The sequence below is a fragment of the Stegodyphus dumicola genome, chromosome 5 (genome assembly GCF_044657685.1).
Source record: "Stegodyphus dumicola isolate Sdum_Otavi_A_Nest chromosome 5, ASM4465768v1".
Classification (NCBI taxonomy): domain Eukaryota; kingdom Metazoa; phylum Arthropoda; class Arachnida; order Araneae; family Eresidae; genus Stegodyphus; species Stegodyphus dumicola.
In genome coordinates, this window is record NC_140772.1 from 172,192,823 (window position 1) to 172,413,867 (window position 221,045).

At 32.8% G+C, this 221,045-nt stretch overlaps 2 protein-coding genes across 4 annotated transcripts; one reads left to right on the forward strand and one right to left on the reverse strand.

Moving 5' to 3' along the window:
• Positions 1-1,535: 1,535 nt before the first annotated feature.
• On the forward strand, positions 1,536-192,779 carry Alg12 (Alg12 alpha-1,6-mannosyltransferase). 3 transcript variants are annotated; one of them, XM_085817381.1, is made up of 13 exons: positions 1,536-1,688; positions 43,694-43,824; positions 55,513-55,622; positions 92,568-92,657; positions 107,122-107,250; positions 141,090-141,222; positions 146,221-146,394; positions 165,533-165,727; positions 167,267-167,369; positions 178,459-178,686; positions 183,141-183,310; positions 183,419-183,494; positions 191,624-192,779. In XM_085817381.1, exons 2-13 carry the CDS (start codon positions 43,701-43,703, stop codon positions 191,904-191,906), a joined length of 1,815 nt encoding a protein of 604 aa, XP_085673507.1. In that variant the 5' UTR covers positions 1,536-1,688; positions 43,694-43,700; the 3' UTR covers positions 191,907-192,779. The 3 variants fall into 3 exon arrangements, with proteins under 3 accessions (XP_085673507.1, XP_085673508.1, XP_085673506.1); XM_085817382.1 differs by lacking the exons at positions 1,536-1,688; positions 146,221-146,394; XM_085817380.1 differs by lacking the exons at positions 1,536-1,688; positions 92,568-92,657.
• A 26,416-nt stretch (positions 192,780-219,195) lies between these two features.
• Positions 219,196-220,368, reverse strand: LOC146997335 (eukaryotic translation initiation factor 6-like). The gene has a single exon (XM_085817383.1). The coding sequence runs from the start codon at positions 220,271-220,273 to the stop codon at positions 219,536-219,538; it is 738 nt and encodes a 245-aa protein (XP_085673509.1). The 5' UTR covers positions 220,274-220,368; the 3' UTR covers positions 219,196-219,535.
• Between the last annotated feature and the right edge of the window lie 677 nt (positions 220,369-221,045).

A 221,045-nucleotide genomic window follows, 5' to 3' on the forward strand; every position in this document is an offset into this window, starting at 1 on the left:
TACTACCATTTTATTTAATACAAGGAAGTAAAGAACCTATATTAACCTACATATTCTTATATAAACAATACCTAAGTGCAGTATATAAATATTTCAAATCAATAAAATCTCACTATGGCACGTTCAAGAAAATAAATAAATAAATAATCATCTAAATTTTCAAATTACAAACATAAATAGCAATAGTAAAAAGCAAATACAAAATAACGCTTCCCGCTATCAAAATTGCTCATCTTCTTAAATATCAACAACTAAACTAAATAGTATTTCAACTAAAACACATAATGTAAACAAGAATTTGCCCGATGTCCAAAAAAATTCAAAATTATCTATGAAAAATATGAGCACATTGTAACGCAACCGCATCATTCGCATTCGCATAGAAACCGCATCATTCGTATTCGCATAGAAATCGCATCATTCGTATTCGTATAGCAACCGCATCGTGCATATTCACAAAGCCTACAGACAATTTCGCTACGGGCTGCTCTTCATTGGAGGAAACATCTGCTTGGCGGTCATATTTGGAATGGCGAGTTATCGCCCTGTAGGAGTGGTAATTAACAGCAAACAAACGGAAACAGCATTTATTTCATTCAATATTTTTTTAGTTTATGAATGAAAGCTTAGAGGAATTGTGTGGAATATATCTTAAATAACCTACTGATCTTATTAATAGTTTATTTGTATTTGAATTTAAACTTTTAAAAGTACGTAATTGTTTTACAAGAAAAGGTGTTTATATCGAGACAGCATATGCACTTTTTCGTTATTTCACTTAGGAAGAGCCTGTTGTGTAAATTTTCATAGCGCATTAATTTATACAAATAAAGGAATATTAAAAAATTAACCTAATGAAAACATTCAGTAAACATTTAAGGGTGTCGGATACCTATTCTTTTTACGAGTAAGTATAACTAAAATTATATTTTATTCCATTATGGGCTATATCTATTGAAACGCTTTTCGGGATCTTGGATCGTAATCTTGCTTACTGGTACCTACTACAAAGAGTACAAACCAGTAAATAAAAATAAGAAAAATCAACATTAACAAAAATAGAGAAAATAAAGGCGTTTAATTTTTAACACCGTACCCGAATGCTAAAAGAAAAATAATGACAAAGTCATTCAATAAAGTTAAAATAAAAATAAATCCGTATAAAGCAGAGTTTATAAAAGCTACGAGTGGGGATAGATCCGGCGACCTAGAAGTCTGAGAATTATTCTCGCGCTCGTTACCACAGGGCTGCGGTTTCTCCGGTGGGTTATGCTCACTTTTTGGTACACCACGCTTAGATACAAATTGTAAAGGCGATGAACCAAAAGTCGCCAAGCACTAGATTCTGTAACCCTACCTCTTTTAACCAATCGGAGCAAAGAGCAGAAGAAACGGTCTGTAGGCTTTGTGAATAAGCCCGCATCGTTCGTACTCGAACAAACCGCATCGTACGACAGATGCGAGTAACGAACAGATGCGACTAACAAAATGAATTTGTGAGTACCGAATCGGTACTTCGAGTCAACCGATGTACCCGTTACTCAGTAACGAATACATGCGGTTTGCTCCAGCTCTAGTGTTAGTTGTAATCCTCTTTTTATTTTCTTGAATACAGTAGACTACCGACGCAATCAAAATACTGTTATTTTCAAAAAAAAAAAAAAAAAAAAACATTATGTTTCTAATAAGTGAGCTCTAATTTTGATCATATTTATTTTTTCTCATAATAAAATTCGGTTAAAATTTATGCTGCATAAACTTGTGTAACTTTTTTTATTTCTATGCATTACTAAAGATGAAAATCTGCTTTTTTGATATCAGATTGCGTTATATATCTTAAATGGAAAGTTTAAACATTATTGAATTTGAAATAACTTTTTATATTTGTAATCATTTTTGATTTACTTGTAAATATTAGTTTACTAGAAAATATAGAAAGGATGAATCTCTAGATTCAGAAAAATGAATGTGTGTTTAAGCCTTTAGTATACGCACATACACATAGTCTCCACCATACACATACATGTATGTTGGCACAAAGGATACGAAGAGATTGCATATCCAAGGAGCTTTTGCTGATGTTGAGTTTACTTGTATTTCTCCTCTGATGAGTAACATATCATGCATGAAGACATTTGTGAGCAAAATAAGGTTGAAGATAATGTCACCTTATTTATTAACCATTTTCTGCATTACTAGTTGAGCATTAGCATACTTTAGGGAGGCATTTCTTAAAGCATTATCCTTGACTCCTAAATAGAGTGGCTAGTGTTTTTAGTGTATTTTAAATATTCTTCTTCTGAGATGTAATGAGTAATGTAGTCGCAAATATCTCTTTAACCCTTAAGTACAGAGGTTCATTTTCTGTTATGTAAACACAGAGGAGGGATCTCTCAGACAGCGCTCTATTTTATGCATTTTAAAAATATAAAATTTTAGAATAATGTACTATTGTTGTTAAATAAGCATTAATACAGTTTGCTTGTTATATTGAAGTAATTAATTCTTTTTAAAACTCTAAAATTAATGCATTAAAAATTATTTACAAAGTAAATTAAAAGTACAATATATAAAGAATATTAAAAAACTGCAGCATATTATTTTAAGCATTTTCAACACAATTTTTAACAAATTGTCTTGGTACATTCATTACATATTTTATTCTTGCAGCTGAACCATAGATAGGTAGTTTTTCTTCTTAGTCTAAGGAGACAAAGAAAGCTTATTTTACGCTTTTAAGGGTAACAGTTACATCTGGGCTAGAATAGATTCCGCTGGAAACTTCTAGCACTCTCTGAATGTGCATTTTTGTTTCACAGTTGGGTTTTGAAGCCTCCATTCCATATGTGGTTTCGCCAATTCTTATAACTTCATCACAAAATCAGTTTTTTACGTTGATATGTTACATGTGCATTAATTCCACTTACATCAAGTAACCTAAAGAATGTGGCTATTGGCCATCGCCTTGTTCTTCGACTTCTAGAATGTTTAAAACATTTTTCATCCAATGCATCTACACCTCTTTTAGTCAAATTGTAAAATTTTATTATTTCTCGATTCCCAGTTTCAAGGTTTTCTGATTTCAAATGATGCATTGAAGAAATGAGAATAACACTTTTTAATTTTTGAGGCACATATAAAATGAGAGTTATTCTATCTGTGCATAAAGGGAAGATCCTTCATTTTTCATTTCATTTTTAAAAATTTCACTTCGTATTTCTGTCTTAATTTTTTTCATACTACAGACATATGTCAAACATCTAGAGTTACGTTCCTTTACGCATTCGATACTCAAATAGTGATAAAGCCATCCACCCCCAATGCTAGTGAAAGTAACGTGAACGCAGAGGTGAAGCCTGTATGACTGTGGCTCAATTTTAAAATTATTAAAAAAAAAAAAAAAAAAAAACTAATGGATAGAGTTTAATAAAAAAATAGAAATAGTTATATTTTATGTCAACTTGAAAGTACTGAAAAGGAAAAGAATAATCATATAAATAGTTTCTCACTTCTAAAATATTGGTGCGGTCATACAGATCCCCACCTCTGTGTTTAGGGGTAAAGAGGTTATCACAAATGGCTACAGTCCCTGCTAGACGGGACTTTCCTGAGAAACGAGATTCGGGTAGCACTGGTTTAAATGGGAGGATTCCTAGAAAAAAGAGCCCTGCCTGAAGCGAAGTCACGCCTGTCTTTGGATACAATGTTGCGGCTAAGCGGGATTTTTTTCAAACCTCACCGAAAATGTCTCGGGTCTAGGGTAGAGACAACCAGTCATACGAAAGTTCTGCTTCTGAAGGATCACGTGATCCCAATCTGAGCAATAATCGATTACTGTTTGGCGTTCAAGTCTTTGTAGTAAGAGAGAATGGTAACCTATCTACGTGTGTTTCCCGGAATTGTGCGGGTTCTGAGAATTGTCCCTTTCGACGTCAAGTCCCACATAGCCGAAACATAAAGTGATTTGAACCTTTGATAACCTCACAGAATTTCCACTGGAAAGCTCTGTAAAGTCAAGGAAATGAAAAATGTTCGATGTAAAATTCAGAATGTATCTAAAAGAGAGTAAAGAGAAAAGAATGATTTATGGATTACCCACTCAACTAATAAAAGTTCATGTTTTAAATAATACCAAGAAAACAAAAACTGACTCTTGAAAAGAAGCAAATGAAGATTTAATTTAATCTTTGTTTTTGTTCAGAAAATTTATCTACCTGATACCGAATACAGTTGTATCAAACTGTAGCTGTGTTCTCTGTCTGTCAGTGAACTGTTGTTCACTCTTCTGTTTAGAAATATAACTATTCTGTTGCTTTTTTCTTTAGAAATTTAATTGTCCAGTAGGAGTGATCATGTGGTTGTACATTATACAGTCAAAAGTCGTTAATTCGGACACCCATAATCAGGAATGATTTATAATCCGGACCTCAAAGCTAAAAACTTTCTGCGCATGCGCCGCGTTGACACATGCGCATAGGCGTTTACGCGTGCGCGTAAGACCTTTTACGTCTGCTCATATGCGTGTGCGCAAGCGCAGAATACGTTTTTGCGTGCGTGTTTTATGTATAACGGACGGTATAAGCTAAAATTATCTAATTATCTATTTCAGTTAATGTTGATGATTGCGTTGTTCCTTAATTTTTGAATTGGATCCGGCTTATTATTTATTGCAGACTGTAAGAGCAATACTATAAAAGTAAACTTGAACTTTCGATTATGTCATATAGAATTTCCGATTCTGGAGCTCCCAAAGGATCGTATAAAACGAAAGTATGTTTCCATGTCCATCAAACAAAAAGTGGAATGGCTGCAAAAAATGGATAAAGACATGAAGAATGTGACAGAGAGGTTAGTGAAAACGAAAAAATTTCAATTGACCAGTTAGTCGGTATTCTCGGCACAGCAATTAACGGGACTTGAACAGCGGAACTTTGTAACTGAACAAGAAATTATGTCTTGTTATAGAATTAAAGAGAAAGTACTATCACATAAAACGAAGCAACTTGAACAACTTACATTGAAAGAAATGTTTAATAAAGTAAACAAATAAATATTAAGCTTTTTTTTTTTTGTAAATTTTGATACCCTTTAGATCATAATTGTTCTTTATTTCATAAATTACGGTTTCATATTTTTGATTTTAGAATTTCTGCATGCCATCTTACGAGATTTAAACTGATGATCTATAATACGGAAGAATCAATAATCCGTAATCGCCGAAGTCCCGATGAGTCCGGATTAACGACTTTTGACTGTAGTCAATAAATTATATTAAACACTTTTTCCAGTTCAGTGTAATTCTTAACTCAGCTTTACTTTGTAATATTATTGGGATGTCAGTTTATTAGGAAGATTTATTATAAATTCCCCCCCCTTTTTTTTTGAAAGCTACACACGTTTTTAGCTAATCTTTGGAATATGGTAACAGGTAGTTTGGTGACATTTTGGTAAGACGTTAAAGGTTACTAGCTAGGACTTTAGCAGTGTACATGGATAAAGTCAAGAGTGTGCGCAATGCCATTTTTGTGCAGTTCTGGGATGTTTTTTTTTTAAGTGAAAATAGGTCGACGTGTACATGGATACCGTGTATGTGCAATTCTTAAAAACGTGGCAAGCAGTTTGCGATTCTGCACTTTTGCCCAATTCTGCACCTAATCTTCGTCATGATTAAGCACTTTAGTTCCATAAAAGTTCTAGCATAAGCGTAATTCGGCTAGCAGATTGTTGGAAAAAAATGTTGAGTAAAAAAAAAAAAAAAAAAAAAAAACCTTTACTTTGTGAAAACAAAATGGTGTCCAAACAAAAAACTAGTTGCTGTAGCAGGGCTGGTCGCCAAATTTTCGCCAAAAAGTTACCATAATCCAAAGATTAGCCATTTTTTTAATCGCTTTAATGTATACTTTCTATATACAGTGAAGTCTTGGTTTGCAAATATAATTTGTTCCCAAAAGGAATTCATCAAGTGAAATGTTCATAAACTGAAGCAATTTTCCCCGCAAAAATTAATGTAAAATAGATTAATTTGTTTCCAGATTATAGATAATTGTTTATTTAAACTTTACAACAGTGCAAAATGTAAATCGTTAAATATAGTCTCCGAGATCCTAACTTAGCAGGACTTTGGCAGTTTAAAATATTTGAAATTTCTGGATTTAGGAGCATCAGTTTAAATTCAGTAAGATGATATACGGAAATTATAAAATTATAATTCAGTTAAATAGCTGTTTATAAAGTATAATTGCGATCTTAAGAGAATTAAAATTTACAAAAGAAGCTCAATAATATTTGTTTGTTTTATAAAGCAATTCTTATGTAACTTAGTTATTTTATTTTTTGTCATAGCGCTTTTTTTTTAATTTTGTAAATAGATATAAATTATTGTTCAGTTACAAAGCTCCATTGTTTTAAGTTTTGTGATTACTGTGTTGAGAATTCCCACTGAACTCTCAAACTGAAATCTTTTTTGTTCTAGAAAATCTCTTTGTCACTTTTTTCACACACAATATTAAATAGGTAAAATAGATGAAAACTTAATTTTGAAGTACCTTATGAAGGAGAGTAGATGGCATAAGAGGAAAATGGTAAAAAAGTTATAATTTTGATGCAAAATTTCATTCCATAAAATCATCAGGAAATGGTCTTTATTGTGCAGTCACTTAAGATTTTAAGGGTAAAGTGCAGAATCATCCACTTATTTGTTTGGCGCTTTTTACAAGAGTAAAAAGAACTAGACTTTTGTCAATTTTCTTTGACTATTTAAGTGAAAATAGGTCGATGTGTACATGGATACCGAGTATGTGCAATTCTTAAAAATGTGCCAAAAAGCGGGTGATTCTTCACTTTCACCATTTTTAATTTGTTCTAAGTGCCACTCAACTCTACCAGAGAATTCAGCGAGTCTCAGTTTCACTTAAAATTTGTCCAATGTGATTTGTTTTTGTCTACATTTTGAAATATTTCTAAAGTGTGATATGGCATTATCATTGAAAATGTTAAGTTTGAGGTCTGATAGTGCTTTATCAATGTGATACCATTAGGGAAATCTTTGTATCTTACCCCATTATGCACAAATTTCTCAGGTCAGAAAACTAATATTGTTTTTTTCCCTATTCTTTTAAAGACATTTTATCCACAATCGGTCATCTTTTGGCATTGCTTTGGAAGTTGCTATAATAAGTTTATTTATTATAGTCCTATAGTAATTTGTCCACCAGCAGCCGAGCGGTAAAGACGCTGAACACTGGTAGTTCAGTCCGAGGTTCGAATCCCGTGAACGTGCTGGCTGCGTGGGCGTTTTCGTGGTTTTCTTCATGTGTAACATGTATACGACCCAGTTGCCCTTAGAAAGTCCTCCACGAAGGCATCCCTCCCTTTAAGCAGATATCCCGCGTGTGCTTTGCCATAATTAAATAATCCAATCCAATCCATCCTTTAGTAATTTCTCCATCTCTTCAGTGTTAACTTTCTAGCCTTTGGTTTTGCCTACAAACATGGTACAGTACAAAGTCCAAATCTGGACTGGTCGGGACTTGGCGATTTGGGATTTGGGATTCTTCCAGATAATAGATCATCAGTTTAAATCTGCTAAGATGGCATGCAGAAATTATACAATTAAGAATATGAAATCATAATTTATGAAATAAACAATTATGGGTACTTTTTTGTTTCGACAGTGCAAATCTCATCAAGCAGACTTTATTGGCGACCACACACCATATACACATAAAAAATGTTAACAAATGTTAGTTCTAAGAAATTTTTATTTTGAAAAAAGACATGAATTTAAGAATTTACTATGCTTTCATGGTACTACATCCTGATTTGCTGTTTCATATCATGTGACTCCAAGTGATAAACATTTCATGTAAACTATGCTACAAAAATCTGATTCTCTCAGTAATTATCTACATTAATTTCAAGTTAAATCTTAATTTGGATGACAAGTTTAGATGAAAGAATTATTTCAATTCTTACAAATAGCTTCCTCGGAAATTATGTGAAACCGCAGTGCTTTACTTCGCTAGCGCATTCTCATTAGAATTGATGAATTTAACCCTTGACTTTGCCTTTTCTATATTTTCGGTTGAGCGGTGTGATTGTATCCTAATTGACTTAAATACTGCGAATGGCATTAGGGCATAAAATTGAACTATCTGGTAAAAATTCTATGTGATTGTGTGGCAGTATTGAAAGAAACAATCATAAGAAATGGTTGCGACTTGTTTTGAAAATGAGGCGTAAAAGGTTACCAGCAAGGAAATTCTGTTTGGCATCGGTTGTACCATTTTTCGCAACTTTATCGCTTGCATCGGCAAAATGGAAAAGTGCGCAATTATGATCTAAAGGGTATCAGAATTTCCAAAAAAAAAAAGCTTAATATTTATTTATTTACTTTATTAAACATTTCTTTCAATGTAAGTTGTTTAAGATGTTTCCACAAAAAATTCAAAAAGTTCCTTTTTCTTGAGTCGTATATAGTGGTCTTTCCAATGCCATACTTCTGCATAATTTTGAAACGGATAGGCCTTATCCATTTTTTGCAGCAATTCCACTTTTTGTTTAATACATCAAAACATGCTTTCGCTTTGTACATCCTTTGGCAGCTCCAGAATTGGAAACTCTTTTTGACATAATCGAATGTTCAAGCTTGCCATAATAATAGGTTTGCAAAAAATAATAAGCTGGATCAAATTAGAAGATCAGGGAGCTGCGCAGTTTGCTACATTAATTGAAATGCCCTAGAATCAGTAAAGATAATTTTTGCCTAGCTTAATAGAGTCCGTTATACATTATTGGCTGTGTATCACAAGATTTGCAACGAAAGCCAAGTTGTTTCGCTAAATTTTGTCTTGCTCCTACTGCGTGCTGATTTAAGCCTGAATTGTATTAGTTATTTACTATACCTATGTTTATTTCTCGCAAATGCTTAAAACTAATCCGAATCCTGAATGAATAAACTCCCACATATACTTAAGGCTTTATATAGGGCCGACGCTCGATACTGCCTGGTGCAGTCTCTATGGGTCCTAAATTCTGCTACAAAGTGCTTTCCTAAGTTCTAAATTTTCACCACACCTAAACTTTGGATCCCAGCGCTTTCTCTAAATCATAAAAACTTCTCATCCCTTAATTTTGCCGCTCAGTGCTTCCCCAAATTCCAAAAATTTCGTTTTTTCTAAATTCTGCCGCCGCTTCTAGGTTTATGGTGAATAACATATCAGTTATTTTTAATTAAAATAGCACTAAATGTAATCTTTTGGCCTGTGAGTTTTAATAGCGAAATCTATTTTTGTTAAATTTTTCTCGTCAACATTTCTTAGAGCATTTAAAAATCTATAATCATCGCCAAGCGTAATGTTAGCAGAAAAGGTTGCCTTACTCTTGTTGTTCAATTGCTAATGTAAAAAAAGTTTAGACATCACAGCATAAGTTATTATTGAAGCTGTCTCATGTATTGATAAACATGCGATGATGAAAGCAAAATATAATAAATAGTGACTCGCCAAATGGGCATTGGGTATATAAAATAGGTGAATTTTTCTGTTTGAGATGTATGCCAAGTAGATACTCAATTACGGAGCCAGATTAACAAGTTTATGCTTACATGATTGTTTTTCCATAACGAGGTATTTTATTTAGTGCCTAAGTGAAATTAAGAATCGGAATTTTTAAGTGAAAATCTCCACATATTTTATTATAGAAGGAAAAATCAAATGCGCATGCTTAAAGCATTAATAAAAAAAAAATATTTTTGGCTTTGAGGTCCGGATTTTAGATCATTTCGGATAATGGACGTCCAGATTTCGGGCTTTGTACTATATATCATGAAACACAAAAAACATCCTAGGTGTCAATAAGCACTCCAAGTCTCTACCTGCAACCCAATGTGGCCATTGTTTTTTCAGGGTCAAATTCATGATTATCTAAGTTATTTGTTGATAGGCTTTGTAAATGAGAACTAAGCATTGAAAAATATTAAAGTGATGCATTCATGGACAAGCAAATGTGTTGTTGCCCCTTCGATGACCACTTACAGAAATTAAATGTAAATGAAATATAAATGGATTAACATGGGGCCATTATGCTTTTAGGATCCCTGGGCAAGCACTCAGCAGACCCATGTTATGGCCCAGCACACAGGTTACCTTGAAATGCCTTTGAAAATCATATGTTGCCAACTTGAGACATTGCCAGTCTTCCAATGTGCTTTTTGTTAAGAAAGAACATTTTAAAATTTATTCACAAAGCAAGGCATTTATGATCCAAGGTTTCCATGTATGTATATTATATATACAATACAAAGTCCAACATCTAGACTCGTCAGGACTTTGGCAATTCCAGATGTGTTACCTTTCTGGATATTAGACCATTAGTTTAAGAGGATTGATTACATGTAGATATTAAAAATTTAAAATAGGTATTTATGAAGTATGAAGTATTTATACTTGTAAGGGAATCAAAAATTTAAAAAAAAAAAAAAAATTTGTAGCTTTATTAAACATTTCTTTTGGTGTAAGATTTTTAATTTGCTTTGTATTTTATGCTGATACTTTCTCTTTGATTGTGTAGGTAGACAGAATTTCTTGTTCAGTTACTGTGGTATTCTTATTTATTGTTATTGACAGTACTAAAATTAAATTGCATTATATACAATGATATTATCACAATGTACCATTTAGTGTTCTGTTTTATGTGCAATTCATTAAAGTATAAAGACCTTATTTTATTCTAATGAATTATTTTTTATTTTAGAAACTTTCTTTTCCCTTCTGATTTCAGTTTCCTGCCAGAATATAAATTTTAATGACGTAGTATACTAATCTAAGTTACTTTGGAATCGGTATTTAACCCTTTATCGGGCCCAGGTCATTTATTTTCAAAATTCATATTTTATGCAACTATTAGGGAAAAGTAGCTCATTTATGACCAAAAATGCTATTTTTGGAATTCAGTTGTTGTTGTTTATAATAGGGGTGGTAACATATTTACCACCGCTCGATATAAGCAATGGCATTTTACTGAGTTGTGAAAAAGAAAAAAATCATAATTACAAAAATATCACAAATAAACATGTATTTTTGATGAAAACTATTTATTCTTGATTATTTAAATATACATATAATATAAAATCGATGATTAATATAAAATTGATTACAGATATAAATATAACCAAATGCACTACTTCTATTGATTTTAATTTTTATTTATAACATGAAGCAGCACAGAATGGTACATGACATGTTGAACATAACACTTTGGTGCATTTCTGATTTACTTTTATGCTGCAATATTTGCATCTTCTGTAACTTTCTCCTCTGATTGGCATGTGTGTTCTAACATTAGTTGTTTGGATTTCCCCTTGGAATAGCATTTTCCTTTTTCGCTGATACCCAGTTTGATTGCAGTTTTCATTTTTTACTAGAGAAGCCTCCAATTAGGCTGCGAGCTACTCTCAACCTAAATTCAAGTCTTTTTCCCAGTGTAAACTTCAGACTGATATAGGTAACCAATTGATGCGTTTTATCTAGACCAAATCTTATAAACTCTTTTTACAGGCTTCCCTGGCATATATTGCTTCATTGTGGACCTTCCTTTGAATTTTACCATTTTTTCATCAATAGATTAAATTCTGAATATTTTTCTTGAATTTTTATATAAATGGGTGATCAAAGAACGCATTTACTGTAATTTGTCAAATTCTGGCTCATTTCAAGGGACAGCCTTTTGATTGCCATTGATATGCAAATTTGAAAGGATATTTTTTAAATCTCTTTGCTGGCATAATTGACGAGATTTCTTGATTATTGAAAAAAAGAGTCAGAAGACCAGTACAAATCTAAGGTAATTTATTGATTCCCTTCATAATTAGGATTTCCCGAAAAGCCTGCGGTTCTTGCGTGAGGGAGTTCTTTTTCGGAATCTTCAGGATCTGAAGGCAGTGCAAAATAAAGCTCTACAGCTTCCTCGGTGATTATTTTTTTTTCTTCAATGCGTTTACCTAAAATAATATTCATTACATATAAATAGTTACTTATATTTTGAAATCACTTGAACATACTGATCAAAATATTACCTTTATAGCATTCTAAAGTAATATTTTAATTCTAATTTCTAAATACATAAATATTTATCTAATCCTAAATAAATGCTAAAATATTTTCCATAATATTTATAATTAATATTAGAAATAATTAATTACTGAAATGCTAATATAAAAGTATTAGATGTACAAAGAAATCAAGTACCATGCCAAACAAAATGCTATTTCTAAAGCGAAACATATTAGTAAAACTGTGTTTCTATCAGGCAATGGTAAATTATTTACCACCTCTAAAATCACTAAGCGTGCCGTGGTAAATAATTTACCACCAAATTCAAATATGTATAAAACAAAATATTTCGCTATATTTTTTAAATGCCTAATACAATTTAGCTATCAAACCTTTAAGATGCAATAAAATAAGAAAAGAGTACATGCTTACCCTTTCCATTTTGCTTGTAAACTGGATGAATGCAGAAATGTTGCGTTTTACGTAGCCTCTACAGCCATCTATTACAGAAAATGTGAAGCTCTGGTTCCAGAAGAATATTCCTGATATCGGGCGCTGGTAAATAATTTTCCGTATGCTGCTAGAAAACAAATTGCTTAGTGGTAAGATATTTACCACTGCCTGTAAAAGGGTTAAGCAGTGGTTTTAAGAGTGGAGAGATAGTTTCGAATTTATGCCATGTGTTTGAAGTAGCTTTGTTCATGAATAGTTGGTGCTTAGCCACTCTTTTTAGATTATATTGAAATTTGAGGTTTGGCTTTGCTATGTGCAGCTGATTTAGCGGTTTAGATAACGTCACAGCATGTCGGGTAGCCAAGATTATTTTATTGTGACTGTACATCTAATTTTTCAGTTAAGTTACTTAGCCACGAGGGGTAGTAGATTGTGAGCACCGAGCGAGTGTATTTTCTGTTAAATTCAAATGAAAAGGTTATTTAAAACTTCTACAGTCATCCTTTTCTTTCAAGACCTAGCGAGAATTTGCTACTTGGTCTTTTCAGCTAGGGTCTACACTGTATCGTTCCAAAACATGACTAGAAGACTCTGCAAAAACTTTGAGATTCTTAAAGAAAATGATTTACTATATTTACAACAGTTTAATCAACTAAAACAGCCTATGTGCTTTATTATTTTTTTTTCATTTTTTTCAAAATGGAAACCCGTTTGAAGCCAGTAAGATTGGAGCATAATCTAAATGGAAGCACTGGAAAATAACATTTTAAAATTTCCTCACGCAAGTGAAGGAGGCAACTGAGAAAAGAAAATTACAGCTGTTGTGCAGTTTCATATGTGCAAGTGTGTATTATATATTAATGATTCAAAACTGTATGATAATGCAATTAGTGTTCTAGATTCATTGTATGTTACTAAAAGAAATGAAATAACTGGTTGTAATGAAAGTTTTCCACCAAGAAACATTCTTTATAAAGTTAAAAAAAAAAAAACATGAAAGCAGTACCTTTAGTGCTTGTAGTAATCACCACCCAAATCTATGATTTTCTGCTAAGGTTTTGGTAGTTTTTCAAAGCCTTTGGCCCAGAAACTTGATGGGCACGAGTCCAAAAACAGACCAACCTCATTTCGGACGTCCTGTGCAGAATGGAAGATAGCACCATCAAAATGTACCTGCAGGTGTGACAAAAGATAGAAGTCTGAAAGAACGATGTCGGGCCTTTATGGTGGGTATGGCAAAGGATCCCATTCGAGTCTGTACAGAGTCCAACCATTGAATGCAGTTGCATGTGGTCTTGCATTATCTTGATAGAGCATAACCTTTTTGTGCCGGAACTCAGTTCATCATTTTTCCTTAATAGCAGCATCAACATGGACTAGCATCTCACTGTATGTCTTACTGTCGAGGGTTTTACCTTTTTCCAGATACTTTGTGTGGGTAATACTATGGCAATCTCATCAGATACAAAGCATTATCTTTTTGTTAGTCAAATTGTGTTCTGCATCTATGCCAATGGGCTCACCGGGCGCAGACCAACCTCCTTTTCTGTTTGTGTTGTCGAAGTAAATTCACTTTTTACCACAAGTGATGATGCGGTCCAGAATTTTCTCTTTGCGGGGATATTTCAGAAGATTAGTGCACCCCTGAACACATCTGTCCTTATCTACTTGAGTCAGCTCGTGCAGCACAAAGTGATTGAACTTGTATGTCAAGTAAATGCAATGCATAGTATAACTAATGGACATGGCATTAACAACTAACTCTTTAGTAAGCTCTTGAGTAATTAGACACTGATCCTTCTACAAGTTCTGGCAGGCGGGCCTCATCAACATCAATGGGCTGGCCAGAACACTCCCCTTCTTGAATGTCATAGTCATTGTTTTTGAACTTTTGGTACCAAATCTGCACAGTGTCATATGATACAACATTGGTGCCTAAAGCAGTATACATGATTTAGTGACATTCTGTAGCTGACTTTTTGCAGTAGTAGGAAATAAATATAGTATTCTGGAAGTAAATGATGGTTCTAGTGTGATAGTTCCATTTCAGACACCTTGTACTAAATAATAACGATGTGTTCTAAAGCAAGTCATACATTTGAAAATAGTTATTAGAAAATGACAGTATTTCATTAGAAAAGCTTATGGTCAAGCTAGAGCATAGGCGACAGTAAGCCTAGCGAATTGCTTCGTGTGATGCAGCACTACTTCAAGTCGCATACTATTGCCGACTCCCTTATGTTAGAGTTATTTTTACAGCAATTGCCTGCAAACGTTCAATGTATTCTGTCATCCATTTCCCCACTATCACCATAAAATGCCAGAGGTGGCTGATCGAATTTTGGAAGTTACTGTATCCGAGGTAAGCACAGTTTCAAATTCTTCCTATGTTGATATTACCATTAATATAGAATCTAGACTTCTAGAGAAGTTAAAAGAACTCTGTAAAAAATTAAATTCCTTAAGAAGGTCGAGAAGTCATTCTCGTAAACGATATAATCAATCTGCTTGTCATTGAAGTCCTTCACCAACAGCAGCTTTGGACATTTGCTGGTATCATCAGCAGTTCAAATGAAAAGGAAAAAAGTGTACACCGTCATGTTATTTTCAGGAAAATGCCAATGGGCAGGTGTAGCGGCAACATATATCCTGCCATCAACGTCTCGTATTCATACGAGATTGAAAATCAAAGGTGAATTTTCCTATCAACAGAGCTTCTGAACCAAGTTTAATTCCTGCTAATAAATATGAAAAAAAGACAGACTCCAATTCAAATTTTTAATGCCGTGAATGGCACACCGATTCAGGTTTATGGTAAAAAATTATTATCCCTTGATTTTGGTTTAAGAAGAAATTTTATATTGTGTTATTTTGCATCATCTATTTAAGTATTTAGTTACTACCTGTATCTGCGTCATTTCCTTCATCACTGGGGGGAGGATCTTTATAGTGATGCATTCTACTTCAGGAGTACTGCTGTAGTCACTCTTCCACACTCTCCTTCCCCACTGCTACGTCAGTGGACAAGGCGCCGACGCACACATCTGTACTCGTTTTTCTGCTAATATTATTGGTGGTGTGAATAAAATATTGTTTTATAAAATGCTAACGTTCATCTCATAGCTGTATCTAGGATCACAACATGCTCATAGCCACTCCCAGCACCACAAGAACAAAAATGATGATAATAAACATTTGGCAGTAGTTACTCCTATTCGTTCCAGAAAACGTTTCTTTTGTGGAAGAGGCCATCATTTGCAGAGTGTTTTCCCAGCTAGGGATGCAGTATTTCGAGGATGTGGTAAAAAGGGCTGTTATCAAAAGGTGTGAAATTTATACACTATCAATCAGCTTTCGATGCTTCCTCATTGCTTGAAAGGTTAACTAAAGTCCTAGTAAATAGACTTCAGCTGAATGCCTTAATTGATACTGGCAGTTCCCTCAGTTTTATAAATCAGTGTTTTGTAATAAAATGTTGAATTCAACTGAAACCATATTTTGGTAGAATATCCATGGTTAAATCTTCTCTAAACTCATATATTACAGGTTGTTCTTTAGTTACTATTAAATTGCAAACCCATGTATATACTAACAAAGAGATGTTAATTATGTAAAACCTTTGTGCAGGCTTTCTTATTGGCATGATTTACCAAATGATCATTCTTCTGTTGAAATAGAATTCAAAGGTGACTGACCATCTCTTAGAATTTATTCATTAGCAACTGTTCATATATCTCCTGGCCCCTGTGTCATCGTTCTCTAATTTAATCTGATGGTAGACAAACTTAAGTAGATAAAACATTCGTTGCTGCAAAAGTATATAAATTAATCCCAAAATTCCTTCTTTCCAAAATTGAAGAGTTGATTTCACTGGTATCAAAATATGAAATATTTAGTACAATTGACCTTCGAAGTGCTTATCATCAGGTTCCTGTAAAAAAATCAGAGAAACACTACATATCATTTGAAACTGCTAGTCAACTACATCAATTTTTACATGTTCCATTTGGTGTGTGGCAAGAATGAAGCTGATTGACCCTATCTTGATGAAGTAACTATATGTGACAAGAATGAAGCTGAGCATAATAATAACTAATAGAGAGATTTATGGCTGCAGCTAAAAAATATAACCTAACCTTGAATGAGCAAAAATGCGCATTTTCCACGAAATCTGTAAAATTGTTGGACTAACTCTGTATCTAATAATATAATGAAACTTAATTCTAACAGATTGAAACCACTGATGGATTTATCAATTCCTAGAGATATAGCATCTCTGCAGCAAATAATACTATGAATGTTTGCGAATTTCTGCCGTTGCATTCCCAGTTTTTCTGAGAAGATTCATAATCTTTTGACTAAAGGACCTTTCTCCCCTTAGTAAAGATGCAAAGCCTTCATTTCCCTCAAGAGAGATATAGCCAAAGCTTCTTTAGCTGCAATTGAGGAGCTACATGAACATTTGCTAATGAACAAATTCTAAGAGATGGTCAATCACCTTTGAATTCTATCTCGACAGAAGAATGATTATTATGTAAATCATGCCAATATACCATTCAGAGTTGACTGATGCTTCTGAATTAGCAATAGCAGTGAGCCTGAGTTAAGCTGGTTATCCTATAGCTTTCTTCTCTACAACACTAAACTCTTCAGAATAAAAGCCCTCTTATATTGAAAAAGAAGCTTATGCTATTGTTGAATCTTTACGAACTCGAGATACTATTTAATTGGTAGGCACTTTGAAGTTTATACAGATCAAAGATCAGTGGCATTTATGTTTGATGCAGTAAAATTAAAGAGAAAATTATATGTTGGCGGTTAGAACTTGCTTGTTTCAAATTTGATATTATATATCGCCCCGGAAGTAAAAATGAAACTGCAGACACTTTATCAAGAATAAATGCAGCTGTAAGACCTTAAATAGATCTAAAGGCATTACAAGATGAACTTCATCCTGGAATAACTTGAATGTATTACTGGATGGGATCTAAAAATTTGTGTTTTTCACTAAAAGAAATTAGAGCAACTGTGAATTCATGTTTATGCTGCAGTGAAGTAAAACCTCACTTCTGTAGATCTGAAGGGCACTTAATTGAAACAACTGCACCTTTAGAACGACTAAATCTAAATTTCAAAAGTTCTTTGCTTTTTATTAAAAGCTTCCAGGAACCGGTTCCTTCTTATTATTGTGGACGAGTTTTCAAGATTCCCTTTTGCAATACCTTGCACTCATATGTCATCTGCTACTGTTATTGCTCACCTGCAAAATATTTTCTCAATTTTTTAGATGCTCGCTTACATACATTCTGATAGAACATCTTCATTTATGTCTCGTGAGTTAAAAATCTTTCATAACTTCACCTGGTATAGCAACAAGTCACACAACTGCATATAATCCTCAAGGAAATGGCCAAGTAGAGAGGTACAATGGAATCATATGGAAAACCATCCAGCTGGCACTAAAACCAAAGAAAATGACTATTGAATATTGGGAAGGAGTTCTTCAGTCTGTTTTGCATTCTATCAGATCATTCTTATGTACAGCAACAAATGTCACACCACATGAACATTTGTTCATCCATGCTAGAAAATCATACAGTGGATGTTCTTTACCTACATGGTTAACACAACCTGGAACAGTATTAATGAATAACCATACACGAGCTACTAAATATGAACCTATTATGCGGGAAGTAGGGCTCGTTGAGGCTAACCCAGATTATGCTTATGTTAAACTTCCAGATGGTCGTGAAACCAGCATTTCAGTATCATATTTAGCACCTAGAGTCATATACATGCCCATGATATTGAGTTAGATGAAAACCAACAATTTTCTGATTCTTTTGCCCAACCGAATAAAGATTTGGCCACTGAAGCTCCTGAACCCGTATAAAAAACTGTAAGAAAATCAACGGTCCCAAGACTGAATGAAAATTTGGCCACTGAAGCTCCTGAACCCATATCAAAAACTGTAAGAAAATCAACAGAAGAGTATTCCCAAGACCAAATGAAAATTTGGCCACTGAAGCTCCTGAACTCGTATCAAAAACTGTAAGAAAATCAACAGAAGAGTATTCTCAAAACGGTTATTTATTGTGCCATAGCAGACATGAGGCTTTTGAAAAGATTTCAAAATAATTACTTGCATGAGAGTGAATCCTTGCATCCAAAAAGGTAGAGATGTCAGCCTCCTTATATGGCAGACTATGTAACTTATTAATAATCTTTGGAAGGTGTGAATGTGGTATTATGAGATTCTTAAAAAGATTTACTATATTTACAACAATTACTAAGTTTGCATTGTTCAGTTATTCAAGTCCTGTAATTGCTGCACCGAGAATTCCCACTAAATTTTCAGTTGAAATTTTTTCATTCCAAACAACTTCTCTGTCGCTTTTGTCACTAGTGGTCGTGCTATTTTCTGGCTTTAGAATCATATTACAGATTTCTTCATCTGTTAGTTGATTGATGTTTGTGACATTGATCATAATAGAAAATTTTGTGTTATGCCATCTTCATCTGCTACTCTTTCTCCCCAAATTCCACTTTTTGTTTGTAATATCTGTCTGAACCTGAGTGTGTGCTTAACTGAATAACGAATCAGTTTTTCTCAATTTAAACCGTACTAAATATAATGTTTTGGCCAATGAGTATCAATTACAAGATCTATTTTATGCATATGGAAAGAAATTTCTGTTAAATTTCTCTTCATCAACATGCAGCAGAGTTATCTGGTCTCATGCGGTGATGAAATCAAAAAATAACAAGTAATGATTTGGCAGGTTGGCATCATTGTTGAAGGGAAACTAAGATTCGGGAATCTGTTTTGGAAAAAAATCAAATGTGCAAGTGTTTAACAAAAAAATTGCTCTTGATCCAGAGGTTTGGATTTTAGATCATTCCAAATATTGTATATATGTCTGGATTTCGGACTTTGTACTGTGTATATCTTTCATTTGCTGTACAGTATCCCACATTTGGTGTCAAGGTGTGCATAGTAACTCTTGTCTCTTACAGTTACAGTATGTCTATCCTCATCTTTAAAGAAAAATAGTTTGATAATACAGTCAAAAGTCGTTAATTCGGACACCCATAATCCGGAATGATCTATAATCCGGACCTCAAAGCTAAAAACTTTCTGCGCATGCGCCGCGTTGACGCATGCGCATAGGCGTTTAAGTGTGTGCATAAGACCTTTACGACTGCGCATTTGCGTGTGCACAAGCGCAGAATACGTTTTCGCTGCGCGTATAATGTGTATAAGCTAAAATTATCTAATTGTCTATTTCAGTTAATGTTGATGATTGCGTTGTTCCTTAATCTTCGAATTGGATCCGGCTTATTATTTTTTGCAGACTGTAAGAGCAATTTTATAAAAGTAAGCTTGAACTTTCGATTATGTCAAATAGAATTTCCGATGCTGGAGCTCCCAAAGGATCTACGAAAACGAAAGTATGTTTCGATGTCCATCAAACAAAAAGTGGAATTGCTCCAAAAAATGGATAAAGGCATATCCTTTGTTTATCTAACCGTTCCGAAATCTGTTTATCAATAATTTCACGCTGCTCTGCGTGGGGGGGGGGGACGTGGCGGCGCGCAATGAACTGGAAGTTGATCTGTCAACACTATCGTTATCTTCAGGGCAGATGCTTTTATTTTATTTGGATTATAATTCCTTATTAAATGTAGTATTTCATCTCGATGTACTTAGTCTTTGATATCATTTAAATCAAATTCCTCATCGTTATAAATATCACGAATACAAATCAAATAGTTTTCTGGTTGCAATTTTCTAATTTCGGCTATGCATAATGTATGCTTTACGCATGCGCGCGTTGAAAGAAATGTTTAATAAAGTAAACAAATAAATATTAAGCTTTTTTTTTTTTTTTTTTGTAAATTTTGATACCCTTTAGATCATAATTGCTCATTATTTTATAAATTACGGTTTCATATTTTTAATTTTGTAATTTCTGCATGCCATCTTACCAGATTTAAACTGATGATCTATAATCCGGAAAAATCGATAATCCGGAAACACCGAAATCCCGACGAGTCCGGATTAACGACTTTTGACTGTATAAATCTAATGCATATCCTAAGTCGTGCTTTCGAGACATGAAAAACACAAGTTGAATTTCGTCAATTGGCCCTCTAATGATAGAGATATGAACTGTCTCTTCCCTCCCAACACAGTGTACATATATAATTTAATAAATATTGAATAATCTAAAATTCACTGAGTTCGAAAACAAGTTTTTCTAATACTTGTGCAATAGCTATAAATTAAGATAATAATTTATTTCCTAAATATTAATTATATTATCTCCTAATATAAATTTAGTAGAATGTATCAAAAAAGAGGGTACCCATATGTAGGAAGTTTTATTCCAAAAATTGTGTTTTAAAGTAACTTGTATGTAAATCATGAAAAAATATTTTAAGGGGATTTGAATTTAAATCATGATTAACAAAATTTTAAACTTTGAAAATGAAATTGAAAAAACAAGTAATTATCACTATTGATCAGAAATTAGTTGACTTTTCAAGGGGAACAAACCAACTCCCGTTCAATGAACAATAATTAATAAATGGGAAGGTGTTTCGTCTTTTACTCAAGTAAGATTGAGGATGCCAAACTGGCAAAAAGTTAGGCCAAAATGGGAGTTCCGCGAAGTGACGGGATTTATAACCAAAGTAGAGTACCAAAGAACTTATTCTGAGTGAAGCATTTTTACTAATACAAGATTCTTTAGAAATTTTGAGTGAAAAGCCAATTTATGTAGTAAAATTTACAAGATACTTGAGTAAATGTCCCCCGGCACCTTCGCTTTTATGCATGTTAATTCAAGACTATTTTTATAAAAATAAACATAATAGTCCGAAGTCCCGACGAGTCCGGATTAAAGACTTTTGACTATATTGTCATCTATTTTCACACCACATTGTGTATTCTGCTGGACTTCTTCTGTATTTCTCGTTACTCCATATTGTGAAGTTTTGTTTATAAATCCTGTCCATTTAAAATAAAATTAAAATTAAGTAAAAAATTTATGAGAGTTCATTATCAAACTCCCTGATGCCTTTTACTTACTGAACAAAGGTAAAGAAGAATTCATGGAAGGTTCCTCAGTTATGACTGTTTAAAATTCCTTTGCTTTATGCCTGTATGTACGCTGGGCCAACAAAAAAAAAAAACGAACATTTCTATATCTTTCATTGTATTGGGCCAATTGACAAAATTCAAAGTGCGTTTTTCGTGTCTCAAAAGCATAACTTAATATATATATACTATATTTAAATGCAGCATTATTCTAACATAGATATTTTGACACAAAAGCAACTTTTCTGAAATTTTTTTCCAATTTTTTTTCCATATTTCGATTTTACAACTCAAATTATGCCTAAGTGTTAAATTTTGTCAAATTTGGTGCAAAATTTACGGAGAAATTCAAAAATTTACCTTGGCACATTTTTTTTTCACTTTGCACCAAGAATAATTTACTTAATTAACTTCTTAATGCATAGCAATCTATCTTCTTTTCCTTTTTTTCATTGTAGGAAAAAAGTCATCGTTTGTACTTTCAGACCATTTTAACAAAGTGCGTAAACCACATTTTCCTTATTATCGCTTAGAATAAATACACCAAATTTCAAAACGCCCCAAATTGTAAATTTACAAATTCAAGTATATCTTAGGAAGTTTTGAATAAAAAACTCTAATTTTTTGCAGGTATGCTTAGAAATCTATCTTCTTTAAGATGATACAAAGCTTTTATAGATTTTAATTCAAAAGTTTTTTTCGAAACAAATTTAAGAAATAAATCGTAAAAAAATGGGCAAATTATGTTTGGATTAAGCCTAAATTTTGAATTCTGGAAGAAGGAATTTAATAAAAAAAAAAAAAGAGATATTAATAAATATATATCAAATTCAATTAACATTGACGAGCTAAAATTTTGAGAGCTAATTTATTAAAAATTACTCTTGCGTTTTTTACAAAATTTGGCAGTTTGACATATTTTGAATTGTAGAATCGAAATATGGAAAAAAATGGCCATGCCATTTCAGAAAAATCTCCAATTTTGTGTCAAAATACCTATATTAGAACAATGCTATATATACATCTAATACTTATCTTAAGTCGTGCTTTCGAGACATGAGTTGAATTTCGTCAATCGACCCAGTAGAACGGGAGACTGTCCCCTTTTTTTGTGCAAGGTGCATATATGTAATGCAAAATAAAATAAAAAAATATGCTTAAAATTATTCAACTTGGAATAAACATAATAAAAACACAACAAACGGCAAGACAAAGGTGGCAAAACATGCCAAAATAAAATATGAAGTAAGGAATTTACATCTTTTGCTGTGTTATCATCAGAGGATTGGTGCAATGAAAAAAGTAAATAAATCAGCCTCTTTCTGAAGAATCTTTATCAGTCCATCCTCTACAGGCTGAAGTAAACAGTGCAAACAAATGCAAAATTATAGTATCAAAAACGTAAGCATTTTAAAGTAATTATTTTGTGTAGACTGAGCCCCCCCCCTCCCAAAAAAATTGCTGATACAAGCAGACCTACATATATAAACTTTGAAACCCCACAGGCTGGGTTAAAAACTTTTAAAAATTATACCATTCAAATCACAAGTAAACAAAATGAGGAGTTAGTTCTTTAAATTTGAAACACTAGAGCAACAAAAGTTTTGAAATGAAAAATATTAATGTAGCAAAATTTTAGAAAAAATAAATTTTAAAATAAATAAAATAACTTTCTAAACAAATAAAGACACAAATTAAAGTTTAAAATAATCTCAGAAAACGATCAAAGTAATCTGCCTTTATCAGTCCATCTTTTACAAGCCGAAGTAAACAGTGCAAGCAAATGCAGAATTATAGTATCAAAAATGTAAAAAAAACTTGAAAATTGTTATTTTGACTAGATTCATTGCAAAAAACAAAACTTGCAAATACAAGCAAACTAACATACACCAAAACAAATGTAAATTTTGAAACCCGTCAGGCCAGGTTAAGCACTTCCTAAAAACTATACATCAAAATCATAAACAAGCAAAAAAGCTTAAAAATTTAATAATAATAGTAATTTTCATTTTAGCAGGCTGAGTCCAAAATAAATAAATAAATAAATAAACATGTAGAACAGAAGCAATCAAACATATGAAAAATAATGAAAGAAAATTTGATCTAAAAAATATAAAATTAAAATAAAATGAAGAGTTGATTTTGAGAATCTATAAGAACTAAAGTTTTGAAATGAACAAATATTATTATCTCTCTAACAATATTTTGCTACAAAATTGCTAAAGGAAACAATTGCTTTAATCCATTTGTAAAAAAATTGCAATGAAATATTTGCTAAGTTGTTAAAACCCATTTTTAAGTAGGGATAGTAATCGTATTTCTGGATAAATACTTCCTAATGAAAGCATAATATATATATACATAGAATAAATATATATGCTGAAACCATCCATAGGGAATTTTATCTGCAGTGAGTTGCATAACAAATATTTGCAGGATATGATTACAAAACAGTTAACATTTAGCATTTGGTCAGGAAGATCGGGTCATCAATGTCAGTCAGCTGATTGCCTCTCACATTACAACTTTATATGCACGAAGGGGTGCTGTTCTACGACTTTTGGATTTTCAATGGCTCTCTACTTGCCAGTTTTGGGAAATTACATATCCTGCCAAGTTAACCCTTTGAGGGCGGGATGACCATTACAGTGGCCATAGAATGGTCTGTTTGAAAGGGTGGGGTTATCCATTTTAGTAGCCATGTCTTTTTCCTGGCTGAAAGTGTGGGATGAAATGTCAAATTTGATATTCCTGGGGTTTTAGCCATTTATCTCTTTCAAAGGTTTTTGTGTTAAGGATCCGGTTTCCCCAATTTTCCCCCTTTCATTCTTGTAGCCTAATGAATCCGGGAAAGCTGCATTTGTGAATCGTAAACAGAGCTTTGCATTGCTGTAGAATATTTCCTATTTTCGTAAGTTTTATAGGAATTATTTTGATTTTTTTGTACCAATATGCCGAAAAGAGGACTGTGTGAAGAAGAAATGAAAGAACTTCAAGAGCTTTCTCAAAATTTTAGAAAAAAATCATATAAAACAACTCCTTAATAGTTCAGAAGCTTTTCAGTCGGCTATGCTCGAGTCTCAGATACTATTTCATTGATAGGCCACTAGCCTATTTAAAACAAAGCTCCACAAAGATGTAATGCTTGTCAGAGAAATGGAATAAGAAAGCGATCAACGTATTCTTGCGAAAAATGCGACGTAGATCTCTGCGTTACTTGTTTCAAAAATTTCCACAAAAGCAAATAAGAATATTTTGTTTTAACATAGTTATAAAAAATTAATGGTTATATCATTCTAAAACTAATTTTTTCATTCTGTAATAAACTACTAAGTATCTCTTTCCTATTTTCCTTATCTTTGAAAAATAATCAATGGGTCCTTCACAGGATCCAGAATCATCAAGAGAAGAAACTACATATATTTTCAAATAGTCATGGTGGAACATATATATAAATAAACGTATTTATATATATACAAATATAATGTACACTGTGCAAAAAAAAAAAAAAAAACGGATGCTGTTCTGTATCTCCCGTTCTTCTGGGCCATTTGACAAAATTCAAATTGCATTTTCCACCTCTTGAAAGTGTGACTTAGAATATATATTAAATTGATGTATAGCTTTGTTCTAACATAGGTATTTTGACACAAAATCGAACTTTTTCTGAAATAACATACCAATTTTTTCCCACATTTCAATTCCACGACTGAAATTATGCCTAGAAATTCAGTTTTCTAATTTTTCGGGAGAAATTTATTTAGAAATTTAAAAATTTATCTTGGTGAATTTTTTTAGTTTGCGCCAAGAATAATTCACTTGGCGAACTTCTCAATGTATAGCAACCTATTTTCCTTTCCTTTTTCTACATTGTCCACGAGCGGGAAAAAGTCATCATTCATACTTTCAAACCATTTTAACAAAGTGCGTAAACCACATTTTCCTTATTATCGCTTAGAATAAATACGCCAAATTTCAAAATGCCCCAAACTATAAATTCACAAATATCTTAGGAAGTTTTGAATAAAAAACTCTAATTTTTTGCAGGTATGCTTAGAAATACATCTTCTTTAAGATGATGGCAAAACTTTTAGATTATAATTCAACATTTTTTCAAAAATTTTTTTTAATTATTTTAAAATACAAATTCAATTAACATTGAGTAGCTAATTTGTTAAAAACTACTTGTGCAATTTTCACAAAACATGGCAGTTTGGCATAATTTGAGTCGTAGAATCGAAATATGGAAAAACAATTGCCATGTCATTTCAGAAAAAGTCTGATTTTGTGTCAAAATACCTGTATTAGAACAATGCTATATACAGTCAAAAGTCGTTAATTCGGACACCCATAATCCGGAATGATCTATAATCCGGACCTCAAAGCTACAAACTTTCTGCGCATGTGTCGCGTTCACTCATGCGCACAGGCGTTTAAGAGTGCACGTAAGAACTTTACGGCTGCGAATATGTACAAGCGCAGAATACGTTTTTGCGTGCGCGTTTAATGTGTAACGGACGGCATAAGCTAAGCTAAAATTATCTAATTCAGTTAATGTTGCAGATTGCATTGTTCCTTAATCTTCGAATTGGATCTGGCTTATTATTTTTTGCAGACTGTTAGAGCAATTTCATAAAAGTAAGCTTGAACTTTCGATTATGTCAAATAGAATTTCGGATATATATTTACTAATATGTAATTTGTATCTACAAAGCGAAAGTATGTTTTGAAATCCGAAATCTGTTTATCAATTTCACGCCGCGGGTTGGAAGTTGATCTGTCAGCACTATCCTTATCTTCAGGGCAGATGTTTTTATTTTATTTGACTTATAATCCCTTACTAAGTGTAGTATTTCATCTCGATGTACTACGTCTTTGATATGATTTAAATCAAGTTCCTCGTCACTTCCGATAGTGAAGAAAGTGACCCAGAGGTTATTGAAAATGAAAACATTTCGAATGACAAATTAGTCGGTATTCTGAACACAGCAATTATAGGACTTAAACAGTGGAACTTTGTAACTAAATATGAAATTATGTCTGTTTAATAGAATTAAAGAGAAAGTATTATCACATGAAACGAAGCAACTTACATTGAAAGAAATGTTTAATAAAATAAACAAATAAATATTAAGCTTTTTCTTTTTGTAAATTTTGATACCCTTTAGATCATAATTGTTCTTTATTTCATAAATTACAGTTTCATATTTTTAATTTTGTAATTTCTGCATGCCATCTTACCAGATTTAAACTGATGATCTATAATCCGGAAAAATCGATAATCCGGAATCGCCGAAGTCCCGACGAGTCCGGATTAACGACTTTTGACTGTATAAATCTAATGCATATCCTAAGTCGTGCTTTCGAGACATGAAAAACACAAGTTGAATTTCGTCAATCGGCCCTCTAATGATAGAGATATGAACTGTCTCTTCCCTCCCAACACAGTGTACATATATAATTTAATAAATATTGAATAATCTAAAATTCACTGAGTTCGAAAACAAGTTTTTCTAATACTTGTGCAATAGCTATAAATTAAGATAATAATTTATTTCCTAAATATTAATTATATTATCTCCTAATATAAATTTAGTAGAATGTATCAAAAAAGAGGGTACCCATATGTAGGTTTATTCCAAAAATTGTGTTTTAAAGTAACTTGTATGTAAATCATGAAAAAATCTTTTAAGGGGATTTGAATTTAAATCATGATTAACAAAATTTTAAACTTTGAAAATGAAATTGAAAAAACAAATACAGTCAAAAGTTGTTAATCCGGACTCGTCGGGACTTCGGCGATTCCGGATTATCGATTTTTCCGGATTATAGATCATCAGTTTAAATCTCGGAAGATGGCATGCAGAAATTCTAAAATTAAAAATGTGAAACCGTAATTTATGAAATAAAGAACAATTATGATCTAAAGGGTATCAAAATTTGCAAAAAGAAAAAGCTTAATATTTATTTGTTTACTTTATTAAACATTTCTTTCAATGTAAGTTGTTTAAGTTTTGCTTCGTTTCATGTGATAATACTTTCTATTTAATTCTATTAAACAGACATAATTTCTTGTTCAGTTACAAAGTTCCACCGTTCAAGTCCTATAATTGCTGTGTCAAGAACACCGACTAATTTGTCAATCGAATTTTTTTTGTTTTCAATAACCTCTGTCACTTTTCTTCGCTATCGGAAGCGAATTATAATGACGAGGAACTTGTTTTAAATCATATCAAAGACGGAGCATATCGAGATGAAATACTACATTTGGTAAGGAATTATAAGCCAAATAAAATAAAAACATCTGCGCTGAAGATAAGGATAGTGCTGACAAATCAACTTCCAATTCATTAGGCGCCCGCCGCCGAGCAACGTGAAATTGATAAACAGATTTCGGATTTCAAAACATACTTTCGCTTTAGATCCTTTACATATTAACAAATATATATCGGAAATTCTATTTGATATAATCGAAAGTTTAAGCTTACTTTTATAAAATTGCTCTTACAGTCTGCAAAAAATAATAAGCCAGATGCAATTCGAAAATTAAGGAACAACGCAATCATCAACATTAAGTGAAATAGATAATTAGATAATTTTAGCTTATATGTCCATTATACATAAAATGCGCACGCGAAAACGTATTCTGCACTTGTGCACACTCATATGCGCAGTCGTAAAAGGTCTTACGCGCACGCGTGAACGCCTCTGCGCATGTGTCAACGTGGTGCATGCACAGAAAGTTTTTAGTTTTGATGTCCGGATTATAGATCATTCCGAATTATGGGTGTCCGAATTAACGACTTTTGACTGTAATTATCGCTATTGATCAGAAATTAGTTGACTTTTCAAGGGGAACAAACCAACTCCCTTTCAATGAACAATAATTAATAAATGGGAAGGTGTTTCGTCTTTTACTCAAGTAAGAATGAGGATGCCAAACTGGCAAAAAGTTAGGCCAAAATGGGAGTTCCGTGAAGTGACGGGATTTATAACCAAAGTAGAGTACCAAAGAACTCATTCTGAGTGAAGCATTTTTACTAATACAAGATTCTTTAGAAATTTTCAGTGAAAAGCCAATTTATGTAGTAAAATTTACAAGATACTTTAGTAAATGTCCCCCGGCACCTTCGCTTTTATGCATGTTAATTCAAGACTATTTTTATAAAAATAAACATAATAAACAGTAGTAATCTTAATTGGAATTCTGAAATAGAACTCAAAGTAATTGAAATAAACATGAGAAAATAAGAAACAACAATGCTCTCTTTGCAAAAACAAATCAAAGTTGAAAAATTGAAATAAAGTACCCTAATCCGGACTCGTCGGGACTTCGGCAATTCCGGATTATAGATCATCAATTTAAATCTGGTGAGATGGCATGCAGAAATTATGCAATTAAAAATATGAAACCTTAATTTATTAAATAAAGAGCAATTATGATTTAAAGGGTATCAAAATTTATATATTAAAAAAAACTTTATATTTATTTGTTTACTTTAGTAAACATTTCTGTCAATGAAAATTTTTTAAGTTACTTCATATTTTTGTGCTAATACTTTCTTTTTAATTCTATAAACAGACATAATTTATTGTTCAGTTACAAAGTTCCACTGTTCAAGTCCTGTAATTGCTGTGTCGAGAATACCAACTAACTTGTCAATTGAAATTTTTTTGTTTTCAATAACATTCTCTGTTACTTTCTTCACTATCGGAAGCGCATGGGTAAATGCTTTACTTGCTTTACCATAGCAGATGCATGCATCAAATGCTTTACGCACGCATCAAACGCTCTATGCACATGCGGGAGTTTGTGGCTTTGAGGTCCGGATTATTGATCATTCGGGATAATGGATGTTCGGATTACGGACATTGTACTGTATATACAATAAAGTAAAATGTGAAATGTACATGAAGATATAAAGGCCAGAAAATGCATTAATTAACATACATTCTTTCTAGTGGGATGTCGATAAAGTGTTCTCTTCTGTGTTTTACTCAGAAGGGATTTGTGTCCGAAATTCCGTTATCAGCAGTGGGATACTTTGAATTATTACAGGCGGTAAAACTTTTGAGAAGCTATTTTTGGAACATGGGAGGGACTAGGAATGTTTGAGGGACGTTTGTTGTGGAATTCTTATGTGAGTAAAAACATCTGTTAAAATCTTAAATATATTCTAACTGGTGAATGGAAATTAATTAATTTATGGCTAATTGTAGTGTCGGAAGTAAGGAAAGAGGAAAAAGTAATTTTCACTGTCAATGAGCTATTTGATAGACTAAAGAGTATGAAATAGGCTCATTTAAAACTATTATTTTTTACATTATATACAATTTTGTAATTACACTATGTACAAATCCTCTGACTGATAGTCATCCAACTTATACTGCCTTCTCAGGTTTAGGAACAAATTATCATATCCCTAACAGTTAAATGATTTAAAGTGAGTATTTAACGCCTGCCCTTTTAAGACAATGGTTAATAAATCAATTAGGTATTAGATTATTTTTGATAATTTTGATAAGGAGCAAAATTTCGCATTGTAGATTATTGTATCTGTACAAATATTTTTGATAATTTTGATGAGCAAAATTTCGCATTGTAGATTATCGTATCTGTACAAATATTTTTAATACGTTGTATTTGATTTAAGATTGTATTACTAATAACTTTTTTAGAGATGTTGGAAGTCCAATTTATGAATAGTATTGAAATTGGAAGTTTCTTGTTTTGTCAAAAACTAAAAATTTTTTTTTTTGTAGTTAATTAGTGGAAGATCGACATAGTTGATGCTATTTTGCAAATGATTAGTTTTATTAAGTGTAAGGCATTCTGGATAAATCTCGGAGTATTCAATCTTATTAAATTTATTAAATGTAATAAGATCATCTGTATATCTGTAAGTGTGCTTGTAGTAATTTAATTCTTGCTGTTGTAAATTTTTTCGGAAGGTAAATTCTTTGATAAATAAAAAGAGATAACAGATGGAAGTACTGGAATGTGTGCCCATTGGAAGTCTCCTGACTTGTTTAAAAAGTTGATTTTGAAATTTAATGTAGTTATGAAAAAGGGTGCATTTTAGGTAGGTTTTCCATTTACTAATGTTCATAATCGTGAGCATAGCAGGGAAGAGTTTAGGCAGATCTAGTAGACTAGTATAGATTTCTTCTAAAGGAAGTGAGGTATGTAAGTTTTCAAAGTGATAGCAGTTAATGTTTTGTATGTCAATTGTTTAAATGGCATTAATGACAGGAGTGTTATTATGGATGATCCAGCAATAGTTACGATTAGTGTTACAATCATTGAAAATAATTTTACAAATATTTTTAAGCTGAATTGCAAAATAATAGTCTACATTTTTCTTGTAGTTATTAGTTCCATTTGCTATAAATCTGAATTTTAATGGTGTTTTATGGAATTTGGGAAGTGCATATAGGTTAGTAAATCTGTTGTGTTTTGGATTTAAAGAGGTATTTAGTTTTTTATGAAAAGTTTTAATTCTGTTAATTATAAATGTTTCTGTAAGGTTTGCTAATTGATAAGTAGTTGTGTGGAAAAGTTCTTTATTAATAATTGCCGAATAGAATTGTTTTCATATAATGTTAAAGTTATTATTTGCTTTATCTATTTTTGTAACAGTAAAAAGCTTTTCAAAATTTTTTATATCAGACAGTAGTTGTGACCAATTTAATGTACTTTCAAACATGAGTTAATTAAGTGCGGCGGGAATGTGTTTAAGTATTTCATCTTTCCATTCAAGACTTAGAAGAGAAGTGCTAGCTCATAGAGCTTTTCCCCCTGAAGCAGAAAGTGAGAAGTGATGACGTAGCCATGATGACACTGAGCGCGCCAATATAATTCACAGCTTGGAAATTAGCATTTTTGAACCAGCGTTTAAAATGAGCTGTGTGTGAAAGATAGCTATAATTTGGAAGAGGCAATGTTACTGCTTTATGCATTTTAGACTGAACCATTAAAAAATTTAATAATGCTTACTCAATTTTAAAATAATAGATAAAATGTGCTACTCTTTTAACATAAAGTTCCGTGGGTTTTTTTTTTTTCCATTTTTATTTGCAGGTTTTTTTTATTTAATGCACGTTTATTTCTAGTCATTTCTTTATTTGCATGCTAACTGAGGGAATTTTTATACTGCTTCTAAGATAACTATAATAGCAGCTATTTAAATTTACTCAAAAAACAACTTTACATTGACATAGGTTTAAACATATATGACATATATAGCAACATTTCTGCTAACCTACGTTTGATTTTTTGCCTAATTGTAAATTTTACATTGTTATAATTCTCTTCTGATTCAATATAATAGATATTTTTAAAATAATTTTGTAATTTATACTTATATCTATATTACAATTAAATAAATGTATATAAGATTGTTGTTACCTTAATTTTGACAAAATAGCTTTATTCAGAGTACCTAAAACAGTTATTTAATTTTTCAAAAGTGTGAGTAAAGGAAGCAGGTCTTTTTATGCCAATTACTTTGATGTTTTATACTATTATATTTTATCTAGAATGCTAATCTAGCACAAAATCTAATCAATAATTAGTTACAAAGGATACAATAAGAATAACTTTAACAAGTACTTAACAAAATTAGTTTGTTAAATACTTGTTATTCTTGTTGGTACTATTTTGGTACTATTCATAATACCGAAGATATTATCGATTAACTCATAGAAGTCAGATGCTTTCTGATTTCCTGTGGGGTAGAGTATACCTTTTGCGGTACTTTTTGAAAATAATGTTTTCTCTGGAGCGACTTTTTGTCTCTCGTTTCCCTTGACTATTAAATAATTTGGTTTTAGTTTGTGACACAATTTGATTTCTTCTCAATCTCTCTTGAATAATATCAAATTTTAAAACAGTTACATCTTCTAAAACAAATCCTCTATCTAAAACGCGGTTTCTCAGTAATTTGAGGCAGAGCGCAAAATGAGACCTCTGATTAAAACAAACTGCACATTTTGAAAAGAACCAACTCAGTCCAGTTTAGAGTCATAGCAGAGTTTTCAATCTATATGCATTTCGTCGAAACTGAAAACGCATATTTTTTCTACACAATACAAATATTCGCCTTTTCCTTCTTTAGAGTAAGAACATTACTTTAAATTCTTGGACTACACTAAAATTTAGAAAACACTAAAAAATAAAATAAACACCATTTCTTTAATTTGATAATACTAGGTAAAGATATTCCAATTTTTTTTCTTAATTTTTTTCTTTCCAAAAATCATAGCTTTAAGAGCTCTTATGACAATGCAACGTGAAATATCTTCACTAGTCCACCTGATTTTTTTCCTTCTTTTTCAGTAATGCATTAATCTGCGTCTTTATAAAAATAGGCTTTAGACATTTTTCCAAATTCTTTGATTTTTGCTCCCCCCCCCCAAATTTCGCTATTTGAGATTTTAATTTCTGATACCGATTTCTGTCTAGATGTTGTCCACCTTCTTTGTCACTGAACAAACATTCTAAAATTTTTCTTTTCTCTATTTTTCAATACTTTAATACAATTTAATACAATTTTCTAAGGATATTATTTTGTTCTTCAAATTATCAATGCATTCTTGTTTATCCTTAAACATTCAGGATGATATACATTTTCATTTGTGAGTTTTATTTCAAAATCATTAAAATTTGATTTATTATTGTCATCATCAATTTCGATTTGTTATTGTCATCATAATTTACTTTCGGCACAGCATTCCATTTCAACATTTTCTTTTTGTGGCTATCCAAACAAACGATTTTTCATACCATCTTCATAAACACCACATAGAAAATGTTTACTGCAGATTTTTCCGCTCTTCACATTAATAGAATCTTCTCTTTGACATTTGTGTATCCGTTCTTTTGTCAAAAGTAAACTCTCATTTAGATCCTTTGGTCCCATGAAATAAAATATCTCATCCTTTCATACTTCTGTAAGTGCTACGGCACGTTACTGTAGCGAATAAAGCCATATTACGTAAACTATACTTTAACAATATAGAATTTAAAATAAAAACTGACTAAAATTACATATATATAAATTATTTTAAATATATACATTATTAGAAAACAGATATATATATTATTAAAATTAATTTTGGATATGTAACCTCTAGAAAATTGTCTGGCAGCTCAATGAAACTACTGTTTTAAACACGGGAAATCAGGACAGGTGGCATCACAGTGACGTCAGATTATTGCCTGTTTTGTCCCCCCATTAGGCTCGCGTCGGCGAGGAGTCGAACAAAGAAATGAACTAGCCCTTCTATTTATCCCTGTTTCCATTTTAAAAAGGTATCTATAGGTAAATTCAGTTGATAGCTTGCTTTAACTATAAATTCGTTGATGCTGTTTTCGAAAGTCTTGTAACAGTAATTTTTGTTTGTGTGTCTGACTGGTCTATATTTTATTCCATAATTCAGTGTTTTTAGTTGATTGTTTTGTATGATATCCAGGTTGCCAGTAATTATGTGCTGGTGATGAGCATCTACATAAGTACTGTAAATTGGTAATTTACATTGTCATTCTGCTGACTCATCTATTTCATGGTGGTTAGTAAGCAAGTTGCTTAACGTCTTTTGATATTTAAATGCAACTATTGGTGTGGTGTCTACAGCTGAGAAGTAAACTTTACATTCGTTGGAGATTCTAGAGAATCGAATATTGTCAAACTGCGGATGCAGAACATTGACTTTAAAATAAATTTTGCTTAGAGCCAGACAATTAGAAAGTCTGAATTTACAAAAATCAAGAGCCCTGTCTTTAACAATTTTTATTTTGTTCTTGTTTTGAGGAATGATTTTTTTCAGTTTTAGAAGGAATTTACTAGTACAAGAGTGTAACCAGATGAGGAATTTCTTTGGGAAGTTTTCAGAATCAAAAAAACATTTCAATTGTTTTTTTCGATGTAATTGTATCCAAAGTTGGTAAAAATCTCATATTATTATTATTATTTTGCTTCCACTTTTGCCTCTTTGCATTTTGTTGCTGTAAAGTTTAAATTGGCTGAAAATGGATTTATTGGAAGGATCTTTGTGACTATGAATATAAGTGTTAACCCGGCGTTACTCGCGCCGGGCTTCCGAGGCCTGATCAGTTTGCTAAAGCTATGTAAACCCTACCACTTAATACTGAAATGGACCACACCGGGTCTAGCTGAGTGTAAGGTGACGTTTGACATGACATGACAAAGGATGCATTTTCGGAATTTTGTTTTATTCTGTTCGGACAAAAAGCCATTTTTCAGGTCACTTAGGCCCGGCGTGAGTAAACGTGTTTCTAATTTCGAGTTTCAAGTGCACCGAGTTTGTAGCACGACATGGCTCGCAGATTAACATATGATAAAGAAATGGAACGATTATGTACTTTGCTAGATGAAGTATCGACCGATGACGAATCTATCGAAGGTGATGATTTATTGTCTGATTGCAATGAAAGGTTTAGTGAGCATAATACGTCGTCTGAAGAAGAAATCGAGTCTGATGAAGACGACGCTACTGATTCTAATTCAGTTGATTGTTTTATTGGAAAAAATGGATAGACAATTCGGAAGAAAACAAAATTTCGTCAAAATGTTTGAACTATATCGCGAAATATTATTTATACCTATAATCAGTTGGAAATGTTGGAGTGGCAAAAAACATGACATCTCCTCTTGAGTCTTGGAGTTTATTACTGGATGAAAATATCTTAAATACGGTCGTCACCTGTACAAATATATATATTGGCACTATCAGTGACAAATTTCAGAGAGAACGTGATGCTAAAAAAACAACTCTCCAAAATTAAAGCCTTATTGCATTGCTATATTTATGTAGTACAGTCAAAAGTCTTTAATCCGGACTCGTCGGGACTTCGGTGATTCCGGATTATTGATTTTTCCGGATTATAGATCATCAGTTTTAATCTGGTAAGATGGCATGCAGAAATTATAAAATTAAAAATATGAAACCGTAATTTATAAAATAATGAGCAATTATGATCTAAAGGGTATCAAAATTTACAAAAAAAAGCTTAATATTTATTTGTTTACTTTATTAAACATTTCTTTCAATGCGCGCATGCGTAAAGCATACATTATGCATAGCCGAAATAGAAAATTGCAACCAGAAAACTAATTGATTTGTATTCATGATATTTATAATGACGAGGAATTTGATTTAAATCATATCAAAGACGGGGTACATTGAGATGAAATACTACATTTAATAAGGAATTATAAGCTGAATAAAATAAAAACATCTGCCCTGAAGATAACGATAGTGCTGACAGATCAACTTCCAGTTCATTGCTCACCGCGACGTCCCCCCTCCCAACCCGCAGAGCAGTGTGAAATTGATAAACAGATTTCGGAACGGTTAGATAAACAAAGGATATGCCTTTATCCATTTTTTGGAGCAATTCCACTTTTTGTTTGATGGACATCGAAACATACTTTCGTTTTGTAGATCCTTTGGGAGCTCTAGAATCGGAAATTCTATTTGACATAATCGAAAGTTCAAGCTTACTTTTATAAAATTGCTCTTATAGTCTGCAAAAAATAATAAGCCAGATCCAATTCGAAGATTAAGGTACAATGCAATCATCAACATTAACTGAAATAGATAATTAGATAATTTTAGCTTATACCGTCCGTTATACATTAAACGCGCACGCGAAAACTTATTCTGCGCTTGTGCACACGCATATGCGCAGTTGTAACTGTCTTACGCGCACACGTAAACGCCTATGTGCATGCATCAACCCGGCGCATGCACAGAAAGTTTTTAGCTTTGAGGTCCGGATTATACATCATTCTGGATTATGGGTGTCCGAATTAACGACTTTTGACTGTATACATAAGTCATCCCATGTGCATGTGAGAGATTTATGGCTCACTGATGGAATGGAAATATAAATATTTCATAGGACTATGTCTCAAATTCGTTTCTTATAATCGTTTTTTGTTCCTATGAGGTGCATAAGATTTGACGATGTTAGAAACAGGCAAATGAGAAAAGAAATGGACAAAATTTTCCCCAATAAGGTATGTATTTGGCTGATTTGTGCATAACTGTGAGAAGTTTTACCCAGCTGGATCATATGTTATAACTGATGAAAAACCTGAACCATTTAGAGGACGCTGCTCATTTCGACAGTACATGCCATAAAAGCCAGCTAGGTATGAAATAAAGATTTTCGCTGTTGTTGCTGCAAGAACTTTCTTTAGATGTAATTTAGAAGTTTCTGCAGGTACTCAGCCCAAGGCCCGTATCATGTAAATAATTCATCAGTTGAAGTCGTCAAAAGGTTAACAGAAAAGCTAAATTCTGGGAGAAATGTAACAGTCGACAACTGGTATACTAGTTATGAACTTGCAAAATTACTCTAGTGGGCACCATAAGAAAGAACAAGAGGGAAATACCGAAAGAGTTTGTGAACAGTAAAAATCATAAGGTGCATTCATCCTTGTTTGTATTTCAAAAAGACGTGACTTCAGTGTCGTTTGTTCCTAAAAAAAAAAAAAAAAATTTAACCTCTTATCTACAATGCATAACGATGGCACTATTGACCAAACAACAGGTGATTCAAAAAACCTGAAATATTAACATTTTATAATTTGACAAAAGGAGCTGTTGATGTGGTGTACCAAATGTCAGCAGCGTATTCAACTGCAAGAATCAGCAAAAGATGGCCGATGTTTCTGCTCTTTACACTGCTAAATACTGCTGCAATCAATGCTCGAGTATTACTCCAGTGCTCAAAACATCTCTCCCTACAGCACAGGAAGCAGGGTCAGTTTTTGAGAGATCTTGCAACAGATTTGCTGAAAGACTACACAGCGGAGAGGTGCACTGTACCATGTTTCCCTCGACATTTGCAAGAAAATCTATCTTGCAAGAGCAAAGAACCTACTGCTAAAACACAGAAAGCAATTGAGAGAAAAAGGTGCTATATTTGCCTAAAGGACTGAAAATCTAAGATAAGTTGTACAAAATGTGAAAGAAATGTCTGTGGAGATCATTCTGTTTTAACATGTACCCATTGTACATAAAACTTGATAAGTTTTTTTTTTTTTTTTTTTAATTCTATACATACATTGAATAAAATTAGAGCTCTAAATATTGTCCTAAATTATGTTGTTAGTAAATGCTTAATGGGGTGTTTAAATACCTGCATAAAATATAAATCCATGAAGCCGTGCTCGTGCTGGGCCTCAGTACTTGTGTACATACGATTAGCGTGAGTAACACCGGGTTAAGTCCATAGGGATAAAGTGAACGTTATTTTAGTATAAAAAATGATTCCTGAAAAATTCGTTCTTTGTGATTGGGTATTATGTCCAAGATCTGAAGTTGAATAGAGTTGAAGTCATGGTGTTTAAAGTGCTCTAATTCTGCTGTATTAATCTGTGAACATGTACTTATTTTAGTGCTAGTCTAGAGAACCTACTGCTCATTACCATAGAGCTCACATTAAGAAATCATTACCATAGAGCTCACATTAAAAAATTCAATGCATAGAACAAGACTCGACATTCACAGGTGAATGTCAACATTCACATAGTCGCTTGGTCTATGTCCAAAATATATGCCAAATATCCTTGTTTCTGATTTACACTGGCAAATGTCGACATTCACCATGCACTAATGGTGAATGTTGAATATGTCGGACATTTGCATTTTTTCCTCCGTATTTCAGGCGCGATAAAACTTCACAAGAGTGATGTAACTTTTCCGCTTGTCTTGCTGAGAGGAGTAACCAATCCCAGTGAGAAGGGTTGTTCGTAACTTTGTAGAGGCGTTTTCACTGCGCAACATGTAGCTTTAGGATTCTAACTTGAGAAGGGCTTCTCGATATTACTAATAGTGTATTAATAGTGACAGCAGTTGTGCTTGAATAAATGTTAAGCATTTAGTTTTAAATTTAGCCAATAAAGATTTTTTTTATTTTTTATTTTTTTTACTTTTGCATTTATACTGTATATGTCAAAATATGAAAAAGCTTAAGTAACAGCACATGTAAATAAACTTTTGATCTTAAACAGTACATTCTAAATGAGAAAAGAAAATAATACCAAAAAAACTTAATTATGTGATTGAAATCTTATTTATTGCAACAACATAAACTTTTGTGACATTTTGAATTGCACAAGAGTCCCTTGCTTTTACAACTGCATTTAGTTGTGGAACACTTCCTTTTGCAGTGACAGCGTGTATAGCCTTGCCCTCTACTTCTTGAATTAGCTGCAGCTGCTTCTCTCAGTGACATTACTTAAGAAGGAATCTCATCTACAGAAAGTAACTTTTCTTTACAAATTATGAACTGATTATGGGTATAAAGCTGCTTGAAGGTGTCATTTTTATTTGCTAGTTTATAAAACCCACACCAACTACCAACAACTACCAACACATTTCGGCCATCTGGACAACCACAGTCGACATCAGGGACTTGTATTTGTACGGTATTGCCAATTTGAGCAGGGATTTTTTTTTTTTTAGAATCATAACATTTTCGTTGCTTGCAGTAAAAAATTCTCATTCGTGCCTGATCTTTTTATTGAAATTAACTCTTGTTGTTCAGTCCAAGCTTGATACGAAGACGTGATAGGTTGCAGATTCTCCTCAATATTTTTCTTTGGAATATGGTTTTTGGTATGGCCACTGCTCAGATTTTCTTCAAAAGTATTAACAGTTTTTTCAAGCTGTTCTTCGGTTTCAAAAGTATTAGCAATTTCTTAAGAGTTCTTCAGTTTCAGTATTTGCGATTTGTTCGCCAAGCAAAAAAGACGATGCTATGCCTCTTCTTGGTTTAATGCCAGACATAGCTTCATAAGGAGTAATCAATCCCGGTGAGGAGGGATGTGTTTGAAAGCTGTATTTGAAAAATAAAAACAGTTGTCTTCTCGTTTACTTGCATTTAATGCATTTAACTTTTCAGGGAAAAGTTCACAATTCACTGCAGTATCCATTCAACATAAATTAGAGTATCAGATTAAAAAAAAAAAAAAATTAAGAAAACATTGCATGTGCCATCAAACCTAGCATAAGACTGACAAATAGTGTTCCAGAGTATAACAAATACATGCTACATAACTTCATTGCAGCAGAGCAAAGGATTTTGCGACAGACAGTTGCCCCCCTCTTGAACTCGACTTCTCTTGTCGACCTCCACCACAGTAGATCTGTGATTGTCGACATACACAGGTGATGGTCCGAATGTACAAGAATATAACCAAATATTCGGTCATTCACCAACGTATTTGGTATGTATTGACATTCGCCGGTGAATGTCAACATTGTCCAATTTTGGTCTTTGACAGTAACATGTATACTTCATTCCCATTTAAGGGTATGCATGCTTTCTACTTTATGTGTATACTTTCACTTATATCATATTATATAAATGCAGACGTACATACTACGTAGATATGTAGGTAATTCATAAACTAATATAATTTCCCACGTACTTGTATACAGGTGCAAGCAGTTTTTTCTTAGATTCTTATCAGTTCATTCTTAACAGTTCTATCTGTCTTTATTTCTATATATATCTGTTCATGCTGAAGTGACCTTTACACACAGAAGTCTACTATGATGGTAGTGTTATTCAAACAAATCACAAGAACATAAATATAAATTTTTTGTCAAAGAAACAAAAATAGCTTTACAATTTGTGTCTGAAAACCTGGAAATCGTAAATACACTAAAAACTAGTCAGTCAGTTTGAAAGCTTTTGTCATTGTAGAAGAGAGGAATTTCGTTATTGTGCTTCCCCCTGGGGATCATCTCTAACCATTATATTCCAGGTGGCACATTTTAAAAGCTACCTCTGTATCAGTGTCTTGATTTCAGAGTCAGATAGTTTTGAAGTAAAATGTTCAAACAGGAGCGTTCAGTTGCAAACAGGAGAGATTCTCGCTGACCGAGGACCTGAAATTATCTGGAAATTTCTCTAAATGCGCTAAATTATATAGCATAACAAAATATAGACTAATATAATTGGGTATTGAAGAGAACTAACTATTGTATAACTTTTTCCCCCTGCAGTTTTTCAAAAACTACACATAAGAAACTATTTTTCCTGAAATTTGAAAAATTCTTTGCACTAAGAAATTACCTTCATTTTGATACCCGAGGGAACACATTCCCTTATTGAAGCTGAGAATTTAATATAAAAACACAAATGGAATGTATGTGGTGTTTTGAATTATGGCTTTTCATACTAAATAAGTGACACTTTTAATGACATAAATTCATTCTGTTATTAATACTTGAAATACATTACTTACAAATTTTCAATAGACAGTATGAAATGGTACATGATTAAATAATCCTTTTTTACTAATTTTAAAACTAAAATATATTATTCTAGGAAACAGTTTTGCAGCTTCTGTTTTATTCTGCAGATATTTTGGAAAATAATTGAATGTAAATTAGGAACACTTACATAATTGGATATTGCAATACTAATAATCTACAACAAGATTAAATTATTTTTAATTAAACCAGATATATTCTAATTTGCTGAAAGTTTTTTCTTTAAATAGTATGCTATCAAGCAGATTTTTAACAATTATGTAAAATTAAAATTCCATTATGCTTATACAGCATAATTTTAACAATTCCACTGAACTTTAATTTTTAATCATTCCTTCTTGGAAAAAAGTTCAAGTAGCTAAATTTGATAATATATACTGAAACAAATTAAAAATTATAAGGAAATTTAGCAGTGAAAAAAAAAAAAAAAAAAAAAAAAGACTGAGGTGAAGACTAGTTAAATTTAAAATTGTCCATGAAATAATCAAATAGTTGAAATAATTTGGTAACATAACATTAATATAAAGATATGATAGAAATAATTATTGTAAGCACTTCCTAAAGACACATAATTTTGTAATGTAATTTAAAATTCAAACAAGTTATTTGTAAAAAGAAAGTAACGTATTAGGTATGGCATTTTCTGCATCTTAATTTTACACATTTACTTCTGCATAATGCCCAATAGTCTTATTCTGGAACAACTGCAATATGAAATTTTCTCTCAATGACAGAAGGCATCTTGAAGTATGGTCACTAATCCCTACATTTCCCTTCTTTTTGTGACATAAATGCACCCCTCTGAGAATTCATTAAACTACACACTAGGCTCTTTGTTGCAATTTGGTTCAAGATACCCCATCCTTTCAAGGCTTTTACAGCTGCCAAAGCCCAAATCTCAAAATGTTAAACCAGACCTTGTCACTAAAAAATGCTACATTCTGTATGCTCCTCATTTCCTTGATTCTTGAAGTTCTTGAACTAGTTACAATAAAGCATCTGCTTGCCATGATCAGATATTTTAAGTTCCATCATTGTCATAATCTTGTATGGAAACAATTGTAATTTCTTTCATAATGCATTATGGACAGTCACAATACCAACTTGTTATTGCTTTTCTAGTTTCCAGGTGGACAGTCTCTGGAACAGTGAATCTGAAATGTCTTAACACTTTTTCATCATCCAGCTTTGTTGGCCGATTAAAACAGTGTCTGTCTGCCACTGATCCAGTCTGTTAGAATTTGGTGATTAGGATAGATCATAGAATGGTAATTAGGCAGCATTGCTTATGGAAATACGCTGCATGATCCTTCTTCACATATTGCCAGCTACACTAAACGTATGCATGTATGGATATTAGTGCTCATGTATGCATGTATATATACACACAGATATATTCGCATATACACAAATACAGACACACATGATACCGATAACAGAAGAGTACCATATTCAAATTGAAATTTTATGTGTTATGATTGGTTAACAATGTACTTTTTGAATTATATAGTTTTTATTTTTTTCCCTTAAATTTCTGTCCTTAGAAGATAGAATAAATATAATGAAAAATATGTTTTACAGTTTTTTATATTAAAATCTGAATGAAGTTAGTGAAAGCTTTCAATATCTCAATTAAGAAATTTTGCTAATAAGTCTGTCTATCTGGCACTCGGCTAACTAGAAAGCTTAACCTGGAATATTTTGGAATTTTAAGAAAAAAATCCCCCCCCCCCCAAATTTAGTAAAGGAGAGATTTGTAATGCTGTTAACATATATATATTGTTACTAAACAGTAGCAGTCATAATGGATAAGCATTATGTCACAATGCACTCATAAGATGTTCATTGTTATTTAATGTAAACTCGATTAATTCTCAATAAGCTGAGGATTTTTTTCTCTAATAAATAATAATACATATTCCCTTTTCCCCTTGCATTTTGAAAAAAAAAAAAAATATTAATTTTGGAGTCAACGTGAAGTATTTTTAAAGTTACAGGATCCGGGCATCACAAATGACCATGATACATGACTTTGAAAACGGATAAACAGTGGCGATGTAATGTGAAAAATTATTGTAATGAATTTGAGTTTTTTAAAATAATTCTATATCTTTAATTTGTGTTTGTTTATTATCTAATAAATAAAGAATGATATGTTTGTTTAAACTTCTGTCAGAATGATTGGTGTCATCTGCACTGACTTTCATGTTCGTTGGGATTTCATAATTGTATCAGGTGTTTTAATTTCATGTTCAAGGCCCATGAAATGCATTGACTTTCAGCTTGATAGCAAATAATATGATTGTTTTCATAACTTTCATAAACCAGAAATTTTCCTTGTTCATTTGGCTTTTCTAATGTGAATTTCATTTTTTATACATTCAAAGATTTGAAATTTTCATACATCCAGAATTTATCACTTCTTGAGTTTTCTGGGTAGTCAAGCTTTTACTTTAATTAGCACAGTTCTATAGAACAGAGACTGCTGTGCTTTGTCCATTAAACTATTTGACTGTTTTCATAAAGTATTACTGTTAAATAAACTGGCAGGATTTGCATAGTTATTAAAATATAGGGATTGGCAAAAGCTCATTTACATGGCAGTGCTTGATATAAGTAGTCTTTTAAATTAGTGAATTTGAAAGGATTTTTTTTTTTTTTTTTCATTTAAACTTTTAGTGTTACGTAGAAATTATTATCTGATATACTTTTATTTATTGTGCTTCAGTGTTTGTTTGCATAGTACTCAAGATTTATTTTTTCCATTTAGGTTAAAGATGGATTCCGTAAAGCATCATAAATTTCATGTGGAATATGATGAAAAGCTTAAACCTGAAGATGTTCATTTTTCAGAATTTGAGCATAAGAAAGATGAAAGCTGTGATATTTCTATCAAAAGTGGTAATTTATCTTAACATGTTTTGAAAGTAAATTAATAAATTTAAAGATGGAATAATGTGCATATGTATACATGTAGTTGCTAAGCAAAAAATAACATTCCATTGTATGTTATCATTCTGTTATGCAAAAAATAGCCTTTTTTCTTTATTCTTACACTTTTTATGCCTTTAATGTTTGTTTTGCAGAGGAATCTCCTGTTCAACTACTTGAAAGTGGTTATTATCAGGTTTTCTGCTTCAGTTATAGATAAAGCTATTTAAAAAAAATATGCTTACTGTAAGGAAGGAACAATAATAATAATCTTGTTCTCATCCTGTTTTTTCCCTTTGTTAATTAAAAAAAATTTTACTATTTCACAATTTTATCTTTCAAGTTATTTTTCTCTTTTATAAATAAAACTAGTTATTCAGTTCTAAAGATTATTTCAGGTTTTAATCCTTGAAGAATTATAGCATTTCTTATCAATCTGTTTTATTATTATAAACCAAATTAAAAGAGCTGTAAAATTTCACATTGAAATATGCAGTAAAGAAGAAGTGAAGAAAGAAATCAATAAATAAAGTTAATAAAGAAATTAATGCATTTTCAATTTTTGTTCTTAGTTCCTTACCCATCCACATTTCTGTTATACTTTAGTTCTTTAAAATATCTAAAAAAACCCTTTCAATTAATAAATAAAAGTACTTCTCCATTATCTATATGCTGTGCTTTTTAGCCGTTGTGAAAGTGGAGCCAAACACATGGCAAAACTCAATGTTAGCACCATCTGGAACTATGTGTGCTTTTATGTAAACTAGAATAATTAAACACACATACACATATTATTACAATAGTGCTGCCTAAATGTATGGCAGGTGCATAATGGAAAAGTACCATATTAAATTCTCTTAAACCCTTAACTAATTTATCGAAATTAACTTCTGTTAAGAAATTCCTGTGATGTTTTCTGAAAGTTGATAAAGTAATGTTTTAGGATTTTAATCCTTGCATCTCCGTTTTGTTCTTAGTATGACACTAAAGTTATTGATGTTTTATTTCTTTATTAATTTTACTTTTTGTTTCATCTGTTTAAATGATATACAGTGGTGGCCAAAATTGTGGACACTTTTGGAAATTTTTGTGTTTTTGAACTTTTATGCTTATTATGTTACGTTTCACAAAATGCAAACTTGTACGTATATATCATTTTAAAGAGAATTTATTACTGAATTCAATACAAAACACAAAATTCAATTATTTGCAATACAAAAAAAGTTAAACAATAATAGTTATCGATATACATTAGATAATGATGATTGCAGTGAGTTATCGGAATTAAGTAGGGTAGGTACCCTTTATTTTTGATTACAGCTTCACATCGACGTTTCATTGAGCTGACAAGAGTTTTAAGCTCTTCTTTTGTTATTACATGATGCTAGGAAACAATTATAGCCTCAATTAGTTCCCTTTTATTTGATGGGCTTCTCATTCGGACAAGAGTTTTCAAACGGTGCCACAAATTTTCGATAGGATTGAGGTCAGGACTTTTTCCTGGCCATGACAACAATTTAATGCTCTTTGTATGAAACCACTCTTTCGATATTTTGGCCGCGTGGCAAGGAGCAGAATCCTGCTGAAAAATAACAGAAGCATTGTTGGGAAAGAGATCTCTGATGGAAGGTAGAAGTTTCGGTTCTAGAATAGTGTCAATGTATTTTCTGGCATTCAGTGTCCCATTGATGACATGAAGGCGACCAATACCATCTGCTGACATGCATGACCAAATCATAACACTAACTGGGTTCTTCACAGTTGCTTGAATGCAGTCAGGATGTAGCTCTTCTCCTATTCTACGTCTTACATATTTTCGCCCATCACTACCGAATAACGATATCTTAGTTTCATCACTCCATATAACTTGTGACCACTGATCATCTGTCCAATTAATGTGTTCCTTTGCCCACTGTAGTCTTTTTTTTTTTTTTTTTTGCTGAAAATTAAGATAAGGCTTTTTTCGTGGAATTCTACCTCTCAGTCCAACATCTGTTAATCTTCTCCTGATTGTTCTTGAACTGACAGAAACACCAGCATCATTCAGATCATTTCTGATTTCCACTGATGACATTTTTCTATCTTGGAGACATAGTCTTTTTATTCTTCTGTCATCAATAGATGTGGTGCACCTTTTTCGGCCTTTTCCTTCTTTGTTTTTTATTGAATTTGTCTCCTGATATCATAAACAAAACTTTCGGACTCCAGATGTAGTCACTGAACCACCCACCTGTCTTGCAATTTCAGCATAGGAAAGACCACTTTCTCGTAACACAATAATATTACATCTCTTTCTAGGTGTCCAATTTACTCTTTTATTTGATGTCATTGCTTCTTGACTAAATATTAAAAATTTTTACAAAAATTCCTACTTGTAATTGCAGTGTATAAGAAACAGGTCCTCCTTCTACAGAACAAAGCAAAATAATGAATTGTTTCAAGAGTAAACATGATGTCAGCTTCTACTGGCAGTTACTAACATTTGATTGGTTCTCAGTACAAGAACAGTGATTGGCCAGGAAAGCTAGACATTACAAACCACTTCATAACTGTGTTTTTTTATTTATATTAAAGTACATATAACTTTTTTGTATTGCAAATAATTGAATTTTGTGTTTTGTATTGAATTCAGTAATAAATTCTCTTTAAAATGATATATACAAGTTTGCATTTTGCGAAACGTAACATTTTCTATAAGCATACACATAAAAATTTCCAAAAGTGTCCACAATTTTGTCCACCACTGTATTTTCATCTAAATGACACAGAATATTTTTTCCTGTAGTAGAGAGGACCGTGACAGATTTCCTCAAAATATATTAAGATTTTCTGTAAAACAAGGGTCAATTTAAATTGGGAAGAAGAATTTATTTTGCAATATGCAGAATTTTATTTTAAATAAAATAACATCAATGCTAGTAAAATGTTAAATTTTGCACAGTTTTAAAATTCAGCCTAGTAGCCTTTGTCATTTGTTAGGTTTAATTAAGCATTATGTATCGACAGTTGATATTAATCATAGAACTTGTAACAGATAACTATGCAGTATATGTTATCTTGTAACTTTTAATTTTGTTTTCTAGTATTATTTGTAATATTATAGTTGAAATTTAAATCTGCATATAAAATAGCACCCTCTACTTTGTTGCATCAGAGTTGATGAATTACTGTTGCATCAGAGTTGATGAATTTAAATTAATTCAAATTTACAACTGAGACGTTATGCAAAGATGAATATTTTGCTTGCGTAGGGGCTAAATAGTGGGAATAGTGAGGTGTACTTTTGTAGTAATAGCTAAAACGAAATAATAACCATGTAATTTGAAAGAAGAAGTGAACTTATGAAGAAATTGTAAACAACTGTTTTTTGTAGATGGACTCAGTATAATTACAGTTATAAAGAGTAACTTCATAAAAAAGGCAATACAGTTGACGGGAGGCAGAGACACAATCATTCTACTGAGAGGTTAGGTGGTATTATCTTGTGTCCCCATTTATCTAGCATTAGGAGATAATCAAATAATATTGTAAGATATTGTAGCCATTGTGGCTCAGGACATAATTACATAATATGTGTAACTAAAAATGTGCCCATGAACCACCCCAAATATCATAGCTTGAGAATTTAACGGCTGAAATATTGTGGCTCGAGATTTCAAGTTTTTGTTTAAAATATTATCACTCGCTATTTTAGGTACTCAAAATACTTTAAGCAGAATATACTTTTACAGTAGTACGCATTACTTTACAAAGACAACAACTTCACAGACTTTGCAGAAATTTACAAACAAATATTGCACAACATCCAAATGCAGTACTAATACAGCAAGTTAAAGTTCTGGGAGAAAAACTGAGTGAATATTAAATTCTTACTCTAGGCACTCTTCCTGTGAAGCCCCCCCCAAAAAAAATATTATAATAAAATTTTAAAAAAGAAAAGAAAAAAATTATATAATGAGGCATAGATTAGCTCCAAGTTTTGCAAGCTTGTCAATAATCTGGGTGATCCTGATGTTGGCTTGTGTATTATTAACCAGCGATTTTAAGGTGGTGTTCTCTCGTAAGTGTGCAGATGATAAGATAACGGTCTGGGGTACCAATTTCTTCACAGATGCAGAGGTTGGTGTTGCTGATGCTATCTCTGTTAAAATATTCAGGAAAAGAACTATGTCTTGTAATTAATCCTGTTAATTAGAGGGAAGTGATGTTGCCTGCATGTAAATTCTAATGCATATGTGTAAACTGTACGACATAATCATCAAGCAGATAAAAGGGAAGTTTGATGAAAATTTTCAATGAAGATAAATTAGCCATCTAAATATACTCTGAAATGTCTAGTCAAATTATTTTGTCTATGAATCTAATAAAAATGAGAGATAAATTAAAAGTTGATTTAGTTTAAGATGATATAATATTTAGCTTTTTCTTAGAATTTTGCATAGTGTTTAAGCTTAGTTTTGAGATAAGAGTTTTACTTATTTGAAACAGCTGCATAGAGAGTATGTAATGTTTTGCACTTAATTGTGAATGAATCATTCAGAAATAATTTTTCATCTACTATCAAAGCAGACAGAAGAATTGATGACATGAGTTTGTTTTTAGATCACAAAGTTGAGAAGTAATCATATAATATTCATAATTTGTGTTTTGAAAAAATTATTTTCAAATGCATACCATAAACATTTTATTTCTTGGAATAAATGTTCAAATTTAAGGAATGGGTCTCGTAAAATACTTTACCATATTAATTATTGACTCAAAAATAAGACTCCTCCTTTTTTTTTCCCCCACTATTTTTGTATTAAAACTTTTTAGGGTCTTACAAACAGATAATAAAAGAAATTGCAGAATGAGAGGAAGGAGTTTAATTACCTTTCTATATAGATTAATTACACTGTTTAAATATTAAATAAACCACATATGTTATTAATATATGCAATACAAAGTCTGATGCCTTGAATTGTTGGCACTTCGGCAATTCTGGATTTTGAATCATTAATTTAAATGTAGCAAGATGACATACGGAAATTATAAAATTAAAAGTATGAAATATTTGTTTATGAAGTAATAAAGCATTTTATGGCTTAGGGAATAAAAATTCACAAAAAAAGCTCAATATTTATTTCTTTGTTTTATTAAACATTTCTTTCAATGCAAGTTATTTGAGCTGTTTCATGTTTCATGCAAATAATTTCTCTTTATAGTTGCAAATTTCAAAATATAATTTCTTGTTTAGTTGCAAAGTCCCGTTATTCAGGTTCTATGATGATAATTCCCACTAAACTGTTAAATGAAAATCTTTTGCATTCTCAAAAACATCTTCATCACTTTTTTCACTATTGGTAGTGATAGTTTCTGGATTTAAAAGCACACTACAGATTTCACTGTCCATTAGTTGACTGCTGGTTGGGACATTGTGATTGTAATGGAAAACTTTTGTTGTCTTCATTTATCATTACTTGTCCCTATTATATTCACAAGTTTTATTAATTGGAAAAATTCACTTTCTGTAGCATTCAAAATCTGTGCCAAAGCTAGTTTTGAAATTGCACTTCTGAGGCCCAAATTCTGCCAGTGCCATTTCTCTTGCCAAGGTTGCTATTAACAGAAAATAACGAATAGGCAAAAACTCTTTTTGACATAATTGAAAATTCCGTACTATTCCATTAAAGCATGAGTTAAAAATGTGCTGCTGTCTCTTTTTCCGCCCCCCCACCACCAATTGTTGCCATGTGTAAAATTATGAAATAAAAATAAAAATCAAACAACTAAAAAGAATTAGTTCTATGAAAAGTTTTTTTTTTTTTTTAATTTCTTAATTCTTAAAGTAAATTTTTATTTTTATTTTTTTTTTATCTAGAATATTCTACATATAAATAAAAAAAAATTGAGTCTAAACAGGTGGCATAAAATTACGAATATCATTCAGTATTGCAGAAAAAAAATTCAGTTTTTGAATATAACTGACACCACATAAATTCTATCAAATACTACTCTAAATGGTGGTGAGCAGTGCCCCGCTGACATTTATTTCTCCAATTAGCACTGCCCCCAAAATGCTCCACAGTTTGGGTATGGCATCCAGTTTCGGGGTCTACAAAATTATAACTGTCATAGTGAAATCTTCGTACCCAGCATTTCTTAATTCTTCTTTCTTATATCTTTTTCAGCAGTCTGAAAATGTAATGCTGTCATCGTCAATGCTTTCCTGAATGGCAATCATCAATGTTATAGCTCAATGATTGAAAATGTTGGGAATGGCAACCAGAAAACATTCTTTGTTATCCTGGCATAAACACCCAAATAACCATTATTTTGGAAGAATGCGTCTAATGTTGTTTTTTCTTTTTGTGAAAAAATTTTCATCTATTTCTACGATTTTGTTGGCTCTACTGATTTTATTTCTTTTATGAGACATCAAATTATTTGCACATATCTCCCTGCAGTAAATCTACTGTTGTATTATGGATGATTTCTATATGCAGGTGGCAAAATTCAATCGACATCAATTCCTGACACCACATATAGATAAAACAAACGACATTGAGGAAAGAAAGACACAAACCTTCAAAGCATGTTTTGGTTCTCGATCCTTTTTTTTTTCCCCCCCCCTCGCAACAAGAACATTTGTAACAATGCCATGTGGGAGCTTTGTCTGAGTCAAAAGTTAACTTCATCAAATGATTTTGAGAACAAAGTCCATTGCTATGAATTATTCCTTTGTTCTGAAAGAATCTTATGGTAACCTCTTTGTCATTAGGTTGTTGCCAAATTGTGTAATCCTTCATACTAAAATAAAACAACAAAGTATGGCCAAAAAAAAAATAGTGAGTTATAATATTTTAAACAAAAACTAGAAATCTCGAGCCACAATATTTCAGCTGTTAAATTCTCAAGCTATGATATTTGGGGTGGTTCGTGGCACGTTAACTGACACCGTTCTAATGAAATTGTACCAAAAATTAAAATATAAATTTTGATTGGATAGCTGTAATAACAATCAGCTGCAAAAGATAATAAACTGAATCAAATTAGAAAATTAGGAAGAGTGCAGTTTGCTATATTAACTGAACTTCAGTTCAGAATATAATTCTATCTCTGTTCTCCATCTGCCATAAGAAAAAAACCAGTAAGAGCAACATCCCACTTCTAGCAAAGATGTCTTGAGGCTGTAATTATTATTTAGATTAATAGAAAAATATTAACCTCTCTGCTTTCACAATGATTCACAGGCCAAAAGTGTCATCATGGCTAATGTCAGTCAAGGTCAGGGTGTAATTTCGTAGGAAGTAGTTGTTTGAAAGTGACATACAGGAATCTCAGTTAGCAGGGAGAAAATCACTTTTATGTCACATCTGCTTATTTTTAGTTATTATATTCTCAATACCTAGACTTGAAATTTAAAAAAAAAAAAAAAAAAAAAAAAAATTGCTAGTGGTCTAAAGATTTATATATTTTACATCTGGATTTTGGCTTTGTACTGTGTAAAATGAAAAAGATGAGTGTGATATTTAACTAATAAAATAGTGATAAAAATTAATAAAATAATAGTAATAAAAAATTAATGAATTTAATTGAGAGCTTTTGCCACATCCTGCTTACTCCCCAGATATTGCCCCAAGTGAATTTCACTTATTTCGTGCCTTACAAAATTTTTTACTGGTAAAAAAAAAATTAATTCTAAACAGGATGTACACAATGAACTTTCAAGTTTTTTTTGCATCAAAACCAGAATTATTCTACAGCAATGGCATAAAAAAGCTGCCTGTAAGATGGCGAGACATTGTAGATAATGGAGGAAAATACATAATTGATTAAAATGTTAAATTGTGCTTTTTTATATTTAAAAATTTACCAAAAAATGCGCACGAATTTATGGACTGACCCAGTAAGTCATGTGCATAATTCTTATGACTTTGTACATAAGAATTAATCATTAGAGAATATTATCTAGAATCTATGTATCTATGTATCTAGAAATCTTTGAGTGTTGCTTATGTGGCAAAGTCAGTGCCATCGCTACAGCGTTACGTGCCCTTGGACAAACTGGTATGCTGGGTCCCTTATGACAACCACTAACAGAAATTTAATATAAATGGGGCCGGGCCACTATGCTCCTAGGTCCCTGGGCAAGTACCTATCAAGCTCATGCATTAAGACAACTCTGGGGAGAGGATGCCTCGAAACACCTTTGAAAAGTTTTTATTAGGTTGCTGACTTAAGCATTCGTAACTTGTTACATTGGTTGTCATCCAACATGTTTTTTTTTTGGTCCCCCCAAAAAAATTGCTTTTACAACACAGCTCTTCTTCTTCCCTTTCCTTTTCTTTAGTATAATATTCTCAATTCCTAGATTTTTGGGGGAAAAAAAATGTTTTTGCAGGTGATCCAAAATCATACTTAAATATTTATTTAACTAATTTTTCCTTTAGAATTCATGGTAATTTTATGTTAATTTAGAAGTCAAACAACAAAAATCAGCATTATATTTTCAAATTTTCACAGGACTAGTTTCGTTGGTTTTACCGAACCATCATCCTCGGCTGCAAAAGCTCAAATCAAAGAGAGTGATTAGATAAGATACAATAAGAAGGACTAGACCGTTAAACTACTGGTTAAGACAGGAGTTAAGCTACTGGTGCCATCTGTTGATGAAATGAGAATTAAAACAATTTTCTTAAAGGCTGAAAGCAAAGATGGATTGGAATTAAATGGTCATTAACTAGAACCGAAGAATAATTTATGAATCCCATTCCAGATATGAATTCCTGGGGTATTTACAGGATTCCTTGCCAGTGCAGTTTAATTTACATTGGTCAAACTAAGAAAGCCTTAAAACTTCACATTAACCCCTTAACTGTCGCGGAAAACGTACAAGATTCATTTCCCAGTGCCATGGTTTTTCACACAGGCGCGCCTAGTTATGCGATGTATTGGGGAAAAAAAGTGTAAGTTTTACTTTCTAAAAATTGTTTACTTTCACAAAATAAAGAATAAAAGAAAAAAAAATTAATGCACAAAATTTAATGTTTTGAGTAAAAGTATTATGAAAATGATGTTTTCATCGATTCATTCATTTTTAGACCAGTAAAGTGTAATATCAGGTTTTAGTTTTATATCTTGTGAAATCAAAGTCCGTAATTCGAACTCGCCGGGACTTCAGCAACTCCAGATTAGGGGTTTTTCCGGATTATAGATCATCAATTTAAATCTGGTAAGATGGCATGCAGAAATTATACAATTGAAAATATGAAATCGTAATTTATGAAATAAAGAACAATTATGATCTAAAATTTATCAAAATTTACCAAAAAAAGCTTAATATTTATTTGTTTACTTTATTAAACATTTCTTTCAATGGAAGTTGTTTAAGATGTTTCCACAAAACAGTTCCTTTTTCTTTTTCTTGTGTCATATATAGTGGACTTTCCAATGCCATACTTCTCGCAGAATTTTGAGAAGGATAGGTATTTATCCATTTTTTGCAGCAATTCCATTTTTTGTTTAATGGACATCAAAACATGCTTTCGCTTTGCAGATCCTTTGGCAGCTCCAGAATTGGAAACTCTTTTTGACATAATCGAAAGTTCAAGTTTAATTTTTATAAAATTGTTCTAACAGTCTGCAAAAAATAATAAGCCGGATCCAATTAGAAGATTAAGGAACAGCACAATCTGCAACATTAACTGAAATGCCTTAGATAATTTTAGCCTAACTTATACCGTCTGTTATATATTAAATGCACATGCGTAAACGCATGCGCATACAGTTTTTAGCTTTGAGGTCCGGATTATAAACGTCCGGATTACAGACTATGTACCGTATTTCTTCTGAACTGGTTGAATGCCACGATTTTGTTCTTGATTTTTCATTTGCAACATGTTGGTTCATATACTCATCTACAAAATGGTTAGTTTCAGTAACAATATGAAGCACGAGCAATTCATCAAAAAATATAAATGTGTTTGAAACATCCGTTATATCTTTCTTTATTCCTGGAATCTACTACAAAAAGTAAACGAAAACGGAGAACATAGAATAAAAAAAAACACATTTTACTCAAACAACACCAGCCAATACCGCAGAGTCATTACTTTCATCGCTTTAGACACACCCCTCTCTCCAATTTCTCCCTACACTTCTCTGAAATAGTATCCTCCTTCGCATACTTTGTCAAGGTTATTGGGGTGTTGCATTCCAAAGCTTTATGAATAATTTTACGGATAGCAGCACAAAGCAAATTATAGTATTTTATAAAAATGATGTTTTTATAATAAAAAAGATCCCTAAAATGGAGTTTCGATCAATTCATTTTTAGACCAGTAAAATGTAATATCAGGTTCATCAAAAAATTATATATACGCCCATGGCAGTTAATTCATTGGCTGAGCAAGGCGTATGTATACGCCCATGGCAGTTAAAGGGTTAAGGAGCATGAGACATATGTTACAAAAAAGAAAACACAGAAGTCTTCTGTTGCCCAGCATTGTTGGTCCGAAAATCACACTTTCAATTTTTCCACAGCCAAAATTATCAAAAAGAAATCTTCCATTGGTGAATTAGTTTTTCTAGAGGCATTTCACATTCAAAAAATATTTCTGTTCTAGTTAATGACCCTAATTCCAATCCATCTTTGCCTTTAAGGAAATTATGTTTTAGTTATTGTTTCATCAACAGGTGGCGCCAGTAGCTTAACTCCTGTCCAATCTTTCTTATCTTATCTCATTCATTTGCAATTTTGCAGCTGAGGGTGATCAAAACTAATCCTGTGAAAATTTGAAAATATAACGCTGATTTTTGTTGTTTGACTTCTAAATTAATATTTGTTCGACGCGTTATTGTATCTTATATAAAAATTATAAGTCTCTCAGTGTGTATTTGTATGATAATTTATAATTTCTCAGCTATGGCATTTCAGTTTTGATGGAGTTTAGTATATTACTTTTATTTACATTACATGTTAAAATATTTAGAGACCATTAAAGTTTTGAGTATAAATTGGTATGAATACAACTTCGATAATTTTCTAAAATTTTAAACAAATTTTCATGATAAATACATAAGTGCGTGCTGACGCTTTAATATGTCTAACCAGTTCACAGTTAAACCTCTGAAAAATAAAGCTTGTCTGTGTATAATTCTTGTTTTTTATTTTTAATATGCTATTTGAACTTTGCTTGTGTGGACACTTTTTATGAAAACTGGCATGTTTGATGTTCCTAAAAGTATTCTTACTTTGTACAAATTATGTTTTAAAAACCTACTGACTTATTCCACTTGTCTTCACAGTATCAAGTGTCTGATGAGCAAAATGGTTCATATGCGTTTTGCTAATTTACCAGATACTGAATGATTTCTGGCATACGTAACACAAAAATATTTTGACCAACAAGCTTAGAAACAACTATCATACATTTTTACAAATTTTGTTTTTTCTGTGTTTTTTCCTTTTGAAAAGATTATTTTTCGGGCAATGTTTAAGATCTGAATTGGTGTTTTGCATGTAAGATGAGTACTTGTTTTTTTAAAAAAATCTGCTTAATTAAAGCTGCATGCTAATTTTGCTGTAAACATTTTATATGTAAGTGTAAAAATGTATTTTAAATAGCTACAATTTTTAAAGTTTTTTTTTTTTTTTTTTTTTTTTTTTAATTACAGCTTCCACTTCTCAAATTGATCAGAGTAGACTTATAGTTAGAAAAGTCTACAAAACCAATGAAAGCTCTTATGAAAAGTCAGAAAAATCTACTTATTTTCAAGATGACTTGGTAAACTCTTTTGTCTCTTTAAACAGTTTTATCTTACATTTACACATATTTTGTATATTGCCAAGAATATTAAACTGTCATCTTTTTAATTAAAGCCCGTAATATATTTTAAAATGATGAATATTTTTAATAATGTTTTTCACCTTAAATTTTTAAGTATCTAGTATTTGATTGATTAAAAATGCTTTTTATTTGATATGTATGTCTCAGAAGGAAGGTCCTCCATCTTTAAACTTTCATTTTTTTTTTTAAATTATATGTGTGTGTGCAATTAGAAAATGCAAATAAGTAATTTAATTATTTATTAATAATTTTGTTTCATTTCCAGAAGTTTTGACTTAAACTAATTTTATTTTGCTCCATTTTATATTACATAAAAAGGTTTTATTCCCCTCTTTTTTTGTCTATTATTTGTCTTTGTGGGCTATTTCTCCTTGTACAGTTCAAAAACTTTTTAAATGATTTTTATTTTGAATTTAAAAATTCAGTTTTTACACAGGTTGAGAAATTTTGGTTTTCCTCTTTGATGGCTTATGAATTTGCCATGATGCTCTTCAAAGTACTAATTTCTAAAAAAAATTTTGAGTTTGGCCTAATTCTATATTATATTATTTTGTACAATTAGTTTAAAGTTGAAGCAGAATATATCTTGATTATTGACTTTAAAAGAATAATAAAATTGTTTGCCTTAATTTCTTATTGGCATTTTAATATTTTTTATTTACTTTAATTTTTTATATTACCTCTTTTTACCAAGAAACGAGTTTCACACTTTAGAGGGCTCTAGAATGCATTCTATTGGTCTAAATGAGATAAAATTTGAGCTACAGATATTTCAAATAATGGCTTGATATTTATTAAATAAAAGTTTTAGTACAAAAATCTGCCAGGCGCTGTAACACACATAAAATATTTAATATGCTTTGTTAAATAATATAAAAAAGTAGCAGTATGACTGCTCAACACATCCCCGTTCATGTTTAACAATCTGCTCTAATCGCGAAACCATATTTTCCACAGCTGACCAGAGTGAGTCTGCCGAAATACAAAAAACATGGTGCTAAATGTTGTCCTTCAGATGGTGGTACAGATGCTGGCTTTTCGAGGTAGATATTGTCCTTCAAGAAACCCCACAGCTAAAAGTCAAACAAGGAGGCCATGCTGTTGGAAAATGCCAGCTGCTCACCCATTCATCTGTGAAATGCAATTACTTTACATGATGATCAGTGTGAGAAGGTGTGCCATCCTGCATGAAAATGATGTCCTGGATGCATCCATCCTGAAATTATGAGATTACAAAATCCCTCAGCATGTCGTAATATTGTTGTCCTGTGATAGAACAGGTTTTGATTGCATTTGCAATTATATCTTCAAAAAAATATGGTCCAATGATAAAGGTAGCTGTAAAACCACACCATACTGTCACTTTTTCATAATGCAAGGGTTGTTCATGGATAGCATGACGGTTTTCCACTGTCCATATTCGACAATTGTGGTTGTTAACTTACTCATTGAGGCAAAAGTGGCCTTCATCAGTCTATAGAATGTTCCATGACCAAGTGGCATTATCCACCATTCGAGCAAGGAACTGAAGTGCATAAGATTTACGAACCTCTGAGTCCCTCTTCTGCAATAGGTGCACAAGTTTGATTTTGTAGGGATAAAAATTCAAAATCCACTGTAAAATTTTCATACATTGGAATATGGCATATCCAATTTTACATGGGAAACAACTGGTACACTCACACTACCATGCAGCAACTGCTTGTTGGGTTCAATGACCACAGTAGCCACATTTTTTATGCTTAACGACTGGATTTGCTTTCATCCTCAACCTGTAAGAATGACAAATTTCCCAGTTGTTTCAAATTTCTTTATCATCTTGCATAGGGCACATTGGCAACATTGAACCTCTTCGTATCTGCTTAATATGATGGAAATCTTTTACAGCTGCACAGGAGTTCTGCTGATTCTGGGAGAACAATTTTACCAATAGCTCTTTTTCTTGCAACATAGGCATGATGTGCAGAGAAGTAACTAATACTCGTGCAGAATTCACTTTCTTTTTATCCAAAGAATAATGCTAATAGGCATACACTGTAACGCAAATGATGTTTCATATTTTCAATATATGCAAATAAATACCATTTTACATTATAGCACCATCTATTGACAGATTTATGTATTAAAAATTTTTATTTAATAAATGTCAAGTGCGTCATTTGAATTATCTATAGTTCAAATTTTATCTCATTTGGACCATTAGAACGTGTTCTATTGGCCTTAAAAGTGGGAAAACTTATTTCTTCCTTACCCTGTATAAATATATACACACTCACTGTATGTAAGAAAGTAAACTTAGATGTAATTAGAATTACTGATTACACAGAATGTTGATTCATAATGAAAAGTGAACTTAACTGCAGTCGTAAACAACTTGTCACTATAATTTGTGCCTGTTTCAAAATATTTACATTATATATATATATATATATAATGTAAATATTTAAGCAGAAGCAACAATAGAAGCAGCAAGCAACAGTCCTGCTAGGCCAAAGTGTAGAAAACAAGTGACCAGTATTCAGGATGAAATCTTAATTCAGAATGAGTTAGTTTTGGTTTTCAATGTATTTGATTGAATAATTAGTAATGCTTTGAAGTTGGTATAGGCTATATGAGTTTTTAGTTCCATTTACATCACCAGCATTATGTAAAAGTCATATGACATAAATTAATCTTGAAATGTCGTAATGCAGAAAAAAAAAAAAAATTACTATTTTTAGAATAGAGAAGGGAAATACTCAAATTAAAATTAAGCATTAAGGGGGCCATTTGCTAATTTAAATTATAATTTATATTTACATATTTTTTATCTTACCTATCCCTATTTCAAGAAGAGAAAGCTGTAGTGACACAGAAGCCGTTTTAAAGAAAAAAGTGCTGAAAGTGAAAAAGGCCTGTAACAAGTGAAGAGAAATGTAAATCATAAAATTTTGACCAATCTAATTAGTTAAATAATTATAAAATATAATTTTTAGAGTCCTGTTAAGTTTTTCAATATTTCAGTGCAAGTCTTTCTGTTTTACAGTCCACATAATCATAATTCTTCAGGGAAGGTTTTGTTTCCCACAGATTATCACAAAAAAACCTTTTACGTAACCACCACTTTTTCTAATTAACTGTAACACATATAGAAATTTATGATACTTATATTAATATTGATGAATTATAATTTAACATCATAACTATAGTAATAGTAATATTGCAAAAATTATGGTTTCAATGTTATTATCTTTCACTTGGAATTCCATATTTTACCATATTGGGCAGCCTCGCAGTACTTAAATAAACATTTCCATCACTAGATTGTATCAGCTAACCGGTGTGTTTTTTCTGCACTAGTGGCCAAGAGAAGCCATGGCAGTTATTTGAAAAATCCTCCATTCTTTCCATAAGGTGGCCTTTGTGAACTGCACTAAAAATATTCCATAATAAAAATGTATAAAATAATAATGATAATGTATTTAAAAAATTACACTCAGTCATAAAATGAGAGCCTTCAACAGTACCTTATATGAAGAGAACAAAAGAAACAATTGTTTAGAGGTAATAATGGCTCTATGTTGGAACCAGTACTACCTATACATACTCTATACTTGACATACGAGGGCCATCCAGGAAGTAAATTACGTTTCCGTCTGTGTCCGCTAGGGGCGGGGCTAGCGCGGCCATCTTGGGGTCAGAGCGTTGCGCAGCTCAGTCTGCATCTAGCCGTGCTAGTGAGAGGTTCGTGCTGTGCTCCGTTCAGATACTGTGACGGTTTGAAATGTCTGCGTTAATTGAAAATCCCGCGAGCTGCGAGGTGCACTCAGTAATAAGGTTTCTGACTGCAAAAAACTGTAAACCGATAGAAATCTATCGGCAGCTTCGTGAAGTGTATGGGGACAACATTATCACTGAAGGTGGAGTGCGTCAGTGGGTCATAAGATTTCAAAATGGCCGAACCAATGTTCATGACGAAGATCGAAGTGGGAGACCCAGCATAGTGACCGCCGAACTTCTCGAAAAAGTCGATGCTAAAGTCCGTGAAAATCGAAATTTCACAATAACGGAACTTTCTTTGAGTTTTCCACAAATTTCGCGAAGTTTGTTGCACGAAATCATCAGCGAAAAGCTTGGTTACCACAAGTTTTGTGCAAGATGGATTCCAAAAATCTTGACAGAGGACCACAAAAATCAGCGAATGGCTGCAGCGTTGAACTTTTTGGACGCTTACCATAAGGATGGTGACTCTTTACTCAATCGCATCGTTACTGGTGACGAAACATGGGTGAAACATGTGAACTGTGAAACGAAATTGCAATCAATGCAGTGGGGGCACACAAGTTCTCCCCAAAAACCCAAGAAATGCATGCAAACAATGTCGGCAAGGAAGATGATGGCGACTGTTTTTTGGGACAGAAAAGGTGTAATTTTGGTGGACTTCCTGGAAAGAGGCACTACAATAAACTCTCAAAGGTATTGCCAAACTCTCCAAAAACTCAGAAGAGCAATTCAAAACAAGCGCAGAGGAATGTTGAGCTCTAAGATCTTGTTGATTCACGACAATGCCCGGCCCCACACGGCAAATGTCACTCGTAAAGTTCTTGAATCTTTTAAGTGGGAGTTGTTTCCTCATCCGCCGTACAGTCCCGACCTGGCACCGAGCGACTTCCACCTATTCCCAGCAATGAAGAAGTGGCTGGCTATGCAGCGTTTTGATGATGACGCACAGCTGCAAGAAGAGGTAACGAAGTGGTTGAAGGCGCAGGCGGCCAAATTTTTCGACGAAGGAATTTCCAAGCTCGTACATCGCTACGATAAATGCCTTAATTTGTATGGTGACTATGTAGAAAAGTAGTATTTGAGTGTGGCTTTCATCTGTATATAATAAAATTTGTTTCCTATACTTTGTTTATTTTTTTATTCCAAAACGTAATCTACTTTCTGGATAGCCCTCGTACAATTATGCATAAATATTAGAATTCGTTTCTATAATTTCATATGACTTATCTGTATAAATTATACCTTTTAATTACATTACTCATAATTAATTTTATTATCATTATTCACTTTGTAAAATTATTGATATTATGTTCATTATCAAAATATTAAATATTTTCTGTATTATATCAAGAATACTATTTTACATTCATTTTCTGTGGTAGTATTTAAAATTATTTTACTTATTTTTAATATTCACTTCATTATGAGAATGAAATTTCTGACATTAATTCAGACACTTTAAAATTAATTCAAAATATAATGATCAGTGACATAATTTAATAATCTTCCCTGAAAAAAATCTGAAAATTCTTAACTCAAAAATAGTTATTTATATTTCTAATGCCATAAAATTTTTAATCTTTCATTTTCATTAAACTATTAAATATAAAATGAAACAGTATTACATGTTTAAATTTCAAAATAGCATCAATTAGTTAATAAATTATTTAGTTCATAGTTATGAAAAAAATTAAACTACTCTATAAGCAATAAATAAATAAATAAATAAATAAAATGAACCAGCAAAATTAATAAATGTGAAACCATTAAATAAAAATATCAGAATACTTGTGTTTTCATTCCTTGAACACTGTTTCACCCCCCCCACAAGTCAATAAAATCAAATTGCAAAAATTTTAACTAAAACACTTCATACAAAATTTAAAACCCACTTCAACAATATCATTTTTATTTCATGAAAAAACAGTAATTTAATACACTGTGACGAAAAGAAAAAACTTATTGATAAAAACCTGTAAGGATGTATATTAAAATGCAGGAATCAGAAACAGATAAAAAGCATTTCCCACGATTCTGTGTAGAGTAAATGACACTTGATTCATGACCTATGTTAGTTTTTAATGCAAAAGTGGAAATGTATGAAAATATCTTACAAATAGGGTTTGAAAACACTTTCTATGAATACAGGCTGATAAATGGAAAGGTGAATCGTTTTGTAGTTGATTGGAAAATACTTTTATTGAATTTGAAGCACTAAGTAAATCACAGATGCTGTCATGTTGTTAATTTAGAATTTCAGTGATGAATTTTTCCATTGATGCACCTGCATTTATGATACAGGGTGCAGCAGCATTCATAGCGTAATTTCACTTGCGTAGTACAATGACATACTGCATGAATGCGTGAAAGCTCTTGGCGCATTCATGTACTAATGAGCTGCCATTTTGAGTGTGACAGTGATATGGATGGGTGGAGTGCACAGCATCGTGCCTTTGCTGTTGAAAGTTATTTCAAGAATAGCTACTCTGTTATTGCTACCCAGCATCTATTTCGGCAGCATTTCAACTTGGGACATCATGGGAAAGTTCCAGATGAACGAACCATTGCGACAGACATTTCCAGGTAAAGTGATCTTTCCTGTGCAGACGTTTTCCTTTGGGGCCACCTGAAGCAAGAAGTTTTCTGAACACGTTGTGCCACCATTCCTGAGTTGAAGGATCACATCAGAACTATTGGCGGCAATGTCCCAGGGAATATGTTACGTCAAGTTATGGCGAGCTTCCAACGCCACCTAGATGAATGTGTTGTGCAGAGGGGGCATCATATTCAAAAAGTAATCCACACAATGGACAATGACTTACACATTAGTAAATGGCATACCTTTAACTATGAATTGACATAAGTTGTAATAAATAAATTACAGGTACTGCCTTATGGTGTGGTTTTAATATCCTACTATGAATGCTGCCGCATCCTGTATTTTGTCATCTCACTGTAATGAAGCAATTTTTAGATGTAAGAAGCTGTATGATGTAGAAATGTGGATTGCACAGAATGTTGAACCATAATGAAGAGCAACTTAGCAGCCAAGACATTAAATGTTCATCTTCATTTCAGTAAATGTTGTGGTCACAAACAACTTGGCATTCTAATTCATGCCTGCAATCCAAAATATAACTCAAAATGTTTATATTTTGGATAGCTTTGTTGTAAAAAAAAGAGAGGCAGCAACCAGCAGTCCAGCTGGGCCGAAGTACAAAAAGTGACTTGTGTTCAGGATGAAATCTCACTTTAAAATGAGTTAGTTTCAGTTTTCTGTGCATTTGATTGGATAATTAAGACATCCTTTAAGCTGTTTACATTCTCAGCATTATGTAAGAGTCATATGACATGAATTAATCACAAAATGATGCAGTGCAAAAAAAGGTATTAATGTTTTTAGAATAGAGAGGGGAAATGCTCAAATTAAAATGAAACATTAAGAGGCTATTGCTAATTTAAATTATAATTTATATTTACATATTTTTTACGTGCAAGTTATCAAAATGTGAAGAAAGTTTATTACTAAATTACACTTAATTGGAACAGTCCTTTAAACTCTTAATATTAATTGCGTACATCTCCTCTTCAAGGTTCATATTGCACCATGTTATATCACACTTTACGTGTAATAACTGCAATGTGAAATCTTTTCCCAGTCTCTGCTCAGAATTAAAACAGTAGAACCGAGCTTTTAAAATACTGACAGCTTCGTACTACGTCCTACTTTCTCGCTTACTGTTATTAGTATAACTCATATTCACTGCTTCGCTACCTTCTGTATTGTTTAAGATGTAATATGTGCATATAAACTTGTGGTTGTGCAGTTTGCACCAGTTATGTTGTACCAATTAAGATGTATTTAAAAGATGTTTCAAAAGTATACAAGAATAAATTATTTATTCAGTGTGGCAAATCTTGTCTGCAACTTCATCTACTATGCAGTAACTTCAAGCTATATCACTCATATAATCATCTTGGTCAAAACTGAAAAGTTATAAGTATCATCTCTAGTCGGCTGTCTGCTAAGTTCTGTCAATATACTACAACTGTGAACCTCTAAAATATCACATATATATTATGTAAGATAAAAAGTTAAAAGCTAGGAATTATACATAATATGTAAGATAAAAAAATATATAACTATGAATATTGTAATGTCAGAGTACCCATGTTGGGTACAAGAAAAGACAGGTTGTCTTTTAAAATATTTATTTTAAAAACTTAATTAGAAATTCTTGATTAAATAGTAAAATAACTGAATCATTACAGCCATAAATTAAACAAAAGCCACTGGCGCAGCGAGGATGCCAAAATGCGTCTGTTCTCTCTCGTTTACAGTATCAAAAAACTGTTGCACAAAGCTCTCTTTTCGTTTTGGTAAGAAACCTGGAAAGAGAATAATTAGTCCCTTATTGTCAGAAACCACAGGAAGGGGTTTCCGCTGCACGTTTTTTCAAAGTTCTTCTGTTCATTTTGTCTCTGAACAAAACAGGAAGTTCTCATTAAGCACCTCTGGAAGTTCGAGGGGTGCATATATCTAATCGTCACAACTCCTACCCTCCCCGGGGGTGGGGGTTTCAGAACTCCAATTCCTAGTACCTTACCACAGCAAGTCTTAATAAATAAAGCTAACTAATAGTTATTAGCACTAATACTTTATTTTCCACAATGCTAAGTACCAAGGATAAACATAACAAGAGGCCAGTTAAAAAAAACATATGATCAATATAATACTGAGAAATAAACTTAATTATACACATACAAATAAAGAAGGTATAATTTTCTGAAAAATGTAATATACAATAAACTGTCCTAAGTTTAATATTAATTATATATCTAGCCAGGCTGAAAAGGCAAACCATGCAGATTTTTAATTTTCCATTTGTGATAATCTCTCAATGGTAACCCAACACCTGGATGAGAACTGCTACATTTGACCTCAAAATAAACATGTACATTTAATTTGGCTTTAAGATGAGAAAAACTACCTCATTACAAGTTGGATTCACATCATTCATGAAGTAGCTATATTTAACCTTTTCGCGACGGCGCACCTTCGTTTAAGACACTCGTGCGGGACGGAAGGAAATCGAAGGCAGTCACCGTACAGGACGAAGGTTTTGCATCGCTAAGCCTAATTTTATAAAAAAAAAAAAAAAAAAAAGGCTTCGCTTCTAGCATCATAATTTTTGGTACCATTTTAGATTATTACTTGAGCTCTTATATATGTTAAAGTTACCACTTGATAATGTTTTTTTCTTTATTTTACATGAAAATATACTTAAAAAATTGCTTATCTTATAAAATAATTATAGGAAGCGCTATTCAAATTATTCCAAAGTTTTAATTGATAAAATCCATCAGTAAAGCTTAAAATTAATAAAACAACACAATAAAGACTATTTACTGTAAGAAGTAACAAAATTTAAAATGATGACTGAGTGTGGTAAATCTCGAAGCACTGAGAAGTATCACTTTCTAAATCTTAGAAAAAATATCACTTTCTAACTCTTTAGAAAATGAATCATCACTCTCATCTGTGCGTTAATAAATGGTTCATTGACCACACGTGGGTATTCTTCCTCTGATAAATAGCACCTTACTGCCATAATAGACTGGAGGTGAAGCTTTCTGAAATAAAAAGAGAAGAAATGGAAATATATCTGAAGGCAATGCAAAACGTAACAATACTCCACATACTAACTCTAAAAGACCGTACATAGTAAAGGAAAAATAGAATTAAAAAAGGAATTGGATATAAATCAGACACGCGAATGTTTTCATTAGTACGCAGCAATTTAAAGAGCTCACCTCTGTTTACGCTTCCCCTGCTGCCCCCCACCCTCGCAAGAGCTGATGACTAAAATACCAAAGTGAAGCAGAATATATCAAACTCAAGGTCAGGAACCTAAAACTGTGTTCATTTTAAAAGTATTAGACATAGGATGTAATCTAGTGGCTTTCAGAAAAACGTTCCAGCTTAAAATGCGTATACGCATCACCCGTCCTCTGAATGCAATCTCGAGCGATGCATGGATAGGATGCCCAGCTGTAAGAGACGCTCTTAGGGAATGCGTATATAGGGCATCCGTCCTGAAAGGGTTAAACCCCTTTGACCCTTCAGTACCAGGCACCAGTATAGATGAATGATGAACTGGGGATTCTATTTTTCATGGTAAATTTATACTACTCGGTGTCTTGGGCAATTCTCCTACGGAATTTTTAGGTATTTGCAAACCTTCCGAGTCTGGTTGGTACAAAACATCATTTAGCTTATCTACAGTTTCTTGTTCGTGCCGAACCGAAAAGGAACCTCTTAACTCATTCACATTTCCCAAATGGTTACACTGATCATCTAACGTGACTAAGTCAAAAGATGGTTTTACATCGTCACTTTTCTTTTCTAGATCAGACAACTGCATCTTGTCTATAGTAAGTAGTGTCAGGTCGTTCACCTCAGTTTCAGGTAGGGCGAAGTTGGCCTCCTTCATCCCTTTTGTTGGGAACGAAGTTTCGCCTGAGGGTACGAGTTCGCCGCGTTCAGACTGCAGTGGACAACTTTTTCTGATTTCATTTCTTGATTGACTCGGAACTCGAGTCTGTACTACGTTTACTTGAAAGGAAAGTTTATCGTGTTGATCTACTGCTAATTTTTCGGCTGTTCTGTTTCCTAAGAAATAATGGCCAGTGTCCAATTCATTTCGAATGACCGCAGCTTTTGTTGTTACTTGGCCAAAAGTTCCTTTATTGTAACGTTTGCTAAGGGTAAACAAATTGGGGCCTTTTCAAATGGGTGTTTTACCCAAACAGGCTCACCTGTCAGCATCGAAGGAGTGAGATATTTCTTGCAAATTATATCAATGCATGACACGGTATCTCTCAAAACTGGAAGATCAAAACCGTTCACTTTAGCCATCATTAGATACAGGGCTAAACAATCTTCTTCAATGTCCTGGACTCTATTTACAATAAACGGATTTTTGAGATCCTTTTTAACTTCCAGACATTGAGGCTTTAAGTGTTCAGTTGAACCACACAAATAACACTTAAGTGGTCTTCTCATATCATATTGACACTCATTCTGATTCTGGAGATGTTCCTTTCTGTCAGAGGCATATCTATCTTCCCCTCCAGACTGGTGATACTTTTGCGGATCTCTTGAATTTAAATGAATTTTATTTCCTCATTGTGACTCAGAACTATTAACAGGAGATATCTTCTTTCGCGTTTCACGTATGTTTTCATACTCTTCTAGCATTTCTGCTAATTTATCTGGAGTCGTAATCTTCGACCATTCGTCAATAAAATGCTGCCGCACTTCGACATTTACACTGCGCTTCATTTGGTCTGTTATCATGAGATTCTTTAAAAAAAAGTACAAAATCGGTAACTTCCAAACCTGCAGTCCATTCTTCAAAATAATTCCTTAATTCAAAGGCAAAATCTCTCCAAGTGGTTCGAGTGTTTTTCTGGGGTTCCGTAAATTTGATATGAAACTTTTCTGGACTAAGCTTAAACCTTTTAAGCAATATCCTCTTTACGTAATCGTAGTCGTAAGCGTGCTGCTCTGGTTCTCGTATAATCAGCTGAACTATGTCAGTTGGCAAAATTGTCAATAAAACCAAAACCCATTCTGACTGATGAAGATTTGCACGCTTTGCTTGGCGCTCAAACATGACTAGATACAAACTAATGTCGTTGTAATGGCTTCACGAATGAATAAGGCACCATTAAAAAAAAAAACGAAACAAACATTTATTAAAATTAACGTTCAAAGAATAATAGTAAACTCGGAGCAGTACCTCGCTCCCTTAACATATGGAAATCTACCACCTTCCTCCTCTGAGGCTAACATGCAACTGTCGTCTCTCTCATTTTCTGGGCTCTGGCAGGCAGCTGATTGGCTTACCGTAGCCAGATACATGACACGCCCCCCCGGTAAGATTGTGCTACGCCAAAGCGAAGCAGAATCTGAAAACTGAACCAACAAATGAGTTCACAAACTTAAATTGTATACTCCACATACCAATGCTTAACAGTTAATTCAAAATATATGAATATGTATACAAGACGTAATAACATATTTATGTGCAATAAGCATAAGTGCAATAAACATTCATCTCACAACAGATGAACAGACGCTTTGATACAACACCAGAGTTCTGTAATAAAACATATGCAATATTATTTCAAAACACAATATTATAATGCAACATTAAATCAGTAATTTGTTTTTCAAAACAGATGGAAAATAGCTCTCGTACAATTCTGGAACAAATGAAAAATAACTAATGCAAAGTTTTAAACATATGAATTCATACTTAGTTCACACCTACTTCATTCACTTACTAGTCTTGAAAGACTATCTGCATTTTTAATTGTGTACCAGGGCAATGAGAAATCTGAATATTCTAACGCTGAAGTGTGCCATTGCCCATCTCTGTAATTTGGCTGAATGCGGTGCCAACTTATGCAAATGTAATAATGGATTATGATCGGTGATCAGCTCAATATTCGATCCAAACACCCAACACTCAACCTTTTTTAATGACCACACAACGGCATAAGCCTCGCGTTCAATAGTTGACCAGTTCTGCTGAGTTTTCGAAAGTTTTTGACTGGCAAAGCTGACAGGATGCAAACTGCCTTTGCTGTCTCGTTGTGACAAGCAAGCACCAACACCATATAAACTAGTATCACACTGTATGGTGTAAGGTTTTTCTGGTTCTGGAGTGTACAGTTTTGGTGCTTCACACAGTCGACGTTTCAAATTTTGAAATGCTGATTCCTCAACATCAATCCATGGAATTATCTCAGGAATTTTCTTTTTCGTAAGCTCCGTCAATGGGTGAGCTATTTCTGCATAATTCTTTATGTAATCACGATAATAGCTGAATAAGCCTAATGCACTCTTTAGAGCAGTCTTTGTTTTAAGACTTTTTATAATTTCGATGGCTTGTAATTTTTCAGGATCAGGTTGATGTCTTCCAGCTCTTATTATATGTCCTAAATACTTTATCTCCAAACGTGCAAAAACACATTTCGTTATGTTCACCGTAAATCTGCGATCACTTAATGTAATTAGCACAGCATCTGAATTTTGAATTCCAATCTGGTGAAAAGATAGCAATATCATCAATATAGGCTTTGCAAAAATCACTATGTTCAAGGTTCGTACGGTCCTTAAAAGTCCTTAATTTTTTCAAAAATGATTTTTGGTCCTTAAAAGTCCTTAATTTTGGCCAAAATGAATAAACGGTCCTTAATTTTGCTCATTTGACATTTCTTATTATTTCTAATGATTGCCATTCTAAGTGTGAATTATGATTTCTCATGAATATGGAATTAAAATTACACGGCTCTTAACCAATCTGTTGGCGGATTTGCATGGCAAACGATAAAAAAAAACAATTCGCTACCCGAACGAAAGTATCGGTGTCTGATTGGCTATTCACCCAATCTTTCGAAACAGGTGTTATCCATAAATTTAGGCAGATTGTGACGAAAGCGTGAAGCCGGAAGTTCTTTAAGAGGTGAAAGTGATGATGAAGGTGCTCGAATAAAAAAAACGAGGGGGGGGGATTTTGAAAATATTTGCCAAAATTAGAGCAATCCCAACCTGGAAGGCCACAACCTTTCCGACGCCAATAGGAACGAGATGCCTGGAAAGTGCATTTTCAATAAACTGTGGCTTCATCAAGTTGACTACAAAGACTGGATATTGATGGATGGCAATCCTTAAATGTGGTCTTTGACTGAAACAAATTGAAATTTCTAGAATTGGAGAGTCAGCGCTGAAAATTCACATGAAAATTAAGTTTCGTTTTATCATTTCAATTTGTTTTTTACACAGTTTTGCTTAGCTTAATTTCTGTGTTTGTTTCAATTAAGCCATAAATTAATTTTTTATCACCTTCTACGGAGTTTATTCTCTTTTGCACATACTATATGTATGGGATATCGGGATTATGAGTTTATTTCTGCATCGACTTCGCATGAAATCTGTTCGCTCCATTTCGATTTTAGGTCGCCAAGGCCAAATTCTGTAACGCTAGCCGAGAAAAAGCGAAGTTCGGAAATATGTTTTGAAGCTTCAATAGACAATTAAGTATTTGGTTTAAACCTATGTTGTTGATAGTAATGCATAATTTTTTCTAATGGTGATACAATTATTAGTTGAAAATAACTAACTAATTAAAAATTGTTTAATATTTTTAAAGCTGAAAACAACTAATTGAAACTAATTTTCCTGAATTAACTAGACGCAAAATTAACTTTCATGAATTACTAAATTTATTGGGTAGAAGTTTAACTGAAAATATACATTCCGTATTATATATATATATTTATACAGTGCAAAGTCCGAGGTCTGGACTCATCGGGACTTCGGCGATCCCAGATTTGAGATTTTTCCGTATATTAGATTATTTTAAATCTACTAAGATAGCACATAGAAATTATAAAATTGAAAATATGAAATCGTGATTTATGAAATAATGAAGCATTTATGATTTAAAGGGTATCAAAATTTACAAAAGAAAAGAGCTTAATATTTATATATTTACTTTATTAAACATTTCTTTAAATGTGAGTTGTTTGATTTGTTTTCTCTGCTAATACTTTAGACTAATACTATAGACATATAATTTCTTGTTCAGGTATTAAGTTCCATTGTTCAAGTCCTGTAATTGCTGTGTCGAGAATACCATCTAACTTGTCAATTGAAATTTTTTCGTTTTCAATAACCTCTCTGTCACTTTGTTCACTATTCGTAGTTGTATTTTCTGGATTTAGAACCATACTACAGATTTCGCACTCCGTTAATTGATTGATGATTGGGCATTGTCATCGCAATGAAAAACTTCTGTTTAACTTCGCTAAATTCTGCCGCCTGGTGCGGCCATGCGAGCTCTGGCGCTGGTTCTGGCTTTATGTGAATAACAAATCATTTATTCTTAATTCAAATAGCATTAAATATAATCGTTTGTCCTTTGAGTATCATTAACAAAATCTATTTTTAGCATAAGGAAAGAAATTTCTGCGAAATCTCCCCTTGTCAACATTTTAGCGCATTAAACTTGAATCTGTAATCGGATAATACTCTGTTATTTGGCGTCGCTGCATGAGTCATCACTCAAGTTGTCATCCGTTGATAAACATGCGGTGATGAAAACAAAATGCAATAAATAATTATTCGCGATTTCAGCATCAAGGATATAAAATATTAGTTGGTGTAAAATTAACAAATGTTTCGGTTTGAGATTATGCCAAGCAGATACGCAGCTATGGAGTCAAGTTACTAATCACACAAATTTATGCTAAAATAATTTTTTCTTCAATAATGAGATATTTTCTTTAGCGCCAAACTGAGATTAAGAATTGGGATTTCCGCCATGTTTTTTTATGATGAGGAAAAAATCTAATGCGCGTGCGTAAAGCATACCCCTTCCCTTCAAAAAAGCCCTAAAAAATTGGTTGGTGGTGGCTTTGAGGTCCGGATTTTAGATCATTCCAGATATTGGATGTCCGGATCTCAGACTTTGTACTGTATATATATATACATCTTTCAAAATATAACTTACCAGTATGGATTCACTCTTTTAAAATAATTCTACTTTAATTAAACTTAGGAGATAATATAATCAATTAATCAATATTGTTTAGGAAATAAATTATATATATATATTGTAAAAAATGTATATTTTCACTATTCAAGTATTCACTGTGACAAGTATTCTTATCTTGTCACATGAACAGGCCTCTGTGGAAAGGGGCTTCTCTGTAAATAAAGCAATTGAAATTGAAAATTTAAGTGACTCATCATACATTTTTCAATGCACAGTATTTGATTACATAAAATTTTCTGGAAGTGTTCTTAATATCAAAATTAATAAAAAATGAGATCAGCAGCAGCTTCTGCAAGAAGTGGAGTTCGTTATTTGGAAGTTCAGTATTTAGAAGAACAAAAATCTTTAACTAAATCTGAAAATTCAAAGAGGAAAAGAAATATTATTGAGGAAGAAATTGATTATATGAAGCAGAAGAAAAAATTTCTTCAAAGGGACATTAAAGATGTAAGGATTATGTTAATTTTATTAACTATGTTAATTTTATTAACAGTTAAATTTTAAGTTAAAGTTCCTTTCCTGTCAGATTCTTAACTTCAACTTACTACTTCCGGCCAGAACGTAGTTTTGGAATTTGCTGATTATTTAATGAGAAGGAGCGGTATTTAAACCACGAAGTTACTTACTGAGACAGAGAGAGAAACAGAGTTTCTGAATTACGCGTGTCTGCCTTTTTGGCCGCTGTCTCTCTCAAAGCTATTTTTACGCTCGGCCGTACTCAGGCCCTTGCTAAGCTTCGTAGTAAAATAGGTTAAGGGGCCAACTCTCATTGAACCTTGATAGCTTTGGCTATACTTGTTTAGTTAATCTTAGTTTTAGTTTAATTCTTAGTCTTTTAAGTTCAAGTCCAAAATGCGGACTTTATTTGTACACTCCCAGGCGGAGTTTTGTTAAATCTTATCGAAACAATAAAGGGTTATTTACCCTTCTCTCTTGTTGTTTCCTGTCTTCGAACTCTAGCGATTATTCGCTTATCAGTTCCTAGGTTCCTCACTTCCAACATTAACTTAGGATTTCAAGTGAAGGACCTTACAAAGATATTAATGAAGAAGTAGATGCTTTAGCAGATGACCAGCAGGAACATTGATTTGTTTATCAAAGCAAATGAACTTAGAAGAATAGTTAAAGAAAAGGAAATAGACATAAATAAATTAGATGTTAAAATAGCTGAAAAGATTTCAGATTTAAAAAAAGCACAAATGTTTGGTATCTTTTATTATACAGTTTATTATTCAAGTATCTTTCAAAACACCAAGGAAATAAATTGTGTGTTTACAAATCAGTTATTTTAATCTGCAAAATATTCTTACATTATGATTATAATAGTAGTTGACTGTGTTTAAATAAATATCAAATAAGTTAAATAATAATCATGTAAATCTCTAAAATAGTGACTGTTATTAGTGTAAAATACACTTATACATGTTTTTCAAGAAATTTTGTTCCTAATTTAATGTTATCTACTTCATAACTTGTAGGGAGTTAGTTTAATTTTCAAAATTGTTTTATGGTAAGTATTAAATTGAATTTAATAATAGTGCATAATACACACTTCTGTTAGTTTCTTAAAGTGAAATTACAAGCATGAAGTCGGTTGTACTGATAATTGCTTTATTCTATTCATTTTTTCGTTTGCTCAGGGTTCGTAGATGTCCTTATAAGTGCTTATAAGTCATTATATTTGAAAATAAAATATAAAGGCTCTTATAGGTGCTTACTTTTTCTTTAAAGTCCTTATTTTTTTGTTTTTAGTGCTTATTTTTTGCTTTTAATGCTCTTTTTTTTTTTTTTTTTTTTTAAATGAACGCGCTATTTTTCCTTGTACCAAAGCCGAAACTAAATAAACAACTTTTCTTCCTAATATGGAATGTCAGATGGTGAGTCATACTCCCGGAAATAGCTTTTCCCCCTTTCTCTGCATTAACATAACCCTTGGTGTGCACAAAGAGTACAGACAGGTGCCCGTCGTTCTATTGGTCAAAGAATTGCGAAAGCAGTAGAAAATTCCGCTACATTCGACATTCTTTTCCTCGCACCCAAATACTTCACACGTTTGAATTTCTATCAAGATCTTAAAAATTTGCATTCTCGTTCTGCTTGGTCAGTTCATATTCATGTTTATTATGATCGTCATGCTTATATTATGAGCATATATATGAATGTTTATAATAACATAGTTGCAGTAACTGCTGAAGTAAAGTAAACTTCCAAAAATGGTTGTGTTTTAACACAGATTAGCTTTCTAAGGAATAATATTCGGAATGGCTTAAATAAAGGGAAAGTAATCGAATAGTCAAAATGATTTCATTTTTTTGGCCAATATATTATACAGTACGAAGGTTGGGAGGTCTCCCCTTTCTCCGCAAAATCTTGAATATTGAAACTGTTACAGTTCACTGCAAAACAAGCATTGGACTTTTTTATTTTATTTATTATTATTATTATTATTATTATTATTATTATTATTATTATTATTTTTTTTTTGGTTACTTTCCAATCTGGATTGAATAGGACTAAAAGTTCTGCGGTCTACCAACCCAAGCGAAGAATGATTCTATTCCGGAAATTTAACGCTGTCTGTTGAAAATTAGAATGAAAAACACCCCAGTTATTTAGTTCTTTATTCTCCCAATACCGGCAGTTGTTGATTCCGATTGCGTAATATCACATAGGGAAGAATTACGGCGCACGTATTGCGCAATAACGTTTGCAATATTTTGCAGAGATAATGAATTTTGATGTTCAGTCCGAGATTTGTTTATGAACACTTACTTACTAACTGAAAGCGTTTTACTGTGCTTGCTAAGCAGAATATTTTTTAGTTCCGTTGGTTTATTTTTATATGATGCACATATTGAAATGTCAAAAGCATTTATTAGCGGAAAAATCTAAAGAGCGGCTACAGTCGCCCCCCCCCTTTGCTCCTTCAAGTTATGCTCGACTGTCAGAATATTCGCCAATTCCAAGTATGCGGGTTAGTTAAGCTTTTACTGTTAAAGATGGCTGCATGAAGCAAATTTCTGTCTTCTGATTTCAGAAATGTTCCTCTTTTTTACTTAAATTACTTTGCTTGCAATTTCTGTTAAGAGAAAACTGATATACAACGAAAATTTAGAAAATGTTCAGAATTTAGATTTAAATTATTTAAATATCAATATGAGTGGAAAAATAAATTGTATTTATTATTAGGTTCCAAACGAATACAATAAATATGCCTTATTATTATTTATTTTCTCTATTTTGAACAGAAATTTCGTCATTAAAAATCTTGTAATATAGTTTAGTTCTTCATAGATTTTTTTTTTCTATCATTGTAAACTAGTTCTGTAAATTGAACTATTATTTAAAATTTAAAAAAAAAGTAATTATTTTCCATGGTTGAGGTAATGCTTATTCTCTCTTAATAAGTACTTCATTTCTGATATTTTAAATTACAATTCTAATTGTTAAGGTTATGCAGTTGTGTATGATGTAATTAGACAGGTGCTTATTTTTTTTCTTAAAATGTGCTTGAAAAGTGCTTACAGGTGCTTATTTTTTTAACTAAAATGTGGCTATGAACCCTGTATGCTGATAGGTCCTTAATTTTTTCTTTGATGGTCCTTAAAAGTCCTTAATTTTCATGTAAGGAAATGTGTACGAACCCTGTATGTTGTCTTAAGGCATCATTCATCACTTGCTGAAAAGTAGAAGCTATCACCTTCCAATGATATTGGGAACGATGTGTCTTGAATGATGTTAAATCACGACTTTCTTCTTCTAAAGGTATTTCCCAGGAACCTTTCAAGATATCTAAACAAGTGATAATATTCGTGTGTCCAATTTTATTGATTAGATCAATCATATTCTCCATTGGAAAATCAACAGGCTTGGTTACTTGATTCAACAATCTAAAATCAATACATAAACACATACTTCCATCTTTCTTGGCAACACATACAACTGGGTATGCTATTTCAGCTACACTTGGCTCAATAAGACCCAAGCTCTCTAATTCCTCGATCTGTTTATCTACTTCAGGTTTCAAAGATTCTGGGATCTTATAGATATGTGGTTTTTTTTCCTTTCAGCTCCTGGTAACAATCGAATTCTCTGTTCACCAACGCTGGCTATTTGGATCTCACCAGAAAATAACGCGATGTGCTTGAGTAAAAGCTCGTGTAATTCCTTTTGTTTGCTACCCTCTAAATGACTAATATCCACCTCGATGTCCCTTCTAGTTGCAGCACAATCCTCCTTATTTGGAGTTTGATAAATTTCCCCAAACTCAGAATCATCTTCAAATATCACTCCCACAGTTTGTGCTCGAACATAAAATTTTCTTATTTTGCTTACATGAACATCCCGCACATTCCCATCGGGTAATTTAACTTTATAAAAATGAGGATTTACTCTTTCAACAATTTCACCTGGACCTGTCCACCTAGCATATAGCTTGTTGCTAGAGTCTGGTATAAGTAAATATACTAGATCACCATTTTAAAATTCTTTCATACTTTTGCGATGGTTAAAATAATATGCGTAAGCTTCTTGTTTTCCCGCGGCAGATAAAGAAGCAAGCTCAGATTCTTTCTCTAAATTTAGCTTTAATTCTTGTAGATAATCAACTGCTGAATTACTCAGATTAAGAGGTAATGGTATTTCACCGGACCATCATGATTTTAATACAGCTAAGGGACCTCTAACTTCACGACCGTACATAAGCATAAATGGAGATACACCTGTAGTGCAAATTGGAACTTCACGATACGCAAAAAGTAAATAAGCTATGCGCTTGTCCCAATTAACAGGATCTGTGCGAATTACATGATGTAACATTTGTTTAAATACCCGATTCCATTTTTCCACTGAGCCGTTTGATGCTGAGTAACCAGGCGTCGAAAAACGAGGATGAGTTCCTAACCTTTTTTCGAATTCTTGAGTTAATTGTGAGGTAAAATTAGTGCCTTGATTGCTACAAATTATTTCTGGAATACCGGTTCTCATAAAAATATCTAAAAGAGCATCACAAGTAGCTTTAGCAGAAAGACTTTTTAAAGGTATGACTTCCGGCCATTTTGAATGATTATCTATCAAACACAAACAATATTTATGTTTCCTTCCTGAAGGCGGTGAAATTTCACCAATAATATGTATAGTTACTGTACGAAAGGGATATGGCGCGCGAACAATAGGAGTAATCGGAATTTTATTCAATTGTCTTTCCGGACTTTTTAATTGATGTCTTTCACATGTTCTACAATAATTTTCTACATCTTTGGATATGTTCGGCCAATAAAATGAAAGCTTAATTCTTTCTTTAGTTTTCCTCATATGTAAATGATTTCCGAATATGGAATCAAGAGCTAATTGAAGGACTTTATTTCGATAATTCTCGGGCAAAACTAACTGTTGTATGTTTTCCCCACAAATTTTTTCTTTATGAAATAATAATTCGTCCTGTAAAAAGAAATTATTCTTCCCTAATTCTGCATCCTTAAAAGAATTTATTAATGTTTGACAGTTTCTCTGATCGACCTTAAATTTATTCGAATCTGAATAACTATTTAGTCTGTTATCATTCTGATTCGCAACTAAGCTATAAAAAAGATTTACATTTGACAGTTCAACAGCGCCAACCTCAAGTTGCTTTTGTTTATGAGTTTCCGGTTTCGTCTCAGGGAAGACTGTTGATTCATTCTCATCTTCAAATATGCGATCCCATACATCTGGTGTAATTAAATAGTGAACATTGAGCTTATCTGTCAATGCGAAAAGAGCTTCTATGCGCGAGTATAAACAACTATTTTTTTTTTTTTTGTAATAAATGGGAATAGTTGCTAACATTGCCTCTATGACGTCGCCAAATGCAGAACTTAAAATGATTTTATCCTTACTTTCTATTTTTAAATCAGGAATTAATGTAGTGTTAAAAATTGATATTTTAGTACCTGAATCTTTTATAGCTTCTACTTGCTTCCCTGCAATGTAAATAGTAATCTTTTTGAAGAAATAACAATTAAGTTTTCCGTCGGAACACTCACGTTTTTGTAAATGTTTAGAATTTACATTTGTAACCGCATTGTCCTTCGGTTTACTTGAAGTGTCAACTTTCGGTTTGCCCGGGAAATTATCGTTCTGTTTATTGGACCTCTCAAATTTATTTCGCCTGTCCGGGCAATCCTTAGCCAAATGTAAACTGCTACTACACACGGAACATTCTCGCGGTTTAAACGAATGTTTCTGTTCATTTACCACTGAATCTTTTCTTAGTGCTGGTGGAATATATTTAGAGTTTTTTTGCATGAATCACGAAAGTTAATGCGTTTTTTACCTCTTATGTCATCAAAAGATTTACCTTTTGCGATGAAATAAGTGTTGCATTCCCTTGCTAGTTCTCCTGGACATAGCCAACTTTTACCTTGTCGAACTGCAACATGGCATGCTAAATCACTGTCCAATGTTTGAAAAAGTTTGTCAGAAATTATTAAGTTAATTAAAGACTCAAAATCATTGACGTTTCTACTTTTACAATAATGGATCCAACATGATCTAAAACGAGAGGCGAACTGCAAATGAATTTTCCCCATCAACCTTTGAGCTTGGCGAAAATTTTCTAAACATATAATTGGCGATGGTCCATATTCCTTAAGGATTAAAGATTTAATTTTTTCATAATCTTTCAAATCATCATCTTTAATATATACTAGAATATTAGAAGATTTATCACCTATCAGTTTAAGTAAAATTTCAGACTTAAACTCATTTGGTACGTTCTTATGCTTAAAAGCCCTTTCTATTGAATCAAAAAATAAGTTCCATCCTTCACTCTTTTTAGGTACAGAAATCGATAATGCCTGTACAGCTTTTAAAAGCTTGTCTAATGAAAGTGTATTTTCTACGTTGTTACTTTCAATTTGCATTAAATGCAGTTTCGCAATTTCTTCTGACTTTTTCCTTTCTTCGACCGTTCAACTTAAAGAATTCAATAACAAAATCTTTATCTTTCAAATATTCTTTAGAACTTAAAAGCTTAATTTTAATTCTACGACTTTTAAACTAGAATCGGCTTCTTCACAGAGTTCCTTCGAAACCGAAATCAAATCACTTTTAACTACTCCTTTAAACATATTTATAAGAAAATTTCTTTAAAGTTACAACAAAAATTCTCACCTTTTCTCAAAATCCAGTCACCTCCATTCTGTCTGGTTCTCGAAAGGAGAACGGGCTGTAATGGCTTCACGGATGAATAAGGCACCGTTAAAAAAAACTAAACAAATATTTATTAAAATTAACGTTCAAAAAATAATAGTAAACTCGGAGCAGTACCTTGCTCCTACAACATTCAGAAATCTACCACCTTCCTCCTCTGAGGCTAACATGCAACTGTCGTCTCTCTCATTTGCTGGGCTTTGGCAGGCAGCTGATATGCTTACCGCAGCCAGATACGTGACAGTCAATCTCTTCAGGATCAAATTTTGGAATCATTTTTTTAAGATCGTGACGGCTTTTCTTAAATCCATTTTCTTCATTCCCGTCATTTCTGTTAGCAGCTAGTAATCTTAACTTTGATAATTCAAATTCCATTTCTTCTCTCCTAATTCTATCAGTTCCCTGTCAATCTCTCTTCTATCTTTATATATATATATATTATGAAACATGTATGTATTACGGCCCACTGTGTATATTATGAAACATGTATGTACTATGGCCAGTGAAAATTATTATGAACTATGTACGTATTATGTAACAGGCTCAATATATTACGATCTATGAACTATGTAAGCATGTATTATGAAAGATCTATGTATTATGAACTACTTGTATATAAGCATGTACTATGAACTATGTAAGCATATATTATGAACTATGTAACTATAAGCATATGTTATGAACTATGTAAGCATGTATACAGGACCGATGTATGCCCTTATAGGCCCCATGAGGTGTTGCCCCGGATAGTTACAGAACCTGGACTAGACCCGAATAGTCTTAGTAAGCCGCACGGGTGTCCAGATTCTGCTCTCAACTCAACTCTCCTAATTCTATCTTGCCTCTCTTCTCTCCTAATTCTTTCCTGCCTTTCTTCTTCTCTCCTATTTCTTTCCTGCCTTTCTTCATCTTCTCTCCTAATTCTTTCCTGCCTTTCTTCATCTTTTCTCCTAATTCTTTCCCGCCTTTCTTCATCTTCTCCTAATTCTTTCCTGCCTTTCTTCTTCTCTCCTATTTCTTTCCTGCCTTTCTTCATCTTTTCTCCTAATTCTTTCCCGCCTCTCTGAAGTGATATTTTCTAACAGGCCTTTCATTAGTTCCTCCTCATAGGATTCATTTCCCATAATCAGCTGTCTTAAATCCAGTATCCTAAGTTCAGGGCCTACTTTTCCCCCTAACTCTTCAGCCAAGGATTTAAGATCCTCTTTCCTAACTTTTCCTAAGAATGCCATGATATTAAACAATATGCTAATAACCTAACAAATTTAGCTCCCTCACACTACGTATATATATATATATATATATATATATAATTTATTTCCTAAACAATATTGATTAATTGATTATATTATCCCCTAAGATTAATTAAAGTAGAATTATTTTAAAAGAGTGAATCCATACTAGTAAGTTATATTTTGAAAGATGTTTTGAAGCCGTGGATCAAGAGCAGTATGCAAAGATGGGGGAAAAAGCAGAAAGAATTTAAAAAGGAGTGAGATCGCTGGAATTCATGCATCCAAACCGCTCACTCTCTGGACTGATTTCTTTCAATTGCACTTTTGAGATTCCCTAAAAAAAAACTTTTCTACATAGAACAAATAAAATTCTGGAATAAAAAGCTGCTAAAAGTTAAAAAAATAATGAAAACTAAACTCAACTTTTGTTAAAGATTACATTATTTTATTACTATAATTGATATTTTGTTACTACTTCAAAAACATAGTGTAAAAAATAAATTTTTAGATGGGAGACAGATTCCAAAGAACAAGAAATTGTCTCCTGACAATACCAGCATTTTCATTTTTTTTTTAAATTTAATTTGACAAAATGATACCAAATATCGCACGAGATTCTTCTGTTTGGTGTAGGGTGCATATTTTGTTCTGCAACCTTAAAAAAATACATTAGATGGAAAAATTTATTTTTATAAAAATATAAACTGAATGTAATCTAAAGAAGATTAAAGAGAAATTCACAGCTCTTGATTATAAGACATTAGTAAAATAAATAAAAATATTTATTATTTTACATAATTATTACAGTAATATTGCATAAAGGTAATACCTAATATACATATCTATACTTTAATATAGTATTCAGAGAATCAAAATGAAACTCAAAGGAACAGCTCTTAGGAAGCAAAAAAAGCAAAAATTAAGACTCTGCTGGAGCAATTTGTGGCTAAAGCAAGAACAATGGAAAGGAAGACTCCGTTGGAATCAGATCCACAGATAGAGCAGAAGAAATAAAAATCACGACTCAGAAGGACCTTTATATGTGACTAGTGCTAGAGTGGGACAGCTGGGAATCCTAGAAACTAGTCCTATAACCTATGTACTTTAAACAGATCCTCACCAGACTGCCAGATGCAGGAAAAAACTCCATCCATTTGGAAACAAGCGGATGGGGTCAGTTTTGCTGAGATGCATCGGTTTATTTAATGTTTTCTTTTTTAAATACTAGATCAGAGGTGAGGAACTTTTTTACCATGAGCGGCCACATTTAAATTAGGCAGTGATAAAGGAGGCCTCGTAAGTTTGATATACCTGTTAATGTGACTTTTGGGAAATTATTATAGTTTTGTCATTTATTAAAATAAAAATTTACAATATAAAATATTTTGTATTCATATAAGGTTAATAACTTATTATAACATTAATTTTTAATAATCAGTTACATATATTTAAATACTGGTTCAAATAAAAATAATGAAGTAGAAGTACTTTTCAATAAATTTATTACGTTATAAAGAAAAACATTAGAAAAGTAATAATATTAAGTTGGGAAAAACCAACAGAGCAACAATATGTAAAATAATGTTAAAATCCAATTGAAAATTTAATTTAGTGGGATATTTGCATTTGTTTCTTGTCTGAAAGTAATTGAATATTTGGATCAAGCTTCGCAATGTGCAGCCGTATTAAATCCTCTAAATGAGCATCTGTAATTTACGTTCTTAAACTAGTTTTAATTTTTGTCATGAGAGAAAATGTTGACTCACAGCAGTTTACTTCCAAAGCAGGAAAGTAAATGCTGTGCATGCTCTCATAGGTAGTGATTATTCAATAGCATTTTTCTAGCTTTCTAAGGAATCTTTTTTAGCGTCAAAAAGAGATTTAGGGATACTATTTTCCTGCAAATCAAATAACTGCATTTATAGTTCTGTAAGAGCTTTCGATATATCTTCTAAATGTAGGTGAAATGCCAGTTTCATAGCAGGAGTGTGCTTGTCAAAGATCTAAATATCTATTAGTGCATTCTTCTATTAAAAAGTCCAAGACACCTACATATTCAGCGAATGTTTTATTTTTACATTTTTGCTAGCTCCGGGAAGTGTTCTGCAGATATATCCAAGCAAGAAAGCAGTGTTTTGAAAAATGTTGTTTATTATTATTATTATTATTTTTTTTTTTTTAAACGCTTGGATCTTTTGTCACATTTCATGTATATGCTTCATTTTAGCTTGCAGGTAAATATTTCAATTGTTTTGTTTTCTAATAATATCAGACAAAAATGCAATGTTTCTGCAAAATGCTTCATTTGATAAATCATATTTTTTCCCTTTTCATAATAAAAAGTTAAGAATTTTTTATAAAGTTAAAACTTTTATCAAAACCTGTCCTGTTGATAGCTAGTGAACCTTGCGGTAATACGGTAGATCAATACTGTACATTTCCTTGTCTAAATTTAGCATCTGCCATAATTTGCATTGCACTTATGCCAAAATAGTTGACAATCAAAATCGTTTCAGAGTGTCTTACAAAATCGTTATTTTTGCGCAGAGATTTTCTTGATGCAAAATGCAGTGAAATTATATCAATTTTTCCTTTTTTTAATAAAGCAACAAATCCTTCTTTTTTACCTCTAATGGAAGGTGCGCCATTGGTGCAGGCACTGACTACATTACTTGACTACATTACTGACATGTAATTGTAATTGATGGCATATTTCTCTGATGGTTTCGAAAATGTCAACTCTACGAGTTCTTCAAATTAGTGTACCCAGCGGAAGGAGTTATTCCTAACACTGAAAATCTTTAGTTACATCACGAATAAAGTATAAAACTTGTTCCAAGTTAGTTTTATTAATGGTTTCATCTAAAGCAATTGAAAAATAAACATCTTTTTTATAATTGTGTGAAATTGCTATGTTACATTTTCAGTTAATTAATGTTGCCAATCTGTTGTCTTCTTGAAAGAGGCAATTGTTTTTATTTATCAACTTTTTCTGGATCTAACATACTTACTGCTTCAACTATACATTCTTTAATTATTTCTATGTCACTAAACGGTCTCTTTTTTTTAAGTATATGTGCTATTTTGTAAGTAACAGCAGTGCTGTTTTTCTTTACAAAAGCATTAAAAGATGCCTGTTGATGATACTTTTCATTTTTCAATTTTTGAACTGCAGCTTGTCAACATTCACTTTTTAAAGTAGTCAAAACTGTATTGCACAATAAACACACAATTTTATCTTTCACAGAAGTAAAGAAATAATTTAACTGCCACTCTACATTAAATGTTCTGTTTTCTTCATTTAATTTTCTTCTTTTACAATTTAGCATGATGGAGAAAAAACGAATACCAAATAGTATCTTAAAGAAAGCATATAATTACTAAAAATAGAATAAAATTGTGTATTAGTAAAACCTCAGAATATGTAAAACAGTAACTAGATTTTCACAATGGCTGTTACCAGTATGAGATGAGACTGCTGCAAGCACACACAGATAACTACAAATCACCAATTCTGCAACATAGAAGGGAATGCTGAGAGGTACATGGCAGAAAGAGAAAAGTTGGTACTGTTTGTGTCTCAGAACAGCCAGTGTCGCACTCTCTGGTGGCTGGTGGTTGTTACCAACAGTGTTATTGTATTTCAAGTAGAGGTGAGCCATGATCAAAAATAAGAACAAAACAGAAGAATTTCTCTTGTTAGATGTTGGTAAACTGAAAGTGCCCCAGAATGGCAATAATTTCAGACTATAAAAGACTGCTAGAACTGCAACACTGCAGCATTTTAATTCATGTTATGCTCAGTAGATAGATACTCAATAGATAACAGTACATTATTTAATTCTATTAATTTTCAAATGTGTTTGCATTAAGAGATATAAAATATTTTTTGGCACACTTCCCAACAACAGCTCTTGGTGAACTGTTAAAGAACAGTCATTCTGTTTTTGCCGGAGTGCCTATCATTTGTTCATTAAAGTGTTTTAGTTCTTTGAATTGGTTCCAGAGTGGATCGTCTATCTCTTTTATAACCTCTCTATATACATAAATTTAGTCAAGTTGCGAGGCCCCTTTCACAAGCAATTTAAATTCTAATTAAACAGTTCAAACAAATGAATAATCTTAAATCTTCTTACCTTGTCTCTTTGCTCATAAATAGATGTTGACTCTGGGAAGGCTGTCTTCTTAAATCCAAAAAGCTACTAAAAGTTTACACACACCATTTATTAATCATTTTAACACACACTCAGACTCAATACAGGAGGCATTTAATGGAAAAACAACATAGCAATAAATCAAAAAGAAGTTAGAGTCATCAAAGTTTCTGGGCATGCGCAGATGCCTGGAGTTTAAATTGGAAGCACTCCATTTTAGATTGTGGGGGTTGCGACATTTCCTCCCACCTTGCATTCTGTGCATTCTGGTGTAGGAATGCAACCAAAGTCTTAATAAGATAAGTTACAAATTCAGTCTCTGAGTTGGTTTTACTACACATCCGTATCTGGTTTTTACCACGGAACATTCTGGACTGTCTTCAACTTCAATAGGATAAAGTCTTTGGTAGGGTCTAAATAATTCTCCATTCATAGTTTTTATGCGAGCAACACGAGTATTTTGATCTTGTCCGGGATAGAGTTCAAGTATTCTGCCCATAGGCTAGTCTATTTGTTTGCTGTTTTCACTTCCAGTTAGAATAATTTAACCTACTCTAAGGGTGGTTGGGTGTTTGCACTTGGAGTAAGATTTCAGTTGATCCAGGTATTCTATCCGAAATCTTTTCATCAGGTCTTGTTTAAGTTTCTGACGAATATGAAAATGTTTTATTAAATGACTTGAATCGAAAACACCTAATTTAGGGATATATCCAGTACATATTTCTTGTAAAAATGAAGTTGGTGTTAATGGTTGTAAGTCTTCAACATCTTCTGACAGATAAGTCAAGGGACGGCTATTGATTATGTATTCTGCTTCACATAAAATTGTATTCAGTTCATCATAATGTAGTCAAGCTCGTCTCAAATTTCTTCTTAAAATTCTTTTAATCATTCCAATTAGTTGCTCCCACCATCCGCCCCACCAGGCGGTGGTAGGAGGGATGAAAATCCAGTGAATTCGCTTAACTGAAGCCAATTCTTGTACCTTCTGCCATTCTATTTGGTGGAGAATATTATTAGTTCCTACAATATTTGTACCGTTATCAGAATAAACATATAAGAGTCTTCCTCTTCTCGATACGAATCTTCAAAATGCTAAACAAAAGGTTTCGGTGGTCAGTGATCGTACTAACTCTATGTGCACTGCTCGAATCACAGCACATGTGAAGAGGATGAACCAAGCTTTATCTCCATTTCTTAAGTATAAAAAATATGTAACATAGCAATTTCACACAATTATAAAAAAGATGTTTATTTTTCAATTGCTTTAGATGAAACCATTGATAAAACTAACTCCAAGTGCAAACACCCAACCACCCTTAGAGTAGGTTAAATTATTCTAACTGGAAGTGAAAACAGCAAACAAATAGACTAGCCTATGGGCAGAATACTTGAACTCTATCCCGGACAAGATCAAAATACTCGTGTTGCTCGCATAAAAACTATGAATGGAGAATTATTTAGACCCTACCAAAGACTTTATCCTATTGAAGTTGAAGACAGTCCAGAATGTTCCGTGGTAAAAACCAGATACGGATGTGTAGTAAAACCAACTCAGAGACTGAATTTGTAACTTATCTTATAATTGCCCTCCTAAGTCAATTCCTATTACTTCAAGTGATTCTTTAGATAGCATTCTTTGGACAATTTTCTGGCAAAGAGGCAGGCGTAACCACAGCATTGGAAACTTCAAATCTTCTACAATTCTTGCAGTATCTCAAAACTTTATGAGCAGTTTTTCTACATTTTAATATCCAGAAATTTTCTCTCAGTTGAGCCATGAGTGTTTGTACTCCAGCATGGCTCAATCTTCTATGATATTCCAAGATAAGCAAATGAACAACTGGATGTTTGCTGGGCAATATTTTTGGTTGTTTGAAACTGTTAGTATCATCTCATTTTCTGAGGCGTGTAGAAACACAGATTAAACCATCTTCATCAAGCTGAGGATATAGATATTTCAAAATGGGATTAGTTATTGAGCCGAAAGCTTCTTGCTGTATGCTTTTTAGTAATATCAGTTCAACCTGTTCTATTTCCTTGACAGTCAATTCTTGATAGAACCATTCTAACTTAGGCTTCTTGGCATTTGCTATGAAGCATTTCATCCAAGCAAACGTTCTAGCTATCATCGAGTAGGAAGAAAACCTATTGTGGTACCAGGGTATCTCTCTTTTAGTATTGATCATGGCCGTCTTCCTTCTCTCTTGATTTAAACTTTCCTCATCAGCTACGATTTGAAATTTTGGCCATTCCTGTGGTGGAGATTTTAACCCTTGTAACCATCTTGATTCAATGAGGTATCTAACAGAACTTCCTTTAGAGGGAACATCTGCTGGATTCAGATTTCCTGGAACATGATGCCAGTTATCAAGTTGAGACAGATCTCTTATTTCCTGTGTCCTATTGGCGACCAAAGTTGTCCAATGCTCGTTTCGTTTGATCCACCTTAAGGCATTGCTAGAATCCATCCAGTAATGTGTTTCAAGATCTGGTCTTTTTAAATCTGTCTTCACATTAGCAGCTAAACGAGCAGCAATCGAACATGCTAGGAGTTCCAGTCTGGGAATTCTGATTGCCTTTAGCAGAGTTATCCTATTTTTAGCTCTAACGAATTCGCAAGACACAGACTCTTTGGTTTCTATTCGGATAAAAATACAAGCTGCATAAGCATTCTTGCTGGCATCAGCAAATACGTGTAAACTGCACTGCTTCTCCGGAGAAGTTCTCTTTGTCATCCATCTACGAATAAAGATATTTTTCAGATGTGTTATTTGATTTTGCCAGTGTAAAAATTTCTTCCTGATACCTTCAGGTAATTCTGTTTTCGATGCTGTTTTCTGCTTCCAACATTTTTGTAGTAGCAATTTTGGCAACAGTGTGAATGGACAAATAGTTCCCAAAGAATCATATATTTGTTGCGCTACTGCTAAAATCTTCCTTTTTGTAACGGAAGGATCTGTAGTTTGATGGTAAGTGGAATTGCAAAACAATGCATCAGATGTCAGATCCCACTTTAATCCTAAAACCGATACTAAATTTTCTTCGTTCGCATCAAGTCCATTAGCATTCTCATTTGAAAACTTGACAGTCTCTAACATGTAATTGTTTCAACAGCCTCTTAACTCAAATTTACCTGAGAGTAACAATTCTCTTGACTGTTTAACGAATAGTTCTGACTCTTTAACACTTTCAAAACTAGCAAGATAATTATCAACATAAAATTATTCTAGCAAGACCAAAGCTGTGTCTTTAAACTGAGGAGGAGCATTTTATAAATGGTATTTAAACGTCGCACTCAACAAAAAGGGACTGGACGTAAGTCCAAAAACGACACGACAGTGTATGTAGATTTTCAACTTATTTGGATCTCCCTCTTTCATCCAGGGAAATTTAAGATAGTTTCTATCACTTTTAGAGATACTAATTTGCAAGAAGGCTTGTTTTATATCTGCTGTAACAGCAAATTTTTTCATGCGGAAACGAGTTAATATTGCTGGAATGAGTTCCATGAGATTGGGACCTTTTGCTAAACATTCATTCAGAGATACTGAGTTTTTAGTATGCGCAGAGGCATCAAACACAGGCCTAGTTTTCGTTGTTGCTGAATTCTTAACTACTGCTCGATGAGGCAAAAAATGGCCAGGAGTTATTACCTCATCTTCTTTCAGTTCTTCAATTATTCCATCCTTTAACCATGTTTGTAAGACCTCTTGATAAGCTTCTAATATGTTAGCTGTTTCGAGTCTCTTAACTGTAGTGCACAATCTTCTTTCGACTGTTTACCCTCAGGAAGTGTGGGATGCAATTTGAGCCAAGGTAGCGTTACTTCATACCTTCCCTCACCATTAACTTTAGACTATGCTGAAAATGTACAAGTGCAGCTTTTTGCAATTCTGCAGCAGTTTGGCTTTCAACTGGATCTGCAAGACCTATACGCTCTAAACTCCACATGTCTGGAAGGTTAAAGTCGTGGGTGAGTAGAGATATGATAGACAAATAAGATTCAGATACTTTGGATACCTGTGGAATCTTTCCCATGAGTGTCCAGCCTAAATGAGTACCAACTACAACGGGACCATCAGCCAAAACTTGTACTTTCCCATTTAAAAGTTTATCAGCCACATCCACTCCGATAAGTAGATGAATCTCAGGATCAGTTTCTTATGGGCCTTGCGGGGTTTTCATTACATTACTGCAAATCTTTTCTTGTTCTAGTACTTCAAAATTACAACTGTAATTCTCATCTAAACTAGTCAAATACACTCTAAAACGGCGATGCTTCTGTTGAGGAGATTTAAGACCACCAAATGAACTGTGAACTATTGATATCTCTCCTAAAAACTCATAGTTCAATAGCTTAACTGCTTTGTCAATAATATAAAAATGTTGTCTACCTCTATCATAAAGGGCTCTTACGATGTGTCTACCATTTTTACCCCTAAGATAAACTTGCAATGTTTATGACAGTACCCCTGTTGAGTTAGACTGACTTGTAAGGGCCTGATCCTTGAGCTGGGTACAGTTCGGATTTTCAACTGATTTTTAAACATCTGCTTTCGATTCATGTAAAGGACTTGGACACATAACCATACAATGAAATTTACTTCACATAAAGTATTTTATTCTACTATGGAACTGCTTCGAAATATGTCCCCTCTTAATGCAGGAAAAGCAACAACCAGCTCTCTTAGCTATATCCCTTTTTTCATCCAGACTCATTTTTTTCGCTTTATTGCAATCTTGAGTGTTTTTTCTCTCAAAAAATACACTTCTTTTCTTTATAACCATTCATATTTAAACTATTAAATTTTTAATTAAAAAAACTAGCAGCGGTTGGAATATCACATTTATTTTCATTAAGATTCTGCTTAGATGATCTTTTGAGAGGTTCCCTTTCATTATCAAATGAATTTCTAGCAATCGCAAGTGTCTGTTCCCCATCCACTTCTAATTTTTAAAATTTCATTTAGAACAGCTAATTTATTTACATCCCCTTTTCACTAACTAAAAGAGAACTGATATGTTGTTCCCATATTTTCAAAACATCCTCTGATAAACAACTCTTGACCAGAGGATAGAAGTTAGCTGCATATTTATCGGAGGTAAGACCTAAGGTACCTAAGGCTCTTAAATATGCATCGATCTCATCATAAAGTTTCGCTAAATTACATTTATTATGGCTCAATACTGAAGTCAACAATTCACACCCATACACTTCAATTAGTAATTCGTCTTTACCAAAATGAGACTTCATACATTCTATCACCAATGGATAATTATCTGAAGTAAGTGGAAAACTTTCCACAAGGTCACAAGCTTGTGATTTCTCTGTGGTGCTTTGAATGAGATAGATGAAACTTGTCTTCATTTGATAAACATGGGTCATCATGAATTTTCTTAAACATGCTCAATATTGTGGGGGTTGCGACAGCCCCCTTTAGCACACCTGATGGTACTTAGCACATTTTTCCTCCCACCAAATACAAAGAGAGAGCGTCGACTGTCCTGAAATCAGGGATTCAGACACCACTTACTGGCAAGATGACGTTTACAAACAAGCCGCAGTTGCTTTCAGTAGCAGGAGCGGATTATACAGATTGTTGTTGGAGTTATTGATAACACAGTAACTATAACTGTAGTATACTGAAAGAAATTAGAAAACATACATTGCATGCCTTCTCCTTAAAGCAGAAATGTCAAATTTTTGTTATACTTTTTTAAACCTGATGGTTGATCATTTTTAGAGAGCTAGATTATTTGAAATTTTTTATTGTGCAAAGTTTGCTTTTCCCTCAGTGCTGCAACCAAAAAATTGTGCTTGTTTAGATATTAAAATTTCTGTCATCCCCTACTTTTCAAGGAATAAAATGGATATTTTATTTTGAATATTTTCCCCTGCATTTTAGTATGCATTACTTTCAGTGATGAATAATAATATTTAATAAAAATGATAATATGAATTTTGTATTATCAACTTTTTGAGTTTGGAATAAAGCTCGTAATGCAAAAAATACATGATCTGTAAAAAACTGTATGCCTCGTTTTTTTAAATCCTAGTGTTACTTTGTTACTTTTTTGTATGAAGTAAAGGAAATATTGTAATCATGAAAAATTTCGGTTATCAAATTTCAATGGAAATATCCATTTTGATTAATTTTTGTTTGACATCTATACATGTAAACAGAATAATGTTTTATACTTGTTATTAAAAAAAAAGTATAAAAAGTTTGGTGTCCTTATGACAAAATTGATCAGGATATTTAATTTCAAAATTTGCAGCTTTTGCTGTCATTTTTTTCAACATTGAAATCCAAAATGCAGATATTTCGGACCTGCAATGCAGATATTCGGATATTTTATTTGTAAATAATTATCATCATACCTGGGTAAAAAGAAACAGAAGTGTTAGCAACATAATATTTTTATGCTAAATAGATAATCCTTCAAGATTGTTTCTAGCAATATATACAGTTTAACAATCAGAGCAATTACGAAAGTAAAAAGTTACTTACAGAAAGGTAAGTATGTAGAGTCATTAGGATTTTTTTTAAGCAGGAGTCGTGGAAAGTGTGCAGTGCCCTCGCCAGAACTCGAACCTCGGACCTCTTGAATGCGCACCGAGTATGCTGACCATACCACGAAGGCATGCTAAGAAGGCAGGAGAAATACCTTACAAGTTATTCAGTCATTTCCAACATCTTCAGTTTTGAAAAAAATAAATAAATGAATGCTTTCTAGAACTTACTGTTCATTTGTGCTTTTCAGATACTACTGTTTTTGCGTGCCACGGGCTTTTACTGTGACGATTCTACCTCGTGCTTTCCATATGCTTTGATTATTTTATCATGAGTATTGCTCAGTGTTCTATTCAAGTTGACCAAACGTATGCGATTCTGCATTATTTGCGCTAAAGTGATTATAGCTATTGCATATAATTCTCAGAAGAAAAGGAGGAAGTTTAGGAAAGCTGTTACTGCAGTCATTTGTAAAAGTGATTCAAAATCCTCCCAATCACAGATAAAGATGGAAAATGACTGAGTCACTTCAAGCAAAGTTGCTAAGATGATAGCCTTGGAAACATCAACTAATAACCAATTCAACACTCTTACTGCTGTTGCTACTAATGATTCAGAAATAGACTGCCAAGTTGACATACAAAATCCAGTTGAATAAAGCATGGTCATTGCTGCTAAGACCATGCCAATGCTAGGAAAAGAAAGGTTGCATCCAATAATATGAGGGAGGTAACATGGTAAGAGATAAGAAGTCTATTTACGTAGCACAATGTAAATATTTAAGCAGGAACTTTTATCAAAGACCATTATTTTTTACCCTGCTCCAAATCCTGATTATGCACTTTTTATTTTCATTAAATACAATTCAGTACATTTGGATCAACAGAAGAAATTCTTGAAAATTGTTATATGAAGATCATGAATGTGGATGAAGTTAAAAATCAAACTCTGTGAAGAAGGATAACTGGTAGTCAGAGTCTCACAGTTCATAAGGAAATTCCTAGGTATCAAGTTGAGATTTCCTGCATTTTTCATATCTCTGAAAAGAAAACCATTTCCAATCTGAGGATCAATATTATAAGATATTGAAGCAACCAGAGCATCATGATGGGTTTTCATTGCCAAAGATTTGGTCATGGGCAGATGTTCTGCAGTAATACAAGATGTTTCAAGTGTAGTCAAAATCATTTGACTTACACCCAAAGATGAAAAACTGATTTTCTTTCCTTGCAAGTTGGGCCACATGACTTCTTCAAAGTGACGTGAATTTTGCCCTGAAATTCCCAAATTGCAGGGCAAAAAGTGGACATCAACACTGACTAAACCTGCTGTAAGAGTTGCATCGATTCGAAGTAACGCACTTTGTGATGAAAAACCTGCTGCACATGCACAGAATTACTACCTGAAAGAGCTGACACGAAGAAACAGCCAGAATTTAATTTCCACATGGACAAAAATCTTGTTTCGCATCAGTAAGTTCATCGAATTTGTTGACAAGTGTAAGGTGATCAAGTCTCCACAGAAAAAAGCTGTACTTGCCCTCAGCATTGTGGAAATGATGATTAAAGTAGAATTTTAATATTCTGTTGGCTTTAAAAGATAATTTTCCCAAAATTGAATTTCTAGTAAAAACTGGTGTATGGTAGATGGTATTACCCTACTTTCAGGTATTTTCTTCTATTTCATGAATGAAATGGACTTTTCTTATGCATGTAATATACTGGCCCCCTTTTTTTCCTTTCCCTTTTTCATTACTGCCTCAACTTTTTGAGAGCTATTGTCAACAAGATTTTATTCCAAATATTATTATTATTGTAACAATTTCTCAATTTTTAACCCAAAGAAAACAAGTTATGAAGACTTTAAATTATGAAGCCAGACACGTTGCACATTTGTATGATATTTGCAGCACAGCATCATCATCTCAGTCTGTTATTGTTAACTGATTTATTATAATTTGTAGATAATTTTTTAGAAGTGACTGTAAATTTAAATGCTAAAAGATAAAAATTAATATATTTGAAATAATGAAAAAGACACCTTGTTAATGAAATAATTCAGTGTATTTCATTTTCTTTATTTTCTCTGCCATATTCATTGTTTAGTCGTATGTATGCACTTTTATGTGATTTGAAGATATAGTGTTTTTTTTTTTTTTTTTTTTGAGACATAGTCTACTTTCATGAATTGAAATATAAATTTAATGTAAAGGAATCCATTGACTAATTATTTTCTGCTTTATTTTTTTTTATGAAAAACTCGTTTGAAATTTAAAAAAAAATAACTTATTGAAGAATGCACAAGATTATTAAACAATTCTTTTCTTTCTCATATAGAGAAAGGAAGAGTTTTTAATTTTTTTAATTGATGTCTAAAAAAATTTCTTATACAGCATCAAGAATTTCGTCTAAAATCAAAAAAATTTGATGAGGTAAATCAAGACTTAAGATCAGATGAACGGAGGAGGAGATATCTTACACTGGTTTGTATTTGTAAATATTGTTTACATATTCCATGTTTCTGTTTGATATTTTCTCTACTGTATAGCTTTTCTAAAAAAGGGGGGTTATAAAAACTTATTCTCTAATACTTATATATAAATTAAGGTGAAATTTTGTTATATAAATTTGGGTGGAGTTAGAAAATATTACACCTATTCCTTGATTTACACAGTATACGTTTTACATGATTTCGGTTTTACGCAGTTTAAAAATTATTGGATTTCAAAAACTTGGTAAAAATGTATATTCCGCTGCATATTTGCAAATACATATATTTGAAGTCATTTTTGATTCTCATTCCTTTGGTAACACTGGTGGCAACAACAAGGATGGGGATTCCCCGTGTTGTAAAAAGGGAATACCTGTAGTATGTATATGTATTTTCACAAAAGTAAAGCTATTTGGTTCGTGTGAACTAGTGCAGTATCGGTATTTTAGCAGCAAAGCTTACATAATTTGTATCTACATATTTGAATGTTTACTAGTAAGTTTTCAACATTTATACTTTTTGTGGCATTTATATAATTTACGTAAATTTTTTAAGTTTTTATAATGCCAAAGATGTCAAAAAAATCAAAAAGAAAAGTTATTTCTTTAGAAACAAAAATTAAAATATTAGATCGTCTACATAATAGAGAAAGAGTAACAGATATTGCTAAATTTTACTCCATGAATGAAACCACAATAATGACAAATAGGAAAAATGAGAACTCTGTTAGAAAAAGTGTAGCAGCTGGAACTTGCAGCAGTAAGAGCAGAATTTCATATGTAAGAGATGATAATATTGAAAATATGGAAAAGGCATTAGTGATATGGATAGAAGACCAAAATCAGAAACAGATTGCAGTTGATACTAATGCTATTACAAATATGAATTTAAAGATTTATAAAACACTTAAGAATCAGTCACCGTCAACTTCGTCAGATTAAAAAAAAGGTATCTTTTCCCACAAGTCATGGTTGGTTTGAGAGATTTAAGCAAAGACATTCTTTACATAAGGAAAAATTGGAAAGCAGGAAGTGTGTCTGCTGATTCGGATGCAGCACAACAATATCCAGCAAAATTTGCTGAAATCATTGCCACCAACTCCTACACTTCTGATCAGATCTTCAATGCTCATGAGTCCATCATGTTCTGGAAAAAAAAAAATGCCTGAAAGAATCTATTTAGCTAAAGCTTGCAAATCAGCTAGTGGTCATTGTAATGTCTTCGTGGTTAATAAGGCACCATTTAACAAGACGAAACGAACATTTATTAAAAATATGGTTCAAAGCATAATATTAAACTCAGAGCAGTACGTCGCTCTGAGTTTACTCAGAGATCTGCGTTTACAGCATAGCGAAATCTACAACCTTCCTCTTCTGAGGCTAAAACTCCCTTAAAATACATTAACCCTTCTTGGAGAAGAGCTATATGTGCCAAGCACGCTCTGTTGATCGCCAAACAGTCACCAGATACTACACCCCCCGTCGTAAGATTGTTCTTGATACTGTCAAACAAATCAATCTGTAAATTTTTGCTTCCGTAATTATTTTGTTCTGCGCTTGATTCTTCTGCCGCAGGATTAATCAACAATTCGTGTATTTCTGGAGTTATTAGGCAAGGCAGATTTAGTTTTATCAGTCACTGCAATCAATGTATCCACAAAATTAAATACATTCCTTCCATGATCTTTATGGTAAATAGGTACACAGCAAACTTTTGCTTCAATTGGTTGTCTTGTAGGGTTTATGTTTATTTTAACTAACATTTATTTTAAGTTATCTTTCTTGTCAAGCCTTTACTTTCCCCTAGAATTACCAATGCTAGAGTATGTAAATTGTAGTAGAGCGCGCAGTATATTCAAATTTAGCGGAAGTAAGTTGAGTTTAAATAGAAGGAAAACAAGATTGTAGGTGTGCTTCTTGAATTGCAAACGTGAATGTTGCTAGGTAGAATTTAAGAACCGCGCGTGTCGGCCTGTGTGCCTATCTCGGCAGATTTTGCTGGATCTCTCAACTGCTTAATTAGTAAGCTCGCTGAATCTCAGCGGTATTTTAGAATGCGGTTAGGTTAGTTTCAGATCTCAGAGCCTCGTGGATAATGGTCTCGCTGTTTATTCATCCAGTCATTATTTTTCAGTTTTACATTCTGTTTCAGTTAAATCGCCGGGTCAGCGTAGTTTGTGAGCGTCAAGTGGGCGCAGCTGTTATTTTAAAAATTGAATAAAAAGGGCTTTAAACCCTTCTTACGTGTGTGTCTAAATTCACACTTAGTAGCAGTCACTACCACAGTTGCTGACAAGTCGGGGCCACGTAATATTACAGTCTTAAAGCAGGTGTTAGCAATATTTTACTTCCCTCTCTCTCCTCTAAATTTGGAATGAGCGATGAATGTACGATCATTATCTGAGTTCCAGAGTCTACGATAACTTCGATTTTCTTTGAGTTAATAAAAACGTCTACTTTTTGCAGTGGTTGAACGATGCGTTCTGCGAATTCGGATCCTAGATAGGATGAGTCTACTTTAGCTACAATGGCTTCTTTTTTTGATGTTCTGTTTGATCTTTTTTTAGTTTTGAGATCATCCTTTCCCTCCCTATTTACTGCAGTTTCGTTCTTTCTTCTTTTGTTTGAGCAATCTCTTGAGATGTGTTGATAGTTTCCACAAATATAACATTCTTTTCTTCACGCATGAGATCCTTCGTGTTTTGAATATTCTTTTCTCATGGGTGGCGGAATATATTTATTTTGTATACATGTTGTATCCGGAAATCTCGGTGATCGCTTAATTCCATTTTGGACTTCTTCGAAAGATTTTCCTTTGGCCGTGAAATAAATATCACATTCTGTAGCTAATTCTTGCGGCTTCAGCCATTTATTTCCTTGGCGTATTGTGATGTGTGCAGCTGTTTCTTCATCTAAAGCTTGGAATAATTTATCCGAAATAATTAACTCCTTGAGTGTTTCGAAATCCTTTACTTCTCTTGACTTGCAGTAATAGTCCCATGTAGCTGTTAGTCTTGAAGCGAACTGGATATGCGTTTCGCTGGAATAATGTTTAGTTCTTCTGAAGTTTTCTAAACAGGTTTGAGGAGTAGGTTGGTATTCCTTCAGAACAAGAATTTTCACTTTTTCGTAATTTTGCAGATCTTCCTCCTCTATATAAACAAGAACATTTGAAGCTTCTTCTTCAATTAATTTCAATAAGATTTCCAATTTGTATTCTTCGGAAACCTTCTTGTGCTTAAATGCTCTTTCAATAGAATTATAAAAATATATTCCATGCTTCTGCTCTCTTCGATGCTGGTATAGTCAGTGTTTCTACTCCCTTGATCAGCTTGTCGAGGGAAATTTCGGTTTCTCATCCTGTGTTTTGGATTGAAGGTGTCGGACTTCTACTTCCTTCATTTTGAGTTGCTCGAATCTTCACTAATTCTATTTCGTGTTCTCTTTCTGTTCTTCATTTGTATTCTTTCCATTTCTTCTTTTTTTCTATTCTCCACTGTAGTAATCAGAATTTCTTTCCGAAATCAGCATCTTCGATGTATTTCTTGCTATTTTGGAGTTTGTGTTTCAGTTCTACCAGCTTCAAATCTCGGTATGCTTTTTCGCCAATTTCTTATAGAACTGTTACTAAATCTTCTTTCATTGCATTTTTCAACATTTTCTTTTATTCTCATTTAGAATCAAGCGTTTTGAACTCTCGAATAAATAATTCTCATGTTTCTACTCTTTTTTGCAAATGCGCACTTCTTTCGTGAGTTAGGCTTAACTTTACTCCTCTTCCATTTTCAACGCTCTAAGCTTTTAACTTCTCTAGTGATCTCGTAAGAGAACATGTTGTAATGGCTTCGTGGCTCAATAAGGCACCATTTAACAAGACGAAACGAACATTTATTAAAAATATTATTTGATTTTTTTTTTTTTTTTCAGTGGCAGGAATTACATTTGGAAAATGTCCACCTATTCATAATCACTATCTGAAAAAAATCATCGCTTTCGCTGTCTTGCATTATCACCATTATTGTAACATTTTTTCAACGCTACTATCATTCTTTATACATTACTAATCCACAAGCCGACGTATACTATGCAATAGGGAAAACATATGACCAGTCCCGCCAAAAGAACCACAAAAACCAACAAAACTTGGCAAATTGCCAATCAAAGCTGTATATTTCCTTTCATTTCGTGCAGGCCAAGTAAAACCATGATAAAACAAATCGTACTGACAGATTCTGCTTTGCCCGAGTTTTCTCGGGGTAATAATTAACTGCAATATATAATAACCCAAGATAACTCGGGATAATCAGGTATACTTGCTGTTGCACGTGGTTGCGGCTGTGTGCAACAACAAACTATGCGTATTGGAATTTGCTTTTAAGGGTGAATTCATAACATGCCATAAGAGCCAATTTTTGATAACAAAAACATTTAATCACGTCACAATATTAAAACTTAATTACTACAGTCGATAGACAATCACGTTGGAGGAAAACGAGCGACCAACCGCTCCGACGACGAGACGTGACTGTGTGCCGCCGAAATCTCCTTCGGTTACAGTTAGTGATAACGGCGCGCGGTTGGCGAGTACAACACGTGTTTACAGAGTCGCCACACTACTCTTCCTCCAGTGGCAACGAATTGAAGGTACCGAGGGTTAAATCAGATTCTACGTCCGGAATGTGTATACTGAGGAGCACTCGTTTTCTGGGATCCAGGCACAGGAACTGACGTAGTAGCAGATGTTGGTGTAGACCCAATAGATGAAGGTGCCTTCGAAGGAGGTGGGACTGATGTACCAGTCTCGACAGTTTGTGGTGCTAAGATAAAGGCTGGTTTGAGACGATCAAGGCTCACCACTGTCTCTTTGTCGCCGATTAGTATCCGATAGTTCTTGGATGTGCGACTTAGGACGAGGTGTGGGCCTGTATAGGTTGGCTCCAAGGACTTTTTTGATGCATCACACCGTAAGAACACATGTGAGGATGTAGCGAGTTCTTTAGGCACAAACACAGGTCTTGAAGAATGTATGCTTGTGGGCTTAGGGTATAATGTAGCCATGGTTTCATGCAATTGTTTGAGGAATGCATGGGGCTGGACATTGGGTGAGTTTTTTGCGGGATTTATAAAATCTCCCGGTAAATGTAAATTAGTACCATAAACCATTTCAGCACTTGAAGAACCCAGGTCCTCTTTGATAGCCGTTCTGAGTCCTAACAACACGGTAGGAAGGACATCAACCCAGTGAATAGCAGTATGGCAATTTTGTTAATGCAGTAAATAATTGAGATTCGAACTGCCGCCCTTGGTCCGTGGTAATGTACTCGGGTACCCGAAACCGTGAAATCCATACAGGAAAAAAGGTTTTCGCCACAGTGTCGGCGGACATATCTACAATAGGGATAGCCTCTGGCCAACGTGTGTATCTGTCGACACACGTAAGAAGATATGTATAACCTAGTGATGGGGGTAAGGGTCCAACCAAATCGATATGTACATGGCTAAAGCGAGCAGATGGTAACTCAAAGCGTTGACATGGAGTTCAAGTGTGCCTGTGGATTTTTGATTTTTGACAGTCTGTACATGACCTCACCCATGCAGCGATGTCCTTCTGCATACCAGGCCATACAAAACGCTGTTGAATTAACGTGCAAGAAGCACGGATGCCAGGATGGGATAAATTATGGAGGTCGCTAAAAATACCATGCCGGAATTTCAGTGGAATGTATGGCCGCACCACATTACCTTGCACATCAAAGTACAGTGAAAGATCTGGTTCTAACTGCATAGGTACTAAATTAAGTCCATGAGAAGACTTGTCAGACAAAAGATGTTACAATTCTGGGTCCTGTTTCTGGCATTCAGCAATGGCGGAGAAATCTGTTGTTGATGGCAACTGAACCTCTTCAATTCTGGACAGAGCATCAGCAACTGTATTTTGAGGGCCTTCTACATGCCTAAAATCGGTTGTAAACTGCGCTATGTAATCAAGATGACGCATTTGCCTGGGAGAAGCCTTGTCAGGCTTTTGTCGAAAAGCGAAAATTAGCGGCTTGTGGTCGGTATAGATAGAAAACACACGACCTCCTGCCATATGACGAAAATGTTTAACAGCCTCATAAGCACTAAGAAGTTTGTGGTCGTATGTGCTGTATTTTGATTGCGCTGCAGAAAATTTTTTCGAGAAGAAAGCCAGAGGCTTCCATGCTCCGTCTACCAGTTGCTGTAAAACTGCACCCATGGCCGTATTAGACGCTTCAACCATTAATGCTAAAGGGTGCTTAGAAGGATAGCTAAGAGCTGTTGCCGACACTAAGTCATTCTTACATTGTACAAAGGCTGTACGGGCATCATCAGACCAAATAATTGGCCGTGTATCTTTCTTTTTACTCCCAACCAAATATGTGTGCAAAGGTGCCTGCTTTTCAGCGGCATGAGGAAGAAAGCGACGATAAAAATTTAACATGGCCAGAAAACAACGCAGCTCCTGAACAGTTTTTGGCTCTGAGAAATTTTGAATTGCAGTGACTCTGTCACTAAGTGGGCGAACGCCCTCCGAAGAAACTTCGTGACCAAGAAATGACACTTTAGATTTCCCGAAAACACATTTTGATGGATTAATGACTACACTATAAGACTGAAATCAGCCAAGGACTATGCAAAGGTGTTCAAGGTGCTGGTTTTCAGTTGTCGAGGCTACCAGAATGTCATCGAAATATGGGACACAAAAATCTAAATCTCGAAGGACTTCATTAATGAAGTGCTGGAACGTTTGCGCAGCATTACATAACCCGAAAGTCATGACAGGAAATTCGAATAATCCAAAAGGTGTTATTACAGCACTTTTTGGTATATCAGGTGGATTGACAGGGATCTGGTGGTAAGCACGAGTCCAATGTAACATAGAAAAAATATTTTTGCCTTCCAAGACTTGCATGCAGTCCTGAATATGAGGAACCGGATATCTATCAGGCAAAGTAACTGAATTAAGACGTCGATAATCCCCACAAGGACGCCAGTTGCCGTTTTTCTTAATGACCATATGGAGTGGACTGGCCCATGAACTTTTAGATGGCCGATAGATTCCTTGCTCAAGCATGTATTTAAATTCTTCTTTTGCAGCCTTTAATTTCTCTGGAGGCAACCGCCGTGCTTTGGCAAAGATTGGTGGTCCAGTAGTCTCTATGACGTGTACAATACCGTGGTCAGCAGTCGGTTTGCCAGTTACTGAGCGGATGACGTTAGGGTATTGCTCAAGTAGTTTGTGGAAAGGAGAATTACCGGAAATTAATTTAATTCCAAAATTAGTGGCATTTCCAATGCTACCTACCGCGAACAATTGTGTGATGGAGTCGAGTAAGCGTCGATTTTTAATGTCGACCAACAGAGAAAATTTTTGCAGAAAGTCTGCACCAATTATTGGGTGCGAAACCGCAGCGATTACAAATGGCCATTGAAATTTGCGACGCAATCCTAGATCCAAAGACATTAATATTTCTCCATATGTTGCAATTTTTGACCCGTTAGCTGCAAATAAGTTAAATTTTCCAGGCGGCCGTTTGGATTCGGCAAAAGAGGGAGGTACAACCGAAATATAATCACCTGTATCAACAAGAAAACGTCTGCCTGATGGTTTATCTGTTATGAACAATCGACTAATGCATGGGCCATTGTCACTCATGGCTTCGAGTGACGGCCCCTTCAGTTTAAAGAGGTCTTCTGAAATTTGCATGGAGGTGTACATTTGCGCGCTTTATCACCGAATTGGCTATGATAGAAACAAATGTCTGATTGAGTACCAGAATGAGCGCGTTGGTATTCCCTATTATTTCGGTTCCAGGACTTTGATCTACTGCGCGGATGATACTGAGATCATGTCTGTAAGGCTGCGACCTGGAGAAATGATAATTCCTGGATTTGTTGTTGAAGAGATGAAATATCAACACTGGGATGCTGAACTTGACTGATTGCTTGTGTTTGGAGAACATCATGAATTTTGTCTGCCATTTGGGCCAGTTGGGGTAGGTTCTCGTTACTGGAGGCAAGAATAGCTTGGATATTGTTCGGGAGACGATTGAGCCACAATGATTGTACTATGCGTATTGGAATTTGCCAGTGCTTTTAAGGATGAATTCATAACATGCCATAAGAGCCAATTTTTGATAACAAAAACATTTAATCACATCACAATATTAAAACTTAATTACTACAGTCGATAGACAAGCACGTTGGAGGAAAACGAGCGACCAACCGCACCGATGACGAGGCGTGACTGTGTGCCGCCGAAATCATCTTCGGTTACAGTTAGTGATAACGGCGCGCAGTTGGCGAGTACAACACGTGCTTACAGAGTCGCCGCACTTACCAACCTATGACACTGAAAAATCAGGAGATTTTTCACAATATTAAAAAGACTTTTAAATGATAAAATATAGTTTAATAAATATAGATAAAAATAAAGTGGGGACAGAAAGTAAACTGTACTCAATATCTGAAGATTCTGGATTAAAAAAAGAAACAACAATTGGATACAGTTTTGAATCGGTATCATTGCTTCCATCCATAGAGGGGCAAAACAAAGCTATTTTAATGCAATCAATAACTGAAGATTTATTTTTCAAACCCATTTTTTTTTTAACAATTGCACCTGTTTTGGTCCTTTCACTTGAGTATTTCTTGTGATTTCACTATCGGTAAACATTTTTCTAAATAAAGCTGCAACGTGATCCGATGCATTCGGAGGCAGGTTGTGCTTCAGTAAAAAAGCAGAGAACAGACATTCTGCATTAATAACTTTTTAGCCCTTTGTTTCCGCAGAAAAATTTAATTTTTCATTTTTTTTTTTCAAAACAACTGATGTCCTTGTGTTTTTGTGTATGCACATGTTTGAGTACATCCGCCCTTCAACCATGCAAAATCGAAAAATCACAACGACAGATGGTACACATTACAAATTTATTACATTTCCTTGAGGAAATAATGGAAGGAAAGTCAACTATGTATGATTTTTGAAACGTACACGAGTTTTCACCTTTCTCGCAGACATAACAAAAGATGATAATTTCTGAAACTATTTCCCGAAGGCTAGTGTTCTCACTAACTCAGAACAAAATGAATGAAATAACTAAAGAACATCCAAATAACAGCCTTAAGCTTGCTTTGTGCTCATTGGCTAATATATAGCAGATGACACGCAGTGGAGTTTGATGTCCATAGGAGAACTGGTGAACTACGTTTCTGGATACGTAAATGCTCTCACTCACAAAGCAGAAGTTCTCATCTGATTCCCAAGGTTTTGTTTTAGATATAATCTAGAGAAAATTCAGTTACTTTCAGACGTCCAAAATCACTTTTTTTTGTTGTTGTTGTTGTTCATATAACGAAGTATTGAGCCAAGGTCAATAAAAATCGTGAGAATTTCAAGAATAAGACAAAGTTGGGAGAAATAAATTGTAAATCGAGTTAGCGGGTGAACGGTCGAAAATCGGGAGTCTCCCGCCTAAAACGGGACAGTTGGTAACTCTGATCAGGCAAGCGGTTAACCCTTTCGCGACGAGTTTTTTTTTTTTTTTTTTTTTTTTTTTTTTAACAGAGCAATTTTGATAACATAAACTATGAGTAGTGCATACTAGAATGCTAAAAACTAAGATGTTATATTTTTAGAAAAATTTTGAACACGGATTTAGGACCAGGACATATATGTCCCATCAGTCCTGACCGCTGGGACATACAGGGGTTGTACAAAAATATGGAAACACCTTTAAAAAAACATGTTTCTTTGCTTAATAAGGTGTAGGAAACCCGTTGGCATCCAAAACAGCTTGCGGTCTTCTCGGAATGGATAAATACAGTTCCTGTATGTTTGCCAAGGGAATATTATACCATTCTTCCTGCAAAATGGTGGCAAGTTCAGATAACGATGTTGGCGGTGGATAACGAGAACGCACTTTCCATTCCAATGTAGACCACAAAGGTTCGATAATATTCTGCCGACTGTGGTGGCCAGGGGAGATGGGACAACTCATCCTCGTGCTCAGAAAACCAGCCCTGGACAATGTGAGCTGTGTGAACAGGGGCTTTGTCGTTTTGGAAGACACCATCACCATCGGGGAACAAAGTTTGTTCCATGGGATGAACTTGATCGGCCAAAATGTTCACATAAGTCTTGGCAGTCATGTGCCCTGACACAGTTATCATGGGGCTAGCAGAGAACCACGATATGGCTGCCCAAACCATAACAGAACCCCCTCCATGTTTCACTCTTGGCAACAAGCAGTCTGTATTATAGGCTTGAGATGGCGTTCTCCAGACGTAAAAACGGCCAGAAGTGGGAAACAATGTGAAAGAAGACTCGTCAGACCCTATTACTCGCTTCCACCGCTCTATAGTCCAGGCTTTATGACTTAAACACCACCTTTTCCTGTTAGGGGTATTAGCATCACTGATGAGTGGCTTCTCAATTGCAGCATGGCCAGCAATTCCCTGTTTATGAAGCTCCCTTCCAATTGTTTTGGTACTCACAGGGTTCGGTAACACAACATTTATTTCAGCAGTAACTTTTGCAGCTGTGGTCTTCTTATTTTTCGTCACAATTGCCCTTAATGATCGTCTGTCACGATCACTGAGGACACACTTTCGTCTGTGCTGTGATTTAGCAGATGATGTTTTTCCGCTTTTCAAGTATGCGGAATAAATCTTCAATACAGTGCCTCTTGAAACACTAAACACCTCGGCTACCTTGCTTACGGAAGCACCTACCATACGTGCTCCAACAATTTGCTCACGTTCGAAGTCTGTTAACTCTGACATAATGCAATGACAACCTCACATAACAGTACTCCGACAACAACTGAACAGTTTAGCACATTTACGAAGTTGTATAGGTGGCATCAGTAGTCAAAAACGTTTTTTCAAAAGGTGTTTCCATATTTTTGTCCATCCACTGTATGTGTCCCAGTAGTCTTCAATGAGTAATTTTGTAAAGAAAACCAATGATTTTCTAGTCATAAAAATTTAATTACGAATGGTATGGTTTGAAACAATCAATGCACATTACACATCGTGCACATTTATGGCACGGCCGTCATGTTTTTGTTGTTACTGGCAGATGGTCACCAACATTGAGTAAGCTTTGTGATGTTTTGGATGGGCATCCAATTCCTCTACGGCGTTGATACTGTGTGTTGAGCTTTCCAGACGCCATCAAGGCTTCTGCAAGATGTACAATGAAATCAAGAAGTGGGGTTTTTCAATGTTTGAGTTCGCAGTATGCAATCCATAAGTTGACCACTGCGCTCATCAATAGGCAAAAAAATACTTTTTTCCTTCACTTGCAAGATTTTTGATCTAATTCATAGACATTAGCCATTGGATCTGCAAGGTCTACACCTCCCATGATTTTGTTGTAGAATTTGATTGCCACAGGGCACTCAGATTCTTCTTTGCTTCCATCTTTCATGGTGCAATTTACTTTTGTGTATTTAGCTTTGTGGCAATTACTTAGCATCATCACTTCCTTTGAATCAAGCCACCTCGCACACAATGTTCCATTTTTAGTTACGAGAAACTCAGCCTCACCCCTTTTGCTTAGTTTTCTTGCAAAATTAGGAACATCTTTGCGTGTCTTGATGCATGTACCAACAGCAGGAAATTTCAGGGTTTCCATCAGTTGCATGCTTGTAAAAAATCAGTCAAACGCAAGCATCACTTCTTTACCTCGGATTTTCTCTGTTAGCTTTGATACTACCCATTCCCCAAGTGTGCCTTGAACTTCACCCGTTTCTTTTCCGGAATAAATGTTCATGTCATATACATATCCTGTTCTTGAATCACATCGCTACCAAATTTTTATCCCTCTTTTCACAAGTTTCATCGACATATATTGTTTGAGGGATGAACGTCCCTTGAATTTCGCCATTGATTCATCAATAGCTTGATATGAGCTTTCGCTTCGGCACTGTTTGAAGGTTTGTTTCAGGCATGAAACAACATCGTCAATATAATATGTTTTACTTGTATTTTCTTGTAGTTTCGACAGCAGCGTTTTACATCTGTCTCTTGAAATAGCATTTTTTATTGCTACGTTTACCAAAGAAGGATTAGATGACCAATAATGAGAGAATTTCGGCACCCTATTGTAAGACATGACAAGCGTGCATCCAAGGACAAGCATAATTTCAAAGGGGTCTAGGGTGAATTGTTTGTCCTAACTTTTCGAGTCATTGGTTCGTGCATTGAGAGATCCAAATCATAAGACTTTTTGGAAATATCTTGAGAAACAAGTGCAATTCGATAGCTGAACGATTTAAGTTGCTACGTTTACCAAACTAGGCGATGACTCTACTGGAATTGCCATTCGAGGTTGGAAAGTTGAATCTGCATGAAACCATAAGATTTTTTTGCAGCCTGAAGCATTAGCTGATGGTATCTCATCAACTGATGAAAGTGATGCCGTATCAGTATCACTCAAAGCATCGCTGTTCTTTGTATTTTGGGGAATGGTATCATGATTGATATCCATTTCACACTCGTCTGAATTGGATGAGTACCGCAAATTGTGTGTTGGATCTTGAAAATTGGAATCATCTATTTCATCATCCAAATTAATATCTTCGTCATCTGACTCTTCTAAAATTTTTTTGATTTCTTCATTAGTAAGTCCCCGCCGTCTAGTCATTTTAGATTGAATTAATATGTGCCTAAATTAAAAATAATAGGCAACTATTTCAAAAGTAACCAAAAAATATAATATCTAGAGAAATGATCACGTAGGACTGTTGGGACAATGTGTTCCCACTATCCGAGACGAGAGGGACACAATATGTCCCGATAATAAAAACGGAAGTAAAATTTTGCCACTTACAATTTATTAGAGGTAATCTGCTTCGTGAGTAACTTATCTGGCCTTATATTTATGGATAAATCAAAATTTAATCAAAAATAGGTGGTATTTTCCAAAACTAAACTATTTATGTTCGTAGAGTATGGAATGAGCTGTTAACAACAGTTCAAAAATGCTGGAATTACATTATGTACGGTAGTGCCATCTATGTTCTGTGAATGAAAATACCTTCAAAAATATTGGCAGGACTGGCGGGAAAGTCTTCCATTAGACAGAGAAGCGTTTCTATCCCAAAAGTATTTTTTGAAATTTGCTTGGGACGTATGTGTCCTGTTAGACGCGAAAGGGTTAAGGCATTGTATATCAAACAAATCTTCAAGTATATATTAGAACAAATGAAGAATGATGAATCTTTTCCTCTTATGGATGATTCGAAGAAATTTACAACCTTAGATTGTGTTAAGGGTGTTGGACTGTCATGTACTCAGATTAAACACCCAACGCATGCTGAAAGGCAATATGGCCAGATGCTGCTAAAGATGAGAATGATAGATTACCAATAGAGCATGAATATTCTCAGATCACTAAATTGGCCCAAACTATAGGAGGAGAAGGTTTTGAGGATTAATCTCAGGCAGATATTAAAAAAATAATGGCTGAAGAAGAACTAAATGAGGATGAGTTAGTTAACATGATTCATGAAACAAATAAACACGAAGAAGACAATGATTCTGATGAAGAGCAAATTTAACCAGTTGCATTCACAGCAAGAGTCATCAGTGTAGGCTTTGAATTGGGAAGTAAATTGGATAATCATTTTTTACAATATGACATGAATGTTGAACAAGCTCTCCGATTCCAATGGGAGCTTAGCAAGTGCTTAAATCAATATGAGGAGGTTTACAAAGATTTAGCGAAAAAAAAACCTAGGCAATTGTTAAATAGGGATTGATCTGAGATCTTCTTTAATTTGTCAATCATTAAAGCTGAATCTTATCAAGAACGCTCAAATGATGAAAGGGGCATCTTAACATTCAAGAAGAGAAGACTAATAGTTTGTGAAAATGATGACAGTGATTAAACTTACAATAAGTTTTTTGAATGGTCTTATATTTTCCTGATGTAAAGTAAATTAAATATGTACTTCTGTTACCTGCGTATATTTTGTTATTTTATGAACAAAGTATAAGTTTATTTATTTTAAGATGTCTTTCTTTTGTTTTATGTAAATAAATAACTAAATTATGCACATTTAGTGTGTTTTTCGTTTTACGTGGTTTTATGTAGCAAAATCAAAGATTTCAATTTACATGGTTTTGTGCAGAACCTATCTATCTTCAGTATAAATTGAGGTTTCGTTTATGATTGTTTAAAAAAGGAAATACAAATGAAGAAACTTTACTAGAATATATGCTTTCTTTTAATGAAGTGGAATTTTATTAAGTCTTGTGAATATTTAGTCTCAGAATTATATAAAAATCACTCATTAAAATAAAGGTAATGTACACAATTAAAATATGTGGAATTACTGAAAATTTTCACTTAATGAAGTGTTTAAACTCATATGATGATGATGTTTAAACTGCTGTATAATTTTGACTATCATTATTATGTTTTAGGGTGTGGAGTTTATGTTATATATAGTTATGATTGGACATGTGGTGCTATGCCCTTACACAAAAGTAGAAGAAAGTTTTAATCTTCAAGCAATTCATGATCTTTTATACCATGGATCAAACATTTCTCAAGTATGTATTCAGATGTAATCTGATGTTGCATTTGTATAGTAATAAAATATTTCTCTCTTCAGGCAATTAAAAATGAAACTTAGTGTATTTCTTTAATTCTGAAATACAATCCTTTTTCCATGTAAACATCTATAAAGATATCTCTAAACATATCTAAGGATTGATCTTAGATATGATTTTATCTTAAAATAACAGTTTTTCTCTGAATTTTTGTGCTCTTCACTTAAGTTTTTTTCCCTCTGCATTTTATTAATTTAAAACATGTTTTGTTAATAATGCTTTTGATAACTCAGAAAATGATATTTAAAGGAAGTGTAAAGACACCTATGCTCATTCAAATTTTTTTAATACACATTCAAATGTTTATGAGTTAATAAGATAATTGAAGGGAAAAAAAATATTGTCATTTATCATGGAAAGCTGTTCTTGAGAACATTCAAATCAGTGTTACAAATGAGTGAATTTTCTTGCATGAGGCTGAAATTTCTGAAATCAAGATACTCCAAGATCTTTCATCGTTAATTTGTATACTAAACAGTTGTTGAAAGAAAAATAAAACATGTAAGCAGGATAAAATCGCTACAAAATTATGGAGGGGTAATAATCGTACAGATATTCCGCTTAGGCCATGACATGAAATTCTGTTCCAGCTGTTACTGTTGTTGGATGAGACTGTCTTGGAGACCTCTATCATACTGGTATGTATTGACTGACTAATTTATTAAGAACTGCATAAGACTTGTGGTTTTCCTCATGTTTATCGTAAACATAGGTTAGTTGCTGTTAGAAAGGTCTTCCAACAAAGCATCTCTTCCCATATGCAAACAGCCCTTGTTTGATTTTGTGTTAATCAGATCATACAAACAAGTTTGTATTGTGTTGGATTTACATGTTGGAGTTTTCTTGGTACTCTCCACCTAACCTTGAAACTTCGTGAAAATGTATTTATCCCTGAACTCATTAATGGTTGTGCATGCATTATGCCAGCATTAATGCTCATGGTTTTAAAATTCAAGGGCCATGTTTGTGGTTTCTGTTTACTATGATTCGTATGTAGAGTTTCTTCCCCATGTACCACTTCTTAATGCCACTGTAGAATTTGCCTGCTAATGAAAAAAAAAGTATTGCTGCTTCCCCCCCCCCAGAAATATGGCATTTTGCCTTGAAATGGTGTATAATCCACATTCCATGAAGTTGTATTTAACAAATGATTGTGGTAATAGCTTTTTTTCTGATGTTTTTTAAATGATAATACCTTTTTCAATTCTCAGATTTCTTTTATAAGATTATGAGGTATTTCTCCCACCTTCTTGACGTGCCTACGTGGTGTAGCGGTTTTGCATGCTGGGCCGGTATTCCAGAGGTCCGTGGCTCAATTCCCGGCAAAGGCGATTGCTAATTTTCCATCCTGCCTGCTTCCAAAAATACCTAATGTCTCTACAGTGGCGCCCAAGCTAAAAGGATGTTGGATGAAGATTCTCCACACCCAGGATTTGACAATTGGGTCCCCTAAAAACCCCAGTCGCCCTTTAAAAAGGGGGAGTATATGAGGTATTTCTCCCACCTTCTTGGCATGCCTTCGGGGTGTAGCGGTTCTGCACGTTAGGCCGGTATTCCAAAGGTCCGTGGTTCGATTCCCATCAAAGGCGATTGCTAATTTTCCATCCTGCCTGCTTTCAAAAATACCTGATGTCTCTACAAGGTATTTCTCCTGCCTTCCTAGCATGCCTTCGTGGTGTAGTGGTTCTGCACGCTGGGCCAGTATTCCAGAGGTCCGTGGTTCGATTCCCGGCGAATGCTTTGCTAATTTTTCATGATTCTTGCTTCCGAAATAATACCTAATGTTTCTTCTGTGGAGCCCGAACTAAAAAGGTGTTGGATGATAATTCTCCTCACCCAGGATTTGGCGATTAGGTCCCCTAAAAACCCCAGTCTCCCTTTATAAGGTCGATTATATAAGGTATTTTCCCCGCTTTCCTAGCGTGGTGTAGTGGTCAGCACACTGAACCGGTATTTCAGAGGTTAGTGGTTTGATTCCCGTCGAAGGCGTTGCTAATTTTTCATCTCTTCTGCTTCCAATTAACTTAATGTCTCTACACTTTTTTTAAGTTAAAATAGATTGAGGTGTACTTAGCAGTGCCAAGGTTGCTAAGCAATATTGAGAATTTTAAAACTCTCTCTCTGAACATGCTAAGAATTCTGTAATTCTCTGATATTTTTAATGTTGAAACTAATTGTTATGCACATGGACAAAAGACTGGGAAAAAAGAAACTTTATTATGTATGTGTGTTGTGCTTTTAATTTAGTTAATTTGTTGCTGTTTTATGTCATTTTCAGTGGTTTATTGTGGATGCTTGTTGTATGTAATTTTCAGTGTTTATTGTGGATGTTTCTTGTGTTTCTATTTTTATTTTTTTTTTTAATTCATCACTGTTTTATGTAATTTTCAGTGCACTTCTATTTCTTAACCCACAAGCATATGCTCCAAAATTACGAACATGAGAAGACACGTTGGGTATGTCATTCCTGAAAGCAATTAATGCATTCTAAATGGCATTAATTATATAAATATCAGTATAAATATGGATAACAATGGACTTGAATGAAATACTTAACTTACAATTATTTTGAACATCTCTGGCAGATTGAACACATATGCTCCATACAAATACTGACATTTCTCGTACAGAAACCGTGTCTTTCTGTCCTTCTTTTTAGGACAGTAGTCCATCTTCTGTAAATGTTTTTAGATGGTGGTTCCATGTTGCAATCTCCTGAAATTACTTTTTCTTTTAGTTTCAAACGAAGCATGATTTGCTGCCACCGTTGATTTGTGTAATCTTCCACTAACTTCAGTCCTAATGATTTGAAAAAAGGATGCCTGTCTTTATACTAGGTTGGTGGTTCTTTTATAGAAAGTAAGATTATTTGTACATTAATTGCTGCAACATTTAAAATCAAGAAACAAATCACCATAGGTATCTAGCTGTAGAATATGCTCCTCCCATTTCATCTGCAGCTCCTTTGGTTAGATTATAAAATGAAATAATCTCCGGCTTTTTTAGTACCCCAGTGGTTATGTCAGTTTTTTATCATTGTACATAGTTGATAGTAGAACAACACTTCTGTGTTTCCTTGGTGCATAAAAAACAATCATTGTTGCTTTCTGAAAACCAAAAATTGAAGAATATGCTTCCTGTTTCTTCATGAAAAAATCTGGTGGAATTTCTCTCTTATTCTTTCTCACAGTTCTGACTGTAGTTATTTTCTTCATTAGTAGGTCCTGAAATAGCCGGTATCCCATATACCAATTATCTTCACTCGAGTTCCATTCAGAATTGTACAATGATTCCATAAAATGCTTTACAATAGCACTTGCATTGTTATCAAGCTGAAATGGCTCCTTTGACTGTTGGCCGGCATATATTTCCATTTTCCTTGTATTGAACACTCTGGAGTCAACCAGTGTGAATATTTTTGTGCTATATTTGGCAGGTTTTTTAGGCATGTATTGTCTAAATGAACGTTCCCTAGATAGTTCTAATTTTTCATCAATTGTTCACTTACACCTACAGTGTAGGCTTTCTGACAGTTTTCAATGAATTTTTCAAAAATTCTGTCTTATGGGAGCGAGTCTCTTCTACTTGGACAATCTCGAATATCATCTAACCAAAGGCATCTTAGTAGGAAAAAGAATCGCTTGCAGGACATTGTTTTGTGGAAAATATTCATTCCAGTTCCATCTGATGCTCACAGATCTTTTACATTTACGTGAGAGGATTTGTGAACACCACATATATACAAAACTCCCAAAAGTGCTTTGATTTCACATTCATTCATTCTCTTTGCATCGTGCTCACGTACAAATTGCTCCTGAATAGAATAAATGTAAATATTTGTGCATTGAACTATCATGTCTTTGTGGATGAACAGAGACGAGGAATCCAACTGTGTTGATGCATCTTTTGAAAAACCTGCCTTTCCTGGAATTTTGAAGATAATGTTTTTAAAACAATTCCTAACATTCATTCAGAATTTGTTTTTCTTCCATATCAGGGCATTTTTACTAACAGAATTTTCATTATTTGGTCCATTTTCTATTTCAGTGTCTGTATCATTGTCTGTTGATGAATTATGATTGCTGTTGTATTCTTCATCTGTTGATTCTTTCTCGTCTTTGCTAATTTTCTTCATCTGCTGAAATGGTTTCTAACATATTTCTCAACTTTTCCATTTTCTTTATCATAACTTAGATGCCATGCCATGCTGACTAACTAAGAGAGTGTGAACATCTAAGAGACGTGAGAAAGTGTGCAAGTGTCGCATACCACAACGGTACTATTCCTAGAAAAATATTTGAAGAATCACTTCATGGACTTCCCAGCTTCAAGAATGTGACCTTGAATTCAGCCACAAAATGTTTTGCCCATTTCCAGGAAAGGGGGTTGGAGATAAAGGACAAAGAATATATCTGGCACACATGCTCGTGGTTAATATGGCTGCTGTTTTTCATATGTTAAGTTGCCAAAAAGCTAGTCGCTAATTGTTCGTAACTTTGTGAAAGGGATTAGGCAGATAAATAATAGGAGAGTAACATTTTCCCTTTCAAATGACTTATTCTTTGAAAAATTTTTATTCCTTCCCTTTAACATTAAAATCTCCTACAATTTCCCTTCATTTTTTCCCCTTTATTTCTTTCCTTTCTGAAATGAAGATTTCCAATTCTTCGTTTTATTGCCTCTTCTGTCCTTTTTTTCTTTGAATGTTAATAATGCCATGTGAAAAGTTAATAATTCATGTTAAGCCAAAGGGATCCATATTTCTAAAATCAACTTACTGCTACATGCATGCAGGTTTGTCATAGACTAGATGCACACAGAAATGGAGATAGCTTGATAAAATTTATTTTTTCAAGAGAAACATTTTACAGCTCTGGAACTTTTCACACAAAAGCACTCATACAGCTCTTCTCAGTATGCCAGAGCACAATCAGTAGTTACCACTTCAGACTACTGAAATTGTTAAGGGCAATGCAAAAGCAAAAGCTTGCATGATGATTTCTGAATATTCTGAACTAAAGCTGAAGTGCTCTCCAATTTTATATAGTTTTCTCTCATCCCTGGAGAAATTCTAGTGCATTCAGTTTCTTGAAATAGCTGGAAAACTAAGTAATAGTTACATAGGGCCATTTACCATTACATAAGGATCGGACCAGTTACAGTTACACAGTGATTGGACCAAAATGTCACCAAGTTTGGGGACTTTTGTTTTGGGGAATTTATCACTAAATTCGGCAATGAAAATTAATCTCCAAAACCATTGCCAGCTTGGCCAATTTGGCAAGATGTGTAACTGTAGTTTTCCATCAATGCTTAGCATTCCGATGCCTGTCATGTTACATTATGCAAGAGATACTATTTCACTAAAATTATTTACATGTACACAAAATTTGTAACATTGCCTCTTCCGAAAGATTGCACGTCCTGGACAATACAATCTCTGGACAATACAATCCCAGGAAGCCATACTTACTACTAAGGAAAAACAGTAACTGAGTACTAAATGCAATACTAAAATAATAATTTCAGTGAATAACATACAAGTAGTAAAATACTAAATCCATAAATAAATGCATGAATTTACAAATTAATATGTGCATAAGGCCATGGTCTTAGTATCTATATTATTTACATTACATACACTGTGGGAACTACATACTCTAGCCACAGTAAAGGGCTAGCCTGTTATAATGAATGACTTTACATTTAGAATTTGATGACTCATTCTGTGATGTTAAATGCAAGACCTAATCCAAGTCTGTAGAATTCATGTAAATACAATCTTGCCATATAAAGTGGTTCAAAAACCTTGAAACCTCACTACATTATTTCTGCTCTTGAATACATATGTCATATTTATTCATATATTGCTTCAGATGGCTGTATTGAGCTTTATGAGTTAACTTTGCTAGGAAGCAAATCTCACATAAACTTATATTTATCTTAATGCAAGATCTGTAAAATAAATTATTATTTGTCAAATATTTAGAAACTGATACAATGATGTTGTTCAGCCTGTTTAGGCTGGTGTAAGGATTGTCCCAGACTGACTTAGTTTAGGAGAAAGTCCTTTCCATTGAATTGGGTTCCAAAACCACACCTTGTCACCTTTATTGAATTTGTATCCTGTAGCTCTCATGTCATATCAGGTCTGTATCGTCTCTGTTGCCAAGTTGCCTTTGTTGGATTTTATGCATGCCAACTAGTTTACAGAGGTATTTAATTACAGCCTAGATAAAATTCCTTCCTTGATCAGAATGTAACTGATGTGGCACTCCAAACCTGAAAACCCAATGCTATATCATTTCCTCTGCTATTGTGGCAACCTCTTATGATATAGAGATAGTATGTGCTTCAGGCCACTTTGTAAAGTAATCAGTCATAACATAATGTACTTGTTGCAATCAGCAGAACATGGTAGAGGTCTCAAGATATCAAAGGTGGTGCATTCAGAAAGTGGTCTTACACTGTAACATTGCATCTTCTCTTCTGGCCCTCATAGGCTTCACAGGATTGGCACAGCTTTTTCATCTCAGACTTTACTATAGTAGTCTGACATGCATGCAGTATGCATTCAGTAGAAGTGATCTCAAACTCTGCAAAATTTTCGATATTCCAAAGTGGCGTTCTGTCAGACTGCTATGTAGTATTTTAAGGGTGTCCAGGATCTTGCAAGTGATCTGCCATCCAAATACTTTACCATCGTATGATTCGAACTTCTGGTACAAGACACCAAATATAAAGCAAGTCCCACATAGCCCAGTATTATTTTGTCATACAATTATAGATCAAAATGTCCTGCCAGGTAGGTTTCTTATTTGAAGACTTCATTATGTCAGTTATAGATTTAAAGTCTCCATCTTCCAAGGGATCTTTTCTGAGACTTCTTCATCATTCCATTAGTCTGGTTGAAACAATGTTGAATTTGTAACCTGACATTTGACCAGAAAAACCAGTTCTTATTTTGCTTAGATCATGGAATATTATTGGTAGATTTTCAGGAAGTTCTTGTAGACTGTGTGTGATAATCCTTTCTGATTACAGATAGTGATGTCATACTCCTGAACTCTCTGTGTTAATCTGGCTATTTTGACTTTGGGGTTATTGAAATTCAAGAGTCAGGTCATCAATGCATGATCTGCGCAGAGTAAGAATTTTCTGTCACAGATTTATTTGTGGAAATGTTCTACAGCTTTAAGTATGATGGTGTTGTCATAGTAATTTCTCTTCTGTTTAAATAGACAATTGCTCCAGTATGCTATGAAACATTTCTGACCATTTATTTCTTGGCACAGAACAGCATTAATACTTTTATTGCTCGCATCCATATTAAGAATAAATGATTTGTTTAGGTGATTATGCATGAGTACTGGAGAAGATTTTAAAAACTCTTTCAATTTGTAAAATGCATCCATACATGCCACGAGAACTTTTGCTTGTTCTCTTTCTGTTTGTGAAGGGGGTCTTGCGATGAAAGAAAAGTCCTCCTCATATCGCTTATATTGTGTGCAAAACCCCAGGAAACTTCTCATCTGATGAATATTTTCAAGATGTCTACAATCTTTCACTGCTGAAACTTTTTCTGAATCCATACATACACTTTCAGTCCAGATAACTCACTTCATGTCTGAACAATTTAGTTTTGGCAGTATTGGCTTCCTTTGATTTTTGAAGCATCTTCGTAATGTTTTCTAAATACTATTCAAAACTTTTCCCAGCAGTGATAGTGTCATCCAGGTATATCAGACAGGCTTTCCAGAAAATACTTTTTAGCAGTCTCCATCAGCTGTTCAAATGTTGCTGGTGCATTACATAATCTAAGTGGCATCACCTTGAACTGCCAGAGTCCTTTTCCAGTAGTAAATGCTATCTTTTCTCAGTCAATGGTGTCTATCTCTACCTGCCGATATCCACTTTTTAAATCAAGTAGTGAAACCACTTGCTTTCAGAAAGAGGGTTCAGAAAATTGCCAGTTCTAAAAGAGGGTGCTATCTCTCTTTCTGTGTGATGGCTTTCAGCTTGCGATAATCAATGCAAAGTCTAGTTCAACTGTCTTTCTTTTCGACCAGGATGATGGGAGAGGCCCAAAGACTTGCTGAAGGCTCAACATTACTTTCTTGCATGTCCATTACAAGTTTTCCTACCTTTTCCTGTTTAGCAATTGGTAGACATCTTGGATGTTGCTTGATTGTCGGATAATCAACCATATTAATTTTATGCTGAGCTAAATTGATTCAACGTATGTGAAAAGATGCATGGGATAAAACATTCTGAAATTCTTAAATGACATGTTCTGCAGCACTCCTTTCTTCATTGCTTAACTGTGCATTCTACTGTAACTTTGATATTAGGCTCTCTGTAGAAATAGTGACTGAAGGCTTTTAGAATTTTCCTCGTGTCAATCAGAAATGTAGACTTGTCTCTGTTAGAAAGTTCTCCATCAAAACATTCCTTCCCATAGGTAAGCAGCCCTTGTTTGGTTTGTGATAATCAAATCTGTATCATGTTGGTGATTTTTCTTTCCCTTTCAAATGACTCATTCTTTAATAATTAGCTTTTGTCTTGTCTCAACTATGCAAATTATCAGTTCTTCAACTTCTGCCATCCCTCTCCTTTCTTCTTCAAATAATTGCTTCAATGATTTCTTCACTCTATAGAACAGATTTTTAATTTGGCATTCACACATTCAAGGACTGGAAGTCATTCTGTAACTCGGTGAAAAATCCATTGTTTATACAAGGATAAGGTGAAAAGTTCTGAGCCTGACAATAAAAGACTGCGACTTTCAATAAAAAAAAAAAAAAAAGTTTTTATTTTTTACATAATCTCCCTTGACTTCAACACGGTTGGTTCAGCATTTCTCCAAAATCGCACTTCCTGGAAGTGAGAGTCTGGAAGGTTGCGAAAATATTCATCTATGACCCTCTCAACTTCTTAACTGGATGCAAAGCACTTCCCAGAAACAAATTTCGGCAACAGGTTGAAGTCTGGGGTACCAAATCAAGAGAATATAGGGAACGGCTGAGCAAATCGTGCCCCAAATCCCACACTTTTCCCATTGCCAACGCATCCTTGTGCACAGGTGGTGTCCTGGTAAAAGATCATTTTTTTCTTGTGAATTTTGGCATCCATTTGGTCAACAAGGTTTGAGTAATAATTGCCTGTAGTTGTTCTGCCTTTTGCAATGTAATCAGTTATAACAGGATCCCTTTGGCATCTCAAAACACACTGGTCATGGCCTTTCTAGCGGATTCAATCAACTTCGCTTTCTTTAGTGCTGAACAATCGGCTTCCCACTGCTTGGACTGCTGTTTCATTTCTGGCGTTTAGTAGTGGACCCATATCTTAGCCATGATGGCCGCTCCCTGCACAAAATCGGTTGGATCCCTGTTGAATCGATCCAAAGATTGCTGCAAAAATTATTTGCACGTCTGCTTTTGATCGACATTCAGCAAATGCGGCACCCATCTTGCGCAGAGCTTTCGCATCTCTAATTCTTTGTGCAAGATGTTTCGCAACCCTTCTTCTGGTATCCCCACAGCTTCAACTATCTTACTCATCTTCACTCGCCTGATATTGTGTTGGACAATATCATGCATTTTTTCAGTGGTTTCCGGTGTGGTTACAGTTTTTGATCTCCTTCACGTTGGTCATCTTCGAGGCATGTGCGACCATTTTTAAATTCAGCTTCCCACTTTTTAATGGTTGACATGGAAGGAGCCGAGTCCCCGTAAATTTTTGTCCACTTCGGATGAATTTCCTTAAAGGTTAATCCATCCAAAACAAAGAATTTATGATGATTTATTTACTTAAGAATTTTATTAATTATATTCAAGTTTATCCATTTTAACAAATACAGGTAACATGCAAGACATCTACTCCGAACATTTGTGTAAACAAAATACTTGAGATAACAAGTTGAAACTGGTCTTACGAACTAATGACATGTGCACTTAGGCAAGAAACATAAATTTTTGCTGATTGGAGTGCCATCTCTGGGTCAGGCCAAGAACTTACCTCCTCATAAGTAATATGTGCTGTAATATTGTTCATAAAAGCATACTAGTTAACTGAAGAAGCTCTTGCACTTTTTGGCATCTAAGCACTGGCAGAAAAAATTGAAAGGACTCACGTTCTGGAAAAATGAGGATCGTTCAGTATAAAAATTGATCTACACTAATACAGGTACACTGTTCACATACAGCAGTCACAGCAGAGTATAAGAAAATAAGCGCTATTAAAAGAGCTGTTCCACTGTTGTGTACTGTATGTATGACTTTAGGCTGTGCCTAATATACTGTATGACTTTGGCTAGGCCTAAAGTCATACAGTATGATCTTATGACTGTATGTCTTTGTATGCTATATGACTTTATGCTAGGCCTGGCAGGAGCAGCATTAAGTCATCAAATATGTCAGACATTTGAGAGGCTACTTTGAATGAAAGCATTGCCAAGATCAGGAGATCTGAGCATTTATGATGAACATGCGCTGAGCAACTTCAGTGTCAGATGAGAAATCCATGAAGACAGCAATACGGAAACACAACAGTTTCAAGTTTCAGTTGCTTTCAAGTTTCTGAAGAGATAGTCAGACGTCACTTATGCTGCATAGGGAGGGTTTACATTTTGAGCAAGTGGTTACTTTACACATTGTCAGCAGCCAACAAAGAACAATCTGTCGCAACCTGTTTTTCATTATTGTCTCAGCACTGCAATCTATTCATATTTGGCAGAGTTCTCACAAGTGACAAAAACATGGGTTCAGTATGACACTTTGAAGCATCAGATCACACATAAAAATGACAACCAGAGATACCTTTCAGGGACTTGGCTGGGAGACACTGTGCTCAGTAGTACTTGCAAATTACTACATGTTCCATTCTCTAGACCAGGACTTCTTAAACGTTTTTCACTTGTGACGTCTTTTTATCTTTGAAATTTTTTTCGCAACCCCAAGACCCCATAATATTTATGAAAATTGGGACCCATAAGCATTGTGCAAATCCGACACATGCATGAGTGAAACTGTCAGTTTTTTCACTTGTACTGTAATATACTATTACAGTTTTAGATCATTAACTTTAATTTCTAATTTTAAAACATAGAACAATGTGAAAATTTTAAATAAGTAACACACAAAATGACAGCATCACGTGCAAAGCAAGTAAAATGAACGTTTATATTATAAAAAGAATGCGTTGAAACGTTTTCATTTTTTCTTTTTCTGTATTTCTGCCTTATATTTATTTATTTTCAGACACATTATCTAAAAATATTTAGTAATTGTAAAATTATTATAATAAGTTAAAGAAATATCAAAACTGCTAAAATTTTAATTGATCCCCTGTTGCAGGTCACGACCCACATATTAAGAAACTCTGCTCTAGATAACCACCTTCATATGAAGTCCTTTGACAATGAGGCAGATCTGCAGCACACAGTCACGGACTTCTTTGCATGTAGCATTCCTACGTTTGATTGTCAGGGCATTGCATAGCTGCAGGAATGTTGGCAAAGGATGCTAAGTGCTGATAGGAATTACTTTAGAACCTAATTCTGTTGTATCATATTGAATTGTGTCTCATCATGATTAGCATAAGGACTAAAAGTAAAATATTGGTTAAATACCATAGTAAAAAATGCATGGTGCTTTATTGAAAACCATATCACAATGCAACAAATTAAATACTTTGCTGGAATAAAAACCTTCATATTGACATGGGAAAAGTTCATAAAATTTTGTTTTGTGGCATTTTCCATTTTTCATTAAAATTTAATCTGATGATATCTGGAGCATGTTAACAACATTAGCTCTTAATTTTTTTTGATTCAATATCTGTAAGAAATTATAATTAAAAAAGGAAACTTTGCAATCTTTGCCGTGTGTGTAGTTATTTGCCATTATCTGAAATATTATTATATTTCTTTCCTTTCTTTTTTTATGCAAAGGCCATTGAGAAACATAAATATATACTAATATACGTTATAAGTAACAATGAAATTGTTGTTCGCATGGTAAATGTGATATTACCTTATGATGGTAATTCTGTTATTACCATTAAGAAGCACTAAAATATAACTAAGAATTATATTGGCTTATTGTGTTGAACTGTTTTTGTTGTTTTTATTTATGCTTACTTGTCACTTCATTTACTACATCTTCACATAATTGCTCATGTAATTGTTTCACGTAATTCTTCTGCCAAAGCTTCATTTATTACCGTCTTACCCGCATCTTCACATAATTGCTGGGTCATTTAGAAATTCAACTACACAGCTAAATTCTCAATACGGATATTGCAATAAAAACTTTTATTATTTAGAAATACCTCTTATACAGCCTGATGTAATGCAGAGAATAGTAAAGGAATTGTCAAGCTACTCTCATCGCAAAGCAGACATTGGCAAAGGATTAAATCCATCTTCATTATTTAACATTAAATTTAACATAAAACATTAAATCCATCTTCCCCAACAACAGTCCTGATGCGGATCATAATGCTGATATTCTTCATGCTGCTCCTGTCTTCACCAGAAAATCCGAAAAAAGCAGCCATCTTCGCAAAAGGTTTTCTTGAACATATGAGCATTGTTTGGGTCACATCCCAAATAACACACACTGTAATAAATTCGCTGGTTCGGTTCTTTATTAATTCTCATAATTAATTACAATTACTCATTATTAACTCATAACTGTGACCAGCCCTCTTAAACCGTCGATGGCAATTCTCAAACTCGTCTGATCAATATTATAGATGCGCAAGCATGGATTGTATTACAGGTGTGAACATACCGCCCCGCGTTGCAATGCGTAGCATTCAACTATTGTAATTAAGGTATAGTATAAAGAAATTTAAACAAATATAAAAAATTTTGAATAAGTACTATTACATAAAATCATTATTATAATTAGACATTTACCATATACATTAGCATATAACTCAAAACAATACAATATAACATTTCAGTTACATAATGACATTTTATGTGAAGCACATTCAATACTACACAATAAAGATAAAGACAATACTCATTTTTGTATTGGTAAGACACATAATTTGATAATTGGTCGTTCTAAAGTTCGTGTTTGAGTTTTTACGTTGCACACGCGAACCTTTCCATCTTTACCATAAAATACTTCTATTATACAACCAACCGCCCAATTACAACAAGGCAAATTATATTTAATTAAGACCATGTCATCAACTTGTATATTGTTTTTAGAGCTTTGCCATTTAGATTGATTTTGTAAATGACTTGAATAAATAATTGGAGTTCCATTTTTTCCAGATAATCTTGTGATCTGTTGCCACAATTTTAACCTGTTAATGTTAACTTCCGTGATATCTGGCTCAGGAATCGAATTAATTGCTCTACCAATTAAAAAATGCTCAGTTGTTGAAACTTCTAAATCATTAATGTTCGAAGACAAAAGTGTCAATGGTCAGGAATTCAAAATTCCTTCAATCTGAATCGTAACTGTTAAAAATTGTTCAAATGTCAATTTTGCATTACCTATGACACGTTTGAAGTGACTCTTAAAAGTTTTAACTCCAGCCTCCAGAGGCGTCCAAAATTGGGTGCTCTGGGATAGAGAAATTTCCATTCATTATTCTAAGAACTCAAATAACCAGCTAAAAGCTCATCTAGTTTATTTAACCTCTTTAATTCTGCATTTGCACCTACAAAATTAGTAGTGTTATCACTAAATGGTGTAGAACTTTTACCTCTTCGTGCAAAGAATGGTTTCAAGGTAGCTATTAATGCTTCAGATGTTAGGTCTGTTATCAGTTCTAAATGAATGGCCTTAGTAACCGTACAGAAGAATATACACACATAAACTTTTTGATATATACCTTTTCTCTGGTTTTTGTGTTTAATTAAGAATGGGCCACAGAGGTCAACTCCAGTACAATTAAATGTAAGATTAGCTGTAATTCTTTCCTTGGGTAAATCACCCATGATTTCCTGAGCTACGATGGGATTCGCTTTAAAAGATGTTGTACAATTTTTTACAATTTTTCTACAAACATTTCTTCCATTTACAATTCAAAATTTTTGTCTTATATGATATAACAAAGATTGAGGACCCACATGCAAATATTTTAAATGATAGTAATTAACTATTAACTCTGTTAATTTATGTTTAGAAGGCAGAATAATAGGAAATTTTTTCTCATAAGTTAAATTGCTATTTCTTAATCTACCTCCAACTCTCAACAGTCCATTACTGCCAATGAAAGGGTTAAGACTTTTAATAGAACTTTCTCTTGAAACAATACCTGATTGTTTAAGACCATTTATCTCATTTATAAAATACTCACCCTGCACTAGTTTTAATAAAGCTTCTTCAGCTGCTCTCAATTCTCCCACTTGTAAATTACCTACCTTCTTTTGTCCTTGCTTACAATTCTTGTAAAACCTCAAACAAAAACTTATAATACGAATTAATTTTAAATACTTATTACTGAAATTCAATAAATCATTAACAAAATTATTCACATTTAGATTTAAACATGTAGATAGTTTAGAATCAGCAAAGTTTTTAAGTTCATTACTGTTTTTTTCAGTAATTGCTTGAGGTATAATTCTTATAGGGTACTAATCCTTTATTAAGAAGTCAGGCCCGTTCCATCACAGTTTACTTACTTGCAGTCTTTTGGCAGACATACCTCTAAATATGAGATCTGATGGGTTTTCTTCAGAAGCAATATGATGCCACTGCCCTATTTCAGTCAGATCTTATATCTTTGAAATCCGGTTTGCAACAAATGTCTGGAGCAGATGTGTCTCTTTCTTGATCCGTGACAGCACAATCATAGAATCAGTCCAAAGGTGAATAGCAGTAAGCTCCAATTTTAACGCGATGATTTCACTCGATGCATTAGTTTAACTAATAGCACTGCTGCACAAAGCTCAAGTCTTGGGATTGTAGTCTTCTTTAGGGGGAAAGACACACGATTTACTGCACGCCAACCTCACTGATGTATGGTTTGTTGCTGATGTTGCTCTACAGTAGATAGCTGCTCCATAGGCGGCCTCTGAGGCATCACAGCAACTATGTAATTCAATATCGATTGTATTTGGTAATAAAATACATCTATGGACTTCAGTGTTGTTAATTAGCTGCAAGGTAGTGGAAAATTCTTTCCATTCTTTAGTCTCCTTTTCTGGCAGAACATCATTCCAGTTCAATTTTAATAGCCATAATTTCTGCATAAATATTTTTGCTATAATTATAACTGGGTAAACTTACCATTGGGTCAAAGATGCGAGATATGGCGGATAACACTTGTCGTTTCATAACCTGTACGTTGTCTTCGATTTTAACATTGAAGCTCAAACAATCTTTTTTTGACTTCCATAAAATACCCAATGCTTTAGATTCTTCTGACTTACCAAAGGGATATGTTTTGTCATTTGTTTGACATAGTTCAGTAGCATTACTACACCACTTATGGAGTAACATACCTCCACTCTTCAAAATGCATATTAACTGATTTTGAAGTTCTAACGCAGAACTTAGCAATTCAGCTCCAGATAGAATATTGTCCATGTACATGGCTTCTCTCAATACTGGTGCTGCTAAAGAAAATTTGTCTCCTTCGTCCTTTGACAGCTGTACAAGTGTTCTCATTGCTAAAAATGGTGCACTCGCAGTTCCATAGGTAACGGCGGTTAGCTCAAAGTTTTAAACTGGCTTATCAATGCCTTCTTTCCATAAAATCCTTTGCAACTTCCTCTGATTTGGATGGATAGAAATAGCTCGATACATCTTTTGTATGTTAGCAGTGAAAGCAAAAATATATTTCCTGAATCTCAGCATAATTGAGAATAAATCATCTTGTATCACAGGTCCATTATACTTTATAGAATTTAGAGAGTTTCCTTTGGTTGTCAAAGAAGAAGCGTTAAATAATACCCTCAAGGGAGTCGACTTACTTTTCTCTTCTCCCCTATGTGCTCCAATATGAGGAATGTAATATGATCCTTGTTTCTTCTCGCTTTCACTCACCTCAACCATATGTTCTAACTGTTGATAGTCTTTTAAAAAATCTGAATATAATTTTAAGTATTTATGATTCTTTACTAAGCATTTCCATAAGGAATTTAATTTACTCATTGCAATTTGTTTAGAACTTCTTAAAGTGTTCGGATCCTCCTTTAATGGCATTTTAACAACGTACCTACCGGTTTTATCTCCTATATAATTTTCTACAAAATGTTTCTCGCAAATTAAAGAATCTTTGTTTTTGGTTTTATCAGTTTCAATATTCTCTAATTCCCAAAATTTTCTTAAGAGTTTTATCTAAGTTGTCTTCGTCTTTTATCAACCCACAGTGAACCCTGTTTTCAGTCTCTTTTGAAATACTTCTTGACACGATAAAAAAAAAAAAAAAACGGTGTCTTGAAAAATAAGATCAGGATTATTCATTCAAATTTGACTCGGTTTCAAAAGTTCATAAAAAAACTCTCGCTCTCAACAACATATCTATCCTTTCTGGAACATTAAATCCTTCATCTGCTAATTTTAAATTAGGAAGATCTTGCACTGAAATTTTAATTTTGCACAAAGGTGTTAAATCAGCAGCTATTTCTGGGATTACTAAAAAGTCCAAATTCTTTATAAAAGTTCCTTCTTTGTTGCATATCGAAGCATTAATTTTATGCTTTATTGTCAAAGTAGCATAATTTATTCCTGAAACCAAAATGTTTGTTTTTTCTTTCTCTAACTGCAAATGCTCAATAAAATTACATGTCAAAAAGTTCGACATACTACCGCCCTCCAGCAGACACTTCACTCTGTGTTTTTTCCCCTCGCTATCAATTAAAAAACATAAGACCGTTGAAAGCAAAACTGTATTTTGTTTATTTGAATAATTGCTAATAAATGCCTTTTGAATGAACTCCTGTGCATTAGCATTCAAGGTCGATGAGTCATTTCATTTGGGAACATTGCAGTCAGATACATTTGTTTTGTTTTTATTTTGTTCCGATGAAGAATATTCTTTCTCCTTTACGATATTTGCTTTTGGAAAATGAATAATTTTGTGGTGTCGTTTTTTGACAAAAACAAGAATATTTTGATGGGCAATTTGATACTGAATGCATATGTAGACAGTTAAAACATAATTTATTAGATTTCACAACCTGTACCCTTTCTTGTACCGGTAATTTTAAATACAATGGGCATTTTGCCAGACCATGATTCTCGTGGCATAAAATACAGTTCTCTTTTTTAACATCTGACAAAAACACTTTATCTACACTTTTTGAGCTGTTATACTTACGATTAACATGAGAATTCTCAGTGAGAAGTTTTTCTCGTGACGTGAAATATAAATCTATCTGAAACTATTAGTTATTTGAAGGTCTCGAAGTCAGTTACCTTTCTTAATTTTAAATAATAATCCCAGGTAGTTGTTGTCAGTGGTGATAAAGGCAAAGCATGTTTTGCTTCCCTTAAATAAAGCTAAGACTAAACTAAATAAAATTCTTGCTTTATTCCGTAAATAAAATAAAAAAGCTAACACTGTAGCCTTTACATTTTAAAATCATTTGATTGAAAGCAAACTAGCATAATGCTAACTGATAATCACACAAGAGAACAGGAAAAAACCAAATTCGCCGATACCGGTGTACATATATATTATACTCGGCCAACCTGCCGATCTTGACGTCATCGGCCAATCAGAGGCAACCACGTTAGCTTACCTCCGATCAAAATTTGCATGTGGAAAACTAAAGCCAACAAACGGCCCTCTTTTCCCCATGCAAAGACAAAAACAAAACTTTCACAGAAGTTCATAATTCAATTCTATTATACGAAAAACACTTATTGTCTTTAAACACTGAAAACATCTAAACAAAACTTTCTTAAATTAACAGCAGTCGCTGCTTTTGTAAATAAGTCAGCAGTATTTAATTTACTGGTGATAAATTCAAGGTCAAACACTCCATCATTTACTAGTCTTCTAACAAAGTGATATTTTACGTCTATGTGCTTAGTTCGGCGATTTTCTATTGGTGATCTAGAAAAATCAATGGCAGACTTGTTATCACAAAATAGTTTACACTCTCTTAAATTAAACTTTAAAATTTCATCTTGTAAGACATTTTTCGTCCACATTAATTCCTTCGCTGCTTCAGATAAAGCGATATACTCCGCTTCCATGGTTGATAAACTTACACATTTTTGTTTAACAGTTTTCCAGATTACCGGTACTTCATCTAAATATAATATAAATCCTCCCATGGACAGGCGGTCATCTCTATTACTTGCATAATCAGCATCTGAATAACAATATAAATTTAGATGTTTAATCTTTGATAAGTTTAACTTATATAATTTAGTACTATTGAGATAACCAAGCAATTTCAACAATGCTTCCCAATGCCTAATTCCAGGATTCTCCTGAAATTGTGATAAGATATTCACTGCATATGTAATATCAGGCCTTGTCCTGTTAGCTACAAAAATTAAACATCCTAACAGATTTCTAAAGGGTAATGTATGCATTTCCGCAACTTCTGCACTTGTAGATGGACAATCTAATTTTGTAAGAATAGTGCCCTTAGCTATTGGAATTGAAGTTATTGGTATCTGGAAATGTTTAAATTTTTCAAAAATTTCTTCTAATTATTTTTGCTGATGTATAAAAACCCCATTCTCATTCTCTAAGAATTCAATTCCAAGTAACGTTTTAGTTTTGCCTAATACTTTAAGATCAAAAAACTTACTCAGCTATGAAATTACTTTATCTATACTATGTTGATCTTTACTAAAAATCACAATATCATCTACATATAACAAGAGAATTACATTTGAACCCTTATAAACACAATTACACCATTGTATTTTCTTAAAATGTAGATTTTCTAAAGTACTTTCAAATTCACAAAACCATTCACGGCCGCTTTGATGTAGACCGTAAATGGCCTTGTGTAATAAGCACACTTTATTTTTCTCTTCGATAAATCCCTCTGGTTGGGTCATATATATTTTCTCATTTAGGTTTGCATATAAATATGCGTTCTTTACATCTAACTGACAATTAGTCCATCCATATAAACATACCAGTATAGTGAAAAATATTCTTATGATTGAAAAATTTACTACAGGACTGTAAACGTCATCAAAATCTTCACCTCTTTTCTGCTTGAATCCCTGTGCTACTAAGCGTGCTTTGTATCTAACCACTTGATTCTTTTCATTTCTTTTTAGCGTATAGACCCATTTGTTTCCTATTATAGTTTTATTTTCTGGCTTTTCGACTAATTCCCAAACCTTTCTTTTCTTTATTGTGTCTATTTCTTCTTTCATTGCCTTATCCCATTCTTCGGCATTTACTGATTTTCGTGCTTCTTTCAAATTTTGTGGGATAACTATTTCTACGGAATTTGCCTCATCAGACACAGAGCTAGTCTCCTGTTCTACGAAATTAACTTTTCCCGAGTATTCTTTTTTTCCACTAAAATCGAACTTATCTTTTTCATATTTAATATTTCTTGCCTCACAATACTTTTCTATATCATTATAGGATCTAAAACGGGTGTCTGTTCCCCCTACATAATAATATATGTCTATACGTGTTCCATCTGGCCTTTTAATTGCTTTTCTTTGCCAGTTTAAGTCTGATACTTCTTTCGGAGTAGATTTGTCATCTGACAACTTTATTTCTTCTCTAGAAATTTCCTGTTCTTCATCTGATTCTGCTAATTGCTCAGATTCCTCTAGTCTTTTAAATTTAGGTTTTGATTTCTGTTCCAGGATGCCATTTGCTGCATACAGTTTTTCATCGAACTTCACATTACAGGTTTCTATTAATTTGCGTTCTTCTGGCAGCCATATCCTATAACCCCTAGTTTCCTTCGCATATCCTACCATGATTCCTTCTTTGCACCTCATTTCTAATTTATTCCTAATCTGTTTTGGCACGCCAACATAGGCTTTACAACCAAATACTTTAAAATAAACAACACTGGGTTTTCTATTTAGGAACATTTCATAAGGGGTTCGGTTGCTTTTATGACATACTCTGTTCCACGTATGTACGAAACAGCCAAGAGCTTCTGCCCACCATTCTTTTCCCATTTTACCGTCATTAAGCATAGCTTTAACTGCGTCTAATGCCATTTGGTTAAAACTTTCACACACACCGTTCTCTTCTGGGGTGTACGCGTTCGTGCGTTCAACACTAATTCCATTTTCAGCTAAGTACCCTTCAAATTGCCTATTACAGAATTCTCCACCATTATCGGTGCGTATACTTCTTAATTTTCTATTTGTCAGTCTTTCCATTTGCCTATGATAATTCTTAAAGTTGTAGAACGATTCGTTTTTATTTTTCATACAATACACTGTTACTAATCTACCATAGTCATCAGCAATAGCAAGAAAATATTTACTCCAACCCTTAGATGGAACTGGTAGTGGGCCACAAACGTCTAAATAAACCAACTGCAATGGTTTATCCTATCTCTTCGGAACAGATTTAAAAGTTATTCTACTAGATTTAGCAATAATACAGGATTCACACCTCTCTATTGGTTTTTCAATTTCTGGTAACCCTTTCACGCTTTGATTCTTACTAGTTTTCTTAATATAATCAAAATTTACGTGGCTAAATCTCCGATGCCATAGCATTGCATCGTCTACTTTATTTAACTTTCCAATTTCTATACCGTAACCAGCTTCCCTTTTACCTGTTGCATATCTAAATGGTTTTACGTGATAAAGTCCGTCATATCGTTTAGCGTAGCATAATCTATCCCAATTATTAAAGTATATCCACATCTTCCCTTTTGAAATCACAAAATGAGCACCAGCCTTTTCTAACCTTGCTCCCGATAATAAATTTCTTCTTAGATTTGGATTATATAACACATTATCTAACTCGATCCAATTTATTCGATTGCCTACTTTTACTGCAAATTTGATAGTATCCTTTCCTAGTACTTTACTTTCACAATTTCCTACAGCTAAAGACATATGTATATCAAGACACAATAACACGCCGAATAAATACCAATTCAGAAGTCAAACAACAAAAATCAGCGTTATATTTACAAAATTTTCACAGGACTAGTTTCGATGGTTTTACCGAACCACCATCTTCAGCTGCAAAACCGCAAATGAACCAGATAGGAAATAATGATTAGATAAGATAAGATAAAGCCTGGACAAGAATAAGCAAGTGGCGCCATCTGTTGGTGAAACCAGAACTAAAACATAATTTCTTTAAAGGCCGAAGGCAAATTTGGATTGGAATTAGGATCGTTAACTAGAACAGAAAGATTTTTATGAATGTGAAATGCCTCTAGAAAATCCAGTTCTCCAATGGAAGATGTTTTTTGAATAATTTTGGCAGCAGAAAAACTGAAAGTGTGGTTTTCGGACCAACAATGTTGAGCAACAGAAGACTTCTGTGTTTCCTTTTTTCTAACATATGCCTCATGTTCCTTGATGCAAAATTTTAAGGCTCTCTTAGTTTGGCCAATGTAAATTAAACCACACTGGCAAGGAATCCTATAAATACCCTAGGAATTCATATCCGGAATGGGGTCCTTGAGTATGGAACTCGGAATTTTATTCATGGGAGAATAAACAACCCGAAAGTTAAATTTCTGCAAAATATGTGCAACTTTATAGCTAATTGATGGAAAGAAGGGAATGACAACAGAATTTTTATAATCTCCTAAAACAAGAGTGTGCCTTTTAGTGTGTTGAAATGAGAATTTTTTAACTGCTTGATTTATAATGTTGTGTGGAAAGCCCCTGTCAATAGCTATTGCTTTTAAATAATTTAGTTCTTCATCAAGGGCTAGTTTGGAGGAGCAAACTTGAAGAGCACGGAAAACATAGGAATAAAATGAAGCTAACTTTTGTTTAGTCGGATGACATGATTTAAAGTGTGGTGGAAGGCAAACCGATGAAGGTTTACGGTAAACCGTAGTACTGAAGTTCGATGTGTTACGTGTGACCAGAATGTCGAGAAACGGAAGAGAATTGCAAGTCTCAAGTTCAAAAGTGAACTGAATAGCAGGATCAATAGAATTCATTGTTGAAAGAACATTATTTAAATCATCTTTATTACCTTCAAACAGAGTAAAAGTATCGTCTACGTAGCGGAAAAGGTGATTTAAATAATGGTGATTTAAAGATGATTTAAATAATGTTCTTTCAACAATGAATTCTATTGATCCTGCTATTCAGTTCACTTTTGAACTTGAGACTTGCAATTCTCTTCCGTTTCTCGACATTCTGGTCACACGTAACACATCGAACTTCAGTACTACGGTTTACCGTAAACCTTCATCGGTTTGCCTTCCACCACACTTTAAATCATGTCATCCGACTAAACAAAAGTTAGCTTCATTTTATTCCTATGTTTTCCGTGCTCTTCAAGTTTGCTCCTCCAAACTAGCCCTTGATGAAGAACTAAATTATTTAAAAGCAATAGCTATTGACAGGGGCTTTCCACCCAACATTATTAATCAAGCAGTTAAAAAATTCTCATTTCAACACACTAAAAGGCACACTCTTGTTTTAGGAGATTATAAAAATTCTGTTGTCATTCCCTTCTTTCCATCAATTAGCTATAAAGTTGCACATATTTTGCAGATATTTAACTTTCGGGTTGTTTATTCTCCCATGAATAAAATTCCGAGTTCCATACTCAAGGACCCCATTCCGGATATGAATTCCTGGGGTATTTATAGGATTCCTTGCCAGTGTGGTTTAATTTACATTGGCCAAACTAAGAGAGCCTTAAAATTTTGCGTCAAGGAACATGAGGCATATGTTAGAAAAAAGGAAACACAGAAGTCTTCTGTTGCTCAACATTGTTGGTCCGAAAACCACACTTTCAGTTTTTCTGCTGCCAAAATTATTCAAAAAACATCTTCCATTGGAGAACTGGATTTTCTAGAGGCATTTCACATTCATAAAAATCTTTCTGTTCTAGTTAACGATCCTAATTCCAATCCAAATTTGCCTTCAGCCTTTAAAGAAATTATGTTTTAGTTCTGGTTTCACCAACAGATGGCGCCACTTGCTTATTCTTGTCCAAGCTTTCTTATCTTATCTAATCATTATTTCCTATCTGGTTCATTTGCGGTTTTGCAGCTGAAGATGGTGGTTCGGTAAAACCATCGAAACTAGTCCTGTGAAAATTTTGTAAATATAACGCTGATTTTTGTTGTTTGACTTCTGAATTGGTACATATGTATATCGTTTATTTCTTCAAAATTTGTCATTAAATTTCTATTATTACAGAAATGAGTTGTAGCTGCAGTATCTACGACCCAATTAAATTTATCTGCGTTACCTCCTTTATCTGTAGTTGTTACATAATTTTCTACTAACATTAATTCTTTATTTTTAAACTGTCCATTTTTATCGTCTATTTTAAACTTCTGATTTTTACTTACATTTTCTTTACATTGAGCAATTAAGTGCCCAAATTTATGACATCTGAAACAAGGTCCTATTCTCATATTCCCCATTTTTTTCTTAGATTTAGTTTTATTTTCAACTTTATCTTTCCCTGCGTTTAAACTAATAGTATTAAACACGCTTACCTTGCTGTCTTCTAAATCAGCAATTACCTGGCGAAGTCGGCTTTCTTCCCTTACCAGCTCTTCAGCAATTCTTTCCAGCGTAAAATCTTCGTCCTTCCACCTATAGATCAATTGTACAATGCCGGAGTATTCCTGGGGTAATCTCCTTATTGCCTGGAATCCTTTAAAAAGATCTGCCAAGTTGTGACCAGCTTCAGCCAACTTCTTTGCAGTCATTCTTATTCTTACGATGAATAATCCTATTTCTTCATTTGGCGTATATCTAATACTAAAAAATTTATCCAGTAACTGAATTATCCTTGCTCTTGTTTTGGGTTCGAATTGCTTCTGTAGAACTTCCCACGCTTCTTTACCACTTGAACATTCTTGTATCAGCGGCCTGAACTCAGCTTTAATTCCGTAATATAATGTAGTGAAAGCTCTGTTCTCCCTCAGTGTGAAATCCTGCTTTTCACGCCTTGTTGCACTTTTATCTAATTCTTCTTCTTTGTCCTCTGTGAAGCTCCAACAATTTCTATCCAGTAACAGCATTTTCATGTCGACTTTCCATTGATCCCAGTTGTCATGGTTTAATAACTCAAAACCTTCAGGTAGTAATGACATCTTCAACTAAGTGTGAGCACAACGGCTTGAACAAACTTCTAAGATAGGTCAGCTTCTTTTCGTGTATAACGGCCCTCTTCACCTACATTCCTTCAATGCTGAGTTGAACTGGATGACTGATTAGCTGTTGGCACTAGGCCCATAACCCTGTTGTCAGTGGTGATAAAGGCAAAGCATGTTTTGCTTCCCTTAAATAAAGCTAAGACTAAATAAAATTCTTGCTTTATTCCGTAAATAAAATAAAAAAGCTAACACTGTAGCCTTTACATTTTAAAATCATTTGATTGAAAGCAAACTAGCATAATGCTAACTGATAATCACACAAGAGAACAAGAAAAAACCAAATTCGCCGATACCGGCGTACATATATATTATACTCGGCCAGCCTGCCGATCTTGACGTCATCGGCCAATCAGCGGCAACCACGTTAGCTTACCTCCGATCAAAATTTGCATGTGGAAAACTAAAGCCAACAGTAGTTACTAAGCGTGAAGCAAACTGCACATGAGTTTCATGTGGTTGTTTAACAGTTTTTCTAAAGTTTTCTAAACACGAATATGGTGTTGGCTGAAACTCCTTCAGAACTACTTCTTTTACTTTTTCATAATTTGCAATATCCTTATCATGTAAATAGGTTATTATATTCGAAGCTTTGTCTCATAACAGATTTAACAGAATTTCTGCTTTATAGTCCTCTGAAGCATTTTTTGTTATAAACGCTCGTTCTAATGACGAAAAGAAAAATCCCCAACTCTCAGGCCGTATAGAAATTTTTACGGTTAAGGTTCTGATACTTTTTATTAATTGATCTAGCGACTCTGATTTTGTTTCGGTTTCACCTACACCGTAAAGTTTTGTTTCTGCTTTAAGCTTAGGCAACTCATTCTTTGATCTCCCAAGTTTTATTTGTTCTAATTCGACAAGTTTTTGCTCTTCTTGTTTCCTATTTTCGATAATAGAGTTTGCTATCTCTTTTACTAAATCTTGTTTAGTTTTAAAAATTTCACTGTTCTCAATAATATCAGTTAAGTCTGCTATAGTCATTTTTTGTCAACATTTAGATTTATTTCTAAGGCAATAAGCCTTAAATCTTCTTTTTTAGCACCCTTAAATAACATTGTTATTTATAACAGAACAAGCACAGAATGTACAGAATTAACAAGAGAGGAATCACTTAACTCTGCAGTGATTCACTTTTGATGAATATCCTTAGCCAAAATCAGCGATATTCATTGAAAAGAACAAGCTGGGAATACTGGCAAACACAACACTCCTGCATTCTCAAAAACGAAACGCTACAGTCAAAAGTCGTTAATTTGGACACCCATAATCCGGAATGATCTATAATCCGGACCTCGAAGCTACAAACTGTCTGCACATGCGTCGCATTGACGCATGTGCAGAAACGTTTGTGCAGATACGTTTACGAATGCGCGTTTAATGTATAACGGATGGTATAAGCTAAAATTATCTAATTATCTATTTCAGTTAATGTTGCAGATTGCGTTGTTCCTTAATCTTTGAATTGGATCCGGCTTATTATTTTTTGCAGACTGTTAGAGCAATTTTATAAAAGTAAGCTTGAACTTTCGATTATGTCAAATAGAATTTCCGATTTATATTTACTAATATGTAAAGGATCTACAAAGCGAAAGTATGTTTCGGAGTCCATTAAACAAAAAGTGGAATTCCTGCAAAAAATGGACAAAGGCATATCCTTTGTTTATCTAAACTTTAACGTTTGTTTATCTAAACTTTGTTTATCTTTAGCGCCGCGGTGCACAATGAATTGGAAGTTGATCTGTCAGCACTATCCTTATCTTCAGGGCAGATTTTTTTTATTTTATTTGGCTTATATTTCCTTACTAAGTGTAGGATTTCATCTCGATGTACCCCGTCTTTGATATGATTTAAATCAAATGCCTCGTCATTATAATTCGCTTCCGATATCGAAGAAAGTGACAGAGGTTATTGAAAACGAAAAAATTTCTTCGATTGACAAATTAGTCGGTATTCTCGACACAGCAATTATAGGACTTGAACAGCGAAACTTTGTAACTGAACAAGAAATTATGTCTGTTTATAGAATTAAAGAGAATGTATTATCACATAAAAAACGAAGCAACTTAAACAACTTACATTGAAAGAAATATTTAATGAAGTAAACAAATAAATATTAAGCTTTTTTTTTTTGTAAATTTTGATACACTTTAGATCATAATTGCTCTTTATTTCGTAAATTACAGTTTCATATTTTTAATTTTATAATTTCTGCATGCTATTTTACCAGATTTAAACTGTTGATCTATAATCCGGAATCGCCGAACTCCTGACGAGTCCGGATTAACGACTTTTGACCGTATTTATTCACACACAAAACTCAATCTCCGGCTCGACGGACCAGCTATGTTTGGGTCTCATCCCAAATAACACACACTAAAATAAATTCACTGGTTCGGTACTTTATTAATTCTCATAATTAATTACAATCACTCATTATTAACTCATAGCTGTGACCAGCCCTCTTACACCGTGGATGGCGATTCTCAAGCTCGTCTGATCAACATTACAGATGCGCATGGGTGGATTACATTACAGGTGCGCAGCTACGAACAAGCATCTAATTCTAACATTCAAGCATCTAATTCTCACATTCAACAGTATTTGGTGGTAGTGTGACAACTCTGTAGTGATTTTGTATACAGCATCTTATATTCAGTGATTTGTATGGGCTTTATATTCAACTGTGCTTCTTCAAAAAAATATATTCCACAAGAGCCCGTTGTTTCACCGAACCCAAAAGATGAAAGGAACTACATGAAGGTACATTTATTTCCTTTCCTTCATTTTGCCTTGCCTATAAATAATGCGGTCAAACACAGCTGATCGGGTGAAGGTCACTGATCTTTCTCCCTCTCAAAGACAGAAACAAAACTGTACTGTTTTCATTTTAGAAAACAGCAAACTCTGTTCCGGGAAAACGATGGATCCGCAAGAACTTGCAGCTGATCATGTTTATAAAATAGCTATGAAAATATCTCCCATTTGGAAATCAAATATCACGTTAACTAAGACAATGTGAGATCCAATTTAATCTGGCTGCTGTTACCAATGATAACACAAAGTTTTCACATTCTGTAGCAAATTTAGACACATCAACTTTGCCACATGTGTCAGATTTAATGTTAACATCTCCTGAAATTGACAAATATCTAACTTTAAAAACAGACTAATCGCAGAGTTTCAAGATTCTGAAGTACAGCAAATATATAAATTTTTATCGAAGTTAAAATTAGGTGACAAAAAAAAAAAAAAACCTAGTTTCCTTTTGAAACAATTGAAAGAGATAGCGTCAAACCAAATACATGATGATTTTCTAAAAAATCTGTGGATACGAAGACTTGCTTCCAATATGCAAGCAATTTTATCCACTTCGGATGCAGATTTAAATAGTCTATCTGAGATAGCAGATAAAGTGTTGGAAGTCACAAATGTCACACAACTCACTATTTGTGCAGTATTAAATATTGACCAAAATTCAGAGTTAGATTCAGCACTAAGCTTAATGACCAAACAGATAGAGAATCTCACTAAGAAAGTTGAACAATTGTCTCGGAAACAGTACAATAAAATTTCTTGATACTGTGATAACCTCAATAGTTAAAAAATTAGGCAACGTAATTTGCATGCAAATCATACCAACACTGGTTATTGTTATTATCATCAAGAGCCTAAAGCTTGTGGTGGAAAGCTAAATTCTGCTGCTATTCTGAAACAAATCATGGATACTGCAATATCAGCGAACACTTCCAACAAATTACACATATGTGACAAACATATGAACATGAAGTTTCTTATTGACACAAGTAGTGACATTTCCTGCCTTCCAGTGCCAAAAGGAAACCATATCACTGCTACTACTGTACAGCTATAGGCTGCAAATAATACGAAAATTAAAATATACTGCATTAAACAACTAAATGTAACTTTCGATCTCAGGCAAAGTTTTACATCAGATTTCATAATAACTGATGTTTCATTTCCCATAGTCGGCACCAATTTTCTCACCCATTTTGGATTATTAGTTGATTTACAAAAACAAAAGAAAAGAAAAGAATCACCGATACATTAACAACTCTTGCTAGTAGCGTCAACTTAGAGCATAACACTCAATTGAATGCACAAAGCGTTACGAGGACTAGATTTTTGTTACACGTACTTAGATGACATTCTAGTATTCTCACAAAGTGAAACACTTCAGAAACAACATATTTCTAAAGTTTTATACAAACTTAAGTTAAATACTTCAGAATATGTTTTTGGTGTTCCTGAAAAAGAATTCTTAGGCCATTTAATAACCAATTATGACATTAAACCTTTACCTGAATGTGTGAATGCCATCCTGAACTTCAAAAAACCAGAAAATGCTAAAAATGTCAGGAAATTTTTAGGTTTACTAAATTTTTACATTGGTACCTGCCATGTGCAGCACATAATCAAGGACTAAAAGAATGACAAGTGCAAAATTCTTTGGTCTGTGAACAAACAAGTGAAGCTTTTGAAAATGCTAAGCAACAGTCAGCAAATGCTACATTATTATCACATGCTTCACCAAATGCATCTCTAGTTCTTCAAGTCGATGCATCTGACTACACTATTAGCGGATCTCTAAATCAAGTTACTAAACAAGGACTCGAACCCCTATAATTTTTTTCTAGAAAGCTGACAACCACTGAGGCAAAATACAGTGTCTGTGATATAGAATTATTAACAATATACTCATCCATTTGCAAATTTAAATACATGCTAGAGGGACTCAAATTTACATTATTTACTGACCACAAACCATTAATATTTGCTTGCAAACAAAAACTTGAAAAATGCTCTCCACGTCAAATTTGTCAACTAGATTTTATTTCTTAGTTCACAACTGATATTCATTACATTAACAGAACATAATATTGTTGCTGACACATTATCTCGCTTTCATGAAATTAGAATTACTTGTCCTATTGATTATGAAGAAACTGCTCAAGCACTATCAAGAGATAATGAGTTGAAAGAAATACTTAACACTAACAATTCTTTACAAATGAAAAAAAGTTAAACTCCTAAATTCAGAAATAGAATTTCATTGTGATATATCTACTGGCGTAGCAAGATGTAGTAATCCCAAGGCATTTCGAAAATTGTGTTTTAATTGCATACATAATTTAGCTTATCCAGCCAATTGTACGACATCAAAATTAGTTCGTAGCCAGTATGTGTTGCCAAATATCAACAAGGATGTCGTGAACTGGGCAAGACAGTGTATTTTGTACCAGAAATCTAAAATATACAAACACGCTTCAGCCCTTTCACAATCATTTATTGAAACTTCTATGCAATTTCAACATATTCACACTCGAATCACAAAGAACAGCAAAATGAGGAAGGTAGTATGCATTTGTTTTCGTAGACTCAGATTGTGGAATCAGTTCTATATGTCCTAATGATAGATATTCATGCATAAAGTCTTTATGTTGTTCATATTTTTTACTATTGGAAGATGAGGAATTCTCCAAGTATTTCAATCTTCGAAGGGCAGCTGTCTTGCATTCACCAAATTGAAAAGGTGAGGTGTGAAAGGGCAACCTCTCGACATATCTTTCATCAGTATCTCTAGAATGCATAGATTTAAAGTGCTCTTCACAAGCTTTTTCATCATGACTCAAGGAGTTTATGGCAAATACCTTATCTAGTTCCCAAAATTTATTTAACAATTTATCACTGACTAATTGAACATGTTATTACCCTAAACAATTGAAACTCGCATGTTATTAACCTAAACAATTGAATTTTTCTCATATGAGGGAGTCCTGCTTGCAATTAAGCCATCCTAATTGAGACCAAACACTAAATTGTAGCTCAGTGAGATGGAGAAACATTGGGTTACTTAAACCAACTGGATTACATATGGCAAAAGCAGTTTTTATTCACAAAGCCTTTTAAAAGTGTGTTCATGTGTGTTTTTGCAACGTGATGCAGTATGACAGCCCTTTTAAAGTTCTCAAGCATCGTGAAAAAGTGTTCAAATTATCTGTTCATTGAAAAATTGTTTTAGTCTCAATTGACCAGGTCAAACCAGCATTTCTGTTGAATACCAACATGGATACTTACCCTTCTGACTCTTTGAAACCTAGATCTGCCCATCATACTCGTTCAGGCAGACATGTGCATTTCCCTGATTTATATATCATCACAATGATACTAGAGGAGGAGTATGCAGCAAACCACACAAAGATGAGAAAATTATATGTGTGGTCCCTGCAAGTCACTGTTTCCAACCTTTTAAAACATCTCAAGATATGGTTCTGACATTGCAGATGCAATAATTCATTCCAGTTGGCAGTACAAGAGACATAACTTCATGACCAGTGTCAAGAGATTTTAATGTTCTGCACTCTGTCTTCAAAGCCTCTTGATTTCAAGAGGGCTAACGAATCAGTGATCTTGTTTTTCCTCTGATACCGTTCCAGATATAACGAATGAGAGGATGTAAAATACTACTGAAAAATTAAGGAGGTGTAGGTAATTCAGTCTTAAAATTTTTTCCATTGGAACAACATATCAGAATGCTCCTGAACTCTCGACTAGTAAGACCCAGAATGCTCTTGAACTCTCAACTAGAGAGACCCTCATTAGCAGATTCCTCACATCACGAGCACTATTAATTCACTTCAATAACTATTCTATGCTATCCATGAGTTATATATATTTCTAGAGCTTCTCATAATTGTAATGAGTATGTTTTGAGTTGAAAAATGCAGTACGTATTGCATAACCTCACAAAATGCACCAATCATTATACGGAGTCATATGCGCTACCTGCTGCCAGTCACCACATATTCATGTGTACCATTCTCTTCTGGGTTGTAAGTATTTGCACATTTCATCATTAACTTCCAGCTGAGAACCATTCAAATTGCCTGTTACAAAATGTACCACTGCTATTGGTGCATATACCAATTAAATTTCTATTGGTCAGATTATTCCTTTTGCTCATAATAGCTTTTAAAGTCACTGAACAATTCATTTTTATTTTTCATACAATAATAGTTATTAATCTGTTATAGTTATCTACGAGAGCAGGGAAATTTTTACTCCCATCTCTTAATGGACTGTGAGTAGACCACAAATATCTAAATAGAATAACTGCAATTGTTTATTAGATCTCTAGAATCGATTTAAAAGATATTCTATTAGATTTGACAATAATGCATTCACAGTTCTGCTGTTGTTTTTTATTTCAGGCAACACTTTTAATGCTTTGATTTTTACTATTGTTCCGAATGTAATTAAAATTTACGTGGAAAATATCTTCTGTGCCATAACTTCACATTGTGTTCTTTATTTAATTTCCCAGTCTATGTACTTGAAACCATCATCCTTTTTTACTTCCTTGTATGAAGTAATGTAATCATGAAAAATTATGCGCATCATATTTCAACGGCTCTCGAAAACATTTGAATGATGTCTTGCATGACATCTGTGTGTATGGATAGAATAAAGGACTGTTTTTCCCAAAAAAGAATTGTAAAATGGATTCAGAAGAGATTTATTCTTGACGTCTATATGTATATATGTATCTCCCATAAGTTAAGAATGAATAGCCATAGAACATTGAAATTTTGTATACGGGACTGCTCTAACATGTAGTTGTGCACCTCTCTTTTTCGTTGCAGGCTGCTGCATCATTCATATTATGAATATATATATTCCCACTCTGTTACCTGGCTGGGTGTTATATCTTGGTAAATTGTGCATTTTTTGCTTTAAAAACGATTTCATTATGTGTTTTTATGTTCTGGTTAAGGTTTTTATACCTTTAGATAATCTGCATGTAATTGTTGTAGAATTATCAACAATGTAAATGGAGTAACCCTAACGAATCACTATTTGTTTGCATTTGAGACTTAGTTGAATCGTGAATTAAGTCAGTTACTGCATCTTCAATGTCTTTTTGACAAGTGGGACCAAAATTAAACTTTTAGTTTTGTCACTGAAAAATCTGCCTTCTTGCCCACTGGCCAAATTTCTAGTTTTTGCAAAGGAACTTTAATTTTAATTGTAAAAATTGCTTTTTTAACTGTATTTGGTGTTTTTTAACTGTATCTGATATTTTTCTGCATTTTACAATTTTTAATGAAGATGAGATTTTAATGAAGATTTAAGTTTCTATGTATTTTTGCTTTGCCACAATGTGAGAACTAAATTAACTGAATGAGAAAATATACCTCTAATGAAATTCGATGAAATAAGTTTAAATGAAATGCAGCAAAAAATGTGTATAATTTAATAGGCCATACAGAGAAGTCATGTGGTGTTCACATCAGATTTTTTTTCTGTTACCTACTTAGGTGTTTTACATGATAGAGACCATCATATCCTGTTACATAATTTAACCCCATTATTGAAATATATCCAATCTACAATCCTTATTGAACCTACAAACTAGCCACCTGCCTTTACTAACCTTGCTCCTGATAGTAATTTTTTTCTTAGATTTAAATTAGAGAATATATTTTCTAATTCAGTCCAATTTATTTGATTCCCTGCTTTTACTGCAAATTTGATGGAACTTTAATCTTAAATTTGATGGAACTCTTAATGCTTTACTTTCAAAATTTTCTACAGCTAGGGACATATATTATTATTTATTTTTTCAAAATTTGTTATTAAATTTCCAGTATTGGAGAAGTGAGTTACTTTTAGATCTACAACCCAATTGAATTTATCCATTTCATCTATTGTATTTGTAGCTGACACATAATATTCTAATAACAGTAATTTTATCTATATATGATAAGTATATGTATATATTTTATGACAAGTATATGCCCAAAATTATGTATACATCAAAATAAAACTTTTATTGTAATATTATAAAATTTTAAATAAACATGGTCCCACTGAGGGAGCAATAAAGCTGAAAGTCTTCGTGGTGGCACAACTGCTCACCCAGTGGTCTTCTATAAACTGTACCCTTTGATCATCTATTTTGAACTTCTAATTTTATTCATATTGTGCGGTTAAGTGTTCAGGTTTATGACATCAATAACAAGGTCCTATTTTTGTAGTCCCTTCCCCCCCAAAAAAAATTTTACTTTACTTTTAGTTCTATTTTTTCCTGCATTTCCGCTAATAGTATTAAATACCCTTTAAGGATTTTGTTAATTTTATTAACAGTTAAATTTTAAGTTAAACTTCCTTTCCTATCACTTAGTTTCAACTTACCACTTCCATCCAGAATGTAGTTTTTGAATCACGTTTGAATGCAAATTAAGGAAGAGTGGTATTTAACCGCAAAGTTCTACTGTCTTAGTCAGAGAGAACCAGAGATTTTGACTTCTTTAATATTGTGATAGAATGTAGTTTTCCCACTAATCTGTGACTTGAAAGTAATCCAAATGATTTTTCTCAATTTTAAAAAATCACATGCTTAAAAATTAAATACCTTTTTTGTTGTGATAGTTATCCTTTACTAAACCAAGTAAATTGTTTATAGATTTTTTTTGTATATTTTTTATGTATTATTTTTGTTTGCTTACAGTATGATCATCTAGAATTTCCTGGTGTTGTGCCTCGTACATTTATTGGACCATTAACAGTTGCAGCTTTATCTTATCCTTTCTTATATATAAATTTGATTTTAGACATGGGAAAAATTTTCATGCAGTATACAGGTAGGCATTTTATAAGTTTCTCATTCATTTTTCTAATATTATGATCAAATTTGTTATATAGGGCTATTCAGAAAGTAAGGAACATTTCCGTGTGATGTTGCTAAGCGCGTGCCGATCACGTATATTTTGGTATCTGCATGCTCAGCATCTCAGTCGGTGTCCAGCCATCACAAGGAGAACATTTTCACACTGCCCGTTTTTTCAATACTCAAATTTAAAATGTGCGCTGCAATTGAAAATCCTGCTAGTTAAGAGGTGTGGTCTGTGATACGTTTTTTGTTGACAAAAAAAAACCTAAAACCTATGGAAATTTATCGGCAAGTGTATGGAAACAATGTAATGAATGAAAGTTCAATATGGAAATGGTGCATTCAGTTTAAAAATGGTCGAACTAACATTCACAATGAAGAGAAGAGTGGATGCCTTAGCATTGTGACTGACGAACTGCTCGCTAAAGTTGATGAAAAGATTTGTGAAAACTGCTGTTTCGCAATAACGGAGCTTTCGCTTAGTTTTCCACAAGTTTCACAACAGACTTTGTTGTTTGAAATTGTCAGACAAAAGCTAGGCTACCGCAAATTTTGTGCAAGATGGGTGCCAAAATTGCTTACAGATCACCATAAAGGTCAGTGAATGGGGGCAGCTTTGACATTTCTGGAGGCCTACGACAGACATGGTGATTTATTACTGGATTGAATCGTAATTGGTGACGAGACGTGGCTGAGACACGTGAATTGTGAGACAAAATTACAGTCCATGCAGTGGGGGCATACAAGTTCCCCTAAAAGACCAAGAAAATGTTTTCAAACCTTGTCGCCAAAGAGGATTATGGTGACTGTGTTTTGGGATGGGCAAGATGTGCTTCTGATTGATTTTCTCGAAAGTGGTGCCACAATAAACTCTGAGCGGCACTGTCAAACTTTGGGCAACCTTAGGAAGGCAGTTCAAAACAAGTGCCGAGGAAAGTTGACGTTTTGTTTTTTGAACGACAATGCCTAACCTTACACGGCAAACCGCACTCAAAAACTTCTTAATTCATTCAAATGGAAGTTTTCCCTCATCTGCCAAATAGACCCAATTTTGCACCTGGTGATTTTCACTTGTTTCCAAGAATGAAGAACTGGCTAGCAACACAGTGCTTTGACGATAACAAAGAGCTGCGGGTGCGCGTCACTGAGTGGCTGAGATCACAGATGGCAGAATTCTATGATGAAGAAATTTCAAAGCTTTTCCACCGCTATGATAAGTGTCTCATATTGTTTGGTGACTATGTAGAAAAGCAGAATTTTAGTCGCTCTTTCTGATGTATATACAGTACAAAGTATCTAATCCGAACTCGTCAGGACTTCGGCGATTCCGGATTAGGGATTTTTCCAGATTATAGGTCATCAATTTAAATCTGGTAAGAGGGCACTCAGAAATTATAAAATTAAAAATATGAAACCGTAACTTATGAAATAAAGAGCAATTATGATCTAAAGGATATCAAAATTTACAAAAAAAAAAAAGAGCTTAATATTTATTTGTTTAATTTATTAAACATTTCTTTCAATGTAAGTTGTTTAAGTTGCTTCATTTTATGTGCTAATACTTTCTCTTTAATTCTATAAAAGACATAATTTCTTGTTCAGTTACAAAGTTCCTCTGTTCAAGTCCTGTAATTGCTGTGCCGAGAATACCAACTAACTTTTCAATCAAAATTTTTTCATTTTCACTAACCTCTCTGTCACTTTCTTCATGCCTTTATCCATTTGTTGCAGGAATTCCACTTTATGTTTGATGGGCATCGAAACATGCTTTCGCTTTGTAGTTCTCTTGGCAGCTCCAGAATCGGAAACTCTTTTTGACATAATCGAAAGTTCAAGCTTACTTTTTATAAAATTGCTCTAACAGTCTGCAAAAAATAATAAGCCAGATCCAATTAGAAGATTAAGGAACAACGCAATCTGCAACATTAACTGAAATAGGTAATTAGATAATTTTAACCTGGCTTATACTGCCTGTTATACATTAAACGTGTATGCGTAAACGTATTATGCGCATGCGCAGAAAGTTTGTAGCTTTGAGGTCCGAATTATAGATCATTCTGGATTATGGACGTCCGGATTCAAGACTTTGTACTGTAATATTTTTTTTTCTTGTACTTAGTTTCTTTTTAATTCGAAAACATTCCTTACTTTCTGAATAGCCTACGTATTTCTGTATTTGTATTACAAAATGAAAATTTTGCAATATTTTTCATGAAAACAGTTATCAGTGCAAAGTATTAAAACTTTTACATGTTTTTAAACTAAAATTTTACTTTGAGAATTGCCTTTAATAATGCTGATTTTATTAACCCTATGAGGGGTGTGGCTGTTTGGATCTCCTTATGAAGACCTCCATTTAAACAGCATTAGCTAACTTCTATCATAGGTGACATAATAGCTAGAGTGGCAGTATTCGGAACTTTTCACCCGAATTTTTCAGAAGAGCAGTAAAGTTCCAGTGATGTGACCAGGGATAAAATGCATACTGTTTCACTAATCATGTTGCTAAAAAAGTGATTTTTGAACATTGAAATCTGTAAATAAATCTGATTTTCTGAAGATTTGGAAAAGTTCTTGGTTTATTATATGAAGCAACTTAAAGCATTGTGATGTAGTCTCAATATTTGACTGTTCAGAACCATTAGAATTCAATGAATAAATATATGTGTGACTATGAAAATTCCAATTAAATTCAAGTATATGTGTAAAAAGCATATTTTACGAAAGAAGCATTTATGAATATTTTATCTACTGGCAATACATACAGATGCAGAAGCCTGAGCTCTACTCTAAAGATATCTATAAAAAGTAGGGTATTTGTACAACCTTTATGCATGTAATATAAAATTATCCGATGGAGTAATTTATGAAATTTTGAGAGCTGGGGAATTTTTCTTTGAAAAGTAGTCATAGATGTTCCAGTCAATTATTTTATATTTCATTCATTCACCTAAAATATAATTAAAGGAATGAATAAATATAATTAAATAGGTACAACCGGCACATCTATCTCCCACCCCCTCTTTTTTTTTTTTTTTTTTTTTTTTTTAGTTTCACAGCTACAGATTATATATTCACCAGATAGGAAGTTGGACACAGAAGAGAGAAATTTATGGATTAAAAATTAAATTAAAGGCTTCTGGAATTTTCCCTACAGGGCACAAATATAAAATTATTAGTTGTTGGTGATGTAAGTTTACATGTGATTGAAGGAGATTATTGCAATGTTGTATTGCTATTACATCATCACCAAAAATTTCCTATTAGAAAGTTTAAGCAAGTCAAGAAAAAGTATACAGCAGTCTGAAATATTTAATTTAGGCTCCCATTTAAAGATGATACCTGAAAGATATATAAAAATATAAAAGCATGTTGTATAGAAAAACATGTAAAAGTAATTTCTTAATTTTAAAAAAAAACGTTCATATGGATTTTTCAGATTGTGTCTTACATATGCCCATATCCATGCATATAAAGTATAAAAAAACACATGTTCAATTTTTGAGAACTAGTGATTATGTACATCTTGCACAAAAAAGAAGGTGGGGACGGTTCTACATCTCGCATTCTACCGGACTGATTGTCGAAATTTAACTTGCGTTTTCCATGTCTCGAAAGCGCAACTTAGGATATATATTAGATTTATATATAGCATTGTTCTAACATAGGTATTTCATACCATATACCTTAAGTTCTAACATAAATCAAATGATATACTATATATTGGGTTTCTTTAAGAATTATAATTCTCCTCCTTACTTTCAGTGGTCACCAAAATTTGTTAAAAATATTTTTTTTTTTTTTTTTTTTATATTTGTAGTTGCAATGGTATGAGATAAAATATTGATATTCTGTTAATCAGGAATGGAAAGGTTGGTTGATAACTGTTTTTAGAACTATAAGGAACAAATGATAAGAATGTTAGAATGCAATTTCTGTAATTATAATGCATAAGTTTAGTTTTTCTCCAATCTAGCGCAGAAGGTCTTCCTGATAGAAAGGCCACAGATTCTCATCTATTACTAGCGTAATATATAGGATAGACCGACTTGATTATGGCCATATATATATATCTTGAGAGATATCTGATGATGTGTCACACTGTAACAAATGTTAGAAATGGTAACCTTCTACCGTTAGATATTTGATAACTCTGTGCTGCATTTCTTTTAACTGAGTGTGGTTGATGTTTTAAATTGTATAGCTGAGGTTCAGTTGATGAAGAGTAGTTTATTGAAATGGATAATTATTTTAATATGGCCTGTAAGAAGTATGGAATATGGAAATTTGGTCACCTCAATGGCTATACATCTTTGGAGATGATGTTATATTCAAAGAAGCTGATTACAAAAATGGTATTGGGGGGGATGTGACAGATCACACATTTTATTGAGAGTAACCATACTGTAATTTGTTGTGACTTGATTCATTTTAAAATGTGCGTATGATATTGCACATGATCTGTCCTCTTTGAAGAATATGATCCTTTTCAACTGCTGCATTATTAAAACATTATTTGATATCCAGACATGCAACATTAATAGACCTGATATTTAATAGGATTTGAGGGGATCCACATTCTGCATGATCAGTTCATATTTACCATAACAATTCTATGGGTGAAATACCCTGTGTAATCACACTACATTTTAAAATGGAAACTAATCAATTTTTTTAAAAAAATGCTTCTGTACTAAAATTAAATTGAAAAAGTAGCTGAACTTGATACTCATAAAAAACATAGATTTAATAAGCATTAAAATAATGATTACAATAATAACATTAATAAAAATTGAATAAAAACATTTAAAATAATGGTTTTTAAAAGTTCATTAACAATAGGAAAATATTTCATTTTTAATATCTAGAAATAGACATTAATTGATGCATTTTTGCTGTAGTTATTTTTCATGCTGCATTTCTTGTAGTATATTCTTTATTGACAATATATTATTAAAATTTCTTTCAGTTCGAATAATGTTGGGGACTTTAGTATTGGCAGCATTTCACAAGTTTAAAGAAGCCATAGCTAAACAATATGGTTCAATGGTATCTCTTTGGTTACAAATAATAACAGCTTCTCAGTTCCATGTAATGTTCTACATGTCCAGGCCATTACCAAATACTTTTGCTTTGGTCCTAGGTAATTTATGGTTGTACTAAAATTAATATTTTGCAGTTTGTTCTGATATGTAAATAACTTTTAATGAGAAAAAGTTTTTTTTTAAGGGTAGTAAGTATGAATATAATAGAAAGCAAATAAAAGGAAGCTTGTTTAGTTATTTTTGTTAACTGTAAAACATGAGGTCTGGTATGAAAGAGAAACATGCCATATAAAATTCAAAATGATCCAAAAATCAAACTTTTGTTGATAGTAATTTTAAAGAAAAGCTTTTGCATTTTGAAGAAGAGTGGCATTTTCTCTTCTTCAAGTTGCAAAAGTATTATGTAGCATAACCTAGAACTACAACATTTAATCATCCTGCCTGTATATGAAGTTAATTTAATTTTCATGAGTTCTTCCTGATATCTTGCTCAGATATTAATGCAAAATCAATTTATCAAATAAATGTATTATTTTTCTTACACTTAAGAAAACTTCATAGTGTCCCCAATGCAGTAAATCCTTTCCAGATGTGGACTCATAGAATGAAATTTTGAGTATACACTTTATTTCCACTTACTTTTTGTCCAACATGAGAATTTCAGTTATATGCATTGTGCTACTGAATGTTAGCTGTGTTCCAATTGTCCTCTTTAATAACTGGTTTAAAAGTTCAGTCGTTAAAGTCCAACATTATGTAGTAAAGGAAAGCCTGAGATTTAAAGTTTTCCTAATGCTCTGGACACAGTACTGAAGCCCTCGCAACATTGCATCTACATGTAAAGGTTTTACTCCTTCCATTGAACACCCCTTCTTTATTCCAACCAATGAATCATGGAAACATAAAGACATTCAAAGCCTATTATGTTAGGCACAATCATGTTTACATCTTTGCAAATAAAACACTAGAGAAAGGAAAGCATGACACATTAAAGGCATTTTGGAAGCAGTTCAACACAAGAAATTGCATAGAAATGTTTAAACTCACGTTGGAACAATTGAATTCATCAGCAGTGAATGTTTGCTGGCGTCAGAGCTGGCCAGAAGGTGTCAACGATGTTAAAGGATTGATGGAAAATCAATTTAAAACTAAGCAAAGGAAATTGCAAAAGGTGGGAAAGGATTTTCAGAGATGGAAGAAGAAGAAATAATAGAATTAGTTGAGAATGATGATTATAAAATGAAAATGAAGAATTGGATGATCTTACCACATTCAAAGCAGCAATATTAAGAAAATAATGAAAAAGTCTTATTATATATAAGAAATTAAACAAATTACTATAAAAGGCATAGAAACTGTCAGATTTTGCATTAGAAATTGACCCAAATGAAGTAAGAAAAGAACACTTTGTGAGAGGTATTTGAAAAAGGACTCCTTAATGTGCAACACTTAATGACTAGTGCCATACATTGTCCAAGCAAAAATTACCAGCTATTAAAAAAGTAATTGTATCATGCACCTACTTATTATACAGTAGTATAAATTATGTCAGTTAACATTTGTTTAATTAACTGAACTATATGTAACCTGTTTCCTCCATAAAAAGTTAACGTTGTGGAACAATATTTTGTTATGTGCACAGTGTGTCAGTGATTTAATTCCTGCATTCAGCAAGGATTTGCTGTTTAAAATATTGCATATATACATATACGTACTGTGGTTGTGTGGGCTCTAGAAACATCTATATAACTTCTTTATATTGGGATAACACATTTAATCACATTAATGTATATGCATTTTTACAAAATACAACAAACTCAATTCACTTTAACATAATCATCTTTCGTTGAATGCATCTTACATCTAGCTGCCAACTGAAAATATTAGAGTGAATTTTATGATGAGCATTCAACAATAGCACCACATTCTTTTGGTCCTCCAGCCAACGCTGTAAATACAAAATCAAAACAGAAAAGATAATAAAAATAAAATTAGTGTGTGTCTCTAAAGTGTTTTTAGAGTCCTTATCGTCTTTCAGCTTCAAGAATGACAAAATTAGCAAACATCGTCTTCAAGTTTCTTTTGCCATAAAAACAGTAGTTAATGTCTTTAATCTCTTCGTCTTTAGGCATCTTTTCATTTTTCTTTAGGCGTCTTTCTTTTCATCGTCAAACGTCTTTCCTTTCATCATTAAGTGTCTTTCCTTTTGTCTTTATTCAGAAAATGTGTAATTTACTTCTTTTTCTACTTTAATTTTCTTCAAATTTCTTTTCCCCATAGTACTGTTAGCAATTACTCCACAGTTTTAGAAATTCAGTGCACGTCATCGTATAGCTTCCTTCTTTCACTATGTTATCGTATAGCTTTCTTCTTTCACTACGTCATAAGTGTTCCCTCCTGTAGTTATTCTGTACAGTCTTAGATACTTTGGTTTTAATTTCAAATGAAGACTAAACTGTGTTCTTTTTATAGCTACCAAATCTTTGACAGTGTAAGGCCTTGGTTCTCTTCTTAAATTATGCGTCTTCTTGGTTTCTTCTTGAATTTTAAATATCTGTTGCTTCGCAGGTTTTCGAAGTTCATCTCTTTTAGCTTCAAAATTTGTGTGAAATTCTGTTTCAATCATTTCAATCAACTTTGTCAGTACCTTTAGCATTCATCTTTGTGCCAAAGAGCAGCTCAAAGGGTGTGATATCTATACTTCACTGGTATGTCGAGTTAATAGCCTGCTGCAGTTCATTTGTATGTTTGTACCTCTGAGTCATATTTTCTAAAGATAACTTTGAAAGAACTGATATGATGGACTGGTTGATATGTTCAGTTTGACCTGACCATTGGCGGCTCTGGCCAGCCTGGTTACTATCAAATGGTGCTTAATGTTCTCTTTAGAATAGTAACCGGCACCTTCTCTGGATGTGTATGCTGTACCTGTGTCCTAGATTATTTTGGGAAGGACTGCCAAATAGAGCCTTTTGTATCATCAACATTGCTATTATTTCAGCAGATATATTGGGACTTTATATAGCATTGTTCTAATGTAGGTATTTTGACACAAAATCAGACTTTTTCTGAAATGACATGCCATTTTTTTCATCCATATTTCGATTCTACAACTCAAATTGTGCCTAAATATTAAATTTTGTAAAATGTGGAGTAAAATTTAGGAGAAATTTAAAAATTTATCTTGCCACATTTTTTTCAGTTTGTGCCAAGATTAATTTATATCGTGATATTCTTAATATATGGCAACCTATTTTCCTTTCCCTTTTTACATTGTGCATGAGTAGACAAAAAGTCACTTCGTTCCTATTTTCAAATAATTTTAACAAAGTGCCTAAACCACATTTGATGTTATTATCGCTTTCAACAAATATGCGAAATTTCAAAATGCGCCAATATATAAATTCATGTATATCTTCAGAAATTTTGAATAAAAGAAAAAAAAAATTGCAGGTATGCTTAAAAATACATCTACTTTAAGATAATGGTAAAAATTTTATACATTATAATTAAATTTTTTTTCTAAAAATTATTTTAAAATACAAATTTTAAAAAAAAATTATAAAAAATGGGCGAATTTTATTTGGAAAGAACCTAAATTTCGAAATGTGAAAGGAAGAATCAAATAAGTTTAATAAAAAAGTGAAATTAATAAATATATACCAAATTCAATTAACATTGAGGATCTAAAATTATGAGAGTTAATTTTTTAAAAACTACTCTTGTGATCTTTACAAAACTTGGCAGTTTGCCATAATTTGAATCAAAGAATCGAAGTATGGAAAAAAAATTGGCATGTCATTTAAGAAAAAGTCCAATTTTGTGTCAAAATACTTATATTAAAGCAATGCTATATATAAATCTAATATATATCTTAAGTCACGCTTTTGAGGCATGAAAAACACAATTTGAATTTCATCAATTGGCCCAGTAGAACAGGAGATATAGAACTGCCCTCCTTTTCTTTGCACAGTGTACTTATAATTTTATTTGTACTCTCCAAAGGCCAGGGGGGGGGGATCTAAATGATATGGTTTCAACAGCACATCTTCTTTGTGCAATGGTTGTAAGAAACCTTCTTTCTTTCCTCTGTTATAATTCAAAGAATACAGTGAATGCAATTTTCTACTTTCTGTCTGAGTTTGGGGATAAAATAATACTCTTCAGTGCTTTTTTCAGTATATTTGACTCCTGAATGTGGTTTCTCATAGGCTCTTTTTATGACTTTTCTTTGCTTATTTTCAGGCACACCCACTAATTCTTTACTATCAACAAATTTAAACAAAATTCCATTTCTGTCGCAATAATCTTTGAACTAGAAATTTTAATTAATTTCTTTAATCATTTTTATTTTATTATGCTTATCCTGGGCTGATTTCAACTTTGGTACTGAAGCTAAAAAAATATTAATGGGAGATCTACCTAAAGCATCAATATGAGCCATTCTAGTACCAGAACAATGCTCAATCACATAATTAAATTCCTGTGGTAATAAAGTCCAACGAGCAATGTGAAATTGTAAGTCACGTTTTGACATAATCTTCCAAACTCAGAACAGTCAGTCACAGTTTTTGAAAGGAATTCTTAATAGGTACACACGGAATTTTGTAATGCTTTTTTGATTGCAAGAGCTTCAAGTTCGTAACTAGAGTATTTCTTTTCAGCGGCTGTGGTCTTCTTACTTATAAAATAGGTAGGGTGGAAACTATTATCATTTGGGAGACTTCTGCATTAAAATTGCTTCATATCCCTCATAGCATCAGTATGCAATTCAGTCTCATTCAGTCAATTGGGATTATAGATTCCTAAGATAGGCTCTTCAGCTAATAATGACTTTAATTGATTGAAAGAATATCTTTCTTCCTTATAAAATTTAAACTTTCGGTGTTTTTTCAAGAGATTGCTCATGGGTTTAGCAATAATGGAATATTTTGGGATAAACTTCCTGAAATATCTGATTAGTCCAAGAAAACTATGAATTTATTTCAAATTAGTTGGTTCCTGAAAATTAAAGACCGCTTTCATTTTTAAAGTGGATGGAAAAATTTTACCTTCTTCGACAACGTGGCGCAAGAATTTGATTTGCTTCTTCAAAAAATTATGTTTCTTAAAATTAATCTCGAGTCCATATTCACTAGCAAACTTTAACACCCATTCAAGCCATTCAATTCCTTCTTCAAGGGAGGATGACATGATAATTACACCATCCATATACAGCGAAATAATACCATCTTTAATTAAAGGTCAAAAAATGGTGTTAATATACCTCTGAAATCCAGACGGAGAATTGCATAGTCCAAAAGGAACCTTGAGAAATTGATATTACCCCTTCATGTGTTTCAAATTATGCGTACTTCCTACTATTGCTGTTTAAATCAACATGGAAAAACCCATTTTTAAGATCAATCATACTAAGGGCATACGATCCCTGTAAAACGATCTAGGATATCTTCAATTAATGGAGGTGGAAACCTGTCCTTTACTATGTTCAATCTCCTAAAATCTCTCTCTCTCTTTTTTTTTTTTTTTTTTTTTTTTTTTTCTTTTTGACGATTACAACTGGGCTATATTATTCTGAAGAACTTAAGTTCTACTTTTCCTTGTACTAATATTCAGCTAGCAAAAATTCAGCTACTTGAGCTTTGACAATTCTTTTTTCTGAAAATGGCAAACTTTGAAGCTGAGGAATATAGGTTTATTATTTTTTACTGAAATGTTCATTGTTTTAGTTTTACATGGTACATAACTTGAAAGTAATTGCTGCATCTTACCTCTGAAAATATTTGGAACATCAAATTCAAAATTTACTTCAGTTTCATCACAAATTAAATCACCTAAAATAATAAATAATGTATTTATTTCTTTTACACACTGAGATCTCTTTCTAATTGTAACTCCATTTTCATTTATTATAATTTCATTTGGCATTAACACATTAAATCCTAGAATGACATCACAAGATATAACATCATTTTCCACTACACAAATGTCAGCATTACACTTAAAATCATCAGTTTGAATACTTTCTTTAAAATGGCCTAATGTCTCCACTCATTGTTTTCCAAACCCCATCAAAGTAGAATTTGAAGAAAGTAATTCCTCAACATTTAATATTTATTTAACAACAAAGCTGATTTTCTAAGCATTTTTGCTTGACTACCAGTATCTATAAATTACCAATCATTATCATTTTGTTCAGTTTTGATTCAACATTAACATTTGAAGTGACTACTTCTGTTTTCGAATTTGTTGCAGAACATTCTGAAGCTTTATGACCGAAAGCTTCACATCTTTATGAATACAGTTTTTAGAAATATGTTTTTGCAAACCACAATTAAAACAAATTCTATTGTTACAACTTTCTAAACTATTACATTTCATATCAGATTTACCATCACACTTTACTTTCATTCATACTTGCAATTTTTTTGAGCTAGTTCTGCCATTAAAATCATGTTCCGTTTTTATTCTATTGAAAATACCTTTTTTACTTTTTCCAAAATCATCTTTCATGACTTTGCACACTTTCTGTTTTTCTTTAAATTCAAATACATTTTTGCATCCATACAATATAATTTTTTTTCCATGCATATAATTTATTCCCTTTATAACATAATGCATTAAAGCAACATCATGTACTTTCTCAAAATTACATAATTCTTTCATTTTTAAGAAATATTCTTGAGCTGATTAAGTATTTTTCACTTTGCTTTGAGTTAACAACTCATGTAAATTAGAATTTATTTCAACAGAGAATTCGTCAATTAAGGCTTTTCTTAATTTTAGCCACAAATTGAGTTGCAGCTCTGCTCAAGCAAATAATGTTGCATTTCCAGCCAAGTGATCGTTTGGCTAAAATAAATTTCTGTGAATCAAACAAATTAAATAATGTAGAAGTATTCTTAAAATGTTCAACCCAACTTTTTCGTGCGATTCTGCATTAAACTGTGTAATAGAGCTTTTATGTCCAAGTAATTAATGTTAACAATCTGAATTATAGAATTTCCATTGATTACATTTTTAGGAGCATAATCACACTGTACAAAAGTATCAAGGCAATTTTTCTTCTCAAAAATATTGCGCTGCACTGAAAAATCGTTTTCATTTCTTTTATTTGTTTCTACTTCTGTTTCCGATTCATCAGAGCTAGATGTATTGCCGCCATTTACATTTTGAGCTACTGTTTTGGCGTCACATAACAAGATAAAACTCTTTTTGCTAGCTCTGATTTATTACCTTCAAATGAAATGCTTAGGATATTAGAAATTGTGACTAGCTCATTAAATAAAAAGCTTTCTTTTATATGTTTTAAATTCTTTTTAAAATAGTCATATCTGAAGCAAAGTGAAAAACCAGAAAAACTCGTATTTCTCTTTTGATTTGACCTACCACCCTCAGAAACGAAAATAAGTCTGTGTAAAGTTCTAATCTTGTCTGCTTTAGTTCTTTAATGCAACATAGATTTGTTTAATTTCACTTCAATTCTAAGTGAAATATGAAAAAAAAAATATTGCATACTTTCTAGCTTCAGAGTTATTCTTTTTATGATCCAAATACTAATTTATTCTGGTATAATCCCACTTCTGAAGAAAAATGTAGTAATTTATGATTCTATGGGCCGTAGAAACATCTGTGTAACTTCTTTTTATTGGGATAACAGCGTTTAATCACGTTAAAGTACGAGGCGTATTCGGAAACTAAGTACCGTTTAGAAAAAAAAAAAAAAAAAAAAATAGTAAAACAATTTTTTCGAATCCAATTTTATTTTTACATGAAAATACATGTCTTAAACTATTTTTCAACATAGTTCCCGCCAATGATCAAACACTTGTCATAGCAGGTGACCAGTTTTTGTATACCATCATCAAAGAAATTTCCCGCCAGTTTCGATAACCACGACTCCACAGCATTTTTGTGTCATTGTCAGATCCAAAGCGCTTGCCACCAAGCTCGTGCTTCATGTGCAGGAACAAGTGATAGTCGGACGGCGCCAAGTCTGGGATGTACGGCGGGTGATCGAACTGCTTCCAATGAAACTGTCGAATTAACGATTGAGTGACACCAGCAGTATGGGGCCGAGCATTGTCATGGAGCAACACAATTCCTTTACTGAGCATTCCTCTTCGTTTATTTTGAATGGCACGCCTTAGTTTTGTTAAAGTCTCACAATATTGTGCTGCATTAATGGTTTCACCTCTGGGAAGAAATTCAGTAAGCAAAATGCCTTTCCTATCCCAGAAGACAGTGCACATGATTTTTTGTGATGACATTGTCACTTTGAACTTTTGTTTTTTCGGAGAATGAGTGTGTCTCCACTCCATCGATTGTTGTTTTGATTCTGGTGTGAAATGACACACCCAAGTTTCATCACCTGTCACAATTTGGTTTAAAAAGTTTTCTCCCTCATCACTGTACCGCGTGAGAAATGTCAGGGCACTACCAAGTCGCTTTGTTTTGTGAACACCAGTGAGCATTTTTGGAACCCATCGGGAACACAGTTTGCGATAATTCAAGCGGTCAGACACAATTTCGAACAAAACAGTACGTGAAATTTGTGGAAATGCCTCTGAAAGAGTTGTCATTGTGAAGCGTCTGTTCTCATGAATTGCTTTATCAACTTTCCTTACCAAATCATCGGTGACAACAGAAGGCCAACTACTCTGAGCCTCAGCGTGGACATTTTTTCGACCTGCATTAAACATTCTTACCCACTTTCTCACCATTCCATCACTTATCGCGTATTCACCGTAAACTTCTGTCACTTGACAATAAATTTCGGCCGGTTTAACATTCCTCACGTTCAAAAATTTAATCACTGCACAAATCTCACAGTCAGCGGGAGAACTAATTGTCTTAAACATTTTGAATGTGCACAGCAAACTGAAAACACAACATAGAGCAACCAAAATGGCGACAATTGAAAGTCAGTGAACAAGAAAGACTAGTGCGCATGCGCGGGATGCCTACCACAGCGCTGCGACGGCGCTAGAATGAAACGGTACTTAGTTTCCGAATACACTACATATATAGGGTTTTACAAAATACAACAAACTGAATTCACTTTAACATAAGTATCTTTTGTTGAACACAACTTGTGTTTAACTGCCAACTGAAAACATTAGAGCAAATTATATGATCAGTTCAGCACCATCTGGGATTCAACATTGGCCCTACATATATGTTTGTGTATGTATATGCACGTGCTGTATTTTACATGTAATGGGTGTAATTGACCTATTTTGTTAACATGCATTGATATGCCTTCAAATTTTTTTGAAATTTTTAAAAATTACAGTGGAATGCAGTAAAGCTGTCTTGATAACTTAGTTGCAATAAAGTCATTTTTGAAATAATTTTTGTATTTTATATCAAAGATTTTGAGTCCCTGAAACTGAAGCTGACCAACATGTTGATTATAAGCTACTAGTGAATCATTGCATGCTTTTTATCTATCATTAGTTATTTATCTTTTATTAGTCCAAAGGGGTTTTGTCCCTGAAGGACTATTGTTTTGCAATTTTGCGTTGGTTCACTATTAATGTCTGTTTCACTTTTCAAACTGTTGCCATCAAATGTTACGAGTCCTGCATTATATTTGAAGAAATTAAGTAATAAAAAATCTGCATAAATGTATGTATATTTCTCGCATTGGGATAAAACAATGATACATAGAGCCATCGAATTTTGAATGACGTAATCCTACTGCGAATATGGGCATGTGGAAGCCCAAATTTGAAATTTGGAATTTGTTTTATTATTGATTTCATATTTTGTAAAACTTTAATGAATTTTTTATTAACAAACTCAAGGATTTCAAAGCGAGCAATGGCAATGTTGTACAGAAAAAAACATTTTTAGCTTCAGCGCACGAGACTCTGTATCGGAAATTCTAAAGATGTGCTAAATTTAAAACTATTTTGCGATATTGCTCTTGAACTGAATTTTATGGTTTAAGTGCGAAAAACATGATATTTTGTAAATAAAGTTAACAGACAAAGTTTTAAAAAAATGCCCCTTTGAATATAATTTAAAATCTGAAACCTTTCAGATTTTTATTTTCGTTTTTTGTTTTTATATTTTTTTAGTACACTTCTTGGTCATTTCCTGTTAAAAAAAATGCTAGTGGGAAAATTGAAAAGTTATGCTCTAAATGAACTGCCTCTTTGTTTTTGTAGTAAATGCCTATTTAGACAATATTTACCATCAAAGCCAAGGATTTTCAATATCAGAGATTAATTATAATCTTTATAATATGAAAGTAGATTATAAGTGATATTTGCTGCTACTCTTAATGCTAGTGCTGTTAAAACATATGAAATAGAATTAGAATTATCTGAATTATTTCATACTGTATCTCATTTAAATGATTAAAGAATCTGAGTAACTGGATTTTTTTTTATCTTTAAACCAAGTACTTCAAAACAGCCAAACATTTATTTTGAGTAACATAGATGATAGTGTAAAATCTTATTCTATACGTTCAAGAAAAGGATGACACTTTTTTCAAGCATAAAAATTCACACTAAACATTTATTTTGAGTAACGTAGGTGATAGTGTAATATATTATTCTATATGTTCAAGAAATGAATGACACTGTGTTCAAGCATAAAAATTCACACTCAAGAAACACCACAATATGCTTCAAAAGTTTAATAGAATATCATCAGTTGTAAATATGCTGAATGTGAAAAAGCAAATTCCTTGCATTGAGAGAGATTGGTATAACATCATTTTTATATTTATTTAGTCATTTTATAGAAAAAGAACATTTGTAATAGCTAAGCAAACAAAACAAAAGTAGAACTCTTCACAATCTATCGATGCTTTTCCATTGATATTTCTAAGATATAAATCTCACATGTGTTGTAGGTCTACATGTTGCATCCATCTAAATAAATTTAATAGTTTTCTCAAAATAGGCAGTGTATTGTATTATTTTTTATGTTGTTTAAGTTAATAGCAAAAATTTAAAAAGAAAATATAAACAAATGAACAAGCTTAATTTTACTTCACCTAGAAAAGAAAACAGATGATCCAGATACTTAGATATCAATTGGAATATTTCTGTACATCTGAGGAGGATATTATAAAACTCAAAAGAGAAAGATTTTTCAAATATGCATAATATATATTATATTAAAAACACCATATAAAATGTCATCTTTGAAACAGTTTTTGCTGATTAGACATTTATTTGAGGTTTTTGAAAGAGAAAAATGTAACTTTCATTGATATTGAATGTGAAAAAAAAAAGCCATATTTATCCTTTTTGAATTTCAAGCATCATGTTGTAGAATATAATTTTTATTAACCACATGAGTTTCAATATAATTTGACATTAAGCACTTTGCATGTAAAATAAAATACATCAGTAACCTTTCTTTCAGTTATACAGTGTGAATCTAAAGTTTTGACACTTGTCTCTACAAACGGAAATGGTTATGTACTGCAGTGATATTAAAAGTGGTGTAGATACTACTAATTACTTACTAATACTTACGCAGGCATTGAAAACACAGCTTGTTTCTGTAGTCTATCATATAATAAACTGCAATGAATCCCTTTAGAATTTTAAGTGTGTTTATACTTTTTTCAATGAAAGAAAGATATTCAAACATTTCTTTCCATAAAAGAACTTAAAAAATAATTTGCAGACTTTCAGTATGTAGTGATTAAAAACTGCTAAATTCTATAAAAAAATTAATAGCTGCAAAATATGAAACTTGAGCAAATATCAATATAATTAGGTACGGGGAATATAAAAAGTGCAGGCTGAAGACAATAAAACTAATATGGAGTAAATGTAATATCCTGAATTTTAAAATCTACTTAGTCTGATAATGTAGTATGTAATACTAGTATATTTGAAATCTTTTTTATTTTCATTTATGCCTCTCAAATTTATGCAGATTTAATCACATATCAAGAAGTGAGGAAGGGCTATGTTACTATCACTGTTCAAACTTTTTATAATCCTCATAAAAAGCTGTATCATTTCTAAATCTCCTAACCAGACCATCGAAACGTTTCCGAGCCACTTCTCTATTATTTGCTAATTTCTCCTGCATACCTGGTTTTCACGGCAACTTTACACAATACCTTCCATCTACGAACCCAACAGAATTATTAAATTCATCAAGTATCTCCTGTTCCACTAAAGTGAAACACTCCGCTTCCTTGTTTTCAATACCTAAACTTTCCAGTTCCCAGAAACACCTGAGTTCAGCTGAAGCAGTGCTTTGATCACCCAAAACTAAGTTTACAGCAGCCGTTTTACTCATATCACCACAATTTCCTTGCAAGGACCATCCAAGTTCAGTATTTACAGCTACCAATGACATATTTAACCTTTCAAAACCTTTTGTCAAATTCCAATAAAAATCTATACCTATTAACAAGGAAATTTCATTATCATCTGACGCTTGAATATATCCCCACGTTAAAGTTAATCCCTTGGCTTCCATTTCAGCTCTTGTACTCTCATTCAGCAAATTAATCGCAGCCCTCGAAATTTCATCTGTTTCCAACGCCTGTCTTACGACTTCATTTCCATCTAAAATATTTTGCAATCTCACTTCAACTCTGCGACATGTTTGCAACCACGGATCCTTTGCTCCAAATGAATAAATCTTTAATGTTTCTGACCCTAGACATTTTAATCCCAACTTCATAGATACATTTCTTTTAATAAAACTTTTCTCACTTCCATTATCAAACATTGCAATAACTATACCTGATGATTTACGACCAACAATTTCTGTCCTAAAACACTGCAATAAAATCACATTCCTATCATTTACAACTGAATTTGAAATAATAGGCTGAATTTCCATTTCCTTTGGTTTTTCTTCTTCCGGTTTTCAATTAGATTTACACTTGCTAGAATTTTCAAATTTAAAACAAATAGCTTTGGCATGTCTACCAAAGCAGAATGAACACTGTTTAGCATTACATTTTTTCACAAAACAGTTTATGTTACAACACAACAGACATTTCCTTTCCTTGATTAATTTATCCCTTTTTTGTTGCGCAGTCATGTTTTCACATTCAGTCTTACAGTGACCTTGACTGCAGAATAAACAAACTTGGGAAGTTTTTGCCATACTGTTACTGACGCGTGTTGATTATTACGACTCGGAGTGAAATTTCATTTCTGATTTCGAAAATTGTTTTGTTTGTGTTGGTTAGAATGAAAATTATTATATGATGATACATTATTAGAATTAATACGGAATGCTTTTTCTCTTGCACTAATAGCATTATGTAAAAACTTCATCAATTCCTGTAAATCATGACAATTATTTATATTTTGCCTAGAAAATTCAAGAGTCAATTCTCCTGGCAGATTTTTTAGTATTATGTTAGTCAGTATTGTTGTGCATGTTTCCAATTTGACATTTAATTCCTCTAAATATCTAATTTGAGTTTGGGCTTCAAAATAAAGGTTACAAAAAGCCTGGATGTTGGAAGCATTTTTTACAGATGTCAAATTTATTTCAAATTTAATAAATTTGACAAGTGAACATTTATTAAAATGTCTCTTTGGCCAAATGTTTCAGAAATTAATTTTACAGCCTGTTTATAATTCTCTAGAGTAATTGAGAATCCTTTAATGCTAGCTAGGGCTTTACCACCTAATAATGACTTTAAATAGCAAAATTTGTCAACCTCAGTTAAATTAGAATTATTATGCACAGAATTCTCAAACTGATTCCAAAAATCTAAATATTCTGAAAGCTCACCATAGAATCGAGGAAGCAAAGGTTTAGGAAGTTTAGTTCTGATTTCTAAATGCAGAGTTTTATTTTCTACATGAATATTTTCTGGATTTACTGTTTGTTCACCTGACTGATATGGAACTTTCCCAATTGATTTAATTTTGTTTTACAACTTTACTTTAACTGGTATTATTTTTTCGTTATATTCATCTACTGTGTTAATTTCATCTTTAATTTCTTGTTATTCTTTCAACAATCATCAATGTCACTATTTAGTATGTTAATAATTTCAATTTTAATATTCAACTGTTCTGAATATGAATCACATGCATCTATGTCAATATCTGATTCATTCAAATATCTGTTTATCTTTTCTACTAACTTTAAAGTTTGTTCATGATGTGTGTCATGCTTAGTTTGAAGTTTTAACAATTTAGCCATTTTCACAGTCTCTAGTAACAAATTTTACTCCTCAAATACTTTAACAATAAATTCTAATTCTAGAATTCTAAGAAAACAAACTGTAATTTTCAACAACTAATCACACTTCAAAGCATTAACAACAAATTCTAATTCTAAGAAAACACATTTTCTTACTTGAATATACATTCGAACTTCCAAATATCAATGCAAATATTCAGTAAATGCGAAACCGAAAGTTGTAAAATTTTACCAAACAAGATCAACGACATCAAACAACTTTATTACTTCAACAATTATAAAATATTCTATTCAAACAAATTTTCAACAAAACTATTTACTCACCCCACCATTATGATATTTCCCGGCCAATGCACCACATATTACGAAGCGATTAACGATACTAATGCGTAGTTCGAAAGGCAAGTATAAATAACACTTGATGATTCTTGTTCGAACGCTATTTTGTTCCAACGAGTTTGCATCAGTCTAATTTTGATCTTGATTTGGTATACAAAAATACATGACGATATCTTTCGTTTATATTTAATGAAAACACCAAAATATATCACAGTAATACAGACACATCGCAACGGCGAACTTACAGTTACATAATGTAAACACACAGAATTCTTTTGGCGCAACAGCGCCCTCTATACTATGAAAAGTTCGAACAATCACAGAGGGAAAGTTTATAAAATATATAATTTGCTCTGAAGGTTCTCATTCTTTTTTGGCTTGCTGGAGGCTTATTTAATGCATACTATTGCTGGGATACTATTTTATACTTATTTCGCCACTTCATTTTTGTTTTATAACACAGGTAAAAAATTTCATAGCTCAGCAATGGGTTGTAGCACACCCATTGAAAACAGCTTCACTGGAAAACCCTATAGTAATGCTTAAAAAAAATACCCCCAAAGAAGGCCTCTTTCTTTTTTCTTTTTTTTACCGTTTTGTGTGCTACCTTTATTTATTATGTAAGGTATTTCTCCCGCCTTCCTAGCGTGCTTTCGTGGTGTAGTAGTCAGCACACTGAGCTGGTATTTCAGAGGTCCGTGCTTCGATTCCCAGCAAAGGCATTACTAATTTTTCATCTCTTCTGCTTCCAAAAATCCAATGTCTCTACAATTAAATATCATGTTCTTTGCACTGAAATTTTAGCTTATAGAAAATCTATGTAATTATTTTGTAACTAACTGTAAAATACCAGGATGATAGTATTATCCTTACTATGTTTAATAGGAGAACATACTTTGTGATAACATGAAAACTTTTTAAATCTTCACCATTTGCTCAGAGACAGACTTTTCCTTCCCTGTAAAATGTGTCTTCTCCCATTAACAATGGCAGATACTCATTGGGGTTAAATGTAGCCTGGGACATTATCCCTGAAATAGATTTTTTGCTTTGTGTTTTTTCAATCCACCAGAATGAGTCAAAAATGAAAAGAGCTGACTGGTGGCTTAATAGTCATGCTGCCCCTACAATGGGGATTGTATCAGAGATAATTTCACTCACAAAGACGGGAAATAGAAATGCAATTCTGACTTTCCTTTAGCTTGTATAGCAGTGGAACTACCTTTCATTTAACAGCATGTTTTTAGGGGATATTCTGTTAATTTTCAGGTGAAAGACTAATGAACACAAGAAATTGTTCTACTGGGTAGGAAGATGAATAGGCAATTTTCTAAGTAGGTCTTGACAACTAGTGAAAGAGAGGGTAGAAGTATGTCTAAGCCAGTTTCAAGTGCTGGGAGAAGAAATAATTTCTTGAGTTTTGTAGGTTAGTGAAGTGGTAAAGTTCTATCAACAGAAAACTAAAGCTTCTACCTTTTTGGGTAGCAATTAAGCAATGGAATGTTGTTCAACACAGACACAAGTTTTCGCCATGTAGGAAGGTAGTAAATAAGAATGGGTTCTTAATAAAATCTGGAGCTGAAATTAAATTTATTGCATATCATTAGAAATGTATAATTAATACACATTATTATATTTAAATGATTGATTGTTTTCTGCTTATAATGTTGCTTGCTTCTTGAAGAGAATCTCTCATTCTCCCTCAAAATGCTTTGAGTTTTCTATGAAACCAAAATAAGCAGAATATTGAATTTTGCCTTATTTTTGATTCTGATGTTTGTAATTGTATCACCGTATTTTTTTAACAAGCAGTTTTCAAATTAGTGCTATTTCAGTCTTATATTTTAAGGATAACGTCTTGATATTTCTTATCTGTTATTAAATTTCCATTTACGTATAATTATTTTAGTTTATGAATAAATGAAATTTAGCAATGCTGAATTGAATTAAAATGTATAAACTTTAATTCATGAACCAACAAAATGTGTTACTTAAAAGTGTATAAATAATAATAAATTGGATAATAATAATGAAATAATGTGCAGTAAATATTAAGCTTGGAAAGAGTTTCATAATTATTGTGCTTTTATATTAATGTATAAATATTTTAACAATTATTTTCTTATATAATTTTACTTTAAAAAATCAAAATTTCTGTTTTTTTTAATAAGTCTGTTTTTATAAGTAACCTTTACTTTGTGTATATATTTTTCTTATGTAAGCTGTATTATGTATGTAATTTTCAAAGAAAAATTGTTAATAAAACTAAGATTTTAAAATTATATTAAATTTAATTTCTTAACAATAATCTGAATGTTTTTAGCAATTAAGTTTATATATACATATCACTCCTCCTCTGCATAAGTATAATGTTCCTATAACCCATTTTGTAAGCACTGTGGCATAAAATCAAGAGCAATTGGCATTCATTTATATGGAAAAATATTTTGTGTGTTTTGAGGCCTTTCCAAAATGCTATCAAATCATTTCAAATAACAAGTAAACCTAAAACTGACACCAAAAACAATAATGGTGAGATAAATACACAGACAAAATAAATAAAAATAATATATGTAATTTAATTTCATCTTTCAAAATGAAAAAACTTATAATAAGAATAATGTGTGGCTAACAGTGATGGTAATAATAGTGGTACATTGAATTATCAAATATTCAGTAGTAAGAGGTGCAAAGTATTAGACAGAGAACTTTTTATTGTTTTATTATTATTATTATTATTATTATTATTATTATTATTGAGTTCACTAGTTTATCTATTTGACTGCTCACAGTGTCAAAAATTTAAGGTTTCTCATTTACTTCATCTGGTGTGACAGCTTAAATATGATAATATCCTTAACAGACTCTTTCATGATTAGACTTGTACTTTTTTCATTCATTGCATAAATAAATGTTGAATGCCTTTTTCTTTCATAAAAGGAAAAGGTTTTTCTCATGAATTGAAAAGGTACTGATGGATGATTTTTATAAAATAGAGAACACATGTATGCACTAATGTTGGAAAAAAAAAACACTTAAACAAGTGCTTTTATAAAAAAAAAAAGGGGGGGTAGCAGATTTCCCATGAATTATATTTTATAAAAGTTTAATGTATAATGTAATGTTTTCTGCTTATAATGTTGCTTGCTTCTTGAAGAGAATCTCTCATTCTCCCTCAAAATGCTTTGAGTTTTCTATGAAACCAAAATAAGCAGAATATTGAATTTTGCCTTATTTTTGATTCTGATGTTTGTAATTGTATCACCGTATTTTTTTAACAAGCAGTTTTCAAATTAGTGCTATTTCAGTCTTATATTTTAAGGATAACGTCTTGATATTTCTTATCTGTTATTAAATTTCCATTTACGTATAATTATTTTAGTTTATGAATAAATGAAATTTAGCAATGCTGAATTGAATTAAAATGTATAAACTTTAATTCATGAACCAACAAAATGTGTTACTTAAAAGTGTATAAATAATAATAAATTGGATAATAATAATGAAATAATGTGCAGTAAATATTAAGCTTGGAAAGAGTTTCATAATTATTGTGCTTTTATATTAATGTATAAATATTTTAACAATTATTTTCTTATATAATTTTACTTTAAAAAATCAAAATTTCTGTTTTTTTTAATAAGTCTGTTTTTATAAGTAACCTTTACTTTGTGTATATATTTTTCTTATGTAAGCTGTATTATGTATGTAATTTTCAAAGAAAAATTGTTAATAAAACTAAGATTTTAAAATTATATTAAATTTAATTTCTTAACAATAATCTGAATGTTTTTAGCAATTAAGTTTATATATACATATCACTCCTCCTCTGCATAAGTATAATGTTCCTATAACCCATTTTGTAAGCACTGTGGCATAAAATCAAGAGCAATTGGCATTCATTTATATGGAAAAATATTTTGTGTGTTTTGAGGCCTTTCCAAAATGCTATCAAATCATTTCAAATAACAAGTAAACCTAAAACTGACACCAAAAACAATAATGGTGAGATAAATACACAGACAAAATAAATAAAAATAATATATGTAATTTAATTTCATCTTTCAAAATGAAAAAACTTATAATAAGAATAATGTGTGGCTAACAGTGATGGTAATAATAGTGGTACATTGAATTATCAAATATTCAGTAGTAAGAGGTGCAAAGTATTAGACAGAGAACTTTTTATTGTTTTATTATTATTATTATTATTATTATTATTATTATTATTATTATTATTATTATTATTGAGTTCACTAGTTTATCTATTTGACTGCTCACAGTGTCAAAAATTTAAGGTTTCTCATTTACTTCATCTGGTGTGACAGCTTAAATATGATAATATCCTTAACAGACTCTTTCATGATTAGACTTGTACTTTTTTCATTCATTGCATAAATAAATGTTGAATGCCTTTTTCTTTCATAAAAGGAAAAGGTTTTTCTCATGAATTGAAAAGGTACTGATGGATGATTTTTATAAAATAGAGAACACATGTATGCACTAATGTTGGAAAAAAAAACACTTAAACAAGTGCTTTTATAAAAAAAGGGGGGGGGTAGCAGATTTCCCATGAATTATATTTTATAAAAGTTTAATGTATAATGTAATGTTTTTATGTACATACACATATGTGTAACTTTTTTATGTGAAGTAGAGTTTAAAAGTGTTGCTGAATATTGTTTCTAGTTTATGCATGAAATATTTTATGAAAAAAAGAAATTTTTATTTTTTTAGCCCTTTTTGCTTTTCATTATTGGCTGACAAGAAATCAAAGGATGTTTCTGTTCACGTCAGCAGCTGCTGTCATTGTCTTCCGTGCTGAATTATCAATTCTTCTAGGTCTTATAGCATTAGGAGAAATAATATCTGGCCGTTTAAATATTTTATCTGTTATATGCTGGGGTTTACCATCTGGATTTTGGATGTTAGGTAATAGATATTTTACTAGATCTGTTTCTTGCAATTATAATTATAAAAAGTAAATATTTTATATTCAGCTAATTTATGCATTTATAAAAAATGTGGATTTTTTCATGTATATCTATCTGGTTGTAGTGAAAGTTTTCTGCCAAAAAATATTCTTAATATAAAGTTAGGAAAAAAATGAAAGCAGTACCTTTAGTGCAGGTAGTAATCTCCATCCAAATCTATGATTTTCTGCCGACGGTTTGGTAGTTTTTCAAAGCTTTTGGCCCTGAAACTTGGTGGCTGCGAGTCCAAAAACAGATCAACCTCATTTCTGGCATCCTTGCAGAATGGAAGACAGCACCAGCAAGATGCAGCTGCAGGTGTGAAAAAAGATTAGATGTCCGAAGGAGCTATGTTGGGGCTGTATGGTGGGTGTGGTAAACAATCCCGTTCGTGTCCATTTCAGGGTCTAGCCTGTGAATGCAGACACATGTGGTCTTGCATTATCTTGATGGAACATTACCTTTTTGCGGCAGAACTCAGTTTGACATTTTCTCTTAAAAGCAGTGTCAACACGAACCAGCTTCTCCCTGTACACCTGACTGTTGAGGGTTTAACCTTTTTCCAGGTACTCTTTGTGGATAATGCCACAGCAGTCCCAACAAATACAAAGCATGATCTTTTTGTTAGTCAAATTGCACTTTTCGATGCTGCCGAAGGACTTGCTGGCACAACTCAACCCCCTTTTCAACCTTTGTTGATGAAGTAAATTCATTTTTCATCACAAAAAACAATCCAGTCCAGAATTTTCTCCTTGCATTGATATTCGAGCAGATTAGTGCAGGCCCAAACATATCTGTCCTTATCTGCGTGAGTCAACTCATGCAGCACCCAGCATTTAAACTTGTACGTCAAGTTTATGTGATGCATAGTGCGATAAATGGACATGGCACTAATGACTAACTCCTTAGCAAGCTTTTGAATAGTTGCATACTGACCTTCTTCCACAATTTCTTGCTAGCAGGCCTCATCAACATCAGAAGGCCGGCCCGACTGTTTTGCTTCTTGAATGTCATAGCCCTTGTTTTCGAACTTTTAGTAACAAACCTTCATAGTGTCATATGATATATCATTAGTAGCTAAAGCTGTGCACATGGTTTGGTGATATTCTATTGCTGATATTTTGCAACAGTACTTGAAGTAAATGATATTTCTAATCTGGTAGCATGACAATTTCAGACACCTTGTACTTAATAATAACAATATTTTTTTATAAGTTTCACAACACAGTATTCTAAAGCAAGTCTCTTTCTTTCCAATGATAAAATATGATCAAACATGCCAAGGCGAACTGTTTGTACAGATGATTTTTGTGGTGGCAGAAAATTTTTGTTTAAACCCAATATTTCTTCCTCTTGTTATGAGAATCCGAAATTAATTTTAAGAAAGTAAACAAAATTTTATCTTGCATTCTGTCTTGCTGATTTAAGCAGTACTTTATTTATTTTGTTATGCATTAATTTTAATAGATTTAATTGTTTTATTTATTTTTAATTATAGGTTTAACTGTTTGCATAGATTCATATTTTTGGGTTCGTCCAGTTTGGCCAGAAGGAGAAGTTCTGTGGTTCAATGTTTTTTTGAATAAGAGCTCTGAGTGGGGAGTATCCTTTAATAATTTTATTTAGTTATTATACTTTTGCTTTTAAGGCTTGAATAGGTGTTTTTCTTACTGTAGTAAATATAAGAAGTTTTAAAAGCATATATATATTATATATAATTTATTTACTAAAGAAATATTGATTATATTATCTCCTAATATAATATATATATATATATATTTAAAGCATATATATTCTATTATGTTCTAAAAGCATATATATTTTAAAAGCATGTATATATTCTGCAAATATTCTGAGAAAGATTTCATTTTCATTAGGCAGAATATGCATCCACTTTTCCTTTCCTCTCTGTTGTGTTCCTTTCCCCCCCCCCCCCCACTCTGTAGTAGCTCATGTCTGCAATAAAATTGCTATGCCATAAAGGATAGCACTTTTCAGAATAATATTTGTTTTACAAATATGTTATAATGAAAGCATAACTAAGTAAAATGTCAGGTAATTTTTAATGATAAATGATGCAAAAATGGGTACCCTGATCACAGAACTGTGGCAACAGTAGTTGTTACGTAACCTAGCATCAGGTTACAGGCATTGAATGTCAAGCATCTTCAGCTGTTTGCCAAGATATCTGTCTTACTAGTTGGTAGGTGCTGTTGTGTCAGTCTCTTTACAACAGTTGATCAGACATTTTCAGTTGGTGAGAAATCTGGAGAACTTACTGGCAAGAGCAGAAGTTTAACATCCTTTTTATTTAGGAAGTGTAGGGCAGTGAGTGCAATAAGCAGTCTTGCATTGTGCTGCTGAAAAATTGGAGGAACAAAGCTCCAAAGATGTGGTATAGACATGAACATGAAAAACCTCAGATATTTGGCCTAGGGATTAATGGGATGTGAACATAGTAATACCCCATATGATCATTCCAGTTGCATTCCATTTGGAGAGTATTATGCTGAAGAACACAAGCTTCCAACATTCATTATTTTTTTACTCGGATACTGCCATTATAATGTTGTTAGGAGGAGTAAGATTTGTCAGAAAGGAAAACTTAATGCCATGGATGTTTCCATGTGTATTATTGGAGACCACTGTAGACACACTACCCTAGATGCTGTAGCATCTAGGGTAGCTAAAAGCACTTGTCATCTTTCCATGGCATTGTAGTCAATGTTACATCATAGTACTGTGCAGCACACACAATTTTCTGGTCCCAGGTGGTACATCATATGTCTGTATGGACACTGTCAGCAATGCAGATAAGTAATTCATCAATTGCAAGTTCTCATAACAGTTATTGGACCTCAACCAACACGAGTAGCAGCTGTGGTGTACAATAATCCATAGTCCCGTAGGTTGTTTTTCTCTGGCAATTAAATTCTTAGTCCTGGTATGTGTTCCTTCTTCTTACACAAAGCATAGCGTAACCCCCAGTGCATAAATAACAAACATAATTTTCAAATCAAAAGTCAACCTTTCAATCTGTCTTTTATTATTTTGAAGTGTCATTACTCTGACCTTAACATGTACACTGCAAAAAAAAAAAAAAAAAAAAAAAACACTGGGAGGGACAGTTCTATATCTCCTGTTCTACTGGACCGATTTACGAAATTCAACTTGCATTTTTCATGTCTTGAAAGCACGACTTAGGATATCTGTTAGATTTATATATAGCATTGTTTTAATAAAAGTATTTTGACACAAAATCGAACTTCTCCTGAAATGACTTGCCAATTTTTTTTTTCATATTTTGATTCTACAACTCAAATTATGCCAAACTGCCAAGTTTTGTAAAAAATTGCACGAGTACTTTTTTAAAAATTAGGTCTCAAAATTTTAGCTTCTCGGTGGTAATTGAATTTGATATATATTTATTAATATCTCTTTTTTTATTAAACTTACTTGATTCTTTCTTTTAGAATTCAAAACTTAGGCTTAATCCAATATTTTTTATAAATTTTTTGAAAAAATTTTTGTATTATAAGATATAAAATTTTTTTAATCTTAAAGTAAATGTATTTCTAAGCATATCTGCAAAAGAATTAGTGTCTTTTATTCAAAATTTGCTAAGATATGCGTGAATTTACATTTTGGCACGTTTTGAAATTTGCTGTATTTAATATAAGCCATAATAACGAAGATGTGGTTTACACACTTTGTTAAAATTATTTGAAAGAATGAATGATGGACGTTTTTTCTTCTCGTGCGTCAGTGAAAAAAAGGAAAGTAAGTAGGTTACTATAAATTAAGAATTCCACAAAGTGAAACTGAAAAAAATGCGCCAAGTTATATTTTTAAATTTCTCACCAAAAATTACAAAATTTAATGTCTAGGCATAATTTGAATAGTCATAGAATCGAAATATGGAAAAAATGTATATGTTGTTTCGGAAAAAGTCTTATTTTGTGTCAAAATACCTATGTTAGAATAATGCTACATACAGTGGTCGCCAAAATTGTGGACACTTCTGGAAATTTTTATGTTTTTGAACTTTGTATGCTTATAGAAAACGTTACATTTCACAAAATGCAAACTTGTATATATCATTTTAAAGAGAATTTATTACTGAATTCAATACAAAACACAAAATTCAATTATTTGCAATACAAAAAAAGTTAAACAATAATAGTTATCGATATACATTAGATAGTGATGATTGCAGTGAGTTATCAGTACTTAGTAGGGTACCCTTTATTTTTGATTACAGCTTCACATCGACGTTTCATTGAGCTGACAAGAGTTTTAAGCTCTTCTTTCGTTATTACATGATGCCAGGAAACAATTATAGCCTCAATTAGTTCCCTTTTATTTGATGGGCGTCTCATTCGGACAAGAGTTTTCAAAAGGTGCCACAAATTTTCGATAGGATTGAGGTCAGGACTTTTTCCTGGCCATGACAACAATTTAATGCTCTTTGTATGAAACCACTCTTTCGATATTTTGGCCGCGTGGCAAGGAGCAGAATCCTGCTGAAAAATAACAGAAGCATTGTTGGGAAAGAGATCTCTGATGGAAGGTAAAAGTTTCGGTTCTAGAATAGTGTCAATGTATTTTCTGGCATTCAGTGTCCCATTGATGACATGAAGGCGACCAGTACCATCTGCTGACATGCATGACCAAATCATAACACTAACTGGGTTCTTCACAGTTGCCTGAATGCAGTCAGAATGTAGCTCTTCTCCTATTCTACGTCTTACATATTTTCGTCCATCACTGCCGAATAACGATATCTTAGTTTCATCACTCCATATAACTTGTGACCACTGATCATCTGTCCAATTAATGTGTTCCTTTGCCCACTGTAGTTTTTTTTTTTTTTTTTTTTTTTTCGTTGCTGAAAATTAAGATAAGGCTTTTTTCGTGGAATTCTACCTCTCAGTCCAACATCTGTTAATCTTCTCCTGATTGTTCTTGAACTGACAGAAACACCAGCATCATTCATATCACTTCTGATGGCCGCTGATGACATTTTTCTATCTTGGAGACATAGTCTTTTTATTCTTCTGTCATTAATATTGCACCTTTTTCGGCCTTTTCCTTTGTTTTTTATTGAATTTGTCTCCTGATATCGTAAACAAAACTTTTGGACTCCAGATGTAGTCACTGAACCACCCACCTATCTTGCAATTTCAGCATAGGAAAGACCACTTTCTTGTAACACATTAATATTACATCTCTTTCTAGGTGTCCAATCTACTCTTTTATTAGATGTCATTGCTTCTTGACTAAATATTAAAAAATTTTACAAAAATTCCGACTTGTAATTGCAGTGTATAAGAAACAGGTCCACCTTCTACAGAGCAAAGCAAAATAATGAATTGTTAAGTGTAAACATGATGTCAGCTTCTACTGGCAGTTACTAACATTTGATTGGTTCTCAGAACAAGAACAGTGATTGGCCAGGAAAGCTAGACATTACAAACCACTTCATAACTGTGTTTTTTATTTATATTAAAATACATATAACTTTTTTTGTATTGCAAATAATTGAATTTTGTGTTTTGTATTGAATTCAGTAATAAATTCTCTTTAAAATGATATATACAAGTTTGCATTTTGCGAAACATAACATTTTCTATAAGCATACACATAAAAATTTCCAAAAGTGTCCACAATTTTGGTCACCACTGTATAAATCTAATATATTATGTCTTAAGTTGCACTTTACGACATGAAAAATGCAATTTGAATTTCGTCAATCGGCCCAGTAAAATGGGAGGTACAGAACTGCCCCCCCCCATAGTGTACATGTTTTGAAATGCTAATCCTATGCATATGCCAGTATAATTTATCTTCCATGTAAATTTCAGGTTTCTTGTGTACATCTTTTATGGTACAGCAACTTTAATGGCTAGCAATGTAATATAAATTCTCACTTAAGTGATGTAAAATGTGTAACTTTAGTAATGCCTAAAGTAGAGTGATGTTTAAAATTAGTATAATTGGAGCCAAAATTAAAGTTTAATAATAACATGAGAATAAATTGCAAAATAAAAAAATACCTATGGTTAGATTTACTGATATTAATAAAGCAAACAATCCAAAATCTTTGTGTATTGCAAGCATCTGCCAATACTCGCAATACTCACCTCAAAATTTTAATTATAGTAATGTATTAGTAAGATGAATCAAGTGAAGAAGGGTTTTTAATACTTTAGCAAAATTTGGGTTTTTGTTTTTAATTTCTTGCATTGCTTGTCTTTTCATTATCATTATCATTTACAGTTTTGCTTATTATTGAACATCTCTATTTTTCTGTTACTACATTTCCATTGGTATATATAAATTCTTCAAAATTAATCGGTCCACCTGGCATTTCATTCTTTATGTAAATTATTTGTTCGTCAGATTATTTTTCACGTTCTTTTCTGAAGGAGAGGAAATGCCTGCTTTATTGGAAAAATTATTAATATAAATTCAGATATAACTTTTATTTTTAAAGCCATACGTTATGTGTCTGAGTACAGAATTTTTAATTAGGGCAATTTTTATAAGTTTATCCATATATTTTCTTTATGCATGCATAGATTATGTATAAATACTTCTTTTTTTCAGGGTCTATATGCTGCAAAAGTTGCCTATCGCCTACCTAAGTGAAATGAAAAAAAAAATTTTTTTTCAAATAACATTGTCTTTTATTCTCAAATCGCATTCAGAGTTTTGAAAAATCGTTTTATTGGTTTTGATGCTTTTGTCAATTTTTTATTACTACTAAATTCATAATTATTGAACCGCTGTAAATCCTAATGTGAATTTTGGGTCATGGGAAAAAGAAATTAATTTAAAATCTGTAATTATTTATGATTTGTGCAAACACTTCAAAAAACAAAATTTTGGGGGAAAAATAGCAATATTTCATAATTATTGCTACGAACTTTTTTAAACATCAACCATAATCATCAAATATTTTGTAACTGTATTGTGTATATTGTACACATTATGTAACAATGTATGTGATAATGGATTCAGATGATTCTCATGTCATCTACAAAAACAAAATAAGAAGGGGAAAACTCATAATAGCAGAAACGATTCATAGAATTGATCTATTAAGGAAACATTAAAGGGTCTTATAGAAAAGATGACTTGATACCAATTTAAAAAAATAATTCCAAGTGTTTTAAAGAACTGAAAAACTAGACCATTATTCTTTCATATAATAACCAGAATCAATAAATCAGTCATATTTCTCCCTCTGCAGTACTTGCTAAAGCCATAGCATCTACCATAATTTCCTATTTTGATTATACATAAAATTTCTCTTGAAGATGCAATAAGGAGCGACAGAACTTTAATTAATACTGGTTTGAAAAATGGTATTATCCACCTGATCAAACTGCACATTAGGAAAATGCTGATGATTCGGCTATATGTGTCCTACACTTCAGTTAACTGCAATTCTATCACGGATTTCATTACTTGGATGGTGTTACTTGTCAGACTTGTGACTGAAGCATCAAAAATGTGTGTGCACTGACACAAGAGTTGGCTTGATTAGAACGACATTCCTATTATAATGTATTATGCCAGAATTTTTCCGAAAAACTAACTTTAAGGTACATTCTTTTGAATAACAAAATTAGAAATGCATTGTGAAATATTATGAACAGTTGTTTTTTAAGCTTTTTGTGCAAACAGCAGATAATTTGAAAAAACAGGTTTCAAATATTCTTAGTCTTCCTTATGCTCTAAAATTGATGGAACAATTGCATTTTGATAGTAGTGACTATAAAATATTGAACAAAAACTTCCTTCTCCCCCCCCAAAAAAAAAGTTTTAGTGCAATTTACAAACAAATGATATATTTTTTATGAAAGCTTTTTATTTCATTTTGCATAGCTAGGCAATAGACAACTTCTCAGGGGAATAGCAATAGGGAGGGAAGCTCTTTTTTTGGCCCACCTTTTTATATCATACCTAGAAATATTTTCTATTCCAAAGGTCTGTGCTAAAATAGCTATTTCTCTGTTAGTAACTCATAGTTGACAGATGCATTTAAAATTCATATTTTTTAAACTGTTTTATTAATGTGTTTTCCAACTAAGTAAATTTCATATTGGGTTAAATGTTTCTCTAATGGATCAGACAAGCAAATTTTTGATGAAATGAAAATGTCATACTCTTATTTATATTTAAAACTGAAAGATTACTAAATAGAGTTCTACAATGGCTACCGAATTTTCAGTGAAAACAAATTAACTTCATGTTATCAAATTTGCCTTAATGTTGTGCTTAAGTTTTCTTTAGTATATCAGATAATTTAATCCTTTCAATTTTGATGAAATCTATAATTTCATTTGCTTATTCATTTTGAAAACTTAAAATCACTGAATAGTACTGGTACTTTGATGGTAATGAAATATAAGTAAAAACAAGCAACTTAATTTTATCAAAATTCCTTCTGACTAACTGGCATTAATTGTTTCATTGATTCTATGAAAAGGAGTAACCTCGCATTTGAAATTCAGAAAAGGTGTGCACAAATGAATCACCTGCAATAAGTTAGATAAGAGAACAGATTTATTGTTGAATAGAAAAACCAGTGGCTAAAATGGAAAAAGGAAAGGAGGAGGAATAGAGGAAGATCACTATCAATACTGAATTTTCATTAACCAGTTGTGAATACCTGTCACTTATATGTAGTGGGCCATCACTTTAATTACATAAAAGAAACCTCTTTGACCGCAAAGGATTCAAAACGTGGTATATCTATACCTATGTGATACATACAATCATTTTATTTTAATAGTTATATATTATGTAAATTTCCTTTAGTTAGTTTTCTTCTAATGATGAGGAATATTGGGAAAATGTAAAACTACTGATAATTAAGCATAACTGAGAAATAGTTTTTAGACCAAAATGCATAAGCAAAATTCAGGTTACAAAATTTTGTCTACCTTTAGCTGCCTGATAAAAAAGAGATTTGAGAAGTTTTTAATAAGTATCAGTTCTAAATTTTTCTTTTTTAAGTTTTGTACATTATACCCAGTAATTTGAATTATTGTATAACCATAATTTTTAGCAAGACAATCTTCTAAATAAGTTTTCTTTTTACCCCTAAATCTACTAAATTTATTATTTTGGATATAATTGGAAATCAAATAATAATTTTTTAAATATGTATGTATAAAAAATTAATTAAAAAACCCATAAATTCTGTTAAATGAAAAAACTGTCAGTTTTTAATGTGTCATTGTTGTACATCTGCATCAGGATGGCCACCCAACAAAAATATTTCATACTAACTTCTGCAAGAAAAAACTTCTGTAGATAAAAAGTACTAAATTTGTGTTTATTATTGTTTTATTCTTTTTACGATATTACAGTATTTTTGTCATAAATAAACTCAACTTAAAAGTGCTAAATGAAATTCTACCCAGCAAATATAAAAAGAAAAAGGTCATGATTTACCTCATTTTGGTCATCTATCTATAATGCTTAGGTAATTTTAGTTATCTAATTTTTTCTATTTGAATAAAGACATTTTAGCTATTTCATATGCAATTTACATACAGATATTTTATTTATTAATTTATACATTTTTACACACACATTTTTTTTATTCTTCAAAAAAAATTGTTAAATTAATATGTTCTGAAATAGAATCTTTCTGAAATCTTTCACTGATGAATGTTTTAATTTGTTCTGTCAAAAAGAATCATTGATCAAGGAAGTTCGTAGTTTTTTTTTTTTTTTTTTTTTTTTTTTTTGTAATTGCTGGAAATATTCTTCTATTTGTTGCTGACAAGCAAAGGAAACACACTAGAACTTTTGTTAATCTTTTTAAATTAGAAAACTTTTGCTTTCCTACAACTGTTTTCATTGAAATGAATTTTAAAAAATTCATAAATTTTATTCTTAAACCACTTATTTTTGAATTTTTTCAATGTTTCTACAGTTTCTGTATCATATGTTTCTCTATCAAGATCTTTGTTGTTGTTTTATTCAATGAGACATTTGAAATTCAAAAGCATTATAATACAAAAACAATCTGATCTGCACACTTCAGAATTCAGTATCAGAAACATTTTAATATAGGATCTTTGAAATTTATTCTTTTGAAAACATTGGTAAATTGAACGTAGATGAAAAGTATTTCACCTCAATGCTTTTTTCTGGAATTTCATCTAAAATAATTTCTTTTCCATTTATGCCCCTAAATATTCACTATATCTAACAAAGCACTATAAACTGAATTTAGCTTACAGTTGATGGGATTTTTAATACATTAAAATTTCATAAAATATTCATTTTCATTTTATTTCCTACTGGTGAAATCAAAAGATGAAATCAGTAGATAAGTTTAGATTTACTACGTCTGGCAGGCTGAATATTAAGAGAAAATGTGCTTTAAGGATTCTGTAGTGTAGTTAAAGATTAAAACTTGTTTGTTAAAAACCATATGCTGCTGCACTCTGGGTTAGTAATAAATTCATAAATCTAACTTTCGTGTATTATTCTTACCGCTTGAAAAGAAAAATTAGACCTAATGGCAAATATACTAGAATACTGAAAACTTACTAACATGTATAAATTAATAAAAAAGTACTAGAAGTAGTCACCCTGATTTGCATACTTTTAACATGTCACCTTTAATTAGCATTATCTTTGAAAACTTGCCTAATTGAACTCAATATTTCAGATTCAGTATAGCTCTACATCACACATCTGACTTCAGGATAATACAGTAACAGTTAAAAAGTTTAAAACTCTAATCTACTTACTTCATCAATGATTACTTCATCAATAACTAATAATACAATATAATAATAAAGCCTTATAAGAGAAGATAGTAAAACTTTTTATTTTAATTTCTAGTCTTTCAGACCAAGTGTTTCTCTCCTGAGCTATGATATGCAGTTAATCCAGATCTATCTACATCCTAAATTTAAGTTTAAAAATATCTTGTATGTAAATTGAATTTCTTATTATGTAGTACATATTCTGCTCTTATTATAAATAATTGATTTTACATTTATGACCGCTGTACAAAAATTCGAAGTACTTTAAAACTGAACACCATATTTTCTTCTTCATAATTTTCATTACAGATGTGCTAATACAATATTTAAATGCGTAATAAACATTGGTAAAAATGAATAAAGGAACATCTATAAAAACTCATATAACTTGATTGATTTTGAAGCTAAGAATATGGAAATTGCACAGGCTCTTTATTTTTTTATATACTTTCAAATTGCAGAATTGTCTATTTTTGGGGGGGATGAAATAATAACATAGTAAATGTGATATAAAGTGGTGTAATGAAAGTTGTGACAATATTAGAAATATATAGAACAAAATAATGAGGTACATAGTTATCCCAGACTGAAATGCAAGCTTTACAGAGATTTTCCATGCTGTGTATTAGATTGCCCAGGCATTTCTGTAGCAATAAATGGCAAAGTGACATGGTGAAGAGCATCGTTTTCCTGGACAATGCTAGTTAGAGGCTGCATTGATATAAGTCAGCAGCCTAGTGCATCCCACATATGTTATTTCAGATTTAAATCCAGAGAATATGCAATCCACTCCATCTGCTGGATTCCTTCAACCTTAAAATGATTGCTCACTAGTGCAGTGCAATGGAAGAAGTTATTACCAATTACATCCGTAAACAACTTGGCTTAAGGATCAAGAGCCTCAGCTCTGTATATTTCAGCATTCACACCTGCATAAGTAAAAATGATTAGGTTATGGTAGCCACTCAAAATGATGCCCACCAATACCTTCATTCTGCTGCCTTCGCATATCAGCTCTCACTGTTATTTTGAATCTTATCTCATGTATTTTGTTTCTTCCAGATTGTATCACATCTGGAATCACACTCCAAATAAAAATGAGAATCGTCAGTAAAGATAATTCAGCTCCAGTCTGTGGTACTCAGATCTCAGTGATCTCTGCAGCCCTGCACATTTTACAGCCTAAGTTAACAGGACACAAATCATGAACTTTCTTGCATACAGTTTTCTTGTATGAAGCTTATCATTATGCAGTGTATCTGAATGGCCGAGTTTCTATATTTGCAGCAAACATTATTGCAGTCTGTGATGATATCAGTTGTCTGTTTTTTTAGCAATTGTTTCCAAATATTGTCTTGGGGATCAGTTGTGAGACATTTTGGTTGGTCTTGACCTGGTTATCTCTTTTTATTTGGATTGTAACCAGTATCTTTAAACCATTTCCAGATTAATATGATGCATTTGGTTACTTTTAGATCTTTACAGACCTGTGTCTCATTTATTTTTCTTCCATCCTCTTAACTGTATGCCATTTCTCACAGTCCATCAGATGTCATGTCAATGATATGCTCAAATTTCTACACATGAAAATTTTATCCATCTATTGAAAAATTCTTCAAATTAGAATTTGAAACACAATCTTTGCATTTCTTTCCATATCCGCTGAAGGAATGGGTGCAAAAATTTGCATATTCCTGTGTATTGGATATGAATCCAGTTGGATTTGGGGATAACATTGACCTTAAATTACCAACCAGTTAACTTTCAATGGATTTCATGTAATAGAATTAATATAAAGCACCTTTTTACAAATGTCCCTTTAGTTTTTCCTATCAATGCATGCAATAAGTTTTATAATATCTTTACGTATTCACTTCCTTGACAAGTCATAAATATCACCATGGGCATGGTATTTTTATTCAGCTTTACCACGAGCTCTATTGATGTCAATTATTTTCATTCCATTTGCATTTTTATTAGATTATCGAATAAGAGCATTGTTGTATCCAGTTTTTGGTTTCATTGTTGTCTACTCTTTCTTACCTCATAAAGAACTGAGGTTCATTATATACACCATTCCACTCTTAAATGTTGCTGCTGCAAGAACATGTGCACATATGTGAGTATTTATTCTTAGCATTATTTTGAGGTCTTTTATATTTGATCATTTTGTCATGCAGTTTTTTAACTTGATCATTATACTTTTAAGTAATTCATTACACTGTATTATACGGTCAAAAGTCGTTAATCCGGACTCGTCGGGACTTCGGCAATTCCGGATTATAGTCCATCAGTTTAAATCTGGTAAGATGGCATAAAATAAATAATTATAAAATTAAAAATATGAAACCGTAATTTATGAAATAAAGAACAATTATGATCTAAAGGGTATCAAAATTTACAAGAAAAAAAGCTTAATATTTATTTGTTTACTTTATTAAACATTTCTTTCAATGTAAGTTGTTATAGTTGCTTCATTTTTTATGTGATAATACATTCTCTTTAATTCTATAAACAGACATAATTTCTTGTTTAGTTACAAAGTTCTGCTGTTCAAGTCTTATAATTGCTGTGTCGAGAATACCGACTAATTTGTCAATCGAAATTTTTTCGTTTTCGAAGAAAGTGACCTCTATGTCACTTTCTTCTTTATCGGAAGCGAATTATAATGACGAGGAATTTGATTTACATCATATCAAAGACGGAGTAAATTGAGATGAAATACTACATTTAGTAAGGAATTATAAGCCAAATAAAATAAAAACATCTGCCCTGAAGATAAGGATAGTGCTGACGGATCAACTTCCAATTCATTGCGCACCACGGCGTTCCCCCCCACCCCACCCCACCCCACCCCACCGTATTCGGAATGGTTAGATCACTTTTGTTTTATGGACTTTGAAACATACTTTCACTTTGTAGATCCTTTACATATTAGTAAATGTATATCGGAAATTCTATTTGACATAATCGAAAGTTCAAGCTTACTTTTATAAAATTGCTCTAACAGTCTGCAAAAAATAATAAGCGGGATCCAATTCGAAGATTAAGGAACAACGCAATCTGCAACATTAAATAATTAGATAATTTTAGCTTAGCTTATACCGTCCGTTATATATTAAATGCACATGCGAATGCGCACACTCGCAGCCATAAAGCTTTCTGCGCTTTTCTGCGCTTGCAGTGACTTTCTGCGACCCATGCGCAGAAAGTTTGTAGCTTTGAGGTCCGGATTATGGGTGTCCGAATTAACGACTTTTGACTGTACTGCAATTGAAATGAAATATTGATGAATAAAAATATACAGAAACATTGTTATGTTTTCTCTTTAGTTCTTACTAAAGTACATTTTGAAAAAAAAAAAAAAAAAAATATTTCAAGAAAAATTTTTAATGGATTTTATTTTTTAAGTTACTATTATTAAGTTAATGTAAAGTAAACTTGCTCAGAAGAAGGAAGACGGGGGGGAACTGTAGTAGACATAATCGAAAGTAAAATTAAGTAGTAGACTAATAAGTAGTAGACTATTTTGTTATGTTTTGTACTGCTATAAAATTCAGTAAAATTTTGCATTGCCCATTTCATCTAATATACATATTTTGAAACAGAAATGAGTCCCCCTACTATTTAGTTGTATCTTTTATAACTAAATACAGTCAAAAGTCTTTAATCCGGATATCCATAATCCGGACCTCAAAGCTACAAACTTTCTGCACATGTGTAAATGCATAATGCATTTACGCATGCGCGTTTAATGTATAGCGGACGGTATAAGCTAGGATAAAATTATCTAATTATCTATTTCAGTTAATGTTCCAGATTGCATTGTTCCTTAATCTTTTAATTAGATCCGGCTTATTATTTTTTGCAGACTGTTAGAGCAATTTTATAAAAGTAAGCTTGAACTTTCGATTATGTCAAAAAGAATTTCCGATTCTGGAGCTGGCAAAGGATCTACAAAGCAAAAGCATGTTTCGATGTCCATCAAACAAAAAGTGGAATTGCTGCAAAAGATGGATACAGGCATATCTTTTGTTTGTCTAACCATTCTGAAATCTGTTTATCAATTTCAGGCTGCTCTGTGGGAGGGAGACGTGACGGCGCGCAGTGAGCTGGAAGTTGATCTGTCAGCACTATCCTTATCTTCAGCGCAGATGTTTTTATTTTATTCGGTTTATAATTCCTTACTAAATGTAGTATTTCATCTCGATGTACTCCGTCTTTGATATGATTTAAATCAAATTCCTCGTCATTTTAAGTATCAAGAAAACACATCGAATAGTTTTCTGGTAGCAATTTTCTAATTTCGACTATGCATATTGTATGCTTTACGCATGCGCGAGTTAAAAAAAAATTTTAATAAAGTAAACAAATAAATATTAAGCTTTTTTTTTTTTCTTTTTGTAAATTTTGATACCCTTTAGATCATTTCATAAATTACGGTTTCATATTTTTAATTTTATAATTTCTGCATGCCATCTTACCAGATTTAAACTGATAATCTATAATCCGGAATCACCAAAGTCCCAACGAGTCCGGATTAAAGACTTTTGACTGTATCATTTTATAGCTGGTAAGGCAAATGATTTCATCTTTGCAATCACTATTCCAGTCAAAATGACATTTTTTTTATGCTTTTCATGTAAAAAAACAAACTTTTCATACAAAATACTGTAATATTTAGAATTTGTTTTGATTTCATATATGCTTCATTAAAATTTTTAATTTAATATAAATTTCAATTTTAATTCATTAAAATACCTTTATTTTGATTTTGCTTTGCTAAAGGATTTCAAAACCATTTTTTTTTTTTTTTTTTTTTTGTGATAGTTTCATATTCATCTTAGATACAATCAGAAGTCTTTAATCCAAGCATCCATAATCCAGAATGATCTATAATCCAGACCTCAAAGCTACAAACTTTCTGTGCATGCGTAAAGGCATCATCTGTTTACACTTATACCTTTACGCATGTGCGTTTAATGTATAACGAATGGCATAAGCTAAGCTAAAATTATTTAATTATCTATTTCAGTTAATGTTGCAGGTTGCGTTGTTCCTTAATCTTCGAATTCGATCCGGCTTATTATTTTTTGCAGACTGTTAGAGCAATTTTATAAAAGTAAGCTTGAATTTTCGATTATGTCAAAAAGAATTTCCGATTCTGGAGCTGCCAAAGGATGTACAAAGCGAAAGCATGTTTTGGTGTCCATCAAACAAAAAGTGGAATTGCTGCAAAAGATGGATACAGGCATATCCTTTGTTTCTCTAACCATTGCGGAATCTGTTTACCAATTTCACGCTGCTCTGCGGGGTGGTTGTCGCGTCGCGCAATGAACTGGAAGTTAATCTGTCAGCTTTATCCTTATCTTCAGGGCAGATGTTTTTATTTTATTCAGCTTATAATTCCTAAACAAATGTAGTATTTCATTTCGATGTATTCCGTCTTTGATATGATTTAAATCAAATTCCTCGTCATTATAAATATCACAAATACACATCAAATAGTTTTCCGATTGCAGTTTTCTAATTTCGACTATGCGTAATGTATGCTTTACGCATGTGCGCGTTGAAAGAAATGTTTAATAAAGTAAGCAAATAAATATCAAGCTTTTTTTTTTTTTTTTTTTTTTTTTTTTTTTGTAAATTTTGATACCCTTTAGATCATAATTGCTCTTTATTTCATAAATTACAGTTTCATATTTTTAATTTTGTAATTTCTGCATGCCATCTTACCAGATTTAAACTGATGATCTATAATCCGGAATCGCCGAAGTCCCAATGAGTCCGGATTAAAGACTTTTGACTGTATATATGAAAATTGCCAGAAAATGTAGTCAACATAAAAAGTATAAACATTTGCTTTATTTTATGATTGATAGTTTTGCAAAATCCTGGTGTAAATTAAGATAATCTTCGTTAAATTTTTGAAAATTATTAGTTTTGGGGGGAATTTGAAATTGTAGTATATTCTGATGCAAATTTAAATTCAGAATTTTGAGATATTCTTTATGAGTCCCAAAATGTGGTCTTTGAACTTAATTGACTTAAGGAGCCCATTAAACTTCTCTTTCTTTCTCCCCATTCCCTCTCCCATTTTTAAATTTCTGATTTCTACAAGAAATTAAATTTTAAAAAAATTTTTATATATCAACGGTTTATATATATTATGTGTGAAATGAAGAAAAAAAATGTTAATTAATGAGTTATTTTATATGTTTAGTTTTGCATTTCATAATGTTAAAAAATTCTATCTGAATTTTTATTTTGACTATTGAACCCTTTTGAAAGATTCTATTGAACTCATTGTTCCATGTAACACAGTTTGAAACCTATTACCGCAGAGAATTAAAATGCTAGTGATTTCTTTCAGATGTATAATAATTTCAAATTTGCATAATTTGATATGTATGGTAGTCATCATTACAAAATATAATGCATAATAAAAAATGACATGATTGTGTTTTTAAATATTTCATATTATTAAATTTTTATAACTACTTTTATATTATTTTCAAGAATTGTTAAGCTGTTTTTAATATGAGGATTTATTTTCATGCATATTATTTTTAGTTGGAATAACAGGATGCACTCTTCAATGCAGGGTGTATTACTTCATTTCACATGTCTTCATATTATATTAAACCTCTGTGCTACTGCTCTTATTTTAAATATTTCATATTTTAATTATCCTGGTGGATATGCAATGGCAAAACTGCATTTGATTGAAGAAGGAGAAAAAGGTATTTTCTTATTATGTTATTTTGTGCGATATGTTTGTTTAATATCTTTTTTAAAAATGCATATTTTTATTAAAATGTGAATTAATAGTTTTCTTTTTTTTCCCTCAGATTTAAATATACATATAGATGTTTATAGTGCTCAGACTGGTGTATCTCGTTTCACAGAACTGAATTCAAATTGGAAGTATGTATCATTATCATAGATATTTGTAAAAGCTATCAGTGTATGAGAACATAGAAGGCTATTTAAGAAAGATCTTGCATATTTGATGGAATTGGCCAATATCATAAATGTCTTATGTAAATATTTTAAGAAAAATATTGTTTTCAAAGAGTAAGGTAACAAGTCTTCTCAGAACACAAACTTTATATCACAGATAGATACATGAATACATTATAATAAGGTATTGATGAACATTACTTTTCAATGTAGTCAGTACACTTATCCAAACATTTCTTCTAACAGTGATCCAAAGCATTAATGCTAGCACAGAAGAAATCAATGTCAAGTCCTTTTTGATGTATCATAATGCTTGCTGAGTATCTGTAATAATTGTGAATCACCCAGAAACCAAGTGCTTCATCAAAGATCCAGAAAGATCCAACACTTTCTAGCAAAACTGCCATAACAAATCATGCATAATGGTGACTGCATGTCACCATTATGCATGATTTGTTATGTAAGTGAAGTGTTATCATGTAGAAGCATACCACTTAAGAAATTCTGGATCTTTTATGTAAATTGCATAATTTACATAAAAGATGTAACAATTTTATGTAAATTGCATAATTTACATAAAAGAACCATAGCAGTATTCACTGTTCTTCCTCTCATGAGGAAATCAACTAGTAACATATCCCAGTAATTCCAAAAGACCATCGCCATAACTTGAATTTCTTGAAAAAGGGTGACAGTAAATGTTTCCATGACATGAAACAATGCTTGCAAAATCTCGTGTATCACATAATGCATCCACATTTCGTACCCTGTAGCAATATAGTGCAGGAACAGAACACCTTCATTAAACTGCACCAAGTGCATGAAAGACAGTATCATTTTGATAGCCTTGTGATCATCTGTAAGCTGCTTAAGCATTTAGTGCGAACACATCTTCCTATAACCTGCTTGCAAGAACAGTATTGTGTACTCACTCGACCTTCTGAGATATTGAGTTCCATATCCTTTAGTCGAATGTGATAATCATCTTAAAACGGAGCTTGAACAAGGAAAGCTTGCCATCTGTGAAAAATGTGCTTGCCATTATTAAACTCAGTGCATCAAAAACAAACTTGTATATGTTACTTGTTGCTGACAAACATGTTTATAATTTTAATGCCAAAACACACATAAGTTCAACAAGTTGGTGATGAATTAATGTCTGATGCAGAAATCATTCACATGTTGCATATCGGCATTTAACCATGTTTCCATCAGTGTAGCCATCTTAGAATGGATATTTCACCATATTAACACAATAGTTGTGCCATCTACTGGCTGCATTCAAATACTATGGCTGACTGCTGTCCCTCCTAGCAGGAAATTTGAATTACAATATGATTGTTACCTTCAGGAAAGACCTTGTTACCTTACTTTTTTATTGCTCTCAAATCTTTGTTTTGTTATATAGTGTTTCTTATGTATTCTGTAATACTATCTATTTCAATTAATTTATTTTGTATATTTTTATTAGTAAATTTATATTTATTTCTGGTAATTTTTATAAAATTTATTTATAATGGTTAGCCATTAACGGAATAGTGAAAACAGCTTAGGATAACTGGAGATAATCTAAATCTCTTGCTAATAGACAATACTCATTAGAATAAAACATCGTCTTTTGTCAAGGGTATTCTACGGAGATGGGAGGTTACTAGTCTCTTACTTCAAAGCCTCGAATTGAGAAAATATTCTAGTAAACAGTTCCTTAATGGAATGTATCCGTTAATGAAGGTTTGACTATATATATTGATGCCTACTCGTTTTTACCTACATTTTGGAAGCTTCTAGAATACACGTTTTCAAGACCCTAGGATTGAATTTTTATAGAAAGTACTGGCGGTGCCTTTTCCCCCACCTTGACTATGATATAAATACAAAATTGCTGTAGCACATAGAATTAGGTGAGATAAAGTCATCTTAGTTCAGTCTACTGCTCATAGATTTTAGCCTTTACTTTGTGAACATTTTAAGAATTCTTGTATTTGTTTATAACTTTGAAGTTTTATCTACAGTAATCCATCATTGTAAGTAAAACTAAAGTTATAAACAAATAAAAGAATTATGACTAAATTAAAAATTAAAAAAGAATTATGACTAACATCATAATCCGAAACCAGAAATCTTGAACAAAACTGTTTACTCATAAGATCTTTATGAACTCCTAACACCCAAAAGTATTTATTACAGGTAAGCGAATCAGCTGAACTGAACAACGCATTTGGATTTCACTAATGTTCTCATGAAAAGCATTTACTTTCAAATGATTATTTACTAAATAATATATTGCACAGTGGAGGTTTTTTTTTGGGGGGGGGGTGAGTGTGTGTGTGTGTGTGTCAAGAAAAGTGAATGATGCAGGAGTGTAAGAATCTTAATGGGAGCAGATACAAAGTATTATGTCACTCAATGCATGCAGCTCAGTGGCTTAGAAATTTAGTGTAAAACGTAAAACAGTTGAAAAGCAAACTAAAATTGATATTTCAGCAAACGTTATTAGTGACATAGTGATTAAAATTGTCATCGCAATAAATCATTAGAACATAATAAGACAAATGACAGAATATTCAGATACTTCTTTTATGAATTACTTTAGGATTTTAGGATATGCATGAGACAAGTGAGTACAAACTGGGCACCTGAAAGTTTGACCTCAGAGCAGAAACATATTTGTGTCAAAGTTTTTTGCTAAATATTGTGATGATTTTGAGGTGATATTTTTCTGAATGAAGAATATCTGCAACTTCCTTTCATATCTGATGAAACATTTCTTGATTAATTTTTAAGTCCAGATGACAAGAAGCAAGAACTTATGATGAAAAACTGCTTAAACTGCAATGAAAACAAAAATTGAAAAGTAATATTTCATGATTATTTAAATCCAGAAAACAAGAGACAAGATTTTTTGATGAAAAATGGCTCGGATGTCAAATAAAATAAATAATTGAAAATTCTACTGAAAAAGTTATGATCATCAGTTTTTAGACAGGTATCCAAAATTAATGTTACAATAACATAACACTTGTTATCTCAAAAAGTAATTGGTTTATTGTTATGAAATTTTGTGTACATTTGCCCAATACCATGAGATAGCCAAAAGTTACATAAAAAAATAAATGGAGTAAATATTTTGCAGTGTGCAAATGAAACCCACAACAGCCAAAACATGACACCTTATACAGTCAAATACCGAAAATCCGCCGACCTGAAATCCGCGTTGCCTTTCAAAATATAAACATTAAGTTTATAAGTTTCGGAAACTGCAACATGGAGTATGAAATATCGAAGAAAAAATACTTACTGGATACTGACATCATAATTACCGAATAAAATGAGTCATAATGGAAATACCAAATTATTGACATAATGATAAAAGTTTTCCCCCCTTCAGTCTGCATAGAGATAAAAAAGCAGATTCACTTAACTCTTCCTTCAAGTAAACGATTCACGTTGTTGTACTGTCTGAGCTTTGTTATTTCACAAGATTGTTTAGTGCCGTCTTTTTTTTTTAATCCAGATATTTTGTGGATAAATTAAGAATATTTTAAATAGCAGCGCTTTTTAATGCAATGACAGATAACACTCATGATTTTACCACTTGCAACGTTGAAAAACATAATCACATTGCATTGACAGTAATACAAAAAGTGGAAATTCTGCAAAAGATGAAAGGCAGGTGCTACTCCTCGGTTTATAGCAGAACCATATGGAATTGCGACACGGACCATGTATGATATACGAAAAAATAAAGAAAAGCTGTTAAAAAGAGCAATTATGATCTAAAGGGTATCAAAATTTACAAAAAAAAAAAAAAAAAAAACTTAATATTTATTTGTTTATTTTAATAAACATTTCTGTCAATGTAAGTTGTTTAAGTTGCTTCATATTTTATGTTAATGCTTCCTCTTTAATTCTATAAACAGACATAATTTCTTATTCAGTTACAAAGTTCCACAGTTAAAAAATGACATCATGATGCTATGTTATATCTGAAGAATCTACACATTCGTACAGCTGGAAAACAAATTTTAAAAATTTTCATTGAATGCATGCAAGAGAATGTAGCTGATTAGAAAATATGTGTAGATTTTTATTTGGAAGGGGCTCATACACTCACGAGTACTATTAGTGCCAATGTAGCCAAAGTTACAGTAGTAGCACTTAATGTTACCTGGATTCATTTATACATTCACAGGGAAACCTTGCTAGCAAAAGGTGCTATCTAAATTCAAAACCATTTTAGAAGACAACATTAAGATAATCATAATGCTGTCTTTCAGCAAAGCCTCGGAACAGCAGAATGTTTTCATTACTTTGTCATGACATGAATAGCAAGCACAAACAATTTCTTCTTCATTCTAAAGTTCACAGAATTTTACTTGTTCACTTTTTTTTTTTTTTTTTTTTTTTTTTTTTATGTGAGTAATGTGTTTATGCATGCACGTTTAATGTATAATGGACAGTAAAGGCTAGGCTAAAATTATCGTTACAGATTCGAAGGCATTTCAGTTAATGTTGCAGATCGTGCTGTTCCTTAATCTTCTAATTGGATCCAGCTTATTATTTTTTGCAGATTGTTAGAGCAATTTTATAAAAATTAAGCTTGAACGTTCAGTTATGAACTTTTTGAATTTTTTGTGGATTCCGACACCCCACTTGCAATGAATAACAGAAAAAGGGTTCATTATGCTAAAAGTGATGATTGAATGGGTCAGACAGAGTTGCAGAGAGGGCGTGCCATTGATGGGTCCAATGCTAATGGCTCAAGCCAAATTATTTCATGAAGAAATGAACTTAAACACTGAGTGCACATATTTGACAGGTTGGTTAACCAAATTAAAAAATCACCATGGTATAAGACAATTAAAAATTTCAGGTGAAAAAGCTTCAGCTGATACTGAAGCTGCTGAACAATTTGCAGATAATGTCATTGAACTCATTACTAGTGAACAATTATCTCCAGAACAAATTTACAACGCTGATGAAACTGGTCTTTTCTGGCAATATGTACCATGAAATACCTTGGCAACCTCTAAAGGAAAGCTTCCAACTGGTGTCAAAGATTCCAAAGCGAGGCTAACAATTTTAGCGAGCGCAAATGCTGCAGGAATGCACAAGTGGAAACTTTTCATAATCGGGAAACGTGCAAACATGCACGACCTTGAGCATTTAAAGGAGTAACGACTTTCCCCGTTATATATCATGCAAAGAAAAGAGCATGGATGACACAAGCGTTGACGAATGATTGGTTTGAAAAATCATTTTTTACCAGAGGCTTGGGGACATTTGAATTCGGTTGGTTTACCGACTCAAAAATAGTCCTGATTGTTGACAACTGTTTGGCACATATTTTACTTAAAGTTATACGGAAAGATAATGTATCCATATTATTCTTCCCTCCAAATTGTATGTCTATCATTCAGCCTATGGATATGGGAATAGTGCACAAGCTGAAATGCAAATATAAAGTAGCATTTTTAAAATCTGTGTTACATTTCTTGAACAATGGCAAGACTATTCAAGACTTTTTGAAATTTTTTAGCATAAAATCTGCTGTGTGGAGCATTGCAAGATAGTGGGAGGGTGTGTCTCCAGATACGTTAAAAAATGCTTGGAATAATTTATGGCCAGCTACCATATTTCATGGTGAGGACGATGAAGATGATAGCTGCCAATTTGAAGGTTTTTGGACATCGCAAACTAAAAATGAAATTTTTCAGTTATTGGATTTTGTAAACAAATTTGGAGAAGCAGTAATAAATGAAGATGATATAACAGAAGTTTTTCATTGTGACGACATTGCCCCCAATCATCAATCAACGGACGGCGAAATCTGTAGTATGGTTCTAGATCCAGAAAATACTGCTTCCAATAGTGAAGAAAGTGACAGAGGTTATTGAAAATGAAAAAATTTTGATTGACAAGTTAGTCGGTATTTTTGACACAGCAATTACAGGACTTGAACTGTGGAACTTTGTAACTGAACAAGAAATTATGTCTGTTTATAGAATTTATGCTGCACATAACCAATAAATTTTGTATCATTCGAAATGTCTGTTGGCTTATCTATCTGAATTGAATATAAATAAACTCTGTTGCAAAAAAATATATGCATCCAGAAAGAATTGAGCCACAGCTACGAAATTCAGCAGTAATGTAATGTTCGAGTAGATAAACAAATGATCAAAAACTGGGACAAAAAAAAATGCTTTATTTACGAGCAGCAATACAAAGAATGTAAAAATCATTACATGGTAATGTCACTCCTGGCAGCTCTACAAGCCAGTATTTGGTTGGCATGCAGTCTGTTAAGTTGGTGATGTCCTCTACAATATATTGTTCCTCAAATGCAGCAGTTGGTCAGCGAGTTGGAGCGTATTTGCACAGGGCCAAATTTGCCTGCCCAATACGTCTCAAACATGTTCAATAGGAAACAGGTCTGGAGATCTGGCAGGCTAATCAGGAACATTAACATGTGGAAGACATTGTTGGGAATGTCATGCTGTATGTGTCCAAGCATTGTCCTGCTCTAAAACAAAACCTGGACAACCTGCTAGCATAGGTAATACAATCAGCTACAAAATACCATCATTGTATCTGTGAACAGTCAGAGTATCTTGCACACAATTAATGGTGAATGGTTGCCCCAGCTAATCGCTCCCCAAACTGCCACACTGTGTGTTCTGCTCCGTAACAAATGGTACATTGGACTGCTCTCATATATGTCTCCAGACAAACATGTGGCAGTCATGAGCACTGAGAGAAAAGTGTGATTTATTGCTGAAGGTCACATTTCTTCAAATTAATACAGTCTTATGAGAAAGATTCAAAATGCCTTCAGAATTCTTTATAAAGCGTGGTTAACATAAAATTAATTCTGTTCTATGAATTCAAACCCTGGGAATTGGTGAAAACCCAGGATATTTATTAAATTCTTTCTAAATAGTATATCTTTATATAATTCTACTAGAACATTGTCCACAAATTATGGTCAAAATCCAAGCTTAAACCTATAGTAGAATAATTAATTATAGAAAATTGAATGAATAAGATGTAAGTTAACAATGTACGCTAACAAAATATTCAGTAGTTGTACTGATTTGCACCATGGAATAGAAATAGCCAAACTAAGGTTGATTTAAGAGAGAAGAAAAACAAACCTTATAGTGTAGTTGGAGGCAAGGAAGTAGCATAAATTGCTAAGGACTGATACAGTAATTTGACACAGAGAGAATAAATATATGGTAGTAAATACATACCTGCCATGTCAGTGATAATTTTTTAAACATATCGGACAGAAATGCCCACATCTTCATAAAAGTGATTTGAGAGAGCCATCACCTTGTTGTTGTCCACAAGTTACACACAAAGTATTTTGCAAGAAGAATAATCAGAATTGTTTTATGCTCTTCTTACAATCTAGATTTTATATGATTTTTTTTCTTCCCCCCCCCCAAAAAAAAAAAAAATCTTAAAAAGAAGTTTTTTGTGGATCAATCCAAACCATTAAAAGGAATGATTAAAGCTATTTAGTGGTTCTTCTAAAAACATGACAAAATTGTCTTTCAGCTTGTTTTTGAATAGTGCTTTTAAAACAACATTTTGATAGATAATTTTCTTTAGATAGAATTTCTTTAAAAAAAAGAGCAGTACTACCCAGTTTATATTAGTACTTTCCCCCTTTTAATCTGTGCAGATCTTCTGTGAATAATCCATTCCTTTTTAATGTTCTGTGTTTTAATGAAATTTGCTTTTTAAACATGCTTGAAGTTTAAATTATCATTATAAAAGAACATTAATCTTTTATATTAGGGTAAAGTATAACTGGAAAAGTGTTATGTATGTATAATAACATATAAGCATGAGAAAAAAATGGTACTAAACTCTAGTTGTTCTAAAAGCTGAAATCTTTACTCAGGATTAAGAGATGGATAATTTCATCAACCAGTCCTTGATACACATTCATTCTAAATTCTTCACTTCTTATGAAATATTAAATACTTAAATATTATTGAGATATTTTTAAAAAGTTTAATTAAATATTTTTACCATTGCATATTTCTTTGCTAGCGTATTTAAATTATTATTTTTTATAGGTACAATAAAACTGAAAATTTACCTCTTGGAGGGGTTGAAATTATGCAGTTCACTCACCTATTAGTGGAATGGCCTAATGATATTGAAAATTCACAGTTGCCTTACCTAACTACACATTCAGTCTTAAACATTACTCATGGCTATTCACATTGGGGATTGGACTTTTCAACATTTCCTCCTATTCAAGTGTTTCTGAGACCACGCATATTAATAATGAAAAGAAATCTCTCTTATCCATCACTAATATTGAATGTTACCAATATAAAAACTCTCAAAAGTTGATTTTATATATTTGTGTGTAAGCATAATTTAAAAAATAAACATGTATTTTATTTTGAAATACTGTGAAATTATTAAGTAATTTATATTGCTTTGTAGATGACAGCTTGAATAACTATAATTTAAAATGATAAGTCAAAAATGTTTTATGACTTCTGTTATCATGATGCATAGACTTATGAAAGTAAACAAATTTTAAGAAATATTGAAATAGTGAATGAAAAATTGAATTTAAAAAGTCTGATCAAGTTCCTTATATTCAGATTAGAATCTACAAGAAAAATTATAATCAACTACAAACTGGATTTTTTTATCTGTTGATTTAGCCTAGATGTATTAGATATATAAATTAATTTTATGAAATTTTACTTCCTTGTACTAAGTAAAGTAAGTATTGTAATCATGAAAAATATCTGATACCATATTTCCAAAATATCCATTTTGACTTCTCTCAAATCCATTTGAATGATTTTTTATGCCATCTGTATATACAGAAAGAATAAAAGACTGTTTTTCTGAAAATAGTTTGTAAAATGGATTCAGAAAAGATTTTTTGTGACATCTGTACGTATGTATGTGTTTCACATAATTAAAAAAATTTGACATCATTTTGCAAAGTGCTGATGTTTGAGATTTGGCTAAAAAGAATGAAAACAAACAAAAAAAAAACTTATTACAGGTTACATTAATGGAAGTGAGAAAATTTATTAATGAAGCATATTACAATTTAAAGCATAAACAATATTTTATGTTTGAAACTGGGTGGTTATCTTAAAATGTGTTAATTCTGTAATATAGTTTTAAATGAAAATTTTAGAATATTGATGTAGACAGTCTTTAAAAAAAAAAAAAAAAAAAAAAAAAAAAGAATCAAAATTTAATGCCTGAATAACAAAAATTACTATCTTCCGGTATATACAAAATTCCAGCACGACATTCATTATACTTACTAAAAGTATGTATAAAATATTTCAGCTCAGGAGATCCATACATCTTAATAATAATAATAAATTTCACTAATTAAAAAATTTCTATATCTTTGTATGTTGTACATGTGTAATAAAAACAAATTTAGGAACACTGAGACATAGAAATGTAGCAGTGTTAATGCGCTGTAGCACTAGATAGCTTAGTGAAGAGGAAACTTGGCAGTCAAGGCAAATTAAATTCCATATTTATTTAAACTGACATTTGTGACTGCAATTCACTTGGCATTCTAATCATGCCTACTCAAGAATATTCACATTTTCGACATTATTGCGATAGGAAGCGAGAATACTGAAATAGCATCCAAGCAACAACAGAGGTTGAAGCAAAGTGCACATTTATATAGAAGATCGTGGTTTAGGTCAGAAAAGTTTCAAAATTTTGAATTAAAGTTCACAATAAGCTACATCATCAGCTAAACGGTGCAATCAGGAAAGTTATTATTTTTAGAATAGAGAGAGGAAATACCCAAATTAAAAATGAAGAATTTAAGAGAATACTGCTAAATTAAATTATAAAGCTGATTTACATATTTTTTACTTATGCATTTTTCTAAATAATTTTTAGAATTTTATATTTATTCATGAATTTGATGCTTGTACTTGATTTACATATGCTCTCAGAATTTTAATAATTATGTAGATTAGTTAGTTCGCAACAACATTAATAATTTATTTGTTTGCATTAAATTTAATTTAAATTAATTTTAAAATTTGCTTTTTACGAATAGAGTATGTTTGTTAAATTCAAATTATCTTGTATATATATATAATATCTAAATATATACAAGATATATATATATAATATCTAAATATATACAAGATATATATATCTTGTAAATATATATATGTAAGATAATTACAAGATAATTTGAATACATATACATATATATATATATATATATATATATATATTAGCATATATTAGCAAGAAAATTAGCGCACCAAGAAATAATTGCGGGATCGTAACGAAACTTGCAACGAAGGTACATGTCAAGGAGATATGCAAATGATTAGAAATGCAGTGTGATTGCGCATTACGTATAGCCGGTAGAGGGCATTGAACGTTGTACACGGTGGAGTATAAAACAGGTAACCAAAGCTTGTTTGAGTGTGCTGAATCATTTACAATAGAAGAGCTGAGGTAGACATGCTATTACGCCATGTTAGAAGACAATCTGAGCAGTTGTCCAAGTTTGAGAGGGGGAGAATCGTCGGGATGATGGAAGCTGGGTGTTCAGCTAGGCGAGTAGCTCATCAATTAGGCCGCTCTGATTGTGTTGTGAGGAGGTGTTGGAACCAGTGGAACCGAGAGATGTCATGTACTCGAAGACCAGGCTCAGGACGCCCTCGACAGACCAGTCGTCGAGAAAACAGCCACATCGTAAGAAATGCATACGTACAGCCAAATGCTTCATCGGCCACCATCCAGGCACAGGTAGCACCTTCACTAGGGGCCACTGTGTCTTCTCGAACCAAACGAAGGTGCCTGGCTGAAGGACAGTTGGTATCGTGGCGCCCATTATGTGTGCTGTCCTTGATGCTCACCCATTGACGCCTCCGTTTGGAGTGGTGTCAAGCATGAGGAAACTGGACTGCAGCGGAATGGAACCAGGTCGTCTTTAACGACGAATCCAGATTCAATCCTGGCAGTGATGACAATCATGTTTGTGTGTGGAGAGCCCGTGGTGAATGCCTCAGTCCTGCTTTTGCCATACCGTGACACATCACTCCCAGAGCTGGTGTGATTGTATGGGGTGCCATTGCCTACAATACACGGTCACCCCTAGTATTGTTCCATGACACCATGACAGCCCAGCGGTATGTTCATGAAACCCTACCACCACATGTGTTGCCACTCATGCAACGGCTCCCAGGAGCCCTTTTTCAACAAGACAATGCTCGGCCTCATGCGGCAAGGGTGTCACAAGACTGTCTCCGCACTGTTACTACCCTTCCTTGGTCTGCCCGATCCCCAGATTTATCTCCAATCGAGCATATCTGGGATCATTTGGGATGACAAGTTGGGCATCCCATGAGTTTGAACGAACTAGAAGCTAGGTTACAGCAAATATGGAACGAAATGTCTCAAGACATCATACAGAACTTGTATGACTCAATGCCCGATCGTATCGCATCGTGCATTCGCGCTAGAAGGGGTCCAACGGAGTATTAACTCCTCCGTTCTTTTGCCTTTTTCATATATGCATGCATGTGTGTGTGTAAGATAAAAAATATTTAAATCAAAATTATAACTTAAAGTAGCAACAGCCTCTTCATTCTCCTTCCTCTTTATACTAAAAATAATAATGCCTTTTTCTGCCCTATGTAACACTGATGAAGTAGCTAATTTGGAACTTTTCGAAAACTGAAACTTCCTGTGAATAAGTATTATCTAGTATTATTAATAAGCAACTTAAATCTTCTCTTGGTGAGCTTCCATGTTGAATAACTGTGCAGGTTACCTTCTACCTCTATTTTCCATTAACACACTATTTCACTCTGCTTTCTTCCTATCACAACATATCAAAAAGGTAAATGTTGTTGAAATAGGCATGATTAAAGTGCTAAGTATATTATGGCTGCAAATGTCAATGGAAATAAAGATGAATATTAATCGGTGACAGCCAAATTTGTTGTTTATTACAGATTCAACATTCTATGTTCTATTGTTTATCACAGATTCAACATTCTATGTTCTATGCCAACATTGCTACATTTTTTCATCACAAAGGTGCATCACACACACACACACACACACATATATATATATATATATGTATGTGCATGTAAGATATACAAAATACAATAGGTGCTTTGAGAATAATTGCCGACCTCAAAATGAATTATTCTAGATTTGGTGTTCTCTCACATTCGAAATACTTCCATGTTATATAACACAGCTTGAAAAAGGTAACTAATACTAATATTAACCAATTATAGCTTGTCTGTACAATTGCATCTACTTCAATATAAATACTGCTGGCCAATTAATTACTTGATTCTTCTCTTCCCTAACTGCTGCTCTGCCAATAGTACGTTGCTTCGCTTCTAAAATGCCTATGTCATTTCTTTTAAAAACTAATGTACACTGCGCACAAAAAATGGGGGTGACAGTTTTAGATCTCCTGTTCTCCTGGGCCAATTGACGAAATTCAAATAGTGTTTTTCATGTCTCAAAAGCGAGACTTGGCATGTAGGATGTGTATTAGATTTATATATAGCACTACTCTAACATAGGTATTTTGACACAAAATAAAACTTTTTCTGAAATAACATACCAATTTTTTTTACATATTTCGATTCTACGACTCAAATTATGCCTAAATGTTAAATTTTGTAAAATTTAGTGCGAAATTTACAGAGAAATTGAAAAATTTATATTGGTGCTTTTTTCTCAGTCTGTGCCAAGAATAGTTCACTTGGCGAACTTCTTAATATATGGCAACCTATTTTCCTTTCTCTTTTTTGAATTGTGCGTGATTGGAAAAAAAGTCAACATTGTTCCTTCTTTCAAATAATGTTTTTTATATTATATTTTAATTATAATTTGTATTATTTTACGTAATTTTTTCTTTTTTGAATTTCATTTTAATTGTTTAAGTTGCATGGTTTCTTTCAAATAACTGTTTTTTAAATTTCTGTTTACTCATTCAAAACGCATAGTTTAAATAAAAGGTGCATCAGGTTTCCCCCCCCCAAATAGTTTTCTTTATACTATATTTTTTAGTCATGGTTATTATTTTAGGTAATTTTTAAATTTTTATTTTAATTGTTTGTATTGCATGCATTGTCTCTTCTGATCATTGTTTTAAAATTTTCTATTCATTCATTCGAACTGCGCATTTTAAATATATTTATTAATATAAATTTTCCACTTTCGAAAGAATTCATTTCTTTTTCCACTTTCGAAAGAATTCATTTTGGAAGAATACTTTGTTACCCAGACTACGATGTATTTGAAAACTGCATATATTAAAAGAGAAAATACAGTAAAGCACTGTTAACATGCCTTTCAATGTTCTGTTCAGAAACGATATACAAATAAGAGAGATGTATATCCAACATTTTAATTTAGGATGACTTGCATACATTGCCTTAAACAGTTTATCATTATACCCATTACTTTACACAATTTTATCATCCTACATTTAATTTCTTAAAATGTTATTCATATTTTAGTCAAATATTTTATTTTTGAAATCACAAGAATCAAATGTAAAATTTAAAAAACTTTAATTAAAAAAAATTACTAAATTTTATGCAATTTTTTTTTCTTCTTAATGGCTTGTTCTTTTTCTTCAGGCATTCTGCAAGTATATTAAAAAGCATCCAGTTTTTTTAAACATCTTAGCATTTCTGACATTAATTTTAAATAAAGTCGTTGCCTTCCATTTCAAAAGGGCCCACAAACGGCCGAGCGGTAAAGTCACTGAACATTGGTAGTTCGCTGCAGGGCTCAAATCCTGGGGAACGGGCTGGTTGCAGGGGCGTTTTCATGGTTTTCTCATGTGTAACATGTATACGAGCTGGTTTCCGTTAGAAAGTTCTTCACAAAGACATCTCTCCTTTTAGACAGATAGCCCTCCTTTGCTGTAACCTAACAATCCGATTCATCAGTATTTGGTCGGAGCCTTTACCAATCTTTAGAAACTAGGCATTTTGAAGGCATGAGATAAAAGGAAAAACTGGTTTCATCAACAGGGAAAACGTCTTTAGATGATTTCCATACGTCAATGGATAAATTTCTGAATCTTCAAATAATTCGAGTGAGAAATATCATGGGGTGCTCCGTTTATGATACGATATGATGTTCTATGGCATAATTAATACAACCATATAGTCAAAAACCAGTGGCTCTTCACGTTAATCTGCGATAATATCATTTTTTGTCTTTTCCGTTAGCACAAATTCAATTGCTATTATTTGCTGGTGTACATGTCCAAGTGTTTTTTTCTCTTTGAACACCCAACTTCCTTGAAGTAGATTTCCCTTTAAATTTTTGCTTACCCCAATTTTTTTCTACATTTGTTTTTTCAGTGCTGACACAAAAAAATTAAGATGTTTCGATTGTTACACTTCCATAAATTTTGCATTCTTATCAAATTTTTTAAAATATCAGTTGCATCAGATGCATTTCAGCTGAAGACAGCTATTCATTTTTTAGACATTTTAACTATAAATAAAGTTTAAAGCAATGTCAAAAGGATAAGTATCAATTAAAAGATTTTTGTTAATGAGAAAAAAATAAACCACTTTAGCAGCACTTTTCCTGTACCACTGAGTAATCCGATTCTCATATTGGGTGCAAACAATCTAAATCATATTACAGTACAAAGTCTGTAATCTGGACGTCCAATACCCAGAATGATCCATAATCCGTACCTCAAAGCCACAAACCTACGCATGCGCGTTTAATGTTATGCATGCGCATTTAGCACAAAAAGCAAAGCAACTTAAACAACTTACATTGAAAGAAATGTTTAATAAAATAAACAAATAAATATTATGCTCTTTTTTTTTTTTTTTTTTTTTGTAAATTTTGATACCTTTTAGATCAACGCTGTCCAACTTATCATAGCTCGCAGACCATATTTTCTTCACCAAACATTTCGGGGGCCAAGAAGGTTGATAAATGAAAAGTCAGTTTATGTTAATTAAAAAAATATTTTATTTATACTAAAAAGAAAACTTTAAAATATTCGTAATATATTAATGAGAACATTGTGGCCGTAATTGTTTAGCAACAATATCTTTTATGTCCACATCAATATTTGTTGTGGCAAGTCTAATTATATCTTCAAGAGTGGAATCTTTCAAACTATTTCTATATTTTGACTTTATGTATTTCATATCGAAGTATGCACGCTCGCAGATACGTATATGTACTTCCGAACATTGATACAATTTGAAGTACAAAATCTCTCAATTTTGGATATTTCTCTTTATCTAAAAATTTGAATATATATTCCAGTTACTCCATGAAATGTAAAAAATTGGTCAGCCTGCAGGTCACATAATTCTATTTGATATTTAAAATCAACAGAGTTGATATTAGTATTAATTGGATCACAAAATAAATCAATAGACGCTTTAAGATCATCAAATTGAGAAAATCTTTCATTGAAATCTGTAATTAGCATATCCAATTTTGGTAGAAATATTTTAAAATTCGCTTCTATATTACTTTCCTTCATTTCTTCATATATCTCTTTGCAAGATTCAAAATGAAATAAATTATTTTGCTCTAAATTAAACCTTAACAATTTTAATTTGTTTCTAAATCCAGTAACATATTTATAAAGGCAACACACATTTTGATCTTGTCCTTGCAATTCAAAATATTTAAATAATTTGTAATCTCCGTTAGCAAAGCAAGTGAATAAATAAAATTTTTATCGACTAAATTTGCTGTTAAATTTTCATCAATGGCAATTTCTGTGAGAAAAAGATGAACTTCTTTTCAAAGTATAAAGAATCTCCTTATTCACTTTGCAGCACTTAACCAACGAATGCTACTATGTAAAAGCGGATCTCCATACTCAGTTTCCAATTCATCCAAAAATGTGTTAAATTTTCGGTGTGTAAGAGAACGATTTCTGCCGCGAATTAAATTAGTAATTTTGCAAACCTTGTGCATTATGTCTTTTAGTTGTAGGGATAAACCACATAATGCCTCTTGATGGATAATACAGTGTAACATTTGACATGTTATTCCTTCTTTCTGAAAAAGTCCCGCGAGCTCAATACTTTTGCCCATCATAGCAGTGCCGTCGGTTACAATAGCAGTTCACTTGTCAAATCCGCCATACTGCTCTACTGAACATTTTCATTGTTTGTAAATATCTTCACCTTTTGTTGTTCCGTGTAATGATTGTAATTTTAAAAGTTCTTCTAAATAATTATAGTTTTCATTTACAGTTCTTATAAAGATAAGCATTTGACTTGTATCGGAAATGTGTGTGCTTTCATTCAATGCTACCGAAAAATAGCAGCAACTATTGATTAGGTTTTCTAATTTATTAGTGACATGCATGCTAATCTTGTTTACATGTTGGCTTACAGTCTGGTGAGAAAGTGATACTGTTTGAAATTTTCTTACCATTTCAATGTCATTAAATGCTTGAGCCATTTTTATGGCACATTTTTTAATGAATTCTCCATCCAAAAATGGCTTCTTTGCCTTTACTATTTCTAAACAAACTTCAAACGATGCAGCTACAGATGCTTCTTGAAATTTTGGTTCTTGATTAAAATAAATCGTTTGATCATCCAGGACAGGACTAAATATGGGCAGCACCAATACATCGCCATTGGCAAAACTGGTGTTGCTCCTCCACACTAACCATCTTAAGAAGAACGTTTGATGATCGAGCTGCTTTTTCATTTTTTTCACTAGTGGTATTTTCATATCTCGCGTGTACGAATGATACTTTTTCCATGCATGGAAAGATAATGGCGCTTCAAGTTATATTCTTTACACACAGCTATGATTTGTAAATATTCCAAACACTGTGGTTTACCATTCTTGTTCAAAATAAATAAATAATCTATTTCCCAGCAATCTTGAAATTCTCGATTTTTGAGATCTATTTTTCTTTTATTAGTATCACTCAGATTCAATAATTATTTTAATTAATAAATAAATATGAATTCAAGTTAATATTATAACACGGTCACCCCTCAACAAATTCTAGACAAGACAGCACTCGCACGATTGCGTGAATCAACCAAATAGCGCAGGGCAGTGTGCGCATTACGTGCGCCAACCATACATAAACAACCAACCACAAATATAATATGTGGCGCCATCATTGAGACAAACATCATCAGATGTTAAATGGATTGCTGCTGTATTTAGCCAGGTTAAGTGAAGTTACACAAACTAAATAGTACCTACTTTAAATTTTCACATAGTAAAATAATTTTAATATTAATAATAATAATTTAGTAACATAAATTTATTCATAGTAAAATGTTCTCGCGGGCCGTAAAAATAATTTGGCGGGTCGTATACGGCCAGCAGGCTGCCAGTTGGACAGCCCTGCTTTAGATTATAATTGCTCTTTATTTCATAAATTTCTGCATGCCATCTTACCAGATTTAAATTGATGATCTATAATCCGGAAAAACCCTTAAACCGGAATCGACGAGTCCGGATTACGGACTTTGTACTGCATTTAGATTTTTTAAGCTTAATAATTTCCATATTAAAGATGACTTTATATAATTTACAACACAAGGAAAAATTACTACTTAAAGCATTCTTTCTAAGAGAGTTAATGTAAAAATTTATATTTATTCTTTTCAAAGCTGGACATGACCCAAACTGTCAACATCCTGCTTGCTTAAAAACATTGTGAAAATAAGCATCAAACCAACTTCCTCAGTTTTAGACAATTCATTTTAAATGAAGTTAAAGTAAAGTAGCAGACAATAACACGGCGAAGGTAAAAATTTACTCTCACAAATATTTTTTTAAAAAAGTTCTCGTGCGATTTTTACAAAACTTGGCGGTGTGGCATAATTTGAGTTGTAGAATCGAAATATGGAAAAAAATTGGTATGTCATTTAAAAAAAAAAATCAGATTTTGTGTCAAAATATCTATGTTAGAATAATGCTATATATAAATCTATTATATATCCCAAGTCGCGCTTTCAAGTCATGAAAAATGCAATTTGAATTTCGTCAATCGGCCCAGTAAAATGGAAAATATAGAACTGTCCCTTTTTTGTGTGTGTGTGTGATGTACATAGAAATTTATCATATTTAATTATGATTGACTAAGTGTCTGCCAAACTAAATGGATAGGTGTGAAAATAAAGATTGGTAATTTATAAAAAAACAATTTCATCATCTTCGTTTCTACGCTTTCAACCCATGACGACTGCGAGCTGATTCCTGATATGCATTAAATTATGACATATATATGTGTAAAATATAACAAAATACAATAGCAGCTTTAAAAAATAATTGGTGACCTCAAAATTAACATTCTAGATTTGGTGCTCAACCCCCCCCCCCCAAATTCATCTGTTCTCCCAAATTCAAGATCATTCCAAATTACATAACACTACTTTAAAAAGGTAACTAAAACTAACACTAACGAATCATAGCCTTAGAATGCTCTGTGCATATACGAGGTATAAATACCGAATCACAAGTACGCTTCCCTTTTTTTCCCGACTTCTGCCACGCAAACAGCTCTGTGCCGCTTATGCATCCTTGCTTAAAATGACGTCGTTGCTTTTTATCTGTGTATATAAGAATTATTTGTATTCAAAAAAAGGAATTTGTCTGCCAAAGAAATAATTTTTGATGTGCCTAGAAATAAAGGTGGTGATTATCCAAAATTAGTTTTGTCGTCTTATTCCTGCTTTCCACCCAGCCATGCCTACAGCCAGAAGTTCATAGTACCGGATTCATGACTGTGCACTTAAGTGATATTACATATATATAAAATTAATTAATTCTACTAATTATAATGGCAGTTTTTATTGCAGTTTAATTATTAAGTAAATATGACTATTATGAAAGTTTTTAAAATGCCAGTAGGAAGTGTGTGTTATTTAACCCCTACTATATAAAATTAATTAATTATATAACCTGGTCATAATTTAGAACTAATTTGTTGAACAACCTAAATGAATTTCCTTTTTATTTTGTATTATTAGACACATATCAGGATATACTGATGACAGATCAGATGAGTGTCATTTTAACATATGCCCATATTGCAAGACACAACTCAGAACCCATAAATTTTATAATTAAAGAAACATTTCTTGGGTTTCATGCTGTAAAAAAATCATTCTTCCAAAGGATCGAAAGAACTCATTCACAGTATCTTGAACAGAAAAGAAAGTTCAATTAAAAAGTGTTATGGACAAGGATATAATTTCACTTATGTTATGAATGGTGTCTATAATGGCCACCAGCAGAAGATTAAAAATATTCCACTAAATGCAGACATCAGCTTAAACCTCATCATTAATGATTATATTTAATTAATGATACATTAATGACAATATTTAAATAATGCATGTTTAAATAGAAAAAATATTTTAACACATTTTAGTAGAATTGAAAGAAATGGCCAAAAATATAATATATTATTTCAGACCAAGAAACAAGATAAAATGTCATTATAACAAATTTTTGACACATTAGGAATTTTTATTCCATAAAGAATATTTTAAAATGAATGCATTTTATCTATTATTTTAATGAAAATAAATTTTGATTTATTGGTATGATAAAGGTGAGATCAAATTGTTTTTCTGGAAATTTGGTTCATACACATTAAGGAAATTGCATTAACAAAAAAATGTGATAATTCAGCAGATATTTATTTTGAAATTTCGTTGCTAGAATTTATTTCACAATTTATAAATGCACTAAAGTCACATTAAGATAACTTCTGTAAAATTATGACAATTCAAGAATTTGGAAACTTAAAAAAATACCGTTTAGTGGCAAGCAACTTCTGTGAAATATATACAGTTTTTTTAATGATTTCTGTAACTGTTGCTACAGTAGGAAGATTGTTTTCAAAGCTAAAAATCGTTAAGGATTACAAAGAAAATATGATTGGACAAACATGATTAAACTAGTATTTCAAAGCTAAAAATCGTTAAGGATTACAAAGGAAATATGATTGGACAAACATGATTAAACTAGTATCTTTTGCCTTAATATCCATATCCATCATGAAAAGGCATTTTAAATTAATCTGAAAAATACAAGATTCTTTTGCCTTCGCAAAAGCATATAAACAGCCACTCTGATTATGTATTTCATGAATCCATTTATTATTGTGAATGTAATTTGATTAGCATTTTCTTCTTTTGAGTTAGTTATGTTTGTTAAAATTGTTTCTATAAGGTTTTGTTGTTAATAAACTTAGTTTCTTATTAAAATAGTAAAAACATTAAATAAGACTCAATTATTTGATTCTAATGGATTTTAATTCATAACTATATATACTAATATGACATTTATTGGAAGTTTTGCTTAAAAGCCCAGAATTTCTAGCTATGCCACTGCTCACATGCCATATATCTGAAATTCATTCTCCTTATTCTAATAATTGAAATGACTTGAAAATCAAAGTAAAACCAAATTTCAAAACAAGTACGTAAACAAATTTAACAGTGAAAGAGAGTAGCTTTTTATTAGTAAAAGTAAATTAGCTCAAATATCAGAATGGAATATTAAATGAAAAACATTAACAATCAAGTAATGCAAGAAACAATGAATAAAATAATAAACCACCAACGAATTAGTACAACAATGCTAACAATCCAAACTCATGAAAGCAACTAACAGTCGATATTACCAAATTAATGGGAAAATAAAAACCTAAATTAACTGAGAATTAATTAAAAGAAGACTTAAGTGATGGAAAATTAGCAATACACTTTTAAGATTTTTCTCCAAACTAATATATGTCATACAATGACCAAGAATCAAATTAAAATCTATAAACTATGAAACTCTCAGATATTCCTATGTGACGACATAAAAATTAGACATTATATGAGCTTCAACCTATGACCTCACAATCACATAATCTCTTAATTCCATATGCTGCTCGAACCAGGGCTGTAGAGTTGGTAGAGAAAATGACCGACTCCGACTTCCTCATATATATATGTAAACATATACACATGGGTTGCAGCTTATTTTTTAATATAAAAGAAGTAATAGATGCTGCAGAAAAATAAAACTGATGACATAGCAAATTATTTATATTAATTAGCATTTTTTATGAAATGGTAGAGAAAATGACCAACTGCTGGAATTTTGACTCCCTCATATATATATATATATGTAATGCCAATCACTTGGAGCTGTGAAGAAATCCAGATGCCGTGATGTCATTCTCTACCACTACGAGCTCCAAAGGCACCAAGCAAAATTAGGGGAATGACCGTTTTGAGATGATTGATGTAGAAGCAGAGATACTGCTTCTGTTTAAAATGAACTTTGACAAATCATTACTTTTTTAATTTTCGTAAATGTTAATTTTATGTAATAAGTGTTTGTCTAATTAAAAAGTTTTTTGTTAATTTTTTCATCGTTTAACCCCCACAAAAATTTTCTTCTCGGTCATCTGAGGGGGGACTGGTCCTCCAAGACACTTATATACACAGTCAAAAGTCTATAATCCGGACCTCAAAGCTACAAACTTTCTGCGCATGCGTAAACCTTTACGCTTATACACATAATACGTTTACGCATGCGCGTTTAATATATAACGGACAGTATAAACTAAGCTAAAATTATCTATTTCAGTTAATGTTGCAGATTGTATTGGTTCCTGAATCTTCGAATTAGATCTGGCTTATTATTTTTTGTAGACAGTTAGAGCAATTTTGTAAAAATAAGCTTGAACTTTCGATTATGTCAAAAAGAATTTCTGATTCTGGAGCTGCCAAAGGATCTACAAAGCGGAAGCATGTTTCGATGTCCATCAAACAAAAAGTGGAATTGCTGCAAAAATGGATAAAGGCATATCCTTTGTTTCTCTAACCATTTTGAAAGCTGTTTATCAATTTCATGCTGCTCTGCGGGGGTGGGGACGTCGTGGTGCGCAACGAACTGGAAGTTGTTCTGTCAGCACTATCCTTATCTTCAGGGCAGATGGTTTTATTTTATTCGGCTTATAATTCCTTACTAAATCTAGTACAGTCAAAAGTCGTTAATCCGGACTCGTCGGGACTTCGGCGATTCCGGATTATAGATCATCAGTTTAAATCTGGTAAGATGGCATGCAGAAATTATAAAATTAAAAATATGAAGCCATAATTTATGAAATAAAGAACAATTATGATCTAAAGAGTATCAAAATTTTTTTTTAAAAAAAAAAAGCTTAATATTTATTTGTTTATTTTATTAAACATTTCTTTCAATGTAAGTTGTTTAAGTTGCTTCGTTTTATGTGATAATACTTTCTCTTTAATTCTATAAACAGACATAATTTCTTGTTCAGTTACAAAGTTCCGCTGTTCAAGTCCTATAATTGCTGTGTCGAGAATACCGACTAATTTTTCAATCGAAATTTTTTCGTTTTTGAAGAAAGTGACCTCTGTGTCACTTTCTTCGCTATCGGAAGCGAATTATAATGACGAGGAATTTGATTTACATCATATCAAAGACAGAGTACATTGAGATGAAATACTGCATTTAGTAATATAAGCCAAATATAAGCCTACATATAAGGCAAATAAAATATAAACATCTGCCCTGAAGATAAGGATAGTGCTGACAGATCAACTTCCAGTTCATCGCGCGCCGCGACGTTCCCTGCCCCCCACACACGCGGAGCAACTGGAAATTTATAAACAGATTTCGGAATGGTTAGATAAACAAAGGATATGCCTTTATCCATTTTTTGCAGCAATTCCACTTTTTATTTAATAGACTTCGAAACATACTTTCGCTTTGTAGATCCTTTACATATTAGTAAATATATATCAGAAATTCTATTTGACATAATCGAAAGTTCAAGCTTACTTTTATAAAATTGCTCTAACAGTCTGCAAAAAATAATAAGCCGGATCCAATTCGAAGATTAAGGAACAACACAATCTGCAACATTAACTGAATTAGCTAATTTTAGCTTAGCTTATACCGTCCGTTATACATTAAACGCGCATTCGTAAATGTATTTTGCGCATGCGCACACGCATATTAGCTTTGAGGTCCGAATTAACGACTTTTGACTGTATTTCATCTCGATGTACTCCGTCTTTGATATGATTTAAATTAAATTCCTCATCAATATAAACATCACAAATACACATCAAGTACTTTTCTGGCTGCAATTTTATAATTTCGACTATGCATAATGTATGCTTTACGCATGCGCACGTTGAAAGAAATGTTTAAAAAAGTAAACAAATAAATATTAAGCTTTTCTCTCTTTTTTTTTTTTTTTTTTTTTTTTTTTTGTAAATTTTGATACTCTTTAGATCATAATTGCTCTTTATTTCATAAATTACGGTTTCATATTTTTAATTTTATAATTTCTGCATGCCATCTTACCAGATTTAAATTGATGATCTATAATCCGGGATCGCCGAAGCCCCGACAAGTTCGGATTAAAGACTTTTGACTGTATACTATGTAAACATATAAACATGGGTTACAGCTTATTTTTTTAATATAAAAAAAGTAATAGATGCTACAGAAAAAAAAAATTGATGCCATAGCAGATTATGTATATTAATTAGCATTTATTATAAAAGCGGAAAAATGGCATTAGATATTTCTAAGAAACAGTATAGCTTCAGCAAGATTTTCTTTGTTGGAGTGCCATATATCCGATTTGATAAACTTCAGAGCTAAAAAGAGTCTTTCTAAACTAACTTGAGTAGGAGGAAGGGCTACTTCTTTTAAATTTTCAGGATAGATTTTTATAAGTTCTAAAAGAGGTGTCTTGCAAACGCAATCATATTTCTCTATTTCTTTAAAGGCCGTGTAGAAAATCTTGTTTTCATTTTTATATCTAAAGGCTCTCTTTATCTTCATTCGCTTTGCCGTAGTCTTTTCAATGCTATCTAAAAATATTTCTCAAAATCTAATTCATCACTGGAAGAGGATAATAGACTCAGTTGCAATGTCTGCAGTTTGATTCGAATTCTCCAATTGTTTTGAGAATAATTTCATTTTTAATGAGAGTTCATAGATGGCTTTCTTTGCCTTTTTAATTTGTTCATCATCCAAGAAAATTCGATGTTTCGGATCTACATATATTGAACGCAGCAAGATCACATTGTCTAGCAAAATAGTTTCTCTTTTCTTCATTGAAGAAAAGATTCTTTCTGCAATAAACACTCCATTTCAAAAAGAACAAACATCATATTCTTCCATTCTTGCCTCCTGTCAATTCTTCAGATTGCAGCTTTTTTTTTTTTTTTTGGCTATATACAGTGTAGAAAGAAGAGTTTCCAATTCTGCAAAAACATTCCATAGTCTTTCTGTTAGTGAAACATTGGGTTATCTACATCTTCTAAAAAATTTCTTAATTCTAAAAGCCTTTTTATCATCAAATATGTACTTCCTTATTGAGTTGCTTGATCAATAATTGCTTCTTTTCCTGCTTACTTCCTAAGAATGGTATCAATTTTGGGAGTTCTTGCTGCTATTGTTGCTCACCTAAATTTACTACAGAGATTTGTAACTAAATGAATAGTTAATTCACTAATGGCAAATATCACATCCATCCTTCTCTTATATTTATTAATATGTCAATACAATAGAAAATAACTATTTATTAATGTGTATAGTCTATAAATAAAAATAATAACTCAACTTGTCATTAATTTTTTTTAATTCATTTAAATTTCATTTCAAATTTAAACTGTCCAACAAAAACTGGAGCGGAGTCGACCTGTTTTTAGCGACTCCAGCTCCGACTCATTTTACCCCAGAATCTGCCCGACTCCGACTCCACAGTCCTGGCTTGAAATCAAAAATTTTTGGCAATGCTGAACCTGTATAACATTTGGAGAAAAGTGAAAGTTTTTTTTTTTTTTTTTTTTTTTTTTACCTAAGCATTTTCATGATAAACAATCAATCACATACTTTCTGTATGAATTTCTTGGTGCTTTATTTCTTACGTTCTCTTTTTAGGAATTAATTTCCTTTCAGAGTGTAACATGATTAAAAAAATTAATAGCATCGATAAAAGATATGCAGGTGACAGTTGGACTTGCTTTTTTGTAGCTCTATGCAATACTTCTGGTTATCAGCACTCATTGACACAATTTAAATAATATATTTAATTCATAGTTTTTTTTTTCCTTTTCTTTTTACTGTTTATTTCTGAAACATGTATACTTTCTCTTTGTATACAATCCTCTACAGTAGTTTCTTAAACTGTGAGTTACTACCCCTTGGGTGTCACGGTGTAAGGATCTTAAGTTTTACTAACGTTTATTTTATTTTAAATCTTTACTATCACTTCTTATTTTCTACTTCCGGCCAGAATTATAAGCGGGAAGGTTTTTATGCAAAGTTTGTCTGGCGAACGCCAAGTATTTAAGTGTGGCCTTTTTGCCAAGCGAAAGAGAGGAAGCAGTGAGTTCGAAGCAGGCCGCTTACCTTAGAAGTTACGCAGTTGCTGTTTGCCTTCCAGGCCAGAGGTTTTAATCCTTTTGATAAATTAAACGTATTGTAGTGTTCACAGTCTCTGTGCTACATACGCTTCCTGTTATTATAAGGCCAATCTTCCACGTGTATTATTCTAAAGTTAAATTAGAGTTTAGTTTTATTTTTTATACTTTTACGTTAGACCCCAAGTGGTGGGTCAGTGTATTCCGAAGTACGGAAGTTATTGTATATAGAGAAAAATAAAGGGTTTTGTATATCCTTCGTCTGTATCCTGTCTACTTACCACAATTAGTGAACATAGTTTTAGTAAGCTCTCTGTTCCGAGTCAGGTCCTTGTATGTTCCCAAAGAAGGTTAGAAGGAACATTGAACCTGATAGTGGCGCCCAACGAAGAAGAATAACCATGGCCGAGTTTCAAGAAGAACCTGTGCTGCCTGCAGAAACGGCTCAGAATCCAGAAATGCCAGCTGCCGCCCTGAAAGGATTCGGTTACATCGTCCAGACCATGCGCGCTTCGATGAAACCAGAAGCAACGTTTAACGGAAACTCACCGGTAACCAGTTTTTTGGAAAAATTGGATGACCACTTCATGCTCTACCCCGTGCACGAGTTTCAAAAAGTTACCTTAGCTACCAGCACTTTGAGGGGCCAAGCGCTTAACTGGTTCAAATGTATAGGCAGAAGTCTCTTGGGTCAAGCAGGAAGTCCCACCTATACTTACGAAAATTTCAAGACTGCCCTACTAAAAGCCTTCCCTGTTGTAAGGGATCGTGCGAAATTAGAAACGGAACTTTTCAGTATATATCAACAAAGAATCGAAAACCTCTCGAGCTTTATTTTAAGAAAAATTCACGTTTTCAAGCTCTTGTATGGAAACCATCCGGATCCTGAAATAATTCAAGTGATTTTGCCGAGGTTACTGCCCCAAGTGCAAGACTTTATTGAATTAAGAAATCCGACTACACTGGAAAAGTTATTTGAGCTAGCAATCCAGTTTGAAAGTAGAAGAACGGCGGACATCGAAAGAAGACGCCAATATCAACAGCGAAACCAATTTGGTACGCCAAGACTGCAGCAAACTCAAGCACATGACTACGGAGAAAAAGCGAATCAGTGGGCAAGGAAACCCAAGCATTCAAAAACAGCCGGCGAACGTCGACAGTTCAATAGCAACCCAGGAAAAAAGTCTCAAGGCCAGTGGAAAAAGAAGGAAAGCACAGAAAGGAAAAATAATTTAAGCTAAAACGGATTTCTGCTGACGAGAGGGTGCGGAAATCCGAAGGCCACGAAAATCCCTCTTCCTACAAGTTAAATACAGTAATGGTGAAAAATTTGACTCTTCCGAAGATTGAAGTCTTGGTGAATAATATCCCAGCCACCGCACTCCTGGATACCGGCGCGCAGTGTTCCTGTGTGGCAGAAGAGTTTTTTAGAAAGTATTTTCGCAAATACCGCATATATAAAGCGGATAATACAACAGTGTTAGCGGCGCAAGGAGAAAAATGTAAGTGCATAGGTAAAGTACCTTTGTATATCCGTATCAAGGACGAACAAATAAAGATGTTTTTTATAGTAAAGAATCTGCAAGCACATTTAATCTTAGGGATAGATTTTCTTTCAGACGGACAAGCAACACTGGATTTTAATGAAGCGTCCCTTAAGCTGACAATGAGACCAGTTCGTACTGAAAAGGCTGAACCGCCGATGGTAAATCTTGACCACCTGCCTAGCAAGATAGAATCCGACAAGTGGTAAGTGAATTTGCTTCGTTATTTAGTGATATTCCAGGATTTACTTAGGTTACTAACCATAGTATTGACACCGGAGATGCATTGCCAGTTCGTCAAAAACCGTACCGGTATGATAAGAATAAGGAAAAAATTATAGAATGGCATATTACTGATATGCTACGTAAAAAAAATCATAACGCCCATCTCAAGTAGTTATGCTAGCCCGGTGGTTTTATGTAAGAAAAATAATGATTATCCTTTGGAGCATCCAAAAAGGTGGAGATTCGCTATTGATTACCGTAAATTAAATTCCATAACGAAATATCCGGTATATCCGTTACCGATCATAGAAGAAATTTTAAGGAACATAAAATCAACCAAATTTATGACGACTTTAGACTGGTTATTTTCAAATAGGGGTGAGGCCTGAGGACGTGCCTAAGACTGCTTTTATAACCAAGTCTGGCACTTATGCATTTTTGCGTATGCCGTTTGGCCTTTCAGGGGCCCCAGCAACATTTCAGCGATGCATGGACATTGTGTTAAGACCTGTTCTTGGAAAGTCCACATTTATCTATTTAGACGATATCATTATTACTAGTGATAATCTCGACCAACATGTACAGGATTTAAGACAGGTGTTTTCTTTATTAAATGAGGCCGGTCTAAAAGTTAATGTCGAAAAGTGCAAATTTGCAGCCCCTGAATTAAAATATTTAGGTTACAAAATATCTCAAAAAGGGATCGAGACAGATGAATAAAAAATAATCGCTGTACAAAAGTATCCGACTCCAAACACGGCAAAGAAGCTCTCTTCTTTTCTAGGACTTTGTTCATATTATAGGTCCTTTATAAAAGATTTTGCGGCTATCGCTGAGCCATTGTTAAAATTAAAAAGGAAAAAGGCAAGATTCTCGTGGACAGCCGAAGCCAATAGTGCTTTCGAAAAATTAAAACAAGCATTAACGCAAGCCCCTGTGTTGAAATTTCCTGAAAAGGATGAAAATTTAGAAATTTCAGCGGATGCTTCGGATTATGCGGTAGGAGCGGTACTTTCGCAAAATCAGCAGCCCGTGGCATTTTTTAGCCGAACTTTAAATCAAACACAAAGAAACTATTCCGCGACCGAGAGAGAGGCACTTTCAGTTCTGTTAGCAGTGCCAAAGTTCCGAGTCTATTTTGGAAAGGCGCCGATAACAGTATACTCTGATCATGCGGCGGTAACTAGATTGTACTCAGGGAAAAATTTATCCCCAAGGTTAATAAGATGGGCACTCAAGCTGCAAGAATATAATCTGGTAATCAAGCATACCCCTGGAAAGGAAAATATCGTAGCAGATGCCCTATCAAGGATTAAAATAGACGAACAAGGCAATACCGTAAAGATGGCAATGCTTACAGCATGTACAATAAATTCCCGAGAAACTGTAATAACCGAAATGGGTAAGGATCCTGAGTTTGGAAGTATTTATGAGTATTTGAAGGATCCTGAAAATTTTAGCCACCAAGATATTGTGGCGATAAGAAATAGGGCAGCCCATTACGAACTAATAGATGGTCTATTATTCTATACAAAAACTACGAATTCCAACAACGAATTTCAACCTTTTATCCCAGCTAGTCTTAGATTAAATATCCTGCAGGAGCTCCATGACAGCCCTTTAGCTTCTCATGCTGGTATTCGAAAAACTATCCAACGCGTACGCGAGGCAGTCTACTTTCCTGAGCTGCAAAAGTTAACAAGGGCGTATGTCCAGTCCTGCCCAACATGTCAAGCAGTTAATTATATTAATTTCCGCCCGGCCGGGTTTCTAAATAGTATTAAATCCAAATGAAATAATTGGCATCGATTTATTGGGCCCTTTCCCAAAAAGTCAGTTAAATAAAAGTCGCTATCTCCTTGTTATGGTTGATCATTTTAGTAAATGGACCGAAATTGTTCCCTTAAAACGAGCCTCCGCGAAATTAGTTACCGATTCTATTTTAAATAAATATATTTTAAAATACGGGGCGCCCCTAAAAGTTATATCGAATAATGGTCCTCAATTTGTAAGTAATATATTTGAAGACATGTGCCAAAAACTGGGCATATGTCATTTAAAAATGGTCCCGTATCGGCCGCAATCAAATATAGCGGAACGGGTCAATAGAAATATAGTGAAAATTATCCGTAGTTATGTTAAAAATTTTCATAAAAGCTGGGATAACTATGTCAATGAATTTGCTTTCGCCCTTAGGACCGCAAAACATGATACAACGGGCAAAACTCCTGCTGAGTTATTTCTAGGCAGAAAGATTATAACACCGTTAGATAAATTATTTTATGTGCAACAAAGAGCCCCAGAATTTAAAATGGGTGATATAGAAAAACTAATAAAAGAAGCAAAAAAGAATACGGAAGTAGCACAAAGAAAACAGAAGCTATATTATGATTTGAAACGACGGGGAGTAACTTATAAAGTAGGGGATGAAGTTTTAAAAATTAAGCATTCACTTTCTTCAGCACCAGAAGATAAAACTGCCAAATTTTTTCCACGATTTGAAGGACCATATGTTATAGAAAAAATAACTCACGCTGTTGTAGTGTTAAAAGCCAGAAATGGTGAAACCTGTTCCGCAAACATTGATCAAATCAAGCCCTACTTCGATCGTAATAAAATGCAAATCTTTTCAGATCTTTTGCAGGATCCGGCACGGCAGACACCGCAGGTACAAGCTTCAGAGGTGGAAAAACGACAAGTACAAGGGCAAGCCAATGAGAGACAGAAGCAAGTGAAAAGAAAATTGCCCCGCGGAAAAATTGAAGGTAACAAGAAAAAGAAGCCGTTCCACCATCCAGAAAAGAGAGTTCACGAACACCCCCAGAATGAAGAAGGGAGAAGGGCGACGTATGTGAAGAGAACCAGGAGAAATGACGGCAACTATAACCCGGCTTTAAAATGGAAGATCTACTCATCCGACAGAACTCTCCGCAGCAAAAGTCGCCGAACTGCGGAAGGGCCATCAGCGGCGGAGGAAAAGTTACAAGGAAAATTTGAACAGCCAGCAACGAGGTCCAAGCAAGAACACGGAAGAAATTTCCCGGTTCCGCCAAGACCAGCTGCCATCAAACGGCGAAGACCACAAGCAGAGGAGAAAAGGAAAGTATTCAAGGGTGGCCGAACTGGCGAAAAAAGGAAGCTTCCAGAGGAAAGCACTGAAGGGCGAGCCCGTACAAGAAGGAGGATAAATCAAACTACTATCTGCAGTACCTTTAAAGACTGGGCCCAGAAAAGGATGTCCGAATATTACAAAGATAAGTAAAATTTTATGTTACTTTGCAAACTTAAGTTAATCTTTCATTCTTACTGCAAGTGGCAGATTTCAAGAAGTTTTACCTCATGTGAGGTCTATCTTTATCGCCAAAAGGGCAAGAAATGAGTTGTGACCGATTTTCTTATTATGTTTTTAATTACTCGCGCGTAAAACTAAAGTTGATGTATAATAGCGTTGTGTAAAGACTTAAATATTGTAAAAAGTTATTGTATAAATTTTATTTAAAACATTCTAGCAAGAGAGAAGTTTTAGTCTGAAAGACTTTTTTTGAAATGTAGTATTTCAATGTAGAAAGAATTGGCACTTGCTTTGAAAAGAATAGAAGTTAACAATGTACTACTAATGTATGTTTTCAAATGTGTAAAATTAACAGCATGTTGATATGTTCTTATATACAATGTGAACTGTTATTTTAAATGTTAAGAAATACCGTGATATAGTAAAAGTGAAAGTAATGTTAAAAATTTGTTATTCGTGTGACTGTAAAGACTAAATCATGGCGAATATGTGTTAAAGGTTGAATGATGTAGTTAGGCTCTCTGACGCTACACTTTAGAGTTAGCCACTTTTAGAATAGTACCTCAGGGTTTAGAGTTGAAATTAGGGTGTGTTAAGAGGTCTCGTTATGTTGAATTTTAACACGTTAGTGTTTTGATTGTAAGAGGAAGTGTTGAACACATAGACAGAAACACATTCGTGTTTGGTGTTCTTTTACAACACATGTCAGAGAGCACGGGGAGAGATAATTAAAATAGTCATGAATGAAATAAGAATGTTAAGAGAAGTATATTCTATATGTTATTTACAATGTCATTGTGTAACATTTCATTAAACTAGTTTTCCTTCCAGAGCTCCTGTTTAGATGCAGTACGGATGAAAAAAAAATTTTTGTATCCTGGGAGCTGCTATTGTAACAAATTTCTTTCTTTTAAATTTCTAGTTTCTAGCGAAGTTATGTTTGTAAAAGATTGGCCTCGCATTAGATTCTAGAGCTAAAAGTTTTCAACAAGGTCGTTTTAGACCTCAGTTTCAAACTAATTAACTCTGGCGGGAAGTATGTAAGGATCTTAAGTTTTACTAACGTTTATTTTATTTTAAATCTTTACTATCACTTCTTATTTTCTACTTCCGGCCAGAATTATAAGCGGGAAGGTTTTTATGCAAAGTTTGTCTGGCGAACGCCAAGTATTTAAGTGTGGCCTTTTTGCCAAGCGAAAGAGAGGAAGCAGTGAGTTCGAAGCAGGCCGCTTACCTTAGAAGTTACGCAGTTGCTGTTTGCCTTCCAGGCCAGAGGTTTTAATCCTCTTGATAAATTAAACGTATTGTAGTGTTCACAGTCTCTGTGCTACATACGCTTCCTGTTATTATAAGGCCAATCTTCCATGTGTATTATTCTAAAGTTAAATTAGAGTTTAGTTTTATTTTTTATACTTTTACGTTAGACCCCGAGTGGCGGGTCAGTGTATTCCGAAGTACGGAAGTTATTGTATATAGAGAAAAATAAAGGGTTTTGTATACCCTTCGTCTGTATCCTGTCTACTTACCACAATTAGTGAACATAGTTTTAGTAAGCTCTCTGTTCCGAGTCAGGTCCTTGTATGTTCCCGAAGAAGGTTAGAAGGAACATTGAACCTGATAACGGGACCTGCAGCAGGGGGTCACCAAAAATTGTAGCAGTTTTGATATTTCTTTAACTTATTATAATAATTTTACAATTACCAAATATCTTTACACAATGTATCTGAAACTAGATAAATATAAGATATTACAGACAAAGGTAAAACCGAAAACATTTTGACACATTCTTTTAATAATATAAATGTTCATTTGGGTAGAGTAGACTTTAAGGTACCCCTTGTATTATGCCGAAGTTGTTGTTTGATTTATCGCCAAGTTGTTGTTTCATTTATGGTAGCCTGAGTAGTTGAATGTTATGGAAACCCTATTGTGACGCAATCGGGTGCATGATTCTGGGAAATTTTGAATCATGGGATGTTTTGTAAGCGTTTTTGTGGTGTGTGTTGGTTTGATTCTTTAGATGGTAGAATGGACGAATGTAGTAAGATTAATTTGAAGTTTCTCCACAATTTGGAGCGAAAGGGGAAAAGAACTTTAATTGACTGGTGTGTAAATGAAGGTTTGGAAGCACTTCCGCAGAGAACCCGGTAAATGTAAACATCGCCAACTTTGGCGATAATAGTTCAAACCTGGTAACCCAGCGGATTTATCATATTTCCTTGTTCGAAGTTTGCAACCATTCCTCTTGCGTTCATTTTGTTGACTTATCACTGTCGTTGTTCGCATTTGCAGATTTATATTATTCTTCTCTTATTTATTATTATTTTTTCTGAAATTTTTAACAACGAAAAGATAGAAATATTTTCGTAGATAGATGTCGGTTCTCGGTTCGGGATGAAAGGAGGGGTGAATGCTAATTTGTAACACGGCTGTTCACGTTGTGTTCTTAATTATTAACAGCTCTTAAGAACCATGAGGTTTTCAACCTCCAAAATAATTTGTTTCCATAGGCCGCAAAAATGTGCATTTTAAATAATTAAGTAATGCTTTTATTTTTATTATTGGTATTTTCATCTAAAATTATGAGAATAAATCAATTTTTATGGAGTAAAATTTCAACAAGATAATATATTGTTAATGCTTTTCTAACAATAACCTTTCAGAGGAGGGCAGGTGTGACATAAATAGATGATTAAATTGAAATATTATTGATTATCTAATATGACAGAATAGTTTGATGCATCACCATGGTCATCAAACCACTGCTGGCGTAAGGAATATATTGTTTTCTGTGTTAACTGGAATTTAAGACAAATTTTTTACATTTAACCAGGTAATTTCAGTACATTAATACTCATTTATATTTTTTAAATGAATTTTTATTTCCATTATAAATGCTTATATATTGTCTTATGCTTAATACATTCTTTTCTGTGCCAACTTGATCGTATATCACGTTAAACCGGTTAGTTTTACATCTACATGCTTATTATCTGTAAATTTTTACTACCATATGCTTAATATATTGTTTTGTCTGCTAACTTCAATTTACATGCACTAAAAATCACATTTACAAAATATCACGTTTACGGCTCGGCTCATCGTCGATGAACCGCGAGCTTGGCGAATAAAAATGCAATGGCGCCAATGGGTTCTCTGTGGATGAAAACCCGAAGGTTTCATTAGTAGCTATTATAAGTGCCCTGTATGTAGGAAGGATATGCATCTAGTCGAAAGTAAAAACCGTTTAGATGGATTTGAATGGGTTTGTAGGAAGAAAGGTTCAGATTATCAGTATGTGAAGCGTTCGATCAGAAAGAGTACCTGGTTTGAAAAAAATCATTTGAGAATAACTGATATTTTGATTTTTACGTGGCTCTGGGTGTACGAAGCAAACTCGAAAAAAATCATGGTAAGTGAATATTTGCTTTTGTAGTGCTTAAATGCATAACATGTTTTTCCTTTTTTATGTTATTTTATTGTTTGGTTTAAAATGTATTTAATTGAGATTATGCATCTTTTGTTTGCCTATATTGTAAAATTTGGTGCTCCTTTGACTTTTTAAGTGAAAAATATATCGATGGATACATGGACAAAGTAAAGGGAGTGCGCAATGCAAGTTTGTGCAATTCTGGGATTTTTTTTTATGTGAAAATAGGTTGACGTGTACATGGATAAAGTTAAAAGAGTATGCATTGCCATTTTTGTGCAATTCGGGAATTTTTTTTTTAAGTGAAAATAAGTCGATGTGTACATGGATACTGAGTTTGTGCATTTGTTTGTCTTGTTATTTTGGCTTTGTGTAGCGGCGATTTTTGGCGCAAAAATTGCTGCTTCGCAAGCCAAAATAACGAGTCAAAGAATTGCACAAAATCGGTATCCATGTACCGCCAAAAATCGCCAAGGAGTACCCTAAACTATACTTTTACCGTTTATTTTCCTTGCTTTGCACATGACGCTGTCATTTTGTTTGTTACTTATTTAAAATTTTCACATTCTTCTATGTCTTAGAAATTCATGTCCTAAAACTGCAATAGTATATTACAGTACAAGTGAAAAACTTGACAGTTTCACTGAAGCGTGTGTCGGATTTGCGCTATGCTTATGGCGTCCCACAAAACTTTTATAAATATTATGGGGTTCCTGGGGGTCGCAAAAAGATCTGTGATAAAAAGGGATTGCAACTGAAAAAAGTTTAAGAAGCCCTGCTCTACAGTTATGCAGAATTATTATGTTATGCTAAATTTATGACACCCTTTGCTAGAAGTCAAAATTTCATTGGCTAATGATACAAATGATACTCATTCATGTACATAAAATTATTTTAAACCCCTACAAGTTTTTTTAAGTTTTACAACTATTTAATAATCAGTATAATACAGTACAAGCAATTATTTCAACTTTTTTTCTTTTTGTAGACAAGTTTAAACACGTAGAATGAAATTATAAACAATTAGATTATTCTTAATGTATACTATCTCATCATTCTTTATGAAATTAAATTTGGAACATCTCGAACTTTGAGGAAAAATATTTATCAATTTAAAATATACATTTAGTTAAAATTGAAACATAAACCGACATTACAGTTTTACATAAATATTACATCTTTTGAGTGAGAGAGGCACAGAATTTCTCTTCTTCAAAGAACCAAAAATATTCTAAATAATCCGCCTTATTCCTACTGGAAGAATATTTCTATACCTTGAAGAAAAGAAACCTGTGGCTTGCCAGCCACAAAATGCACTAATAGTATGAAGCTAACTTTCATCTAACATTGATATTTGCCCAGATTTACATACATAAATGTATACTTTTTATCTCAGTTTCTAAATAATGTATATAAACAAAAGAACATTTTAAAATTAAGTGACATACTAAAAGAGAATAGCTACATAATTATCAATACTCACATAGCAAATAATTTACAGTTAAGTTTCACCTAAATAAAGAAAGATAATTTTATGTTACTTTTGTATATAACTTTATATTTGATTTTGTTATCCACTCTAAAATATATATTATCTTTGAAGATCTATTTTTTTACAATTATTAGACATACACTAGAAGAGATGATAGCAGATGAGTAAAAAATATAAAATATCAACTTCAAAAATGCATAATAGAAATAAAATGTCGAAACATTAATTTATTGGAGAAAAAATATCATTATGAGACAAACAGCACAAAAGGCTTATTTCAGTCATTCAATTTTACTGCCATGTTACAATTATATTTCCTTTTTATTCATTTGAATTTTCTAACATTGCTAGTCTTAACTCGCAATGATCTACTTAATTCATTAAAAATACTGTACCTATTTTTCAGATGGTCAAACAATATTTGTGCTTTTCAATAAGTATACATGGTATGATTAACATCAGTAATTCAGAAAAATTTTTCAGCAAATAATTTTATTGTAATAAAAATGATATAAGTGAATTATCTTCAAAGATTACAGATTTATGCCATACTTTCTATCAGAGAAGCTCTCATCTCAGATGTTATAGCAGAAGGCATTGTATCCCCAAGTTTAAAAATACTTTCAATAACTGAAATCTCTGTACTCGTGGTATCCATTCCACAAAATGCACACCAATCATTCACCACCATACCAGCTCCAATTACATCGCTTCCACGATTTACAGAACCAGCAACTAATGGGACTTGCAATAGCGATGATAACTCGTGCTGATCTTCAATTGATGTTTTCGGATGAACAAGACCTCCTTGATTACTCAGAGCACAGTAACTACCAACAAGCATATTCTCAGCGATGGACTGCCGATAGACTTCTACATTTAGAGTGTCGTTTAAGATTTCTTCGGTTTCTCTATCTAAATCAGGATGCGTTAGAGCAACATGATCATTACAAGCAATAACATTCCCAAGAGCTGAAAGGCGTTCTTCGACTCTTTGGATTTTGACACTATCTGGAAGAGAATTACGTAAATGTTGAAGTTCTTGATCTGTAGTGGTATTAGGCACTAAAAGACCGTGCCTATTACCCACACAAAGCCGACCAATTATGCGTAAACCGGCAATAGACACGTGAATGACCGGTATAGTATCAGCTAATTCACCTTCAAAAACACTATAGAAATTTTCTGAACCACCGATTGCAACAAGACAATACGTATTAGTTAATTTCGAAAACACTCCAACTTCATTATTGTTTTCAAACTGCACTCGTAAAGCCATGCTTCCCAGCTCCAAATAACTACCGACAGACTTAGCACTGACTAAAAACTCTTACATACGTTTACGCAACAAAAACACACTCACGGAGTTGAGTTGTTTTATTTCTATTGCCAAAATTAAAAAATATATTGAAAGTACAGAAACCACCTGCGTATTTTTGCTCGCGACTAAATTTGGCGAAATTGTATGGCTAGCGCATGCGCAGAGATGGATGAACTATCGTAATGATATGTCGTATTTTCCAGCGTGATACTTGATCACCGATATTTCGTGATGGCGCCTTATATGTAATGGTGTATATGTCAAACATAATTACTGAAGCAGCAAACTTCATGTGTGATTAGTGGAGGGTATTCAACAGAGTGTACTTATGGTGCTTTTTTTTTATGGCTTGACTATAATGTCGAACTTCATATGTTATCGGTTGGGGGTATTAAACATAGAAAAATGGCGGTTCATTTTTCAACAGAGTTTACTTGTTTGAAATTAATCAATTTCTTGATTTATTTAATAATTTCGGACGAATGGTAATATATTAAGCAGAGAAAACCTTTTTAATTAACAACGAACTTATTTATTTAGCATTCTAAACATACCAAAAAGAATAACATTCCATGCGTTATCACGCTCAAAGTAATATATAAAAAACATCGCTGTTGCCAGAAAAAAATCTACACTATAACGAACATATTAAATTGTGTATTAACTGAGTTCGTGCACATTCCTTAATATCCTCCCACCTTGCAATTTTAGGAAATTGCAACATATTCTC

Excerpts from the sequence above, each read along its gene's own strand:
- Alg12 (XM_085817381.1), top strand. The coding sequence starts at position 43,701 with ATGGATTCCGTAAAGCATCATAAATTTCATGTGGAATATGATGAAAAG. Across the intron at positions 43,825-55,512 it reads TGATATTTCTATCAAAAGTG|CTTCCACTTCTCAAATTGAT; the intron begins GTAATTTATCTT and ends TTTTAATTACAG. Across the intron at positions 141,223-146,220 it reads AATTTTCATGCAGTATACAG|TTCGAATAATGTTGGGGACT; the intron begins GTAGGCATTTTA and ends AATTTCTTTCAG.
- LOC146997335 (XM_085817383.1), bottom strand. The coding sequence starts at position 220,273 with ATGGCTTTACGAGTGCAGTTTGAAAACAATAATGAAGTTGGAGTGTTT.